The sequence below is a fragment of the Rhamphochromis longiceps genome, linkage group LG18 (genome assembly GCF_057381845.1).
Source record: "Rhamphochromis longiceps isolate RC_006_pf linkage group LG18, R_longiceps_female_GT1.1, whole genome shotgun sequence".
Lineage (NCBI taxonomy): Eukaryota > Metazoa > Chordata > Actinopteri > Cichliformes > Cichlidae > Rhamphochromis > Rhamphochromis longiceps.
The window spans coordinates 7,524,022-7,812,379 of record NC_140574.1 but is presented as its reverse complement, the minus strand read 5'-3'; the positions used below and the strand labels follow the sequence as shown (position 1 = coordinate 7,812,379).

The 288,358-nt window shown below is 40.6% G+C and overlaps 5 protein-coding genes across 11 annotated transcripts; 1 reads left to right on the top strand and 4 right to left on the bottom strand.

Annotated features, from left to right (window-relative positions):
- Nucleotides 1-31,454: 31,454 nt before the first annotated feature.
- On the bottom strand, nucleotides 31,455-53,315 carry LOC146647652 (uncharacterized). The gene is made up of 14 exons (XM_085389921.1): nucleotides 53,098-53,315; nucleotides 51,296-51,354; nucleotides 49,022-49,161; nucleotides 47,785-47,969; nucleotides 41,802-42,026; nucleotides 40,094-40,216; nucleotides 39,794-39,884; nucleotides 37,115-37,182; nucleotides 36,156-36,975; nucleotides 35,827-35,989; nucleotides 35,234-35,595; nucleotides 33,261-33,334; nucleotides 32,959-33,005; nucleotides 31,455-32,564 (listed from the first exon to the last, which is right to left on the bottom strand). The coding sequence occupies exons 1-13, from the start codon at nucleotides 53,200-53,202 to the stop codon at nucleotides 32,970-32,972; spliced, it is 2,451 nt and encodes an 816-aa protein (XP_085246047.1). The 5' UTR covers nucleotides 53,203-53,315; the 3' UTR covers nucleotides 31,455-32,564; nucleotides 32,959-32,969.
- A 4,434-nt stretch (nucleotides 53,316-57,749) lies between these two features.
- LOC146647651 (arylsulfatase I-like) lies at nucleotides 57,750-75,200 on the top strand. 3 transcript variants are annotated; one of them, XM_085389111.1, is made up of 11 exons: nucleotides 57,750-57,985; nucleotides 60,681-60,873; nucleotides 63,265-63,404; nucleotides 64,637-64,786; nucleotides 66,923-66,997; nucleotides 67,095-67,269; nucleotides 67,617-67,853; nucleotides 69,141-69,287; nucleotides 70,087-70,225; nucleotides 72,142-72,770; nucleotides 72,858-75,200. In XM_085389111.1, the coding sequence occupies exons 2-11, from the start codon at nucleotides 60,697-60,699 to the stop codon at nucleotides 73,281-73,283; spliced, it is 2,295 nt and encodes a 764-aa protein (XP_085245237.1). In that variant the 5' UTR covers nucleotides 57,750-57,985; nucleotides 60,681-60,696; the 3' UTR covers nucleotides 73,284-75,200. The 3 variants fall into 3 exon arrangements, with proteins under 3 accessions (XP_085245237.1, XP_085245236.1, XP_085245238.1); XM_085389110.1 differs by having other exon boundaries at nucleotides 57,750-58,024; XM_085389112.1 differs by having other exon boundaries at nucleotides 57,756-57,898.
- A 14,977-nt stretch (nucleotides 75,201-90,177) lies between these two features.
- LOC146647650 (enhancer of polycomb homolog 1-like) lies at nucleotides 90,178-125,052 on the bottom strand. 3 transcript variants are annotated; one of them, XM_085388089.1, is made up of 15 exons: nucleotides 124,717-125,052; nucleotides 117,153-117,248; nucleotides 104,155-104,314; nucleotides 100,400-100,545; nucleotides 99,997-100,203; nucleotides 99,718-99,866; nucleotides 99,386-99,533; nucleotides 98,904-99,068; nucleotides 97,284-97,373; nucleotides 96,865-97,013; nucleotides 96,269-96,714; nucleotides 93,222-93,340; nucleotides 92,956-93,091; nucleotides 91,654-92,029; nucleotides 90,178-90,804 (listed from the first exon to the last, which is right to left on the bottom strand). In XM_085388089.1, exons 3-15 carry the CDS (start codon nucleotides 104,252-104,254, stop codon nucleotides 90,732-90,734), a joined length of 2,304 nt encoding a protein of 767 aa, XP_085244215.1. In that variant the 5' UTR covers nucleotides 104,255-104,314; nucleotides 117,153-117,248; nucleotides 124,717-125,052; the 3' UTR covers nucleotides 90,178-90,731. The 3 variants fall into 3 exon arrangements, with proteins under 3 accessions (XP_085244215.1, XP_085244212.1, XP_085244214.1); XM_085388086.1 differs by lacking the exons at nucleotides 117,153-117,248; nucleotides 124,717-125,052 and adding an exon at nucleotides 115,235-115,740; XM_085388088.1 differs by lacking the exons at nucleotides 117,153-117,248; nucleotides 124,717-125,052 and adding an exon at nucleotides 115,235-115,740 and having other exon boundaries at nucleotides 92,956-93,088.
- A 1,074-nt stretch (nucleotides 125,053-126,126) lies between these two features.
- On the bottom strand, nucleotides 126,127-161,378 carry LOC146647649 (integrin beta-1-like). Of its 3 annotated transcripts, none has more exons than XM_085387964.1 (17): nucleotides 161,040-161,378; nucleotides 159,209-159,292; nucleotides 141,203-141,269; nucleotides 139,480-139,565; nucleotides 135,735-135,951; nucleotides 134,413-134,583; nucleotides 134,054-134,292; nucleotides 133,746-133,901; nucleotides 133,476-133,571; nucleotides 132,700-132,789; nucleotides 132,126-132,266; nucleotides 131,697-131,899; nucleotides 131,212-131,450; nucleotides 130,905-131,127; nucleotides 129,764-129,999; nucleotides 129,354-129,520; nucleotides 126,127-127,272 (listed from the first exon to the last, which is right to left on the bottom strand). In XM_085387964.1, exons 3-17 carry the CDS (start codon nucleotides 141,267-141,269, stop codon nucleotides 127,207-127,209), a joined length of 2,397 nt encoding a protein of 798 aa, XP_085244090.1. In that variant the 5' UTR covers nucleotides 159,209-159,292; nucleotides 161,040-161,378; the 3' UTR covers nucleotides 126,127-127,206. The 3 variants fall into 3 exon arrangements, with proteins under 3 accessions (XP_085244090.1, XP_085244088.1, XP_085244089.1); XM_085387962.1 differs by lacking the exon at nucleotides 159,209-159,292 and adding an exon at nucleotides 152,558-152,614; XM_085387963.1 differs by lacking the exon at nucleotides 159,209-159,292 and having other exon boundaries at nucleotides 161,040-161,377.
- Nucleotides 161,379-167,983: 6,605 nt separating this feature from the next.
- Nucleotides 167,984-262,978, bottom strand: LOC146647648 (neuropilin-1a-like). Its single transcript, XM_085388670.1, has 18 exons — nucleotides 262,188-262,978; nucleotides 261,100-261,274; nucleotides 234,874-235,055; nucleotides 223,781-224,008; nucleotides 217,352-217,522; nucleotides 210,363-210,529; nucleotides 195,674-195,829; nucleotides 194,486-194,630; nucleotides 189,789-189,964; nucleotides 189,118-189,273; nucleotides 185,188-185,332; nucleotides 177,912-178,085; nucleotides 177,332-177,373; nucleotides 174,412-174,549; nucleotides 172,082-172,383; nucleotides 171,599-171,695; nucleotides 171,066-171,110; nucleotides 167,984-169,505 (listed from the first exon to the last, which is right to left on the bottom strand). Exons 1-18 carry the CDS (start codon nucleotides 262,279-262,281, stop codon nucleotides 169,231-169,233), a joined length of 2,868 nt encoding a protein of 955 aa, XP_085244796.1. The 5' UTR covers nucleotides 262,282-262,978; the 3' UTR covers nucleotides 167,984-169,230.
- Between the last annotated feature and the right edge of the window lie 25,380 nt (nucleotides 262,979-288,358).

Sequence of the window (288,358 nt, the reverse complement as noted above, 5' to 3'; positions counted from 1 at the left end):
AATACACATTACATGTACTTTAGTCAAATCTTTCAGAGATGTCTGCTGGCTACCTGAAACATATTTAATAATTCTATAGGATGCTAAAAGTGACAACATAGAGGAAACTTAATGTCTTGTTTTGACAAATTGCAGTAATATATTCTCTTTTTTTAAAAATAAATAAAAAAGGTGATAGCAGGGCTTAGATTTCTCTGGCACTGTGATGAAATCTGATGGCAGATAGTTATGTGCATAGCAAATAGTCTTCCTCATTTTTTTCTAGCTGTCACATAACTAGAAAATGGCTGCAAATGCATGTATTAAGCCAGACCTCCCTTATGTCTTAGTCTGATGTATTTTAGACTAACATACAAAGCATATGTGAAAAATTTTATCTTTAAGATCCACTTAGTGAAATAAACTTGTATTACTAAAAATAAAAGCCCGTGTTGTATATTAACAACATTGTTTAAATGTTGTTAAGAAGCATAATAAACCTGCAAGCTTTTTAAATACGTGCTGTAATACATATGCAGTTATGCACACCATGTCTTATTTTTGTGACAGCGATTTAATTTAATGGGTGAACCCTCAAAAGGGTTAAGATGGTAGAAACATGGGCAAGAAGAAGTGCTGTGTGAGAAGGTGGACGTCACAGATGAAGGAAGAAAGAAAATTCACAGAGGAGGAGGGAGCTGTCAAGGTGAAGGAGGGTAACAGTTTTCCTTTTTCCTTTGTGCAGCTCCCCAGAGGCTCTCCATTTATCTCTCTTCCTCTCACCTGCTTCTCTCTGCCTCAAATAAGAGATTTCCTGGTGGTTTTTACCTCTCTGTTCTGTCCCAGTCATTTGGTATTTATTCGGAATCCAAAGAAACACTCGACAACTTTCTTTTTACCGTAAGTCTGGTTGTGTTACTGTGTCTGTTCTGTTAATGCTTCCTGCAGGCGTCTCTTTCTACTTTCCCAACTGTCCCTTCTGTTCTTTTCTGGCTCTTTTTCCTTTTTGTTGTCATCTCCTGCTTACATGTGATCCAACTACAGACACTGATCTCCAGAATTTAGTAAGATTACACCCGGAGCCAGATCCTTCCTTTCCTTTGTGCTTCTCTTTTTTTCTGCTGCACTCCTGCTGTGGATACGAAGTCAGAGGCAGGCTGTCCTCAGTGGAGCAAACCTCCCCAGGTGTTATGACTCACCTGTCTGACACGACAGACACAAAAAGTTTTCAGACTCCACTAGCATGACCTTGTTATATCTGTTACAGCTTTACCTCAGTGCCCTCTATATTTCTATGTATATTATGTTGGGAAATACTGCAGCAGAAATCGTTTTAATCAGCCGTTTGTGGCAAAAGCTGCTTTGCATTTTCAATCCCTCTTTGCACAATCACATCCTAAAAAAAGTACAGTAGTGTTCTTAGTTTGTTGTGCAAAAGTTTGACTGCTTTAAAAACCAGTTATACATTTTATCTTTTTAAAAAATATTTTTATCGAAATCACATGCGTATGATTTCTGGTTATTTTGTGTCTTCAGCTGTGAAACTTGCATGTATTTTGTATCATTTCGTGTCTGCTGCATTCCAGATTTTGTCCCATAATGGGTTTCACTTCACTTTGCATCTTCTTTTGGTTTTTATAGTATGCGTGACTTTTGTGGAAGTGTAAGTTTGCTTCAGCTGCTCATTTTCAGGCCCCTCTCCTCTACCAGGTTCCCCCTCTCAGCATCTGTCAGAGCTTATGCTTTAGATTTATGTAGTACAGCTGTGAGCTCTTTTAATGATGATCTCTAATTACTTTTACTGGTGAACTTCAGACTTCACTGACTTCAGATTTTCTACTACTTACCAACCTGTGTAGAGCTTTAGCACCTTTAAATTAACTGTTTTCATTTCAACGTTTCAGCTTGCCGCCCACCATTCTCTTTGTTGTCACGAAAGCTTCAGAAACACTGCACACAACCTGCTGAGCATCAAACGGCAGAGAGACAACAAGAGTAAACAACTGGGTGGAGATTAGAACAACTAGAGGAGATGTTGATTAAAAACTAACACGTTCGTCAAAGTAGCTAAAAACTAAATAAATGTGGGTGTTACTCCCAAGGTACAGCAAAGGTACCCAGTACATTCAAACAGTCTTTAACAAGCAAGGTTCTGTTTTCACTTTAAGAACATTTGCATCCTCCATGACCTGCATGCACTTAAAATGAGCACATAAGTAGAGAGAAACATGTGTTTTATGGCTTTCTGGGTTTAATTTTGTGTGTTTTTTGCTGTTACACAACTACCTTTTGAACAATAAACTTTCTCCAGGACTTGAACAGATCCCTAATGCAGACTGAGTTCAGTGGCTGGTGCTTCTGGCACTCAGAGAAGACTTCCTCGCTTCTGTAACGGAGATGTTGCAGTATGCTTAAAATGAGATAAACATTTAGCCATGATGTCCCCTAACTGCTCCTGTTGTGTTTGCCAAATGGAATCAGATGAGGAAACTTGTGTTTTCTAAATGCCACTAAGCTAAACGTCTCATCAGAGAACAATAAAACAGATTTCATATGCAAATAACACAGACACACGCTGCTAAAGCAAATTAACACTTCCACAAGGGTCATTTGTGCCTGGTCTCATCTCAGCTTAGGAACTTCAGATAAACTCTGCTGGTGATTTTGATGATTGTTACATCTTTTGTGGGATTTCTTGTGTGTGGAAAATACTAGTGAGTAAATGCAAAAATGCTTTAGGGTTGAAAATACACCACATTAGAGGATTCAAACAGCCCTTCTGGAAATGCAAACACAAACACAATCTGATTTGGACAGTCTGGGGACACGTGAATCACAACAATGAAGCATCCTGCAGAGACTCCTTTCTGCATGACCTGCACTGACACGGGTCAAAGGATGAGATTGTTTTGTGGTCACGCAGAGAAGAAAATAAAAACAGAGTTTGGAAACTTGAGGAGCCGCTCCACAGCCAACTGTCAGACACTAATTGGTTTTGCAGCCTGAGGTGGAAAACAGAACCACCGGTCCACTGGATCCACGGTTGCAGCAGCAGGTGATTGACAGTTTAGGGGTAAGAGCCGGAGCTCAAAGTGAAGCAGGAAGCCGGGCAAAGTGTTAGAAGGGTGGCAGGGTGTGTGCAGGGGTCTGAGGCTAGCGGTGTAGGATGATGCTGAGGATTTGATTAAGGCTGGAAGTGGGCCAGAGGGCTGAGTCTGGAGCCATTACAGGGCTATGATGAGCAATGGAGTCAAAACCTCATTCTATCAGTTCAGAAAAATTTGTATTTAAAGTGGACGTATTTTCATTATTTTCATAGTGTTACTGTGGTGGATGCTCAAATTATGAGGTCCACACAAGTACAATTAAGCAGTTTCTGTCATGTTTTTTCTGCTCCTAGCTTTGCATGATGTCAGAGCTCTGCATGAATACAATTTTAGGCACGCTTCTCTTGCTGTGAGTATTTTAGCCCCACCCACCTGCAGTTGATACCCTCAGTCTGAACGCTACCCCAACAGAGGTCGATTATCTTGTTAATAATTTTACCTCCTGACCACGTACGACTCTGGATACTGTAGCTCCTGTGAAAACTAAGGTCTCTAATCAGAAGTACCGGACTCCGTGGTATAATTCTCAAACACGTAGCCTAAAGCAGATGACTCGTAAGCTGGAGAGGAAATGGCGTGTCACAAATTTAGAGGATCATCATTCAGCCTGGAGAAATAGTTTGCTGCTTTATAAGAAAGCCCTCCGTAAAGCCAGAACATCTTACTATTCATCACTGATTGAAGAAAAGAAGAACAACCCCAGGTTTCTCTTCAGCACTGTAGCCAGGCTGACAAAAAGTCAGAGCTCTTTTGAGCCAACCATCCCTTTAACGTTAACTAGTAATGACTTCATGAACTTCTTCACAAATAACATTTTTATCATTAGAAAAAAAATTACCAAAAATCATCCCACAGATGTAATATTATCTACAGCTACTCTTAGTACCATTGATGTTAAGTTAGACTCTTTTTCTCCAATTGATCTTTCTGAGTTAACTTCAATAATTACTTCCTCCAAACCATCAACGTGTCTTTTAGACCCCATTCCTACAAAACTGCTCAAAGAAGTCCTGCCATTAATTAATTCTTCGATCTTAAATATGATCAACCTATCTCTAATAATCGGCTATGTACCACAGGCCTTCAAGCTGGCTGTAGTTAAACCTTTACTCAAAAAGCCATCTCTAGACCCAGCAGTCTTAGCTAATTATAGGCCAATCTCCAACCTTCCTTTCATATCAAACATCCTTGAAAGAGTAGTTGTCAAACAGCTAACAGATCATCTGCAGAGGAATGGTTTATTTGAAGAGTTTCAGTCAGGTTTCAGAGCTCATCACAGCACAGAAACAGCTTTAGTGAAGGTTACAAATGATATTCTTATGGCCTCTGACAGTGGACTCATCTCTGTGCTTGTCCTGCTAGACCTCAGTGCAGTGTTTGATACTGTTGACCATAATATCCTATTAGAGTGATTAGAACATGCTGTAGGTATTACAGGTGCTGCACTGCAGTGGTTTGTATCATATCTATCTAATAGACTCCAGTTTGTGCATGTAAATGGAGAGTCCTCTTCACACACTGAGGTTAATTATGGAGTTCCACAGGGTTCAGTGCTAGGACCAATTCTGTTTACATTATACATGCTTCCTTTAGGCAGCATCATTAGAAGACATAGCATACATTTTCACTGCTATGCAGATGACACCCAGCTCTATCTGTCCATGAAGCCAGATGACACACACAAATTAGTTAAACTGCAGGAATGTCTTAAAGACATAAAGACCTGGATGGCCGCTAACTTTCTGCTTCTTAATTCAGATAAAACTGAGGTTATTGTACTCGGCCCTGAAAAGCCTAGAAATATGGTATCTAACCAGATTCTTACTCTGGATGGCATTACCTTGGCCTCCAGTAACACTGTGAGGAACCTTGGAGTCATTTTTGACCAGGACATGTCCTTCAATGCACATATTAAACAAATATGTAAGACTGCTTTCTTCTATTTGCGCAACGTCTCTAAGGTTAGAAATATCCTGTCTCAGAGTGACGCTGAAAAACTAGTTCATGCATTTATAACTTCCAGGCTGAACTACTGTAATTCATTATTATCAGGATGTCCTAAAAACTCCCTGACAAGCCTTCAGTTAATCCAAAATGCTGCAGCAAGAGTACTGACAGGGACTAGAAAGAGAGAGCATATTTCTCCTGTTTTGGCTAAAAATTGAATTGAATTGAAATTGAAGTTTGTGATGGACAGCCAATCAGAAGAAAGACGTCAAGACGTTCAAGTTTATTTCTACAGTGCATTTAAAACAACTTCAGTAGTCAACTAAAGACCTGTTGTGCAGGCTATGCAAAATCTGTATTATACACAGCAGTCAGTACAATAAATAAATATAGACTAAACTGCCCAATGATAAATTAAAAATATAAAATTTATAATCTTAATTTGAAAAGTCAGAATCAGAATACTTTATTAATCCCTAGGGAAATTATGTGGGTTAGACTAGACTATTGGCAATACAATATGTTAAGATATATGGAATAGCACAATATATACAAATCACCAAATAATAAATATCCAGGGTTGACAGATGTGATTATAAATAAATATCAAGAAAATAGACAGCAACATTAGAGTCAGAAAAGAGTGTGTGCAAAAGGATGTAACTATTGCAGTGTTTACAGTGTATTGGATGCAGGAGTTGTACAGGGAGATGGCCACAGGCAGGAATGATTTCCTGTGTCGTTCAGTGGGACTTTTTGGTAAAAAGAAATCATGAAATTAAACAGTAACAGAAGGAAATATGTCTGTGCTTGTACAATGAAAAAACAGGATACTCTGCTCAACTAGAACTGGAAGCACGCATGACAAAACGGGCTTTTAACAGTGCTTTAAAATGATGGAGTGATTTGGCAGCTCTTATGCAGAAAGGTAGATTGCTTCACAGAGTAGGACCCACCACTGAAAAGGTTTCATCTCCTCTGCTTTTGAGCCTTGAACCAGGAATTTCAAAGAGCAGCTGGTTCATAGAGTTCAGCGCTCTAGTAGAAGCATGGGGCTGTAAAGGTTCAGTTTATATGGTGGTGACAAACCGCTAAGACTGCTGAAAACTGTGAAATTTAAACTGGGTGGATCCTGACATGGACTGGAAGCCAGTGTAGGGCTTCCAGCGATGTGATCTTACCATTTCTTTCCTAATATAAGGTGAAGTGCTGCATTCAGTACAACCTGCAGGTGATGCAGTAAGGTCGGCTTGAGGCAAGGTTGGCCATCAAGAAAAAGAAGCTTGTTTAAATCATAAGCAGCTGCACAAAGGCCCTGTATAAGATAAAAATGATTTTAGGAGTGTCGATCATCCAAAGCTGCGCTAAAAAAATCCAATATTTAAGATATCGAGCTGTAAATAAATATAATATGTCCAGTGCAACATCTCACTGTGGTATATTTTGCACTGATTTAAAGCTATCCATCTTGATGTCGTAATAAACATTTTTATGGGTATTGCTGTCACTCAGAGTGACACTGTTTAACAAACTAAATTGATACATACAGCCGTCCCAAACATTTGACACAAATTAATCAAAAGTTTATTCAAAGCTGAAATATCCTGGTCACATGGCAACATTTGCTGAACATTGCCCACACAGCAATGAATGTCTGTCTGCCTAGACGGTATTTGACCTCGACTGACAGACTGATTTGGTTTGTGTCCGGCTGCCTCAAACAGCCACAGGTCCATCTCATATGGGCCAAATTGCAGATGTCGTTTTGTTTGGGCCACATAAAATGTATCTATGCCATGACTAATTACCATTTGTGGTAACATGTTTGCTACCTGGCCATGGAACTTGTACAAAAATAGTCAGAAATGTCACCAATGCAGCATCTGGTGACAGATAAAACCACATGAAACTGTAGCAGTAAAGTGGATTTTATCGTTTGTAACCCTTTTTCTCTTCTCAGAGCTTAAACAGGCTGACGGTTTTCTCTTGTAACTGTGAGGGGAGCACACGAACACTGAGCAGTGTGTGTTTTAGAGATCCCCACCTCCTGTGCCTCCAAATGATGTAATGGGAAGCAAAACTCCCAGCACCTGTTTTGCGAAGAAAAGTATTTTAGGGCTTATCCGAAGGTAATATGAACCCACAGCAGTCTTAATTAAATAAATTAAGCTTCCAGCTTTGCAGCTGTTTAAGTGCCAGATTTTCTTATTATGTTTCTTTCTTAAGTTGCAGGAACAAGCAGGAGGATTTGATGTGTCTAGCTGAGACTGCTGAAGCCCTGTTTTAATTTCAGATAAACTTTTAAAACGATTTTGGAATTTAATAAGGACTGTGTGTTTTGTGTTTATCACTTGCACTGAATGTTCAGGATGAACAGAAGGGATGATTGGTGCAAGGAAAGCCTTTCCTGATGTCCATGAGAGGAAGTAACTGATGTTTAACAGCAAATTTAAATTGTTTATTTTCTGAAGGGAATCATAGTGACTTTGGGTGAAATTTGGTTACAACTGGTAAGGATAAATAATACTGTTTTATAATGTTTTCTCATCTATGAGAGAATAGCTGATCTGACTGAAACTAGGTGGGAAACTAACCTGTGGTCTGACCAATACAAATTTTAAATTATTTTGTGGATATTGTGAATAAGGCCAAAGACTTTCTAACCTGTTACCAATGCCCAGTTCAAAACTCGGCATCCGCGAATGCCCTGTTATATTCAACAGTACATGTGGGTTTTAATTCAATTCAATTCAACTTGAATTCAGTTTTATAATACATAGAGAAAAACACCTAACAATCATATCACCCCCTATGAGCAAGCACTTTGGTGACAGTGGGAAGGAAAAACTTCCTTTTAACAGGAAGAAACCTCCAGCAGAACCAGGCTCAGGGAGGGGCGGCTATCTCCTGCAACTGGTTGGGGTGAGAGAAGGAAGACAGGATAAAAGACATGCTGTGGAAGAGAGACAGAGATTAATAACAAGTATGATTCAATGCACAGTGAGTGAGTGAGAAAGATGAATGAAGAAGAAATACTCAGTGCATCATGGGAAACCTGCAGCAGCCTACACCTATTGCAGCATAACTAAGGGAGGATTCAGGGTCACCTGATCCAGCCTTAACTATATGCTTTAGCAAAAAGGAAAGGTGATCTTAAAAGTAGAGGTAGTGTTTGTCTCCCAAATTCAAACCGGAAGCTGGTTTCATAGAACTGGTTCCAGTAAAAAAAACATGCAGGTTTTAAAGCAACATATGCAGCCATCCAGATAACATCAATTCAGGGATGGCAAGACAATGTCAAACCACATCCTGCTCCATAATCCAGCACAAAGCCTTCACGGTATTATGACAAAAGAGGCCCCTAAAGTGCTGAGCAGCTCAAGTGAGAATGGGAAACTTTTTCACCTTTAAAGCAGCACCAGCAGGTCTCCTCAACTCTGAAACACTGTTGTTCAAAGAACAGAGAATGCGTTGGTACTATTTTAATTAAATGTAGCCAGAGATGCCAAACCATTGAAGTGGGATGTAGAGGATTCATGGGCCAATCTGTTTGCAGGGCATACAAAATGCGAGGCATCACAGGGGTTAACCAGCGAATAGCTATCAAGTTGGTCACCAACCCAGCAGAAGCAGCATCGAGGTGGCTGTGGATCAAAAGAGGAGAGGCATGGCATGTAGGGCAGCGCTACCTGGACACAAGCTGGAGCTGGCTGGGTCGCAGGGAGAGGGGGTCTGATTATTGAAAGACCCGAAACCCCCAATGACCCCATGTTACATCACTAATGATGTGTCCAGGGGCACCAGATGGTGTACCATAAACTATGTATTGAGTGATCTGCTGATCACTGCAATCTACTGGAACTTACACTTTATACAACATCCCAGTTGTTTTGGGGACATCATTAATAGCTTTAATATAGCTTTAATACAGATTTAAAGCTTTAACTGAAAAATCCATTTTCTCTTTGATCTTTTAAAGCCAATGTTTTTTTATAGAGATGTAGTCAAATATTTTTGTAAAAGACATTATGTAAATAAATTATATATGTGAGATTAATGTAAACACTTTTTTAAAGTAATAGTTTAATATGAGCCGAGAAGATGCAAATATGTTTAAAGGTTTTTGTTTTAGAATAAAGTTTAAGGAAAGTGGAACAAAAAAAATGTTTTTACCTTCAGTAGGTGGCAGCGTGCACATTTAATGTTGTGTGTAGCATAAAAACTGAAGAAGAAGAGCAACGCCAACAAGCTGCTAAACGTCTACTCAGGTAAATGGCTTCTGATTCCTCTTTTACAGCTGAGATCAAACCTGTGAAATGTTTGTGTGAGGGTGGCATTATGTCACTGAGGAATTTAGAATTTTATAAGAAGACATTTGCTGTGGAAAACCAAAGACGCTTGTCTTAGAAAATTTCAACTTTATTTATATAGAAGTTCATAGACGATTTCTCTCAAACCCACTGAACCTGGGCTCTCCGGTGTAACCCAGAGTTTGGGGTTTTGTGTTTGAGTAACAGGGGGGGGAAAAAGCTGCCACCTTCTAAGTTTATTCATAATTGATTTAGAGAGGTCACGTGATCACGCACAGCTTTCTGCCCTCTGTTATCTCCTGTTGGATGGCTTCCACATCAGACTGCACCTGTGCTCCCGTTTTCAAATCTTTACCTGATTGCAGTAAGCAGAAAGTGTCGGTGGAGCATGGCGAGCTGCGGCCTGTCGTTCTTCCTCTGATCGTCTCTCCTCCGTCTGCTTTGTATTATTCAGCTCGCTGTACTAAAATCCAAGTTCTGCCTCCGGTCACAGCGCAGAATAACATACTGATTACTTCAATAATTCAATACTCTAGTGTTTCACTACAAGTTGAAACAAGGAACACTAGAATATTTAACTCGCAATCAGTCAAGTCTCCTCCATCCCTGGAGTTTTAGGGATGTTGCACGCTTTTAAAATCTAATTTTAGACTTTTTAAAACTACTTTTCTTACACCCATGAATTCAGTGAGAAGTGTGTCTCTGAGCTTTATTTACATTAGGGTTACAAATCAATTCTTCTAGTTAGTTTCTGCATCATATATGATCAGTTTATAGGTCAGCATTCACCCTAAGTGCTAAATTTACAATGAAGCTGCTCTTCAAAAGCGCCTTTGTTTCTGTGGATGAACCTGACTCCTAACAGGTCCTTCCCTTGTTTAAGCCTTCCTTCTTTAAAATACAAGTGACATGTCCCCTTTTATAAGTCCTGTGCTCAAATTTCTGCCTTCCTGTGATAACATTTACTGAAAAAATGAGCAGTTTCTGGCAGCGCAAGCTCATAGCGTTCACATTTGAAAATGCTTCCAATCATTTTAAAGCATGAAAGCATCCACACCCCGTTGCTTTCAGCCTCTGTATTCAGAGTCGTGCTCCGAGGGTATTTTTGGAGCGCAGGACAATCCTACAACTGTGGACAAATACATGATCTACGCAAACATTTTCACTATGTTTAGGATAAAAATACTTTTTTGTGTCTGTGATAAAGAAAGAGATGAGTCATCTCTGACCATCTGAATGGAAGGTACAGTCACCATTATGATGCGATTGCACAAAGCTGCATTTTTTGATAAGCCTTCCACTATATCACACTCCACACTGCCCTCTTTCCAGTCGTCATGGAGTGAAGAGGGGTGTCATGTGACTTTGCTATTGATTAAATTTTGGAAGGTGTTGGGCTCAGTGCAGTCTGCTACTGATGCTCCTGCTTTTACTGTCCTGCTGCAATTTTAAAATTGATTCCAGTGTCTGCTGAACAATAACAATGCAAAGCCAGGCACACAGATTGGTTGCTTAGCTTCCCACACAGGCAGGGAGGAAAGCTCCCAGATCTCATCTCATTCAACAAAGAAAGTACCGTTACATTTGCAATGTATGGGAGAAGGGAGACACCGCAACAGCAGAAATGAGAGCACTGCTGCACCTCGGGGATTATTGAGAGCAATGGATGGAAATAAACAGCCTTAATATAGACTGAGCTGTCAGACAATAATCCATATGTACTGTAAATGAAATCTCTGGAGAGCTGGGAGGTTCTGATAAAGGGTAGGAACACACATATATGTACTCACATTCACATAAAGCTTATATATGCATGAAACACATTCCCAAAGCATAGTGAGTAATCTATGACAACTCAAGGGAGTGCTGCGTGTTTATACTTTACTATCTCATCATTTTAATAGACTGCACTGATCCCTCCTCGGCACATTTATACAGCAGAAAACATAGATTGAGTTATAGTTTGCACTCCCTCTGCACAACAATGGTAATCTCAACCTGCAGAGACAAGTTGAACATAAGTAAAACTGACAATTTCACCAAAGGGAGGTTCGCAAAAAGAGAGCATCAGTTTAAAACCAGATAAGTCTGCACACTGCTGTGCTCCTAAAGTGTTTTAATAGTAATTGCTGCACTGTGTTCATCAAGCTCTTCCTTGCACACTTTGTTATGTACAAATATCATTTTTAATTCGCACATCAGAATCAGAATCAGAATCAGAATACTTTATTGATCCCTGGGGGAAATTATTTTTTGTTACAGTGCTCCATTTTAAACCAACATTAAGACAAGACAGACAATACGCTAACTAAGAATAGTACAATATATACATATATATACATACATACATAAGTCACTTATAAATAAATATTTGGAAAAGAAACATGTGTAGTTGTAGCAGCAAACAGTGTGTTAAGTGGATGCGTTGTACAGGGAGATGGCCACAGGCAGGAATGATTTCCTGTGTCGTTCAGTGGTGCTTTTCGGTAATCTCAGTCTCTCACTGAACGAGCTCCTGTGACTGACCAACATGTCATGGAGTGGGTGGGAGGTGTTATCCAACATTGTCTTTATCTTGGACAGCATCCGCCTCTCCGACACCACCTTGAGGGAGTCCAGCTCCATCCCCACAACATTGCTGGCCTTACGGATCAGTTTATTAAGTCTGTTGGCATCTGCGACCCTCAGCCTGCTCCCCCAGCATGCAACAGCATAGAGGATCGCACTGGCCACCACAGACTCATAGAAAATCCTCAGCATTTTCTGGCAGATGTTGAAGGACCTCAGTCGCCTCAAAAAATAGAGACGACTCTGGCCCTTCCTGTAAAGTGCTGTGGTGTTTTTAGCCCAGTCCAGTTTATTGTCAATGTGTACTCCAAGGTATTTATAGTCCTCCACAATGTCAACACTGACCCCCTGGATTGAAACAGGGGTCAAGTGTTTCCTGGTCTTCCTGAAGTCCACGATCAGTTCCTTGGTCTTTGCCACGTTGAGCTGCAGATGATTCTGCTCACACCACGTGACAAAGGAGTCGACCACAGCCCGGTACTCTGTCTCATCATCCCTGCTGATGCATCCAACCACCGCAGAGTCATCAGAAAACTTCTGAAGATGGCAGGTCTCTGTGCAGTGGCTGAAGTCTGTGGTGTAGAGGGTGAAGAGGAAGGGGGAGAGGACAGTCCCCTGTGGTGCCCCTGTGTTGCTAATCACCTTGTCAGACACACACTGTGGGAGACGTACATATTGTGGTCTTCCTGTCAGGTAATCAACAATCCAGGACACCAGAGAAGCATCCACCTGCATCGCTGCTAACTTATCACCCAGGAGGGTCGGCCTGATGGTGTTGAAAGCACTGGAAAAGTCAAAAAACATGACCCTCACAGTGCTCGCCGGCTGGTCCAGATGGGTGTAGACACGATTGAGCAGGTAGATGATGGCGTCCTCTGTTCCGAGACGAGGCTGATAAGCGAACTGAAGGGGATCCAGATGTGGTCTTACTATGGGTCGCAGCTGGTCCAGGATGAGCCTTTCCAGGGTCTTCATGATGTGGGAGGTCAGTGCCACGGGCCTGTAATCCTGGGGGCCACTGGGACGAGGCGTCTTTGGTACAGGGACGAGGCATGATGTCTTCCACATCACCGGGACCCTCTGCAGACTCAGACTCAGCATAAACAGTTTATGAAAGACTCCACACAGCTGGGGGGCACAGGCCTTGAGGACAAGGGGACTCACTCCGTCTGGTCCAGCAGACTTGCCTGAGTGAAGTCTCCTCATTTGCATCTCAACCTGGTATTGAGTGAAGGTGATGGGTGGGGGAGGGGTGTCAGGAATCTCACAGGAGGCAACATGTGAAGAGAGAGGCTGGCACAGTGGTGTGGCTCTGGATTCCAGGCTGACTGCAGGTGAGGTTGTGGGGGTGGGAGCAGACACTGTGGTGTCGAATCTATTGAAAAACAGATTCAACTCGTCGGCTCTATTCTCACCTCCCTCAGCTCCCCTGCTGTTGGTTGGCCTGAATCCAGTGATGGTCTTCATGCCCCTCCACACCTCTCTCATGCTGTTCTGCTGGAGTTTCCACTCCAGCTTCCTCCTGTAATTGTCCTTAGCCTCTCTGATCTTGTCCTTTAGTAACACCTGGACCTTCCTCACCTCCTCTTTGTTGCCCCCTCTGAAAGCCCTCTTCTTGTTGTTGAGGAGGGCTTTGATGTCCTTAGTCACCCACGGCTTGTTATTTGGGTAACAATGAACAGTCTGAGCTGGAACAATGGAGTCGGTGCAGAAAGTTATGTAGTCTGTGATACACTCAGTAAGCCCATTGATGTCCTCGGCGTGAGGCTCACAGAGTGTTTCCCAGTCGGTCATCTCGAAACAGCCCTGTAGTTCCGCTATTGCCTCCTCTGACCACCTCCTAACAGTCCTGGTGGTCACAGGTTCCCTCCTCACAATTGGCACATAGCGGGGGGGGTGAGGTGAATCAGGTTATGATCTGACCTACCAAGTGGGGGGAGGGAGGAGGAGCTGTATGCATCCTTGACGTTAGCATACAGTAAGTCTAAAGTTTTCTCTCCCCTGGTGGGACAGTCCACATATTGTTTGAATGTTGGTAGTGTATTGTCCAGTGATACATGGTTGAAGTCACCCGAGATCACAATAAAGGCACTCGGGTGCTGAGTCTGTAGCCGAGCTATGGCAGAGTGGATAGTGTCACATGCAGCTGTGGGGTTAGCAGAGGGGGGAACATAAACAGCCACCAAGATGACGTGAGAGAATTCCCTGGGTAAATAATACGGCCTGAGTCCAACAGCACACAGTTCAGTGTCCGGGCAACAAATCCTTTCTTTGATTGTTATGTTGGCAGGGTTACACCACCGGTTGTTAACTAAAACAGCAAGCCCACCTCCTTTACGCTTACCGCTAGCGATGCTGTCCCTGTCCGCCCGAACAGTGTGGAAGCCTTCCACGGAAGCATTCTCATCGGGAATGACCTGGTGCAGCCATGATTCGGTGAAACACATCAGGCTACACTCTCGGTATTCCCTCTGACTCCGTACCAGTGCTGAGAGCTCGTCGATTTTACTTGCCAACGATCGCACATTTCCCATCACGATAGACGGCAGACACGGTTTAAACCTCCTCCTCGCTTCGAGCCTCCGCTGTCTCACCGTCACCTTTTTTCTTCTCTTCTGTCCTTGACCTCTGCATCCCCGATGTGTTTTCCTCCAAATTTCAGCTGGTACTTCTGCGGGCACTTCTGCGGGCCTGGCCAGCGAGCCGGCCGGCATCAGGGCGATCAGCTGATCTCTGGAGTAAACAGTCCGTGCGTGTAGGAGATGTGCCGCGGTCCCGTTCCATGATAAAAGTAACAGTTCCACGGCCACCAGAAGAACAAAAACTCTCTCAATCCACATGATTGAGTAAGAGATAGAAAACGGAGGAAAATACAAGTCAGAAAAAAAAAGAATACGTAAGAAAAAAGAGCTAAACTAAGAGAAAAGCAGGAGCGACTGTAACAGGCTGCACGCTGGTTGGCGCATGCGCACTTACATATTCAACATTGTGAGTGACTTTCATTCATCCTACTAAAATCCCACATTGCGCACCACTTGCTGGCAAAATACCATAGCAGTGCAACAGTGTGCTGCAGTATCTTTCTGTGAAGACTGCACAGTAACAGAGTACGACATTTTTAGACTGCGGGCTTACTGGTGGTTCCTAAAAGCAGAATAGAGGGCATCGCCTTCAGCTATGAGGCCTCTCTACTATGGAATCAGCTCCCAGTTTGGATTCAGGAGACAGACACTCTCTCTGCTTTTAAGATTAGGCTTAAAACTTTCCTTTTTGATTAAAGCTTATACTTGGGGCTGGATCAGGTGACCCTGAGCCATCCCTTAGTTATGGTGCTGTAGGCTTAGGCTGCCGGGGGGCTTCCCCTCTCTTCTCTTTCCTCTCATCCCCAACCAGTGGCGGTGGATGGCTGCCCCTCCCTGAGCCTTGTTCTACCTGAGGTTTCTTCCTGTTAAAAGAAAGTTTTTCCTTCCCACTCTCACCAAGTGCTCTTTCTAACACTGAATGGTTTTTACCTTACTATATAAAGCATCTTGAGGTGACCGTTGTTGCGAACTGGAACCATATAAATAAAAATGAACTGAAAACCACAAGAAGACGCCTAAGAAAATGAACTTTCAAAGTGAAACAGTAAGAAGACAACAGACAATTAGCACTGAGATTGGAAGACTTGCACTCAAAATAAACCAGCTCTCACTTTGGATGCAGGAGACGGAAAAAACTTTTTTGTTTTTCATTAAAGCTTACAGTTAAAGCTGGATCAGGTGACCCTGAGCCATCCCTTAGTTATGCTGCAATAAGGTCTGGTTGCTGGGTAGCTTCCCATGATGCACTGAGCACTTATTCTCCATTCATCTTTGGGTTTTCTGGGTTTTTTTCTTTTTCTTTTTACTAAGAACGTGACACCCCATAATTTCATTTATCTAGAACATATGCAGTTTTTCTTCAGTTCATTTCAAGCTTTTATTTGTTTTGCTTTTCTTTCCAACTCTTCTCTTCTCTTCATCCCCCACCTTTCCTCCTTAATCTTAACCCCACCAGTCTGAGAGGGTCTCCTCTCAGTTGAACATATCCAAAATATGTCACTTACAACAAGGAGTCAGACGCCTTAACCACCTGAACTGGCTCATGTGGAGAAGCAGCAGCTCCCAGGTGACCAGTCTTATCAATCCATGTGTAAGGCTGAGCAAGACAGCCTTCCAAAAAAAGCTTTCCACTTGTATCTACTATCTACTTCTCCTTTGAAGCGTAAATGAATGAGGTCAAAGAGGACGGTGAGTGTGTACACATGCACTCAAACTGTATTGAGTCTATTAAAGTCAAATTTCTGGCTTCAAATGTGCAGATACTGTGATACATTGTTTATCATTGAACTACTCATGTTAAAGCTTTGTTATAGGACGCAAACAATGTTTTCTTCTTGTAAAGTTGCAGATGTTATGATCGGCTCTGGATGACAGCATCAGCTAAATGTTTGAAATGTAGATGGAGCGATTGTGTCTGCAGCATGATGGACGAGGCGAGCAGAGAGACAAACACAGACAGATATAGACGGAGCGAGCCTGGGGAAAGCTGAACTCGGCACAGCCACAGAGGGACTCGTGACAGACAGACTGTTTCTCCCTGCTTGGCTGCTTTAATGACAGGCAGCAAACTCATTCTGCAGGACAAACAAATCACTGGGACAACCCTCGGCAGGCATCTGCTGTTACACACTGACACATACTAACAGTGCTCCCTACTGGAAAACCTGTAACTCTGCTGGGGTCTTCAATTACACTGAAAAACTGAAAGATTTGTCCATTTCACAGCACCCAGTGAGAGGGTCAGTGGGTCATAGTGAATGAATGGAGAGGAAAAAAGGAGACTCGCAGAGATGTAAGACACAGGTGGATTCTATGTGATGCTCTTTCCCCTGCTTCTAATGTCCATGCAGTCAATATACCTCTAAGTTATCTCACTCAGGGATGAAATTCAGCTTTTATGGTTCGTTGGGCTGAATGAGTTTTTCACCAACAAATCAAAATGAAACCGTGCAGCAGGAATGATAGAAACGGTGAGCGAGCAGCCTGAAGCTTCATGAGAACCAACTTATCTTGAAATGCTGTTTGTTCCCTAATAGCTCTTGCTTATCGGCGAAAGTGCAAAAGAAAAGGTTAATACAACTGTTACACTGACTTCAACATGTCATTTCAATTTATTTATTAGTTGCTGCATTTGGGAAACTAAAATCTTCAGAAAACTCCCATTACAGCTCCGCGGAGCTGAAGACTACACCTCAGAACAATATCTGTCTGCTCTGTGGGGGTGCCTGGATTAAACACTCTGAATTTCAACTCTGACTTGAATCAGAATCGGGGAGCAAAGGTAGCTCAATAAGGAGAGATAATTTGCAAGAATTTAATATGATTTATTAAGATATAGAATTTGATTAATAAGCTATTTGACAATTAAACTCGGATTAACCAACATAGCAGAACAGAAATTATGACAGGACCCCTCCTCCCCAGAGTCTACACACTGGTGGTGATGAAGATGGAGGCTTGGATGGGAATAGGGCAGAGTTGGGGAGGAGGCGGTTTGCACCAGAGTCTGGAAAGCAGAATGACAGAAGAGCACTGAGATTTAAAGCACACCGAACGGAGGCTGAGTTTGACAGCGTGAGAAAGAGGAAGTGATGTAAAGAATAGACTAGCTGCCTGGAAAGCAGGCGAATGAGTCCCTGCAGCCTTTCACTGGCTACCTGTTAGTTTTAGAATTGATTTTAAGATTTTAATGTCGGTTTTCAAAGTCCTACACAGGCCGCCTGTCTGTGAGATGCTCCATATGAGGCTGGCTGCTGCTTGACATTTTCTGGCTAGTGATTCTGAAGGCTTGTTTAGTCACTAAAGGTGAGTCTTTGCAGTACGGGCCCAACGACTTTGGACTTAAATCCCTCCTTAAAATATATTTTTGTCATTTGGCTTACCGCTTTAATTGAGTTTGAAGACACCAGAGTGTATATGTCTGTTTTTCTTTTTGTATTGTTTTTAATTTCCATTGTATTTTTCATTTTTACTTGATATTTGTTGCTTTTATTATTGTTCAGCAATTTCTGTCTTTAACAAATTGCCCCACCCCCAGTGAGCCTGAGTGGAAATGTTTTAAGTTAGCCAAAGTATCCTATATTCTTGTAGTACCTTTTAACCTTGAGCTGTTCAGTTTATCCCGCTCCACTTATGTTCATTACTTGAAAAAATAGTTTTTCTTTTTTGTTTGCCATAATATGAAACAAACTCCAGCTGGAATGTCAGTGCATGCAAAAGTAGCCAGCTGCATCATTATAGTCCTTTATCACCCAGAGTTTAATGCAGTTTTCACATTTTGATGGTATTATATGTGTAATGTGTGAATCTCTTATGAATGTTTTTCTGCATAGTGCACATTGCACTATGTTGGTGTATAGCATGGGATTATTTATTTACTTTTTTATACATTCTGTCACAGTTTCTCACCCTGACCCAGAGAAATGGTACCTTTTTGTGCCAGACCTGCTGGTTTACTCATTGGGCACTGGGGTTTTTTCCATCTTGTGATACAAAAGTAAGACCTTAGCATGTGCCAGAAAGTTGGTTGTGTTCATGTGAATGCAGGTTTGCAGTGTTGCCTCACAGTAAGAAGGTCCTGGGTTTGAATCAGCTCTCTGGCTGAGGTCTTTCTATGTGGAGCCTGCGTGTCCTCCCAGAGTCTGTGTGGCTTCTCTCCGGGTACTTCGGCTTCTTCCCACAGTCCAGAGACATGCCGTTAGTGGGACTGGGTTAAATGGTGATTGGTTATAGATGTGAATGTGAGTGTGGTTGGCTGTCTGTGTTAGCAGTGTGACAGACCTGTGACCTGTGACCTGTCCAGGGTGTAACCTGTGTTGCCCTATGGAAGCTCCACCCACCAACCCACTATGATGGATGGATTAACTGACTGGTTGACTGACTGATTAATTGATATGGGAGAAATGTTTAATCACTCATTCCAGTCTTCTTCAGTCTTAGCTGACTGCAGGTTTCCCAAACCTCAGCACCTTTTCCTCTCTCCAGCATTAAAACTTTTGGCCCCTGCCTCAGTTTATCAATTGTCATTTCTTTTTTTCTGCTCATCTTAGATGTTCATATCCTTATCACCAAAGGAGAAGCCACCATCTGTAGGTGGCAGAGTCCTATCCTGATGAGATGGCTCTTCTGTATTGTGCCCTCTGCTTAGCCAGTGGTTTGGTTTCCTCCAGTGTGTAATCCACAGCAATGCTCTTGGCACTTAACAGTCAGTTTAAGACTGAAGAAGTCAGTGGATGAGTTATGAAATGTTTCACCCACTGAACAACTTCCTGTGTATCCAAATGAATGGAATACATTTTCTGGAATTTCCTTGACTTGATTAATGCGCACATTTCCACATGTGGACTGTTTCTGCGTTTCCCTCCATGCAACAAGAAAACTTGTAAGTGGCAAAAGTATTAGCAGACTGAGAATGCGAACAAGAAAAGCAGCAGAGGGAGGTTTTAAATAGCAATTTACATATTCATAAGCCTGCTCGTGTTGAATGAGACCAGTTTTATAGAATTACATTCACATACAGTGTTGAAGATCTGTGGTGTCACCCCCTGGTTGCTGTTGCCTGCTTGGTGTTTTGAAACTCATTGTGGTGAACAATGAGTGGATGTGGACATCACACGATCACTGGGTAGAGACTTGTGATTGACATGTTGTAAGCCAATTAGCAAATCCTGGATAATCCTTCTTTCTGAAGTTAACAATGAGCACAATTTACAAACTGAACATTTTATTCAGCACGATGTGAAACTGGTGAATGAGCTCAAACTCGTCAGGAAAGTGTTTACAGAGATCTCAATGCACAGCAAACAAAAACTGTTTTTTCTCAAAGATTTCTGTACCAAAAAGCTGTTTACAGTTAGAGAGGCTGCCCCCTGTTGGCCCTTAAAAGTAGTACAGGTTTAAGGCACTTAAACTGTGGCTTCACTTTTCAGAACCTGAAGCTAGATCGCTTCTAGAATGGTGTTAACATTTAAGCCACTTCTAAGGCACGAAGAAATTATTTTGATAGAAAATTTTCTAAGAATGTGATTTTGATGAACCGAGACCATAACTGTTATATGCTGCAAATTCTATTTAAAATCTAGATGTTGGTGATAACATTTGATTTAGTTATACACGCAATGTCAGGCATAACATTATGACCACCTACCTAACATTGTGTTGGTTCCCTTTTGCTGCCAAACAACACTGAGTCATCAAGGCATAGACTCCATAGAGCCCTGAATGTGTGCTGTGGTATCTGGCACCAAGATGTTAGCAACAGATCCTTGAAGTCCTCTAAGCTGTAAAGGCCTCCGTGGATCGGACTTGTTTTTCCCGCACATCCCACAGTTGTTCAATTAGACTGAGATCTGGAGGTTTTGGAGGCCAAGTCAAAACCTCAAAATCATTGTTGTGCTCCTAAAACCATTCCTGAACTTTTTTTTTTTTCTTTGTGGCAGGGTGTATTATTCTGCTGAAAGAGGCCACAGCCATCAGGGAATATCATTTTCATGAAAAGGTGTGCATGCTCTGCAGCAGTGTTTAGGTAGGTGGTACACCTCAAAGTAACATCCACATGGACGCCCCATGCTTTTCTAGCAGGTTTTGCCCGAAAACCTCACACTGCCATCACTTGCTTGCCTTCTTCCCATCATGCATCCTGGTGCCAGGTTCCCCAGGTAAATCATGCACATGCATGCTGAGCAGGGTGCATGAAAACATAATTCATCAGACCAAGCCGCCTTCTTCCATTGCTCCATGGTCCAGTCCTGATGCTCGTGTTCTCATTGTCACTTTGAGTGGTGCACAGGGTTCAGCATAGGCACCCTGTCTGGTCTGCAGCTTGCATACACAGCAAACTGACTATTCTGACATCTTTCTATAAGGACCAATTTTTTTGGCAATTTGAGCTACAGTAGCTCGCCTGTTGGATTGGACCACACGGGAGCACAGACAGTCTTCACTCCCCATGTGCATCACTGGGCACGTGGCACTGTCGGTGGTTCAGCACTGTTCCACTGCAGACCAGCAACAGTTTTGCCAGTCATCTAGCAATCACAATCTGTCCTTTGTGAAACTTGTTTAAATCCTTTTTCTTACGTCAAACACATCAGCTTTGAGGACAAAATGTTCAGTTATTCCCATCTACTAACAGGTGCCACAATAATCAGTGTTTTTCATTTCGCTTATCAGTGCCTGATTAGTTAGCTGATATTTGTCCTATTATTTCATATTAAGGATGAAGTGAGTGAAAACCTGAGCATCGGCTGATCAGTGTCTGGAAAGGTTATGGGACTTACTGACAGGGGCGATGTGCCTCTGAGGATCCTAAGAAATTTTGACAAATGTCTTGATGTGTGCAGCATCACAAACTGCAGCAGCGTGAAATGAGCTTTAATTACTGCTTGTTATTACCGCTCTAACTTTGTTTGCTTCACTCCGGCAAACACAGATTTGTTTGCAGATGAGCGGAAGAAGTTGTTGTCGTTGAAGGTGAACATCTGAAAGCATCTGTATTCGATGTGTGCAGATGCATCAATTACTATAAAAATTAGGTACTTGCAGTCGCTTCAGCACATGCTTGACCTTCTGAGTTTACCAGTGAATTTTAAGTACAGACATCATGAGATGAACAGAAATAACAGCTCCTTTGTCTTGACATACTGGTTTTACCAATTTAGAGCTATGTTTGCTGGAAAAACAAACATGGGATCCTATGACTTCTGATTCAAATTTATCGAACACTTAATTAAAGCTTAATTAAATTGTCGCTACATTTTTTTTACTAAAGAGAAATTTGCCAGGAATTAAGAAAATTAACAACGCCTACACACTTTTGAAAATTAAAAAAAATGCTAATTTAAGATAACTGCTGCAGTATTCAAACATTTCCTGCCTTAACCTTCCTCTACCAGCTGACTGACAGCAACAATTTGTCTCTGATGCTCCGTCAATTGTGCCACACTGAATAAGACACAACAGTTGTCGTTCAATACTTACTTTAATCAGATGCTTAATAGATGGTATTGGAAGCCTGAGGAGTTTGCTAAATCAATATCGTTATCAGCACCAAACACTCTCAGCACGTCTTGAGATTATCAGCTGACATGTAGAGCTGCAGTCTGGCTCAAACGCATCAGCTGAACTTATGACTTTAAAGACAAACGTAAGATTAAAAATATAAAAATAAATAAAAAAACATGTGCAGTCAGTTCATGTCACTATAAATTTCATCAGTCTTTCATCGCTGCCTTCAACATGTTTCTCCTGAGACGTGTGGTAACGTCTCATCTACACCTACTGCATCTCAGTTTATCCTGACAGTAAAATCGATCTTATACCTCGATGAATATTAGTAGGTGCCTCCACCAGAACATACACTCACCAGCCACTTTGTTAGGTATACATTTCTATTCAATTCAATTTTATTTATATAGCACCAAATCACAAGAGCAGTCCCTCCGTCTAAGGCACTTTATATTGTAAGGTAGACCCTACAATAATACATACGGAGGAAAACCCAACAATCATATGACCCCCTATGAGCAAGTACTTTGGCAACATGGGGAAGGAAAAACATTTGAGTACAGTTACGTATTGTCATGGTACAAAAAATGACAGTTTGAGATTATTTGAGCTTTGTGACATGGTGTGATTAAAAGATGAATACACTGTGGTTATAAAAGGATCAGTCATGGTCAGTGATGATACTTTGGTAGGCTGTGGTGTTTAAAAGACGCTATAGATGATTGTAGAGGAAAATCCCAGTAGATCAGCTGGTTTGTAAAATACTGCCTGTATGGCACCAACAATCATACCACTTTCAGAACTCTTTTAGAGGTCTTTCTTCTTCCTGTGGTGTTTTGCACCTTGTTGTAAACCCTTTGATCTTGACAATGATACACGTTCATTCTTACAATCTCAACCAGACTGGATGTTGTGAGGCTGTTTTTCCCAATCATGGAAAGAATTCTGTGATCATACACTTTAAATGTGTTCTGTGGTCTTTCAGGCTCTTTGGTGTTGCTGGTAAATTCATTCTTTCTTTTTATGATTGCAACAGGTTGCAGATTTAGCCACTAAACTTTTTGCCAACTCTCTGATTGGTTTGGGGGGGGTTTTTCACCCTAGTAATGGCCTCCCTCACTTGCATCTTATTGAGCCTCATATTGAAAATTACAGTGAATTGGCTCCCAAGTACAAATCCAACTCTTTAAATCAAATCCAGATTGTTTATCTGATAGTTTGTCATGGATTAATGAGGGAGCGGGCCTTACATGGCCAAGAAACTACTTGCCAATTAAATCTAAGCCTCTGAAAATGAAGGACTGTGCATAAAAATAGCAGTAATACCAAAACAATTAATAGACACTTTTGTTAAACCCCTTGAATTAAAGCTGAAAATCTGCATTTCAATCACATCTTGATTAGTGGATTTAAAATCCACTGTGGTGATGTGGAGTTTTAATGTCTTAATCAAAGCAAAACTCAAATGTCTTTAATGAAATGTTGTGGTTATAACCTCTTATTGGGATTCACTGCCAGAGCTTCACTCTTGTTTGGCTATGATCAGCCCATTGTACTGTCAGATGCTGCTTTACTCGTCTCTATTTAAGTCTTAAAGCACTGAATCCATTCAGCATTCAAACTTATGTGTTTTCTTCCAACAAAGCCCATCAGCAGAGTGGTGCATTTTATATATCTACAATAACTGCAGAAAACTGCTGTAGGACTAATTTGCACAAAAACAACCCACACTACATATTTATAATTTCATTGTGTTGTAGTTTGCTTCGGGTAAAAGGTTCATTATGAGAGCACATTTTCATTACCTGGACATTACAGTAGGAATCTCCTGCTCTCTAAAAACCAACTTCACCTCAGGCTGTAGTACTTAAACAAATGAAAAAATAACTTTCTTAATGTATTTGTCCTTTAGCACTGTTTTTAGCTGAGTGTGTGCTCCATGGTAAAGCTCTCCTGACTCTCATACAGCAGGTTATTTTTCTCTGCTTCTCCCTCTCCCATTTCCCAATCTCATCACAGATTTGTCCTGTAATTACACATAATTGGTTTCCCGCACCAAAAATCATTCACGCAGATAATTTCTCATTTGTCTCAGTGAGAAAAATGAATGTTAGATTACGAAGAGTTGCATTTTAAATGCTATGTAGAGGCGGCTGTATGCACTTCTGCAAAATGTTTTAATGTTTTCAAATGACTGAAAATCACATATCCGATCAATCACAATGAGAGTGACAACACAATGAGGGGGCAGGGATAGCTCAGTAGGTAAAGTGGTCGCCCCATGATCGGAAGGTCGGCGGTTCGAATCCACTTAACGGCTACCCTGAGGTACCCCTGAGCAAGGTACCGTCCCTACACACTGCTCCCCGGGCGCCTGCTTAGTGGGCTGCCCACTGCTTCACTGAGTGAATGGGTCAAATGCAGAGAAAAACAAGTAATTTCCCCATGGGGATCAATAAAGTATCCATTATTATTATTATTATTATTATCATAAGAGGAGTATTTTTTCATTCTTTTAGGAATGTCAGAGGGATCCAAGAACTCAATTGTGTGGAAAAGATTATATTCAGTCACTTCAAAACTACAAAGAGAGGCTATTACAATTCACATAGAAAGATGCAGCAAAACTGAGGGGCAAGTTTAATTTGAGGCTTTTTAATTAGTTAAACAAAGTTTGTTTTTGTGGGTTATTTTTTTTCAAACATGATCAGATTGACAGTATAGGTGTCAAATTAAATTACAGGAGAATATGGTATAAAAGTCACATGCCTGCAAAAGAAAAGTGGCACTTTATTTGATTTTGTTTGTCAGGTTTGCTTAAAAAGTTTTGGATGGATTTTCATTACAGTTTTAGAGACTAAACAGTATATTTTACCTGTGTTTACCACCCCTGTGGATTTTAAATCAAATGATCAATATGCAAGTAAAATGCAGATTTTTTTTTTTTTCAGGGTTTTGACAAAAACAAATACATCAACGGGAAATGAATCACAAAATTGACTGGAGAAACTACCATAATAAATGTAAGGACTGTAGTTGAGAACCCATGGATAACACCAAATGCTTTCTTTGCTCCCTTGAGATGCTCAGCTTGGCCTTTACTGCAGCACCTTCAGTTGCTGCTTGTTTGTGGGTCTTTCTGCAATCGGTTTTGTCTTCGGACACTGAAAAGCATACTCTACTGGAGTCAGGTCAGGTGGCTGCGACTGTGCCATTTCTTTGCTTTAAGAAACTATTAGGTTGCTTTTGCAGTATGCTTTGGGTCCATTTGCGCTTTGAAGTACCGAAGTGCAGTTTTGCAGCTTTTGTATACAGCACAGCCCTGCACACCATCATCAATAAACAATAATTATATGTACGTCTACCAGAATGTTGCCATCATCATGTCTCTCCTCCTCCATATTTTTCTCTTCAGAACTCTGTAGATCGGTTTTCTGCCAAGGTCTAATCTGACTTTCTTGTTTTTGACTGGTTTGCACCTTATTGTAAAGTAAGTAAAGCTCTTTTCGCAGACTTAATGCCAGATTTACTAACGCACCAAGTCTGCGAAAAGAGGGTTTTGGCTTAGAAAAAAAAAAAGTACTGTTGATTGAATGTCAACGCGCAAAGTATAAGCAGGAGAACATTAAGCACACAAATTTGTGACAGGCATTTGAGCCTACTGCTAATTGCATCTAAATGAGTATCTGTTTGTAAAATTAATACATTTAATTTCAGGAGGTTTATCTGTGATGGTGGGTGCCTGAGGAATTCATGACGCTGTGATGACGATCACACTGACATAAAGAAGGTTGGCGCTTGTAGTAAAATAAATACTGATACAATATTTAATTTTTATGGTCTCAAATTTTTTTGTAGTTTCAGTAGTTCCTTTTTTAAGATTTAGTTAAATCTAAATAAATAAAATACAATACAAGTATTCCATATTGTATCAGTAAAGTTAATTAAAACTCCCTCCACTCATGGGTGTGCTTAATCTTACCCCCCACATACCCAAGGCGGGTATACTCCAAACGGGTCACCACTCCATCACTGGGGTAGAAAGAAGGCACCCAACCACACACTCTCACTGATTAAACTTAAAAAAAACCTCTAAATCACAGGTGTCGAACTCCAGGACTTGAGGGCCGGTGTCTTGTATGTTTTAGATGTGTCCTTGGTTTACCAGACGAAGCTGAAAAATTATCCTACCGGTAGGATGGTTTACCAGACGAAGCTGAAAGATTATCCTACCTGTAGGATGGTATACCAGACATTGCTGCCGCTAGGATAATTTTTCAGTGATATCTGACAAACCGTTCTGTTAAACGGTTGTGTTGTTTATGCACATTTCTGCTGTCACACAATAATTCCAGCATAAATTTAAATAGGGTAAATGTTTGCCACTTATCTTGACCCATCAGAGTATCCCTCTAGCTCCTCTTCATAAAGGTAGAATGGTTTGCCACTGTCTGTAGAAGCAGTCTGCATGCCAAGGTGCTTAAAGTTATACCGCTGTCACCATGGAAGTGACTGGAACACCTGACCATATAAACTTTGACAATGAACTCACTCCATTGGACTTACAGCATATATTTACTGAATATATTTACAGATACATATACAGTGGTCCCTCGGTATAATGCAGTTCACCTTTCGCAGCCTCACTGTTTCACAGATTTTTTTTTTTTTTATGCAATTTTGAGTGCATTGTGTTCTGCGTCCTGATTAGCTATAGACCACAGGTGTCTAACTCCAGGCCACAGCTGAATGGTGGTATACGCAGCTTTAAGCTGAATGAGCAGCACGCCTGAAAGTTAGTCATTAACAGATGGATGTAACAGCCAAACTATCGTTGGACAACGCTGAGTGTCTCCATATTTAACTGTATCCTTTATTTTTCTAGTTTATTTTTCTAGCTTGTCACTTTGAAAATGTAGAAGCTTTTTGAGGCGTTTGATAGATTTAAAGTTACCGTTGCTTCCTGTTGGATATTTCCCTAAATAAGTTCATCTGCCTGTGACTCAGCACCTCATTAGGTTTGTTTTTTCAAATGATGCAACAGCTGCCTTGAAGGAAAGAAACAATTAGGAAAAAGGGGGGGGTGGGAATTATTTGCTGGAGGATTTCTCAAGCGGTTACTGAAGCGTGGTAAAGTCCTGCTGATGTGCAGCTTTTAAAAAAGTTGGGCAGGATATTCGTGGCTGTGCAAATGATCAAAATCTTTGTACTTTCCAATCCATCTGTCGGACTTTCTTGCGACCTTGAATAGAAAGGAAAAACATCTCTTGCGTTTTAGTGCAGCAGTGGAAATGTAAAATATATCATCAGGTTTTCCTTTATGGGTTTTTTTGTGTTGCATTGCTGGAAGTGAGCAAGAGGCTAATGAATTCTGCTTCCTAATCCTGTTGCACAGAAAATTGGCTGCAGTTCAGCCGGGAGAGCAGCAGTGGCGACTCTCAAGCTGTTTCTCAATGAACAGGAATGGAACTAATCAGCTAAAATAATTATTTAAATAATTATTTATACAGCCTAAGCAGAGAAGTCCACACTTCCCTCTCCCTGGACACCACTCGACATGTTTTCCTGAGGCTTTCCCAAACCAGCCAAGAGATGTCATCTCTCCAGTGTGTCCTACTGCCCCGGGGCCTCCTACCTGAAACGCCTAAAACCAAGGAGACTACTCCATGAATTGCCAGATTATCGTCCTGGAGGCCTTTGTGTGTCCTAGTTATCCCAGGAGCTATGTTGTCAGGGATCATTTTTGGGGTCTCCCAAGAGTGAACCAAAAGACTTCTATGAAGAAAATTAAAACATGGACCAAGTTAGCTCCCCCAGACTGGGGCTACCCAGGCCCCACTTCTGAGACCTGGAAGGTACATCCATCTTTTATAGAGTCTGTGACAGGAAATTGCTGCTTGCTTCATGCCTGAAATCAAAATGTGTGTGGCATACTCACAAAAAAGTATTTTACTACAACTGAAACCTATAAACAACTAATAATTCAACTAAATATATTGTTAAAGCTCCTCTTTTTAAAAAATAAATAAATAAATAAAATAACAATAAATAAAATGAGTTTAAGATTTACGAATTGCATTTGCACGCTGTCCTTTTTTGGAATCGGGGTTGTATTAAATAATCTGTCCTGTTCACAACTGCCTTTATTATTATTTACAGTAAGCAACAAAAGTGTTTACAAGTAGTCATAATACAGCTCAGAGGTCCAGAGAGAAGAAGCAGCAGTCCAACACTCATACCTTAAAGAAAATGTCCTCCTCCAGATGGCGAATATGGTTGTTTAAAAACAATATACTATGCCACAGATGTCATTACGGCCACTTTAAAGCAGATGGCCATGCACAGCTGCTGCATCAGCTCTGTAATTATGTATAATCACACTCAAGAACATCCTGTCTGCTGTTAGCATTCCTATATCAAATCCAGACACTGTCACTGAGTAATGGTGTCACTCTCTGTGTCTGTGTGGGTGTCTCATGCAGGGAGGAGACAGAAAGGCAAAAGTATGTGAAAAGCTGTTGAGAAAGTCGTGATGAAACTTTTGGTTTAAATCTATTGGAAAACACACAAAACCTTCAGGACACAATGTGTTTACAGAGTTGGTGATTGTTAGCCATTTATCGATCGATGCCTCGTTTGTTCACAGGAGAAACCGCACCAGTGCACCCAGCAGGAAAATGGCTCCGGGAGTACATATTACACGGGAGAGAAGCAGGAAATCCACTCGGGAGTCAAACAGACTGAAGGTACGTTTATTCATTTTAGAGATTTTGCTTTGTTAACTCTTTTAAAACACATCTGTCACTCAAAATTTAGTGAGAACTGGCGTCCTCATCATTCTCTGCGCTCCCAGATTCTCGCCCTTTCGACCGTAAAACCATTGTGTCCATTTAGACTGCAAATAACCTAAATGGTTCAGACTTTTAGAATTCTATGAAATACAATTTCTTCCAACTTAAGCATCTTTATTTGTTCTGAATAAAACTCAGGGTGGGGAGCTGTTGCTTTCCTTGCTGCCATATTTGTTTGGGTCAATGAGTCTCGTTTAAGAGATGAATAAATGTGCTTCATGAATACTTGCGACTATTTACTTTGATCAGCAGCAGAGTTGCTCAATAAAAAGGGAAGCTTTCTTTATTGCAGTGGACACGGTTCCCTGTTTGTGCCCCACATCCCAAATGAAAAGGATATTTGTATTAAGAATGTTTGAATTTCTGTTTAAATCAATTTTTTTTCCCTAAAAAGTAAAAATCTTTTTGAGGAAAAATCTTATGCAGGATTCTTCAGACTTAAGCAAAACATGAAGACATTTAACAAATATTAGAAAAAGACAGCACGTGATAAGCAATTTTGCTATACTTGTTATAAATAAATAATACTGGTTAAACATAGTGCAAATAATCTTACTGCTCAGGTCGATTTGAGTGTTTTTAATGGGGCAGAAATATGAACCTTTCTGTGAGCTGGGATAGGCTAGAGCATCGTCATCACCACGAATTCAAGAAGTGGTTTTAAAATGAATGAATAACTGTAATATAAGTGGACCTGGAAATGAGTTTCAGCTGCACGCAGCCAGCCAACACATCACCTGAATGTTCCTCATGTTCATGTATGTTTTATTAAAGCAGTCAAAGGGCACGCCCCCGCGTAAAGTCATGTTTCTGACTATACTCAGGTCAACGATCAGTGTTACATGCTGAACCAGCTGCTGATACTGAAAAACAAACAAAAACAAAAAGAACAAAAGAAGTCATTTTAAGTGAGAAAACGTTTTATTGACAGACGCTACAGGACAAAACGCGAACAGAACTGTTTGATAATCTGAGAACTGTCGACACTCGTGAGACACTGGCTCGCTCATCATGCTGCTGTCAACTTTTTTTAAATGCATCCTTTATTTTTACCCTTCTAGGAAACTTTTCTCTTAATTTCCTTAGACTTTACAGCTGATATTTCGCTAAGAAGCCAAGTGCACAATTTGGCATTCCTTTATTCTTTCCTTGCTGTGAGGGGCAGCCAATCAGAAGAATGTAAGAGGAACTAAAACGACCCGGTTGAGACAGAGGATGACTCGACATACATTAACAATGTATCGAGTCCAGAGCACACACTGTAGAGCCACTTTTTAATCTTTTAACTCATAGATTTGCACTAAACTCAGATGGATGTTCTTGTCAGTTCTTAAGTCATTTTACTATACTGGACCTTAGTTTAAGATTTGTTTATCTCATAGGGAATAAAGAACTTTTTTTTTTTTTAAAGTGCCTGTTATTTTTCTTTAAAACAGCAACAATGTTTAGGAAATTATGAGAAAATTTTCCAAGGAATAATCCATAAATCACAACAGGATTTTGGAAAATTGACGTCACTTTGTTTAAATTCAGGACAAATTAGATTTGAACTCTGGTTTCTTGATCGTCACGATGTGGCGTTTGCAAACTGCCCCGCGTATTGACTTGATGGATTTCTGTTTCAGAGGGAAAAAAGCTGTTTGTGTAAGAAAGAAAGACGGCGTCACCAGCGGCGAGTAAACACAGACACCGAGGGTGGAAAACCTAATTTCTCCGCATAGTTCTCCGAATCGATGTCGGCATCGGCTCCAAGCTGCGTCTCTCACAAGTTCAGACACCAAAGTTTCAGAGCGCTTTAGGTAAAGCGACAGAGGAAGTTAACAGCATGTAGGCAGACTTCAGACTAATCATTCAGTTTAACAGCATTAGATTAGTTATTTCTAATTATGAGAAACTGTTAGCTGGGTTAATGAGCCGTTTGGCTCCAATTTTTTACAAAAACACATCACAGCACTACTTTTTTAAAGGTATATCAAATCACCACTTATGTGCTTACAGATTCAAATTTGACAGATTTTTTTTTAAGGGGATAAAATATAATATTACATCGCCATGAGATTATAATGTGAACTACTGCATAAGGAATCTTAGTGAGATTCAAGTTTTACCTTATAAAATGCATTTCATGTAAACTTTCCCTGAGCTTTTAATCTGCTTGCATATTTCAACAATGAGGATTTCTATTCAAAAGTTCTGAAGTGGAAAAAAGTGACCCTGCGAGGTCCGAGTGACAACTCCAACCCTAAATATAACCAATCAGAATATGTATAATTTGTTCTTATTTCAACTATATTTAGACTGAATTTAGTTTTAATAAAATAAATTGCAATCAAAAACAAAATAACTGAATCACAACCAAAACATTTCTTCCAAAAATGTGAAGTTTTTAGGGTTTGATTACAGCGATCGACTGTGAAACAGACGTGAGAAGCACTTATATCAACAGTGTTCATGTCACGAGGGATGGATGCAGAGGTGAAATGATTCCTGCTGAGCTTCGACAGCACAAACCTTACAAACAGCATCACATCTGGGTTTAATCGCCTAAGAAACAAACGCTGCTTTGTTGACGTGATGCCATTTGCTTTATAATTTCATGCCCAAGTTAGATCAGTTTCCCAGTTTGACTTTCACCGTGAAACACAGCACGTGTAACAGTGTGGGAAGGAAAACAAAGAAAATTACTGCCGCTGCAGAATTAAAGCTATTAACGACCGGCGTTCTCGAAACGTGCTCGTCGTTAGGAACGGCAAATTTAAGCAGTTAAAGTTGTACAAAGCAGCGGGATTTAATCATTTGCATAGCTGATGGCTGACAAAGTTTGCATCATATGCACATCAGAACAAAACTACATATTCTACCTCAAACACAAATGCTGGTTTATCAATCAGTTCACATGAAAAGAAAAGAACCGACAAAAAAGAAAATCGAGCCACCTTAGCTTATTAGCTTATTTCTAACTCAAACTCAAAGATGTGGAGGTTTGTGAGCCCCTCTGACTGTAAGAAGACACACGACTGTGAAAGTTCCCCCTTTATAAGTTTTTATCAGTTCTGAGGAGATGCAGATTGCAGACGGAGCTGCTCTGCAGCCGAAATGTGTCTCGCGCTGCAGTAGAAACGTATTAATCATCTTTCACAGCCTCCAAACATCCTCAGATCCCATCTTCTCTCAGTTTTAAACTAACTGCAAGCTGACTAACTCGAGGGCCATTTTACGCCAAATGATTAAAGAGATAAACTGTGATTTAAAAAAAAATTCACAGCAATCCTGTTAATAATCTAATTCTTTGATTTAAATAGAAATTTATGTTTCACTTGCGTGAATTCTTTCAAACGATAGGCAGCTCATTTAAATCATTTCTTTAATGAGACTTTAATGGGAAAAGCTTCCAGTTAAAAAGGCTGCGCTGAATGAAATGCATAATAAAGTCATTGACTAATTACTATGCTTTTTTTTTTTTTTTCCCATGGCAGAGCAGGTCTGCCTCCAACAAAGCTTTAAAGTCGAATCTGCTAAATAAAGGGGGGTTTAGGGTGTGTATTGTGCTAAATTCACAGTTTAGGAACAAAGGGTAGTGCGAAGTTACTCCCAGCACCTCTCAGAAATCTGTTTCTCGTGGAAAAATGAACCTCAGACAGAATAATCGGGAGAAAAGACGCTGACATTTTTAGGCTTTCAGGTCCAAGTTGCAGTCATCCTCCCGAGTACGCCCTGGGAAGAAAAGGGAAAGTCATAATTAATCCTCAGTAAACAGACAATGATGCCGCGTCTGCTGTAGAGAGAAACCAGACTTGTGCGTTAAGTTTTAGCTACAATCACGAAACAATTTTCTGATTGTTTGACGTTTTCTGAAAAAGCAGCGCTGAGGCTGCAGTGGAGTTCTGAAATGAAAAAATAAAAGCACATGCTTTTTTTAATCACAGGTGAGATGACCCATGAACACGGCCTCTGAAGAGCCTGTGAACGCTTCATTTCACATAGAAAATCCTGAACGGTGACTCGGAGACGGCCGTATAGGAGTTAAGCTGAACCTCTGAAAGCAGCGTTTTAAATTCACAAATTAGTTTCAATAAAGTTTAAGTGGAAAGCTCGAGCAGCTACTCACCCAAATTTAAATCAGTTTGTCTTCTTCTTGGAAGATTTTTTCTTTTTCTGGAATAAGAAAAAATAATAATATTGCTTAACTGCTTCTCCATGCAAATTATTTGGAGAGGAAACTTTGAGTTTACTTTAAAATGCCTCGCAACACTTCTTCACAGATCTATAAAAAAAAAACTTAAGCAAAGACCGAAGATTTCTTTTTCTTGTCTCTTCAAACTGTCAGTCAGTCTCATTAACGAGGGGAAACGTAAACGGCGGCGTACTATAACTCTGAATATTTTAAAAGGAAGGATGAGAGTTTCTTACCCCAGAAGCAGCTGGAGGAGTGTGTGTGTCTGCAGCAGGCTCGACCTCTAGTTTCTCCTGTAGTCTGCTCTTCTCTGTGAATATCAGCACATTATGAAGTCATTTAAAGGAACTGCTGCACTTTGTGGTAGTGTGGTGTGTGTGGAACCCCTGCACGGTCATTTTTTTCACCTCTCTGGATGATTGCAAGCATCATCTTGCAATAGTTTCCCCCTATCCACAGGCAGAGGTGTACTTAAGATAAACTGGAGAAAGCCAAAAGACATCTGGGCCACGGTCATTGTTTACAGGTGGAAATATATGCTTTTAGCTCTCCACATGGGCCTTTTGTCTGCAACAAAAACCTCCTTGAATGCAACTGGTCACTAGAACTCTGATTACAAAGAGAAACCAGAACTAAAAATCTTGTCTCTTCCCCTTCTGTATATGAATACACCAGTTTCTCTTCAGAGGTTATAAATATGATTCAATATCATGTAACAGACTACAGTGAGAGGCAGTGTACTCTCAGCTGTGCCTGCAACAGCACAAATGTGCAGCTCTGAGCCGAGAGAGAAAACTACAGCAGCTACGTCTTTGTTTTAGACGGTGTATGAACCGAGGGGCGACATTAATGCACGATTTGTTACTAATAAGGATTATTTTGAACCTTGAATCTACTCATGTAGAATCCAGCAACAAATGTGAGGTGATGGCCCCACAGTGGAAGATTACAGAGGGTAGCAGGTTGTCCTTCTCAGACATTAATGCATCAAAAACTAAAGACATGGTGATATCGCTCCATCTCTCCTGTGGTGAGGTTGTTGAGTTCGTGTAGCCTTGCACTGTGACTGAGCTTTGAACTTCAGGTGGATGCGCTGTAGAGCTTTTCTCTGTCGGTAAGCTCACCAGCCTGTTTACTTTGATAGGAAGCTTTGTGGATTTTATGTAGACAGCGTCTTTATGATAATGCTTTATTACAGTTTTATGGAGTCTGTCCTGACATGTCCTTTTCTCAGCCTGTGCAGGTCACTGAACCTCAAAAACCAAAAGCAGGCTGTGAGATATAGTTAAAGTCTAAAGAACTGCACACTGTTGTGACGTAGTGTCCTGAAAAACTATGCACATTCTTACTGTTTGCATAGGAATTACAAGGCTAAATAGCAGCTAGGTGTTGCTAATAAAACTGACTTAACTGATCAAAAGCAGTCGGTCTGGAGCATTCGGGAGTATCAACGCAATGCCACAATGTTCCCATGAGTGAACATATCCCAGCAAGTTACTTATAAGTTCCATCGGTGCAATGCTCAGAGAAACCGCAAGAGCTACAGCTCAGACTCTACAGGCCTCAGTTAGCATGTTAAAATTGATGACAGAAAGCCTCTTCACTCTAAAGAGAACATGGCAGCACGGCTTAGGTCTGCAGCGCTGCATCTGCATAAATCGCATGACTCCTGGAATAATGTCCTTTGGATAGAAAAGACCGACATATAGACATCTGGCCATCATGTGTAACACCACGTAACACACAAACGCCTCATACCAGCTGTCAGTTACGGTGATGATTTATGCTTGTTTTGCATTCACAGGATCTGAGCTCCTTGCACCTTCATTTGACTGAGTATACCAAAGTGTATACCAACAATGTGAGAGACTGATAAAGTCAACAGAAGACAATTACTTCAAGTTATTGCTGCTAAAGGTGGATCTACAAGCATCGTGTTTATCCCAGCAGTGCTGTAACTATGGTTCAGTTCATATCTCACAGTCTGGGTCATGGTTTCTTCTTCCTCCAGTATGACGACGAACAATAATACTCTGATGTATAACCTGTTACCGCAGCAGTCTTTAAACATTATAGCTTTCACCACACTGGTTGCAGATCAATGGTACCGCAGGACGATATTGCAGATGTTTGTGTCAAGACTTCATGAACTGTCACACCCTTAATATAGCGCAACATGAATGCTAACTTGGTAAGAAGAAAGTCTTACTTGTTTTCTTAGCAGGTACATCTTGGCTCACATTTTCGGCAGCTTCCTCGCATTTAACCGCCTTCTTCTTCCTTTTCTTCTTCCCTCCGTTTGAAAGCGCCGACGTATCGGCATCATCAAGAATCGCAGCACTCTGGTCATCTGCCACACCGCTCTGATCCTCAGCCTGCAGCTCCCTCTTCTTCTCCTTCTTTGCCTTGGGAGGTTGGTTTTCCTTTGACGAATTTTCTTCTAGGTCAGCATGTTTTTGCATCTTTTTCTTCTTCTTTGGCGTTTCGTCCTCCCGAATGGGCTCAACTTTGGGTCTTTTGCTTGACTTTGGGTGAAACACTTCCTCTGTTTCTTCTTGTAGGTGTTTCTGTCTGAAAAATGGAAGTAATCCTTTAACTTTTACTGTGATTTTGTAAGAACCTTCTGCACATACTCTTTGTAAAAAGTACTACTGGTAGCACAAACCTCTACAGCATCAAAATTCTGCAAGGTGACATTGAAACAATGATAGCAGCGCCAAGTTCTACAATCGTTTGGCTTCGCTTTTGTTTCACTTGTAGTTTTATGAAGAAATATGCCAAAGATAAGCAGAAACTACTCACTTCTTCCTTCTCACATGGTTCTGATCTGCAGATAACTTGTTGCTCTTCATCAACCTCATCGCCATCTTCTCCTTCTTATGAAGTTTTAATCTCCTCTTCAGGCTGAGCTTCTTCCTGAGACGCTTTTTCTTTTTGGCCGAGGAGTCCAAAGAAGACTTTCCCTCTGCAGGAGCAGGCCAAAAAGAAAATAAAATGCACAATTAAAGTTATCTAAAAATCACACTAGATTTATCACCACTAATGATTAAGAGTAAAGGCCACATGAAATACAAGTTAATGTCTTATTACAGGGAACTTTCTGGAAAGGCTTTTCCTCTCTCTCTCTCTACCTGTGGCTTCCATTTTCTCCTCTGTGCCATTACTGCCCCCTGCTGGTTGTTCTTCAGATTGCACCACCTCGTTCTCCTGACCTCCTTCCTTTCTCTTCTTTTTCTTCTTCTTCTTTTTCTCCTCCATTGTCTCTGCCAGACTCACAGGATTCTCAGCCTTCTCCTCTACTGCTCTTCCTGCCTCATGCTTCTCCTCTTCCACATCTTTAGCCTTCTTCTTCTTCTTCTTTTTAATTTTGTTTTCAGTGACAGTGTGAGTTTCCTCTTCCTTCTCTTCTTCTTCGTCTCTTTCCCTTTTCCTCTTCTTAGCCTTCTTTTTCTTGTCTGGTGGAGCTAACTGAGACGCCTCAACCTCATCCTCCTGATCTCCGCCATCCTCTGTCACCTCCTCTTCTTGTCTCTTTTTGTCTCTCTTTTCCTTTTTGGCAGATTTCCTAGGAAGAGGAGTGTCACTGAGTGGATCTGGGGTAGATGCATCAATGCTGCTGGGTGTGTCCGTGATCGATGCGTCTGCTGTTGACGTCTCAAAATCCTGTTTGCTCTTCCTTTTCTTTTTCCTGGGAGTGCTGCGGTCTTTACAGGACTCGGCAGTCTCCTCAGGGGACAGGTGGCTGGTCTCTCGCTCAGCTGCTTCGTCGTCTTTGACTGTGATGTTGATGATGATGGAGGCCTCTGGGTCCGATCGCTCTTCTGAAACCAACGTGACTTTGATACCAGTTGGACTGGCTGAGAGGTCACTCTGGATCCCGGTGTCCACGGGGATTTTCAACATCTCCGTGTCTCCCTCCAGCTCCGAGGAAAGATCTGCGACCTCTGACGTCTGAGTGCAGAGATACATACAGGAATTAAAACATGCTGCATATACACAAAGTCATTAGTGCAAATGTACTCATTATTATTCCCCATCTGCTTCTGGCAAAGACCTATCTTCACCATAAATAGTTAAGTAGTTGTATCACCTCAGATTTCTTTGTCTCCTCCACGTCATCCTCCTCCTCTTTTGGATTTTTAGATTCACCATCAGGGTCTGAAAAACATTATAAAATGCCTACATTAGATTACATTTGTAGTCTTTTATACCTGATCAGAGCTTTAAGATTTAAGTACATGACGTGAGACTCAATAAAATCATCTTTTTAAAATCAGTCGACAGTCTATTACAGTGGCAACTCTGGGAAAAACAGCAAGAGACATGAGTCATAAGGCAGTTTTTTTGTTTGGTCATAAAAGAAAAGAAAAATAAGATAACGAGACATTTTAAATTGCCCTGATGGGATCTCATAACTCCTCCTCTCCTCTGTTATGAGATTTTAATTTGACATCAGGTCTGTTGTTGTAGTTCTGTCTGATGTATTGAGGATTAAAGTGGAGAGCAGAGCACACACTACGACATGTTTGTGATATATCTAACACTTTTATTTGACGAGCATCTCCAGGTGTATTTTTTTTCTTGATAGCAGCATCAGAACCCTCTCCCCCCACAGGAATCCAACTCTGAAGCCTTTCTGCAGCAGATGTTTGGACTTGTCATAGCAGGAAGTTCAGGTCGATAATAATATTATTAACAAAAGGCTCCTTTCCAGGAATTTGTGCAGTTCAGTTAGTAAAATCCAGAACTGCCTCCGTGTTTGACAGGTCAGAATGCGAAAAACCTTCGTTTCTATTCAAACGTCATCTATCATTTTCAAATTTTTGGGTGAAAGATGCGATTGTTTTCCAGATGATTGCAACTCTCAGAGTAGTCATAACTCCGGCTTACTTAACAAGCTGTGACAAGCTTTACAAACTCCTCTGAGAAGTTACACAAGTGAGTGGCGTTGAAAAACAACTGCTGTTTCTCCGGCTTTGGCAGAAATCTGTCAAACTCTTTTACAAGTTTTGGCACTGAATCCAGCTGCCTCGGGGTAAAAATATTCAAACTTTGTCTAAAACTTCTGTGCTTAAACAGCCGGAGATGACGTGCTGTCAATAAAAGGAAAAATGAAAAGACAGAATGCCTTTTTTCTCCCTTGTAAATAAATGGAAAAAAGTAAATCCAGAGTACAGCGACGAAGCTGTGCTTTGTTGGAAACCGCTCCAACAACAACTCCCTTTTTGGAACTGCTTTTTAATATCAGTGAATAACTTTTAGGTCACTTCGTCCAAATCAGCAGCCATTAAATGAAAAGAGAGTCGAGCCTCACAGCTGTACGCCTCCACCACAACAAGTCGAGATAAAGCCAACATCCATCTCCCCTTCTGTTCCCGAGGTGTGTCGTCACATCACCACAAGAAACGTGTTGAGAGGCGGCTGGATTCTCACTAGATTTGCAAGCTCACAACAACCTTGTGTGCGTCATACTAGACGAACCACAGTTGATTTAATCAAATGAGTGTCCTGCGAGGAAATGGCGAACACCAAGGTCACAGCTACAGATGGGCTTCAGGTGTGACAATATTTAGTTTTTTCCCAGGTTAATTAAACTTTTGGGGAAAAAAGAAAACTGCTCAGCAAAGCAACAGGTTGAAATGTGTCTTTCTTCTTGAAGCTACGAAATATGAGTTTTTAGACCGTTTAGTCTTCTTCAGTTGAGAACAGCTGGTCTTTTCGTTTGCCTTGACTTGAGCTCTTCATGCATCACAGTTTTCAGATCCTTCAGCGGTGTAGCTGAATGAAAAACTGAAGACCTTGTGCCCATATGTTAGGAAGTGCATCCTACTTAACCTCAACTCTTTGTCATTGCGGCACAACAGCTTACGAAACGAGCATCGAGCTGCCTGAGCTCACGCTCCAAGTGAGAAGTAATGTTATACTTTTTTTCTCTATTGTTGACTTATGACGAAAAAGATGTCCAAGTAATCATAAATACATATTCAATTCAACTTTATTTATACAGCACCAAATCACAACAACAGTGCGATTTGGTGCTGTCCTCAAGGCCCTTTATATTGTAAGGTAGACCCTACAATAATACATACAGAGAAAACCCAACAATCATATGACCCCCTATGAGCAAGCACTTTGGCGACAGTGGGAAGGAAAAACTCCCTTTTAACAGGAAGAAACCTCCAGCAGAACCAGGCTCAGGGAGGGGCGGAGCATACAACATTAATATTCACATATAAAGATAAGAAGCTATAAAGATGAACCAATTTTAGAGATTACATGAATGTGTGTAATATTCTTATAATCAATCATTTAATTATGTCGGTCATGAGCACGTGCATCTTCTCTTTGTCTTATGTAATCGTATATACGGAAAGATGAATGTGTGGGTCCTCATAACTACGAATTTAGTGATAAGTTTAAATCAATCAATCAATCAATCAGGAGAAACATTCTGATTACAGATGCAACCCTACGACAAATCTCACTTTCTTTCTTAAATCAACCTTGCAGTGATTTTCATGCCTGAGCAGAAATGTGAAATTTTGAAACTCTTGTAACTGTGGAAACAAACCTGGACGGCAGATGTTATCAGACTGATTTTCATAATACTTAAAAGAAACCTGCTGCAGAGGCAGCCGCACTGAAGCCTCGGTTTCTTAACAACAGCTTGTGACTCTTGTCAGAGCAGTGAGAAAGAGACGGAAAAGATGCCATGCATTTAGGGGGAAAAGAACAAACCGGTAATTAAAAATCTATTGGCTGTTAATACCTGCAGAGGGCGGGGCTTGATCATCTCCGAGCTGGTCACTGGTTTCCAGAGCTGTCAGGTCAGAGGTGGTGGGTTCAACCAGGATGGGCATCTGCAAGAGTTCAACAGAGGTCTTTCACCACCAGACATGACGAGTCAAGTTTTTACTGATTTAGTTCTTAGTTTAACTGAATTATTTAAATACTTTGTAATTGTAGTGGAAATATCAAAATATGCAGGCACTTCAGGGATGCATAATAAAAGCAATCACAGGTTCTGTACTCGTATCAATTAATATATGAATATGAAGCAGTACTGCACCTCTCCTGCTGTGGCTTCTTCACCTTCTGGAGACTCGGCTTCGCTGACTTCCTGAGTGGGAACATCTGTCTGCTGTGACGCCGAAGCTTCTTCTATGTCTTCTGAGGTGTTTGTGGTTGCTTCCTGGAGAAAAACAGAGCAGAAAGATCAATTTAATCCTACAAGAAAACAAAGGCGAATTAATACAGCTCATTTTTGTCAATAAAAGCTAAAATTGCACTCGAAGCCACAGTTAAGTCTTGGAAACATGGCTGCATCACTAAAGAGAAGTCAGATGGATAATGGTTTAAACACTTCCAGCCTGGAGGCGCTGGTGCCAGCGCCGGCCAGTATCTGCTTTACAACTCAGCCAGCACCATTTTCTGAAGGTTGCCAAGCATGGCGGCATTCGCTGAAGAGGACAGCTGGGACTGCTGGGACAAAACTGAATGCAGTTTCTTTTGTGTGTTGCTTTTCTCGTGCACCAAATTAGATACCAGTGCAGGTGATAATCTTTAGTTTTAGGTCTATGTTGATGTGTGCATGCGGGCAATAATAACAACAAGAGGACTGATATTTGTTTCCCAAGTTGCATTTCTGCCGATTTATTGTTTTTCCAGATGCTCTGGATTTTGTGGAAGATGACGATTAAATTTAGATTTTTTTTTTTTAACTAAAAAAATAGTCTAAGACTTGATATAAACTAAGCATCTATGGATATGAGCATAAGAGGAACAAGCATAATGATCTTTGATGCATAGCACACCAGCATGCTGCACTAGTCTGTAAACAGAGCCAGATGTTTACAACAGTTTGGGCGACAATTAATTAATATTTGGCTGATCAGGGTTTTTGTTTACAGCTTTTTGATTGCTCATGTCCGATTTATTATTACTGGCGCTTCCATCTTTCCACATGTGAGCAATAAATCTTGCAAATACAACGCTATTTAACTGACCAAATAACATGAATTATTCATTGCTGGCTTTTAACAGTCCTGTTTTGACACTTGGAGAGATGAATGTTGCAGAATTATTATTATTATGGTAAAAAGGTGGCACCACAAATTATCATCTTTATGCCAAAAAAAAAAAAATCATACATTTAATTTCTGTATGTTTTTTATTTGATCTTTTTCTTGTTGACAACTGGCACCAAATTGCTTGTTTAAACAATGCAAATGCCAATTAAATCTGACGTTTCTGTTTCTGTTGGAGCTTCAGATGATTTAAACATGAATACAGAGTTTTAAAGTGCACCGACTTGTTGCACTAATTAAGAGCAACATCTAATACGGTGACATTTAATCGCAATCTTTTACGTTCCAGTAAAGTCCTAAAAGAAAATTCACAATTCAGCAAAGAAAGGCTGTCTGCAGTGTTGACTACTAGAAGCGTAACAACACAAACAGTCCACTGCAAAATAAGTTTCAGCTGTGCAGAGGTGAGCTGAGGAGAAGGAGGCTCTGCTGAGCCAGGAATCAACAACTACTCCCATTTTTTTATGAGTGTGGTTTAAGGTGATTAACATTTCTGCTCATTGCAGAGCGATCCAGTGCGCCAGGAGGAAAATTAAACAGCACACTAGGCCTTTAAAGACATCAAGGTAGAACGAGTGATGCATATGTGCTCAAGTGTCAGTCGCATGAAAAAGTTTTGCGAGATATGATGAGATGAAAAGAAAAATAAACATCTGACACAAAAGTTTAAAATGAAATTGATGAGCTAACCTGCTTCAGATCATCACTGCCCTCTTGATGCTCCACTTTAAGGTCACCGCCTGAGACTGAGGCCTCGGCTGGATCGGGGGCCTGCGATTGGTCCTCAGCCTGATCAGGTAACACCAGGTTGTTGTTACCCTGGCTGGGTGCAGTTATTTCCTCAGCGTCTGAAGAGGCAGAGCTCAGGCTTTCTGCCTCATTGGACGCCTCAGCATACACTTTAGTTGGAGCTGACTGGAAAATATGTACAGGCAGTTAGAAGAACTTGCATCCTGCTGTTTACTCAGAATATCTGCTAGTTTCAGGAAGACAAATCCAAGACACTCGAGGATCTTTTTACTGCTCTGTATACCCCCTTTATTGGAGACTATATTTCACTGCAAATGAGGTGCTATACTGAGAACAGTGTACAGGCTTTTTACGTTTGGGGGAAACAATGCAACAGAGCAATTTCAAATACTCGCACACAGACTAAACTTGTTGTGTCAAATATATTTGGACTATATAGATAGAGACACCCTGTGTTTACGTCCCCTAGCATGCACAACAACAAACCCAGACATGCCTGAGAGCGATAGCTGCATGTGCCAGCCTCCAATGATATTTAGTACATAAAAAGGGAGCTACTTCAACAACCCCCAACAAACCACACTCCTCTGCAAAAAACACCATCAAGTCCAAGCAGGCCAAGAAGGCACGTGAGGAGGAGATGCTAGCATCTCTTTATATGCAATCCAAAAGTAAAAATATGACTCCACTGAGTGTCGCTGGAGCACTTGCTAGCTCCGCTCCACATCACAGGAAGTCCATTTTAATCCACAGAGAGCAGATTTAATTCAACCAGCTGGCGAAAACTACAACTAAAAGAAACTAGAAATTCTGCTGAGTAGAAACATCTTTGCCGTTAAGAATGTGATGTTGTTGTTGTTGTACAGCAAAAAGAAAGCCGCAGTGCTTTTACCATTAGACACAAAGCAATCAGGGTTTCCAGCAGCTGTCGACAGAAACCACAACGAATAGTTTGCACAGAAACGAGCACGCACACAATTTGTCTCTGAAGATTACCGTTGTCACACGCACACAATTCTGTGTCCACACGGCATTATCTGCTGCATCACTGGGCCAACACAAAAGAACAGACAAGACACACACACACACAGCAGTAATAACAACAGAGGAAACTAATACAGGACAGATGAGACGAGTGGAAATGTGTCCGTGTGTTTCACAAGCGTATAACAACACTGCAGCTACTGTCCATCTATCAGCACATTATTACAGTGGCTGGACAACAGCTATGTGTGTTCATGATGGCACTGCTTTCCTCCTCCTGTAACAACGCTCAGCACTCGATACTTACTCGAACGCTTTTTACTTTTTGCTTTTAACTTTAATGAAAGCCTTTAAAACATAAACCCCAAGTAAAAATATTCCTACATTAACCCTTTAAGACCTACCATAGAACCAAGTGCGCCAGAGCTTATATTATATTTTTACATGCTGTGGAGCCATTTTTGGGAGCATTTCAAGTTGCTATACATCAATACAACCATTATAGCCCAAATTTTAATAATATGTCTGCATTAAGTGCACAGTAATTACATAAATTGCAAAAAAGTGCAATAAACTACAAAAAAATTGAAAATCGTTTTTGTTTTTTTAACATATATTTCTAGTTAGAGAAATTTAAGAGGCTTATCCCTCAGAACTGTAAATACAAAAAAGTTGCACAAAATAGTTTCCCACCACAGGAAATTTATTTTGAGTGTCTTCATAGTTTTATTTTTGAAATACACCAATTTTTATATACTGCAATAAAAACGAAAATAAATCTTATAATGCAAATTTGCAAAAAAAACTGCATATGCATCAAAATAAACTATTTCCAGCAGTGCAATATGAGTCCTAAGCATCCCAGAAACGACACAGAAAGTCATAAAGTCAAAGATAACTTTTAAAAACACCAGTATAGGCTCATAAGGCCCTGATGGTAAAAAACTACATTTTCGCAAATGACGTCACTTCCGGTTTCGGGCAGGTCATGGCGGACATGCGATAGTTCGTGCTGATGGACGAAGGAAGTGTTACAAACAGCTGATCGGATCGGCAAAGCGTGTTTCTGGAATATTATGTTTTTGTTACTGCAAGCGCTTTTTATGCAATTTTTGCAAAGCTATATGTGGAAGGAAACTGTGACCGAGGACAAGCTGATGGCATAAGATGTAAGTACAACTCCTCCGGTTTCATATGCAAAAAAAATTATTGCGCTAGTTTACGTGGTTGCAGAGCTACCGGGATTTAAAAATAGTTATGCAAAATGGAGCGTGCCCGCTCAGACCGGCTTTAAAGGGTTAATGATCATTAACACGTCGCACCTTTATCTTTCCCTGCTCGTAGTTATTTCAAGAGTTGCTTTATGAGATAAGACTTAAATAACTCGTGTTCACTTCATGCTTAATCGTACAAATTTAGAGATTCATCTTTAATTAGATAAGGTCTGCTGGAGATTCCTCGCCTACTTTAGTTTTAAGATGCTAATATTTGAAAATATGATTGTTATCTTCAGGGCATAGCTTATTTCAGATTATAAATGTACTGTTTACCCTCCGTAGAGCAGAATGGCACAGGAGGCGAGGAAGAGAGAGAGCCAGGAAACGTGCAGCTTTTATTGCTGATCCCTTTCGCTTTTCCAAACAATTGCTGGGGGTTAAGCGAAGCGGGCAGTTGGAGTGCTCAGCAGAGGAGGTGAATAACTTCCTTCATGAGACCATGAGTGACCCTTTGAGGGAACAAGACTTGGGACCAAACAAAGCTCTCATCAACCCTGCCCCACCATCAGTAGAGTTCAAGTTGACGGAGCCAAGTTTGAAGGAGGTGTGTGAGGTCATCAAAGCAGCCCGCTCAGCATCCTCCCCAGGTCCCAGTGGCGTACCCTACCTTGTCTATAAGCGCTGCCCAGAGCTGCTCCGCCACCTGTGGAAGATCTTAAAGGTGATATGGCGGAGAGGGAGAGTTGCTGATCAGTGGAGGTGCGCAGAGGGAGTCTGGATTCCCAAAGAGGAGGATTCGAAAAACATAAACCAGTTTCGGAGCATCTCGCTATTGAGCGTGGAGGGGAAGGTGTTTTTTAGCGTTGTCTCCCGGAGATTGACCGAGTTTCTCCTTAGAAACAATTACATTGATCCATCAGTTCAGAAGGGGGGGATCCCAGGAGTTCCTGGTTGCCTAGAGCACACTGGTGTAGTTACACACCTTATAAGAGAAGCCCATGAGAACAGAGGCGACCTAGCTGTATTGTGGCTGGACCTGACTAATGCGTATGGGTCGATCCCACACAAACTGGTTGAGCATGCTTTACACCTCCACCATGTTCCCAGTAAGATCAAGGACCTAATCCTGGACTATTATGCCAATTTCAGGCTTAGGGTCACTGCTAGGGCAGTTACTTCAGACTGGCACCGACTCCGGAAAGGTATAATAACAGGCTGTACCATCTCAGTTACGCTCTTTGCCCTGGCAATGAACATGGTGGTAAAGGCTGCGGAGGTGGAGTGCAGAGGGCCGTTAACAAGGTCAGGTGTTCGTCAGCCCCCTATCAGAGCCTATATGGATGACCTCACCATTACAACATCATCAGTTCCCGGGTGTAGGTGGATCTTGCAAGGTCTTGAGAGACTCATCTCATGGGCAAGGATGAGTTTTAAACCTTCCAAGTCAAGATCGATGGTACTGAAGAAGGGCAAGGTGACGGACAAGTTCCGGTTCTCAATTTCAGGAACCATTATTCCATCCATAACGGAACAACCAGTTAAGAGCTTGGGGAAACTCTTTGACTCCAGCCTGAAAGACTCTACTGCTATTCAGAAGGCAAATGAGGAGCTGGGAGCGTGGCTTATTAAGGTGGATAAGTCCGGCTTGCCTGGAAGATTTAAAGCCTGGATCTACCAGCATTCCATCCTGCCCCGAATCCTGTGGCCCTTGCTTGTCTATACAGTTCCGATAACTACTGTGGAATCCCTTGAAAGAAAGATCAGTGGCTTTCTTCGTAAGTGGCTGGGACTTCCCCGCAGTCTCACCAGCGCTGCCTTGTATGGGACAAGCAACAGCGTGCAGTTACCCTTCAGTGGTCTCACAGAAGAGTTCAAGGTGGCTCGCACACGAGAAGCCCTACAGTACAGAGATTCTAAAGACTGCAAGGTGGCATCAGCAGGCATTGAGGTAAGGACAGGAAGAAAGTGGAAGGCTGAGAAGGCAGTTGAGGTGGCGGAGTCACGCCTAAGGCAGAAAACACTGATGGGGGTCTTAGCAACAGGGGGAGCAGGCTTGGGGTACGTCCCAAAGGCCCAGGTCAGCAGGGCACAGGGAAAGGAGAGACACCAGCTACTCCTGGAAGAGGTCCAAGCAGGTGTGGAGGAGGAGCGAGTAAGTAGAGCTGTAGGCCTTAAGCGGCAGGGAGCATGGACAAGGTGGGAGAGCACCTTGCAGCGCAAGGTCACCTGGGCAAACATCATGCAGGCAGACTTCCACCGGATCCGATTCCTAGTGCAGGCAGTATACGACACTCTGCCAAGCCCAGCAAACCTCCATCTGTGGGGAAAGAGCGAGACACCTGCCTGTCCCCTGTGCTCTGGAAGAGGGACCCTAGAACACCTCCTTAGCAGCTGCCCAAGGGCCCTGGCCGATGGTCGGTATCGTTGGCGGCACGACCAGGTGCTCAGAGTAGTTGCTGAAAAGATTGCCTTAGCAATCAGCACCAGCAAGCACCATCATGCTCCGAGGAAGGCAATCTCTTTTATTAAGGCTGGAGAGAAACCCCAGGTGCGCCCACATTTGACAACTGGCCTTCTCAACACAGCCTCTGATTGGCAGCTACAGGCTGACCTGGGTAAACAACTAAAGTTCCCTCAGAACATTGCAAAAACATCACTCCGGCCAGACTTGATAATTATTTCTGAGGCCTCAAAACAGCTGATCATGCTGGAACTCACAGTGCCCTGGGAAGAGCGGATCGAGGAGGCCAATGAAAGGAAACGAGGAAAGTACCAGGAACTAGTGCAAGAGTGCAGGGGAAGGGGCTGGAAGACTTTCTATGAGCCCATAGAAGTGGGTTGTAGGGGCTTTGCAGGACGATCACTCTGCAAAGTCCTAGGCCGGCTGGGCGTGGCTGGGGCAACCAAGAAGAGGGCCATCCAGGCTGTGAGTGAAGCGGCAGAGAAAGCCACAAGGTGGCTGTGGATTAAGAGGGCTGATCCGTGGGTAGCTACTGGTACGCAAGTCGGGGCCTGATCACCCCCGGCTGGGTCGCCTGGGCGAGGGTGTATGATGTTGTGAGACCCGAAACACCTGATGACCCTAGGATACATCACTGAAGATGCGTACCAGTGCATCCAGGAGATGTGTCTTTATAGATAATAGTGTACTGTTTGGGTGTCAGAATGTCAATATTATTACCTGTAAAAGCTAATCTGCAGAAGCAGAACACATGGCGCCGCCTTTGTGTCTGTTTACGCAGCTCTTTGGTGACAGAGAGAAGGATTATTAGCATGCAGACGTGCTGCAAAACTTTGCATAGGACCAACCACAACCACGCCTTCCTGCAGCTGCTGTTGTTGAGAAACCTCTTTTGAATTTAAGAAAACACATTTTTAAAGCTTAAGTCATGCCAGGAAATAAACTGTTAGCATCTTAGCTGGGAAAAATGATTCTCCTTCTTATCTTGTTATTTCTCCTGTGATTTTAATACCATTTGAAGGCTACAGGATATTTTCTGGTTTTCTCGGCGCACGTGTTCATCAACACATCCTAAATACCAAACATTTACGCTCAACATTCAGTTTGTCCTTATTGACTCTCCCATATGAAGCACACATTAGCACTGACACAACAGGGCTACGCTAACTGAAAGTATTCTGTCTCCTCACTTTGAGAAAAAGGGGGCAAAGCTAGCACAGAAAAACTCAAACCCATTTTTCATGATATGTGAGATGTTCACCTGTTGCTCTGTTTTTGTTTCTTCCTCCTTTATCTTTTCTTCTTCCACTTCACTGTCAGAGGAGCCGGCGCTCTCGCTGTCAGAGTTTGTTGCTTGGGATTTATTATCAGCAGCCAGCAGCTGCTCACAGACACTCTCAGAGATGCTCTCTGCCTTCAGTGGCTCAACAACATCAGGCCCAGGCTCTGAAAGAGAAAATCAAATATATTTTAGACTGGCTTCATAGTCACCGGTGCCAAGATTTGTAAAAGAAATAAACACAGAGTGAAAAAAAAGGATAACTTATAAAATGCAAAGTTCAACTCAGTTTTCTTTATGTAGCGCCAATTTCACAACAACAGTTGCCCCAAAGAGCTTTACATTGTAAGGTAAGGACCCTACAATATTAGAGATAACAGCCCAACAATCAGATGATCCTGTATGAACAAGTTACGAGACGTAACCCAGCAGCATTACTGAGGCACGTGTCAGAGTCAACCGATCTAGTAGTTACATTCCCTAAAAAGTCCAGGTGATGTGGAGAAGTAACAAAAAGTGTCCAGTTTGAACAAAGAAGGCAAGAATCTAACAATAAACTTTATCAAAAAGGGAAGTTTGAAGACTGATCTTAAAAGTAGAGAAACGTCTCCTACACTGTGAGCTAGCTGCGCAGGAGAGGAGCTTCTGACCATTTACAGCAGTGAGGTTAGTCACAAACACTCGACACACATTACTCCAGTCCTGGCAGAATTACACTGGCTTCCGATTTGCTACAGAACCCAATTAAAATTTTCACTGATTACTTTTAAATCACAGACAATCAATTACTGTTACAACTTCTGCAGTGTGGGCTCAAAGCACAGGAGCCCATTGTGGAACAAACTTCAGCTTACTGCTAAATTAGCTTTAAATTAGCATTAGATAAATAAACAAAAACATATTTTTACAGAGAGGCTTTTGTTTGTTTTACGTTTTCCTCATTTCTTGCATCTTCCAAGATAAACTAATGAATCAGCTGTATGACTGACAGGTTGCTAAAGTAATTAATTGCCAAGTTGTTGCTCTATGTATCTATAAAACATCAGAAAAAATAAAAATGGAAATCATCATTCTCCAGAAATCGAGATCCACAAGATTTAAACAAGCATTAATTAGAAAATGTTTGACATTTAATTAATTAAATTCATTTCAGCTACAGATGTGCACATATTAGTGGCTTTATTTTGTCCTAACTACTGCAATCAAAGATAAAATTTACCGAGTGGAGGGTTGGAATCCACATCATCTCCTCCTGTGACACTGGAGAGCCTGGTGTCTGCAGCCTCTGCTTTGATGCTTTTCTTTGAGTAACTGGACTCTTGTGTCTCCTGTTTGGCATGCTGGGCTAGGGAGTACAGTCTGTAACACACACACACACACAAATGAATTACATTTCTTTTACTGGCTATGCTTATACATTAGGTAAAGCACCAACTGATGAGCTGAAAAACGCAGTCAATGCAAATCTCAATTCCTCCAGCGACCACTTGAGGCTGACTCTAAAAGTGAGTCTCAGACTCACAGATTCCCGAGTTAAATTGTCCAACTTCAGGCATGAATTTAACACGTTTACATGCTAGTATGAGAAGTATTTTTGGCCTCATGTATGTTTTCTCCCTTCATCACAATTGTACACAGGGCTAATCTTTATTATAAATCATTTAAATGGAATTTGCTGATGCAATTAGCAGATTTACAAACACAGATTGCTTAAGTTGATAGCAGCGTGCCAAGTTTCAGCCCAGAAAGTCTGAAATGAACTCTGGACCATTTTAGTGTTTAGAGCATTTTGGAACAGTTACATGGCTAATAATTTAACTTTTTTCTCCAGTTTCCAAACTGTTATAACATAACATACATCTGTATATCTCTAGTAAAGTAGTAAAACTAGTAAAGCGCTATACAAATACAGGCCATTTACATCCGGTTTCACCAACACCAAAATGGCGAGCCTTAGTGTTCCAACACGCACTAATACGTGATGCTGCAGTGGCAACATCCATCTTTTTATAAGCAATCGGACTCAAAACATCTCAAACTGGTTTCTTGAACACGAGTTCAGTGTACTCAGATGGCCTCCACAGGCACCAGATCTGAATCTAAGAGAGCGCCTTTGGGATGCGGCGGGAGACTCAAGCCACGGATAAATCTGCAGGAACTGTGTGATGCTATCCTATCAACATGGAAAATCTCCGAGGAATGTTTCCAGCACATTTTTCAATCTATGTCACAAAGAATTAAGGCAGCTCTCAAAGCAGAAAAGGAGTCTAACCCAGTACTGGGAAGGTGTGCCTAAATGGTCGTGAACGTAAACAAGCATTCGACTTGATTTAGCTATGCTTGGAAGCAAATAGCTAGCACAGCTATAGACTACACTGTTCTGTTTACATGTCTTTACTCTTTATCAGTGCAGTGAAGTAATTCAATTCTGTGTTTTTCTCCCACCTTAACCCCCAACTAGCTGCCCGTCCCTGAGCCTGGTTCTGCCGGAGCTTTCTTCCTGTTCAAAGGGAGTTTTTCCTTCCCACGGTTGCCAAGTGCTCGCTTACAAAGTGTCAGCTAACTTTGGAGAGGTTAAGTGTATTCTTACCTACATTATAAAGCACATTGAAGCAACAGGTGTTGTAAATTGACGCTATATAAATAATATTTAATTGAATTCACCAGCTTTTGAAAAGAAAAACATTTCTGTGAATCTCAGAAGCCTAAGAACTACAGGTTTTTGATCATTTGCATTGTGGCATTAATTAGAATAGGGCTAAGTACCATTATGAGTACTTATCCCTAATGAGCAGCTGTTTGAAAACAGTGTTTTTCTGATAATCAGAGGTGCCTTATATTCGGCACATAATTATGTATTTTCATTGACTTCTGCAGATTTCTGTTATTTTAGTGTTAGATTCACTTCGGCAAATGAGCTGATGTCATTGATTTAGCCATTTATCTGATGCCCATTTAATCCTCATTAGGGAGGCAGGGATTTGAAGGTGATCCCAGAATGCACTGGGCACAAGGCCAGGAAATCACTCACACAAACCGTACCAGTCGCATCCTGCTCACACAGACAGCGTGGAGTCTACAAATCACCTAAGCTGAGTGTGTCTCTGAATCGCATTACCTGCTGAGCTGTGACTCCAAAAAAGCAGGAAGTCATAAAATGTGGAGATAAAGAAAAACAGAGGATGATGAGAAAAAGCCACTATTTATGCACTTCATTGGGCTTAATCTCATTTTAGACCATTAAATGATTGTTTTAAGGTTCTTTGGGAGCCAGAGAGCCCCATCCTGTTTTCAGCTGCTGACATTTTTAATCTACACATGCTCACCTGTACAGTTTGCTGTACACAGTCAGTTTTCACAAAATTTGCAGCACATATAACAATTACAGCACAAAGAATGTTAAATTTTACAATTTTCTTATAATTACTTTCTTTTTGGTAACTTGTGGCATTATATATTTATGTATACAAGTGTGTAACTGGGTGTGACTTACTTCATCCAGCCTGTGTAGATATCATGTAGGGTGGAGGAGCTCTCCACTGGTGTCTCCACCTACAACACAACACACAACAGCCTGAGAAATACTGTGCATCTAAAACTTGCTCAGTACTGACTCTTCAAGAGTGTTTTCAAAATACAATTTCTCCTTTTCACTGATTCCCTGAATGTTCTGTCTCTGCTTCAGCTAAACTTCCTGTGCGTCCCATAACTACATAGACAAAAGAAGAAAGGAAAAAAACACAGATAGCAAAGGGAAATAACAAATTTCCTGTGCTGCAGGAATGCTGCCACAAGCTTCCAGATGTGAATTCATGTAAAATATGCCAAAGAAGAGAGTATGATGAATACACAATGTTCACATAGAGGAGTGAAGGACACTCGTAAGTAAATTCTAATAAGACTGCTGCTGTAACTTCATTCAGACTTTAAGGTGTTGTTTTATGTCCTTTCCAGCTCTCGTTTTATGTTTGAACTCTACGACAGTATAATATTCCTTATTTTTATGTTTTGATGGAGCCCACAGCTCATCCCGTGTCTGAAAAACCCTTCCCCCCTCTTTTTAATGGTTAGGAACCAGCCTATCCAGGGTTTACCCTGCCTCTGGCATTGTAACAGCTGGGACAGGCTCCAGCTACCGCGACACAATGCTGGATAAGTGGTTAGTAAAATGAAAGAAAAGATAAATGATATCTTATAATGAACTTCAGCAGACCGCTCAGTTAATTCACTCTCCCTTTAAGCCAACTTTCTTCAGATTGGCCGTCCCTGTAAACAGAAGGTCTGAGCTGCAGGTGGGCGGGGTTTATGTACTTGCATTCAGACCTGTGAAGCCAAAATAGAAAAGAACTGTTGCAAACAGAGAACCCTTGTGATTCTCTGTACCTGTACCGACTCTGATCTCACTTTTTACATTTTCTTTTATCATGTTAAATATGAGCACCCGCCACTGTAAGTATGAGCAACTTTTGACAATGACATTTTTATCTCATAAGCTCTGCAGGAAAAGCTTACATCACACCTAAGCGCATGTTTCCTAACAGACAGACTTAGGAAGAATAAGACAATATTATTTTTTAGATTTCCCCTGTTAAAAAAGAAAATACCAGATAGGCTTATTTTACAGTGTTTGGTTGCATCATAAGATGTCATCGGCACAGCTACTGGATAATCAAGAGCTGCAGTGATTATGTGCAACAGTCCAAATACCCCAAATTCTAAAAACGAGTGAATTACAGCGAAATATAGAGAAAAGCATCCAGGTCTCGTATTTGAAAAATATGTAAGTAGAAGTTCATCTCAGCTGGCTATTTAATTTTTAAAAAAGCTGCCGATTATTTTTAAATTGATGAAATAATCAATTAATCAACTTATCACAGCAGCTCCAGGAGCTTTAGATAAAAAAGGTCAACTGTTATCACTAAACACTATGAAAAGGTGATGAGGTTTTGAATGGGGTGACAGCGTGCAGCAATAGGCCGCAGGAGCAGAGCTGCTTTGTGCAGCTCCTGTAACATAATGTTCTTTTCCTCCAGAAGGCCTGAACAAGGAGCCACACGCTTTGTCGCGCACACACACAGACTGAAGTGCATCTTACCGACAGCCACACTGAAGCAAACACACATCACATTTATATTTAAGTTGTTATATAACAAGCAAGATGCGCATGTCAGCTGATGAAATCACATTAAAAAAAATAGTCTTTTTACTCACATTTAACTAACGTGTGCGAGCTAGAACCCAGTCTACCGACTGCACGCTAAATATTAGACTGTAAATTTAAGCCAAACTTCTTACCTGGGTAACGTGCTTCTCCAGCACCTGGGCAGCTTTCTGGTAGCCGTTCACCTTCAGGTGCTGGTAGATTAGAAACAGCAGCACGTCGTCCTCCTCTGAGGCCATGCTGTCCGACGGGACCGACTGGCAAACCGGGAAAAAGTGCAAATAATATTGACGGGTTATTTACACTTCAGTACATGCTCGCTATTCGGCGTGCGCACATGTGCGCTGACGACGCCCCCCTCGAAAGGCAGCATGGGAAATTGTGTCTTTGGAAGAAAACGAAGCATAATTTGAAATTTACCAGTTTTATTAAAGAAAAATGTAACCAAAACATGAAAACAAAGCTTAATTCTTTCTTTATTCTTTCTCAACGCAGCCTGAACTCTGTTGGGGAAGCTTTCTTGTCATTTCTCTACACTCTTCTTGAAAGACATTCAAAGCTCTTCTTTAGATTTTGGCTGTCTGCTGTTTTATTCTCTGTCAAGCTGATTCCATCATGATTCCAGTAATGTTGTGGTCTGGACTCGGGGGGGTCTGTGTGTTTGGGATCATTGTTATGCTGAAAAATGAATCATCCCCCACAGTCTGTTACAGATGGCTGACCTCCTCCACACATATTGACAATTATTTGAAACAACATATTCAAATTTGGTTTCGAAAGATCTGTTGCCACTGATTTTCAGTCCAGTTCTTGTATAATCTGGCATACTTCAGCCCTTTCTCCTTGTTTCCCTTCCTTAGGATTGGCTTCTTGGCAGCCACCTTTCCACTGAGACTTATTCTGAAGTTTCAGCAAACAGTAGATAAATAAACTGAAGGGCTAAAGCATCTCTCAGCTCTGGTGTCAGTTCTTTAATGGTTTTTGTTCTCTTTCTTAAGAACATGATTTTCAGACACTGTACTGTGCCACTTCTACTTTTGTCCTCCACTTGTCCAGTTTCCTGCTTTTTTACGGACACACTGACAGGTTTTCAGCTACTAGCTCTTTGTTAATCACCATTTTTGTTGGAGCAAAAATGCTGTTTTATACCAGTCACACTGTTTTGTAGAGTTAGCTCAGGAAAGCTGCTGGCAACAAAGTGCTTAAAGATATCATTTAAAATTGGTTGTTTGCTAGATTAAGTCTTTTATGTGCTTTGATTATGGAGCTTTTTCACGGTGGAACAATTGAAAGATCAGTATTTAGTGTCTTTACAAAGAAACAAACAAAAACATTCATCTAAAAATGGTACAAGGACTGGAGTAAAAATGAATGAAAAACATTGAAAAATCTCCAGAAAGCCTGGAAAGCTACTGCTCAAGATCACTTGTAAAAGATCTTGTTAAAAAAATTACAAGTGTGGCTCCTTGGAAGCAAAATATAAAGAAATAAAATGGGTGATTCAAGACTTCTGCACAGTACTGTATATATAGTGGTACAGTGGTGGATACTGATATTAAAAATTAGGAAACTTTTTATTTTATAGACAATAAAAGGCTTCAAACTTGTTTTAGATATTTTTTCTACTCTTGGCTCTGTATGATGTCACAGAGGGCACATCCCTAATAAATGTGACTTATTCAAAACTACAGTAATACAGTCCAAGAAGAATAAGTGTGCCTCTTGGCATAGGCACACTTAATAAAAGTTTGAAGCTGTAAATGAGCAGAATACAGCTGACAGGAAAAGGTCCTCAGTTAACGCTGAGCTGTTTAATTAGACAGAAAGGTTTCCACTCATCCATCTGCTATTATTTGTTCAATACGAAGGTTATTATCATATAAATAAAGTAATGCAGCATTTTACATTTTTAACAAAAAGGAACAAATTTAAAGTTAATCGGTAAAGGTTAATTAATAGACTAATGAAATCCCTAACACACTATTTAAACTGTTTTTACAAATAAATACATGGATGCTGATTTTGCTCAAGAAATCAAAATACAAAGTGAGTCAAAATCATAATTTAAAATCCGTACACGTGACTAGTAATAGCTTTTCAGTCAGCTGAATCAAAACTACAATATGTTTTTAGAGTCTGGAAGTGGAATTTCATTAATAATCCTGACCCAATACATACATTTCTTTGTCAATAAATGGACTGCTTATAGCAGGTGTGTGAAACATAAGGCCCTGGGACCATGAACTGGCCAGGGGAAGACTCCAATCTGGCCCACTGTACATGAACTTTGAATTTTTAACTGTTTCTTGACAAGTTTTAAAGCTTTTCCTACTGATAATGATCTCCCCCATGAACATACATACTAAACCCAAGTAATTAAGTTATTTTATTACTTTACACTACTTTACTTCTTACATGTGGACAGCTTTCTTTAATTTACTACAGCAGCATTTCTTTATCAAGTAGAAAACATGAAATGCACAGTTGTAATTGTGCTTCTTTTTCTTATATTTAAAAAATCTTATTGATTAAATGTAAGTTTCTGTAAAGGAACAGAAAGAGGAGTTTCACTGTGCTGACCCACTTAAGATCAAAGGGGCTGTGGACGTCAGAGAAAGTCAATATTTTAGCTTAGCTCAATGTTGGCTTGACTATTTGTTTACTATGATACAGCGTCTATTTTAAAAAATAAAAGTCAACACTGACTTAATGAAAATAATAAAAATGATGACAATTTCTATGACGTTTCATTTAACTTCTCACATTTTTTAATATCAGAAATGGACTTCAGTAGCTGCAATGGATAAATTCCATTATAGGCACATTATAATCTCCATGAATTCCCAGATTGGGTGTTGATATTGTTTTATTAGGAACATTAGGGACAGAAATTCTGTGTGAGCAACTGAGGGAGCAGCAACAATGTCTGGTAGTATTCCTGCATGTACTGCTCACTGCCAGTGAATCAGGCCTTAATAAATCACGCACAGCCTCTTTCAACGCTGTGTTTGTTGGAAACTTGGCACAGGACGCAGCACAGGCAGAGGGTCCCACTGTAGTCGGGACTATTTGGACAGAGACAGAAAAAACAGTATCATTTAAAGAGGGATTTCAGAAAGGCTCCTTCCACCAAGATAAAAGAGTCTCACTAGATTTTGCTAAGATATTCTGAATAACCAGTCAGTCATCCATCCATCCATGGACAAAAGTGGCACAGCTTGGAGAAACATGATTTCTCTTTTAACTTTCAAAATAAATTAAGGGGCCAAATGAAACAGCTCCATGTCTTGAGTAACACAGCCTCTGTGGCGCCCTTGTTTTGTGCTTATTGTCTTTATGAGTGTAAAGTCTAATATCTAAAGACATCACAGCAAAACATCTGAACAACCTTCTCTACAAAACTTTGCCAGGTTTGAATTTAAATCAAACAAACGTCTCAGTTATATAATAAAGTAACTGAGCGTTTTAAATGAAAACCGTTTCCAAATGTGACAATCCAAAGCTGGAAACAAAGATTAAAACGAGCAACTAAGCACTATGAAGACCTCATACTGATGACATGTGTTCTTGTTTTGTAAGACCCACCGTCTACAATGTAGGTGCATTTAGAAATAACAGACTCCATCTGGACACAGACTTCTAAATGCCACCTTTCTCATATTTGTCTGCACACGTGGTCTTTAGATGTTTGGTATTATCCTTTTTTTTCTGATTTTTAATAAGGGTTGAATGGAGCTGGTATTTTTTTTTTTTTTAGTCTAGCATATTTTCCTGCCTCATCCTGAATATTTTGGGATCACTTGATCCTTATTTTGCATTTCTACAGCATGTTGCCCTAAAAGAAATTCCAGGCTTCCTGCGAGTGCCAGCGGACTCCTTTTGCCTGTAACAGTCCGGTCTGCAGGCAGGCTGCTCGGCTGAAGTCCTGCCTTTATTCCCGGAGACACGAACAAAGTGACGGTGTCAGTATTGACACTACAAGAAACACATTAAAGAGACTTAACGCCGTTGAAAGAAACGGCATTTATTGCGGCTTTATTACCGGTTTCCATGAGCGTTAAGTTACAGAAATAAAGTCAAGAGGAGCGGATGTTAAGCTGGGAAATTTCCAAATTAATACAGAACTTAACGAGAGCTCTTAACGAAGACTGTTTTTGTTTGTTTGTTTGTTTGTTTGTTTGTTTGTTTTTAGCAAATATTTCATCTGGAGCAGTCCTTGAAGTCCTGTTATTCTGCAGCTGGACAGCCTTTAGGCGTTTTTTTTTTAAATTATTATCTAAATAAAATGAAATTCAATTCGTCACTGGGACATAAAAATGCCATACATCAACAAACAACTCCGATAAAACTCCTTTATAACGTCTACCGACTAAATACGTTTTTTTAAAGATTTGAATTCAGGATCTGTGGTATTTAGCTAAATTTAGGTCATAACACACCTTACCATATGACTTAATTATTATATACTGTCTACTCGAGGCAACGAAAATGCTGATTACAGGACAGGAAGTTAATTCACTGTTTATCTGGAACATTTGTTTAAGTGATATCAGAGTTGTATTTCATTAATAATGCTTTATTGTGACAGTTTACACGTTCAGCCTGTTGACGTTATCACGGTTCATTTACGGCCCTGCAGTGGTCATTATGGTAACTGGAGGAGGTTTCATTTCATTCACAGCAGCGGTTTAAAATGACTTGTGTGACTTTAAAATGACGAGTCGAGCGTATTTTATTTTGGCGAGTCAGGCCGGAGGTGGGAGCGCGTTTGTGTGCGGCTGTCCTTCGCTCATATTTCATCTGCGGGGAGAGAAGGCACTCTTCAGACTGGAGGAAGGAGGCTCTGGTGGAAACTCAAAGGACATGCGGCGTCTTTTGCAAACTTTTCTGCAAACCAGGCTTTCTCCGAGCTGAAGAAGAAGAAGAAGCCGAAGGGTGAGGAATGAACTGAAAAGGAAGAAGAAGGAGAGAGAAGAGGAGGGGGGAGAAGAGCCGTTCACTCCCATTGATCCTTGTATCGAGGTATTGATTCAGGCCTGGCTTTGAAATAACACAGCAGAGGTGAGGATAAGATGAACGATGCTGACTTGAGTTTTCTCGACCTGGATATACTCTGATACCAGACTTAATATAGTATTATTACAGTTTTATTATTATTATTATTTCTGATAAATACTGCATTTACTAACTCCATCAAAGCAAAACTAGGCTATATAAGGTTAGTCAGAGCTTCTTAACTAAGACACTCACTCAGACTACTCTGCTTCTTTTCCCATGAGTACCTGTATCTCACCAGTAGTTGGAAACCAGTACTCTACAATCAAGCTGAGACAGCTGCTTTTCGTCAGCTTACATATAAAATCAACATTACATGGTCTTCTTGGCTTTCACGTTAATAAACATGTCGTAGATGATACAGATAAAACAGTCTGAGGTTACCCTTCCTCTTAAAGAGCGCTCGGTTACAGTTTGCTTTGAGAAAATAAAGATTAGAGAGTTTAAAAAGATCCTTTTTGAACCTTGTTACTATTTAATGTCATGGATAATTTAATATTGTTTAAACACTGGCAATTCGAGGAAGTATCAAAGAGCATTCGGGCCTTGTAAAGGTTATTTTACACATCAATGGGCTACACATCGGACAGTTGAAGAGAAACATGGCACACATAGTTCTAAAATATGTTTGAAACTCCATGAATGTGGTCAAGTATTTCACAATAAGCCATTTTCCAGCCAAGAAGGCGGGCTTGTTTAAAAAAAAGAAATTATTGTTAAAAGATGTTGGTCAGTTAGTCTTTTTACAGCTTTATAAGTTTATAATTAAATTGTCACCAGGTTACAAAATAACATTTTACCCACTGGTTCCCCCGTCTGCAGCTCAGACCTTCACTGACCCACGTAAACAAGCTAGTTTTCGTGTCTGTATCATGTTTTTTCTGGCTCTGGTGGGAAGTTGAGGGTGTAAATATGCATTCAAACATCATTGGCCTGCATTTATTTAACAAAGTGAGTCTATTTCACCTTACTTAAAACCAGTATGTGCATTTTCTTGCTGTGTTTCAGCATTCGGTGAGCAAAAATGTTTGTTTATTAGCGGAAGGCCAAAACATTGTTTAGGTGAGCACCAAAAAGTTTTATATGCAGCGAAATCCTGTGTACTTTATATACCTTATGATCCATAATAGCATCACATACGTTATTACTCAATTTAGATTTAGATTTAAATCTGAAAATTCAACTTTATTTATACAGCACCAAATCACAACAACAGTCACCTCAAAGCACTTTATATTGTAAGGTAGACCCTGCAATAATACATACAGAGAAAACCCCAACAATCATATGACCCCCTCTATGAGCAAGCACTTTGGCAACAGTGGGAAGGAAAACCTCCCTTTTAACAGGAAGAAACCTCCAGCAGAACCAGGCTCAGGGAGGGGCGGGGCCATCTGCTGCGACCGGTTGGGGTGAGAGAAGGAAGACAGGATACGTTTTTGATCAAATGTAGTGGAGTACTGTCTGCAGTTATTCATGCTGAGAGCATGGAGCAACATTTACATGAAATCTGCCGCATTTTAAGATCGTTCCAAATGAAACGAGCATCAGCTTTTCTGTCACGATGTAAAAGGTGGAAAGATGGCTTGTCTTAGTGGTGGGATAAAACTAATCAAGGTTTAGATTGTGATTAAAGTACAGAGAGACTCACTCATTTGCTTCCCTTTTTGGCCCTAAATCTGACTCCTGATGCACATGCTGTGTTTCCCACACTACAGAGAAATCTGTCTTTCTTTCACTAACATCACACCGTATAATGTGAAAACACTGACAGCAACAAAAGTTAGAAGTCAGTGAGGGTTCACTTTATTCAGATTGTTTTACGGGTGAAGGGTGGGTGCGGTTTTGGAAACACCGTCAGCTGCTGACCAATCAACTTGCCTTACATAATCTCTGTTGTCTCTGGACCATCGGGGCATCAGTTAGGTTACTTCCTGAAAAAGCGGTTTAAACTGAAAGAGAGGAAGTTTACATGAACATGAAAATCTGGCTGCTCTGAGGAAATACAGCAGTGCAAACACAGGACTGTGATAGCCATGCATTTCAAGTATTAGAATTAATTCAGGCAGTTTTTCTTTGTGACCATCTGAGAAACACTAACCGGAGTTTGCTGGAAAGGTCTGATACGTGACATTAGAAAGCGTGTAACATGCTCCAAGCATCGGTGCATTCCTAAGCGCGACCGTGATCATCCAGCTGTTATAACACCATATCCCCAGTGACAGAGGAGTTTATCCCCGTTTGACACTCCTAGGGTGTAAAATGTGAAATAAATCAGCAAATGATCAAAGAAAAGTAATAAAACCCTCTTCCAGCACTTCCAAATGCCCTGTTTCTGCTCTCTCTCGGTTCTGGGTCTAATCGTTTTTCTTTATTTTTTTTATTCATGCTACTCAGTTCCAGAGATTGTAAATAGCTGAAAGCCCTCCGCGGAGTTTCAGCTCTCTGTCCACCAGATGGAAGTGTTTCAGATCACATTTGCAGCCAAGTTGGCAAGTCTGTCTCAAATGTGGTTTCGTGATCTACAGTCAGTCACCCCACTGATGGCAGGGTTGTGTGAATTTGTGCTGAGTCTAACATTTTTGAGCTACTCTTCCCTGGTGTTTTGTTCGTAGAAGTTGTCGCCGTATTGTCATATTCTTGTTGTCGTTCTTTTCCGCAGAGCTCCTGCTGTAAGGATGCAGGCTGCCCCTGCTGCTGCAGCTGCGGCTCTGACTGCGCTGAGTGTTTTGCTCACCCTCGACTGCCTGTCGGCTCATCGGCCCCCGAACAACCAGATACAGCAGCAGACTGACAAGACGGCACAGAAGAAGAAGAACCAGCCGCACATCGTATTCATCCTCACCGACGATCAGGTGTGTGTGAGAGTCGTGCGAGTGCGTTTTCTTGAATCAAAATGCTTGGACAGTGCCACTGAAACGAGGAAACACATCATAGTATTTACATAAATATATATTGTTGAGGATAGAAATCAAATCATTCCCAAAACATTTACAACCATATGTGTGAAAGTAGCTGAAAAATCTGGTTTATAAGCAGTGAAATGAATTAAACAGCATGCATGAGAGCAGCATAGGAGGACTTAACGCCTCTCTGAGTATAACCTCTCTGATTTAAACCTGAATTTCAATTTGGCAAGTCCGTCTCAAATGTGGTTTCACGTATCCACCGCATGAAAACAGATGTTACAGACAAGATATTCACAACTTTGGAATCAAGACCAGAACCCTGGATTTCAGGTTAGTCGGTCATAAGTTGTCGTTTTGAACTGGGGATTATTTTTAGTCGTGGACGCCGATAGCTGCAGGTACCACAGAGACACACTCCTGTTGTGCTTGTTTAAACTCAGTATGTTGCACCGCAGTGTCATTGAAGACTGTGTGGCTAGGTGCTCGCGTGAAGTCCTCCCAAAAAACCAACAAACAGTGAGGACACTATGCGTAAGTCAGATCGATTGAATGTTTATACACGCATTAGAAGCACGCACAGTGGTCAGTTTTGATTGTTTCTACGTACTTGGTATGGTTCGACTTCTTCGTTTTCGCCACGCAGCAGCTCAGCTTAAGGATCAAGATTACCACACAAAGAAGAAAGAGTAACCCACAGACCCGGTGACAGCTGCAGCCTTTTGGCAGTGACACATGAATCCACAGGTCCCATCACGCTTACTTAAAACCAAGCAGACACGGGTCCAGCCTAAAAGTTACACAGCTTGACCTTCTACTTCCTACATCAAATACTACTCTTGACGAGCAGCTGATTTTGAGATGTCTCTGGAAAGGAGGTCTTTCCACTGTTTTTTATTACTTTGTTTTGTTTTCAGTTTTTGTTTTCTGAGTGAAGGACCTCCATATTGGAGTAACTGTTTGTTCACTTCCTGTGATTTCTTGTTTAGATCACATTTAGACTGCTTAGCAACCAAATGTTTTGCTGCTGTCTGTACACCTCTGTTAATTTTCTCATTACACTGTTGGTGAAATTGACTTTTTGATTTTGCATAATTGCTGCAAATCAGAAATGCTACATTACCAAGACAGCGCAGGCTGCTAGGAAGCAAGCATCATGTCATCGGTGAGGCCAGGTGAAGTTAAGACTACGCTTTTGCAGACTGGTCCTTACTAAGACCAACTTAACAGCTAGATCAAGTTTATTACAAACCATTTTATGTGCAGAGCTGTGCATAAGTCTTGAGCCGCACAAAATTTCTTTAAATGTTGGTACGAAAATGGGAAACAAATGCAGCAATTTATTGAAAGGTGCAAACATGGAAATGCAGCCTCAAATACAGTCTGTAAGGCAAAAACAGAGTTTCTACAAATCTGATGAGCTTGAAGTCAATATTTGACATCACCATCTTCATTCTTCAACACAGCCTGAGCTCTCTTAGGCGAGTAGTCTTCAAGAAAAGTGCTCCAGCCTTCTTCTTTGGATGTTGGCTGCCTTTGGCTCTGCAATCTGTCGAGGTTATCCCACATTGCTTCATTAAAGTTGAGGTCTGGGCTCTGGGGAGGCCAATCCATCACTGATAGTGTTGCATTGTGTATTGTGTAGACACCTGCTGTTCACATCTCTCCTGACCTGCTTCATACTGATGACAATTTGAAACTAAATTTTTAATTCTGAATTCACTTCTTATTTTGTTCTCCACTTCTCATGTTACCTTGTTTTTTTTAAGGACACACTGCACACCATGGCGCGATGTGCCAAGTTTTTGGCTAATGGCGCTGTGAGAATGTCCTTGCTAACGAAATGGGAACAAATGATGTATTTTGGGACAGGCTATTAGAAAGAAAGTGCCTAAAGCTAAGCTATTTAAAACAGGTTGTTTTCTAAAGTGGTCTGTTATGTGCGGACACAACACTGGTTCATCCCTTGATGATGGTTAAATGATTTATAGGTCATTGTTAAGTTTCTCAAGAAGCAGAAAGTATTGTTTCCTACAGTATTGTAACAGGACCCAGAATCTTAAAATGACTCACAAGCCTTAAAAACCAACCAGTGTGGGGCTGAGTAATGAAGCTTCTGATAGAGCTTCTCTGGAACTGTTGCAACACTGTTTCCAGCTCACAAACAAAACTGTACCATAGAAAATACAGACAAAACAAACACAAGGAAAGGCAGGCTGCACACACCTGGACCCATTACTTCCTTACAGTATAGTATAGGAACCACTGAGTATGTATTTGGCAAATTAAAGTGACACTCTAAAACACAAAGTCTTTGATGCAATCATGAATCTGTTGCAGGGTTTCAATGATATCGGTTACCACAACCCGACCATCAAGACTCCCACTCTGGACAAACTGGCAGCAGAGGGCGTGAAATTGGAAAACTACTACGTTCAGCCGATCTGCACGCCGTCGCGCAGTCAGCTCATCACCGGCAGGTACAAACACACCTTTACCGACCTCCTACAGTAAATATCGGAAGTCTTTACATTAAATTTTGACAACATTTAGCCCAGTCTCTTAATAAACTGTCTCATGTACACCAATACATATTGTTTTCTCTTTGTTTCAGTATTTAAAAAAAAACACTTAAAAAGATCTTAAATCATTATCTTATTATCAAAGCTGTCCGAATATTGACTCATTAATTAATTTATAGCATGTAACTGCTATAATTCATATCCTCTGGTCTTATTTGTCTGGATGTACTGTCAGATTGTTCCATTTTAATGGTAAGAGATTTACAACATTAAGCCATTACCACATTAAAAAGCGTTTGAAGTGCATCCACATTCTTTCCAGAACTTAAGCTACCCTGTTGATGGGTTAATTTGAAGCTTTGCTCTCGCGTCAGCGCTTTGAGTCTTGGCATTTTTTCCATTTTTCTTCCAGCTGTGCTTGTTGTGTCAGGTTTTCCTTTAGGATTTGTGCTCGGCAGTTATTAGCCAGCAGTTCTTATTTGTTGTGGGCAATACCTCCCCGTTTACACATTGTACTAATTGCATTTTCACCACATCTGTAGCTTGACATTTAGATTGAATGCTTTTTGATAGCACAATTCAATGAAATGCTCTTTGTACAGCACCAAATCACAACAAGAGTTGCCTTAAAATAAAACAGAGAAAATACCAACAATCATCTGACCCCTTTTCAGCAAGCGCTTTGGCGACAGTGGGAAGGAAAAACTCCCTTTTAACGGGAAGAAACGTCCAGTAGAGCCAATAATAATCTTTCTTGAAGGCATCTGTTTTCTGTTGGATTTTGAAACTCCAACAAGCGGTTTTTCATTCACTGCCAATTGTTTTAATCCACACTCATATTAAGCCAGTTTTAAATCAACACATTAAATTGTGGGTCATTTATTTACAAGAATCTCATTTTTTGGGATATTATTCACTCTAAGCAGTTAAATTCACATGTTAGAGAAGCACAAGAATCACGTTAAAGAATTAGAGAGGGCTTTAAATGTGTGAAATGAGGAAGAAATGGCTGCATGTGAAGCTTCTGTTTCAAATGAGGTAGCTGCTTTGAATAATGAGTTTATTGATTAGGCCCTGAGCTGCAGCCAGGAATGAGCTCCCCGCGTCTTCTCTGAGGCCAAACGGAAGCTCCTGCCTGAGCGGCTTGCCTGTTACAAACCTACTAACAGGTCTTTTTTTCTTTCTTCCAGATATCAGATCCACACGGGATTACAGCACTCCATTATCAGACCCAGACAGCCCAGCTGTCTGCCCTCGCACATGGACACTCTGCCTGAGAGGCTTCACGAGGCCGGCTACGCCACACATATGGTTGGCAAGTGGCACCTGGGTTTCTACAGGTGAGAGGGAGCCTTCAGTATAACTTGGAGAAATATTGTTTGGTGAAAAGTCTGCTGACACAAAGATGGTGGAGAAACAGTGATGCAGTCATGATTCAGAAGCTGGACTACTTAACTTGAAGTAATCTTTTTCCGTATGACTTTATCAGTTTCTCATATCATCGTGAAGGAATCTTGCCCCACTCTTCTTTACAGGAATGCTTTGCTTTGCTGGTATTTGTTTATGTACCGCTGCCATGACAATGCCTTGGCATTTCTATTAGATTGGGGTCTGGGCTTTGACTGCTGCCGTGCTTTTGATTGCTGTCCTTTTGTGTGACACAATTTGGGCCAAGCTTTAGCAGTCGAAGAAATGGCCTCACATCTGACTCCACAGTACTTTGGTATACAGAGGGGTTCGTGGTCAACTCAATGACTGCAAGCTGCTTAGATCCTCTGAGCAACCCAAATCATCACCCCTCCACCACTATGGTTGACAGCTGATATGAGATGTTTGTGCTGATGTGCTGTGTTTGGTTTTACCAAATGTGATGCTCTGCAAAATGACCAAACATCTACACTTTGGTCTTGTCTGTCTAAACAACATTGTTCCAGAAGTCTTGTGGTTTGTTCAGATGCAGCTTTGCAAACCTAAGCAGTGCTGCCATGTTCCTTTTAGAGAGAAGAGGCCTTATCCTTGCACCCCAAACAAGCCATACTTTTTCAGTCTTTTTCTAATTGTACTCTCATTTACTTTGACATTTAACATGCTAACTGAGGCCTGTAGAGTCTAAGATGTAACTGTTGGGGTTTCTGCACCTTAAAGCGAATTTGCTGGGACTTATGGACCAATGGATTCTTATGGAAGCAGTAAGGGTTCACTTAGTTTTTCACACACTACTTCTGCAATTTGACTTTGTTTCTTGTAAGTAAATAGTAACATGGTGTAGTATGTTATTATGTGGTGTTGTTCAGCTGACTTTGAATTTACCTGATTTTAAAAAGTGCTAAGGACAAGAAGACTTTTTAATTATGTCCACATTCTTAAAAACGTAAAAAGATACTCTGCTTTTTTTTCATGACTAGTTAAAATATGAGATGACGCAGGACGGTCTTTCTGTTTATCTCAGCTGTGACATACTGTGTTTTTAAAAAAGAGACCAGTCCCTGCCGGCCTTTCTGTCTCCACACACCTGGCTAAAGGTTTCAGGGCTTTGGTATGATGCATGCTGGCTCACAATTATGGTTTACTTGGACTCATCATAATAGAGTCGTTTATGTAACTGTTGACTGCACCTGTGCTTTTCCTGCTATGACAAGCAGAAGTATGTAGCATTATAAGTTATGGAAATTTACAGGAGTTGGAGCAAAATTGGTGTTTAAATCAAAGGTTTCACAGCTAGACCCCACAGTGGTCCTAAGCAGTGGGGGTTTATTTTTATTAGTCAGAACCTAAAACGGTTTAGTTAACCAATATATATTAATAGCTAACTATTGCTGTTAGCCATTTTACATGTATAAAGACCGCTCAGTAAAACCAATAATTTTTTAAAATTAAAAGTGTGTATGGTGATGCATTTTTTGAGTGACGCATTTTAAGAAATGATCAGTGTAGCGTGGAAACAGTACAAATCAATCAATCATATACGTCTAAATATAACGCAGTGAGGCGCCTACAAGAAATGACCTGTCCAATAGAAATGTTCTACTGTTTAAAATGTTATCTGTGATATGTTTTTATAATCAGCCGGAAGAAGGCCACAGGCTGAAACTTGCCAGACAACACAATCGGTCTTTATTCTACAGTTCGCTGGAGCTTTAAACTCTCCTACAGTTGAACTGAGTTGGCATAGTGCTGAACACTCCCTACTGTGCTTATTCTGTACAATAGACAGCATGAAGAGAAAGAAACATGGCTATTCAAGCCAGAGAGCACTGAATGATCTAACTTACTGGAGTTAGTGGACGGATATCAAGTAAAAGGGAACAGCAGTTATCAGGTTCCTGACATTTTTCAAGACGTTTAAAGTCATCGGCCATCATTTGTGATCATTTCTTCTATAAAATGGTCCACATTGCTCAACTGGTTGTTGGGGTGTCAGGCTTGTATTACAAACCCTCCAAACATCTGTAATCAGTAATCATTTTTTCCTTTAGGAAAGCATGTCTGCCCACCAGAAAAGGTTTTGACACTTTCTTTGGTTCGTTAACTGGAAGTGTGGACTACTACAGGTAAATCACAACTACTATTATTACCTGTTTTCATGATTGCTCTCTGTCTTTTTACTGTGTTTACTCCAGTAACTCACATTTCTCCATCTGCGTCTAGTTATGAATCGTGTGACGGCAAGGACTTGTGTGGCTACGATCTCCATGACGATGAGGGCGTAGCGTGGGGCCAGGAGGGGAAATACTCGACCACGCTCTTCACACAGAGAGCTCGCAAGATCCTGGAGAGTCACGACCCTGCAGAGAGGCCGCTCTTCCTGCTGCTGTCCTTCCAGGTACGGCGCTGAGGTCGTTACATTAAACATCTTTAGAAGATGGGTTACGTTAAAGCCAATCAAAAAGTTTTAAAAAAAAGGGGTGGAGGGGGGATCAGAGGGGCCAGTGTTCACAACAGGATATGTTTGCATGTCATGTTTGTTTATGTCTGAGTGTGAGCGCTCAGAGAGTGCACGGTCCACATTGAAGTGTTTGTTTGTTTGGCTTTTTTGAGACAGTTTGTTCAAACAGACTCAAAGGTTTTAATTCAAAACACGCCGCCCAGATGTTTGTTGTTTACGGCTGATTTTGGATGGTTGATAGAATTTAAAAACATGTAATAATATCCTGTAACGTTTCCCTTCAGGCGGTCCACACTCCTCTAAATCCTCCAGAGTCCTACATCTACCCCTTCCGGGACATGGTCAACGTCCCCAGGAGAAACTTCGCCGGCATGGTTTCCACGGTGGACGAAGCGGTCCGAAACGTGACCTACGCCCTCAGAAAGTACGGATACTACCGAAACAGCGTCATCATCTACTCCACCGACAACGGCGCTCAGCCTTTCACAGGCGGGAACAACTGGCCGCTGCGGGGTCGTAAGGTAAAATAACTGCACGGCGAAGCATAGGCTTCATAAAGGCTTCATAAAAAGTCCACATAGTCATAATGACGTCTCTCACTGCTTTGTGAACTGCTGTTCTGAATGTGAGAGTGACAGAAAATAAGGCACAGTCAGTAATGCCTTTTTTAGCTGGAGAAGACACCCCCTGGTGGCCATTAAAACCAGTGCAAGTTTAAGGTTATGGACAATCAGGATCTTGCAGTCATCTTTTATATACAGTCTGTGACCAATTAGGAAATTGCCCTCATAAGATTTTTATGTCGAGATGAGTCTGACAAGCTTAATATGGGATGTAATGAAAGAGCTACAGTCCAGAAGATTGGTTTTAAATGAAGAAACACAATAAATGTCCTTTTATCAGCTTTGTGATAATATTATTAGTCTGGTTAAATCATTTCATTTAATACCTACATTATAAATGTAGAACCACTTGTAGGTGTAGGTGGCGTGAACAACATCGATCTCTTCCTTACTCTGCAGTGTCCTGCAGGGACACATTGACTTATGCCATTCGTGTGGATTGACATGCAGCAGCGTCCTAAGCAGACTAGGGTTGGATGATCTGCTCCAACTGTCCACTTGTCCCCCTGTGTGAGCGCCAGTAACAAATGACATCATCACTGCTGCAAAGCATTAATGTCCCACAATCCACCCTTGGTAATGCACACCACGTGGTTACACATGACTGTCTAAAATGTATCTACAGTAGGCACAGTTGGCAAATCCAGGTTGGAAAATCACCAGGACTGATTTTTAAGGAATGTTTTATAAGTGGGGTTTATTTCACTCAACCTTAAAATAAATATTTTGTTTAACAAATGGGTAAAAATATCAATAACATACACAAACTTCTTTTAAATCAGAGAGCAGACTCCTTTTCTTAACTGTATGAGGATCAGCCGTGACCTATTTTGAGCCAGCTAAAACCCCAAAACACGTGCCTGGCTCTACTTTAGTCCTGTTGTTCTGCTAACCCATTCAGTCTTTTTTATATATGTAAAAATGGTGCTAAAGAAAGCTGCGCAGGGGTGGGTTGAGGAACACAACAAAGAGCTGAACTCTTTACTAGGCCCTTAAACTTCTGCAGATGCCAAATGTGAACTGTAGGATGTGCAGGAACAAGACCGATGTGCAGACGACTCACAACCGAAGTATCCAGAGGCCTTTCACACGTCTGCAGTAGTTTTACAGATAACATATAAAAAATCTCAGCTAACCAAAATGAAAGAGAGTAGAATGAAATTAAATGTGCTGGCTGTGTTTCAGGGTACATATTGGGAGGGTGGAGTCCGCGGCGTGGGGTTCGTGCACAGCCCTCTGCTCAGGCGCAGGAGACGAGTCTCCAAAGCTCTCATGCACATCACAGACTGGTTCCCTACACTGGTGAGCCTGGCCGGAGGAAACATCAGCCAGGTCAGTGGGCCTGTGTCAGAACAATAACCTGTGGGAGCCGTTTGCTTGTACTTTCTAGCATTTGTCTCTGATGTTTCTTCTTAGACAGTAAGTATGGGAGGATAAAAGTTAAGCAGCATGGAAAAACGACTCTCTCCCAGTGTGTTACTGACCATTTTATTGTGCTATAAAACAGAGAGAGATACCGATACGAGCTCTTCTGTTACTGTAAACTCGTTCAGGATCTGTATGTTTTTCCAGTCGTCTTGCCAAAGAGCTCAATCTCTGGTCCCTCAGCTCGCTTACTGTCTCCCCCTAATTTCAGATTAAGTTTATTCGTTGTCATTATTAGAGATGAAAGTAGAGCTCTGCCTATATTCATCTCTGTGTTGGCCTCAGACTGAACAGTGCTACTGTAAAGCCGTCCCTACTTTTACTGTCATCTGGATAAATCAGCCGGACCTATTATGATAAGTGCAGCATTTCCAAACACTGGCCTCAAACATGCTTTGTGTTTTTGTTCGGATATAAATTACTTTCATTTCTAAGTCCGTGCAGTCTGTGTATAGTGTCCAAAAAGCTTTGTTGGCTTGATCTGTGGATAGATTTGCATTGCTGCCAGCAGATAAGCAATGCTTTCTTGGCTACAGGAAACGTAGTAATTCAAAAAGTCAGTGGCGTCTTTTACAAGGAAATTACTTGTTCTTTATTTGTGTCCAGTAAATGTATGAGTCTTGCTTCTGGTATTTTTAGCAGCATACCCGTCATTACCCTGCTCTGTAATCTCTTACTGTAAATGAAGTGTTTGCCTTCCGTTCAGAGCCAGGGCCTGGATGGTTTTGATGTTTGGCCCGCCATCAGTGAAGGGAGGGAGTCGCCCCGTAAGGAGATCCTTCACAACATCGACCCTCTGCACAAATCTCCAATTGAAAAGAAGAACCAGGACGAGGAAAACTGGGGTAACTACAGGGGCAAAAAAAAGTCCATAAAGGACTTTTTTTAATGAGGTGTGAACAAAAAGGTCCAGGAATGGGCACGTAGGAATCACAAGACTTCCTCATATAAATTTGGCTGGTTTCCAGTTCGAGGTCCTCTTCTCAGGAATTTCCTGACAGCTTTTTTCACAACTGCTAATTTTAGATCGCTCCCTGAAAGTCTGACTACTTTAACTGGGATTTTACCTCAGACCTCAAACTCAACTCAAAAAAAGACCAAACAGTAATTTCTGTTTCAAACTAATCAAGATTGATGAGATCTGGATCTACAGCTACAGCTGAGCAGTTTTCAGCTGAAACCTCTAAAGTTTCCAAGCCGGAAACATCCCAAAGTAACGTCAGGTGAAGAGGCCAGGATCAGGCTCTTCTTTTTTCAAGAATCCATTTCCCAGTGTGGACTTCTGTTGTAACGCCCTGATTCATTTAAGGGAAACTGCCTGAACTGTGGCCATCACGTATCGTCACAAAGCGTGCTGAAAACACGTTAGTTTTTAGCCACGTCAACACAGTCCTGGTTCACCAGCTGGACTTACGCCCTAGCCAGATGGGCAATCCCACAGATTTATTCCACCTCCATTGAAAATAAAGTTGAAGAATTGCTGTTTTGACACACTGGAGAAAATCCAGCACATCGCACGAGTGCAAGGAAACATAACAGGACTTCTGTGGAGTGATTTAAAATGAGCAGCCATGCTGACAAATCAATTAAATCCAGTTTTATTTATATAGCACCAAGTGACTACAACGGTCACCTCAAGGTGGGTTTTTTTAGGTTTTGTATATTTTGAGGTAAAGACCATAAAGAAAGGAAAAACTCCCTTTTAACAGGAAGAAACATCCGTCAGAATCAGGCTTAAAGAGGGGCGGCCATCTCCCTCGACTCAGCACCCAGCAGTCGTAGACTACGCCCTAGCTAGATGGGCAATCCCACAGATTTATTCCACCTCCTGTAACATTGAAAATAAAGTTGAAGAATTGCTGTTTTGACACACTGTAAAAAAAAATCCAGCAGTAGCCCCAAAACCAGCAGTAGCTCTAATGTGCTGATACTCTGCAAGGTAAAATGCTGATAGGTTGAAAGGTTGGCTTGAACAACTGAAGAGGGCACTGAAGAGCTTGCTACGAAGACAAAGAAGGACAAAAACAATAAGGTATTAAGAAAAAACAGCCTGCGAAGGCTTCATTATCGCGCTTCACTACAAAGAAGCTCTTTGGGCTCTGTGACAGGAGCTCTGCTAAAATAACAACAAACAGTTAAGCACAAACCAGTCATGCCACATATTCTGCCCCCTAGTGGAAGAGCTACAAAACAACAGTCTGCAGAGCTCGACGTAGCCTCTGAATCAGACCAACGCACCACCGCGCCTGTTCCTTATCTCATGCCCTGCCCACTTTGCACGTCTCTTCACCAAGCAGCTGCTTTTAATTGACATTGACTGGTTTCAACTTGCTGCTGGTGTGGACGCTTCTTTAGTCTGCATTAATGTATAAAAACAGTTTGAGAATAATAGTTGTTATTGGTGTTTAAAGCTGGTGTTGAAAATGCTGGAAAAACAAATGTTTCATTTTCTTTTCTTTCTTTATACATATATATATATATATATATATATATATATATATATATATATATATATATATATATATATATAGTTGAGAGGAAGTACTCTCAACTGAATGTACTGAACTCAGTGACCTTTTCAAACTGGTAGGAGATGATCTTTTAATAAATGATAAGTCTCATGTCACTAAATTTACCACCAGGGTGGAAAATGTTTGTTTATTGTAGGAAATACAGAGAGAAGAGAAAGAGAGAAATATGAGCACAAAAGAGGTAATTTATCTTTAATATATCTTGATCGCTGTTTTCTTTGATTTGGCAGTGAAAACTTTAAAAACCAAAGTTTTAAAGAAGGTGAAGAAGAAGAAGAAGAAGGTTCTGAAGAAGCCACCAAAACAAAAGTTAGCCTTTAAAACAAAGACCACCAAGAAACCTCAAACATTTTCCCATCATGCCTCTAAGCCTAAATCTAAGCCCCTCTTCAAAAAGAAGCTCAAGCCTCGCCTAAAATCAAAACCCCCACCTAAAGCTAAGAAGACCAAAGCCCACACTTGGGACCGGCCTCTGCCCAATCACAGACCGCATCCAAAGATCGGTGGCACTTCGTCAGGGTCTGGAACATCCCGTCCTAAATCTCCGCCTCCGAACCAAACCCGTTTGAAAACAAAATTCAGGAGGACCACGTCCCAGAACCAGAACTTGTCACAATCAAGCCGGCCAAAATCCAAGATGCTCAAACTACATTCAAAATCAAAGTCCAAGCAGACATTTTTCCCATACCAGAACAGATCCCAACCTGGAATACCACTGACCAAATCCCATCCAACCCTCCAGTTCGGGCTGGAGTCACTACAGCCGGTGTGGGACACTTCAGTCCAGGCTGCCATCAGAGTTGGAGATTGGAAGCTACTGACAGGTGATCCAGGCCACGGAGATTGGGTCCCCCCACAGGTACTGCTGCATGCTTCAGAGAGCTTCATTCTACTTTTCTGTTTCACATTGATTGTTATAACAAATATTTGAAACATTGATCCTCAGATGCTTCCCACCTCTCTACCCGGTCGCTGGTGGAACCTCGAACGCTCGATACTTTACCAGAAATCCTCCGTCCACAAAAACATCTGGCTGTTCAACATCACAGGCGACCCGTACGAGCGGCACGACCTGGCAGACCAGAGGCCAGATGTAGTCCAGCAGCTGCTGGCCCGGCTCGCCTACTACAACCAAACAGCCGTACCGGTTTACTTTCCACCCGACGACCCCCGAGCCAACCCGAGCCAGCACAGGGGAGCGTGGGTGCCATGGGTGGAGGAGGAGGACGACGAAGAGGGAAAATATCAGGGAGTTTACAAGAAAAGTAACAACAAGATGAAGAAGAAGAAGAAGAAGAAGAAGTGCATGCTGTGCAATCTGCAGTCGTTCTTTTTGAAGATGAGCGAGGGGACCGTGTCCAGTCGCATCTGAGATGTCAGCTGAAATTTGCATCAGACTTGAAAATTAATAAATCTTATTTTTTACTTTCATGTTTTCACAACTTTAACATATTCAAGTTCTGTTATTGTGAAAAACTTCTCTTTCAGAGATACGTGACCGTTATTTGTTCATACATGCAGCTTATTCGCCGCCAAACGTGATCTGATGTTTCCAGCTGGACTGTCCAGACACATGAGGCTCTTTTCACCGAGATTTAAAGGGTCAGTCCACTCAAATCACAAAAAGACGTTACTTACGTTGCCTGCAGACATCTGAAATCATACCACTAAGATCATGAAATCTTTGTCGTGATTTGGGTGAACTGGCCATTCATCAGGTGGTTCTAACCCCTGATCTCTGAGTCGGTGAACGCTGGTTTGTTGTTTTACAGATTTGTCAACCGAAAACTGACAGAGGTCCTCATACAAGGCCCGACACCGAGTGGCAGTGAGATTTGTTTTGACACTGTAAATGTAGCAGATCAATTACAATAAGAGACTTGAGTAAATATATAGATTTACAGGTTTCAGTGTACGTTTACACCCTTAATTCACTCCACACAGCCAAATCAGGGTTTTAAAGGGACACTTCACCCAAAAGTCACTTTCATACATTCGGTGAGTAAAATTTTGCATAACTCGCTTGTCTGGGTGTTTGCCAAGGCTTAAAGTTGGCGTGGCTGTTTGGACTGACAGACGTGCCAACATGTGCAGCTGTCTGCGAGGCCTCACCTCGGCTAATTGGAGTCGCTGAACTGGACCTCGAGACTATATTTGTGCTTTTAGAGCGTTTTTAAAGCAATTATCTGATAATAATCTACTAAGTGGTATCGGCCGTCCAACAAAAGTTTGTGCTTCAGTTTTTATTTGCCTTTTACTCAAATCTGCATCGTTGAGTTGGAGCCACACTGTTTGTTGATGCAGCGGCTCTTCTTCACACTGCACAGAGCAGAAGAGGAGGGGCAGGATGCTAGATAGAAGAACGTTAATTTCCCCGCCCAAAAAAGTCCCGTACAGACTAGACACTGCCTCTGAAATGCTCCTGTATTCAAACCCGTACAAAGAATAACACATGAAACTCACCCGGTGTTTGTCTGGAGTAATGATACTGTAGCTAGCTGCTTGCTTTGCTTGGTACATAAGTTCATGTGATTTGGGGTGAATTGTTCCTTTAAACAAATGTTTACATATTACAGTGGAAGTGTGTAATCATGACACAGTGTCAGAAAGTTTTATTGTGTAATTTGAATATACTTTCACGTTTTTTGTGACACATTCTCGTGACTTTGATGGTTTTGTCTCACTTTGTCTGTGTTCCTGTGGCTGAAACTGGCCTCTGGCTACTGTGGTCAGTTTCAGTGCACTGCCACTGGCAAGCTTTTCACTATGAATTTAAAGCATTTCACAGCACCTTTAAGTTACTACTGTGAATATCAGAAACCTCTTACTTCACACACACAGCACCAACGCATGTCACTGACAATATCAGTAAACCAAACTGTCTGATTTTAATTTTCTGTAAGGAACAATTCCACTTCCACTAATGTGAAACTTCAGATTTTTATTCGTCTTTTTTGAAAGCACAGCAGAGGAAGTAAAAAAGTCTTACAGCGGCCTGTTTTGAAGTCGGATGCTGGTTGCTTGAGAGAGAGAAAGACACCTAACCTCGAAATATTTCTGTGTATTTGCTCAAAAACAAACAAACCACGGCTGCGGCTGATCTGCAACAGTGCGCATCAGTGTGAGCGAGGAGCAGAGCGTTCCCGAGAAACATTTTAAATGCACGTTGGATTTCTCCACCCTGGGTAAATAAAGGTGAAGTCAAATGAACCTTTGTCCTTCTATGTTTACTGGAAACAACGGCGAGGGTATGTATGTTCTCATAAAATGTTGTTGTTGTTGTTACAAATGGGTGTTGTTGTTTTTTGTTCTTTAGGGCAAGTAAACCACCCGTGTTCATCAGGAAAACTCTTCATTTGAAATGCAGGCTATTAAAATGATTCAAATTTGATACACTATTCACTTAAAGTGTTTATATTTTAAGTAATTAAATACATTTAAAATGCTTTTGTTGCATAAGATGAAAAGACGTGTACATGCATACGTATTTTTCAATATTTCTCTGGGATTCTTATCTGCACATCTTTGCCCTCCAAATCAAGTCAAACCCAAATGATTTTGAGACTCGAGCCTTCTGTTGTTGTGCAATTGCTGATTGTTTAAATTAGTAAACAAATATTCAAATCTTCAAGAAGCAGAAATATGCCTTGCATTTGGTCATTCACGAGAAAGTCGTTGCGCAAAATCTGCATAACCGCTAGGTGGCGCCAAACATTAATAATCCTGCAGATGCAGCACAGACTCCTTTCTCTCGCTCTCTCTCGCTCTCTCCACACACTCACACACACACTTGGGGTAAAATAGGATTTTCCACGCTGCCTTCCTACTTCACACTGTTTCCGCTGAGAAATAATTTAATTTGGGGCTCCTTTGATCCCTGAACACATAAAAAAATCAGAAATAGCTCAACCATAGCTTCAGTCCAGACCTTTGTGTTGACTTAACTAAACATAAATTAGCCTGCATCTGAATTTATGTGTATGTGAAACAAGCTGCACGACACCCAAGTCTGTAACAGAAATATGGGTCTCAAAATTATCAACCACTTATGGCTGCAAATATGTGAACTTTGTTCAAAGCTTTTTGTTAAAGTTTGTTCAGTTTTCAAGAGTTTTCTCCATCAGTATAAACTAAAACTATATTTAAATAATAATCTAAAGCCCTTGTTTTTCTGTTATAGGTCTCTCACTGTACCTGGTGGTAGTGAAATTAAGGAATACGAGGGGAAAATGTGTTAAAATTTGAGTGTCTGCCCAAAAAAATGTTGAATGGATGTTTATAACAGGGATGGAGTTTCGAGAGCGTCCTCTGCTGCTACATCACTATCTGGTACGGGAACTGCAAAAGAAGTCTCTGCAGCGGATAGTGGGGACAGCACAGAGGATCACCCTCTCCCACCCATCTCCCAACTCTACAACAAACACATCATCCGACATGCGAACAACATAGTGAAGGACACTTTCCACCCCTCACGTGTGCTGTTCTCCCTCCTTCCATCTGGCAGACGGTTTCGCAGCATCAAAACCATAACGGCCTGACACTGCAAGAGCTTCTTCCCCCAAGCAGTCAGAGCCCTCAGCTCACTCCCACCAAAGGACTGATACACACCTTTACAAACACCTTACAAAAGATTCAAAAACAACAAAAACTTTCACAAATCCACTACAAACTGGACCTGGGAACAATATGCTTACTTGCACACTCAGTCACATAGTTACTGAGCACACATCTAAACTATACTATATTTGCACATTTTGCATCTTGCACATGTCTTCGTCCTCACTCGTCTACAATATCCTGGTAAAGACTTGAACCTGGTATTCAATACCAACTGCACAATCCCCTTTGTATAGTCTCTGTCCTGTCTTTGTTTATTGTACAGTTAGTATTGTATAGTTATCATTATAGTATTGTATAGTACGGTATAGTTAGTAATTAGTACCTTTTTAGCCCTTAATTCTACCGAAATTTAGCATGTTAATTATTTGTAATTCCTAGTTTTATATATCTCTTGGAGATATATCTTTTATACACTTATAAATATAAACAGCATTTCGGTACACTGTACACTGTGTATACTGCTGTCTTGACAATAAAGCTCTTGAATCTTGAATCTTAACTATTGCTGCTTTTGATAGAAACACTAGTCAGTCAAATGAACTGCTCTTATTTTATAAAGGTCTAAAAACCAGTTGGCAAGCGGCTGGCAACCACTGGTCACTAAAACGTGTATTCCCTGATACTGGCAGCTGCTGTGAAACTAGGTGAGGGTTTGTTTGGTTGGGGGGAGGTTGACCCAATGGTAACTAGTCCTCCTGACACAGGCCAGTCAGAACACCAAAGTTGGCATAAAGGGAGCGGAGCTAAAGCAGCTTGTTTCACACAGACGTCAAACTAAAAGAGTGCAGCAAGGCTCAGAGTAAACTGAATCATACAAAGCTACTGTAGTGGAGTCCAACAACAGAAATAAAGAGCTGGAAATGAGTAGGGTAAGTCACGTATATTATGTTTACCAGCATTAACAGACGCTTCTCTCTCAGCTTGAATAAGCGCACTCATACATAAATAATGCACTCGCTCCTCTCACGCCGCCTCTGTTTCTCTCACCTCCTTGACTTAACAAGTTTACATTAAAAATATCTCCTCCTGCCTGTCACGCTCTCGCCGACATCCTGCATCATCGTGAACGTAATAATCCGGTATTCATCCCGCGCCCGCCGCTGGGAGCCAGAGGAGTGTGAGCTCCACAGAACCGGAGCATGTGGGCGGCTGCGAAATCAGGATTCCCTCAGCACGGAGCAGCTTTTTAGACGCTTTCTGCTGACACAATGAAAAACTCATAATTGAGTTCTGTTCCGTGGTCGCACTGACATGAGCCTCGCTTTCTACTTCTTTACAAGATTAAAAAAGGAGAAAAAAACACAGAAAACGGAAAAGACGGCGCACAATCGAGATGATTTCAAATGGTACAAAGTGGCATTTCGGCGCATTCATGAGTCAGATTTGTGACTTTTTCAACATGACATGTATTGCAGTATCAGTCTGACATTAACATTAATACTGATGCCACACCACCTCCTCCACCATCTCTTTGCAAAGCTCCCTTTTCATCTTTTCCTGCTTTACTCTCAGTGTCAACCCCCTTTTTGCCCCGCTGTGGCAATACTTGCATCACCCACTTATAAGAACTGAAAAGCATCTTGAGTCTTTAAAAGGAGCTGCTCGTTATGAATCCCTCGTACTCTTACCTCAACTTGTGAAATTATTATAATACAAATGGTGCAGCGTTTAAACCCATTATCATTTAAATTACATTTCCTTTTTTGCGGTTTGTTTAATTTGCTGCTGAATGGGCTCAGTTTGCCCACGAGGATTGTTTAAGTTTTCTCTTATTATTTGAAGATTTCATTGTCTTTGCTCAGACACAGAACACCGTGTACTCCTTCTAACATGGTTTTTCAGACTGAATCTGTCCTTGAAAGGCCTCCGAGAGAAGAAGACCGCCCGCTAAACCTGTGCTGCTGCATTTCACACTTCCTGAAAATAAAAGTCAATGAGTCACATCACGATTGGTCTCACAGAAAATAAGCCAGGTTTCAGGATCGCCTTCACCTGTGGGAGGATGAAGCCACATCTAATGATTGATCCCAAGTGAAGGTTGCAAGATTCAGTTGCCTAGGAAACCCCATAATCTATTTACCGCCCCCTCGCGTGTCAGTCGGTAGCAGTCACTCCAGTCACCCATCTCAAAGGTCAGAAAGGTTTAACTTGGGATCGCTGACATTCATGATTGCCGGTCATTACATTACTGATAATCTCATGGAGAAAACTGGATTTAGCTCCACAGTTCAGCCGAGCTGCCAATACAAAAGATAGCCACCGTACCATCACTCATTAGTTAGAGAAGTCTAGTGTTGAACTGACTTTACCATTTTTGCTGTCACCATCTTGCTTTTTTGAAACCAAACATCAGGAGCACGCGACTGTGAAACTAGATGGGCAGTGATGGTCATGTGTGAGCCTGACTTAAAGCATCCCGTTGATCCTTTTTGACTGATAGCTGTTATAATTAGGAGGTTATGTTGTGCTGAACACAGCCTGAAACTGGCAGCCGAGACCATAAACTTATCAGGTTTAGTGATGTCACAGAAAGCAGCAGGAAAGGGTTGTTTTGTGAGATCCAAGCACCTTGGGACAACAGTTTTTGTGATTTGGTGCAATTTAAATAAAATGTAACTGAGTTGAATTGAAGAGATCCAGCGACATATATATTTTCTTATGCTGCGTGTGTCTCCCAGAGAACTTTTGGGGGAAATTTTCTATGAGATCATCTAATTTATTAAGGGTTGGAAACTCACAGAGGGGAGAAAGACGTGTAGCAGACTGAGAAACACGAAGCTATTAGACTGTGGATAATAGGTAGAGCAGTTTTCACTAAAGTGGATGCCGTTCATGAGTTTCAATATTCGGTTCTGCTCCGTTCTGATCTGCAGGAGACCGAACACCTGCTGCTGCTTTTCATCAAATCTAGTTACTTTTGACTCAACAAGACGTCGTAAAATTTGAATTTAGCTTTAAAGTTGAACGAGAGGTTTTTGTTAATTTGAAATAGCGGTTCATATTTATAAGACTAAAGCGTCTTCTTTTAGAGAAATGATCCCTGTGTTAAGGGTTTATTAAAAAGTCAGCTAGGTCCCTGATAAAGATAATGTGCAGGTTTTGATTCTTAGTCCACTAAAATGATGAAATTTAAACATTTACTTATTATTCCATGAATTTCAGAAAGAAAAACTGCTGAAGATTTTATCTGACTTGTTTCACTTGTCACAGCAGCGTGCACCACTGTGAGCATCTCTTGCCAAGGATGAATGAAGATGTTTGGCCTTCTAAACAGTTATAATGCAAAAAGACAAACATTTACCACATGATCACTGCTAAACACAAAAGGAGGACTGCAGTGGGACTAAAATATCTGCAGGGCTTTGTAGCAGTGCTGCTGACACTTTCAGCTGCTCCCTCATTTCCCAACTAGTCGCCACAGTGGATTTGCATGTTTGATTTGGCACAGGTTTGACCCCGGATGCCTTTCCTAAAGGAATACTATCTTGTGACCCCCCTGAGGCTCGGTTTGTGCCTCCTCCCAGTCTTAAAATGGGGATCTTTTACATGTAAGGCAAATGTGTTAACCCCTGCACCATAACACCACAAAAGAGCTCATTATGTTAGATTTCTTCTAGCTGTATCCAAACATATTGACATGTCATAGTTACTTTCTGCTGGGTTACAACACATCACAAAAATGCTCCATAGATCTACTAATTAAATTATAAAAGTCACGAGAACTTGTAAGAAAGGAGGGCGATAAAAAACAGCTTAATTTATAAATTCACCATCCAAAACACGCGAGCTGCAATGCGGCATTATTGGAGGTACCGGTGGATACTCCACGGTCAAATCAAAGAACAAAGACTGAGACAGTCCCACACTTTGAAGTCAGACTCGAACGAGGTGATCCGACTCTGCAGACAACCTTGATCATCATTATTTGCCCTCTGACTCATCAGCCTTAATGAGCTGGCCTGTCCACAATGTCTCCACTGAGGGTGTCTGCTGTTCATTAGGGCTCCCCGGTAATTGAAAGGCACGACTCTAAATGAAGATATGATGGAAGCTGTGAAAGATAAAGACGGAATACGTGCAAGCCAAGAGCAGTGATAATGAGGCCGGGGTGTGAAAGCGTCTTTGTGCTCGGCTCTCCTTGGCTTTGATTGGGAGCCACAGAAAATAACCTTGATGATGAACGACACAAAGCAATGCCATCATACTCTTGTTTACTATAGCAACGCTTACACCGAGAGACAAAAGCGCAGTCGATGAAATCTGACAAGATTTTCATTGTATCAAAACAGCCAATTGTGACTTTCATTAGCTGAGTGTCTTTTCAACTGGTTTACCATGAAAATGCTTTGGTTAGAGACCAAGTGTGTTTTTATGGTGATATTTTAATTGTCATTCTTGTGAAAAGGTCAAATACACCTGGAGGATAAAAGCTCAAAAAGCTCAAAAAGACAAGATTTTTAAATGAGGCTGTGGATTTCCTAAAATAGTCGGTCTTAGCACATACTGTATATGTCTGGGTCTATTTCCAGCAGTGGATCCACACACATTCGGTGCTCTAATGAGTGGAAGACTGTCACTGCAAACATGTGCCTCACTGCTATGTTAGAGGATATCACCTATACCAACCTTATTTAAGAATACATCTTTTCACAGTTTTGTTCCAATATTCTGTCTTGAAGTTCAATTCAGCAACTCTGTGTAATTAATAGACTGTATTTAAAAAATGGATGTGGCCACTGTGATATTATATACTAGGTTTAGATTCGGCAGTTTTAAGCGGCAGCGTTTTCCAAGCTACCGCGTTGCTGTTTTGGAGCCAGAGGTGACCGTATTTGATCGATCAGGCGCCGACTTATCAGCATAAACCAGCAGGCTGGTTAGCCAGCTGCATCCACATCTGGTGTTGGTGCTAAGTAACAGTGTGAGCCACAAACTTCTTGGATGGGGCGTACCACTCACCAGGCTTTATCAATTGTTCCTTTATGCCAATAAAGTTGCTCTAAATGGCATTGAACAAGGTCAGGAAGCAAATAATCCACAGTAAGAGTTATTAAAACAACTGACTCAAAACCCCTCTTTGTACCAGGCTCTAAGCAGGCTTTCTATTGCTCTAAATGTTAACATGAGAGTCAATGTGGACTAACTAACTTCCTGAGCCAGCCTAAAGTGACAACTACAAGGAAACTGCATTTTTTAGTAATTCCATGTTAGCTTAATGTTTCATTTTCTTGGTTAATATTATAGATTTAATCACAGAATGTGGCAACTATGGTTCAATGAGCCAAAACTGAACATTTTTAGTTTGTTTTCTTTCAGTTGTAATTTTATTTTTTGCCCCATGCCAAACCTTTTTGAAGTAAACCTCATTCGAAGCATTCAGAGTCGGTGTTCACGTCCATCTGTGTTACGCTGCTACTGTCTAATAAGTGACCATTTGTGCGAGATTTATGAGGGGAAATTCGTGGCTTTATTAAGAGTTAGTAAATCATTGACTGAATGACTTGTACTGACGCATCCACATGATTACACAACAGAGCTTTGCTCACACTGTATAACAAACACGGAGCTATAATTGGTCTTTAGAAGCATTAAGGCGCCGGCCACTGACAAAAGTTATGTGAACCCCTCTGTGGGAGAAAAACTGCAGTTTGTAAAGTTAACTCTCCGGAAACAGTTTCACGAGGATTCACCTGATAGTTGCTGAGTGTCTTCATGTGTGATGCAGAGAGTTTACTGCTAGTTTAGCCTTTCACTGACTAAACAAAAGTCAAACACTGACTCGGATGTGTAACTGAAACGTGACTTACACAAAGGTGACAAAACTACTGAGCTGTAACAGACGTCTGCACAGCTCCCACAGTGGTGCTGCCATAGTAACAGAAATCCAGAGCTGGTGAGCTGCTTTGTGTTTGCTGTTTCACACCCAGTGAGACTTTACAAGGTCATGTGGGATTTTTCTTTGAAATTCTTAAGAAATTTGAGCTGTGAGTTACTCCCACTGTGATCACAGGTCAGAGGATTTGATGGCAAACACACTGATGTGGACATTCACCTCTAAATCACGCACAAATGTGGGTTTGGATCTGCAGAATTTTTTTTTTCAAGGTGTGTTGCCATACTTTTTATTATTTCATGTATAGATACATCTACCTGCGTCAGTATATGTGTGAGTACTCCCTGTGAGCCAAAAGCTCAGACTTCAAACTGCTCTAAAACCTCTGATGCAGTATTTTTCTACTCATGGCTCTGTATGATGTCACTGAGGGGCTAAAATGGCTAATATGGCCATCTCAGGTATACAACTGCCTCTTGACAGCTTAAAGGGAGAGTAAAGGAGCTTAAAACAGCTTCTTACAGACAGAAGTGCTACATTGAGGCCCAGTATGAGATAAATCAGGACTATTTTGAACTGCGTCTCATGCAAAGCTCCTCTAACCAGGTTCACCGATAATAAAAATAGCTGCAAAATAGCTAAATAAGTTCCCTTTAAGTGTTTTATTTCAGACAAAGTGGCTATTAACACTGCAATTAAAGACATCTTATGCATGGGCATGAACTATGCTTGATTGCTTAAAAGTTTCTCGGTGAAGAATTTGATCATAAAGCATATCAAACAATTTCAATCTTTTGTTTATGAAGCTACTTTCATGCAGGGAGCTGTTTTCTGGGAGTTCTGATAAAGCCGCTCACCTGCACAGCACCAAACAGGAGACAGATAATTAGAGAGTAGCTCATAATGCAGAGGAGAAATTAGCAATTAGCTACAGGATGCATTTCCCTGAACAGTCAACTGAGGTAAAAAACAAACAAATGAAAGACCTGAACGAAAAATGAATGAAGATGGCTTTAATAATCCCAGCAGGGGACGTGATTAATAGTTCTGACGCTACGTGATGAAAGCATGACACCAAATCAATTAAAAAGACACAAAAGATATATAAATTAGCAACTTAATGTAATTTTAAGAACATGCTGATCAAATATTTACTGAGTTCAGCTCAAGAAGTCAGTTTAATTCCACTCTTATTAAATTGACTCTTTAAAAACTTCAGATTTTCTGTGAAGTTTGAGTGAGTTATTTTTTTGCATGTTTTCCTCAAATTGAAATCACGGCTGATTCTTTCAGTAGAAAAAATTCAACATTTTACTGAAAAACATTCTGAGCAGACCTGTAGCAAAACTGAATTTCTTTCAATAACGTGGCAGGAATCGGCACTTCTTCAGTAAAGCTCTTTGAAGAAATGAAAATTGCTCAAATTTCCAACAGGTTGGTCTCTAAAAAATATTTTGTCCTTTTTATCACAGCTACTCAACATTGTTAGAAAATCACAAATTACAAGCCGTGCTTTGTGCTTTTGCTTTGACAGACTTTCGTTACCAGCATTTGTTGACTGGAACTGGAAACATAACAAAAAAAATAGAAACATCCTCAGAGTGATGCTGAAAAAAGTAATCAATGGATTTGTTTCTTGTAAATTAGCTTTAAAAGCTCACTAAAAAAGGTTCAGTTGATCCAAAACACCACAGCGAGAGTGCTAACAGAGACTCGAAAGGAGGATTGTCTTCTTTTCCTTCTCTTCATTTTGGACCCTTCAAATCTTGAAGCACTTCACTGTCAAACTATAAATTAGCAACTTAATGTAAGGAACCTCACATGTGGCTCCTTGAGTTTCTTAATTGGAGGCAGACGCTTGGATTCAGGAGACAGACGCTGTCTCTAGTTTTAAGAATAGGCTTAAAAACGTTCCTGTTTATAAAGCTTATATTTAGAGCTGGATCAAATGAGAATGAACGACCAACCTGGTTTGATCCGAGCTTTCTAGCTTCCTACTGTCGCCACTCGCAGTCTGAACATTCAGGTTGTCTCTTTACTGTATGATCAAATTTTTATCAACTGAAAAGAAATAAGAAATAAGGAGGAAGTTGGATCTGAAACTAGCCTGCATTAGCCCAGGAGTGTCAAACTACATTGTTGGCCCACTTTGATCTCAAGTGGGTCAGATTGGTGAAATCCCCCCTTCTGAAAAAGAAAGGCAACTTCAAAAATGCTGCAGTGGCAAAGAGAAAAAGTCTGTCAGCACAAATTACAGAAAAGTACTGAGACTGTCCTGTAATTATAAAACAACAAGTTTGTTATAAGTCACAGAAAATATCCATTTGCTTTTATTGTTGTAAAAAGCTGATAGTGAAAAAACAGGAAACTTTATGTTATTTAATTGTTTATCTGTTACTTAATTGCTTTGGTGTGGTAAGAATGGCTGTGGGAGAAGTCTCTATCAGCAGGAAGAATTTATTTCCTCCTTTACTTCTTCCAAAGCCGTCCAGTGGGCCAAATTAGACTCTTCTGGGTCCAATTCTGGCCCCTTGGCCTTATGTTTGACACCCCTGCAGTAGACTATTCTTAGAATAAAATTAGCACTGGCTTCACACAATGGACCAATCTGAGTACGTCCTGTGCCTTTATCCTCAAGCTGAAATGAATCTTTTTGTGCAAACTTGCACTAACCTCTTCTCACAGATAAAGCCAGCCTCCCACTAACATCCCGACTCTTTGCCTTTCCATTCTTTCACTTTTATTTCTCTGCATTTTGCTGAACCTGCGCATTAAAACTTTGATTTCAGCCATATTAACCACTTTCAGCGCATTTACTTTGAACTAAAAGCGAAATCGGCAGCACTTTTCCGAGACCCAGTATCAGGTCACGTCCCTAAAACTGTCTTGCATTTACACTTCATCACTTTCTATCTTTTTGAAACAAGCAATTACAGGAGAAAGATCTAAATATGATCAAGTCAGTCGCACAGCAAAGGCAATCTCTCTCTGGGAGTTAGACTCCGCTGTGCTCATTTACTTTGCAGCTCTTATCGACTTTGCTTTTCCCTCTCTAAGAAGTAGAATTTACATTTAAATGTCATCGCTTATCCTGCCCAAATTGCTGCAGTGAATAGAAGCCACGAGTAAACAGCAACACTATGTCTGGATGGCCTCTTTTTCTTTTTTTTGCAGGGGAAAATAAATGTATGTTTGCCCAAACTTTGATTTAAAAACTGTGTGTGTGCTGCAGTACTTTTCCGTGCGTTTTAGTTGTGAGCCACCTTGATGTGGAAAAAAACCCGGTGAAAAACACTTCATGACCTACGCTCACTACACCCACTCACGCTGCTTTATTTTCAGCTTTAAACACCAAAACACGGCTCAGGGTCCTCTGCCTGTTATTCAGTCAATGAATAAAAGGGACACACGTGGGCATGAGGCACAAAGAGGAGAACTAAACCGGTTCATCAGGGTACAGTCACCTTACAGTAAATGCAGCGGTTTGGGGAGGGTGGATACCTGTAAAGCTGGCTGTTACTTTTAGAGGAACTGAAGACTTGAACCACAGTTTGTGTGATCAGAAGAAAAGTGGAATTAAAAGCTGTTACAATTATAACGTCGGAGCTCTGCTGCACAGGTAGGGTGAAGTTTTAGGTGATTATGAGGGGGCTCAGAGGAAAGCTCAACACAGACACAAGTCAGCTGATATGGTCTGGATATCTGAGCAGGATTCATGCTGGAAGGCTCTAAGGTGAGGAGGCCCAGCAGCAGTTATTCCTCTCAGCTGGGTCTGTATTTCACTAGAAGAGGAGGCTGAAAGGAGGGCGATCTGGGCATCTCTGCTCAGATAATTTTGCTTGGGTTTATGTCAGCTGAAGCCAGTTCTCTAAGACAGGCCTAACAGACCCTGGTGGTGTCAAATCATAAACCCTAAACCAGATGGAAGAGAGGTCAGGGTCAGTCACTACTGGGTGCTGTGGTGTTGTCTTGAAATCTGAGGAAATCTCCACCATCTGTAAATCTCTCTGTGACTCACAGACGCCATGTTTGGAACTCAAACCTCCCCCAGGTAATATTTGCCCTGAGGGATGATGTTATGGCATCATTGAGAGAGATCTGGCTGTTTGTTAAAAAGCAGGATTACTCTAATGAGGGTGCATGTTTTCACCCAAAACTAATCAGGTCATCTTTAGTGGCTAAAACTAACCAGTGAGTAAAAGTGAAAGAGAAAATAATTCAGCAAGTGTTAAAAAAAAAAAGCCAAACAAACTGTAAAACGGTCTCACGGGGGCAGGAATCAGCATCTCCTGGCTGACGAACCTGTGCTGCCACGCTTCCAGCCTCCTGCTGCAGGCTTTGCAGGTCTTTGACAGAGGGCCATAGAGGACTGCAGCGGCTGCTGCGTCAGAGCATTGCTGCCAAAGGACGACGCAGGAGACGGTAAACTGAACAGCAACATATAGTGTCCCAGGATGATAACATGGTGCAGCTTCAGCTTGAAAAAAAAGGGAAAGGTGGCTTCACGTTCTGCAGTCGCAACATTAAAACTATGGATTATAGCTCAATAATACATAAGGGAACAGAGTGACACTCCTCTTATTCTGCTACACAATAGATAGTAAAAATATATATGTAGACATTTTACAGGTTGGATTATTTTCGTCCCTTCACTTTTTCCTCTTGTACAAACCAAAATGGATAAATGTCACCAGCGACTTCTTAGAGGAAGAGGAATTGATCTTTTTTTAATTTAATATTAATTTCTGAGTGAATCTTTTGGAAAAGTGTTTAATGAAAAATATATCATATTAAGGCTCATGTCACTGCAGGCTGCTACTGTGCAAGCATTTTGAAAACTAGCTTTATGCGTTTTAAAGTTGTATCACTTAAACACTTTAATGAAAGTGCTGAGTCAGCAGTTTCATAAACCACTGGCTATAAAATGTGTGGAAGGAGCAGCTGCCAGCCTTCTTCCAGCTGCAGCAGGGGTGTCAAACATAAAGCCTCTGGGCCAGAATCGGCCAGGCCAAGACTCCAATCCGGCCCACTGGACATCTTTAGAAAATGTAAAATGAGTTTGACATCCATGATCAAAGGGATAAATATAGCAGGACACTTTACTAATCCTTCCCATGAAACTGGATCAAGTAGCTGAAGCGGGAGTATTCAATGTTTCCATCTTTATATCATAATGTCATAACATATAATGATCATTTAAACCCAATTCTGCAGAAGTCATTGGTTAAAGCAAGTTAACCGCCTCTCATTATGTAGCTGAATGAAACTATTTTTAATGGAAAAAAGAAAAATAAGAATATCACCTTAAGAACTCATTTTTAGTCCAAATTCCTTTTAAAAACAATCAGTTTCTGGTGCCATGGTAATAAAAGTTTCAAGTTTAAAGATTATATCCTTATGACAGGATATGATTGAGGACAGTCAAACTTCAGTTTTCCAACCCTTTCCAGTCCTTCGATAGCTCCAACACCACCGTGCTGGTGCTACTTAATCATCCCACATTTCACCAGTTTACGAACATACGTAGTGTTTTCAGCTACACAAAAATCAGTGGGAAGAAATTCACAGTAGACTGCATCTGTGGGCTGCCAGTAACAAGCCCCTCAGAGATGCTTTCTGTAAGGCCAAACGAGAAGTTTGCATCGCCCTGGATCACTAAAAACATCAGCAGAATTCATCCCCAGTCTTTGATTATCACATAAGATTAGCTGTTGGTTAGGATTTGTTTACTGCCAGCAGTAAAACACTAAACCACAGCAGTAGAAAGACTACAAAGTGGTCATAACTTTAACTTCACCACTACCACGTGCTGCATTTAGGGATGATGAATGCCCCCAGCAACTTCTGCAGTCTGTTGGCAAACAAGAGTTTAAGTAAAACATCTATCAGTTATAAAAACTTGTTTCAAAGTAAATAATACAAATCAGTTCTTGCGGCAGCTTCACAGCCCACACTTTGGAACCCACTGAATCTACACTACTTTAAACAAAGGAAAAAGTCGGGTTGCTCTTTAGTTCTTTCTCTCAGGGTGTTCATCTAGTTTGCATGAGGAATTGGACGGTTCATTAAATGTTCACACGTAGGAGGATTACACAGTTTGTCTTGTCCGGCCCACCTGAGATCAAATTTGGCTCCTAAACTGAAGCTTCTTCACACAAAGACGCAACGAAACCATTAAAGTAACAAAAACAAAGGAGACATGTTGGTCGAAACACATAATGCCCTGGATTTTTATTTCATTTTGTGACAATTCAAGAGGATTCTTAAGTCTTTCCCATGTGTGTGAGTGTGTGTGGTGGAAGGGTTTACAAAAACAAAAGGGAAACAAAAAAATCATGAATCAACTGGGCCATTGGAATGGGCATTGGGCTTGTGGTACAGACAAAGAAAAACTACACGTAGCCTTGTTCAGTACCAAACTCTTCACAGAAGAGAGTGATTTTTTTTGTTTTATTGATTTTTTTTAAAAGTTTTTTTTTTTTCTTTTTTCCCAAATGAAGGCACCCGATAACTTGTGGTTCATGGCCTTTCAGCCTTCTGGAGTTTTTAAAAGTAGAGAAAACTGTTTCATTTCTTTTTTTTCTTCTCTCAATTGATACATGTTCCTTATTATACAGAAGCTGGAATGATAATAAATGTCAGTTACTGCATTTTTTTTTAAATTACTCCCTTATAGTTTCTTTTTTTTTTTTCAGAACAAGTAACAAAAGAATGAAGTCTTTCATGGGAAAATAAAGGAGAAGGGAGATACAAAAATATTTGTTTAAAAAAAAAAAAAAAAAAAAAAAAAATGGTAAAGGGAGGGGGATTATCCTTTAGAGAAAACTAAAAGTTACTAAGGCCATCTGGTAGAAACCAGACGCCAAAAATCATACAAAAGCAGCATTAATTAAAAAAAGAAAAAATTATAATATATAGTGCTTAGATAAGTCAGAAGCAGCAAAGTCTTCTGGGAAAGTCTTCATCCCCATTGTTTTGTTACTTGTCTCAGGAATAACATATGTATGGAAGAGCTTTGTGGAGACTGATTTACCCACTGACAAACTGATGCCTACAAACAAACAAAAGCCCCTTTCAGACATTTCAATTAATCTGACGGCATCTGAACGTGTTGGCGTCTCAGTGACATTCACTGGCCACTTTAGCTCGTCTGATTGCGTTAAGTCATGTCAACGAATGAGCTCGCACTAGATCGCATCTGTTAGCGATTCCCCTGCGTCTCTGAGCTGCGTTACACAACAATAACATTTCATCTTTGATTTAGATTTGAAACTAGACTAAAACATTTATCTATGATGTATTTTAGCTGCTCCTGATTCAGAAAAGCCCTCGGCTTGTGTGCAAGGGGCAGGTGGGTACAGCACAGTCAGCAGCACCCACAGATCTTGGTCAAAGAAACATTCAGAAGCGCGGGCTGCACCTCACACAATACTAATCACCACAAATGTAATAAGTTCTTGGTACGCGTGGCAACCACAGCAGCCCCCCCGGATGTGTGTGAGTGAATTCTGAACGACAGTGCCGTCAATTTAAGAGACTGATTGAGCCGAATGCTTCACATCACGTCTGAAAAGGGCTAAATACACATCTACTGCCCTGCGCCTGAATCTTTAACAAACACACGTCTGCGTGGATTTAAACAGACACATGGGAACACCCAACAAAAACGGGTGAGCCCCCGGCCATGTTCACAACATCCAAAAAGGAAGGAGAAAAAAAAAAAAAAAAAAATAGTGGGGACTTCTTTTTTGTATAAATCTACCTAAACACTTACTACAGCACAGGGAACTGATGAAGGATACAGTGTATTTAAAAAAAAAAAAAAAAATTTAATGAATGTGGGGGGGAAAACCTCTGTAAACACGGCACAATAAATAGATCAAACAGCAGGTTCCGCACCATGCATGTGATGACATACATTTTTCTGTGGTATAACTTTCACACCCCATACTCGCACCAGTTGCAGTTTGTCGTTTTCTCTTTTTAATTTTAATTTTGAATTTTTTTTTTAATATCGAGTGCAAAACATCACAAATGAACAATTCTGTATTCAAGTAATGTTATATACAAGAAGGGTGGGGAGAGGGGTATTACAAATATGCAGTACTGTACATATAATTGCCATATTAAGAATTTACAGAGATCTCCTATTAACAGTAACAAATGGGGGGGAATTGTACGAGACGAGCATTGCAATTAAGTCCCAAACTGTTGCTATGGAAACCCAGCCTTGCCGTGCTCAGTCCGCCACCACTTGCATTCATGACTAACGAATGATGCATAGCACCTTAAAAAAAACCCAAAAAACACAAAAACAAAAAAAAGAAAACAATGGAGTCACGTTTCCTCAGAGCGGTGTATGAGAGGCTACGTAACCTCCATGGCCACTGTGTTGTCCGTTAGACTGTTCAGTGCTGGCTTGTCTTGTTCATGATTCTCCCTGAGGGCAAAAATGGAAACTGTTAGCACAGACAGGCTAGCATAAACCTGTTACTTCAGTTGTCTTAAAATTAAGCACAACAGGCCTGATTTAAGGCCAAACAATATCTTTACTCATGTTTCTACAAACTATAAAAAACAACAGATAAAATCTAAATGTGCTACATTTCTAAATAAAAGCCCAGAAGTAAGTGTTTTATAGCGATTAGACACGTTATTCTTGAGTAAGATGTAGGTGACAGGTGCCGCCAAAGACATTTTCAGGTTGGATCTATAAGGTAAACATTGACAGGGAAGTAATGTCCTGAGCTCAGATTGGATGCGTACTGAGATGTTTATGACTATGTTTTTTTATCTTAACTACGCACATCCATAAATTTTGTGACAACATCTTGCACAGCTGCTCTCACATTGGTTTTGGACAGATTTTCATCAGACACATGAAAAGATGGCACAGGTAGCAAACCTTTTAGCAAGCAGTCCTATGCTTCATATACAAAAGTAAAGTCTCTTCTTTTTTGGTCTAACATGTCATCCCTGGAATATATCTCAAGCAGACAAACCGTTTGTCACAGAGCAGAATGACTAGACAATGTGAAAGCTGGACAGCTAAACTACAAACTGAGCTCACAAGAACATGTAAACTTTGAGAGCTGCCAACTCTGCTGGTAACTCAGTAGGTTCATAACATACACATTCAAGAGTGTTCCATGTTGGACATGGCTGCTTTGAGTAAAAGGTAATAAATTAAAAGGATTAATGTTGACGTTTTCCTGTGTGCTATTCAGCTAGGTACGGCCTTCTGTTTGGAACATCACTTCACCCCTCGAGTGTTTTCAGTTTTCCTTACCTGGGCACTATGTCCAGCGGCGAGGCCGAGGCTGTAGTGACCTTGGGTTTCTGACAGTTGGCGGCTGCTGCGTGGGCGAGCTTTAAGGCGGATGTAGACATGGTGGTGCTCAGTGTCCGGGATGTGGGGATGCGCTTGGTGGCGGGAACACTCAGCCGTAGGTTGTTGTTATTTCCCAGCAGGACCTGAGTGGTGGTGTTAGTGGTAGTTGTGTTGGCAGGGTGAGTGGTGCCATTGTTGTTACTGGTAGCAGATGTGGAGCTGGTGGTGGTGGTACAGGGGTGGAGCGAAGCAGGTGTCGTTGTAGCAGTGGGAGGAGCCGGGGTGGCAGGGGACGGGGACGCTGTGCTCGAGAGGTGCAAGCCCTTGTAGACACCTGAAGTGGGTGGAGTGGGATGGGGGTGGTGTTGGAATAAACAGGATTTGGAGAAGAAGTTTTAATTATCACCTGATTTTTTTTTTTTTTTTTTTTTTTAAACCTGCTCCTGTTCTGAATTTGAAGCACTGAATTTGCACAGCAATTTGAAGTTGAGTACACAAAGTTTCAAAGCAGCTTTTTCCCTCCCTTCAAAGTGTGAATCATAATCCTTAAAAAATGAGGTACTGTAGATGTGCACACAGGTTTCAAAGCCTAACTTAACAGAAACTTTAATTTAAAAAACTTTGACAAGGAAAAGTTTTTAATCTGCTGCGTGGCAGAAGAAAATGTACAAGCAGGAGGGTTTTTTTTCCCCTTTTCACCAAATCAATATTCAAAGAAAAAGTCACTGATTATCAGACTTCAGGTTGCAGGAGTTTGATCTGTGAAGGACACCTTGGTGCCCCGCTTCCATCTCCAGATTAATGAAAATCTAAATTCCCTTTTGTCACTTTTCTTGGTTATCTAGCAAACACTCCTCCGTGAAGCGGCATCAGTCGTTGGGGTGCTGCTGGTGCAGGTTTTGTTGAACTTTCATTGTGCTGCCATCTGCTCTTTTGTGTTGATGAGTATTGAGGGCGTTAGTACTAGGATTACTTTTGTCCCTTTGTTTGCTTTGTCTTGACTTCACTGTCACTGTACTTTAACAATTTGGTAAAGTGGACTTTTCATTTTAATAGTGCTGTTGTAAAATAAATGAAAAAAATTAATCAATTTGGTTTTAATTTCAACATATAACTAGAATTAGAATCAATAAGTAAACAATTTTGGGATCATCAATACCAATATACCTTTGTTAAATTCGACAATAGTGATTACAACATGAGCCTTCAAAGCTAAGAGGCTATTGGTCAAACCAGTGGTTGTGTGGGAAGCCGTTATACCTGAGGGGGAGAGGACGCCATTGACTCCTGGTCCTAGCTCCTCCTTGGTTTTCAGAGCCAGCAGTTGGTCGGCGGTCACGAGGGCCGAGGCGGCAAACTGAGCACTGGCCTGGTCCAATGTATTTGCCAGGGTCTGCTAGGAGACCAAGAGTAACAAGTTTACATGATTTGAAGATTACGGGGGGGATCAATCAAAAAGTATATATTATATAAATATATAAATTCAGATCACTGTCTGCTGCTGTACAGTTGATCTGCACGCTGACCTGTGTGCTGTTGGCAGTGGTGGCGCTGTTGGCTTGCTGTTGCTGGACTTGCTCCAGCTGCTGTTTGTGCATCAGGGACAGCTGCTCCTGATGCTGCTGGTACTGTTCAACTGTGAAAGCTGAGAGAAACAAAAACAGTGTTACAAATTCCCAATCATAAAACAGACAGATCTTTTGACACAAAGAATATTTGAGCTAAGTGGTGGCAGGTTGGCATTAAACCTTAAACCCAGGTCAAGATACCCACCACATGATGCATACGGAGCCTTTCAGATACACTGGCCATGACACATTGTGCCTAATGTATTGCCACCAACTTTCTATCTTCCCAAGAAGATAGAAAGTTGAAAACAAATATTTGACCAACTTTCTATCTTCTTGGGAAGATAGAAAGTTGGTCAAATATTTGTTTTCAACTGCTTTTGGATGAATAAAAACCATATTTGGGAAAGAAAAGTAAGCTGCTCCAACAGTCTGAATCAAACAGCAACACACAGACAACAACTCTGTCAACTCACACCCACTCAATATGCCTCGTTTGATAAGTCAGCAGGGAAGCAAACAACAGTGAGTACAACAAAGGCCAAAGACTTCAGTCACGAAGGAGCATCTTCAGTCTTGGATTTTACTGTTATGCTGCAGACCTTACTGCAAACTGTGCTCATGAATAAATGAATGACCGAACCAGAAACCAATTCACTATGAACAAAGCAAAACCACTACATGGTTTCCTGAATTATTTTTAACACTTTTTGGGCACCAGTGAGTTTTTAGTGATGCAATGCATTCTAATGAAAGGTCAGACCAATGTTTGGTAATGAGTACCATCCATTTACTCTCCAGGTGGCTTTTGTACTACAATAAAACATTCCAGCTTTGATTCTTTCAGTTTTGAGTATATGTGGTAGGAAAAGAAATCGCTTTGGCCATATTCAGGTAAACTTAGGGTACTCCAGAAAATATATTCTCAGATTTCCTGCCTGAAAACTGAGGTTTACTACAAAGCAAGATTATACAGTTAACAAGTTTAGAGACGGAGTTCTTAATGTCACAGGTGGCTGTCTCAACCAGGCTAAATCCCTACAGAAACAAAAGTATCAGTTGAGCCATATGTCATGAACGCCAGCAAATAAAGCCCTGCCAGGCACAACAGCATAAAATGTGCACCCAATAAATGCATGAATGCGTTTTCATACTTGGTCCTAATTAGCTGCCAAGCCCATTTGCATTGGATCAAATTAGTCTATTTATAGGATGTTATTAGTGGCAAAACTCAAGTCAGTATTTAATCTGAAGTGATATCCATATCTACGGCTACAGGACAGCTGATTAATAGATTTAAACTGATTAAGTTAGATATTAATGGCATCAATAGGATTGGCATTGCAAATTAAATACACCAGGGGAAATCGTTCCGTTTTAAGGTGAAGAGTAAAATATGCCTCTAAGCAAACGTGCAGTTTCTGAAATAGAAAGCCTGAGTCAATGTCAAACTCCTTCATGAAACCAGTCATATCTGACATTTTAGGTGTTGTAGAGCCAAAGAAAACCTGAACATGTTTTTGTGGATATTTCATCCACCCTAGTATTTGAATCAAAGTTTTTTAGCTGTAGATAACATGGCCATAAGTTCTTCTTCATTAGTGTTTGAACTGAAAAGTTCTCATCTCATGTTTTAAAGGCATTATGTGCATCAGTGCATTATTGATGTATCCATTCCCTGTGTGCTTTTCACTTCTCAGTTTCATAAGATCCACAATCTGCGTACATCTCCAAGTCACAGCTCGTCCTGTGGCATTACCTCCATCTGGAGCACGTGTCATTTTTATTTCTTGAACTCCAACACCGTGTAATTTAATCAAAAATCAACTACTTAAACAACAAGTGCAGCTGTCACATTTGCTCATACACAATACATATTAGTAGAGTTTCTTGAAAGATCCATGTTAATTATATCAGTCTTTCAGATTCTCACTGAACCTTTTCTGGAAAAATCAATAAGCAGCTTGTTTTTTCATGCACATCAAAACAAGTTGCAGCAATATTAAGACACCCGCCGCCTGACTGCCCTCACAGTAAAACCACCGGGGACCTGTGGCATTTCGTCTCTTCGTCAAATCCATGCATGTCATGAATTCATTTATGAAATCCTGCTTTAACTGACACCTTAAGGAATGAAAGGTAGATTGTATTCATACAGTGTTACCCCCAGAGCAACAGCTGTTCTAAATAAACAAAAAAATAAAATATATAGAAATTCTTGCTATTTTAGCACAGCCACAAAACAAGGAATTCTGATGAAAATCTAGGAAATTAAAAGCTGCAAACATTCGATTAAAAATCAACCACACTTGGACATGTGTCCTGAACAAGCCAGCTGGCGACTCACTTTGTCACCGTTACTTTTTCAAACTCTCCAAGCGAACGGCATCCATGACTGTCATACCACTGAAAGTGCTCTTACTTTAAATGTTTAGTCATTAGTAACGAGAACCTTCCTGCTGGCCTACTCCCAACTCCATTGCTTTGGATTGCAAATTGGAAGACAGTCTTTGTTCCGCTCTCAACTTGAGGACCATGCTATCCTGAAAATGCAATAGGATGAGAGCTAGTTCAAGCACTGACATGCCAAAACTACTGAGGACTACCATTTAGTTTGTGCAGACCTTATTAAGTCTGGCTTTGCTTCCTTTTCGCCCTGACATATACCTAGCCCAGCCCTGACAGCAAAACCCGCCACAATAAATAAAAATATGGGAGAAAAATTGCATCCTGAGCTCGAGCAGCTGAGAGTTTTATACAAGTGGAATTCTTGAAACCACAGAGGGATTAAAAGGACATGTCACCTTTGCTTTACTTTCCAGACCGAGAGCCATCTTTATACTGCCTGATGAAAAACTGCTAATTACAAACAAACCACTATATAGCTAACAATATCTAACACTAACTAGCTGGTATCTTACCGTCTCCATGGGTATAAGTTATGAAACCAACACAGCCCAAAGAGAACACAACAGTGTCTGTCTACAGTCAGATAAGCCACCTACCAGCAACGGGTGTGGGTGCAGGGACAACCCTCCCTGGACGTTGGGAGCCAAAGGGTTGCCCTCCGGTGGTGGAGGCCGAGAGTGGGCGCTTCAGGCTTCGGCTCAGCCTCCTGAATAGAGGGTGGGCATTGTCCAGCTCATGTAGTGGTAGTGTCCGTGGTCTAAAGTGCCTCCATCGGCACGACTTTATATTCAACAGTATCTGACTGAGGTCCGTGGAAGTGGGGGAGGATGGGGAAAGAGAGGAACTGAAGGAGGAACTTCTTTCCGAGGTATTTGTTTCTGAGGTACTGGCAAACTTGTCGGTGGCCGGTGCGCGTGAAGTAGTTGCAGGAGTAGGAGAAGGAGGAGGAGGAGGAGATTGAGGAACAGGCAGGTCAAGCATGTCTGGATCCAGTCCATGGAAAATGTTGTCAAAGTCTGTGTATGCTCTGTCCAGCAACACCCTGAGAGAAAAAGAGGGAGAAAAGGGTTTAACAACTAAAAGTGATAAGTTTAGCTGATTTTGCTTTGTAGATATCTACACAGATGAGACAGACGAGCACAGAATGTAAAGCTGGATTCAAATGCCAGCACTTTGCAGTAAGTGAACTCACCTGCCGCCTCGTCCCACGCGCCGTCGAGCCATGCCCAGGCATCGTCGTGGCATGGTGACTGTGGTGAGACTGTAGCGAAAGCGAGCTTCTGCCAAACCACCCTCCCATTGTCCACACCACGGCCAGCTACCCACCCGATCTTGACGAGCCTACAAAGACAGACAGGACACTTAAGTTCACCTTTTCCACTCATTCTTGCAGGTCTCTGGGTTCAATACATCTGACCTGTGCAGTTTAGAATCAATCTGCAATCTCATCAGTGAACTACATGCCCCAATGTATTGACTTCAGTACTGGATAGCATTGTTCAAGTTATGTTTACAACATAGTAAGGGTTTCCTTAAACATGTAATACTAATTTTCATTATTCCTTACAGACAACTAAGGTATTCTAAGGAACAAAAGGTAATGTTCCTTACAGCATAGTACTGGCAGCCTGCCTTCCTGCGAAAGGCATAGGCACCATCTGGGTCGTTCTCCTCCTCTGCTTCTGATGAGCCTGAGTGCAGCTGTGGATGAGAGATGTCAGAGGTCAGCGTAAGGTCAGCTGAAGAGCAGAAGTTATAGTACTGAAGCCAGAAGCCTTTGTTAATTTTTTTTTTTTTTTTTTTTTTAAATAAAACATGGTTTGGCAATTTTGAGAAGATTGTTGAATACAAAGGGCAGAGTTTAGCAGCGGTAGTGGAGACAAGAAGAGGCCGTAGTGCACAGCCAAGTGGCTGCACAGACAAGAGGGAACAGTTTCCAGTATGTGTTGTACTTCATAATTAAGCAACAGAAGACAGATGATGTCTTTTTACACTATTCAAAAAAACCCCAAAACAAAACAAAAAAACAAAACTGTTTTTTTTAAACAGTGAATAAATCAATTTTCTGAGAGTGGAGGATTATTTCTGTAGTCTCATTTTGCCCCAAACTCAATAGATTGGGGCAAAATGTAACATCTTTTCACAGAGTACTTCCTCAAACTTTAAAATGAAAAACAAATGGAAAAAATAAAGGTGGAGGAGAACGAGGTCATCTAGTACAAAGCAAGGAACCGACTTGGAGTTTGACTTTCTCTGTCACAGCATGTCTGCGAGTGCAGACGTGTATGATGAGGGCCCAGGCGGCAGCACACCTCCACTCCCTCAGGAGGCCTACACAGTAGCCAAAGGGCAAGCAAAAAGACAAAACTGGCTGCAAACTGTCACACACTACCCAAAATGGACCAGGTGAGAGACACTGATCTGGAAACAGAGGGAACTGCAGGCAGCCAATGAGAATCCTTTCGAGTTTTATTCCCTAAGGACTTCTGTTTTTTAAATTAAAGCCCAGATTCACTCAAGCTGAACTGAGTACTGAAACAGCTTTTATGCAGGTTTACCCTGATATTTTTTCCTCCCCTTTCAATGATTATAAAATGAGTCTGGCTGTGCCTATGACAGCAGCAATAGGCTCCAGCCCCCAGTGACCCTGCAGGTTCTACAGTGAAGCAATTGCCTGGCAGTGATTCAAATCTTTCAGTTTTGAGTTTAGATCCTAAAAATAATTTTCAAGTATATAAATCTTTGATTTAAATCATAGCCCTCTTTAGCATCCTTTGGGTTCTGTACCTACACAACTCCCTATCGATTTTTTCTATTAAGCACCAAACAATATGCAGCCAGAAAAACATTTTCTGGTATCTGATCAGTTTTCAGGTAGAGGAAGAAAAAGAAAAAAAAGAAAATAAAAGCTTAATACAGACAGGTGCCCCCCCCCCCCCCAATTCTTCCTCCTGTGTAAAAACCTTACCTGTTCTTTTGGCTTTGTAGCTAATGAACCTTATCGCAGCATAACAGCTGCTGCCACTTTGTAAAAAAAAAAAAATAATAATAATAATACTATTTCAAAACCATGCAAACTGGAAATAACCCAGTGGCACCATGCAAAAAGTCAAACTACAGGGAAAAAAAATGTTGTGTAAAGAATTCCTCTGAGGAAAAAGTCCCAAGCTTGATCTGCGTAACATGCTTGGCTTTACATGAATGAACGCATTTGCTTAAGCGTGCAGGTACCTGGGAAAAGGGCTCATCATCCGAGCTGGGGAAGTCGTACTGGTTTAGGTCCTTGGCGTTGAAGACAACCGGACCTGTATGGTGGGGTGTGCCTGATGATGGTGGCAGCACCTTCGGCTTCTTCTCATACTTCCTTTTCTGCCGGGGAACTTCTGTCTTCTCAGGCTACAAGAGGGAGAGCGGCCAAACTTAATGACACTGCAGAGGCACTTTAAAGTACACCTTTAGAGACCGCAGCCCAAGGGCAGCCTTTTATCTTGCGCAGTGTTCCTCTTAAAAGACTCATTATATTAACTTTTCATACCACCATTTTCATTTTCCTTCTTGGTTGCATTTTAAGCAGGTCAGTGGTTTAAAAACACGACTTGCAACAATGCCACTGACCCTTCAATTCTGGATATAAGCAACTTTAACTAATTCATCAGATGTTTTTTTTCCCCCTTTGTCTTTTTTGTAAGACAAATTTTTTCCTACGGGCTCACCTTGGACTTGTAGTCCTTGAGGTCCATATGGTCCTGGTGTCGGTACTGGTTGGTGAGTGGGACCAGGGGGATGATTTGTGGTCTCACCAGTGCCCTTTCAGCCAGAACTTCTGCCATAACCTCACCACCAAAGTCTGACATGACATTTCTGGATGAAAAGGAGAGGATAACTCCATAAATCTAAAGGTGAGGCATTTCAAAGTCGTTTAATTTGGCACAAGTCCACAAAAAAAAAAAAAAAAAAAGTAGTAACAAGTGAATAAGAATCTGCTATCAAGGTGCTTTAACTTATGTAGCAACGTCCTGTGGGTGCAACTTCGAGACTGGCTTACCTCTTCTCAAAAATCTCCAGTGTGAGGTGCAGTAGCTCTCGCTTGCTCTTCTCCCTCCTCTTGATCATTTCCAGGATTGTGACGGCTCGGCTGAGATCTCTGCGAAGCTTCAGCATCTTCTCGTACGAGGCCTCGTCGTTTTTACGGTTCTAAGATGTGAAGCGAAATTTACAATAAACAGGGATAAGAAATAAAAACAATCCCCAAAAGCAACACTGATTGTATAGGACTGCAGAAATGCAGAACTAAAAATTAGCAACAGTAATTGAGAGCACCAACCTTCCTAGTTTGCATCTTCTCAGTGCGTCGTCGGAAGGCCACGTAAGGGTCACTGGTGCTTGAGCCGTCCCGTTTCTCCTGCTTGACGGTGGGGATGAGGGAGTTGGCTTTGCTGTTTTTCCTCTTGCGGCTCCAGTAGTCAAAGACCTCTTTAATGAGCTCATCATCCTCTTTCAGCAGCAGTTTGGCCTCAGGAAGACTCACAGCCTGCGAGGGCAACAAAGGAGATAAATACAATCACGTTAGAGAGCAGTGAGGGTGACAAATCTGACACTGCCTGCCATCAGTGGCTTCAAGTCAGTGTTAGTAACTAATGCAGTCTTAAAAAGTTCTTTAATCGGTGAATCTCACTTTGGAACAAACCTGATGAATTTGTCTGCAAAACATTTTTTACACTTCTAACCTGCTGTCCACTGCCTTTCTCCAGCCGGTCAATCATTTCCTCAAACTGCAGGTAGCTGATCTCCATCTTCTTTTTCAGCTTGTTGACAAAGGCCTCATCATCTGAGTCCAGGTCGTAATCCGGCTGCTCTGTGTCCAAGCTGAAAGCTGCATGAGGGAGGCAACAAATAAATAAATACGTTTATTTTTATTTAACTACAAGGAACGATACAAAGCATTTAGATTGTTTCTGGACAAGTTCACACAAGCTTGCTTTGGTCTCACTAAAACATACAGACAAGATGCAGGTAACATGGACTCATTCCACTCATTTGGTTCAGCATCTGTTTGGATTCCAAACAATTCTTACTGTTTATTCTAATGCTGAAAAAAAAAGAGTTTTGTACAGGGGAATATAACCAATTATTATTATGGCCCAAGCAGCAACAAAACACCTGCTGCATAAAATATATAATCCAAAATTAAAGCGTTAACGAGAATAAATGAGTGTTCAGCAGCTGTTGGACATGAAGGCTGGGGATGCACTGGATGATTATCAGGCTTAATTACACCAGATTTGCCATTTCAGACAACTGGAAGGAAGGGCTGTCTGGAGACCGAGTGGAACCAATGAACAGTAAAGATTATCTGGGTGTTTGTTGTAGAGTGTTGACACAGTGCGTTACGCCTACTGCTCCCTTTTCCCACCTCAAATTTTTAGGCCAATCTGTTATATGCCATTTAAACATCAGTATCACCGAAGCAGTTTCCATTCAGAAAGCACTACGAGGATGCAACCCTAAAGCCATGTGACATCTGAACCGCCCTGATGTACAGGATGCAGGCATCAACCAATGACCTTAAGTAACCATAAACATTGCTTTTGTCCAAAATGTGCGTTTATGACAGTAAACCATTTTTAATCCGAGGCGGCCATAAAACTGCTTCAAAAACCTGCATCGAAGCAACGCCCTGACCAATTGAGAGCCAAAGCAGAAAGATACCCGTGTACCACTTAAAGTGGACATGAAACACTGCATGTATAAAGTCTAAGTTACACCATGGATCCCTGCTCCTAAAAACAGACACTGATTTAACATTGTCTGTAAAGCTTTTAAGAAATGCTTAAAGGTTTTTAAACATGTTAAGCACAATCTTGTGCCATTACAGAACAGCAGAAAGTGGTTCTTCCTTGTTTGGCTAGCTGCATTGAAACATGGAAGTCTGTTTATTGTTAGCCTGTTTGAGTCACCAGACAGACACACACACACGAAAAGTAACTTCCCAGGTAAGTATGTAGCAATTCAAACATCATCTTACCAGGGATGTTACTGGAAAAACGATTATTGATGTTACTGGTAAGCCTTGAAGTGGTCTGGACTGAATCCTTTAGCAGGCTAAGCCACATGGTTGACACTAGGGCTGCCACAAACGATTATTTTGATAGTCGACTAGTCACCGATTATTTTTGCGATTAGTCGACTAATCAGATCATCATCCATTAGACATAAAACTACAGCTTATTGCACCAGCAGCATCTGCTCTTATATAACTATCATTAGCTTACAGCTTTAAGTGTTTAAGGTCTGTGCTAACTAAAAATAAAGACAAGATGATAGTTTATTAAATTTTAATGAAATTTGCAGATTGTTTCGGTGAAGTTTAATAAACTCCTTGCTATCTAAAATATAACAGGACACTGGAGTAAATTCTGGAGCATCTCACACTTCTGATAATCAGCTGTCTGCTTGACGTTTATTCAGCTGTGTAAAAACTATAACTTTAATCTCAGACAAACTGATTTACTCAGGAACAAATAAAATACTAAAAAAAAAAGCCAAACAATAACATTTTAAGTTATCTAAGTGACTCATATATATTTAACCTGAGTAGCGAAAGACAGCGGTGGGTTTGAAAACGATTTGCGGGGAGTCCGGTGTTCTCACGGCGCTAGTGAGCCTAGCCCCCGGCTCGCTAACGAGCTAGTGGGTAACAGACGTCTCCGAAAACGTCGGAGCGCTTTTGAAAATATGTGGTGTCCTGATAAACTGAGCAGATATTTGAGGTTTACACAGCTACATTCTCGCCTGAAAATATGTTAAACGTTTATTTTGTGACCCAGAAAGAATAATAAGAGTAACATTAAAACTAACTAGCTGCCGCCATTGTTGGAAACGGCGCTGGGCCGCGCTATGAATTCTGGGACACAGCTGCTTCTTCTTCTTCTTCTTCTTCGGGGTTTAACGGTAGCTGACATCCTTGTACATGCAATGCTGCCATCTTCTGTTTCAGTCCGTTATTACACTCTTAAATCCTGCCACTTATTCCTGCGTCTTTTGTGATCGTACAAAGTTTCAAACGACGCGTCGACTATTAAATCAGTCGTCGACGATTTTGATAGTCGACGTAATCGTGACTAGTCGACAAATCGTGGCAGCCCTAGTTGACACCCTAGCTTGATCTTACTGATCTAATTCTGGGCTCTCAGGAGGGCCACAAATGCACCACAGCTTCACAAAGAAAATGAATACAAAAAAAGTCATTTTGAGTTCATTAACAACAGAATCTGAAGCGAATTTTTTGCATTCTTGTAGTTTGTTTAAAGCCAAGGAGTCTCATCTCAGACGTTCAAATAACCACATTTATTTTGCCTGAGACCTCACAGCCAGCAGCATTTATGCAGGCACATCCGCCAAAATCAAATTAAAACATCTATGCTAACTGAACTTATACCTGCAGAACAAAATGTGTAGATCAAAGTATTTGCAGTTTCAGCTTTAAAATGAAACCCTCACTTCAGATTTAATTACACCAATTCACTTTCATCTTGAGATGCCAATTAAGCACAATAGATGGGCTAGATGGTTATTGAAGAGTAAAAAGGCAAATTCACTTTCACCAGCCAGGGCCATTAATTTGAACATTTTTAACATTCAGCATCTTTTCACACCACTGACTTAAATATATAAAAGGTTTTTATATGCATGGAAAATGGCAGGCCTGCTTTTGTAGAATTTTAGATACTTTTGTATAAACACTAAACTTTCAAGACTAAGACTGATGCAAACTGGGTTTTCTACTTGTTTCAACCCATCCAAGCCTCAGACTAATTTCAAGGTTTTCTCTAACTAGACAAAACATGTCATTTGATAACATTGTATGTTTCAGGTACAGCAAATTGCTTTTCTTTTGAGAAACAATCACAGCAAACCACTTGTGACGCAGCCATGGTTACTAAACGAAGCCATGTAGCAACATAATTTCCTCCAATTTCACTACTGGAACAGGCAATCTCGAGTTATATAGAAAAACATGACAACTTCAAGTTAACAAAGCTTAATGCCAATAAAAATGATAAAAGATCTCAATCACCTAAACTGGCTGGGATTTTACACTCTAAGTAGCAGCCAACTTTCTACTTTATTAAGTGGCTTGCTTTCAATACAGGATATATTTAAATGTCAGTTCAGGTCACCTTTCCCCCCTTGCTTCTTGGAAAAACTCTAGGGCTACAGAGCTGAGGGGAAAGTAAATCTAATAACATGAGTGACAATTTTCAAATTAGAAAAGCAAGTAACACTGATGTGAAGTGTTCAACTCATTGCAGCGTATAATCTTTGCTCAGCAAGCCCCCACGTGTCATTTAACACATTTGAAATAAATGAAGGGAACGCCATTATAGGCTAATGAAAACAACTGGGGCCCCTAATCTGCTACATCACACTCATTTTCTCTGCTTTCTGCATCACAAACTTTCCATTAGAGAAGCCCACTTACGCTGTATGTGAATTAGCTGCTTTGGCATCTTGAAGTCTCCAGGGTAGAGGGAATCGTAATAGGTGATGTTGCTCTCCGCCTCCGGTACTGGGATGACCATGTTGTCCCGCTTCTCGCCATAGACCTGCTGTGCCGAGATGGCCCGCTGGAGATGGTGTTCCTAAAAGAAACACGGAGACGAGGTGAGGATGATATCCTCTTCAAAACAAAACATAGCAAAGTACTTTTCTTGAAATCAGCAGGCTGATATGAAGGCAAGAGACAGAATATCAATGCTGATGCTTTGTAAACATTGTCAAAAACAACTATCAACCGATATGATCGCCGAGCTGAAGGACAGACATGTCGAGTTAGGTTTAAGGACATTTTAAAGTTTTGTTTTTGTTTTAACTGTAAAATTTCATTCTTAGAATGCTTTGACGATGATAAAATAAAATATTAGGTTAATTTAAAAAACAAAAACAAAACTCATGACGTCAGCAGAAAGAATGCTTTGTGCCAGATTTGGCAACGAGTTAATTTGCTTGTACCTTGCTAGGCAAACACACAGTATTAAATTAACTATAGAATAGAAATCCATACCCAGTGGATTGCGTCTAATCAGACTTCAGCTTCTGTGATACTTAACCTAACTTTAAAAATTCTGATATAGCCAGCAGATATTCAGGCAAGAATTTCTGCTTCTGTTTGCAAACTCCTAATGTGATGGCCAGTACCAGACTCAAATGGAAAGAACTAAACATCTCATCTAATGCCTACAGAATTTAGATGCAGAAGTTGTTCATAGAAATTAGACTATTTACATTTTAAAAATATCAACATTGGTATGGGTCAAGCGATAGTATGGTCACGTAATACTCTCATATGCATAATTATAACCTGACCTTGCTTGTCCAGGGATTGTCAAATACAAGGGAAACAACTTCAGTCGATCATCTCATTCAAGCATATTTTAACCAACAGATCCCTCCATAAATACTCTTAAATACTTATTTGTATACATCATTCAAAGCTAAGCACGAAAAATATTGAACAACAAACTTGCGACCAGTGCGTGTATTACTTAAAATAAAATGTGATATCCTTTACACACAGAGCTGTGCAATCAAATTTTAATTGAAATTACATTTAGTCTTCATGGGAATAGCAAAAACAAGATAATCAAAACTATCACTGTGCCATAACACTTGCAATAATTGTCTTGTTTTCCCTTTAAACACGTCCTTTACTTTTGACCCAAGTCCAAAACAAACTTTCCAGACTTGGAGATTCTGTTAATTTGAATTCACCCTTATGATTCAAATGGAGGGGAAAGTAAAGCCAAGGAAATCTGCTTAAATAAAAGTATCCAGACCAAAATAATTGCAATTTTTTTCTGTAATTAAGACACCCCAAGACCACATTAAAAATACACATGAATTTGGACAACTGCAGTAATATTCTCTTGCATGCAGGCATTACTGGAAATTCTCAGTGTGGTATGGTTTGGGCTAGCAGGTTATGCACGAGAGTAAGCCAACCCCAGCTACTGGCACAGTCTTTGTACTTGGGAACTGACAGGTTAAAGTTCGACCAACATCCAAATGAACTGGTTTAATTCTAAAACGCACTTCTATCAGGCGATATCTAGAAAAGCTGAAAGCTGGGGTGACTGTAAAGAACTTGTAACCCTGCAAACTGAGTTCCAGGAGGAAACCAGACATGCACAAGCTCCAAAAATGACAAAACAAACACTTCTTGAACACAGCTAACTGTCAGTCTTGTACACAGCTCAGTATCAACATAACCATCAGTGCCTGCTCATGCTTACTTTGTTGGAAAAGTTGATCAAAGACTAAAGACATTTCCTGTTTATTTTTAGTTTGATGTCAGCTCCACTGAATGAGTACAGCTTATTCAGTGATGAATATGTTTTACATACATTCAAAATGCAAGCCAGTTTAAAAACATTGGCAACAGTTAGTAGTGAAGTGAAATGCATCAGGAAAAAACAGGTCACCAAATAAGTTTAAATGATTATTATTACCTGTGTGTCTTTAAATCACTAGCCAAACATTATGTGAAAAGAACTGAAGACAACTCCTCACAAAGGATTTGTTTTGGTGCTTTTGTTTTTTCAAACTTGACTGCTACTACAAGCCTTTATTGTAATATGGACTTAGAGAAATACGCTCTGCACAAATTAAAATGAAAATAAACAATGAAACTCACACTGGAAACTAATTCAAACTAAATTTAACCAAAAACAAAAATTCAAACATATAAAACACATATGTAGTTTGGATCCTAATAAAAACAAGAAATAACAATTTGGCTCTAGAAGTACAAGTTTTAGCTAAACGATCCAATCATTATCTTGAGAGCAGAAATGGAGGCTAACAACATTTTTTGCCTCATGGCAGGTAAATAAGAGATGGAAGCCTACTGCTGCCAAGATTGCAAGCTTGCTGAGGGAATAAGGCGGAAAGCAGGAAGGCAGGCAGATAGGCTGCAGGACTGACTAACTGGTTTGTTGGCGGGCTGTTTGTCTGAAGAGTCGGAGCTGCAGAGCCTTTGGCCCAGAGCCGGGCACCAAGCCACTGGCAGGCATTTTGTCAACAAGGCAACGTGCTGCTGGCCTCGTACAACAGCTCTCCGGAGAGAGGGTGTGTTTATCGTTTTCCCCACGGCTGTCAGACATACAAGAGTAGTTTTTTTTTTTTTTTTTTTGGGGGGGGGGGGGGGGGGGTATTAATAGCCAGAGAAGGTTGATAAAGTAAGTGAATGAGTCAGTAACTGGTCCGTTATTCAAAGCAACTGAACTTTGTCTGTTGCAAAAAAAAAAATCCCTAATAAGTCCGTTACCGTTGTATAATCACATTTATCCTAGCTTAGATGGGCTTTGGGAAGGAATAAATGCACCAAATCTGTGATAACATGCTACCACAAGTGCATTTGTTTTTACGTGACTGCACAAAAAAAATGTTCATGAAGACAATGAAGGGCTGGGCTACTTTAAATGATGCTTTGGTATTTGTAATTCTGGTCATTTACATAATAGTTAAATTTATTTGAGTAAATGAACCCGGCTTAAAAAGGTTTTTATTTTATCTGTTTTTCTGCATTTTAACACCTTGTTTTTGGTTCTGATCATTTGAGAAGAAAGATGCTCATGCTTGACTAACTCAAACTCCAATGCTGACAACTGTCCTTTAGCTCTGGTTCAAGCCTCTTGGGGGAAAAAGGCAAAACTTCCTCTCTGCAGGAAAAACCCAGATAATCCATAAACAAATTATGAGGAGGAAGTACTGAACGGCTACATTCAGACTCAGCCAATTGGACACCTAGTGCCCCCCTCAAAAAACATCAGCTGTGCAGATAACGGTGGAGCCACTGCTGCTTCTTTAGTCACCGGATGTGTTTGCATTTTACATGCTTCCATTTGCCAAACATGTACCAGGTCATATTAGTGCCTCACAACTTGTCTGATAGACTGAAGCAGATGAGAGTAGAAAATACTGCACATATGCTGAGTGCATTACTTGAAAGATTAGCTTAATATATTTAATAATATAATATAATATAATATAATATAATATAATATATGAGCATCCACCATTCAAAAGCATAACAAATCCCATTTTTCCAGCTTAGCTGACATAACACATTTCCCAGTGTTAAAAAGGATCAGTGTGATGCACCACCAAGCTTGGCACACAGAAGTAGAGACCCTGCAACATGTGCAGTAGTTAAGTGATCGAAACATTAACATGAGAAATGTAACTTCTGAACTTGGTCTTCTGAAAGAGGCAAAACAAGCAAAAAAAGATCAATTTTCTCTTTACAACACCAAGCTGCCATTTCAACACACCAGAGATTTTACTGTTATTCACTCTTACAGAGACCTTGAAACATTGCTGCTCTACCACATTGAGGACAATGTATACAATCTCATATGGTCTGCAGTCATTTATTATATATAACAAATGCAATCAGATGAGGATCATCTACGAGACAAAACTGCAAAATGTGGACTAACCATCATAACAAAACTAATTACTTTAGAGATGCTTTTCAGAACTATCCAGTCAGAAACTACCAGTGGAAATAAAAGGAAATAAACAGAGATTAAGGTGATTTTATTTCATGAAAAACATAATTTTGGTGAATTTTCAAGGGAGTATCCACAGTGCCTGCTTTTTCTCAGCTTTTAATCAACATCTGTTTTTACCAATTAAACAAACAAATTTGTATTCCAAATAAATATAATTATAATGAATGATTACTCATACCTGTTACCTGTAAACAGCAAGTCACAAGAAAAACAATATAAAAACTGTTAGGAAAGCAAATTTGACAAAGTCTGACCTTCAATTTATAAGTTTGTGCTGTCATCCGCAAAACTTTCGGTCTACAGTCCTAAATCTACTTTATGGTGTCCCAGAGCAGTGTTCATCACCACCATTTGCACTTTTTGGGCCTGACAATATCATGCACAGTCTGTTTAGTACACCCGAGGCGAGCGGTTGTCTTTTACATTTATCGTTGCCATGTGGTGCTGCGATCTGTTCTGAGAATGCAGATTCTCTCCCCCCCCTCTTTCCTAATAGCCTCTCCATGGTGCCCTGCAAACATAACCCAACCTGACTGGAGTATACTTGAAAGACATTACTTATTTACTTTGTGCATTTCAATATTAAGTTTCATTCCATTTTAGTTTTTAAAAATGATCAAAACTGTAACATTTCTATTAAATAACCTCTAATGTACACTAACAGTGTGTAATATTGTCTGCTAGCAAGCTTTTCGTGGCTAATCTTGTTATGCATTTGACTGGAGAGCCACCACAAACCGTTTGCCTTATAAGTTATCTTTAATTTAAAGATCACAAAGAGCTCTTTCAAACTATATATGCCCAAATAACATTTTCATCATGTCTTTGTTAGATCTTTCTTCTACTTTATTTCCACCTTTTCGTTCTCACCTCAAGCCACATCTCTTAAACTGGTTCTAATAAAAAAATAAAAAAGTCCACAACTTGATGTTTATTCCTCATATTGTTGCAAGATAGTTATAAGCTAACATCACACCAGCTAGTATTAGCCTTGTGTATCCTAAAAACCACACTCTGAGAAACCGTTTAATTAACATTCTCAAATCATTAAGTGCTCCATGTCCAACAGTGTTAGAACCACTTCAAAAATGTCACTAACAGCAGCACTGGCAAGCAGAAAAGACCAGGATATCCTCATCTCACCCCAGTATTGTTGTTCATTGGCTCTTTAACTCATGACTTCTTTCACAAAGTTTTACAGCCTCCTCAAGAGTAAATAGATGTGGAAACAAAGAATACCGAGGTTGAGGTATAGTTGAGGTAAACTCAGTGCAGATGAACAACAGCCAGAGTTTGTCCTAGAGCAGCCGCTGTAGCTAAAACTAGGCAGGATAAGAAAATAGAATTTGGGGTACTGTAATCTACCAAAATCTAGTAGTCAGGTTTTACACACTGTACCTTTAGGTTTTTCAGTTTTATCATCTAGCACTGCATTATTCTAATTATACTGACCAATTAGAACTCAACTGCTTGACTTATTCTATTTTGTGACATACCTGCCTTACTTTACTTTCCATGTTCTAATGGTTCTGGGTTTATTTGAATGTTTTCTTATTTCTCTGTTCCACCTTTTTAAATTTAGTTTAATCACTAATTAATTTGTGCATTTCCTTTGTATCAGTCTTACAGGCCAGTCATTCATCTGATCTGCACCAACCTGCATGAATGAAACCATACGAACACCTTTTAAACATGCAACATATGCCACCACGCACTTCTACACTTATATGTTCCCATCTTATTCCAAGTCTGCTTCCGGGTCCCTCTGCTATGAGGAAAAACTATCGACTAAACAGCCTTGAGCAAAAACACATCGCCTGCCAAACCTAATCAAGCAACGTGGTTGTTTACTTTCCTGGCTGTGGTCATTTGCCTGACAATAAATAAAGTCAGATTGAGATGAACAGTCAGAATACAGAGCATTGGCCGATGCCCTCGTACGCACACACTTGCACTCGTTTCCTCAAATACACAGAGTCCAGAAATAGCCCTCTAAAATGACCACATCGATCACTGTCAAGTCTGCTGAGCCAGCCGCGGCCTCCTCCACCTTCTCCAGTCTCGCCTCTGACAGCTACTGTCCCAGACACTGTAAATGCCACTTAACATGATGGACAGCCGCAAGGGACAGTCTGGTAAGAGGCTGTTGAGGGATGCTTAGCCACAGTACAAAAGCAGTTTTATGCAGCGTGTGTGGGAGAGAACGATATTCAACACCAAGAGTAAAAGAGGTGGGAAAGTAATAACAGCTACGAGCCTAGGTTTTTCTCCACAGTTGGTCAATTCAAACTCTGTGGGGCAGTTTGTAAAGTAACAAGCAATTAACTGAGCAACTTTCCATCCCGCTTCACACATTAAAAGAAATGGGGAGAGAATTTGCCTCGGTCCAGACCTTTGATTCACTCCAATTCAGCCTGCTTTATAAGACGATCCAAGTCTTTGCAACTTGAATGCAGCCTCATAAGTTAATAAGGCTGTGATAATTTACCAACCCCCAGCCCAGTCTAAAATGTGCATAGTCACCTTCCGGGGATTACCATTGACGTCATTAGCCATTCGCAGATCCAAATGCTCTACAATGAGTCCCCACCGAAAACAACAGATCATCCAAATTCTTTCTACTCAAATAAAATGATCAGTGTGGCTGTGCCCAGACGTTATTATGAAGTTTGGTTTTCAGGAATCTGTAAAGAGAGGTTACAAGGTTTAGTTAGAAGAGAATTAGCTAGTTAGTTTAACTCTAATGATGACAGACCATTTTTTAACTTAGTTACACTTAGTAAACATATAGCTCTGCTTTGGAAGTACATTAATAAAGAAAAGTAGAGATGCGAGGGGGGTTTGTGAATGTGGGCTAGTTGATGTAAATGACTGGTACCTCCTGGCTCGTGTTACCCGAGGTACAGAGGTCGGGTTAGGTTGACAAACAGTGAAAAACAGGGAAGATACAGACTTAAGATGTTGACTGTCCCCAACGGACAAGAAAGCTTGTAGAAGCTGACAAACAAGTTATGTGCAGTGTTAAAATAAAGCCGCTAGCTACTGTTAGCCATGCTCTGAAAATTGTCACACCAATGTTATGCACAGCACTACACATTTTAGCAGCATCTAAACCATGTTTTGGTTCATTCACAATGTGATTAGTGTTAAAATCCCTTAAATTCAGCTGGAGAGGGAGGAAAACCAAACAGAAAAAGGCAGAACTAACAGGAAACTGCAAAGATTTCCGTCAACCAGACTCATTGCCACTGTACATGGACTGATCATGCTGGTTTACATGTATAGTTTACACACTCATTCTTTAATTAATGGGTCACAGAGTGAGCAATTCCACAGGAGTTGTAACCCATCTTGCAAACTTGCCAACTCACTGGCCTGAAAACCCTTCCTGGAACCTGGTGCACAAACACATCCAGAACCAATCTGTCAATAGTCAAACGGAAAGTGAAACAGCTGACGCAGGAAGCTATCTAGTTGACATCGTGGAGCCAGCAGAGACTTTGGACAGGTGACATGCCCCACTTTCCCACCCAGCAAGGTCACAAGCAACAAAAAAGAAAAAACCTGGTGTCCCGCCAGAGCATGTGGCTGTGTGTATGTACAAGAAGCGTGTCTGGAAAAGAGGCAAAAACAGATGCCTGTGGGTTCCCAGCAGGGCTGCAGACACTGACCTCACTTTCACCCAAACGTAAACACGAGACAAAGTGTCTGGCTCCAAAACAAACACGCTACATGTGCTGAGGGAATTTCAGCAGTGACAGCTCTTTGGTAGATCTACGCTACCAGAAATACACAAACACGCAGAGACCGGCCTGTTGGACAGAGATACGACGGTTGAAAGCGTTGACTATTCGTGTGCCAAGCAGGGTTACAAGCGTTACGAGGTGTCCTGTTGCCCAAGCTGAGCAGAAAGATGGACATGGAAGCGCAAAGTTGTGAGTTCTCAATGCCATGAGTTCAGCTCTCTTAACTTTTGCTGAAGTTACGAGCTGGTGCAAAGTAAAGGAAAGTTGACAATTCAGTTTAAAACCTTCCTGATGTGCCAGATTTCACTAAACGTATACCAATTCATTTTCAGTATACTCTTAGTGAGGTACAGTCTCTGCTCAGAATTGTATAAATTTAAACTGTTGAGCCATACATTGAACAGCATCACTGAAGGAAGCAGCACAGGAAAAAATTTTTAATGCTTGATCCTATCTGCTACCTGGTATGTTTTCCTGCTGGAAATGCAGCTAATAAAAAAGATGAATGCTTCGTCTATTTCAAGGTCATTTATCACCACGAATATTGAATCTGTGGAAACAATTTCACTGGCTACAACCTAGAGTGATTTCCACACCACTTCCACTGAGCTATGAGACCGAGTCAATCCCGATGCACTCATGTTTTAAATGTACAAAGTCTCAACGCTCTAATGTACAAGAGAGGGGTGGAAGGTGCAATAAATGGGAAGCTGTAGCTTGATAAATTTACAATATCAATCATTTTCTGCAACACTGCTTTAATGTCATTTTTCTTATAGACTGATCTTTATAACCTCCACAACCTGTTCACTTGACGGTGCCCGACTGTGCAGAAGCAGCAGCAAATGATGCATCAACCACTCGCTTTTATGAGTGTGTGCAAAGAGCCTGGAGCAAACAGCCTGGGTTAACAGAGAAAGTTGATATCAGTTACTGCTGTGATGCCCGTCACCTGCGACTGGGCTTTTAGGCTTTGTTGAGTCAGGATAATTAACAGAGTTGGTTTTTTTCCACCCTCACAGCAGAATAATTTTGGTGCTGTCCAGAAGAAAAATAACCAGGACTGAATTTTTAAACAACTTGTTTGTATTGAGCATTGAATTTACTCAAGCGTAAAATTAAGTTTTGTGCATCCAACGGTGATTTCGGGTAACAAATTGTCGCTACCCTCCAAGAGGCCCACGTGGAGGCAGAGAAAATCTGGCTATGCTGAACATACTATGCAGCGTCTCCCTGCTCGTTTCAGAAATCTTTCTATTAGCAGAGTGTCAGACTACCCAGCACTGCATAGTCTGGCTTAAATAGTCCTGAGTGAAACATGCAAAGCTGATGCTTTCTCTGAACACTTTCAGACTGCAGAAAATAAATGCAGTTTTTGCTTTCACTGGGTCAAGCACATCGCTAAGGGAGGAAAAAGAGAAAAAGGGACCAAGCATCCCTGTGCAAATTAATGAGCGTGGAGGTAAAACAAATAATATGTGCTCTTACAAAAGCTAAAAATACACACCAGCAGCAGAAACTACAACAACAACAACTCAAAATACATTTCCATCTAAAGTCTGACGCAGAATTCATAACAGACAGCTCCCAACACAGAGCGGCTGGCACGCAGCAGGCCTTGGCCTACCTCTTATGATAATATGACTGTTACATAACCAAGCACTCCAGCTGAGCAGAGCACAGACTTTGAAGTGACAGCAACCCCCACCTCCTCTCTCCTCCTTCCTGCCACCCTGATCTCCTCTGGAGCGCCACGTGCGCTGGTCTGCCAGCCCGCTGTGCCATCTGACACACTGAACCCCTGACACCGAGCCTCCACAACACCGGCTGCAACACACTTTGCTTGAATAATTTAGGGAAAAAAGTATCCAACACAGATCCCTGTAGCGATATCCCCCTCGTGTACTCAACCTTATATTTAAACATCAGGCAAGACTGCTGGGTAAGCTGTGTAGCAGACTCCTCAGAGAAGCAGATATATTGTTTAATACTCCCGGGATGAGAGCACTGCTGTGTCAGACTACTGCATAGTAAATTACATAAAAAGCGAAGAACAGGAAAAAGAAATCCCACAGGGTGCATGTGCTTTACAACCCCCCCTATTTTTGAAATAATCACAACAGCCCTGTGGGATGCAACAGGAAGCAGAATTTGTTAAGTTACTTGCAGGGAGATCAAACTAGAAAGATACTTTCTCTAACAATTATCTGCAAGCTTTCATGAGTTTTGAAATGTAACAATGTTCTTATATAGATAGTTGACTATCAATGCACATAACCATTTAGATGCTCATCCCACAGTGGCTTAACTGTGGAGTAAGAGGAAACACAAAAAGTTGCACAACAAAGTCCCAATCTTATTTTGCAACATTTACTTACACGAAAATTATAACATATGAACCAAAGCACTTTTAGGTAATTTAAACGAGCTTTTCTGATTTATTTTGATGTTTAAATATTCCTTCTATGCACAACAGAATATGACCACATTGCAATGAGAGATGCCGGTGACAGCACCTCTGGAAAATCGACATCATTAACCTATTACAGAGAAGTATCTTCTTGGTTAGAGTGACAATAAGTGATTTACCTGTGTGATTGCTGCACATGCAATAACTTAATTGCAACAACATAATAACAAACCCACAGCGTCCATACTAATAACGAGCCGGGCTCGCCGTACGGAGAAATCATCATAAAAATGTGGCACCGGCAGCTGCATTCATGACACACAAGGCTCTGTGCAGGAAAACAGCAAGCAAACATTTACATCAAGTCAATGCAAAACGAACACCGCTGTGTTTTCTCCAATGCATGGCCGCCTTGTTGACATTTCTGACTGCTGGTAGCAAAGATGCCACATAATCTGAAATCACTAGCTCCCCCTTGCCCTGGTCCGCTGCAATTACGCCAACACAAGGCCCCGTCCTGACAGACGAGACAAAATGTCGGAATCGCTCAGGTCACATGACTCCTTTGTACTCAGAAAATCACCTCACGCACAAATATGCCGGTCAAACCGGACAATTTTATCCAATAACGACACAAAGCATCCCCGCTTTGCCCAAAAATCCGTCCGAGCCCCGTATATGAGTCGTTTGCGGCACAAAACCGTCGTGTTTCTCCTGAGAAAATTGGCGGCCATTTTGTGAAAGCTTGCGCAGAAAAAAGAGGGACGCCTGTGATCACGTAAAAATGAAACAAAACGTATAAATTCATATTTTCAAACGGTTAAAGCATACCGATTCCTCTTCTTTCTCCATCCCCGTCGGCATCTGCGGCACTGCCCGGTTAATTGATGCATATTCGTGTAGGTCGGGTAAATCCTCACAACGGAAGACGGGTAGTGGCTTGGAAGCGTCCAGCGCCCGTGCCCGAAACGACAATTTACTCATTTTTCACAATTCGAGGTGCAATATAAATCTATCCGATCTCCTAATATTCACAACGGTACCGAGTGGAGCTTTCATGGATGTTTCTGTGCGGTTAGTCTCTATTCTAACGTTCGAATGGTTGTAGCTTGTATTTAGGGCGTCGCCAACGGAGCCGGGGGAAGGCCCGGATCTTGGTCGCTCTCTCTCGGACTGTTTTTTTCCGACGCTCCGCTCCCTACCGTTGGTTCAGTGCGCCATGGACAACATGGCGGACATTTAAAACTCGTTTGCTCTGTTTCGCTCGGAGCGGTCCAACCCCCAGTTCGTGGACCGACCATTCCCACACGGTCCCGAGCGCTTGCGCGTTGCGGGGGTAGGGGGAAGGGGGTATTTCTTGCAAACTAACTCCGTTTCCACACATACACATAAATTATTGAAATAAGCACCGGGAATGGCCGAAATGTATATCGTAAACTAAAACGAAATAAATTTTCAAATAAATAAATTAAATGACAAAAGTAAAGTTGTTCTATACCCCCTTTAAAAAATAGTAAATGAAAGAAAATAAAAATGCGATTTTAAAAACATAAATAAAAAGTGGGACTACTGGAATAACAGGACTACGGTTAAAAAAACAAAACAAAAACAAAAAAAACCACTGCCAACTGTATTTAGCACAACAAATAAAAAAAGATACCCCTATTTAAAAATGCATTTAATATATAATGAATAATTTCTACTTTTGAAAAAGAAAAAAAAAACACTTAAAACTTTGTAAACAAATTGTAAACAAATAAAATGAATTTGAAAAAGGTATTTAATATTGCATGGTGTACATTTTCTCTATTGTGTAGTATTATTGTCATGGGTTACTTTATTGCTTCTTCTATATTTTTTTTTTCCTTTTAATTTTGCTGTTGTAATAAAGTGAATTTCCCAACTGTGGGACATACAAGCTATCTTACTGCAGTGTATTTTACGTTTTGGTTAACAAAATTAGAGACAGACTAGCTGCAGGCCAATGCAGCTAACAGAGATAACTGTTAACTGAGCTGAAACAACTACAGTGATTCATTACAGCTCATCAATCTGATCAACAGCCCTGCATTTATTGGCAAGGAATGACAAACAATGTCATTTAATTGTATTTTTTCCACCCAAACCTTTGTCATATATGAAAATGAATAAAAATACTACTAATTACTACTATACATTGGAAGTTTTCACTATAGTGTATTTTATGCTTTGATAAACAATACAGGAGGCACAAAAATCTTAAAAATAACTACAGCCAACGCCTTTAACACCACAGGGTAGAGACAGCCGTCCCTTTGAACCACACAGAAAGAACAACCCGGATCCACTGAAACTTATCACTCTGATCTGACCACAGCCCATCATTAAAACCCCCCAGAAACGTTTATTCCCGGTGATACGCCTCACCATGTGAGCACAACGCTGCCCTCATCTGGTCTGACAGGCAAAGGATCAAATCACCAGCATGCATGTTGGCACTCGCTGCCTGCCATTTCTCTGTGAGTGCATCACAAACTGTGTGCATCGTTTTGAGTGCATGTATTATTATATGTATCAGTTAAAAGCTTAAAAGTGACCATGCTTATCCCAGCAGGCTGAAGTTGTGGTGCTTTCAGGGTAAGACTAGCACAAAGGTATGGTTTGAGTATGCTACTCAAGTGACCCCCCCAAAGAAATACACACACAAAAAAAAAAAAAAAAAACCACACACCAAACCCAAACACTTACAACATTAATTTAACATTGTTACCTGTTGATGGTGGTGACATGTTTCTTAGCCAGGATCCACCCAGGGGACCTGAGGTTTTCTTTTCATCAATAAATCCATAGATGGTGCCATGAAGACCTGCAAGCAAATTGACAACAGCGCAGGGACATTTAGTCAAAAAGCTCACGCTTGATGAGTTTTTCACATGTAGTTTAAAAGGAGATTTAGATCCTGTTGGTCTGGGTGGAGCAAAAACAAAATCCACCACCTGTTTGTAATTGTCAGAAGGGCCTCCTGGTCTGGCCATCCAACAACTACACCTGGCTGTGTTGGTGGGTAACACACAAAGGCACTCAAATGGACCAAAAGGAGTTTGTGTGCAACAAGGGGTTTTAAACTGAAATGGCACGTTTATTGAACATTTTCCAACAGGAAGATCTGCTTCATATTTGTACATTACTCTCACATTCTTGCCCAACAGCACACAAAATGCAGCATCTGCAGCTCCATAATCATCATCCTTAGTCTGATATATCTACTATCCTTTCTCTGTACACGTCTAAACCCCCTCAGACATGCCTCTCTAATCCTGGTCCCTCTAAACAAGAACTTTAGCATCTTCAACTCTGCAATTTCCCGCTCGGCTTCCTCTCTTTTTTGTCAGTGCCACCGTCTCCAAACCACAGATCACAATAGGTCATGCTACCATGTTGTAAACCTTCCCTTTCACTCTTACTACCATCCTTCTTCCAAATCCACTCCATTGTGCCTGCACTCTCTTCTTCACCTCTCTTGTGCACTGTCTCTTGCTTTGGATGGTCGATCCCAAGTATTTCAATTCATCTACCTTCAAGTACCTCTGCTCCTTGCATCGTTACTGTTACACCCATTTCCCTCTCATTCACACATGTATTCTGTCATGTTCCAACTAGGGCTGCCACGTTTAGTCGACCCGTCACGGTTATGTCGACTATCAAAACCGTCGACGACTAATTTAATAGTCGACGCGTCGTTTGAAGCTTCGTAAGATCCTGAAAGACGCAGAAACAAGTAGTAGGATTCAAGAGTGTAATAACGGACTGAAACAGAAGATGGCAGCAGTGCATCTACAAGGATGCCAGCTGCCATTAAAGGCTAAAGAAGAAGACGCAGTTTCCAGTATCGTAGCTGTCGAAATTCAGTGGCTGCATCCTCTGGAGGCCGCATTTGTAGGCCGATTACGTGACAGGCAAATTTGAAGACTCCGACAAATGCGGCCGACAAATGCATCCTCCTTTTCCCCAGATTTGAATCATGGGTTGGGCGTGTCCTTCATTGCCCAACCTATCCCAGAATTCATAGCGCGGCCCATCCAATTCCAGTTTCCAACAATGGCGGCAGCTACTTAGTTTTAATATTACACTTTCTAGGTCACAAAATAAACTTTTAAGATATTTTCAGGCAAGAATGTAGCTGTGTAAACTTCAAATAACTGCTAGGTTTATCAAGACAACACATATTCCCAAAAGTGCTCCGACGTTTTCAGAGACGAGCTGATTGGGAGATCAAGGCTCACTAGAGCCGGCGAGAACACCGAACTCCCGGCACATCGTTTTCAGACCCCCGTGGTCTTTTGCTACTCAGGTTAAACATGATATATAAGTCAGTTAGATGACTTAAAATGTTATATTGTTTGGCTTTGTTCAGTGTTTTATTTGTTTCTGAGTAAATCAGTTTGGCTGAGATTAAAGTTACAGTTTTCACAGCTGAATAAACGTCAAACAGAAAACTGATTAAACAGAAGTGTGAGGTGGTCGAGAATTTACTCCAGTGTCCTGTTATATTTTAGATAGCAAGGAGCAGACGGCTGAGTTTATTAAACTCCACCGAGACAACCTGCAAATTTCATTAAAAGTTTAACAAACTATCATCTTGTCTTTATTTTTAGTTAGCACATACCTTAAACACTTAAAGCTGTAAGCTAATGATAGTTATATAAGAGCAGCTGCATGCTGGAGCAATAAGCTGTACGTTTTATGTTCAATGGATGCATGATCTGATTAGTCGACTAATTGCAAAAATAATCGGTGACTAGTCGACTATCAAAATAATCGTTTGTGGCAGCCCTAGTTCCAACTGACTTTCATTCCTCTTCTCTCCAGAGCATACCTCCACCTCTTACAGACTCTCTTCCACCTACTCTCACCACAGATCACAATGTTGTCTGTAAACATTGTTCACAGAGACTTCTGGGGCCCGTTCTTCGTACCTCGCTAAGTAAGTTAGCTGGATTTGATTGTTGACGATTTCGCGTGATCTTGGATCGTTCGGTTCTCCGAAGCTCATCCGGGACTTGCTGTCATAGCAACAGATCCGTAAGCGTAAACCTGCTCGGGAGCAGGTTTACTTTATGTAAACAAGATTAGATCGCGGCCACTCAGGTATGTCCGCTTCATTTATACGAAAGCAACAGCGATATTTTACCACTGTTTTACCATAAATAAATATTATCAATGTAACTAAAGTTAATGCAGCACTTGATCCTTTTATTGATTCCATACAGATGCATACAGGTCATTTCCTAAAAAAAGGGAAATGTACTATTAACATTCTATTACATGTATTTGATTATTTCAGATGTAATTCATATTTCAGAGTAGCAATTGTAAATTACTTCATGTAATCAAGATGAGAGACCACGGCTATAAAAGCGAAGGTGGACTTGGGAAGCCTGTCGCAGCCATGTCCTGTCCGTATACGCGACCCACCCATTGCGGAAGGTGCAAGATTGATAAGGAGAGTTTTCAGAACTCAGCGTATATTGCGGGACAGACAGGATCCTTTAGCTCAGCGCGACAGTGTGCTCATAGAGAGATATCGGTTTTCCCGTGAGGGTATTATTTACTTAACCAACTTGTTGACGAGGGGGTGCAGGACCACCACCTGTCTTTTTTTGCTCTGCCCTTTTCTTGGTTGCTGTTATAAACAAACAAACAGATTATTTCAGGGTCTCTTTCCAAGAGACGAAAAGCAATATAAGTGATAAATATTACCATTCTGTAGAATATTCTTATATTTCACTTTTACTTGTTCCCATGTTCTAGTGGGTCCTGTTGTGGCTCTAATGTGAAAGAGGATATAATGTAATACAATATAATATGATATAATGTAATATAATATAATATAATATAGTGTAATATAATAAATTTACCCTACCGCCTACTGGTGTTGGCCAGAGGGGCCGATGGCGCGATATGGCAGCCTGGCTTCTGTCAGTCTGCCCCAGGGCAGCTGTGGCTACAACTGTAGCTGCCTCCACCAGTGTGTGAATGTGAGAGTGACTGAATAGTGGCATTGTAAAGCGCTTTGGGTGCCTTGAAAAGCGCTATATCAATCCAATCCATTATTATTATTATTATTATTATTAAATTACTTACGAGTTTAATTTGTCAGCAACTTTCTGCCAGCCCTCTCTCCTTGCTTTTGCAGTCTTTGCAGTGTTCCCTTGCATTTTAATTACACTCTGAAACTCCTGAAATCCCTCAATCAAGAGTTCTTGCTCTGCTGCCGAAAAATACCGAGCGCGCTCCTTCGACATTTTCGCCGACCAATCAAAGGGTTGCCGATCAATGTTTCTACTATCGATGCGTAGCCCCTGTTAAGCCACATTACTCACATTACTTCATCCAGTGATCTCACATTACTTCATCCAGCTATACTAATCGTCAACAACAGGTGTGTTCGGAGAACCGGAATAGCAAGCTCAAAGTTAGCGCGATGATTTGATCCTGGATGTGTCATTTGATCTTGGATGTAGTAAGCGAGGTACGAAAAACGGACCCCTGACCTCATCTGTCCATCAGCAGTTCAAGACAGAAGAGGTTCAGAGGCAATCCCTGAACCCATCCATCACTCCTACTGCACACGTTCCCACCGCTCTTCAACAAGTCTTTCCCATACCTTCATGTCATGGCTCATCAACTCTATCCCTGTGTAGCGACTGCAGTTCTGCACTTCACCTTTGTTCTCAAAAGTTGGCATTCTCACATTCTCCAAGATTGTTTAACACAATCTGATTAAAAAGTCCACTTGGAGACTCAGTCCCACAAAGGGGGTTATCGTCTCGATAAGTTAAACCAGGGTTTCACAACATAGCTGTGAGCGTGTTCATGTGAAAGAGTCAGTGTTGGGAGCATTTGATTTATCAAACATTGACGGGTTTGCTGGCAGCAGTGTGCCTGATTTTATAAAGTTAGATAAAACTATCGTATTAGAATAAATATAAAGATGTTAAAACACAAAATACAGGCTGGAAGTAACACAGCCGAAGGCGAGTCCACTACGTGTTTGGGTACGTGTGTGAGGAAAAGTATGAATGTCAAAGTACTTTAACCACTTTGGCCAGGAAGACTGGAAAAAAAATCTAGTATATTAATGAAGTTTAGCCTATTAGAAATCAGGATGTAAAGCTGACAAACAGGTTGTCATTAGGGGAGGTTAATTTTTAAATACAACAGCCACAGGCCCAGAATTTAGACACAGGCTTGGTCTATGTGCAAATTTGATATAAGTTCAACAAGTATAAACATGTGATTTACGATCATATACATGGTATATAGAACAATAAGATTGTTATAAAAAGGGTTTTTAGCCAAAAGGAAAAACCAGGAAATAGGTTTCTTTAAGAATCTATATTTATTATTAATGCTCATCAGGAAAAGAAAAAACCTTAAGACACCTTAGAACCTCTTATTATTCACACACAGATGTCCAAGGGATTTCCAGGAATAATTCTGTTTTCTGGAGAACTAACTTATCAGTAGCTGGTGAATTAAAACCTGTTAATCTCTAATCTCAAACTTAGCCTGCTTCGGAGCTGGTTACGGCCGCAGTATATGTTACCATGGTGATCTACACCGTTAAGCAATTAATCACTTTTGTAACTCTTAAAACACTGTTAACCCCAAAGCCTGCTTTGTAAACAAAAGGCCTCAGGCGTGTCACGGCATCCTCCACCTTTGGACCTAAGCCCTTCTGTTTATCCAGTGAAACATGTCTACTACATGCGGCATCATCCACTGTCCGCAGCAGGCTGACATTTTATGAAGGTAACTAGGTAAGGTACTTACCTTTAATTCGCTGTTAAGTGTCAGCAGACAGACAATAAGTGTTTGTTTAGATCAAGAAGGATCCCTAACCAGTGATGAATCTACATGTTGGACTTGCAGGTCTCTCCATCTCGCCTAAGAGGAGGAAATCTTTCTGCAAACAGTTGCAGTCTGACTTGGACTGGCTGCAACCACTCTCAGAGACATTGTCAAAGGTTTGCAAATCATTCCTATGCTATCTATAAATGTAGACAAATTCATCATGTTGTCATCGGTCTGAGTCACAATTCGAGGGAACTTGACTCTTATAGAAGAGGAAGGTTGCTTAGCACAAAGTTAATAGTTAAATGTGATTTTTTTTTGTCTAGATGGACAGCAACACTACGTGATTTTCGATGATTTATACCTGGAAATTGCTGTATTATCAGAAACCGATTGCGGTGACCCCATTCCATATGTAACATTTATGGTAGGTTTTGGTTACAGTGTTGGTATGCTTGACAATTTCATTTGGAGCAAATACAAAACATGAATAATTGAAGTGAGATAACTTTATCTTTGGATAGAACAATAACTTTGAGGACATAGTTTGCACTTGGAAAAAAGGTGATAAATAATAATATATGTTTGTGCAGTGCAGAGTATTGCACTGTGTTAATTAATATAACATGAATATAGTATTGTGATAATATGATATTGTGGGATGTCTGGTGAATCCCATCTTTACTAGCGAAGGTTTAAGAAGCTATTTTAGAGAGAACAACTCTGACATTTATGTCTAAAACAAGAGTAACGGGAAATAGATCGGATTTACAAAGCATATTTTGGTGCCTACCTACAAGGAAATTCAGTTTTATTTATCAAATGTTAACTATCTGGGATTCAAAGTAAAGCTTTGTACCGTGATGAAGTGTGTCATCTACTGTTTTGACTGTAACCGAGCTCCCTGCTGTGCGCAAACACACACATGAGCCCAATTCATTTATATTAAGAGGCACAGCATTACTGTGGTCATCGACTCCTGCTGTGACACATGAAAACCTATATCTATAACATTTTACTTGAAAAGAAATTGGCAGGCTACATTTAAGATAAAAAACTGTAAAAGGTACTTGCATTTGTCAGTACTTTTATACCTTATTTAATGATTTCTTAAAGTTTCTTATAAGCAGTTTATTTGGTATAATTGTAAATGCAGTGTCAGTAATATTACAATGCTCGATAGTTTCCTTCTCTTAGATATTTCACCTTTTATGCTGCCTGCCACTGTCATGAGGTTATGACTAAAATATGGCTAGTGGGACATGTGCATGTTTCTAGGTTTTGAAACGAATAAAGTCTGTGTAATGCAGTTATTATAACAGCTGCTGGATGCTTTCCAAATTAGCCAAGCCCAAATTAAGCTGTATTGGAGAATAAAGCCTTGAAATCTGTTTTAATTTCCAGAAACTTTGAGTAAAGGCGTTCTGAGGACAAGGCCTCAACTGCCCTGTGGTTATGCAAAAAAGACAAGAGCTTGAGTGACATACTTTTAGTAAGTTAAGCTTGTGACCTTGAGATTTATACTTCTAAAAACATCTAAAAAAAAAAAAATACAAAAGAGACTACCTCAAACTAAATACATTACTTTCATACCTCACATACTTTGGGTCAGCACACAACACAAAAGTGCCATGTGGGTGGGGTTTGTCCCACAAAAAGTTCACATAATCACAGGAAAACACGAGAAACATTGTCCTCGTCTGATTTACATCCAGTCTAATGCAGAAGATGAGGCAACCCCAGCATAGTTTTTATCCCAAGCAGGCCTTTATTACTAATTATTAACTAATAATGACAGCACAACTAGTCACCATGAGGCAGTTCCCATTTGAGCTTCATCCAGCCAAGCAGGCCAGGACGGTCAGAGGTCTTCGTCTGGCTGGGTGTTTTATGAAAGGAGCTACTGTAGGTTAGATAATACAGTGGAGTGGGGCATAAGGCTATGATCCAGACCCATACAGGCCAGGGCCAAGCAGTTCCCTAGCAGACCACAGGAGCTGCCTGGCACTGTTCAGCCACACACCCTAAAGCCTATGATCCCCCAGTGCTACATTTCCAACGATGATGATGGAAATTCCAGAGAAGAAATCATATTTAAAAAATTACCTGCAGCCTCTCAAAGAGGAAGCCACCTTTTGCTCATGTTCTCTTACCCCCCCTCAAATAACCCCGATCAGATTTCCGACATCTTATTTTTCCACCTAACTGTAACAACTAGAGTATTAGATTTTTTTTGTTTTATAAAAACAATAAACGTTTCATCCGAACATATCGATCCATATCACGGTCTCCTAGCTTCGGGAGGTGGCAAAGTGATTAGAAACTTGTGGTTTTAATGCTGAATCGCATCCAGCTGACCAGCCAGGAATTTGATTGCGTGTATGAAATCATCTGATGCCAGAAAACACTAATCACGATGGGCCTTTTTTCCAGGCGACCATCGATTCAAGTTAAAAACATTGCAGAAAAATACTCACCAAGTCGACCATCGGTCACACGTCGGGGATTTATAAATAGATGGGCAATATTTCTGCAAGTCAGAAGTTTAAAAAAAAAAAAAAACGACAGGCAACACGACGCAGCTAGCCACAGAGGCACCCAACTACCACTGGCGTTAGCCACAGCTACTTCTTCTAGTTGGCTTCATAATAAAAGCCGGTCGGTCCGCCGGTGTCCGGGCAGGCAGAGCCATTGTCCGGTGTAGATCTACCAAAAAACGGCTTATTTTGGCTGCTGAAAAGTCCATGTCGATGTAAAGCTGGCTGAAACTAGAGAGGTGGAAACCAAAGTGCTACTGTTGGGGGTTAACAACTTTGCTGTAAACGACGCGATCTGATTGGCCCGCCGAGGCCACCAATCACCTGTGGAGAGCACCCGACTCAAGGCGTCACGCTCACGGGGATGGAGTGCAACGTGATTGGCTGGCGACGTCACGACGAGCATTAGCTTGTAGCCGATTTACATGCTAAAATAAACAAATAAAAGTATAAAATGAAAGCAAATAAAGCTATGTACAAAAAAAGAAAGATCTGCTAAACGTAGAATAGCAAAAAAATATTTCTATTCTGTATGACTGAGGTTTTTAGATTATTACATTTTAAATTGATTTGATCAGTGATTTATTTATTTAGTTTTACTCACTGAACTCCTTTTATTCGAATCCATTTTTTTCCTACTTTTTTTTAAATTATTGAACTATTTTGCTAATGCATTCATATATTTTGAGCTATGCGATTCTTACGAATTTTTTTTTAAATTTTTGTAAAGGAATGTCTGTAATACATAAACAATGACTTCAACAGGTCTCTTGAGTTTCTTTTTAAGAGTTGTTTTCATACATTCAGAATATCTTTGAATACAGAGAACAAAAAACAAAAAATCAAAGGATTTTTCTCCCTTTTCTTCTTTGATACCAGACACCTATTCAGAGGCAGATATGGTATTCAAAGAAATCATGAAATGAAGCAACAGCAACTCTCCTGCTGCAGAAAAAAAAAAAAAAAAAAAAAAAAAGGTCAAACATGTTTATCTCTCTTATTTTCTGTGCCCCCCATTTTTCCTCTTACATTACTGTAAAAGTAGGGCAGTTTAATCACGCATGCTGCATGCATTTTAATTGTATTACTTTAACTTATATTACTATATAGCACTTCGATCATTTTTGAATTAAACAGGATAAAACATTTAAATGCTTGATAATTTCATAATGTAAACAAATAAAATAAGAACACTACCCGCTACTATACCTACAGTCTTGTTGTTATGCCTGTAAACAAAACCATCCACACTTCTCATTGGAGCGTCATCTTGTCATTTTTAACGTCATGATGTAAGTTTCCACTGCATCAAATCTTCAGCAAATACACAATGACACTTAACAATATGGGTCCATTTTCTTTTTTTAGGGGTTTATTCAATAAATAATTCCAGAAAACAGAATCGCAATTGTGAATGTGATGGAGAAATCAACAAAGGCACTTAAACGTTGATGACAGGCGTAGCCTTCCAAAAGTTCTCTTATCAATCCTCTTTTTTTCATCATCCCCATTTCTTTTTAATTAAGCACGTTTGATCGAGGCACCTCTGAAAGAGTTAGGTGTAGTAACTCAGATGTAAAACAGGACACTTGCCCCCCATTCACATTGTACAAATAAAAACAATATAAGCAAATTTAGTCAGCAAATAAGGCAGAATTGTGTGTATTTGGCATTGCTGAGAAGAATAAAAGGACCTGAGTTGGCTTTAAATTAAGCAAGTAAAACCTGGAGCTGAACAGTAAGACTACTGTACACCGCTGCCCTTCATCAGGTAAGGCAACCCAAGAAAATCTTTTCTCCACAAAGACACATCTAATAAAAATGATTGTTCAGACGGATTATGTCACTTTGAAAACAAACATACCATCACCCCCAGCTCTGTTCTGTGAATACATGTATGGCTTTACACAGAACACAGGAAAACAAAAAGAAAAGAAAAAAAACACTTCCTGTACACACCCCGCTGCTGCCAAACCCGGCACTACATCTGAAGGGCTCGATCCAAAGAGACGCCCACTCATTGAAAATGATTAAAGACACAGTAAAACTTTTGTATGCCTGTTTCTGAAACACTGATTGCCTCCTACTCTGCACTGTATGCATGCACGCTAATTTGGAAAGAAACCCTTCCTTTACTGTCCATTATCAACATTCATTTCAACCGCTCATCGAAACACTGATGGCTTCTATTTAACAAAAAAAAATTCTCTCAACAAAACCAAAACGTAAAAACCACACGTTTATACATACTGTACAAATTACAGATGATGCATAGAAGATCAAAAGTTAATAGAACGGAGCCGCAAAATGCAATGCTATTATTTGGTGGCTACAACAACAAACAGACAAACAAAAACAATGAGCATTATAAAACCCGCCCCTCCCGTTTTCTTTTCCATACAGTGTTGTCACGAAGTAGGCTAAGCTCCATCATTTGCCCTCGTACTTTGGATTGATGACAGTTGTTACGGCACTTTTGTAGATCGGATTCTCACCCTGAGAAATGCAAAGAAAAGAGAAAGAAAAGTGAGTAAACCGTTGCAAACACAGTAAATGCATCACTGAGACACAGCACTCAAAAGAACAGGGAAAACATGCATAACCTTTTCATGTTTGTGTGCCAGCTGCTTACAAATTGATACTTGAACCTCTCTTTTCCCTAGCAAGCGGGTCCACACACTCAAAATACTGACAGTATCCTTTTTAAACTATTTAGTAGGTTTAATTTAATTGAAGAAAATGTGCTCCTTTTTTAATTAAACTGTGCTTTCCCTCTTGTTTGAACTCTGAGCTAGTTCCTGACAGCTTTATGTTTATTTTTTCATCTGTCCTAAAAGCAGCTGACAATCCAAACTCCATTTTCCCTGGAGGTTTTTCTTTGGGTCGGGCAGCATAGGGCTGTGGTTAGTACCATCACATCACAGCAAGAAGATCCTGGGTTAAAATCTGCTCTGGGGTTCTCTGTGTGGGGTACTCCAGCTTCATCCCACAACACAAAGGCATGCATGAAGTTAGGTTAATTGACAGTATATGTAAAAAGTGAGCATGAATGGTTCTGCCTCTCATGTTAGCTCTGCAACAAAGCGGCGATCTGTCCAGGGTGTTGTAGCAGGGCAGAGGTTCCGGTTTTTGTTTTCACATGTGCTGTTTTAAGCTTTGCCTGTTTGTAGATGATGCAGCTGCTTTTTTATGTTTATAGGAGAAAGTTTTCCCACAGAGATACACGTTAATCACCAAATGTGAAAATAAATCTGCTTTCCAATGTTTCCAGGATATAAATTTATGGTTAGACATGCATATAAATTCACAACATGCGGACACTAAACTTATTTCATTGCTGCACTCATGCAAGAAGGAGCAATACAAACTTTGACCTAAAGGGCAGCGGCTTTATTCCCATAGCTGGGATTGTGGAACTGGTTAATAGGACTCTTGTATATGGGGTTCCCTTGCTAACAAGAAAAAGAAGGAAGATGAATGGAAAAAACTGAAGAAAGAAATGGAGAGAATCAGGAAAAGCACTGGAAAGGATAGAAAACAGTCTAAGAAGGCAATACATTATAGTAACTAATTAGCGTTGTAATTATTACTACCAGTCATTAGTGCTGCACAGTTTCTGTTTAGTAGTTTGTTTCCTACTTTCTTTAAAACTGTTTTTATATTTATTCTTCTTCCTTATAGGTTCCACTTGTGTTGCCAAAACATTTGATAATAAAATAAAATCTTAAAAAACTAATTTTCTTTAAAAAGGTTTGCTGAAACTAGGAAGAACAGACTTGAATACCATTTAAAAAAACCCAAAAAAAAAAACCCAACTGACTGTAACATAGTCCACTTCATGACATGTTTATCAGAAGAAATTCAAAGCCATCTACTGTGTGTCTGTAATATGGTAAATAATAGTATTTAAAGTCCTCTGGCTGTGATTTGTGTTCTGCTTTTTCCCTTCAAATCGTAAACACTGCTGCTGTAACTGCCTCACACTGAGCAGCAGCTGCTGCTGAACTTTCCATCAGTGGTCATTCTGCAGGCTTCCTCGCTCTGCTCCGTTGCCTTTTATGGTCATGCAGTTGTGGCATGTGGACGGCGAGTGGCAGCACCAGCAGCAGCAGAGAAAAGGCCACTCCCTGCCCTCAGTGAATAGAGAACTAACACAACTGCATAGAGCTGGGGTTCATTGAGGACTGAGTACAGGCCACACAGTGAGAGGCATATCCTCATGATTACCTCACATTTTTGCCTAGAGAGCTTTGTCACATGCACAATCCTGGAAAAATCTGTAAAGTTACACTCATCTTTTTGTTTAACACTTACAGTTTAAAGTGGACTCATTTTACTGAATCTTCTAGCTCTACTGGAGTAGCTCTGCATAAGTCTCAGTCTAAAATGACCCGTATCTTATAACACTCTCACCATCTAAAACAAGCAGCCTCCTTCTATACCAAATTTAACCTGCGGACTGTGACACAATGGCTTAAATAACTAGCTCTTTCAGCATGGTAAATTTTTTTAAAGCATAAACCCGAGTGAACGGCTCTGTCATTTAGTGCTGTGGATGATGCGGTTCTACTACTCACCGTGTCCCATTTGGCATTCATCTTCTCCTTCTCAAACTTGGCGAACTCTCGGCGGTCGTGGATGATCATGAGCAGCTTCCAGATGAGCAGCAGTGCGAGGCCGATGAGCACAATGCCCGCTACCACACCTGCCACGATGGGGATGATGTCAGGTCCTGACGGGCAGTCTAACGGAAAAGGAAAGCAAAGACACCCAATGAAAACGGTTGCTCATATAAAGAACAAAAATGTAATTATCATAAACAGAAAATAAGTAATCATTGATATTAATGGCTATTTTCTTGATTTCTTAAAAGTAGGGAAGATTTGACATCTCATCTATTAAACTGTCTATTGCATCTGCTTTTGTAACAATAAACAGAAAGCAAGTAAAAGGATGATCAGACAAAATCAGCTCAGTGTGACCGTACCCAGTTTCTCTACCACAAAGACTTCCTTGGTGGAATTCTTGGTGATGGCGTAGGTGTAGTAGAACCAGCAGTCGTTTGCATCCTTCTCTTTGCAGTGGGTCAGGGGGAAGCTCTGGTCTGTGGGCTGAGGTAGATCTTTTCGGTCCTTCACCTTTATTAGGTTGAAGTAGCTGCACTCCTTTTGGCACATCTCCTTCTTCTCGCCATCCCCAAACGCTCTGCACTGCACACAATCTCTGTGGAAGCACAGCGTGGTTTACTCACCACAGTGTTTTATATTCGAGACGCCAGACATTATAACCGCCATGCTGGAAAACAGTCGTCAGGTCTGAACTGCCACACATGAAAAAAACGAGTGAAAATCTAACTGTTTAGATAAAGGATGATGTGATCATTTTAATACAGTGAGAACTCTTAATTTTAACTCTTAGTTTTACATTTTGTTTTTGATTTATTGTACTTTGGGTTAATTTCCACAGTGAGTTTGTTCATTTTAGTTTTTACTGTTGAAAATGTTTAGTGTCAGTTCAGAACAGGAATTAAAGGCATTTATTTTGTGAGAGCCTCAGTCATACAGACATCCCCCGCTTAAACATAAAGGCCTCTCTATTGACAAAGTCTAAAACTAAAGACATGAACTAAAACTAACAGCATTTCTTCCACAGAGTTTGTTTTGTCATTTGTCATAGGCTTATTCTATGCACTGCAAGCACATCATCTAATTTAGAATCACAAGCACGTCTCTGGGAGGAAACGCAGGCACCTGGAAGATTTCATGAAATTACTGGGAAAACATGAAACTCCACACCCAAAGGCTCCCAGTGACAAGGACCCAGGCAGAACCTTGTTGGCATCCTGCAAACTGCCTGATGTGTTTTTTTTAAGTGTTCCTTGAATTGTTTTGTAATGTGTATCAAATAAGTTTTAATGACTATGAATTATTATAGTCTCTGAGATGATTTGTTATGAAATTCTAGTTAAAAATCAAAGATAAATCTTTTGGCTTTTAACTAGAATTTAATCATAAATCACATGACTCAGTTTGGCATACAACTTCTAAGCTTACATGTTAAAACAGACTTTACATTTTTAGATTTCTATATGTTGTTTCTCCAACCAAAGATGAAAGCTTCACACTCACTTGTGCTCAGTGCAGACACCGGGGCAGGTCGGACAGACCTCACATGTCGGACCCTGGAATTTGGGGTCTTCGCATTTGCAGATTCCACACTCGCATTTGCCGCGGCCATTACAGAGCTGCCCATTCTTGGCAAGGCAGGTGGATTCATCCAGGGAACATTCACAGGCATTGCCTGTGTAGTTGGTGTCACAGATGCACTTCCTGCATTCGCAGCGTCCATGTCCTAATGGAGCACAGGCATCAAACACATTCAGTGTGGAGTTAAATCAATCATACTTTCAAATGAGTTTACTTCTGTAACCCTTACCTCCGCAGAGCAAGTTGCCAGAGCGGTCGCAGTTGAAGTTGTCGCACTCACAGTACTTGCCACTGTAGACTTCTGCAGGATTCTCCCGCTTCTTACATTCGCAGGTGCCACAGAGGCACTCGCCATTGTTGCTACAGATATCTGTACTGTTGGGTTTTCTGCAGTTAGCATCCAGGTCGTCTGACCGGACTTCGTCTTTGCTGCACTCACATTCACGCCCAATACGTCCTTCGTTACATCTGCCACAGAACAACAAAAGTTTAATTATTCAAGTTTTAGTGTCACATTACAAGCAGCAATAAGTCTCTTGACTATTTAGGTGGATGATTAAAGTATGCCACTGAAATCATAAATCCAGCTTTTAATCAAATTACTTAAATATGTTGAGGAATATTTTGAAATTACAGACCCACACATCCTTATGCTCCATCATACATGGCTCAGCAGCTCTACATCTCTCTGCATCAATGCACATCAATACTTACTTGCAGGCTCCACATTCAAAAATCCCGTTTCCCCCGTGGCACTTCGGACTGTTGGGCTCTCCCTTTTTGGCACATTCACAGTCACAGATGAAATTGAGCTCTATCGCCACCTCCTCATTGAAGCCCAGCGGTTTCACTGTAATGACCTCAGGCTTGCCACCTGAAGGACACTTCTGAGATTCAATAGAGATCTTAAAAGACACCTGGAAACCAGAGAGAATCACACCGTATGAGGAGGATGCCATCAAGGTAACTGTTTTTCTTTTTGTATGATTGTCACATTTAAATGTTTCAGATCATCAAATAAATGTATTTGACTCAATACATTTTCCCCAGAGTATCTAAACCCTTTCTTTTTCTCAGATATAATTTTTGGTTTGCTTGTTTTACACTCGTCAGCACATGGAAACCAAGCCTGGATCCTATTACCTCGTCGCCAATGGAGATGTTAGTGCACTTCCTGCCGTTGTCCTCTGTTCCTCGCACACCGTTTTTACAGAAGGCTTTGTACGAGATAGAAACGCCCTCGGGCAGCTTGCTGTTCTCCAGAATCACCTCAGATGACAAAGACTGCAAAAAAGAAAAAGATAAGAATCAAACATTTATTAAACTTTGTCTCTCTACAGATGAGTAGCAGCTTATAACTAACTTAAGTAATAATTAATTCCTTATAATTAAGATGTATTTTTGGGAGTGGCACAGCTAAGGCATAGCTGTCACTTGGGTTTGTTTATGATGGAAGAGAGAAAGTATTCATGCACACAGGTGAAGAGGAAAGCACCAGTTATCAGTTCCTCAAATTTGGCTGATTATTTGCGTTGAATTTCTCTGGATGTGACCTCTTACGTTTATGTTACATTTCGTTACCTGTAATCTTCACGTGCTCAGATGAAGATGACAAATGCCTGGCTATGTATACATGAGAAATAACTCAATGCTAAATCAATCCCCGATCATCAGGGGAGAGTCTAAGATCACGTGATGATTGTGCAGTTCAACTTACATTGTAGGCATCAATGATGAGTTTGATGACATTACTGGAGTTGGAGGAAAGCGTGCCGACAGCTGATTTGGGAATAAGATTTTTCAACTCCTGTAAGAGAAACGAGAGTCAAAAGAAAGAATTAACATACATGAATCATATCCTGTGAATTACATAAAAAAAAATTGGAGCTGATCTATCGGTTGGATGATATTCCTAACTAAATTGTGAAATACAGTGCTGGAAAGTTATTACATTTTCCTGCAATGAGAAATTCTTTGAAAGCAGAAAGGAAAATCACCAGCGTTGTGATTGGTTTTTTGACCTTGTTTTGTTAACTGAGGTATAATTTTCTGAAATATAATGTAATTTTTTTTTAAAAATAAGATAATAGATTTCATGTCTAATGGTAAATGGCCTGTGTTTGTGTAGCATTTTTCTAGTCCCTAAGGACCCCAAAGCGCTTTACACGTTCAGTCATCCACCCGTTCACACACACACACACACACACACACACACACACACACACACACACACACACACACATTCAGACACTGGTGACGGTAAGCTACATTGTAGCCACAGCCGCCCTAGGGTGCACTGACAGAGGCGATGGACCAATGGACCAATCAACCACCCAACACCCATTCTGAGCCAAAAAACATTATATAATAAAACAATAAATATTGATAGACATATATACATAACAATACAGGGTTTTTTGACCTTCCCAGTGTGGGTTCTGCTTGTATAAAAAAGAAAAAGAATAGTCTTCAAACACAATGTACAAAGGTTACCTGGTAAACAGGCTGAAATTCCTCAGTTACAGCAAAGATGGTCTGAATGTTGTGATCACTCAACTTCTGGACCAGGTGAGCAATAGAGGGATAATCCTGTTAAACATACAAAACAAACTTAACAAAGAATATGGGTCATGTGAAGATACAATTAATGAACAGACGATAAAACTGAGACCATTATTAAAAAAGGTGAACATATAACAGCTCTCATTCTCAGTCAGCTCTCCCTGGATTTACTGTTAGTGTTAAAGACATGATGGTACATACGTAGTAGTGGCTCATACTGTACACGTTGTTTTCCAGGTGACACTTCCCATCGTTGGGGAGGACAATGCCGCCCAGCTTGCCGTCTCCAGCGAAGTGGAAACCAGCATCAGTGGAAAACACCAGCAGACGAGTCACGTTCCTCCAGCCAATTTGCTCCTGGGATCAAAACAAGAAGATATCCTTATTTATCTTATTTATACTTATTTGTATTCTATGCATTTTGCAGGCACAGAAGAATAGAAAAAACAAACAAAAAAAACACACACACAAAAAAAAAAAAAAACAAGCTTAATTAATTAAACGCTCACCTCACAGACTGCCACCTGCATGATGGCATCAAACCCCCCCTCTGGAGAGTCCAGGTTTCCTGAGATCTGCTGCTGACTGACCAGCTGGTTAAACCTGTCTCCGTTGCTGGTGAGCTTCAGGACGTTCTTGTAGCTGAAGGGGCTCGTACAGTTCTCGTTGTTGGAACAGGGGTTGATTAGCCTGGCAGGTGTGGTGCTGATGTAAGGCATGACCGTTTTCTCCACAAAGGAGCCAAAACCTTAAGGCGAAACAAAAAAGGAGAGCATTTCTTAACTTGGGATTATAAACTCATTTGGAAGGCTGAGGGTTTTCTGCTGTTTTGAAGGACATTTATTGGGTTTCATGTTTTTAACCGTACCTATCCTGAAGTCTGACGTGATCTCCCGCATTTCCCTCATGAGGTCAGTGCCAAGGTTCTTCACATTTTCCAAATCATCTTTCATGGAGAACGAGAGGTCCATGAGGTAATATAAGTCGATGGGGTAATCCTCAGCACGCTTGAATTTCAGGTCAAAAGTCTGTGGCTCACCTTAAAGGCAAAAGCAGAGCATTGTTAGTTATTAGACTAACGACAAGTTTCCTGTTTTTACTGGAAAACCAGAGTTACACTTAAATACAAAAGGGTTGGAAACTAAAGATAATTTAAGGGGGTGGTCTCAAATTCATTTTACCATCTTTGGAAATTTAAGTTTGCATCATGCCAGCTTCTTCAAACTGATAAAATTATTAAAATAATTCTTATAAATTTCTTATCTTCTCCAGTCCACTGGCTTTAAAGTGGCTAAAGGTGAGACTGACACAAATATAACGGCTTCTAAATCTAAACTGCTTTGACATTACACCAACTATGAACCATCAACATATTTACTCCAAATAAAAATTTGCTTTTGTTTTGACCTGACAACAGTTTCAGCAAACTGCCAAAGCATCAAAAGTTCAGGCTATATTGAAAGCCTTTTTAACATAACACAATCTCTAATTACGTTAGGGTATTTACACAGCTGTTTTAACTGTGACGAGTAAAAGAAATTCAACCAGGATATCAGAATCAGAATACTTTATTGATCCCTAGGGAAAGTTATGTATATTCACATCTATATTCCTCTGGTTAAAAAAAGACTTCAAGGTGACTTCTAGCTTTGTGACCTCAGCAAACTTTGGGCTCAGTCGCTAGTTTCTAGACCTGAGCCTTCATAATACAGTGATTTATGCATTTGCCTAAAAAGCAAAAGATCTCAAGTTTGATCCCAGAAGCACACAAATCCCCTGACGATGCATTAAGAAGGGCATCTGGCATAACATTTTGCCACATTAATCAAATTCAAATTCAAATTTTATTTGTCACACACACACACAACCATACACAGTATGACATGGGGGTGAAATGCTTGTAGCTGTACAATGCCCGACCATTAAATGACAGAAGAAAAGCATCATGCAGTAGCTTATGGCCACTACTATCATCCAGGGAACGTTCACTGGCTATTGACTTGCTAATCACAAATGTTAGCCCATGAGTTTGCTGTGTCCTTGGTTTCACAGTCAGGCCTGCCATCACTCATCACATCTGGTTTCAAAATACCAAGATGGCGTCGGTGAAAACACTGAAATCGATGCTGAACAGCTAGCTAATAAATGTAAACATAGTCAGGAACATAGCATCAGCATACGCCTGCTTACCAGATCTGAGCGTCACTTTGAGTTTCTGAGGCTGTATCTGTGTGATCTCCTCAGGCTTGAGTTTTACATTCCCATCCTTGTTGCGAACGGTGACATCTTTGTTCTGGGTAATTTCAGTGCTGCCGCGGGGGTCCTCAATATTTTTGCAGTCTTTCTTCTTCAGGTAGGTCACATCATCACAGCGAGCTGATTTGGACTCGCCCTCTGAGAGGAACTTCTGCAAAAAGAAGAAAAGACCATTAGAGAATTACTCCAAATGACTTTCCCACCACAGACCGGGATAATTTTCTTCAAATTGTTTGTGTTTTCCTTTTGGGTTGTATTGTGAAAGGAAAACCACGCTGCCGCAATAACCTAATCAGTGAAAGAATGAATAACAATACATCCTTGTATGTGGCAGAAGACCAGGATTTTGAATTCAAAAATCCTGGTCCTCACAAAGAAGGTCGTGAATAGTCAGATCCCATCTTATATTAATGACCTTATAGTACCATATCACCCCATTAGAGAATTTCGCTCTCGGACTGCAGGCTTACTTGTTGTTCCTAGAGTATTTAAAAGTAGAACGAGAGGCAGAGCCTTCAGTTTTCAGGCCCCACTTCTGTGGAACCAGCTTCCAGTTTGGATTTGGGAGACAGACACTATCTCTACTTTTAAGATTAGGCTTAAAACTTTCCTATTTGCTAAAGCATATAGTTAGGGCTGGATCAGGTGAATCTAAATGCTCCCTTAGTTATGCTGCAATAGGTGTAGGCTGCTGGGGGATTCCTATGGCTCTACATCTACACTGATCCAGGTAAATTTGAAAACTGTGCTTTCGTCTAAAAACACTCCACGTCCACATTAGCGTTTTATTTATATAGTTTTGAGGCTACATGTCACACCCTTGCTCACAGCTTTTACCATTTCAGACCCTTCAAATTAAGGATTTCCCTTTTTTTCCCCTTTCACTGAATTTGTTTAATTTTTTTTTCTCGACAAAGCTACTTCCTTAATTTATGCATCTTATTAGCCTACCAAAATTAAGTAATTTGATCTTTGAAGACGAACAATGTATTTTCAAGTTTAAAATCTAATTTTCCAAAATTAAGCTTAGTGGCTTTCATTTTTCTACCAGGCTTCAATCCACCATGGAGCACCTTATATTCTGGAGCCTCAATGTCAGTGTTTTTAATGACACTGATTTAAATGTGTCACTTTACAAGTATAAAAGGTTAAAGACTCATTTAGTGAAACAAAATTGTTTGGTTATTTTAACTAATAAACAGACTAATCTTTGGAGCACGAGTGCTGCAGATACAAATCTCATGAATGTTGAAATGACAAAGTATGCAACGAAACATAAGATAAGGCTTCACTGTTACTTTCACTTTCGTGGCTTCGGGGGCGATCGTGGCTCAAGAGTTGGGAGTTCGCCTTGTAATCGGAAGGTTGCCGGTTCGAGCCCTGGCTTGGACAGTGTCGGTTGTTGTGTCCTTGGGCAAGACACTTCACCCGTTGCCTACTGGTGGTGGTCAGAGGGCCCGGTGGCGCCAGTGTCCGGCAGCCTCGCCTCTGTCAGTGCGCCCCAGGGTGGCTGTGGCTACAATGTAGCTTGCCATCACCAGTGTGTGAATGTGTGTGTGAATGGGTGGATGACTGGATATGTAAAGCGCTTTGGGGTCCTTAGGGACTAGTAAAGCGCTATATAAATACAGGCCATTTACCATTTACCATTCACTGTTGCTTTCACTGTTACTCGTGGAAAGGAGAGAAAAGGAGAAACAGATGATTGACAGGCCTAACAGAGAATATAGATTGGATGCACATGAGACACCACAAGGAGCAGTCGAGGAGAAGCCGAGACAATGAACCCAGTCAAAACGAAAACAGTGCTTTGACTCAGTTATTTCCAAAACCTCATGACATAAAAACACCCCTTTCTTTTTGCCTGCATCTAGCTGCACATAATCTGATGAGTTCTAAAGCAGAGCTACTTTGCGAGAGAGCGTTTCTTCTAAAGAGAGATCTCTTTAGGTGCTCCAAACGACTTCACTCAACTACAAACTGAAGTCGAGGCCTGGTTTCATAAGCTCAGGGGTGGATATCAGCAGGCTGATAGAGAGCAGCAGACATGATTTAACAGGAATGCAGTTGTCTTGGCACATGACGAGAACAAAAAGCATTTAACCCTGACATGGTTTCAACAGTTTACTAAAAGGCTCACCTTAACTATAAACCCATTTTCCTATAGTTGGCCCTCCTCTCCAATAAAACTCAGCCTTTCCATCTAATCAATTAAATTTTTTTCCCTGTTTCAGTGTTTTTATTCTGTGCAGAACAAAACTGGACAGTTTAAGGGTTGTGCTTCTTCTGTTGTTTGAAATGTGGTGCAGGTTAAAGCCTGTCTGTGTTTCCTGGGTGGTTAAACTGTAACCCAGTTCAATCTAGCTCTTTTTGCCTTTAGTTTCTCTCTTTTTGCAACGAACATGTACAGAAATGTAAAATGTTTCATATACATATGTATACATCCAAGGCTAACCAGGTGTAGGAATTTGTTGATCTGTGTTCCCACAACCTTGCTTAAAGTGAACATGAGCCCTTAAACACATACATGTGAATCTTGCCTCACGGGTATCAGTCAGTGTTTCCCCCCCCTGTTTCATTTCAGATAAATTCACTTATTTTAAGAGTCTCTCACCTAAACATGGTTATAACCATACACTGAAGTCAGGTGACAGTAGAAGTGGAATCTACAGCCATGTTCATACATAAATGTAATGTGGTTTTAAGAGAATCAGGTCAGTATGTTTTCCACGGTTATCCACAAGTAGCGCAAAGCAGGAAATGGTCTGCTTCAGAGGTATTTGAAATAATGGAAATGCTCTGTATCCTCTGATAAGGCGAGGGAGCTGCTTGGACAGAGCATGCAGAAGACAGGAAATGCCCGCCCACTCTAATACCACTGAGACTTTATACTAGGGAACTAGCAGGTTAAAGATTGGCCTCTGTGCCACTGAGGGGCAGAGAGAACAGCTCCTGATGCCCCACTCTGTGTCTAGTGTACCAACTTAAATATACGCTGGATTATAAATCCATTTTTAGTTACAATCGAAGTATAAATGTAAACAAAAATTCTACTTGCTTGTGTTAACGTCACTGACACAGCATAAAAAGAACTTCATTTACATTTGTTTGTTACTGTGCATGAATGTTTAATTCCAACTGCATGTTTTTGGTCTTTTCCCTCATACTGTGGTCTGTTTGTATTTCAACCACAGCAAGAAAATCCGCCTTAGGTACACTAAACATCTAATTAAGCAGCTTCATCCTGACCAAGTTTCCAGTGAAGAAGCAGCAGCAGGAGCAGCACTGCTGTTTACAATTAATGGACCAACTGTGGTTTACTTGCCATTGGGTGAAAAACAAAAAGTCTCTAATCGCTTAACTCCTGAGTACTTATACTGCTTACAGGATGAGTACAGATTACATGCACGCATTCATATAAACAAAGGTGAAAGTTAATTTAATTAAATGGATTTTATTGCATTTTGTCACTTGAACTATTTCATTTGTTTTGAATTGCAGAATGACTCCAGTCTTGTACTCCTATTTAATAATGGTGACAATGACAGATATTACAGTTTTCATCATTTTTTGTGCAGCTCAAGGAAACTGAAACTTTCCTCACTGATAAAGAGCTCTCTGATATTTTTTCACTCATGTGATAAAACAGCTTTGACACAGCTTTGCTGATCCAACTCACTTCATCTGTGCACCATCCACAGATCTCAGAGACCTGGATGCATTCCCCACATGACTGCGCGTTTGCCTTGATGCATATGCTTCCATCTGAAAGAGATGACACAAGTTCCTTTTAGCCAAGATGATACAATCTTTTCCATTAGCTCACTAACTCAAAGCAGCTTTTGGCTGGAAAGCACCCCCCCTCCCTCCTCCTCCCTTCCCCCCTCCCAGACCAGAAAACTGAGTCATGCTGGGAAAAGCTCCAGACAACTCACCAAGTAATGACCTAACTCCATAAAACAAAAAACTCCAACTGTTGGCCAAAAGGACTAACAGTCATAAAACCATGAATGAAGATTTGAAAGGGGAAAAAGCATGAGAACAAGCCAGTGTGAAAACTTTTCTATCACTATCATTCATAATGTGTGTCAAGAGCAAAAGAAAAGAAAGAAAAAGAAAGTGTAACAATAAATCATTTCTACTTCAGGAACTATTTGGTGGTTCTTGGGTGGTCTGTGTACTTTACTGACCTCTGTAAGACTTCTTACAGGGCAGTTTTCATGGAAAAAAGAAGTACATACTCATAGGCTAGTACTTCTGTGCTTGAAGCTAATTGTTTAAGAAAGGACCACTATTTTTTAAAACCCAGTCAGATGTCAGATCAAGAATAGCAGAAACAAAGGAAGAGTCAAAAATAAAAATCAGATATAGATCAATGAGGCAGTGATCAAGTGGAAAGAGATTCTGTGCCAGTGGGAGTGGTTTTGCAGTAGTTAAACTCTACACACCTAATACAGAGATGCTCCATGAGGAGGACAGGAAGTCAGTCATAATACAGAAGACTGTTATGAAAAAAGACCACATGCACACTTAACACCTTCCTTATGTGCACACTACCAAGCCAGGAAATTTGCCTTCTACCAAATATGTATATTTTGATACTCAGTTACTTAACTGAGCAACTGGAATAAATCATCAACAGCACACCGTGAGGAAGGCTAAACCAATGCATACGTCCCAGCAGGGGTGACTTTTGTGGCTTCCAAAAAATACCATATCCTACGGAAATCTATTAAGTCAAAAACATTAAATCCATTTTGCGTATTTTATGTCATTCTAAATGTCAGAAACAAAGACTATTCAGGGTCTTAGCTAAGTGGTGTGCATGCCAGGTCAGATTCGCCTCCTACTCGTCACCTTTAGGTTCAAATCACCAAAACATTGGACATCAGAAACTGATGGGTGACATCTCTGTGGCTAGGCCCATCTTTTATATTGTCAATGCATGTGACGATAACGTCTCTGAAGAGGAGTCTGCAAACAGTGCCTCATGTTCACACTTTGTAATTATGAAATTTATGTCACGCAGGCCTAAGCAAACCCTCACATACTCGTGGAAAATATAACAGGCTTCACTCTGCTTGTTATATTGCGTGAGTGCTTGTGTTTTTTAAAAGATTGCAAAAGCCTACATGTGGCCTTGTATCTCGGTTTTGCTGCATGTAAAAACATTTTTTTTAAAAAGGCTGTTGCTACATCAGCAGACTTTGACCCGTTTAGTTCCCTGAAACAGGTTCCTGAGAGAAACAGTTCCACATTCTTAGGATGAAAAAATAAATATTAGTAAATTAGTGCTCTTGTGGCTGTACTGCAAAGGGATGAAAATACCTTGTGCAGTAGGTTAGATTATAATTAATAGTTAAGATAAGAAAAGGAGCAAAACGGGAACTTTAACTTCCTACCTTGCTGTGCCAAGCTGCCACTGAGGGCTGCTGATAATGCTGCTATTAAAAGTAAGCTCAGGTCCATCTGCAAAATAAAACAGAGAAAACAAAACAGGTCACTGATAGATGACATTAAAACATCTACATTGGACACATTTTTACAACAGCTGCACATGCTGAAATGGCTTTACAAACATACTAAATTCTAAGAGAGCAAAGAGAAAGAGGAAGGTGCTGGCATGTGCTGTTGTGGTTGTGGAGGTTGAATGTGGCACAGAAAAAAAACTTTAAAGACATTCAAACTCAGTGAGATCTGAAACTTGTGTGGCCTAAAATACAGGAAGATGGGTTTCTTTTTAAAAACATACCAGGTTTCAGATTTAATTTCATCACAGCTGTACATACTTATAGTTATAGAATATTCACAACATACTTCATACCGTGTACATTATAACATACCATAATAGACCCATTTCTGTAATATACTTACATATCTATATTATTGCTAATATATATTGTAATATATCTATATCACTAAAGCACTTGTGGATGGATGCAAACTGCATTTCATTGCCCTGTACCTGTGCATGTGCAATGACAATAAAGTTGAATTCTATTCTATTCTATACATTAGCTTCTATGGCACTACAGCATTGCACTTAGTTAAACCTAAATTAGCTAATTTAAGTTGACACTTTATTGTTTAATAAAATGTCATTTTTAGTTCAGCTTTATTAGTTTGAAAAATTTGGAGTAAATATTACAACACAAACTTGCAAACTCACGGACATCTGGGGGTCAAATGTCTAAAACACTTGCCAAAGAATTAACAGGCTTTAAGTCTTGATCATGACAGTCTTTTAATGTCTATCCCATCATATGTTGTTGAGCTTCTGTCTTTACCATGAGATGAAAGCAGCAGCAGGGAAGAGCCATTCCCATTTTGAAAATCCTAAATAAGGAAAGCTGATTCACCCACACTCAGCTGGCCTCAGCTGCCAGCTCATCATCACTTCCATGGATCAACTTCCTGACTGTATCAGGCGGACTGTGTTTGGATGCTTTTAGGCCAACTCAGGCTTACTAATGAAATTCGACAAAAGTAGGAAGATAGAACAAGACTGAAGTGTTCTCTTAGGCTTTACTGTCCAAGTATCTCATAATGACTTAAACAGAAAACATGTAATGACTCTAGCAGGCATGACGAAATTTCAAGCTGCCCATACCAGAGAATGTAAACTAGGAAGGAATAACTTGTGGTTGATTAAACAGATGCCTTTCTACCACACTGTGTACTAACCACACAGCAAAAGTGGGGGGGAAAAAAAAGCAGAACTGAGATGATCAAGATTTTCTTTAAGTTTAGTACCTCATACTCATACTGTGAACCCAGGCATCAGATTAGCAAACTATATTAGCTAGTGTGAAATATGTAACTCGTCCCAATTTAAATTAAACAACTGTATATACACAAGATATAGAAACTATAAGACACTAAATAAACATTAGTATTCATTGAGAAGTATTTAAAAAGAAAAAAAAAGCTTGTAGTTAACATCATGAGATCAAGAAAAGGTGTGAATGTGCATTTATAAAGATGAACAAAGAAACATGATGTGCAGAGAATCCTACTGCACTCTAACTAGTCTCCTTAACAATTTAGTGACAGATTTTAAGAATTCAACCCCTGGAGTAAAATCAAACTGTTGAGCGCAACTTAGTTTTATTTCTTCTTGTCTGTTTATTAGTTTTGTCATTTTGGTTTAAAATAAATAAAATGTATATCAGAAAACTCCACCCATACCAGAAAAAAAAAAAAAAAAAAAAAAGAGTTAAGGGTGTCCACATGCATGTACATTCCCATATTTGGTGAGGCTGTTTCATACCGCCTCCTGAATCTGTGCCGTTATCAAATCTCCAGCGACACACTTCTTGACTGTCTGCCCAATCCTCAAACTCACAAACCAATTTTCAGTGTTTTACTCACAGTAAGATAACACTAAGGAAATAGTCTGTTTAAAGGAAATCCAATCGTTGTGACTCAAAATAGTCTGTTTGGATAGTGTTAGGATAATAGGCAAGGGACCAAAGTCTATTCATGTGACCCAAGAAAAAGAAAGGTCATTTAACACTTATGTAAGACAAGTTTTGATATGAAAGGTGCATGTATGTATGTTTGCTGTTGTGCAGTGGGTCAGAGAGCACGGGAAACCACAAAATAACCACTTCCTATTATATCGGAAATACTGACCGACTTAAAGCAAGTTTCTCAGTTAAAAATAAGAACATGTATTTCCTACGGCATTAATCAAGCATTTCTGATTCTGATTTCTGTAAAAAACAAACAAACAAACAAACAAACCAAAAACAAAATATGACATTAGCAGAAAAAGTGCACTGCAGTGTGACTTTTTTTTTTTTTTTTTTAATCTTTGCAGTCACGAACAACAGATTATAGCTCACTCTTTCAGTTGATCAGTAAACAATCTCTCTTCAGAGTTACAACCAACTAAAACTCGGACACAAACAAGACTGTGTGGCAAGACGGACAAAATGTTTCAACATGAAACACATCCAGCACGATGTGAAGACTTTGAGCTCCACCCCGACATTTCTGAAGGCCAACTCTGTCTGTCGACTACAAATTACAGAGAGATGACAGATTTGAAGGCACTCAATGCCTCCTTTTGTCAAAGGCATTGGTATTTGTGTTGCTAATCTTTGGGCATGACATGGCTTACACATCTCTCCTGAAGGAAATATTCTGAACTCGCGACTCATTTGGTCTTTCCTTAAATATACATTTATGTCTTAGTTGTCTACATTAAATTTAAGAGAAAGAGCAAGCAGCAGAGAGCTACAGCCAACACCCAACTGCTGAGCGACAGGTTCACCTACAAAAAGGAACAAAAGTTTCCTTCCACCTAGATCACTAGGAGACTTAAAGATCCTTTGAGCTAATGACAACAGTGTAGGATACATTACCTAATTTAACATAGCCTTTGCATTTATTAACAAGCTACTGGGTTTAAATATCCAGACAGACAACTTACTGCTTAGTTTGAATTATTTAGAAACGCTTACTTAACAGTTTTATTTGAACCAGTGTCTGACTGTTGAATGGGAAAGGCTCTTACTTGTTCAATAGTATTGATAGAACATTAACATGTGCAGCTGATAAGAACTGATAGCTTCAAGCTAAACAGTGTGAAGGCTTAATTTGTAACAGACTGTGTGGCTAAGCAGCTTCTCACAACTGTAAAACATGATAGAACGCCAACTGGCATAGGAGCATGTCCTACATACAAGGTTGAACACCGATCACTATGACAATATTTGGGACTTCAAAGGATTTATGTTAGTGGTAACCTCAAAAAACATCTCATCTGCTACAGAAGATCCAGTTAAGGTGTAACATGCTTTAACCCTTGTGTCATCCTTTAAAAAAAACGGTTAGTTATGTCTATAACTTCTGTTCCCTGAAGGAGAGGAACGAGGTACAACACATAAGTATGGGATATCACGCCCTCGCGTGTCCTGGCTGAAGAAACCTTTATTCACGCCTTTACGGCAGATGACGTGTGATGACACGCGCAAGGCCCCGCCCGCACATATAGCCGCTGCCATCACCGTCATCCCTCAGTTCGATAGCCGCTCTTCACCGAGCCAACTGCTCAGTGGGGCCACCCTGTGTTGTACCTCGTTCCTCTCCTTCAGGGAACAGAAGTTATAGACATAACTAACCGTTCCCTTTCAGTCGATTCACTCGGTACAACACATAAGTATGGGACCTATATACACGCCCCGCAGAGCAGCCACCGAACCGGAACGGGACCACCACATCCTTAGTGAGTGGTAGACCCAGCAGAAAGGACAGCATGAGCCACCGAAGGGGCTGTAACGTCCAACCGATAAAACCGCACAAAAGTGTGCGGCGACGCCCAATTAGCCGCTGCACAAATATCAGCCACAGGCACCCCTCTAAAAAGAGCCCATGAGGTCGCCATCCCCCTGGTGGAATGAGCTCCCACCCCGTGGGGCAACGCAAAACCTCCGGTGCTGTATGCCAGCGAGATAGCTTCTACAATCCAGTGGGACAGCCTCTGTCCGGACAGAGCTCTACCTCTATTCGGATTAGCGAAGCAGACAAACAACTGGTCACACAAACGCACATCCCGAGTGCGCTCAATGTAGGTGCGTAGCGCACGCACCGGACAAAGAGAATGCACCCTCCTCTGCTCCTCAGATTCAAAAGGAGGGGAGCAAAAGCTCAGCAACTCAAACTCCATTGAACTATAAGATGCAGGCATGACCTTGGGAAGATAGGCGGCATTCGGACGCAATACGACCTTGCGGCCATCAGGAGAAAACTGCGTGCAGGCAGGATGCACAGACAGCGCATGAAGGTCCCCCACTCGCTTCGCCGAGGCCAAAGCGAGAAGTAATGCGGTCTCATACGAAAGAAGTTTCATATCTACCGACTCAACGGGTTCAAACGGAGGGCCACAAAGGGCCTCCAGCACCAAAGACAAGTCCCAAGCCGGGACACTGGACTTAAGCACGGGCCTCAGCCGGCGAACCCCTTTCAGAAAACGCACGGCGAGGGGATGCGCACCTGGTGTCACCCCGTCAAAACCGATATGACAAGCAGATATAGCCGCTAAATAAACCTTGATCGTCAAAAACGAAAGGCCTTTATCCAACAGCTCCTGCAGGAATGTCAAAACATCCACAATAGAGCACTGAAATGGGAGAGTGTGGCGGTCCTGGCACCATCGCTCGAAGGCTCGCCATTTGTAAGCGTACAAGCCTCTAGTAGACGAGGCCCTGGCGCTCTGAATCGTCGCTACCACACTAGGTGGCAGACCCTTAGCAACCAAGTTTAACCTCTCAGCAGGTAAGCATGAAGGTGCCACAGATCCGGGCGCGGATGAAACACTTCCCCCCCCGCCTGAGAGAGGAGATCCCTGCGGAGAGGAAGCTGCCAAGGACTTGCTGCAAGCAGGCTGATTATTTCTGCATACCACGACTTCGCGGGCCACCAAGGGGCCACCAGGATCAGAGAGAGGGAATGCCGACGCACCCTCTCCAGAATTGGAGATATCATTTCCACTGGGGGAAATGCATACAGGAGCACGTCTGGCCATTGGTGCGCTAGCGCGTCCAAGCCCAAGGGTGCATCGTGGTCGATTATGGAGAAGTACAGGGGGCAGTGAGCATTCACCCTGGAAGCAAAAAGATCTATTTGCGCCTCGCCAAATAGATCCCAAATCTGAGCCACTATTGAAGGGTGTAACCTCCATTCTCTCACCAGAGGACCCCCCCTGGAGAGAAGGTCCGGCCCCAGGTTCAGGTGGCCCGGGACATGGGTGGCTCTTAGAGTCAGAAAATGAACACTGCACCATAACAGCAGAGAGCGAGACAGCTGCAACAGGGGAAGAGAGCGTGTTCCTCCCTGCCTGTTTATATAAGACACCACTGTTGAATTGTCCGTCCTGACTAAGACATGCTGGCCCTGCAGGACTGGACGGAAACGCTTTAGAGCTAAGAACACTGCTAACAGCTCTAAGTGGTTGATGTGCAGCTGGCGCTGAGCCGCGGACCAGATCCCTCTCACTGACGCACCCTCGCACAGCGCTCCCCACCCACTTAGGGAAGCATCTGTGGACACCACCTTGCGAAACAACACCCTCCCAATCCGAGAGCCCTGGTGCAGTAGCCCGGGCTCCCTCCAAGGACGGAGAGCTAGCATGCAAGACGCAGTTACCGGCAGCCTCCTCCGGAGGTGACGCGAAGCACACAAACGGTGAGAGAGAGTCCAGCGTTGAAACGCTCTCATTTTCAACAGCCCAAGCGGCACTACGGCGATCATAGATGCCATCATGCCCAACAAGCGCAATATCGTCTGGAAACGCAGTCTGCGTCCCAGCTGAAATTGAGCGAGGCAGCGATGAAACGCGGCCACTCTGTGCTCTGACAACCGTGCGCGGCTGGAAAGAGAGCATATTTCCAGACCGAGAAAAGCGATCTGTTGACCTGGGATTAGCGAGCTCTTCTGAAAGTTCACAGAGAACCCCAGTGTCTGAATGTGTGACAGAACCCGCGACAGCTGCGTCTCCGCCTGTTCTCTGGAGCAAGCCACGAGAGCCCAGTCGTCCAGGTAGGCCAAGATGCGGATGCCCCTCTTCCTGAGGGGCGCTAGCGCTGCCTCGGCACATTTCGTAAAGGTGCGGGGAGCGAGCGACAGCCCGAACGGCAGCACTAGGTATTCGTAGGCTACGCCCTCGAATGCAAACCTCAGAAACTGCCTGTGTTTCGGGTGTATAGCGACATGAAAATAAGCATCTGTTAGATCGATTGTCGCAAACCAATCTCCCGGGCCGACTGCACTCAGGAGCTGTCTGAGTGTTAGCATCTTGAACCTGTACGTTCGCAGGTACGTGTTCAAGACTCGCAGGTCGAGGATGGGACGAAGCCCTCCCCCTTTCTTCGGAATGACAAAATAACGGCTGTACCAACCTTTGTCCGTCTCCGAAGCGGGGACCACCCGTATTGCTCTCTTCTGTAATAGCGCCTGTATTTCCTCTCTGAGTACCAAGGCTGCCTCGGGGTTGACAATCGTGTTCACGACTCTTTGGAAACGAGGCGGCTTGACCCGGAACTGCAACCGGTAACCCATGGCAACGGTTTGCAGCACCCACGGAGAGGGGGCGCAAGCGCGCCACTGAGGGAAGTGAGCAGCCAGCCGGCTGGCCTGCAGCACTGACGGCGGGGCGCCGTCGCCCCCCAGTGTGTCTGCAGGGGACTGCATCCCCTGCCTGACCTGGCTCATTTCGCCTGCAGGTTGAGCATTTGAGATTGTTTGAGAGTAAACAACACTCTTTATTGATTGCAACATGGGAACATGTACATTTATACATTTTGTTGGGTGCACCTTTTCCGGGGCATAACAATGAAAAACAGCGGGAACACTCGATGTGGTCGCTTGAACATTCAACACATCTGAACCGTGTGCAGGGGTTATGTGCTTGGGAGACCGCGATAGGGAAGTGCAGCGCCTTCTGGGGCTGACAACCTGAACAGAACTTAAGCGGCACCTCTTGTGCGGCAACAGAGGGGTAAGAGCAGCGTCTCCCTGCTGCCGGATCCCTTCCCCACTCGCAATCACAGCTAGGAGGGCTGAGGCTTCTTCCTCCTGGGCGTCGGGTCCCGTCGGGGGCCCGGGGGAGGGCCTTTGCCCCAGGCCGACTGGCGTGGAGCTCGGGCCGGAGTACGTGCTCTCGCCGGCGGCCCTCCCACTCCAGCAGTGGGCGCCGGTCTCTTGCCAGCTGTCAGAGGAGCGGCGGGCCTGTGAGAGCTAGCAGTGGGCTTGGGCTGGGGCTGGCGTCTGGGGATGATGTCGCGCAGAGCTTCCGTCTGCTTCTTCCTCAGATCGAATCTAGCCTGAATGGCTTCAAGTGAATGTCCGAATAACCCAGCCGCAGACACTGGTGCGTCCAGATACACAGCTCTGTCTCTATCAGGGACGTCGGAGAGGGTCAGCCACAGGTGCCTCTGCGCCACCACTGTCGAAGCCATCCCTCTGCCCAGGGAGAGCGCTGCACAGCGAGACGCACGGAGGATGTAATCCGTGGTGACTCTAACCTCGTTAAGAAGAGGTGACAGCGGGCTGTCCTCCGGAACCAGCGATCCAAGCTCCGCCAGGCACATTGCTTGGTACGTCTGGAGCATGGTGACGGAGCTCATGGCTCGAGCGGTGCCGGCCTGAGCCCGATAAATCTTCTCCAGCTGCGAGGCCGAGAATCTGCAGTGCTTGGACGGCAGAGTTGCGGGGCCACCGACACCATGGTTATGGGACGGGGCCAGATAAGCAGCCAGAGGCGGCTCCATAGGGGGTGGGTTAGCTAAACCAGCTCCCTCGGCGCCGTCCAATTCCATGTACTGTCCATAGCCGGGCACAGTGACGCGGGTAGACAGAGGTTTGTCCCATGACGCTGTTAGCTCGCAGAGAAAGTCTGGGAACATGGGGAGGCAGTTTTTGGCCGTTGCGGGCTCCGGTGGAAGGAAAAAACCCGCAAACCGCGACGGCTTCCGAGCTGGTGGAGGAGAGGGCCAGTCCACCTGCAGCTTCTCAGCGGCACGGCGAAACAGGGAGAAAAGAGAGGTGTCATCGTGGCCGACCGGCGCAGCAGCGGCGGCATATTGGGTCGACAATGAGCTCTCCTGCTCATCCTCCGACAAACCATGGATGTCCAGGCCGATGTCCAGCACGTCATCGTCTTCCTGGGGAGCGCTGGCGGGCTTCAACCCAGGCTGAAGCCCGTCAGCGCTCCTGCATGGTTCCGGTCCGTCATCGGCTAACCCGTCAACGTATTCCATGTGGTCAGCCCAGCTAATCGCGGGGACATCGACCTGAAAATTTTCGTCTTCGGACTCGGACGAAGCCGGGGCTCCAGACTCGGAAAGAAGAGGGTCATGCCGTGCGACAGCCGAGCGTCCCAGCACTCTTTCCACAAACGTCACCCGTCTTTCCAGGGTCGAGCGTCGGAGCTGGCGACAAAACGCACAAGCTTCGGGCTCCGTCAACGCTCTCCTAGCGTGGACGATCCCCAGGCAGACAGGGCAGGCATCGTGCTGGTCGCTGTCGTGCAAAGAGAAACCACATCCCTGAGGACAGGGGCGAACAGAAGATTTCTGCTTTGCTCGCTTCGGTTTGGAGTCCATTCCCAAAACGCAAAGCGAAACGCTGCACAAGAAAAACTTGAAAATAGCGCTCCGCGGGCAGCCTACACACCAGCTGGGCGGTGGAGGCTAACACCAACAGGGGCAGTTAAGCTAGGTTCAAGTTGGCAGACAACGGAGCTAACTAGCAGTAGCTAGCTAGCCCAACTCAGCAGAGGTGTTCTCAGCGAGGTGAAGAGCGTAAGAACTGAGGGATGACGGTGATGGCAGCGGCTATATGTGCGGGCGGGGCCTTGCGCGTGTCATCACACGTCATCTGCCGTAAAGGCGTGAATAAAGGTTTCTTCAGCCAGGACACGCGAGGGCGTGATATCCCATACTTATGTGTTGTACCGAGTGAATCGACTGAAAGGGAACTTACGTTGATCACCCTGGGGACCAAAAAAGGTCCCGCCCCAAAAAGTGCAATAAAAATGTTATATACTAATATTTTTTACCACTTTAAATGAGTCAGTCTTTTAAGACTACTTCTGCCTGAAATATTCACATAAAGTTTTAATTATATTTTCGTTGTTTTAACCCTTTAAATCCCAGTTTTATTACATGAACGCCCTGTTTTTTTAGCCCCAAAAAACAAAAAAACTAAATATTTTCAAAAAAAAACATTTGAAGTAATATTTGATTGTTATTATAATTAGGCCTTTAGATGGACTAAAGATTGGCACCAAGAGTCATTTCGATCGCCTTTTATTTTTTTTCCAGGAGCGCATTTCATAAAATGCACACTATCGACCACGCCCAAAAAGTGCAATAAAAATATTAAATATTAATTTTTTTTTTCACTTTAAATTGGTCAGTCTTTTAAAACTACTTCTCCCTGAAATATTCATATAAAGTTTTAATTATATTTTCGTTGTTTTAACCCTTTAAATTACAAAAAAACTAAAAAAAAAACTAAAAAACTAAATATTTTCCCAAAAAAACATTTGAAGTAATATTTGATTGTTATTATAATTAGGCCTTTAGATGGACTAAAGATTGGCACCAAGAGTCATTTCGATCGCCTTTTATTTTTTTTTCCAGAACCAGAAAATGGTCTCCAGGCGGCAAATGCTGCTCGTCGAGGCCGAAATGAGTGCATTCTCCCGGGTTAACTCGCGACGATGATCGGGGCATGTTGCGTCGGACTCCTTTTTCCAGCGCACACTTCCGGTACCACGTGACAACAAATACGTCATTTCCTGTTGACTAAAAAAAAAAAAAAAAAAAAAAAAGCACCCTCTCATGGTCCTAGGGACCGAAAAATGGTCCGCCCGATCAGCGGGCGAAGCCGCTGCTGCACGCCGGAAAAGAGGCGTCATTTCCGGCAGGTCTGTCCAAGCAGCCCGCTGTTTTCCAGCAGAGGTCAAATGTGAAGCAAGGGCGCCACCCGGTGGACAAATAAAAAAATTACAACTCTAAGGCCTGTAGTCCAAAACGAAACCTAAGCTGGAGACCTGACGATCCCTTTGACCGTAAATTTTCTGGCGTGAAAAATAGCGTTTATAATGGAAGTCAATGGGCCCAAAACGGTCCCTAGGGTGATCAGTGTGAGTATTTTTGCTGCTCAGCCGTGTTAGGCTGATTTAAGAAAATCAGACTGGAATTTTAAATATTTTACAAAAACGAAGCCGTTTGGCAAGTTTGGCTATATTACACCCAACACAGTGAAAATGGCTTTCATGCAAACAAACAAAGGGACCCAAAAAGGGCCCAGTATGACACAAGGGTTAAACTACATGATGATTATGGAAAAAAGCTGCAGATGAGTCTATCAAAAGATAAATGAGGGACCTTTCATATGCTATAACTTCTTTTGATCAGCCACTCCATCGCACATGGTGATATGGTCCTTAAAGTTTACCCAAATGCACTTTTTGAAGTTTTCGCTGGTAATTTAACCCAAAACAGCTTAAACCTTCAGGGTTCCAATGCTGGCTTCTGCTACTCTACATCACTGACATTCAACTGGTTTTACTACTGAAACTAAAATATATTCTAAGACAGTGATGCCCAGTGATTGTTTATAGAAAAACAAGATGGCTTGGCTTTAGACTGTGACATTTGAGGTGGGTGTACAACTGATGTCATTGCTGGTTTTAACTTTACTGAATTTAACAATGTTCATTTTGTAAATTATGGTCCACATTAGAGTCAGAAATGAGGATGAAGCTGGATCAAAATCAACCAATTTCTTTATGTAGGAAAAACATTCAGTGAAAGGATATGTTTTGAGGTGGGTCTATATTGTGATTAGGAAGTTGCTCTCTCTTTGTTTCTCATTTATATCTATCCCATGGCTCGCCCTGATTAAAAAAACAAAACCACACACACACACACACACACACACACACACACACGACCTCATTTAACCAATGAAAGCACAGTGTGGCAACTGTAATTGTGTCAAATTACAGTGGCTACACCCATATATATACATATATACACACACACATATATAGCTGCAATTACACTCATCATCAGGGAATCTCCAGCATATTTCCCCCATTTACTTATCAGATTTTCTGTATGATCTTAGAAAAAGTGGTAAAAGTGGTTTATTCAGTATTCATATTACTCTTGCACAATAACGTTCAGTGTATTAGCAGAAAGTTCTGAATTCACATTGTGACTACACAGATTAGTCTGTACCATATGTGAGTTGAAGGAGTTGGTCCTCTACATGCCATGCTGCTTCCTTGCCGCACACTGTTGGTAAGTAATGATTAAAAATGTCATAATTAATTTTAAAAAATTAATAAACCTGCCAACAAATACAAGTGATAACACAACTGTGACAGTTATGTTCCCATTTAAAACCTGCTCTGAATCACCACACGGGAAGACGGGACAGACCTGCGAGCCTAATGTTTACAAGAACATGCGTAAACTGTGGCTAACTATGACTTTGTATGGTCACGCTGATGGAGACAGTACAAGTTCTCCATTGGTGCTGCATTGTAGTGTCACACTTTTTCATAACAATTCAGCTCCTGCTGATAATAACCAGCACAGCTCTTACCAGTACAACTGCAGTAACTGGGATGTTCATCTGAACAATAGACTGGACTGGACTCATAACTCAGACGCCCTCTACAGGAAAGGGCAGAGCAGGTTGTACCTGCTGCGGAGACTCAGGTCGTTTGGAGTGGAGGGCCCACTCCTGAAGAAATTCTATGACTCTGTTGTGGCTTCTGCTATCTTTTATGGCGTGGTCTGCTGGGGCGGCAGCATCTCTGCTGGGGACAGGAAGAGACTGAACAGGGTGATCCGAAGGGCCAGCTCTGTTCTAGGATGCCCTCTGGACCCAGTGGAGGTGGTGAGTGACAGGAGAACGGCGGCTAAGCTGTCATCCCTGATGGACAACATCTCCCACCCCATGCAGCAGACTGTGACAGCACTGAGCAGCTCCTTCAGTGGGAGACTGCGGCACCCACGGTGTGGGACGGAGAGATTTCGCAGGTCTTTCCTCCCCACTGCTGTCAGACTCCATAATAAAGACTTTAACTGATCAAGCACACACATCCATACATATGCAATAATACCAAGTGCAATAATCCTTTCTGTCATCGTTGTATTTTTACTCAGTTGTATATAGTATTTGTATTCTATTTTTATCTTATTGTATATTTATTTTATTTTATTCTACTGTATATAGTATTTTATTTTATTCTATTCTGTACAGTTGTGTACTGTATTTATTCTTATTGTATTCTAATTTTTGCCTCATAACTTTTGCACTGTCCACTTCCTGCTGTGACAAAACAAATTTCCCACGTGTGGGACTAATAAAGGTTATCTTATCTTATCTTATCTTATATGGTCAGGCATTTCTTAAATAAGTGCTCACATCCAAATGCTACCTTTCAATATCAATAGCCTTACACTGAATTTCAAAGTCCACTTTTACTAGAAAATGTCACCATGAATCAATATCAAGAGATTCAGCTTTGGCAGCCATTCCTCTGAAACACAGAGGCTATTATTTATTTACTGACAGGAAATTAAAAGGGAACCATTGTACAAACACAGTTTTCTTAACATAAGTGGGTTATAGGAGAACTACCTACAACCGATCGTAAAAAGTTGATTGTGTTCATCTGGGCGTAGCATTTTCAGGAAAAATGTTTCATCACTCTTCTTCTGAAGACTTCTTCAGATCACCTGGATGAGTAACTTGGACTGAAAACGCTACGGCCGGATGAACAGACTCAACTTTTTCAGATTTCCTCACCTGGATGACTGAGCATGCATCAAGATACCTACAACTTCCATAACTGTCTAAAATTTTACAATGCCACGAGGCCCAGTAGTCAGCACCGTCCGTCTTCCTCTGACAGGAAGCTTTAAACAAACAAGGTTTAAAGTAAAACAGACGACATCCTGCTAACCAGCACGGGCCTACAGTCTGATGAAGAAACTGGTGTGTCGCATGTAGCACTTGAACAATGCAATGTGTAACCACATTCAAAAATATCTCATGTTGTTGGCAACATGAGCCACACTTGCTAAACCAATCTGACACTGTCTGTGCAAAGTTAAGTATAATGCAAAGTGCCAGAGATTTCAGCAATATTTATAGAGCAATTTGATCAACGAAAAGTCTTAGCACACTTGGACCACATTTAATTAAGGCAAAAAGTCCGTGTTGTGTGACTTAACAGAAGTTTGTTCATTTTCTCTCATTTTTAGGTACTTTATAACAAAAATACTTTAAGGTACTGTAAATACACTCCACTTACAACAACCTGTTCAAAAACCACAGTACTAGAGACTTTCCTTTGGTGTAAGACCAAAAACCCTTGTTCTGATTCTTTTTACATTTATTTATTTATTTATTTATTTATTTATTTATTTATTTATTTTCTGTCTTATTTAAACAACCAGTAAATCATTCATCAGGACCAATTCCAGTTCGGGCCCAAAAGGAACTACTCTGGTCCCAGAATCTGGAAATAAATATAGATTTTTTTTAAACTTGAGGTATTTTGTATAATTACCAGCAAGTAGGGTTGTGCACCATGTTACAATTTTCCAACTGTTAGTTCAACAACTGGCAGAAGTAAACATATTCGTCCAATCCTTTTTTTTTTTTCTTTTTTTTTTAAATTTTAATTTTAATTTTTTTAATTCGTCCAATCCTCCAAACGTACCGGCAAAACATAACACGCTAACAGAAGTTGTGTCATTTTCCATGGATTACTTTGGATAGCCATAAAAAAAAGAAAAGAAAAGAAATGAAAAAAGTTTTTTCCAACAACTGCTGAGAAAAGTTGACTGAAACTCAGTCCTCCACAGCACCTTTTACTACGATTTGCTGCCTGCTGCCTGCCATCAGCCCCGAGGCGTTTTGATTCAATTTGCAATCAGAAGGATGCCTTAGGGACCAGACCCCACGCTCTGTGATGAAAATTCACTGAGAATTATTTTTGTCCTGCAGAAAATCGACTCCTCTCTTATTTTGACTTACATTAGACACTATCATCCCAGTAACTGCTTTTCTGAAAGGAAAACAGAACATCATATATTGATTGATAATTTAAGATTCGCAGGCAGAACAGGACTGTAGCGGTTAGCAACACAAAGAAGGGTTCGATTTCTGTCTCCATAGTCTCGCTTTCACTCAAAGTACTAAGACTTGTCAGGTTAACTGGTGATTCCACATTTGCTGTAAGTTTAAATGTGAATGTCACTAATTGTCCATCTCTTTGCATTAGTGTGGAATAAACTACCTGCCCAGAATGTACCCTACCTCTCACTCTATGATAGCTAGGACAGGCTCAAAGGCCCCCTCCAAGCAAAATGGTTCAAATCTAAGACAGCAAGCTGTTAGGGGGAATAAAATGCCTAACTGAACGCAAACAAACCCCAAGTTTGGGGCAATACAATTACATCTGATATCTCTGACTTAAAACAATGCTGGGATTTTCTCAGGCAGGGTAAGTATGAGAAACACAAGAAGTAAACAAGGAAGTTTTGACTCAGACTCTGCAGATGTGTGTCATCATGTGTTACACAAAGTCTGAGGAGAGAGACCACCTCTTTTAAAATGGGATTTAAAGTTGATGCCCGACAACTCCTCTAGGAAAAAAAGGTCCCATAAATTGTTAGGCTGATATGTGGAAATGAAAGAGTTGCTCTGATTTAAAGTAAAACACGTCAACCAAGTGAAGCCTAAAAACCTGCTGTCCTGACTCCTCTGTGACTTGCCTGTCAATACAAATATGAACAGTTAAGCCCGGTGTGGTGAAAAGGAAGCACATCTGTTAGTATTTAGTATTCCATAATATATATGTCTGTTTAAATTGTGGATGACCGCAGTCCAAAACAATAATGACTGGCTGTGTTTATGGTGTTTTAAAGCTAAATCGTGTTTCTGTACAAAGTGTTATGTGATAAACACGAAAAATAGAAGCATGACATGATCTAAAAGCCTACGTCTACTTTGCACCCCCCCCCATGTCAATCTCAAATGTATTCAGAACACCCGCAAAAAGCTTCCTGCCAAATAGGTTCTGCTGACGTGCAGCTTCCTCGACTTCCTCAGGCTGAAAATAAAAAATAAATAAATAAATAAAAGAACAAAAGAAAACAAATGGTTGTCTAGACAACACTCTACCCACACGGGCTGAATAATCTTTGCACTTTTTTAGCCCATGACTTAAACAAAAAAGTCATACATATAAATGAAATTATTGAAAAGAATAAGCACCAATTCTGAACAAAAACATATCACTTTATGCCAACTATTTGCATTTGTGCATGCCAATATTTAACGTGGAAAATGTTTCGTGACTCTTGCTCGTTTCTCATTGGTTTCTGGTTTCATGTGAGCTGAGGTTAGCCACTTGGTTTCTTGTTGGCTTACATCATTTTAAATGTGCATCACACTATTAGACACTGAATATTGTGAACTTGTTGCTGTGACAATTTCTGATACTAATCTACTTTATTAAATTTATTTTTGCTCTTCATCTTTGTCCCTTTTACTGTTATTCTCTCTGAAGTCTGATCTTATGCAGTGTAGATATCTGTGGTCAGATGCACAGTATCCCTGCACAGTAAGACCTGTAACACTTTCATTTTTCCCATCGTCATCAGACAATATTATAATCATTTCTTTTCCGATGCACAAACAATCCCCAATATCATATGTTACATTTAATAAATGGGCTCCTACCTGAAACCAGGGCTTTTACTAATGATTATTTAATTAATCTTTCAGTTATTTTCTCAATTAAATGTTATCAAACATCTAATTTTTCACACGAAGTTTCTAAATCCAAACATGGAAACAAACATCTATAAATTGCTTCTTTTGTACAACCACTGGTAAAAAAACATTTAGTGTTTCTATAAATTAAGCAGAAAATCATCACAAAGGCTTTTCAGGATAGAGGTGGTGTTTATGTATGCAGCTATCCATGTGCACCTGAAAGGAGACGCAATTGTGTGTTCTTAAATTAAATGTGGACAAACTTCAATAGCACCATATTTGACTGCAACTGTGAGCTCAGCATGGCAGCACCAGCTTTCAAAAATCTAACCTAGTTTGATTTCTCTAGCTCAAGCTGTTGCTTTAAACACCATCTTTAAAAGTTCCACATTGACATGGTTTCCCGCCTTGTTTCAATGTACATTTATTCATTATGTAATGGATATCATGTAATGCCACAATGTGGGCCTTAAAAAACTGACAGCTACTGTAGCAAGCGCACTGGTGAAAGCGTGACTCTTCCAAATCTTCTCTGAGAAATATGCAAAAGTGAAAGATGGTTTACAACACAAGTCCCCATTGTTCTTACAGAGTGGGTCATCTGGGAGTTCAGAGACCGAGTCGAGCACCCTTCCCCCACAACCAAGCTCTGTTTGCCACCCGGTCCACATCTGCTGCTGAAAGTCACAGTCTACTCTTGGTTCATTAGGCCCCCAAACAACTCAGCGTGACTTTTCATCAATTTCCTTAATCAAACCACACCCAGCCTCATCCAATAGGCCGTTGAAGGATCAGGATGGGCACGTCCATTGTCAGAGCACAGTTGAAGGAAATGACCCGCTTGCAATTTCAGTGATTCCCTTGTAGCACTTCCAAAAACCATGTTCTACTTTCTAGCTGTTTTTCCTTTCGTTGCGTGTGCATAATTTGTGTACTTTTTTCCTGTTACAGAATCAGAAACCATCATCTGGCAACCAGCTGACTAGAAAAAACAGTTGAAGGGAAGTTACTCTTTCCACCAACAAGTGTTCAGCTGATGCCTTAATTGTCAAGAATGCAGATCTTTATTTTATATTGACCTCTTTATCAACAAAGTCAAAGTATTCGTTTTACCTAAACTATCTGTTGCAAAAAAAAAGAAGAAGAAAAAAAAGTTTAAGGTGAGATTTGATTATTCTGACGAGCCTAAGCCTGTGAGCTCTTGCTTTTAAAATCTAAAAAAAAAAAAAAAAAAAAAAAAATGTGAGTAAATCCAACATACCCAGTGTGTTAGATATCCAGCAGTCATGAAATCTTACTCTGACACAGATAAATCTATTGTTTTAGCTGAAAAATGTTTGTAGAGTTTGTTTGAAGTTTTTTCAGGTATGAAAAAGATCCCCATCTCTCAACATTCCTCAGAGGGATGAGATAATGCATTCGATATTTAACAAACTCCAAATTTATGTTGTGGGAAACTATGTAAATGTCTCTTTCTGTTTACAGAGTTTACTCAGTCTGATCCCAAGTGAGAACATTTTAGCTGCTCAGTTATCTTTTACATGCCAGAACAGTTTTCCCTAAATAAAAACTGCATTAAGAATTTACTACGGCTGGATTTCATTAAACACTGTATAAATTAGTTAACTGACGTACTTCCAAAGGCTTTGAAATTTGAAATTGCTCATGCTAAATGTTTTGTAATGTAATTTTATCATTGTTTCCATCAATTACAGCAGGCCAGCAGTCTTTACATTTTTGGGGGATGGGGGGGCTTTTCACCAAAAGAGAGGTTATTCTGGGAAATTTCTTTTACTCTGACTTATAACAGATTTTAATAAGACCTGTTGTAACCAAAGAAAACCCTGATGATTCACAGGGTTGTGTCTTCACATGTCTTGTTTTTCCCAGCCGAAAGTTAATGAGGCAAACATTTTCGCTTTAAAGTGAGAAACCAAGCAGCGAGTCCTTGTAGTTTAAGAGGCTGCAAATGGATTCATTTTGACCATAAAAGGATTACCCACCTGGTGATGTGCAGTTACATTTCTAGGGAGCTACAAGTCAAGTTACAGCATATGGTTACAGAAGGGTCTGTGGTAACACTATACCTATGAGCATTGAGTTAACGCAGAAGTACAAATCCAATGTAAAAATGGCCTCGGGTCCATCTACCAACCTTCGTGCGTTTCTTTCTGCATAAGATAAGATAAGATAACCTTTATTAGTCCCACACGTGGGAAATTTGTTTTGTCACAGCAGGAAGTGGACAGTGCAAAAGTTATGAGGCAAAAATTAGAATACAATAAGAATAAATACAGTACACAACTGTACAGAATAGAATAAAATAAAATACTATATACAGTAGAATAAAATAAAATAAATATACAATAAGATAAAAATAGAATACAAATACAAATACTATATACAACTGAGTAAAAATACAACGATGAAGTGTTATGAAACTTTTCTCCTCTTAGATGTGAGAACTACCACATTTTACCACTGACTCAAGCCTCATAATATCTATGAAAGGATCATGATTATATCTCCTCAAACAAACACTCCCAGTTGCTTTGTCTTGCCATCACTGGAGGTCCTGTAATCTGTGACTCACATCTGACCAGTCAGAAGCAGGCTAAGGCACTGAGTAAGGTTAAATGACCCTCCAAAACTCCCCCGGATACTTGCAGGGCCTTGCCTAAACAGCACAACAATGTAACTAAGGAAGTGACTCACTGGTGCACATTTGGCTACAGTCTGCAGGCATGTCTGGAATTAACATGCCTGGTGAACATTATCTGTGCTCTACTGCTGTACAAGATCAAATACATAGGTGTTTGTCACACCTCCATATGACACCGTTACCATGTCATTATAATGCTGTCTACAAGCCAAGACTGGTCAGTAATTAACACGAGTCACTTTATTAAAGCAACAACTAGATGGCCACCAACTACTACTTCAACCAACTCAGCTTGCTCAGGGAAGACAAAACACAGCCCGAGGCTGCTATTCCTTTACAGGAAGATGCAAGCAAGACCAATCTTGTCCAACTGGAGTGCTGGCGTCAACATAGCTGAATCACAGCTGTGGCCAAGGCTGAACAAGAGGTTCTTAAGAATCTGGTTAACCAAGCTGACCTAGATTTAAGTCATCCTGGATCTTACTATATCCTCAACCACAGTTTACAGTCCATAATGCAGTCTAACCAAACCATAGTCCAGCTGTGGTCTCTTCAAGATATTCTTTACAAGTCTCCCAGGGTGGTGTGGGTCTACAAAAGGGAAGTTCTATTCTCAGGACAGCAGACTAAACTTAAAGGCTGTTTAGGACACAGTGGGGGTGGCTTTAAACTTTGAGCCAAATGACCACATTGTTTATTCAAACCAGGCAGTTTCTGATTGATAACTTGGGAATTAAAAGCAATTATTTTACAAATCTGATGACTTCACAACACCACAATAACTACTACAACTTTGTATAACAAGAAGCCAAGTAAAAAACTGGAAAACAATTTAAGCCTCTGCTAAATATCTGATTTGATTCAACAAGATTAAGCTTTGTTAGCAGCTCCCTTTGAGGGACAAATCCCACTGTCCACTCACAGTTTAGCCTCCCACACTGCCCTCTTCAGTAGTACAAAGCGGCTACTTTTTGGCCTACTTTCAGCACAAAGCTCAATTTGAGATTTTATCGAGGAGCCTGCTTGAGGTGTAGCTTTAAACAAGCCAACATTTCACATGCTACAGAGCTGAACAAACAAAGAAACCAACACTGAACTAAAAACTAAACCGCTAGCTAGAGTTGCCGTTAATCCACACCCAAACTTTTTTTTAGCCTCAAGACACACATTCTTTGCTTCTCCCCCATCGTCATTGTGATTTCAGCCATGGCAGGCCGGTAAATGTCACAAATGTCGGTTAAAATAAAACCACTCACCTTAAGCCGATACCTTTGTGACGTCTGTGTAGATTTACAGTAACATTTGCTTCCAAAAAGTGTCCTCGTCAAACGGAATATAACCGGTAACTGAAGCGAAGACTAGCTAGAACTGTTCTGAGGGTCCGCTTTGTTTTAGCTAATTAAGCCGCACCGCTCGGACGTAACGTTAGCGATTAAAAACGGGCGGAGTTAACGTTTATTCATGTGAGCCTTCTCAATAATAGATAAGGCTCTTTGAGATCCCGCTCAACCAACACGTTACCGCCGTGAATTTGGTGCTGCTGGGTGTTTTTTCTATGCCCCTACTTCATAAACCTCTTCTTATTTAGCTCCGCCTACACAGGAACAACTGCGGCACGCAGAGGGGAAACGAACAACCACACAGGAGAGAGCAGTGAACCCTTTTTCACCCTCGATGCGGTGAAAAGTCACACGCACAATCTCGCAGGCTGTAGCCTTTGAAGTAAACACTCATACACACACATATGCACAGTGTAAAAGTAATTTACACTCAAATAATTATATTCAAAGGCAAATATCGTTCTTAATTTTCACACAAGATACATTTTTTTAGATTTTTGTTTGTTTGTTTTTCGCTTTTGATATGCCGATACCAGGGGCGTTTCGAGGAATTTTTCAATGGGGTGGCATTGGGTGGACTATGAACAAAGCAGAGAAGCCCCACAGCAAATCTGAATATTTGAAAAAGAAATTAATACGTATGTAAAAAAAAATTAAGTATAGAACATTGTGTGCAATATTTAGGCATGAATCACAATGAAAAGTGACACAATGCAATAGTTTAAACACTGTTTTGTAATGATAGTGTATTCATTCAACAGAATTATATACACAGTATTTTTAAAATAATTGCTTTATAACTTCTATTTCAGGCTACTTAGTAGTTCTGCACTATACTGTAAAGGTAAATACTCAGTTATAGCGTTATTTTACAAAAAAGATTTAAAGAGCAAACACAGAATTTTATAGGCTCATGCAATATTTTTTATTTGAAATGTAATCTAAACAAATCACAAGTCCTTGTATTAAGATACCTTCCACCAAACTATCTCAACTAGGAAGTTCATCTGCAGAGGGTTTTTGTTTGTTTGTTTTTAGCTCTGCTGCGCTTAGTTTCCCAGATTCTTCACTTCCTCTGTTAACAGTATGAAGATTAAGTCATTTGTCACCTAGACCTATTTCCTGTAAAAAAAAAAAAAAAAAATTAAAAAAAAGATTTAAAAAAAGAATGCTAACAGCTACTGTGCTTTAGTAGTCGTAGCAGTTCAACTTTTCAGCTTTGATGACCTCTCACTGACAGTTTTAGCAGTTACTTCTTATATTGATCTTATATTGGTGTATAGCAGCTGATGCTGCCAGCTAGAAAACTGAGTCATGAAGTCACCAGCTTTATTAAACATCTTGTCACCACTGCACACTCATCTTGCTTCGTACCTTTGACAATCCATTCAGGAAGAGTTCACTTGGTGCTCTATTTCAGTCTCTGATTCATATGTGTGTGTGTGGGGGGGGGGGGGGGGGGATCTAACATGACCACAGACTTCTGTAATTTGTTTTTCTTCGTTTAATGGGGCACCACAGAAGAATGCAAAGAAAATTGGCGATGTTTGCATTTGCTGAACCAGTCTGGAGGATTCATAGTAGCAGCATGAACACACTTACTTCATCCTTATATATATATGAGAAATGAACACCAGAAAACTACATTTTGAATCATTCATTATTTGCATTGTATGCATGACGGTTGGTTTGCATGATAAGATGATAAGGATAATGTTAAGGTCGAGTACCATCAATGTTAGATGTCTAGCATAGATTTAAAATGCACTTGCACAAATAGAGTTGAAGTATTACTGGCCAGTTAAAGCCCTTAAGACTAAAAGACACATTTTAACCATACGGCATAACCATATTCTATAATTTCGGCACTTTATTTGCATTGCATCCATAGCCACTTTAGAATTACCCATTAACCTAACATAGATGTCCTGTAGAATAACCAAGAGAAACCACACAGGCATGCAGGCTATACAGGTAAAGGGCACAGCAGGGGTTCGAACTCAGAACCTGCTTGCTGTGAGGCATCAGTGCAAACCACAGTATAGTGTTACTCCAGGAAATAAAACTGCGGATACAAAAAAAAGAGGGTGAGAAAGTGGTGAAGTGGGTCCGATTTGGGCAGGAAACCTAAGTTGAAACAAAGCCACAAACTGAAGTTCACACGAAATCAGACTTACCTGGTGTGAGAAAGATGTTGTCATTTATGCAGGTCAGAAGTTGTATGAGAATAGAAACGGCGCGATCGTGGCTCAAGAGTTGGGAGTTCACCTTGTAATTGGAAGGTTGCCGGTTTGAGCCCCGGCTTGGACAGTCTCGGTCGTTGTGTCCTTGGGCGAGACACTTCACCCGTTGCCTACTGGTGGTGGTCAGAGGGCCCGGTGGCAGCCTCGCCTCTGTCAGTGTGCCCCAGGGTGGCTGTGACTACAATGTAACTTCCCATCACCAGTGTGTGAATGTGTGGATGACTGGTTGTGTAAAGCACTTTGGGGTCCTTAGGGACTAGTAAAGCACTATACAAATACAGGCCATAGAAATGCATTTAGTTTTTGCATCTGGCATATGATCGTGTCACATATAGTATTAATAGGGTCAATGCTGCCTCTTTGTGGGCAAAACACAACATAGCAAAGGGATGCTTGAAATTACTGGGAAAAAACAAACATCCATGAAATTTTTGTCTTTCTATAAACCAGTTCAGGGTTTTGGGTGGAGTAGACCAGATGCTCTTGAATACTGGTATCTAAAGCATTCTGAAAACAGATGTACAACATGATATGAATGACATTATTTTATTTATAAGCCGAGGGTTGAAAAAAAGCAAAGTACAAATATTTAGCTAAAATTCACAAAGAGCAGCAGCACAGTTGTTGTGACTTATTTCTCTATATAAATGATTATAAGTTACTATTTTTCCCACGCTGCACCACTACAACCAATCTAACGTTTCACCCACCTGCTCAATCTCAATTTACTGGTTTTTCTGTTTAGGTGTGAAGGTAACGCCATCTGTCTGCAATGAAGGCAACAATAGATATTTAATTTTTTAGAATTCACATTGTTTCCCCTTCTTTTTTTCCACAAAAGCGGACGTTCAAGCTGACTACATTAATTGGAATTCAAATTTAAGTTGAAATAAAGTTTCTATTTCCTTGTGTTAATATTTAATTATTATATTGAGATTTGCACCAAAGTTGTTGGTAGAAATGTCCTCCAAAGAGCTTTTCAGTTTTATACTTTGAGTTAGGGCTGTGCAATATGACCAAAATCTCATATCCCGATATAAGAATTCTATCATCCGATAATGATATAAATCACAAAAATGTAACATTTTCTGTAAATTCTGTGAATCTCGAGCAGCTCGACTTGTGTGAAGTGTTTCCAGCTGCGCGTCATGTAGCTGGAGTCGAGTGTTTTAACCGATGCATGAAACCATACATTTTTAGACATAAGTTGTAACAGCCGCCGTTTTCTTTGTGAGTATTTATTACACAGGGTGCTGCGGGGAACAGCCTGTTCTAGCGTTTGAGTCTAAGGTCTATTTTTTAGCACCTGGCGGCTCTTTTTTGCTTCTCATCCGTAAATAACCTGCTCTTTCACGTGATTCAGTTTATTTTGAAAAGTCTCAACAGGATCTTGAGCTTTATTGTGAAAGGTTTATGTGGAACATAAACAAGCAGACACGCGATGGTGTTACTGTCATTGTTGCTAACCACAATGCATAAAAACAGGCGCTTGTCGGTCTGTAGTGTGGTTATATTAAATATAAGAGAAAGAGAGAACTTTAAGAAATTAATATAGCCACTACAGTGTCCATCAAAACGATGAAAAAATATTGTCGTAAACAGTTTATTTTGCGACACCAAGAAACACACAATAGCGTAAAATGAAACAATAGACGTTTTTATATCGTTAGCCGATATATATCATTATATCGAACAGCCCTACATTTCACTGTCTGTACTTTTTCCACTTTCACTTGAGTAAAGAAGTGTGGCACTTCAACTTCTAATACAGTATTTTTGTAACACAAGTATTTGTACTTCTACCTGTGACAAATTTGTGTACTTTTGCCAAAAGATAGTGATACATTGCCTTTTTTATTGTTCATAGAAAATACAATATGACTAGATGTTTCTAAAATGAGATACCAAAAGTCTAATTGGGAAACTTTTTTCACTGTTTTATATTCTGCTACACTGTGTTCAAAAGGAACAACCTTTAGTTTGAAGGTGAACTTTCTTTGATTCTAGGTTGCTTTGTGCTTTTTAAGATTTTCATTTTTTGTACAAGCCGGATAATTGACAATCTTGAGCTTCGGTGTGCCAAACCGCATTACATGTCTTGAGCAATAATAAGACAGGCAAAGCAAAACTTACACATCATGTAGAGAGGGGTCTCACAGACCAATAGGAAAATAGGAAATTTTGTAGGCAACATTTGTGGTTACTTTTCTACAATGCCAGGATTTGTGTCCAGTATTTTTGATAAACTGACCTTCATCCAGCTGTAGCTTTAGCTTAATCACAATTTGTCCAGAAAAAAGAATAAAAGCCAGAAATTTTAACCCATCCCTGAAATCTTTAATGTCCCGTGCCTGGTGTGTTGGCAGCAACATGCTAAACCCTCTTGGTAACTCCTAAAGCAGGGGTGTCGAACTCCAGGCCTTGAGGGCCGGTGTCCTGCAGGTTTTAGATCTCACCCTGGGTCAACACACCTGAATCAAATGGTTAGTTCATATGAGGCATCTGGAGAACTTCAAGACATGTTGAGGAGGTAATTTAGCCATTTGAATCAGCTGTGTTGGATCAAGGACACATCTAAAACCTGCAGGACACCGGCCCTCGAGGCCTGGAGTTCGACACCTGTGCCCTAAAGTGTCCCGTAGGTAGTCAAAAGTCTCCCAAACAAAGTTAAAAAGTAAGGAGAAACACTGTGTTAACCGAGGATTTTCCATCATCTGAGGTATCCGGTCCTTGTCACATAGTGACGCCCACATATTTTAAAGTAACATCTGCATATGACAAAATTGCTGCAGTGAAAACCCTTTTAAATAGAAATAAAGCTTTATGTAATGAATAGAAAATATATCTTTGATGTTAGAAAGAAAAAGCAGCTCAGCTTTTAATTAAAACATTTATTTGATCCAATTCTTTGGAATGTAATAGTCAATGAGGAGAGTCTGAGACAACAGAGACAGATGAGTCTGAGTGTTGACCAGAAAGTCAAAGTACAAACAATACTATTAGTCACGTAAGGCCTCACTGCTTTCCAATGTTTTTTTTTTAACTTCCTCATTTCCTTTCTTTTTCTAGATTTGAGACAGCAAAATTACAGAAAACGGTACTGAAAATAAAACTTTTTTTTTGTCATACAAAGAAAAAAAAATAAAACATTGGCACGTACATCAGTGACAGTACAAAAACACAAGGTGATATTATACCAAGTAAATAAAATTGTTACTTTTCAAAGAGACGCATATAAGCTTTTTCAAGAATGAAAAACATCTCTGTAAATTGTACATTTCAGAATTATAACGTAGTCTTCTGAAACCGTGTTAAAAAGAAGCAACAATAACACTGTCCTCTCTTCCCTCCTTCCTCTCTTTTTGCAAATCAACATCATAAACACATAGATTATTTATTTCTTTTTTAAATATATCAGTGCAACATTTGTTTTCACGTTGAGTGCTGCAGCATCCTTGTAAGTTTAAAGGGGGAGGATATCCTATCTGGTTATTTTTCCTGTTATGAATGTACAGGTAAAACTTTAGCAAGAAGATGAAGAGTTATGTGGAAGAATAAAGCATGAATGCTTCAACAGTCAGCACACTTTATTTGATTGTGGATGCTTACTGAATGGCTACAGAGAAAAGACAGTTAAAGATGGAGAACTGATACTTAGGTGAGCACTTCTCAGTTTGAGCTGGGTGATGTCTCATAATGCTACATTAAAAATAGGTAGAGTTACCACTCATGGTGCAGTAGAAACAGGAAATAAACAAGGCAAAATGTCAGTCAACCACACTACTGGGTTTCAATAAGTTTTGTGCATGTATATTTTGCCCCAACTTAAGGAGCATTAAGTCAGAATGTTCCCATTTAAAACAAACATCTGTTTGAGGTTGTCAGATAGTTAGAGAGTAGTAAAAAGTTTTCACCAACATTTTCTTTTTACGGTGTTTTAAAGAAGAGACCCATATAACAAGAAGTTCAGCTAAAAAGCTAAAGCACAACAAAGCAGTCTTTGTAGAACACTTGCTGTTCTTAGTTTTTAACCAGTTTTCGAAGATAAATACCCTGACTTTATATTTCACAAACACCAAAGTTGGTAAGTGTAAAGGTTTACTATGGTTTACAGTAAATAAGGCATTAAAATGCTCAAGCAAATTAAAGACCAAGTACAAACCACATGAAATAGAAATACAAAACCAAATCTCACAAAATAAACTCATTTTAAGATTTTTTTTTAAAGTGAAAACAATTTTAAATTTCCAGCTGTTCTTAATTATTCATTCCTATCTGAAAATGAAACCAGTCTGCTCAATAATAGATGCTGTTAGACCCTAAAGAGACTGAAAGAGATGCTTGAAGTCCATCACAAGGCTCCCAGACCACTGGGCACCCTTCTGCTTAAAGCTCTAGCAGTCTCATTGTGTGCCAGTGGCGTTCAAAAATAATCTTAACAATCCATCCTCAACTTGTTGTCAGCATCTTTATGGTACTGAGGTTACCCTGTACAAAAAAATCCATCATCTCTTCTTTCAAGGCATATCTGATGCTTTTCTCCTTACTCTCATTTCCATGTCTGTAAAAACATAAGTGAAAACCAGGGAACAGTTAAATTCAAAAACCACAAAAACAACAGGTCTGTATCTCTTTGTTTTTCTATACATTATCAAAATCCAAATGATAAACAGTGACATTTCTTTCAGCATAGAAAGGATGCTGCAGCACTGGTGTCTTTCTCTATAAAGAGGGCGCTCAAATATATTAAAACCTATGTACAATATGTTGGATGTGTCGTGAAAATGAGGCATTCGGGGCTCCTACACATTTTCCATCTGGAAAATTCCATAGATTTCACAAGTTTTCCTAAATGTCGCCTAGATTTTAAAAGTGTGTCAGTGCCACTGTCATTGAGGCATGAGGATCTACAGAGCTACACCAACACATGTGATATTTGACAACACACTACAACATTAAAAAGTTTGTAGGTTTATTATCACAATGTGGAAACGTTATTTTTTTCCATTTTTTTTCACATCCGTGTAGGAACCCCAGATGGGACATTAGCTGATGGGAAAACAACCAGCAGAAAAAAAAAAGGCAACAGAAAAACTGGAGGAAAAAAAGAGGCACTGTCGGAACTAGACGCAGGTCAACAGGCAGGGACGGGTCCCCGCTTTTCACACACACACACACACACACACACACACACACACACACACACACACACACACACACACACACACACACACACAGATGCATGCTGATCATGTACACAAACATGACTGTAATGATACACACCTCTACAGTCAGACTACTACCCATACACACCTTATATACAGATGTGTATGAATGTGACACACACACACACACACATAAACACTTTCATGCACACATGGGGACGGGGACATACGGCCAACAAGAGCCAGATATCACAATAGCATATTTCAAATAGTTTGCCTGTTCTGTGTAACAATGACATCTGAAACAACAAAAGAGGAAAAAACAAAACAAAAACCAAGCAAACAAACAAACGAAAAAAAAAAAAAACATTTTATCTTTCCAAATAATACTTTCATCTGAATTGGTCTCAACACCAGCATGTGATTACATGAAATCAACAAAGCACGCCGAAAAACAAATAGAATCCTTAGTTTTCTTCTTTTTTCTCTTTTTTTTTTGCTGTACAGATTCTTTATACACAGTGCCCCCTATTGGTGAGTCCCTTCCACTGCTGCTCCTGAGAAATAAAATTACATCGGCTCACTTTTCAGCCCACCCTGCCGTCCCATTGGTGGCTTCAGCCCTGTGTTCCACTTTCTTGATTGGCTGCATCGAACGTGTCCATGCGGAGCAACTGCAGCTCCGTCCCCGTTTCTAACTCACGCCTCTGAGTAGTTAGTCTGTCCATTTATCTTGTCCTTCTTTAGTTTCACACCATCTACCAGCTCAAAGTTATAGTTTTCAAGGGCAGATAAGTTCCTGTCTGTCATGCTGCCCTGTGAGCAGGCACAGTACAGGACAACACCGCAGATGGCGCCCAGGAAGACACCCAGAGCTGACATGGCAATGATTGTGATGAGGATCGGGTCCAGGGTCTTCAGCATGTTTCCTGGGCTGCCAAGTGGACTGTTTTCTTGTGAGTAGGTGTCCATGGCTGCAAAAGATTAAAAAAAGATTCCATTTAAAATATTCACAATAGAAACAGATTCTGACCTTGAAGCCAGTGTCAAATGTAACGTCAAAAAAGTCACTTCAGTGGATGGAAAGTTTTAAAATGTGTCTCTCAAATGATCCTAAATCTAGTCCCTGATTGTCCTAAACTCTGATTTTTAATGAAAGACATTTTTTTATTTAATTTTTTTGGTTGGAAAGCCCTAAAAGAGGTTGACTCTTGTTTACTAAGTGTAAATGTTCATAATTTTATTGAGTTTTGATCTCCTTTCTTAGATTTATGTAGGGAAAGCTGATGTAACTTCAGTGGCTACTAAACTTATAGTATTCTTACTATGTTATAACCAGGGAGGAAGCTGCAAATATATATTCATGTGTACGTCTTGTTCTTTGGTAAAGCGTATCTTGACGATAAACTACATCTGAAACAGAATCAATGCATGTGCGGGTCCTTTACTAGAGGCTTAAGGAGCTTGAGGGTCCTTATAGTATTTTTGATGTTTCTAGGACTGCACTCTTTTGGACAGAGATCTCGGAGGTCTTTCCTGGAATGTGTTGAACATTCCAGGAAAGAATCAGATTCAACACATTCCTGGAATGTGTTGAATCTGCTGGACCCATTCACCCAATTCGACTGGTCTCTGACCCAAGTCTTCACCATCCCTATATTTGCCAAGAGGGATGGTGAAAATTCCCCCCTGTGACCTATATGTCACTGCCTTGCTAATTATTTCTTTATTCCTGGTCAACATAAAAATGAAATCTTAGCTTTTAGCTATGCACTAAGGTTGCGGTTTGCTGCATCCTGCTGTTATGAACAATATCTCTTTAGAAATTATATACACAATTTGTTGGGTTGATAGAGAGGAGCAGCCACACTCCCAATTAGAAACACTAGCTCCTGATCTGACTAAATGTATCAGAGTTGCCTTCTTCTCCATACGGAGATTTGCAGATGTGGGCGAAAGAGCAGAAGCAGAAAGCAGAAATCATCAAACTCGGCTGTTTTCTACTTCTGATATGTCAGAATCTACTGGAGCGTAATATTTATTTGCTATTTTGTCAATTGACAGCATTTTGTGTTATTGAAATTTTAGATTATAATAGCGATACATGGAAAGGCCACAGATATCTGAAGAGGAAAATGCGAGACTGAGAATATTGCGCATATTAATTTCATTAGAATTATGTTAAAATATTCTTGTAAAATCTGGGACTGTTTAGTTTCTGAGGTTGCTTACTTGAAGACCACAATTATTATATAAATATCACATTTACAGCAGTACAGTAATGAATAAGCATTTGGTATATGGGAGCACAACGACAACAACAACAACAACAGATGTAGTTCTTTGACATAAGTAAAACCAAACAAAATAACATGCTAACACAAGTCTGATTCTTATTCTGGCATTGACTGAATGTTTTTCTTTACCAATTCTACTTTGCAGAGACAGAGACAATGATTTAAAGTGCAGAAATGTCCAATAAAAACTGCATGCACTTATTTACCGGGCACCAAGATATTATGTTCAATACTTACGCAGAATGAAGATCTCTGTTGGTGGAGATGTAGGAGGTTTGGGATCTGGAGGATAAAAAAAAGATTCTCTGTTTGCATACAATGCAGAAGCAGGCCTACCAGATGCTGGCATTTCATATCTTTCTTTCTACACATTTTGGATGATGTCCCAGACAAAAATAAGAATATTAGACAAAAAATAACCAAAGTTGAGCTAATATTTAAAGCGCTGATTCGTTCCATTTCTTGCATTTATTGAAAAAGGAGAAAAGGACTTTTCCTGCTAAATAAAGAGCAGAGTTTTTTTCATCTTGGTGCTTTTAAACAGGCCACGAGGGATGGATCTGACTAAAAAAACCAAGGGATACTGCACATTCACACGGTAGTGACATTCCACTTTTTTTGGCTTAACTAAAATATTTACTCTTAAATTCTGATCACATATTTAACTGGGCCGATCCCACACCTCAACCATAGCTACACTGGCCTCGCACAGAAAAAGCGAAGCACAAAACAGCAATGATGACGATGTTACGTAACATTGAAATACACACCTTTGCAGTCCTCAGCTCTGACTCCATCCATGATCTGGATGTTGTCCACAGCTATGTAGCCTAAGCTGCGTCGGTCTGCGATGCCTTCCACCACCACCTGCAAAAAACCACACAAAGTCTTTCACATGCATTTTCTCATACAGGACAACAAAAAGAGAAGGTTAATCATCCAGAAACTTTGCTGTACATAAGTAATTTTTTTTTATTTTTGTTGGCTAAATTGTTAAGGTGCAAACTGTAATCCCAACATCCAGAGTTTATTCTTTTGTTCCAAATCATACCTTTCTTTCTCTGCCCTTAACATACTTTCTGTTTGCACATAATGAAGGCAAAAATAACCCCGAAAATCCATCCTAATGGTGAGCCTATAAGGAAAGAATGTTCTGACTCAGGACTGACTTGTCTTATAGTTATCAGTAGTAGTGAATTTACAATCTCTCCCTGCTGTCATTTTAAGAGTCATTACATCCAGATTTATATTACCTGATAGGGGATGCTTGAGTGTGGCAGTATAACTCGTCCCTCCCTCCACCGACTGCCCTGATGGCCACTGAGCGTCCACAGGATCTGCCCCTCCTCTGTCTCCTTCCTGTGTTTGATGTGAAGCGCTCCTGCGTGTTCACCAACCATGTGATACCAGAACGCCATGCACAGGTCAGAGTCTGGAGAGGTGATGGGCAGGCTGGCCAACCTCGCCACCTTCTCTTCTTTGTCCTCATCTTCACCAGTTTTACTCGGTGTGTCCGAGTCAGTCAGCTGCACGTAAATGAAGTTCCCAGGTTGGCCTGCAGGGGGCAGCAGAAGACAAGGTAAGAGGTGATTGTGACATTAGAGGACTCCTGAAAGCTTTTCCAATGCGTTACTGCTGATATTATTCTTTTAAATACATCCCTGAATGTAAATATGCTGATATCTATACATCTTTAATGAATACACGCCTTAATATGACTGAGCGCAAACATCAGTGTGACAATAAAGGACTCATAAATCTCCCAAGCCTTCATTACAGTACATTCATTTGACTGCATTCAGCTGATTACCTTCCTTGTGGTTTGTCTAAACATTTAACTGTCTTTTCATAAAGTGAGTACTTGATAATGTCTGCGATACTGCTTAGCATCAAGCTTTCGAAACCCCCACACACATCAGATTCAAGGACCTCACAAGGTTTTCTCGTGAAAACAAAGGGCTCTCGCTTCAGGAGAAAAATCTGACTTGACATCACAAAATACTCATTTTTTATTAGTGATCTGGTTAAGTCAAGAAATCAAGGTGAAATCATTCATTTTAGAGCTGCTGCTAGTGCTGCTCCCGTCTCCACAGAAACATCCATCACATCCATCAAGCTTGAATGGAGAGAAGGACAGAGAGCCGAGGCATGTTGATGAATTTCAGTGCTATATGTCTTTTAAAAGTCAAGGATTTCAAGGCTGTTCGTTCCTTCTTCAAATTGTATTACAGCACATAACATTAAAATACGCCCATACAAACATATGTTTTGTTAGAAAAAGGCACAAGATGCAACTGCATCTTTTGTTCTTAAAAAACAAAGCAAAACAAAAATAAGTTGATTTAAATTCACGCCATCTCTTCTTATCTTTTTCAAACATGGCTACTATTTTTGGGTTTCTTCCACTGTCTCATAACAGCAACCTTTCAACTTGAAGATAATTTTTTTTGAAGAGGAAGAAGCTGCAGGCAAACATTCTGGTGAGTAGGGCCGGGTAGTAAGCAACGATTTTGTTGGTGCAGCCAGAATACTCTCCCTGTGTGAATGCACACGATGACATGCACAACAATTTGGACCATTTTTGACAACTCTTCTCCATCAAACCCATCAGGAAGCTACAGCAGAACAGCATGCTTCTGATTCTGCTTATGATTAGATCCCCTGCTTTCAGCTGTGAACACTCTGGACTGTTCCATTGTAAAACCCGGTGAGAGATGCTGCTCTCATCAGGAAAAGATCCTTATTGGGAAGGTTGGGTCAGTTCAGATCCAGAAAATGTTTGCCGGCTGTGCTCCATGATGAGTACAGTTTTGATATTTATGGATGGGTTACTGCCTCAAGTGGAGAAGTTCAAGCATCTCAGCGTTTTGGAGGTGGGAGGTTGAGTTATTTTCCCGCCCACACCTGCGGCCAGAAGGTGCTGGTAGTGACCAAAAGAATAAGCTCTTGGATGCAAGCAGTGAAAGTGAGATTCCTTCTGAGGGTGTGTGGTCACAACCTTGGGATAACGGTCATTTGGTCAGTTGTTTGCGCTTCGCAAGGTGACCAAAAGAAAGAAGTTTGGGCATCTCTGCCTAGACTTCTGCCAGATACACTTTACAGGATGGACAGATGGACCTCTTACAGTAATTATTACCCAAATATGTCCTTTTGGACCTTACAGGGACTTAACATTGTGGCATGAGTGAGTGGCTTGAGCCTTTTCATGTGTATAACAGCTCATAGAGCATCAGGCCTACTTAGCTTTGTGATATATTTCCATATTCACAAAGTTTTTGTCCTTCAAAGTAAGAACAAGGTTGGGTGTCCAGTGGGAATTTCTTTTTACATCATAGGCATGTTTTTCCTCATTTCTTTAAACAGAAAAAAGGCAGAGTTGTGAATTTACAGCAGCACGGGGACTGTATAGTGTTATTTAAAGCTTTGTTGAAAATATTCCCATTTCTAGCACAAGAGGTTTCAACAGACTTTTCAGCAGATGCATAGTAACATCGAGAGCTACGGAGCACTCTCCCAAAGCATCTGTCGAGTGCCACTAGTTCAAAGAAAGAGAGAAAAAAAAAAGTCAGCACTCATCACCTACCCATGTGGTCAAGGGGTGGTCCTCTGTGGACAGCGGGAGCCCCGTTGGCCTGGATGATCCACTCAGCTCCCGTACCGGTCTCTCTGGTCCAGCCGCAGAACGACGAGAAGTCAAAGTTACAGGCGAACCACAAGTAAGCTGTAGCAAAGAGACACAAAAACACTCCTAAGAATCTCATACCTACAAAATATAACTGAAAATTTTCCCTGTAATCAATAATCAGCTATTAGTAAGCACAGTTGTTGTGAGTTCAGTCCTAGTTTTGGAAGGTTCTCTATTCAATTGAATTGAATTCAATTTTATTTATATAGCGCCAAATTACAACAGCAGTCCTTCAATCTAAGGCAATATATATTGTAAGGTAGACCCTACAATAATACATACAGAGAAAAAACCCAACAATCATATGACCCCCTATGAGCAAGCACTTTGGCGACAGTGGGAAGGAAAAACTCCCTTTTAACAGGAAGAAACCTCCAGCAGAACCAGGCTCAGGGAGGGGCGCCTCTAAGACGCGTGTCTTAACTATATTTATTCCTATCTTTGCTGGTACATCAAGCACTTTAAAGACAACCTTAAGGAAACAGTAGCCCTTCATTTGAATCCCAAATGCTGAAGTAAACAGCTCCTATCTGCTCCTGTAAACCCTTCCTGAGAACTGAATCAAGTCCCTGAAAAGCTGCTATGCTATGTGACAAACTGCTTAGGTTTTTAAGTGAAGAGGCGTACAGCTACGATCTGGTGCTGTGTTCACTGACCAATCAGTGTCATTCAGGAGGAGGTAAGGGGAGATGGCCTGAAAAAAAGGACAGCAAGTCTCGTAGCATTCCTATCAGGAAGCTGTTCCTGCTGTCATGTGCTCTCCGAGTATAAATTGTGCAGCCTACAAAAGGCTTGTGCAGATGGGGTGAGACAAACAGAGAGACCGTTGTGACTGTATGTACAATTTGCAGCGCTGGAGGGCATTTTCCTCCACATCCTCAGCAAGATGTCAGCCCTGATAGAAAACAGTATCAAGCACGTCCATATGTTTGGGATCAGCACTTTAGGAGAGAGAAACCGAAGAGTGGAGGGACCACGGAGCAGGGCGCGGTGCCACCAACATCAACGGATGTGGCCCCCTTAAAAACCCAAACAGAAAAAACCCTCCCTTTTTCCTCTGCCTCTGCCAGCAGTTGACGGGCGGTATCGGTTCACCGCAGCATCCAAATAAATGCAAAAATCTCTCAACAGTGGACATGTTTCTGAGAGGCTAATAGGATGCAGAGATGACCGTGGAGCTACACAGTAATACCCACCTTACCCACCCACCCACCATCCAGCAACCCCAAGCTGTCTTCACACGATGCTTCAGCTCAGCTAATTGAGACCCAAGAGGCCTTTATTCTTCCTCCGCTGCTCTCACTTCACCTCCCTCTGTTCCTCTCTTTTACCTGCACTCTCCCTTTCTCTTTTTGCCTCTTTATCCTCCTCACCCAGCCCCCCCCTCCGCTTTATTTCTTTTCCCCCCCTGTCAGAGCTGCCATTTTTTTTAACCTTTCTGCCTATTCATTCCTCTTCTTCTCAGCCGGTTTGCTCAAAATGAGTTGCATTCAGTGTACTCACAAGGGAGGGTGAACTGTGATGTGGTGCTAAAATGTTCACCCAGAAAAGAAAGCCATAAATGACCAAAACAGAGCGCTGCAGTTGGCTTTAAATGCATGTGCGGAATCACAACATCAATGTTTCTCGTTCCATTAACACCTGCAGTTTTTTCACACTATCTCACGAGTCTAATGCCACTCTCTTTTCTGCTGTTGTTTCCACATCTGTAAAGTGCAGTTTTATAGATGAATGATCATGAGTTTCAACCTCAGACACTCTTAGAAAGTTTTAAGTTGTTTCTTTATAACAAAACGCTATTTAAACATTTCCAGTGGGGTTTAAGAGAAATCTGCAGGGAAAGGAACATGAAAAAATGACATTTATGCACAAATATCTTGACTTTTTTTTCCTATTTTCTTTCCTTCTTTCCTTTCCTTTATCCTTCCCCTTGCTGTTGAAACCTGTAGAAACCTTTTCATCGATGTAAGAAGATTTAACCCAGAGAAATATATAGCGATGGCACCTCAAGAATCAGACTATAGAAATCTACTAGCGAATCCAGTACCAGTAAAAGTAGTGGATGCCCCACCCATATGTCCAGCATAACTTAAAATGTTCAATTCTTGAGTTTTAACTATTTCTTTTATGATTTTTCAATATATTTATTCATTTTTTGTGCATAGCACTTCATGAAAACTTTGATTAAACAGATTTTTTGTGTTACATTTAAAAACTGAGCATAGAGACAAGCTACAAATACAAGCTCAGCTGGTATCAGCTGATAGCCTTCCAATTGCATCTAGCTGGCAGATGTGGCGCAGCATTTAAGCTTGCCTACAGGTGTTGTGCATCTTCAAGCCTCCGCGATCTGTGCTGTGCAAATTACTACACAGGGAAATAATCGTCTTTTGACTACAGCTGGTCTGGCGTCAAAGATGAAAAACACTGACGAAAAAAAAAGTCTTTGCTCTCTCTTTCACTCTCTTCCTCTCTCTCTCTCTCTGTAAATATATAACCTAATAGCACGTGTGTCTGTTCTGTCTCTCTCTGTAGTCCGCTAGTGCCAGGGTTCAGCAGTGTCAGGTTCATTTGTGAAGTGGGGCCATGAAAAAGCTATTAACTCTAATGGAGGTCAGCTTCACTGTTCTTCACGACCGTGGTCAGTACCGTTGGTGACACTGAATAATGGGTCCATTGGCTGAATTAATGCACCGATCTGGCAAAACCCGAGCAGCGCTTTCACATCTACAGCTGCCTGTAAAATGGTTTAACTTTGCTTTAAATGAAACACATTGTACGGGGAAACATGGGAGCAGATTGGGGCGGAAATGCTCACCTGGCATGAACTCCATAATGGGGTTGGTGGACGTGGTGCCTCCTGCGAAAGACAGATGGGGCAGTCAGTTTGGGGTCAAAGGTCAGAGAGGGATTTCTCACCCACACAGATGCCAGCACAAACACAACATACCTGCTTTTATGAAAAACTAGTACCAGGCATTCAAGCCAAACATTTTAACTTTAAGGTTTTAGATTTTTTCTTTAGCTTTTTAAATCCTAGAAAAGAGGCCTAATGCTTAACGTGGCTGTAAATAAAAGAGAGGATAAAGGAGAATCGGAAACAAGGATAGTCAGACAGCACTAAAGAAAAGCTAATAAATAAATAAAGCTGAACAGAAAAAGACCAATTCAGTCAAAACTGTAGCAGCTAGTGAGAAGATAAGGGAGAATTTCTCATGATCCAATTCCAACTGGGCTTCATTAAAGCAGAAATTAAATCAATAACATTTAAAGGAAGAAAGAAGAAAGGCTTTTATTCCCGCGTTCAATCCTTTTAGCTTTTATTGCTTTGCATTTTAATTTGGCGAGCTCACCGAGACGGAGAGCGAACTAAAAGGAACCGAGTTTCCGTGGTTTACCTTCGTCGTATTCGGGGGTCTCGGTTTCAGTGATGCAGTCCAGCCGTCCATCTTCACACTCTATAACTGCTGTAGTGCCGGGGTTGGTGATCGGTGCTGTGGTGGTCGCACCAAATGTGGTCATGGGAGGCGTAGATGCGAGTGGGGTGGTGGGAAGTGCTGTAGTTGTTATTTCTGTGGATGAAGATGAAGAGACAGGAAGTGTGAGTGACTAGAATGGATTAAAAAAAGGAGATGAAAGAGTGTCAAGAACTGACCCCACCTCTCGCCCTATCAGTGCCCTTCATGCACGTTTAAATGCAGTTTGAGTGTCAAAGGGATATAGCCTGTTTGGCTCAGTAATCGCTAGGGTGATCTCATATGAGGCCCTGTGGCACAACTATACTAGTTTCATTTTTTTAAGTACTAAGACACCTCCAAAGTTGTGTCGTCACAGGCGACTGAGGCCCAGGAGGTGGGGGGCTCATCTACCAATCATAAGTGCTTCTCCAGTGTCCACATGTGTGGACATTGAAGAAGCCCTTGGGCATCCAACAAATGTGAGGATGCTAGTTATTAAAAAGCACTAAAAAAAGAAGAAGTGTATGACTGTGTGTGTGAATGAGTGAATGTAGCTTAAGTAGAAAAGTGCTACATAAGCACCAATCCAAAGCTGAAACCAAAGCCAAAATAATTCACTGATTTCTCAAAGCTAATTAAAAGCTAGCAATTTTTCTTTGACAGCGAACTCATCATCTACTGGGCAGAGAAAAAAAAGTCTTAAAACACTCAGTGAATAATGATCGGCCTTTAGTGATTCGTTAACTGCTAAAGACATACTGAGACCAAAAATATTTTGCCGCTGTCTTACAGTTCTTTCCTTGGGTTTCTGCTTGATAATTACACAAAGCGCTGATGGAAAGAAGCAAAACTAAAACAGTTTGGTTCCAGTCTGAGTCCCTCTCATTTACTGGAGCCAAACTCGAAGGATGCAGGACCGATCATCGGTGACAGACTTATGAGTCCCCCTGGAGTTGTGGGTTCCTGAGCATTTGCTTAGTTTGCTCTGTTTGTAATCCTGCCTTAGATGCAGTTTACAATTCACGTATATTCTAGTGTACAAATCAAAGAGCGTTATAGTCTGAAAATCTAACTTAATAGCTGTAATATGAAAGCTGCTTGAACTTGTTTTAAAATGGAGGAAAACTACTGGGGCTGAATTAGTGTCTGAGAAACACTGCTGACAAAGATGCCAAAGAAAAACAAAACTTAACTTTTATTTGGTAACTAACAAGTAAGAGGACCCAATCACCTCCTACTGCGGAGACAGGCGTTCTCAGTGGGATGCCACTGTGTCTCGGTCTTGTCAGATACCCACTGGGGGAAAACTGTTAAAAACCTGTTGCTTTTTCATCTGCTATCAGTCTAATTAAGTTGATTTTCACAGTTTTGCGATCGTGGTGGAAACACAAACAGGAATGGGCACAAAGGACTTTTTGATTTTCTGATTTATTTCACGGTGCTTCTTAAAAAATGAAGATTAAAAATAACATGGAGCTGGGCAGATCGCGTCTACTCTGCAGACAGATTTACAAAGAAGAAAAGTAGCTACATGCATTAAAAGCTTTTGACAATATAGTCGGTCTAATTAACTTTAATGTCATTTTTTGCAGTGAGCTCGAAAAAGAAAATGACTGAAAAGAAAGTTTCAGAGGATTTTTGGTCTAGAAAGGAGAATACTTAGGAGAAACTAACACATTTTGTCTCTTTTATATGAGAATTCAGAGTCATTATAGCGGACCTATTACGCTTTTCCATATATACTGTTACAAATGGTGTTCCTCCTATTAAACATGACAAAACATAAAAGTAATCCCTGTGAGTCTAATGCTCAGGCCTCAGACTGCTTTCAATGCCGAGTTGCAGACAGTATTTTTTCTTTTATGTTTGCTCTGTCTGTTGCCGGGCGTGTGGCAGGCAGGGAGTGGACCCAGAATGCAGGACTCAGCATACAGATGTAAAACTCCAAATCATAAAATTATTGCTGGTAATCAAGAAACAAAAACCTGAAAGACCTGAAAGAGTTTCCGAAAACATTAGAGCACTTATGCAAATATGTGATGTCTTGATAAATCGAGCAGATATTAGAAGTTTACACAGCACCATTCTCGCATGAAAATATCTTAAAAGTTTATTTTGTGACCCAGAACTCTGTGTTCCTCCGCCACTGCCTCGTTTGAGTTTTGGACAAAATGGATTCTGGGATATTGCATTTCGTCATTTCGAGCTGATTGGAGACCAAAACAGCCAATCAGATTTTTTTGCATCCAAGTCTGTGATTGGCTGGTTTTGTGGCACAAATATAACGGTGTACAGAAAGAGTTGAGCGCGCACGGGCAGAAATGTTGAGAGCGCGAGCAACACATTGCGAGCGAGCGCAAATGCAAAAACTGAGCGAGAGGGGCTGCTATTGTGTGTGTGTGTGTGTGTGTGTGTGTGTGTGTGTGTGGATAATAGCAAACACTGAAATACATTTTTTGCATGCAGCAATGAATTTTGTTCACTCAAATTTAGCTTTTCTTCGCTCAAAATAAATTTCTCCTCAAAATGCAACACTTGCACCTGCAATTTTTTTTTTACGTGCGCTCAGAATAGTGGCACAAAAATAACGCCATAGGAATTGGGCAGAGTGAACACACCTGGGAACACAGCTGAATGGAATCCCACTGACCAGGGCAGTTTCAAAATAAAACAGGAAGTAACACACTGAGAGTCAGACTAAGACATGTGGACAAAAGATGAAGGAACTTGAGAGCACAGGAGACAGGACTGGGGAGACTGAAGGCAAACAAACACATAGACACTGAAGACCGACTGGAAGCAAAAAAGGGAACAAACAAACAAGAAACAAGAATTATTAATATAAATAGCAAAACTATGAATCATAAGTCCAAAATGCAGGGGCATAGACCCAATAACATACCAGGATGCTCTTAATATGGTCATTAACATGATCTTTAGTTTACCACGGGCCAGTCAGAAGAAAGTTGTCTTAAAGGGAGAGCGAAGAAAGCTAACACAGAGGATGAACTGAAGGGCTGCACCAACACCCAGCATAAGTTTAAATAAAGATGATTTTGACTTGTGAATCATGCAGAGCTACTCTAGTCGACTCTCCAGATGAAAATATGGAGTTAGAAATAAGCATAATAGGTTCCCCTTTAATGAAAAGTGATTTAAGGTTGGATACAGCGCTCTCATTAACTACAAAACTCAAGTGTCTTGATTTCTCGGAAGGTTGAGAGCTGGCACTTTTCCCCCCATCAAGTACCAGAGTAATAATGACAAACTCTTGTATCTTGTTAAATTCTACTCTGCAGTCAATGTGTGGTGATGTGTTTTTATGTAAATTAAACAAATTGAACTTGCATTAAGCGTATGCAGACTATGTGAAAACCACAGATGGTCTGCATATAATTAAACTTTGTAAGGAAACGTGTCTGCGACATTTCGAGTGGGATGGAGGTTTGCTCTTACAGCAGCGTGGATGTACGCGTCGAGCTGATTTAACTCGGAGCTCGAGGCAAAACATCTGATTAAGCTGCTGAAAGTGATCCGCAGGAATATCGTTGAGCTTGTTAGTTTCTCTTCGCTTGTGTTTGTCTGGGCTCGAGTTGGCATCTTGATGTTCTCGTGAAAAGAGAGGGAGACTCATTAATGAAGCGCGGCTCTTGGTCTAATTAACAAAAACCTGTTTTCAGTTATAAATGAACTGCTAGTTGATGCTTGGTATATCCGACACCGTACATTTCTAAAGCTTTCGACAATAGCTTTAGCACATTTTATTTATTTAATAGCACAAATTTTGCTTGTTTAGCCCTTTAAGGACCACTTGAGGTCATTATGCACATTTATGAAGCACCAAACTGCCTCAGCGAGCTTCTCTGTTCCTACAAGAAAGCTGTGATTTGGATAATTGGATATGACTGTGAATGTCTATGTACCACGTTTTTATATGTATCCACATGGTTTGCATGTATTTTATTAAGTATGTGTGCACGTGCTGCAAGCAGTGGGATTAAAGTGTCTGTGTCATGTCTCCTGCTGCAGTGTGTATTGCAGTGACCCCCCTTTAACTAAAAATACACTAAAGTATCAGTTTAACTTAATAATGCCACACCATCATCCACCACATACTGTACACAGTGTTGTTTAAAAACACATGTAAAAATGTGTGGATTGTTTTGTGCGATTATCTCCCAGCAAAGTCTACATAAGTGGAGGAGTGACAAATTAAAGGAAAAAGTGGAAATCAATTTTGTGGAACTCGAACTTGGGGAGGACATCAGACTGTTTCGTGATGCTGCAGTCTATGTTTGTTTCCCTGCTACGCTCTCGTTGTTGCAGTCACGATAACAGCTGGAGGAAGCATCTCAGAAACAAGACAAATTCTGTTTTGCATCTACTCTGTTCAAGTTTGTTTGGCTTTTTTTTCCCTACAAGTACATCAAGTTCATCCGCATCATTTCACGCTGTATTCCGATTGGTTGGTTCATAAATGTGAGCTTCAGCAGCAGTTATTTTGGCAGATGAGCGTCCTAATTTAATTTACTTTTGCTGCAAAACTGTTGCCTTTCTCACTGAGTGACCTCTGCTTTTAAGGAGTGACCAAGACTGTGTCTTTCATTGATAAAAGAAATCCGTCCATCGACCCATCCTACCTCTCCAACCTGATAATCGACATGCTTGTGTGACTTGCCACACAGACTTTTGATTTTTCAGTCAATATGAACCCAAAATGAGTAACTAACCCCTAAAACTCATCAGGAAGGTGTTTACAGAGGTCCAGACAGAAAGCTGTTTTCTCATACACCTCAATAGGACTGGAAGTCCTTTTCCAACCACAGGTATCGCCCTCTCATGGCCATCAGACAAAATGCAGGTTTGAGGCACTTTCACACTGGCTTCAGGTGTTTAGACTTGTTAAGATCTGGTGACTCCAAAGATTGAAGATGATTTACATCACTGCTGCACTCCCAAAACTGCTCAGTGACGGTTTATTTCTTATTAAGGTGGGCACTGCCATCTTCCACTCCCACTCAGAACAACTTAAAAAAGAAACCCAAACCGATTTGCTGTGATTTTCCCGGCCAAAAAAACAAGTGCACCCTAACAATGCCAGTAAAATGCCCCCAGAGTGGAACAGAAGGAACTCAGCCCCTTGCTGTAAGGGTCAAGGATTAATGCTTTTCCTTTAATATGACCCACATATGCCCACATGCAAACAGACCTACATGGTAGATCATCTGTCAAAAACAATGAGTCACAGTCCATCTGTAACATGAGTCACAAACTGTTGCATTCACAAGCATATCACTAGAGTATGTGTCAGCTGCGGATATTACTGTAGGTTGGACTCCGCACAAGAAAGTGTGTTTACTGTTTTCATCTAGGGAAGAGTAGGATGTTTGTTTTGCATATGAGCTGCTTACTTTTACTGGATTTTAGTTGAGGAGCAGTATTAAAGTTAATGGTTTGCACAATTAGGTGTGCAGGTACTGTCGCTGTCTCCGAGCTGCTTCCCTGTCGACTGGGAAACATTTTTCTTTGAAGGGAACGTGAATACAAAGAAAAAACAATTAGCTGTTGAGAGATTTTAAGGTTTTCAAAAATTCAGTTTAACATGGTTGATTTAATTGAGTTGACAGATCTAAGATGCCCCGCGTACTTCTCTCATCTCTTTGTCTTCTCCGTCCTTTAATCAGTCTTCTCCTCTCTCGGGCTCTCACGCGCAGTCCTGCGTGGTTTTGCTGATTCTTATCATTCTCCCTACAGTGCAACCAGATACTCCATCAGAGAGCCTGCTTCCTCCCTTCATCTGTTCCTTCCTCACCTACTGTGAGAGGTCAAACCCTTCCTCCCTCTCTTCCTCTCCCTTTTTCTCCCACACACCCGTCAAGCTCTGACCACTGCAACAGCAGAGATAGTACCCTGCCACGGCATGCGTCAGCCTTTTCGTGTGCTCACACTCTCTTTCTGCCTCTCATTACACCAACCAGCGTGAAGTGTAAGCAGTTTACTGTTTAACGGCTGACTGAGGCCAAATACTGTTTGCATGTCGAACGTTTTCAAAGATTTCATTAGCGTTTGCCTGAGTCACTGTTATAAATTATCCTTATTTATCTTATCCTGGGCTTTTGTGCGTGCCTTCAGTCTGAAACGAGCTGCTTTAGCTCCCTTTCCCTCTTTCTGAGGAAGCTTTCTTCTGATTGGCTGCCCCTCGCAAACAAAAAGATTCGACAAGCAGTTTGAGTGAGGTATCTGTCGCTAAAATAACCATATACATCTTTACATTGTTACCATCTGTTAGCCAATGAGCGTGCAGGTTTGAGGCACTTTCACACTGGCTTAATTTTTTCAACCTTTTCCGTCTATGGTGACAAAATCATGCTTGAAATCAAGTGTTTAAAGCTTTTGACTCACATGGATTGCTGTAATGTAATCTAAGGCAAATGGTTTTCAAGAGTCATGTGCGATTTAAAAGAAGCAAAAACTGCAGATCAATAGATTTAGAACTGCCGCAGCACGTCACCTGCTCTCTCTCTTAAAGAGGCTGAAGAAAAAAAAGGATTCAAGTAATGTTTTTAACGGTGAACTTCATTTGAGGAAAAAACCAAGCAAACTTTAAATATACCTGCTGTTTTTATGTTTGCCTGCTTTATTTCATTTAACACCTTAAAGTAAACTGAATAACAGAAAATGTGAGAGAACGATGCACAACAACAGAGGCGTAAAGTTTGAGCTTTCTTGTTAGTACGATGTTTTAAACATGAGATAAAACATGCGGCCTAGAGATGTAGTCTGAATGTTTGTGAGTGTGATGACTGAGATCTAAGACTCAGCCCAGATACAAAACATTTACTGTGCGTGTGTCCCATTGTGCCTCACTGTGGGTTTTTTGTTTCCTTCTGTCAACAACCCCAACGGTAAATTCCGTCTTCCTGCAACGAGTTTCTTTGCAGTTTCTGGAATTCACCTTCTTTTTTCTGCATGCTATTTGCTATGGTTTATGAAAGCTCAGTGCCACTTTCAAGCAAGACCAAGCCTGCCAAAGGCAGAAACCACAGGAGTGTGTAATATCAGGATATTAAACTGCAACATGCTGTTAAGTTTTCCAGTGTAATCTGATCCAGTTCAAACTTGCTCCACATCACAGGCTTAATGCCATTCTTTATATCTTTGTGGCATACTGCAGAACGACGGACTGATAGATCTGTTTGTGGTAAAAGGGACTCACCCTCCAGTTCGCAGCCCAGCAGCTCTAAACGGAGGCCCACGCCCTCGTTGGTGGCTCTCTCCGGATAGATCCTGATCAAGCGGGTAATAAGTGGACCTATGGATCTTAGCTCCGGGGTGTCATGGTTCTGATTCCCCAAAAATACCTGAAGAAATAAAGGTATTGCACAGATTTAGGCCTTTACATATAAACAAGGGATGTGATTATGAAATGAATGCGATACAGCTGATAAATATCGACCACTGACAGCGGTAAACATCATCTGATCTGCAGCCCTACATAAGCTGATATAGATTTTTGGTGGATATATGTTTGTATCCCTGAATCAAATGACCATAAAGTTGGAAAGCATGCTTTCTGATCTAACTTGTGCAGCTTTATAGTTAAGTCGTTCATAATTTTACCTGTAATTATCACCAGTGTATAGAGTCTAAGGATCTTTCTGATATGAGATGCATGAAATTGCATCAAAGAAGTAAACGTATGAAACTGGTATGAAAGCTCTGTCATTTACAGAGGAAGGTACCAGTATAACTAATACTACCAAGCTATTCTGAACACTCTGCAGCACTCACTGCTGTAAAGCCCCATCCTCGGGGCTTTGATAAGAATAACAGAAAAAAACAGCGTGTGCTGTCTCTGATCAGGCATTACTCTGTTTGACAAGGAGCTGAAACAAAATGAAAGGAGGAAATCAGATCCAGAGGCCATCCTTTCATATTTTCAGCATGGAAGCAGCACAGATGAAAATGGTTACAGTCACACCGGGAACCAAGTGGCGGGACACCAAACACCAAACGCACGCCTGCATGTCTGAAGCGCTGCGGTTTCCTCGTGCCTGATTTATTACAGGCTGCAGAGTGGCAGTATAGCTGGAATTATAATATGAAAAGTTTGTGTATGGACATAACTGTTACACTAAAGCTGTTCCATCTTTGCTAACACCTTAGCATGTTCTGGTATGTGCTGACTAAAAGTGGCCTTTCATAAGAAACTAAAGGCAAAACTGTTGCAGCTCTTAATGTCTACATGTGCAAATGCACAAATTGTTAGAGTTCCTGGGTCATCGGCCCAGTGTTTTGTGGTTTTGGTTCTTTGATTTTGTTTATTTCATTATATTATGGGTTATAGGTTTATTCTTAGTTTAGGTTTTCTATGTGGGTTTTGTTAGAGTTTTAGTGTTCTGGTTTTCTGTCTGTGATCCATAGTTGCTGTCTCCCCTGTCTGCTGTATCCCCGTGTCAAGTCTGCGTCTCTGTGTTATGTTTCCTGTTTTACTTTGAAGGTCCATGTCTTATGTTAATGTGTCTGGTTTTGCTTCCTTTGTCTCGTTAGGCCTGAGTTGCCCCAGCTGTGTTTCCCTCCTGTTTGCCATTCCCTGATTGCTCCGTGTATTTAAGCCCTGTGTTTCTCTGTGTCCATGTTGCGATCCACCCTTATCTTGCTGTGTAAGCTTATTTTGTATTCTCAGTTTTGTTACCCTTTTGAGTTCAGCATTCAAGCTGTTTTTTGAGTTCATGTCTGTCTCTGTCTCTGTAGTCTGCACTGTGGGTCCTTTTCCTGCCTGCACACAGCCGTTCCATAACACAAATGTTATGTTTGTCTGCAGGTACGCATAAAATCCAACATATATCTGATGAGTATACGAACCTGCTAGTTTTAAAAAAATTTCCTGTCAGAGAGGGTATCCTTATATGGTCATATCAGGCACAGAAGCCCCGCCCACATGCTGTTCAAACTTTCAGAGGGGCAGTCAATCAGCAGAAGAAGAAGAAAGGAGGAGGAGTTTAAAAAAGGACAAAGTAAGGGGCTGCACGCAGGGGAAATTCAAGAAGAATAAGGATTATTTTAAATTGAGAATCATGGAAAGATTTTCTGGTAAAGAATTAAAAAATGGATCTGGAAATTAGCTTCTGGTCCTCTTTAAAGAATAGTGCCACAATGGAAATTACAGTAGCCTTTTAGTTTCTTTAGACAACACTGTGGCACTTTTACACTCATAAAATGAGTGATTTGAATTTGCATGCTGGGAGGTTACACTGTTACCACTGTAATTGTAATCTTAAAATCCATTACAAATGTGGTTCCTGAAAGCTAATCATCCTTTACTTGTGTGTTGTTGTTGTTCTTGTTGTGCATCTTCCAGGACTTCTGTTTGTGATTAGACAGAATAAGCCACCTGCACATGTTATACAACTCTATATACGCTCATCTTTATGCACGAACATGCACTGTACGTACAGAGTACGTGCTTGTGCCCAGGCACCTTTAAACACACGTACCACTGAGCCTTCCTGCCTCGTCTTTTGAAGCGTTTTTTATAAAAAGCTACAGGAAACAGAGCGGAGAGGCTGACGGGAGCATCTAGATCTCCGTCTGCAGTAAATCAGCAGGAGTCTGATGGCCAGCTTCGCCCTCCGCCCTGCCATCTGGAAAACATAGAGGAGGATGTCGCACCAGCAGGGCCAGCCGAGGAGGGGAAGAAGGGTCTCGAGAGCAACGACATGCATTTCCTTTTTGCAGATTGGAATTACAGTTATGTTTACAGAGACAGAAAATTACACCAAAATCGTGACTTGTTATGTTTTCTGTCATCTAAAGGACAAAAAGAAAAAATCCCAGCAACGTGAAATATACTTAACAACTTAAAGTTACTTGTATATTAACGTTTTTATCAGCTTCAGTTCAGGACTACACCCTGCACTCTGTTCTAGAGCAATAAAACTTCATTTAGTTGCAGCAGTTTTGTGGTGTCATTAAGCCAAGAAAGTGCTAGAAAGCCGATCGATGAGGGAATCAGTAAGGTATGACCACTAATATTTTTGTAACACAGACGTATCGACACGTTTGATCAATACGCGTCTTAGAGGCTCTGGTGCAGAGAGAAGCGAGGGACCTCGGCACAAAGCTTGGGCGAATGTGAAAAATAAATAAATGCGTGGGTGGTCGAGCAGCAACTCCCGCCGCACTTTTTTTGTGTCACCGAATCCTGCTGTGATGATTTCACACCCCCCAATAATGCCGCTTCAGTTTTTTACCCACAGTTCTTCTTTCTTCTTCTAGCCTGCGTTTATTTAAAGTACACTAAAATGATTCGCTTCCATAAAAACACAGATTTCCTGGTGGAAGTTTTGTGGAGCTCTTCAGACAAAAGCATCCAACAAACACGGACCAGCAAACAGAGCTCACATGAAAAGCCGTCTATAATTTAGGTGATTAACATTTCATTCCAGGAGCGGCGCTGTGTCGTGCAGAGCGTCTGTCTGACGGCTTTCAGGAATTAAAGACGTCTGTAAGAAGATGTTTATTTCATGTCAACAACTTTTTTATCTGCTTTCCTTGTAATTCATCGCTTGCTTCACAATGCTGCCGAATGAGACACGGGGAGGAATAAAGAAAGAAGAGGAATAGAAGCCAAAAGAAAAAGTAAAACCACTTTCATCTGATGTGCACACGTGGTCCTTTCAGATAGCCTCGAGCACCACCTTCAGATGTGCTCATTTGAAGTCATATTAAGCACATTTAGTCACAGTGTTCTGTGTTGTTTTTGAGTTTTGGATTCTCGTTTAATCGGATCGCTGTTTTGATTTAATTATTCCAGTCATGCTGAGCCTCAGTTCTTTTGATATTTTGGAATTTTTGTCCCTGTTTGGATTTAATTGTTGTTTTGGTGATGTGCAGTTTTAATTTTTAGCCTCTCGGGCAATTTCCTGACTGTGTTTCCTCATTTCTATGTTGGCTGTCATGTCTTTGGTCATTTTCTGTTTTACTCTGTCTTTGCGTGCGAACTAATTAATCTGCATCTCAAACAGATAAATAGATGTTGTTTTCAGCACTCACGTTACACAACCTGACCTTCTGGCTGCCAGGCACCGCAAACACAGACTAATAAAAAGTGACATTTTGCTGTTACATGTGTAAGTGAGCCAACCTTGACCCTGGTGGTGTTCTCCTCCTTCACCATGGTCCACTCCTCTCCGTCCAGGCTGTGGCCCACCTTAAACTTCTTCATGAAGACGTTCCTGTCACGGTGTTTTCCTCCTTGGATCACCACACCGGTCACTGTCTTGTCCTGGCCCAGATCCACCTGTGAAGGAGCAAAATACTGTCTACACCTATGATCTGTGATAGATTATAAAAATGACAAAGACAAACTGTGGTTTCATTTAAAAAGAACTGGCTTGGATTGGTGCGGACAAGTGGTTTCCACTCTGGGGACTGGGGTCTCTGCAGGTGGGAATCAGGATAATTTGAGAAATCTTAAGACTATTTAGATATTTGCTAGTCAAAATGTAGATATTTTTCTTGCCTGATGCTTCCCATCTGAGTGGGGAACAGGAAAAATAAACTGTATACTCTATTTTAAACCGTTTATAAAAGCACTCGTGGCCATATGAGTGAGCAGACACTGTCTTCATATCAAAGCATCACCAGCCAGAAACTTTGGGAAGCACTGTTTCAGTTAACAGTGCAGCAGTTAAGGATGTGCTTGTGGCTGCTGGATGCATAACTGAACTTTCTAACACTGTAAACAAATAAAACACACATGAGGTCATGATCTGCCTGTTTCATCTCTAAACTCAGCTGTGTTTGTGAACCCACCTGCAGCCACTCATTCTTGAAAGGCTGCTTTGTCGACTGTCCGGTCCAGCCCGACCTTCCCGTCAATAAACGCGCGTTCTCGGCCACCCAGCCCCGGTCAGCGTAGGACGAGGCACTGATCTGAGCATCTGAGATCTGGCCAGACACCATCCCCAACATCCCTGCACACGGGTAGTCTGTACAGCAGGAAAACGATGAGCAGACAGTGAACAGTGGGTAGGAAACTTTTGAAAGGCGTAAAGTACGATAAGAAATGCCACGGCCATCATTATCTTGTCACTGCTTAAGTCAGCGGTTTTAGTTGAGGCCCTCTGGGTGCTGGAGCAGTGTTTAAACGCTTTGGTAAAAATATCAAAGAGTCATCTTTAATCCCCAGCATGGGTTTGTTTGAATAAACGAGGAATTACTAAACTTTTAGTGTGTGTACGCTGCTGCTTTGTAGACGAAGCAGGGATTCAGTATCCTTTTTGCATAGCACCAAATCACAACAACAGTCGCCACAAGGGACAGTAAGGTGTTTGTGAGAAAACCTATCAGCAAGGACTTTGTGATGTTGGGAAGAAAAAACTCAATTTTAATAGGAAGAAATCTCCAGCAGAGATGATGGAGAAACAAGACGAAATAGAGGCGGATGGAGAGATAAGACAAAAATGCAGCAGTGGTGTATAAACAGGTGGGGAGTGAAAAGACGTGAGTGGAAAATAAGTGCTCAGTGCATCACTTGAAAGTCCTCCAGGAGCCTGAGCCTTTAGCAGTGGATATTCAGGGTCACCTGATCGAGCTCGAACTAAAAACTTTATCAAAAAGGAAAGCTGTGAGTTGAATCTTAAAGAGGGTGTCTGCCTCCCGAGTCGAGCCTCTCTGATTCTGAGGGGCTTGACTATCAGCAACTATTCTCCTTCTTGTACGCAAGCACAGATTTGACTTCGCGGGTATGTTTTTCCGAGCGTCTTCTGTGGATTGAGGCACCAGCGGGATTTCAGTCTCACGCTGACTCCATAATATTGAGATCAGGGTGATTGGAGCTGCCACAACATCTTTTTCAGGACTCCTTGTTAATTCTTTTTGACTGCGACTGTAAGTTTATGGTCACTGACATTAAACAGAATGAAAACGGGCAGATTAGAAAGCTCCCTGATAGCAACATGATTGTGATGGATAAGAACCCAAACATCCAAACGTCTGTGTCTCAGCTGTGTTCTTTTTATATTTCTCCTGCCATTACTGATGTTACTATCATGGCTGGATATACTCCAACACCTATAAGACAAAGGTTGTTAGGTATGAACACGTCTGTGCCCTCTATGTTCAGGCCAACATTAAAGTGAAAAAAGAGGAATATGCCTCCTTCTTTGTGACTGTTAGATCCAAAGCATTCATCGTGTTGCCGCATAGTAGGGCTGGGCCATATCGTACCTTTCACGGTAATACTGGTATAATGTCGGGCAACGATAAGAAAATGAAATATCGCGATAGAATATGGGCAAAACGCGCATGCGCAGTGCCTTTGTTTTCATAAAAAGCAGAAAAACCATGGCGGTGATGGAGAATGACAAAAGATAATAGCTGAACGAAACGGATGAACCAGAACTGGTTTGTAAAAATGCTGCAACTTCAGTGGTGTGGAACTGGTTTAGCTTTCGTCCCTCAGATTCAGATACACAACAAAGCACTATTTTTGGTAGAGCATGCTAGCGGGCCGTCGCTATTACCGTGTTGTTTGGAAAATACGACACACTTAAAATCAATCCTTTGATTTTTCTGAAAATCGACAGTGCCCCTTATAATCCCGTGTGCGTTATGTATGAATTCTGGTTGTGTTTACTGACCTGGAAATGATTTTATGTACACGGCGCTCGAAAATCTGTCAAATGTTTTTAGTACGACTTTGCTAAGCTACGAAGCCGCACCGCTTGATGGATTGTCGGTGCATTACGGCTACCGTAGGCAGGAGCCTCGCGGAGTGATACGTACTGTGCTTCAACATAATATTACCGTATTGTGTGTGTATAACCTCTTTTTAAGTTTTGTGGATATTCTACATGGTTATGCTGAGGATATGTCGGCCAATTTCCACCGGAAATGCCTTTTGGTTAAACTGTCAGCAAGGAATTTGCATTTGCACTGTTACATTTTTATATAACTTTAATGCACACAAAAAACAGCTGCTTGTTTAAGTGAAAACACATTGATGTTTTAGGTTTTTTTGCATTAATAAAGTTGTGGAGTTGTAAAGTATTTTGTCTAGTGTCAATTATATCGTCAGTTATATCGTTATCGCAAATTTTCAAATATATATTGTGATAAATATTTTTGGTCATATCGCCCTGCTCTGCAACATAGTCTCAAGTACCAGCTAGATGATGAAAAATGATTCGGGATTTAACAGATCCTCAAGTATGAAGAGTTACCAGACACCAAAACACTGCAAAGTTAATACATTAGGACGAGGAGGGGGAAGTTGTCACAGTGGAAATGATTTTATTTTCTCTTGATGAGCATGAAAGGGGATAGGAGAAATTCTGCATTCAGGGTAAAAGTTAATTTAGTTGCATTATACACTTGACAGCACCTTGCCAGATGATACCGAGCCTCCACTGAACACTCCACCGAAATAAATGAAGAGGCTGCATTATTCATGCAGAGTTGGTCTAAACAAAGCTTTCTTTCAGCACATAGAAGGCTTGGAAAGTTTCACTCCTATTGCAGTGAAGTCAAGTTGAGTTTTAAAAATGATTTATATAAACCAAAATGACAAATGTGCCTCATTAAGCAAAACCGGACGGATCTCTGATTCAAATGAAGAAGGAGAGAAAAGTTTACAACTACAAATCTGCCTCACATCATCAGAGGTCAAGAGGCGGCTCGCAGCAGAATCTTAGCAACATGTTGGAGGTTTAAAGTCTCACCTCACGGGCATCATGATGCTGACAGACTCATCGACGTGTGTGAAAAACCTGCGACCTTGAGGTTACAGTACAATCTGTTCAACAACCGGGCCAGGCTGCTTTTTCGAACGCTTCCATTTTCATTACAGTGTTTAAGTATTGGAAAATATTCTGGGATAATGACTGGATAAGCTTGCCTGGAATGTGAACTCTTAATAATACTTGCACAGCATGGTCTAGTCATTGCAAGGCTAAGTTAAATCCATTATCCACAACAAGCTAGAGCTAATATCCGGGCCCAAACAGTCATGATATTTGCATTTGACAAATGCTCCCACAGTTGTATCTGCCGTTTAACAACAACAACAGCTCTTGGGGATGTAAATTCTTGCACAGTGTGAAAGTATAAAGCTATTCAGACTCCTTTATGGAAACCTCCTACAGGGCTGCCAGTGTGCGTTTTGATGTTGCTGAGCTTATAAGAACCAAATGTCCTCCCAGGGACAGCAAACGATAACGTGCATTCATGTTTTTATCACTTCTTTAAATTGCGAAAATGTAGATAAAAACTTTTGTGCTCTGAAGTAAATGATGGCTCTGCTTCAAGTGCATTACCTGCATACAGCACACATATATACTCTCCAAACTGCGTCACTATATCTCCCGAATCACCTGTCCGGCACTCTATATCCAGTTCTCCAATGAGTAAGAGCCTGATATCCAATTCATGAGGCCCTCCTACTGAGAGTTGTTTGTAGCACTTCAAGGACTGAGGTTTATGTAATGTTAGGGGATGAGTAATGAGGCACCATGATTTTCCTCTGCTCCACTGTAATGAATAACGGCATCCTTCTGTGGGAGTTTGCGCTCGCTTTGGAAGCAGTGATTATTTTAAATCAACAGAGAGCGGCGGGGGTTTCTCATCCACAAAGCGAAAAGATGTTAGTTTGATTCATGATGAACAAAAGTGAGGAAAAAGTAAAAGGAAGAAAAAAGAACTGACGAGCTGGTGAAATGTTAGTCATTTCTTTAAGAGATCAGTGGCTTTTTGTTTTTGCCAATTAGTGCAGTTCCTCTAACGGTCACTCGAGTTAGACTATGAGTAAGACTCGCATCATAAAACGCTAACTTTACAGCAGAAAACACTCATGATTACAGCCTGTAATCACCACCTTCATCACAACTTTACCCTGGTGGATTTTCAAAAGCTTAAAATTTACTAATTTTCTAGCACATTCTAGCTCTGAAACAAGGCTGCGGGGCTCTATCCATCTTTTAAAGAGAGGCTATGTTAAAAATTTCAGCTCAGGTTTGGAGAAGAGCACGAATGGTCTATAAAAACAGGAAAGAACTGAACATTTTTCTTAATTAAAATTTCATAAAACATTTAATAAATGATAAATCTTTCTTTTTGTGTTTGGGGAAAAATGCAGAATATTTGCAAGAGATTACTGAGCATGGAGAAAAATTATGGAGATGGTAAAGTGAGCTGGAAATTTCTGTATATACAGTCTGTTTGGCTTACTATATTAGAAAATAGGGAAAAAAAGCAATCCAGTGAGTATTAGCAGATGCATACGCTGCATATGTATATGTTAGATAAGGGGGAAAAAATGATTACATTAAACTTCATTAATCCCCGAGGGGACAGGGAAAGTTAATTAAGAAGAAAATGTATGAATGGAATATGTAAAAACACGGACTTCAGCACTAACGGTATGCGGCGGAGTAGCTGTGGAACATAAATCTATACATCAGGAGTTGAAGCTGGGAGTGAGGTCCCACATCAGTATGTATGAGTTTGTGTACCTGATGTTCTGCAGCCGTAGATCTCGAAGCGCATACAGATGCCTTGCTCCCAGGACATAGGGCGGATACGAATGTAGCGAGCCAGAGTGGGTTTGGGAAGATGGCTGTGAACTTCATCTGTGGGGTTGTCGTTCCCCAGAAAGATCTAAAAATACAGGCACAGGAGAGCATCTGTTACTTTACTCATATTTACCCACTTCAGTCGGGCCGCCGCAGTGACTGATGGGTTTAAAACTGTGTGGACTGTTTCCAGACTGGCTTCCATACATGACTTTGGAACTCAGGTAACGTTAAAGAAATGCACAAATGTTATGTATGCATGCATCACAGTTACTCCTAAATTAGGTGATTTTGCCGGGGGAAAGATTAAAGCGTGAGGGCGCAGGGGATGGTCTTTAAATAGAAGGAGAAAACCTGGGCAAAACAGCAGCGCTGGCAGGAATGTTTACTGCTATTCATCACAGTCGCTGCTAATCAGTACAGCTATGCACTGTAACACTGTAAGTGTTTGCTACTCCCACCAAAAGTGCAAATAAAGCTTCTGCTCTGGCTGCTAGCATCTCCACGATCGACAATAGAAATGAGTGTTTTTCCCAATAATACAGCTGCTACTACAGTAACACCACAGCTGCCTTATTGAAAATTATTTATTCGTTGCACATGACTACAGCAAACTGTATTGATACTACTGGTACAACTGCCTGAGCTGCGGCCTTGTGGTTATGCAGACCTTTAAGAACTGAGCTTTCAGTGTGTTTTTGCATGACTTTGGATGATACTGTACTATCACAGTAATTAGAATTTGGGAAAAACAACAAATAACACCTGAAACAATAAACCACGAATGTTCAGCGTGATGCAGATTTAGCGTAGAGTAGACGAGACTTTCTTTTGAAGCTTCGTGTTACACAGTGTTTGTCAGTATGTTGCCTAAATTCAGTCCCTAGAAGTTTATTTCTGCACCAACAACTTCCAGTGCCAGAATAAATGAATTCTAAACGTGTTAAAAGAAGTGGGATGCAAAGCAGACCTTCAGTGCACACTTTAGTTTAGGCATGCAGCCAGCTGCTGTAGCCTTGGAAAACATTGATTCAGCCATTTACCTCATTGATTAGAATGCAGGGTCCTTCATTACTTGTCAGCATTAGGTAGATGATCATTGTAAGAGAATAAGTGACTCATCATTACCTTCTGCTTTGAGCCGTCCTTCACGGCGACCCAGTCCTCTCCGTTGGAGCTCAGGTCCACTTTGTATGTGCGAACGTAGTAGTGCTTCTTGGTTTCTTTTGAGATGGCACCCTGCGTCCCGATGGCTTTGACGAATCGTAGGAACCCCAAGTCCACCTGTAGAGACAACAAAGTCCAACGACTGAATTCTACAACTGTAACCAAGTGGAAATTACAACATTCCAACATGCCGAAACCCCAGACTGTCTTTATGTATAATCTGTGGCTGATAATGAGAAATATGAGACCATTAAGAGTTGGGTTTGAAGAAGATTTGCCTAAAAATTTTAAACTGTTACTTATGTGATGGATAAACAGTAATAAAAAGCAATCAGTAAAGGTGAAAAAAACATGTGAATACAGTACATAAACAGTGGAAATGTAAATGCATTAAGGTTGTTGAAATGGGTAAAAATCAAAATTAGCTAAAAATGAAATCGTTTTAGAAGTATTGTACAAACTGTTAGAAGAGTAAAAGTAAAAAGTGTGTGGGTGAAAGCTGTGGGGGACATCAGAGACAAAAATATTTTAGGAGCGGCGATTAAAAGAGTGGATTTGTGACAGAAAATCCAACAGCAGATGCTTTTCCACTGAACAACAATTACTGTCAAAGAGCACTTAAGCAAGGAAATGAAAGCCTGTAGATTCAAAAGTTCTGAGTTTTGAGGCCCGATTTAACCCCAGTGCACTCAAGCATAAGATTGTGTTTCTTTGGGAACAACTTAAAGTGTCAAAATGTGCCTGTAGTGAAATAAAGCAACTTGTTTTTGCAGAATTCTGCAGGTTAGTTCTTGTATCTTGTAGAAAATATACAATAAGGACATAATATGAAAGCAGCACTGACTGGATAGGCTACAGTGTCTTGCTCTGTTTTACTTGAGGCATATGGGAAACAAGGACTCAGACCTCATTAATAACACTGTGATTCATCATTAACTAGACGGTGAAAAATCAGAGGAGGATGCTGGAGAGATATGCCACCCCATTTGTAAACTCAGACACATAACCTAATGAGAAAGAGTTTACAGAAACATTAAGCTGCCACTTGTTTCTATGAGTAAAATGCTGGCAAGTGTTATAAGTAATGAATACTCACTTAAAGACAGTGAGAGGAGGCATCGATGGCTGAAATCATCTCTCGTTTTAGCTATTAATCCCAGAAGTGACTTCAGACTTTGACGTTTCTTTCATTTATTGTTTGATTGAATTTGACTGTTAGACGCATGTCAGAGCTTTCTCATTAACAACAATGTAAAATTTCCCCACGAAGTAATTTAGCATGATACACGATTTACGTCTAAAACTGTCCGCACGCCTGACAGTGTGTGTTTGTAGGAGCTCATGACTACTTTTATGGTCGTCAGTCTGCATTACTACTAACTAGTGTGTGACATGCGGGGTTGGTTTTAAGAGATTGTGTTAAACCAACAACTGAAAGCAAAGAATAAATATGTAACTCGACCACGGGCGGGCTGAGGGGCATGTCAGCTCGAAGGGAATTAACAGTAAACCGCTGTATTACTCAAACCTACTACAATAGGTGCTGAAGATGTTGTTTGGACTAAATAGCAAAATAAAGACCAGTCAGGAAATATAAGGAGTTAGCTAAAACACTTTCTTTTTGGGAGCTGTCTTGTTGTTTTTTTTTTTTTTTTTTTTTTTTTTTTTTTTTTTAAATGACATCAGAAACAGCAGTATGCGACATTACGTGATGGCAGAGCTTCAGTTCATCCTTTGTCATTTTTTTTTTTTTTTTTTTAAATAAATAGGACAGGGGGAATGAATGAGAGAAAGAGGGGGAGAGAAAGAAAGAAAACCAAAGGGGAGAAGAGACGGTGAGAAGGGGGGGGAAGAGAGAGAAAAAAAAAAAAAAAAAAGAACTCCTGGGTCACCTGTATGGAGAAAAAAAAACAAACAAACAAAAAAAACAAACAGAGGAGACAGCAAACAACAAAGAGCAACATAATAATAGAGAAAACAAAGCACCATCACAATAAACTAGCTAGTCATAGATATCAATATTTACTAAATAATAAACGATATTGTGCAGCACGCAAGATAGACAGCGCACAGTGTGCTTTGAGGCAGCAGCCAAGAAAGCTTTAGTCCGCGTCTGTGAATACCCATGTGTGCATACCTGTGTGGATCAGCATGCTTGCATTCCAAAGGTTTCTCCATGTAATGATCTGCTAGGGAGTGTGGGGGGGCCACAGCCCCGTCCTCCAGGGTGTGAAGCGGGTATGGAGGAGATCAAAACTCCAGATATCCAGAGGCCCCCAGAACACAAGAGACCATGGAAGACCAACAGAGGGGCAGCCGCGCCACTATTCCAGTAAGAGCTGAGGAGAGTCCCAGATGAGGGCTCGCCCAGCAGCCGCGGAGCAGAAGTCAGGGGGAGTTGCAGTGACGCGCCCGTGAGCTCCGCCGGCCCCCAGCTGCGCCTGAGTGACCGAGCCCCAGGCCGAGAGGCCGGGGGCACCCCACCTCCAAAGGGGGCCCGAGCGAGCCCCAGGCCCCAGGCCCCGACAAGCGGCCGCCAAGGAGTGAGCCGGTGTGTCTTGTTGTTAACAGTAAAGTTCTTGAGCCACCTTGATCTAAATTCCCCTTTTCTGACACTTGAATTCTTAAAAACTGAGACCTTGGCCGACAACAAGGCGATTTGCAGTAGCAGTTTAAAAAAAGCATGATGTGTCTGGGGCTTTCTCAGATTGACTCTGAGGCTAGACTGACTAAGCTTACTGTCATGTGTCTGAGTTAAATTATCCAGTATAGCAAACAACGACAAACTTCCCAGAAATCCTAAAAACAGAAAAGAATGTGAAATGAAAATGATTCAATTATGCTTGAAAATCCCCCAAATGGGAACATAATATTGAGTAACTCAATTTTTCCTTTTAACTAGTACAGAGTCTGTTCTGAGAGATTGTAACTATGACGTACAGATGTCCTTAACGTGCACGCAGTCATTAAGTTTATAGTTTTGACAAGAGGACTCATGAAGAAACGCTCACTGAATGCATGCGTGTGATTGGTCTGTTCAAATGTGGCTGCACAGAGTGTGCAGACCTGGGGTTGTAGCTTTCTCAGGGAATAGCTAAATTGAGAGATAAGGCGCTTGGCGATAAATGTAGGGTAGGATGTAGGGCTGCTCAATTAATCGAATTTTAATCACGATTACGATCTGGGCTTTCAACGATCATTAAAAATGACTGAGCCGATTAGTAGCCCCTCCCTCATTTATCCGCGACACCTTAAAGGCCGTCTGTGAAAATATTGTCGGGCATAAACCGGTCCGTGGCGCAAAAAAGGGTGGAGACCGCTGATTAAGAGGGCCCGAGGGAAGCTCGGAAAGCTAAGCAGAAGTTATTTGGAGAGTGACTGCCGTTGGTTGAAAAGAGAGTTTAAAAAAAAAAAAAAAACTTCAGTGGTGTTGCACACTATTTTATATTATTTTTTAAAAGTTATTGTTAACCCTTTAAAGCCGGTCAGAGCAGCACGCTCTGTTTTGCGTAACTATTTTTAAATCCCTGTAGAACCTGAACCGTGTAAGCTAGCGCAATAATTTGTTTTGCATATGAAACCGGAGGAGTTGTACTTACATCTGATGCCATCAGCTTGTCCTCGGTCACGGTTTCGTTCCACATATAGCTTTGCAAAAATTGCATAAAAAGCGCTTGCAGGAACAAAAACATAATATTCCAGAAACACGCTTTGCCGTTCCTATCAGCTGTTCGTAACACTTCCCACAGTGAAATGATGCACATGCTGTTTTCTTTGCAAATTTGCATCATAGGATTGTTTTTTGTTTTTCCTGCAGTATATAAAAATTGGTGTATCTCCAAAATAAAACTATGAAGACACTCAAAATAAATTTCCTGTGGTGGGAAACTATTTTTTTGCAACTTTATTGTATTTAAAGTTTTGAGGGATAAGCCTCTTAAATTTCTCCAAGTAGAAATATATGTAAACAAAACAAAAGCGATTTTCAATTTTTTTTGTAGTTTATTGCACTTTTTTGCAATTTATGTAATTACTATGGACTTAATGCATACATATTATTAAAATATGGGCTATAACAGTTGTATTGATGTATAGCAACTTGAAATGCTCCCACAAATGGCACTACAGCATGTACAAAAAATAATAATATAAGCTCTGGTGGACTTGGTTCTATAGTAGGTCTTAAAGGGTTAAATAAATATCGTCAAATAATCGTGATCTCAATTTCAGTGAAAATAATCGTGATTATCATTTTTGCCATAATCGAGCAGCCCTAGTAGGATGTAGATTTAAATTAAATGTGGTTTAAAGGTTACACATTTTTTTGCAGCTGGAGAATAGAAAGAATCACTTAAAGCTTTGACATATAAAAAATAAAAGTGGCTACGTCAGATTCACGACACCTGCTGTAGGGGCAACACTGGCCACACAGAACAAATTAAAACATAAAAACAGCTCATCCAGACAACTTCAGATTCAGCACCGTGCTCGCAACGATACAGAGCAACATGTCCAACGAGTTCGAAGAGGATCAGATAAGCATTTGTCGACCTAAACAGACAGTAGGACAGCTATATGCAGATTTCTCAAATTATTAGCAAGAATCTCAGAAGCGATCATCTTTTTTCAACCACACATTTTACTCGATCAAAACGGATCTCCTGGCAATACGTTTCCCCCAAGTTTCTTTCACGAAATTATGATCTAAGGGCTAAAAAAACAGATAAAAATAATTTTTCAGATGGCGGAAGTTTTTTTTTTTAATCTCAATGCAGCACAGCAGCGTCCAGAAACACGGCTGTTCAAAGTGCTGAAAAAGGAAACGATAAAAAAGGAGATTAAGAAGTGATAGTTATCATCAAAGAGAGCAGCAGTGATAACAGAAAGCCTCACAGTGGTCTATAAATGTCCACACTAACGCTTATCTTAAATTAAGATTTCTTATTTCACCAACACACAGATTCGTGTTCGTCACATCGAGTTTCTCCAAAGTTTGGAAACGATTTAAATGTGTAATAAAGACTTTCTATGGGGCTTCCATTTAATTCCTCTTAAACTCAGTCGCTTGTTTGTTGAGTTTCTAAATTATCAGTTGCATACCAAAATACACTCTAAGCTATATGTGGGATGGCTATAATATATGGTGTGTAATTATATTACCATAGAGACACTGCAGCTGTGATATTGTACATGGGAAGACCCCAGAAGTCAGGATTTGACTTCTCCCACTGTTTCCTTTTAAGGAGAAGAGCAGAGAATAGCTTCCCGCAGGTCTTTGTGGGATGTGTAACTGACAGGGAGACCCCTGGGAAACGATACTTTGCGGGATTACTTGACGGCGCTCCCAGCTCTGTTCTCATCTAAATTCCCACGAGACGTCTCACCCACATACACTATGCATACTGTATGTGACCGAGAAGATTTACACAGCAGGTTTTTGTTGTGAAATCACAAACAAGCTACCAGATCTGCTCTGACTTAAGAAGTGAAGCAAGTCGGGGAAGGTTAAGTCAGAGGGCACCCTTAATTAAATGGAAAAACTGATACCAATTTAAAATTATTAGGAAATGCATAATCCTAAAAGAAGATTTGTTTTAATAAAGTTTAAAAAAAATTGCTAGTGCTGAAAGGATTTTGAAAATATTAATTTCTGCTAAACTATCAATAGTAGGTGTCACAGTCATTTCTGTGTTTCTGGAGCTGTGATTTTGTACTTAATGGACACTCCTATACGGAGAAATCTATCTGAGATTTTGCCACAGCAGCCTGCAGTTAATGTTATGGTTTCTTGGCCAGGCATCCCGTAGAAAGGAGATTTCAATCTCAAGAAACTTTCTGATTAAATAAAGGCTTAAATTAAGAAAGGCTGGTCTTGTAATAAAAACAGAAGTCAGTACACTGGGAGGTGAGGAGGTAAGTCGTGAATACTGCGTGTAGGATAAAGACCTGATTCAGAAATAGGAAAAAAGGATTCATTTTAGAGTAACTTTAATGTTAATTCTAGTGTAACATAATAGATATCAATACGTTTTGTAAAAACCTGACTTGAGAAATCGACATATTCTCATTCCCAACTAATCATATTATGGAAACGTTGCCATTTTTCATCATAGTTTTACACAAAAAGTGCCCCTTTAGTGTCAATTTCCACTGTGAGGGAGTTAGTACCAGAACCTATAGTAGTTTGCAGTAGTTGGTTTTTGGAGTGGTGGACGGGACAATCCCACAGCCTCCAACCAGAAGACAAAAGTCCGAATCCTGTCTGGGATTTTACTTTTGTTTTGACTTTCGTAAGCCCATGAAAGTACATGGTTTGAATTAAAGTACACCCTTTCACAACTTTAATCACATGTTAAAAGGTAAACTTCTATCTACACTACAAGTGACTTCATGTCCTGCAGTGAAAACACTGCCAGACCACTTTTGGCTGTGGTCTCATTGAGTCTGTATCTCCGAGGGACTCGTAATGAACTCCATCTGGTGACCATGCATGTTCAAAAATGATGCTACAGCATGTTAAAATATGATGTCTGTGGGTCCTGACCAAACATCTTGGGTATAACAACGGGTTGGAGGGACTGCTATTTCCCTGTAGTGCTAAAGTTTCTTCTGTGGCGAAAACAATATTTGACACAAGAGCTTTTAAAGAAAAGGGAGACCGTTTACTTAAGATTAAACAAAGTGTTTCAGGAAAACCATTTACAGCCATCCTTTGGCCAGCCATTGCTGTCATTACATGTTTTCTGCAGCGGTCGGCCATAACTCCATTCTCCAGACTTCCTCCATCAAGCGACCGAGGGTAATTGCTCTTCCATCTTCTAATTATTCAACACTTGGCAGTGCCTACCATTTATGCCACAGAAAATGGTCACACTTAGAGCTTTTTAATGAAGGGAACAAAATGCAGGAAGGGGACATAACTCGAGCTGAAGCGTGGCTAAATGAGATTGAACAGAAACTCTGTTACTTCCTGCCAAAACAGGATACTGCTTTTAGAGTGATAGAGAAAGACTGAGCCTCAATTACTCCATTGTCATCTGAAGTTTTTAGTTTTTACTTAGGAAAGTGGAGGCCTGTGGTGATGCAGCTGATTGCAGTTTGTTTTTATGAATAAAAAAGATAATTAGATGGTTGGAACATGTGGAAAACTACACAACGACCTAAATATTAATTTTATTTTCATATATTTAGCATAAGGTTTTGTCCATACAGCTGATATTTTATTAGGCTGATTATTTGTCAAATCAAACAACAATGAGTAACACGTTTATTAGCTACATGCTTGTTTAGCATGTAACTAAACAAGCTACATGCTAGCTTGTTTAGCTACAGCATGTAGCTTCTTTAGCTACATGCTAGCTTGTTTAGCATGTAGCACATCCTTACCTGTTTTGAGCTTAATGCTACATGGATAATATTGGAAATCAAGGGCTGCCTGGAACAGTTGGAGAAGACGGTCCAGTATATGAATACAGAATGACTTAAAAAGCAGTGCAAAACTGATGCTGTATTTATGGTAAGGAGTTGCAAAGAATTTTATTATGGCCTTTTATATTCACATTATATTCAAATGTTGAAATAAAGCTGCATCTGTTGACGTCCAATTCCACTTCTTAAGTTATTTTGTTAGTTTCTAATTTTAAATATATTTCTGGAACTACAGGGTTTCCTTCTAAAATAATAAAATAACAGCGAATTCTCATTAACTGCTCATTGATTTTCATGCTGCGAGGAAGTGAATTTGAAGTGATGTCCAAACAGCTAAAATTCTACTATTAAATTATACTAATGCTGCAAATAATGCTTTGCAAAGCTGTGGCATGTGGCTTGCTTTTACAGTGTTAAAATCATTAAATGGCAAAATCATTAATGGCCCTAATTGTTGCTGGAGGGGGGGAAAAAAGTCACTTTTAAATGTTTTTTGTTTGAATGCAATTATGCATCTGCTGAGTGCCATTTAGAACCACGGGATCCTTAAAATCATATTACAGCATGACTACTTGGCATTGCTTAAAAAGAAATATATTTTGTTCTCACTGTCCAACTACGTCTTTTTTCTATCTTTTCTTCTTCTTTTTTTTTTTTTAGCAGCCTTGGGTTTCCAGTCAAAATGAGCTAATGAACAGACTAATTAGATCTACATGGTTTGGGGGCATTATTTTCTTTGATGAATGATTGACATAACTGATGAGAACATCACCTTTTTTCGACCTCTCCTCTCTCACTAATTGAGAAATTATATTTATAATCAGTGCAAAGGCTCTTCAGTTCGTTCATCACAACTTTTGGACACATTTCTATGTTAACAAGTCTGACGTGCACTGATTATTTGTCTCGGTTAATGATATTTCCCAGGTTTGGAAGTTCACTGTGGTATTCCTCCAGAGGTCTGCTCTGGATAGGCCGACCCGTTAACATTCTGTGGATGATCTTTTGTCTTTCTGCTTCCCTAATGCCCCGGTTTCAGTAACACACCTCACTTGCGATATGTCTAAATGAGTTCTACAGATGCTCTTCCTGGTGGCGTCAAAGAGATCCTGAAGACAAACAGCAGGGGTTCTATAAATACCTGAAGCCAGGAGGGGAAGGAAACCTTTCCTGGGTTTACATCACTGCCCTCAATAACAGGTCAATTGCAAAGATGCACCTACTAACCATGTTTCCCATATGGCAAGGAAATTCAACACGACTCAAGAATTTCCATTTACCATTAATAACTTTTTGTTTTATTTATGAATGATTCTTATTTCAGACTTCAATATAACTGCCTTGGAATTTTTCTATTAATAATAGAGTAAGTAGTAATTATAAGAATTAGGAATGTATCGAATACATGTTCGAGTACATGTTCTTAATATGCTCAACATATTGTTTGTAGCTTTTAATTATTTAATGCTCTGCACATATATAGTGCCTTTTAATCTCAAGTATCCAACAAATTACTTTGGTGCCATTGTGCTGTGGCTCCGCTCTACTAGTGGAGCCCAATTTAAACACGTGTAAACAATAAAATATTTATAACAACCATAATAAATAGTAAATTTAGAGCTAATTAAACTTACCCAAGTAGTGATTTTTTGTAAATATTTTCCAGAAATTAAAATAAATACAGTCAGTTATTAAAATGTTTGCTTTCCAACTATTTTAACGTTAATCGCTTAAACCAAAACTAGTTATTTATCTGTAAGAGGTAGATATCTATCTGCATTTTCCTCATTTAAAATTTAATTTAAAAACATGTGAATCAGATCATAATGTCCCCCATATGCACATATGCAGAATCTTATCAGCCCATTAAATGGCAGTTATCAAATGTTATCAAATCTATAAATCTTGCCAGTAGATGGGCTCCTCCACCCAGTGCTATCACTTCATTTGTTGATGGTGGTTGGAGACATATTGGTGTGCTTCCACTTTGAAAGAGTGCCAAAGGCCTACATGATGAGATTGGAGGACTTCCATGAGTTGTGAGTACAGACTCATAGTTTATAATTTATTTTTTTTATTAAAAGTTGTTTTTAAAGCTCATTTGACTGCAAAGTTCCTGCTTGGTTAATTTTACTGCAGCACAAGTAAAACTTCAGTATTTCTTCTTGAGCAAATGTGGTTGTAGGAGTTGGGCCTCATTTAATTGCAAATATCCAGCATGTTGATGAAATGGGTCACTACGCGGCACTGCAAAATATGATTACATATTTATCATACAGCTAGATAATGAGCTCATGGTGTGTCGCCATCCACACCGCCACCGGGTAACATCACCCCGATCACATTATGAATAGGAACCTGAAAATAGTATCAATAAAATATAAATGCCTTTAAATGAATAATAGAGGTGTTTGCAGTGGTGGAGGCAGGCATGCAAGAATTAACTAAGTCATAATTCCTTTTTTTCAAATAAGATGAATTGAAAGCCGTAAGGCAAACCATGCTGTGCAGACTTGGCCACGCACCACACTTAATCAAATAAAATGGGAAAATTCTCCTCACAAAATCAAATACCTCACAGAGTCAGAGGGGCGAGCAACAGCATTGGTTTGGAGGCTATAAATCACCGTGGCAGGGGGATGGTCTGCCATTTCTTCATGTTTCTTTATGTGAGCAACGGATGAACACACGTGCAGAAAGCTGCTTGCACACACCAAACTGGACCTGGTAGCTTTCAGAGTTCTCAGAGCTTTCTGACACAAGGAGTATCGTCACCTCCTGCAGTACCTACAATCAAACTGCTCTGAGATGGAAACACAGGAGAAGCAATGTTGCTGAAAAGGCATATTCAAGCCAGGTGTTTTGTTATCGAGAAAAAAACCCTGCAGATTTTACAGATTAATTGATGGGAAAAAGAAAAATGCCAGTGTCTCTGCACTGCAGCTGCACAGATGGGTGTTTGTGTCAATAACAGTGAGCGACATGAATTTTTCTAGGCTCAGATTGTCAGCAGTACCTCCTGAAGCCACCATGCTGCCTAAAAAGCCTACATTACTAAGAAAGCTAAGCGCCATTTTCACAGTGTGTCAGTTAATAATTATTTGATTAATTGCACTCGTGTATAACATCACCTGAACTGACGCTTCAGGCTTGTTCTGCATTAATTGTGCAAACTTCCCGGAGAGGTGTCAAAACAAATTTGTTATATCAGCAAATTTTATGTTTTAACCTTTAATGAGATTAGAACAGTATTTTTGATCACTTGTATCAAAGCAACCTTTATGCATTTTCATTGTTAGTCCATGCAGAAATAGCTTTGCATGAGTCACAGTTTAGTATTGGTAAACATTTGGTTTGAACATCTGGTGGGAGGGTCTTCTGTACTCTCAGTGAGCTGTGTAATTACCATATTAGGGAAATCAACTCTCTGTGACATTTTTCTCAATAACATTCTTAAGTTATCTATGTGACTTATATATCATGTTTACGTCAGATCACTTTTGCAAATATTTGATGTCTTGATAAATCGCGCAGCAATTTGAAGTTTACACAGCTACATTTTTGCCTGAAAACATCTTAAAAGTTTATTTTGTGACCCAGAAAGAATAATATTAAAACTAAATAGCTGCCGCCATTGTTGGAAACTGGAATTGGCTGGGCCGCGCTATGAATTCTGGGACAGGTTGGGCCACGAAGGATACACCCAACCTATCCTTCAAATCTGGGGAAAAGGAGGACACATTTCTCAGCTGCATTTGGAGGAGTCTTTGAATTTGGACAGCCTTGCATCGCTGTCACGTAATCGGCCTACAAATGCTGGACACAGCTACAATGCCGGAGACTGCTTCTTCTTCTTTGGTGTTTAACAGCAGCTAGCATCCTTGTTAGATGCATTGCTGCAATCTTCTGCTTCAGTCCTTTATTACACTCTTAAATCCTACTACTTAATCCTGCGTCTTTCAGGATCTTACAAAGCTTCAAATGACGCGTTGACTATTAAATTAGTCGTCGACAACTTTGATATTTGACGTAATCGTGACTAGTCGACTAATCGTGGCAGCCCTAGACATCATACGGAGCCAAGAGTTGAATAAGATGTCTAAAACAGAGTTTTTAAACCTTAATACAACTTCACCAATGTTGCAGCATAAATGTGACAGAAGCATACCATGTTCTCTTTAAAGAGAAATGATTCATTAAACAACTGCCAATTTCTTCTCTGAGATATTAAAATTAGCATCTAACTGCACAGAGGAGTGTGCAATAAAACAAAGGAAATAAATTAAGCAATACACCACACATACATATTACTTATAAACAAATTGCACTGCCATTGTCTGTCCACTGTGTGTATAATAAGTAATCTGCACCGTGCAGATGGCAGCCTTGTAATACTTTGCCCAGAGGCTCAGAAACAAACCAGTTCTCCTCTGCAGGAATATTATCCTCCATCTATAATGTTAGTAGATCTGCCACAGTGCATATGTGGTTAAAGTGACAACTGTTGCCAACCTAGTCTTCTTTGGTGATTTAAAACTTTAGTGAAGGGAGCTCATTGTATTTAGTTAAGAGTCAAAAACAAGTTAAATCTGGTAATTTTTTCCTCAATGGAAAAAAGAGATAATTTCTTAGTAAATCTTCTAAGTTTCTATGTTCATTTTCAAGTAACACAATATAAATGAGATTTTCCAGCAAGACTGACCAACAAGATGATGCCAAGTGCCCACTTAATGATAATAAACCTTAAAGGTCAGCTAACAGTGGAGCGTTTCCGAGTCGAGTGTGAAGCGGCACAAATGAGAATCAGCACCTTCATCCCTACCCTCACCTATAGTTGCAAGTTTTGGGTAGTGACCGAAAGAACGAGATCGTGGATACAAGCAGCGGAAATGAGCATCGAAAGGAGCCAGATGAGGTGGTTCGGGCATCTGGCAAGGATGCGTCCTAGGTGAGGGAGGAACCCCCGGGGCAGACCCAGGACACGCTGGAGAAATTATCTCTCTCGGCTGGCCTGGGAAAGCCAATGCATTTATAGTTGCTCCTGCAACCCGGCCCCAGATTAGCAGAAGAAAATGGATGGATGGATGGATGGAAACCTTACAAAAACTAAGAAACATATAAAAGGGGCTTTAACTCATTAACAGTGCATTTCCAAGAATCTTTCTACTTTGTCACTAAATGAAACATCCTTCAAAGTAATTGGTACCATCAGGAAAAATAAATATTTAACATCTCTTAAGGCAAACCTTTAAATACTACATATTTTATGTAGTATTTAAAGTGACGCTCAATTAAATTTAGCCTCTTCTTAATTTACCCATTGACCTCTATTAAAACACTGTCCTTCATATCCTAACATCTCAGAGGGCTCAGCAATGAGCCACTACCTAAAACAAGTCCCAAGACAGACAATAGAGGGCCACTAATACTAATCCACCGCTGAGGCCGTCTTCCTGTCTGCTTCCTGTTGTAAGCCTCACAGGAGGGAAGTGAGGGTCTGCTCTTATTGCGAGGGGCATTGTGAGTCTTCCTCTATAAGTTCCTGTCCCGGACAATGGGACAGTGCTGGACTCTGGCCGCACCTCAGCACTGGGACTGTTTATGTGAAGTAGATTTTGTTTTTATTGGTTCAACCCTTATTAGGAAATTCACAGGCTGGTTTTGTTTTGCAATTGCTAATTATAAAAAGGTCCCTTGAGTTTTACTAATTTGAGCATCTGTTGGGTATGATACTTTAATGGGTTCTAATATGAATGTAAATAAATTAGATTTTAGTTCCTGTAATCATAGTTAAAAACCTAAATTTGATTTACCACATTTTTCTTTAGAAAATAAGGGAAAAACAGCTTTTGTCCTGAGGACTCACACATTTGTGGCTCATCTCACCTTGTTTTTGTATTTTTCCGTACAAAAATAGTACCTACATTTATATTGATATGTTTAAAAAAAAGTAGGCTTTGACTTGGCTGTCTCTTAGTGAAGGCAACACAAAAGAACTAATGGTAGCTACAGGTAAAGTAATAAGCTAGCTGCAGCTATTTTTAACCCTTAATACTGTCTCTCTGAAAAAATATCAGGTGGTGAATCAAAATTTAGATTATTTTATATGCAGAACAAAACAAGTAAGAAATAATAATATATATATTTTCATGATATGGGGGGAAAAAACAACTAAAAGGCTTAGTATAGTAGCTACAGGGTAGCTGCTAGCTTAATTTTCACAACAAGTTAGCATAGTTTTGTGGTATTTTCATAAAATACCTACTATACCGTGGTAAATAACTGCCATTAACCATCCTACAGCATTAGTTGTATATAAATCTTTAATCTGGGGTGGCTGTGGCTCAGGAGGTAAAGCAGAAAGCTTGGTGGTTTGATCCCCGTCTGCTCTAGTCTGCATGCTAAATATCCTTGGGCAAGAAGCTAACCCCAAGTTGCTGAGTTTTAGTTAGAAAGCACTTAGATAGGAAAAGCATAGAAAAGTGTTTGTATAAATGGGTGATTGAGGCAAGTTGTTTAAAAGCATTTTAAGCTCTCAGAGTAGATAAGCGCTTTATAAGAACCAGTCCATTTACCAATCTACATATCATCTTTAAGAATACAACCACACACTAAGCATTAATAGTTTCTCCTCACCAGTTTATATTAATTTTATGTCAAATGTTCCACAAGCGTGAACAAATTGATCAACTATTGAACCAAATTTACCCAACAGTTCCATCTTCTTTAAAGGGTCAAAAAAACCAAACTTCAACACAAGAATGTTTTGCTCCTTCATTCAGGGATTGCTGGATGCTAGTTTATCAGATTTCACTATGAATAAGAGATGTCAGCTGTGCTGGAGAGGCACGCTCCAATGAATAATGCAGACTGGTTTATTTTTTCACTGTCGAGTGTCCCCATAAAATACACAGAAGTGGTACATATGAGTGAACAATATTCAGACCAGATGTGAGCATGGTCTCAGTGGTACAGTGAAGTTCAAACTGAGGAACACTCTCTTTCCACAGAGATACAAGGATGCTTTCAGTCTGAGATCACACTCTGAAAATTAAGCCAATGTGACATAATTTCAATCCCTCTAACCTATTCTGAGCCTTCAAATGTGGAATTATAGCAGTAATTATCGCTACATTATCTAAAGATATAGACGTGAGTAACTCTAACCCATAACGATAATGAATGATGAATGACAGTTAAAAATAAGGACAAATTTACTCACCTGTATCCACTCCCGCATGTTGTCATCTGAGGGTGTCCAGCCATTTTCCTGGTAGTTAAGGCGGGAACGTTCAGGGGACCAGTTGGAGTTATACTGGGAGGAAGCGGTGATCTGGTCAGAGGAAATTTCTCCAGACTCCATGCCCAGTGGCTCCATACAAGCAAAATCTGACGAGACGAAAAAGACAGAAATCCTTCAGATAAAAAGCTCCACAGCACAGGTATACATCAAAACACCCCCAACGAGAAAATAATCATCAAGTTACTGTTGTGAATCAAGAGACGCATTAATTCTTTTGCCTATAAATTATCATCAGGTTAGATGGGAAAATGTTTGTTTGTCAAAATCATACCAACGGCTTCTATAATATGAGTTTAAAAAGTCTATTACACACATCATTAGCTGGATGAACTGAATTTTTGGTATTTTGCTCTTGCATGCAGTCATTACTAATGGATGAATTTATCATTAAACTCCAGAACCGGGCTCTGAAAGTTAGAGTTATAAATCTGAGTTGGAAAAAAAACAACTACTCAAGTTTGAGTTTGTGTCAGGCAGGAAAACAAGTGAGCCTGAGTGTGATTAGAGTGTCGCCCAGACAATGTGAAGTAGTCTGTCCCAGCTTCCTGCTGCCTGCAGAGAAGTCAGTAAGAGGTCATTACAAAGAGCTGCTGCACTGGTTTGATATGTCTATGCAGCATCCACACATTCACAGGCTATACTCCATGTGCAGACATATGGAGCCAGCAAAATATATAAAAATCTATCTGACTGAACAATCTATGTGTTTTTGCTTTAGTCCAGGCCACGGAGGGTTACTGTGAATCTGTGGAAGCTTCAGCATGTCAAAAAAAGCTATAAAAATGTAACAAAATAGTGGAAAATGGCACAGAAGCAGATGATATTGCTAACTGGTCCAAAGTAACTCAAAATCTAACTATAAATCACTTTACAGATTAAATAAATCCTTGCATTTTAAAACCTGGATTCAGGTGGCGTTACTATTTTCGATAAACACATTTTAATCTACATCTGCAACTAAATTTTGATTTTCTGCTGTGTACTTTACCATCGCTGTGAATCTAATTTTTTCATGGGCCATGTATAGCAATGTTCATTAAAAGTTCTTATTGTAAACGAATGTGTTTGTAGTAGTGCTGTCAGCAATAATCTCGTTAAAATAATGTTAAAGCCGTAACTGCATTAACGCCGCAAATCTCCGTTAGCGAGTTGGCGCGGGTCGCCCCGTGCGTGAGGCTGCATGGTGTCAACGCATTAGTACAGTTAGCTCGTTAACGTGTTAGCGCCTGCCAGCCGCACGCACGGGGCGATCCGCGCCAACTCGCTAACGGAGATTTGCGGCGTTAATGCAGTTATGGCGTTATCGTCATTTTAACGAGATTAACTCTGACAGCACTAGTGTTTAGTTTAGTTTACAGTACAACAAGATAGTGCAGTGAGTCAAAGTGACCTTTATTTAGATGGCGACAAAAACAAATAAAAAAAAAACTGAAAAAATAGAGGCAGGGCAAAAAATAAAATTATTAACGATAAAAAAGCGGATAACGGCACTTCTGTTTCTACTGTGTGTCTGTTGCTGCCTCTAGTGGTGAAAGTTTTAGTTGCAATTTGCAGAGATTCTTACAAAATGCATCTTTAACAATGAAAACAAAACCCCTTTATAACCATATAGTGAGGTCGTTGGGAAGATTTGGGCGTTTTCCGATGAATAAATTCGTACTTACTAACACAAAATTTAAATTCACCTCATACCAACAGATTTTTTGTTAATTAATAAATGCAGTAGTTTTGTTGTGATTCACTGCTTTCCCTGCTATTTGTGCACGATGATATACGACGCTTGTCTAGGAACCACTTTTTTGTACTCTGCCTTTAGAGACATATTGTGGGATGCTTATAGTCAAGTGTAGCATACTCATTATACATTCAGAAGCACTCAAAGGAAACTAAATAGTCCATTACAGTGAGCAGTGAGTGATTGCAGACATGGGAAATGTTCTCTTCAAGTATATTTGCTATTCTCAGCTTCTAAAATAATTTGCTGCTTTTCTTTGTGACCTATGATTGTTAAAGTAAAATAATTCTGGCTTTCTGATGTTTGTTAGAGAAAATATTATACATGTTTTGTTAAGTAAATTGACAATAATTCCAATAATAAAATGTTTGTTGAGGTGCTATTATGCATATGTGCTCAGCTACAAACGGATATAAATGCATACAAACCCAAGCAGGCAGCTATTGCAGCTATTGTTGTGTTTGGTTCAGCTTTAACACTCTGTGACTTTCAGTTTTAATCTTTATCAGAAGGATGATCCACTCCTCGGTGGGTTTAGAGAGCTCTGCAATCCGCTGGTCTTACGAAACGGACCAAAAACAGCAGCTTGGACAATGTCAAGCTGCTGTCTTTTAAAGTCTTTTAACATCTGCAGGAAGCTCCTGAGGATGTTTTACCAGTCGGTGGTTGCTGGAGTACTTTTCTATGCTGTGGTGTGCTGGGGGAGCAGCACAGCAAAGAAGGACTCATCCAGGCTGGAGAAACTGATCAGGAGGGCTAGCTCTGTGGTCGGCATGAAGCTGGACACTCTGGTGACAGTGGCAGAGAAAAGGACATTAAAGAAACTGATGGACATTATGGACAATGCCAGACATCCTCTGCACACGGCCATAAACAACCAGAAGAGTCTGTTCAGTGACAGGTTGCTTCTCCCAAAGACAAGAACTAACAGACTTAAAAACTCCTTTGTCCCACACGCCATCAGACTGTTTAACTCCTCCCTGGAGGGGAGAGGGAGGGGAAACAGGAGGACAAAGGAGGGGGGAACAACTAAGCTGTAGTGCCTCTTCACCTCACTGTGCAATACTTTTGTGCAATACTTTTGTAAATAGTCAACGGTGCAATAGACTCAATACTTGAAATGTGCAATTCACTTGTATTTTTATTTTTATTCCTATTTATTCTATTTATCCCCTTCGTATATTTTATTTATATTGTCTCTGTATTTATATATATATATATATATATATATATATATATATATATATATATATATATGTGTGTGTGTGTGTGTGTGTGTGTGTGTGTGTGTGTGTGTGTGTATTATATATATATATATATATATATATATATATATATATATATATAATATTCTGTAACTTCTGTCGGTGCTGTGCTTTTTTGGAAATCGAATTTCCCAGAGGAACCCACCCGAGGGATTAATAAAGTTCTATCTAATCTAATCTAATCTAATCTAAGCTGCACATCTGTATCTGTTAGGCATGAGTGTCCACTCTGTAACAGCAGGAGAGTGTGGGGAAGGAAGAGGGAGGGTGGCCGTAAAGAAATGTGTGTTTGTGTGTGTGACTGTGTGTGTGGGAGGGCTGTCTGGAGACACAAGGTCTGCCAGACTGACACAAACACACTACATCATTCCAAGTCCCACAAATAAACCAGGGAGAAAGTTTGCTTGCGACATCTCCTAAAGCCTGCAGAAAGCTGGATATTGTGCTCATCATCTTTTATTTATTTATTTTTAAATTGACAATTTTCAGGCCCAAATCCTCCAATTCAGCTTTCCCCAGAAGAATCCTCTTGCCAGAAAATGCTCTGAAACTACAACTAGACCATAAGAAAGCACGCTCATACAGCTGAAACACAAGCTTATCCTCAACAGCTCTCCAGTTCTCTCGATTTTTCTGCTTTCCATCTCAGCTCAGCTCCCGTCTCATCAAACTTATTTTTATTCATGAGACAGCCCCTGCGTCCCCGCCGCAGCAGGTATACGAGGGACAAACATCCAGCCTGTCCCTGTACCCCACTATCTAAAAAGAAAGGATGCAAACTGAAGCCCCCGCCAATGCTTCAGCTGATCAAAAGCTCTGCTGGAGGCCACTGCTGATGGCAGGGACAGAGTGAGAGAAACCCATAAATTCACTGCAGGACGTCAGCATTTGCTTCCTCTAAGACTGTAAGCATTTTGCTTGGAGAAAACTTCTCTGTGGATTGTTTTACGAAACTGAAGCGCAGCACTGGTGTGAAAATCTGCATAAAAACAACATAAAACATTTAAAGCTGTAGCTTCTAATCTGACAGTTGTTTCAAATGTGTGCATTTTAACTGACTGTTTATTCACATTTCAGCTATTTCATTATCTCTCTGACATTATTTACATGCCTGCTGCTTCTCCGACACTTCATTATCCAGACTAGTCTGATTTCCTGATCTTCATTAACGCTGACATATTTTTATTTACAAAGTCAGACTGGCTAAACTCCTTTGGCATTACAGCCTTTTAAAAAGACACCATAAATTTAACTGATAGTTTAATTAAAAAAATCATAATAATCCTAATTGTCTGCTTGTTTTAAGAGTCCACAGAGTCAACTAACAGTAGCTGTAGTGGTGATTATTCCACAGCCTTCGCTCCTCTGGATGTCTCCTTTTTAATAATAGGTAGCCAGGACTTTATTTTGCACCTTGTTCATGAATAACCTCCAGTGCACACTAAAGCTGGATGTTTTTGTCTCCAGTGAGACTGTAAAGCTCTAAAGAATTGCTAATTCTGTCATGTTACTTGCTTTCCCTGATTTGCTTTACTTTTATCCCACGCCTGCTCATGTTACATTTGATTTAATACTCTTAACCTCGTAACAGTGCGCTGTCTTGGGTAGATCTCCATTGAAAAAGAGATTTTGATCTCCAGTTGCTTCCTGGTTAAACAGAGGTGAAATAGAATTAATTTTAAAAAATCAACAACTGTTTCTCAGCTGGTGTTCTCGCCTGTATCACAAGGTTTATTTAGTACAAATCTTTCTTAGTGTCAGAGCAGTTGAGCTACCCTAAAATGTGTCCACGCACCCTTTGGCAACTGTTGAATTACCCCCTGCTGCAGGAGTAGCTAACCCTGGTTGTATAAAACTGCAGAAAAGACAGTGTGATTTGGTTTGGTGAGAAGCTTTGATTCAATCTGCTGAGCCTAGCCGATGGTCTGCAGGCAAAGTAATTTCCCATGTGTATGTGTATATTTGTACGTGAGCCTTTTTCTAAACCCAGGGCTGTTGTCAGACATCCTAAAAAAGAAAATTCGGCTAGTAAAGCGACTTATCGTTACTGTTTAAATACCAATTGACATATCTGATACATGCACATCAGTGCATTATCGCACTGTCTCGAATGCTCACCATCAACATAAGATACAAGCTGAAAACACCCACATCTTCCGCCCACAGCAAAAACAAACAGGAGGAGTGAAAAAAAAAAAATGGTGATAACAACTTTGACCCTCTGGTGAAATTCGAGATTTACATGTTTGGTTACAGAAATATTTCCCTTAGAGTGAGTGTGATCTGTTCATCATGATATCACCTTTGGAGTTAAAGGGGTTTAAAACAAGACTATCCTCAAAATTTGGAACAATAAACCGAGAGACTTTGTGCTTTTTCTCTTAAAAATTCAAATATTTAACATTTACGTGTAGACACGGACATTGCTCTGACTTATTAACAAAAAGCTTTTCTCTGTATCGATAATTTCATTTTCTCAAAAGTTCCAAAATATCTAATAACTGGCTTGTGATTTTGGCCAAAAACTATTTGTGTCTGACCATTTCCAAGTCTGTTTATATTTCCTGTCTTGACATAACCAGTTATTTAGATTTTATATAAAAAAAAAAAAAAACACCGGCCTCTGTGTGCAGCTGCCGGTAATCTTACCCTAAAAAACACTTAAAGATCGATTTGGAAGAGCAAACTGAGTATTTTACATTGGTTTCTCCTAAAGCGCCACTGAGGGACCTTAAGGAAACTCACCTTTGAACACACACACACATTCCTACAGAGGGGTGACCGGGGTCAGGGTTACCAGAGTGCAGTTAGCATACAGGCCAGCATAACTTAAACCCCTAAAGGCATTCCAGCAAGGTCATACAGTCAACCGATGCAGACAAACGGCTTCTGTCCCGAACACGTGGACATGAACAAACACGAAAAAGACAATAACCAAGCATGAGGAACTTTTGCCTCATGATAGTATCCTCATGGGGGAAATTGATCAAGTGAATTGGAGATAAAAGCTAAAAGAAATTAATTTAAAAGCAACCATGTAATAAGATTACACTCACGTGTCTGATGGTAACGGTTGAGTCATTTAAGCACAGCTGTTGCAAATAACTCATAGAACTATCGGTTTTATCTCTCAGAAAACACCTCTCTGGTAAGTTATCACTTACAAAAACAATATGCAAGATTGGTTGTATTTATTCTAAAGACTCAAATTTGTCCTTTTAGCCACTCAGAAAACAGCTATTGACAATTCTGCAGCATTCTCCAACCACACCCTACAAAGTCGTGCGTAAATCCCAGGCGTTGTAGGATGATTAAAAGGAAAGAAAATATATCTAAGCTACACAGCATGTAATATATAATCTTACCCACATCTATGCACCACTCTTGTTAAATACTGCCGAGTTTCAGGAGGCTATCATGTATTAAAATAAACGGGTCTTAGATGGGAACACTATTTGAATGAGCTGTCAGGAGAATAAATTGCTTTATCATAAAATAAGCCCAAAGGTTGGGAAGGAGTATTTTTGGTCCATTTGTTAGACTTCAACCACAACAAATGGACTTTAAGCTGTAAAATGCAACAGCTGACTATAGCAAATATTGATCATCAACCATTAACTTAATTATTCAACTGCGTTAATAGTTATTTTATAATGCAGTGTCTTTTGGGGCTTTTATTGACTGGAACACAGAGGCCAGAGGTCAGACAGCGGATAGAGTCCGGCTTCTGTAGAGCTGGAGGAACTACTGCCTCGTGCTCAAGGACAACTAGGTTGAGTTGAAACTACAGACTGGCTCATATTTACTCTGTTTTCATTCTCTATGAGACCAGAAATATCAAAGAAGTGAACCAGATGACAGCTTTGCCCTCCGCATCGCGCACTCCTTTCACTAATCCAGCTGCTCACCCTCGTCTTCGTGTCCTGAGGGGAGGGTCCTCTCGCGGATGGTGTAGTTGGCAGAGAATCCCTCTCTGGCGATGGCGTTGTCAGTGGTGATGGTCATGGACAGGATGCCCGTGTAGGAGATCACTCGGCCCGGGGACGTCTGGCCACAGTATCTGCCAATGTGAGGGCCCACTGGGAGGAGAAGGGGGAAGAGTATGGGCAACAGGGAGGGAGAAAGAAAAGGAGATGTCAGCTTCATCACTCATCACCCGACCAGAGAGTGTTTTTTCTGTCCTATACTTCCCTTGTTATCATGGGAAATATTACGCGACATCAATTAAATCTACTTGTTAAATCTTGCATGGAACCCAAGATTGAAAAGTTCTGATTTAGATTTAGAAAAACTCGAGTCTGCTCTGAACAAACAAAGTTTGGAGCTAATCTCCTGTCAGCAACAATCTCCCACCTCTCAGGAGTGATGTGACACCTTAGGGGCAGAAATAAAGGTGAGATGGCAGGCAGCAGAAACACTCATTCCCACCACGTATTGTTTTGACACTCCCAACCTTACACTCCAAGCAAAGTGTGTATACAGGATCATATCAGGCGCAGCAATGAATAACCTTTGTATCAAGTGAGTGCAAGGTATTTTATTCTGATATCACACCTTGATTAAGTTTTAAACTCCTATCGCATGACATCGAATTATAACAATCCATGCAAAAACTTTCTTTTAGCTGTAGTCTTGTGGGAGGAGCAAAATATGGCAGATATATTAAAAATATATATTTTGAAGGGTCCAAGAACAGATTGAGGAAGAGTTACCTGTTTCTTTTTCCATGTTAAAAAGCAAATAAATAAATAAAAGCCGACTTTAAAACATTCACGCCACAAAAATAAACATCCATTTTACAACATGAAATGTAAACGATTTGTTTAAGCTTCTTTGTACAAATTTCCTACAAAGTACAGTGTAATTACCAACACTAATTATGAGGAAACATACAGAAAACAACCATCTATTGAACCTCCCAATTTACATTTATTTATAATTAGAAACTTTGTCTTCAATTTGCTGAATAAATTCCTTGCTTGCACAAAAATGTAACTTTTTAAAAATATGTTCAGCTGGTTTGCTGTTCCCTGATTTATGCATACAAGTAATAACAGAAATGCAAACTCTGTGCTCTGTACAAAACACATGTTTGAGCTTGTTTGAGAAACACAAACTATTAGGGAACTACTGAAGGAATTATGTTTAGCACCATTCATGTTTATATGCTTTTACAATGTCACTGGACTGAGTCTCCAGTCGTTCTATTTACCTGGTTGGTGGGTGTACTTCAGTATAAAGAATTAAATTATAAAAGCAATATCAGTTAACACCAGAATCTAGATGGATAAACAATGAAAAATAAGTATATTTAAAGTAAACTGTCACTTTAAAAGTGCTGTAGCTAATCACCACGCTCAGTCAGGCAAATAATGAAAAAAAAATGCAGATACAGTCAACAGTGTGAGTTTTAAATAATAATAATAATGCTAATAATGCAAAGTGGTGTAATTCTGTTAGGTTTGTGTTATCATAGTTGGTCACCAGAAAATAAATATATTATACATTTTTATTTTTAGGGAAAAAATGTGAATACTTTCTTCTTTTTTGGGGGGGTTTCCAGTTAGAATGACCATTTTCTTTATTCCCTGCCTACAAAGACTTAGAAGAAGAATTTAATAATAACAAACATGATATATTCTGATTGACTAGTTACAGTTAAGGTGGGTTTGGGGTCTTAAGTGACAACAATTCAGACCTGAGGGGGTTAAAGCTCCTGAAAACCATTGAAAACTATTGTTTTTACTTGGGCAACAGGCAGAACCAGCATACTCGGGGATTCCTCTTTCAGTAAAGGAGACGCTCACAGTTAAAGATAAAATATGAGAGCATCACAGGAACGCCCACTGTAACATCATGTGTTTTTATGCGCAGCACACAGTCACAGACTGTCTCATGTCTGAAGACTTTGAGTTCCACATCCACAGGTGGTCCCCTGTTTCATCCTCTTCTTATCTATGAGAAACAATGTGAGTCTCGCCTGCTGCTTTGAGGAGATACTGCGCCAGCGATCTCTCAGAGACCCGCGGAGCAAGATTCAGTTTTATATGTTACAAAAATTATACTTCTCTAACAATTTCCTTCAGCTTTTAAAGGCAAACCAGCTAAACAGAAACACAAGGCGGTCACAGCAGGAATGCTGAGCTGCGCTACTCTGATGGTTTATGTTTATCAGTTACAGTTTAAAGCAGGTAGTCGACAATCTGTGATGGATTACATTTTAAAACTGCTTCAGCCTTATCGGAGGTGTTGTGAAAATGGTTTTGCTGCAAGGCTGTCAGTTGATGCAATCAGCCCCCTGGAAGCAGAAACTCCTGCAGGCGATATGGCTCCATATACATCTAAGGAAATGGTTATATCTGAAGCAAACGCCGAGGAAAAGTGAGGAAGAAAATTACATTTCAGCACTCTTGACATTAAGCTATCAGTTTGTAAAGTTTGAGAATCCAAGCCACCAAAATAAATAGAGCTTTGTACAACTTTATAATATTTATTTCAAAGTTTCTCTAAGTTTTTTATACGATCTGTGCTCTCCGACAAACTGAAGTAACCCAAAATAATAAGTTTATAAAATAACGAATGCATAGAACCATCACAGAAAATCTGAAGTTGCAAAAAAATTGCAAAAATTTGGATGCGTCAGTATTAACAGATGTTAGTTCTCAAATTGTGTGTTTTGGTATTCAGCCACCAATCTTCTCAAGAATTTGTCAACTAATACAAGAAATTAAAGAAACAATCTAACATAAATATGCACATGTAAAGCTCTGACAGCTGGCTCAGGAGGTACAGCTGGTGGTCTACTAATCATAAGGCTGGTAGACTGATCTCTGGGCCCACGTATTGAAGTTTCTATTCCCTGCACCACACATCACATGTCTCTGACAGAGAAAAAGTGCTGCATGAATGGGTGGATGTGGCTCGTATAAATCAAATTCTCCTGTAAGCTCTAACTGCAGGCAGTGCATTAGAATCATAAAATGGATAAACTGCATCATAGTTTTTATAGGTTTTCAAAGAGGCACATCTTGTAGCCTTTCTAAAACAATCGGACAAACCCCAGGAACTAATGAAAGCCATGAAATGTGTTTAAAGCTTTGGTAAAACTAAGAAAGTAGGAATTTTTCATCAAAAAGATGAGAAGCTTTGATCAAGATATTTACTTGGTAATGGTTGCATTGTTCTGGTGAGATAATATGTGAAAAATCTCTTGTAAAGAATCTTTTCTGAAGAATAAAATAGGAAAACAAAAAAACAAACAAAAGACCATTGAATGTTTTTCTAATTAAGTCCAGTCAGAAGAAAGAGCTTCTTTTTGAAGAATCGATTTACAGCCCTCAAAGACGAAAAAAACGTGGCTAATGAGAATCTTTGATGTGCGCATGAACGTTTGTTGGGATGTAGAGCTACATGCCGGTCTCAACCCTGCTGCAGACGCTTTGTTGTCGGCTCGGCTTTAACATCACCCACAGATAGTCTCTCACACACACACACATCCGCATGCATTCATGCAAACAGACACACCTGAACACACGAATATACGCACAGATCATTTGACAGGAAAAGCCCTGGCATGTTATGTATACTGGCACCGCTTAAAAGTGCATGTCACTGCCTGTATACCTGTGCCAGTCTTTGTGTCCCTCACGTCCTCATGCCAGTCTCCTCCTTGGCAATAATCAGGCAAAGCTTTGGGCACAGCAGCAAGTATTGTGGGCATCCTGGCAGCCGGCACAGGCCTGTCCAAGGTATGTAGCTCTCACGATTATATGCACGCTGCACGGCTAATTAGACAACAATAGAAGCTGAGAAATGCTGTTCAGGTTGTGCCTGAGCTGATTTTACAAATGTGAAAGGAACAATGTGTGGGAGTCTCTGCATCATTCACTTTCAGTGCAAAAGATGCAAATAAGCGTCACCTTCTGCATGTTCCTCATATTTCTGCATGTCCATGACACCTGGATACACCTCCCTTTGAGGTTTAATGACACTCATAGATAGATTTTTTTTTCAATCAGGAGTGCTATCTGCCACTCCAGATTGATCTTATTTAATAATTTTATTCATCAAACTATTCCTTTAATGCATAATCATCATCCTGACCGGACTTGGGATGTGCAAAGCAGGAGAACAAGCTCGGACACATACTTCATATGAAGATAATTTGTAGTGTACTGAAGCATTGCAACATGTGTTTTGTTGCTGGGGAGCATGAGGTCACAGAGAGTGATTCACCAAACTGCAACAGCAAAACAACGAGTATGAGGGGTTTAATTTTAAACATATTTAAGCTCAGGCTTAACACGCAGCGACTTCTCAGTGACTTTAAAGATTTTTCGTGGGTGAGTGAAACTTGTTTTGTTTTGAAGTGATGAGAAAATCTACTGCAGACTTTTGCTAGGTGAAAATGAGTGTTTCTACACAAACTGGAAATTAAATGTTAAGGCCAACGGGGTTTTCATCCTGTAGCCTAAAAAATATGTTTTTAAATGAACCAATCAAGAAAAACACACACGTGCACTCTGCATATCCTGTATGTATCCCCGTCTGCTGTTCTTGCTCCCCCTGCTCATCCCGCATCTCGCTTTTGCAATTATCCACCTATTTTTCACCTCTGTCACTCAATCCCGACCAGAGATGGGCAGTAACGCGTTACTGTAATCTGATTACTTTTTTCAAGTAACGAGTAAAGTAAGGGATTACTATTGCAAAATCAGTGATTAGATTACCGTTACTTTCCCGTAGGAACGCTGCGTTACTGCGTTACTAAAACCGTGATTTTTTTTGCGAGAATGTCTCATGACAGTGACGTAAGCAAGTGCGACGTTGGTGACAGCAGCTGTGTGCAGATCAACAATGGATAATATATCGAGTGCGGGAGAGAGTATGAGCGTGCAGCGTTTAAAGTGTGGAAGTACTGACCTTACTTTGAGTTTGATTCCATAAAAAGTGACAAAAACATTAGCGTCCATCGTGCGTGGGAAGAAAACTTCTTTTTACAGCGAAAAAAACCCCTAAACTTCCGAGCAAGCACCGAGTAGCTACGACGTGATGGGAAACTCACAGAGACACTCGCGCGGATTCTTCAACTGACCGCAGCACACCTGCACCAGGGTAACCCTCCGCCTACCCTGCTCCTGCTTTACAGGTGAAAATAGAGCAAAAGGACCGCTGAGTCTTTGACTTTATTTATTTTCTGCTGTGTTTTACTTGCATCTGTTTGAAAGAGTGAGTGAAAACACAAAAAATATTTTATTTTATGTGCTGGAATGTGTAGAAAATAGGTTTAAATGTTAAACTAATTTATTCAAGTCAGAGAATGTTGCATATAATTAAATGTTTTGCTTGATGCATAAAGTTAAAAGATTAAAACTGATAAAACAAGTTAAAAAAAGAGACTTTTCCATTTGATTACATTTTGTATGATGGATTATGTAGAAAAAGTAGAATTGGGCTGAAAGATCTATCACTTTATCACCTCTTCAGGTTGTAAATCGTGTTTTTAAAAAGTAACTAAGTAACTAAGTAACTAAGTAATTAATTACTTTTGAAAATAAGTAATCAGTAAAGTAATGGGATTACTTTTTTGGGGGAGTAATCAGTAATTAGTTACTGATTACTTTTTTCAAGTAACTTGACCAACACTGATCCCGACTCATCTCACCAGCAGGGAAGGCATCCATACTTGTTTTCCACGGTCCTCCTCCCCTTCACATCCACATGTCTCTGCCTGTTTTCTGTCTGTTTTCTGTCAGCATCCACAGGGGGAAGCTGTCTCAAACCTTTTTCATCCTCCTCTCCTCTGCTTCACAACTCTCTATATTCTTCCTTCACTTCTCCGTCCCTTTTCCTCCCAATTTCCTCACTTCCATCTACATCTGCGCCCCTTTTTTTGTAACTTTGCTTCACATCTGTGGAGAAACAGCCCTGCTTTTTTTTTTTTTACTTTCATCTTTTCACATTAATCAGTAAATTAAAAAAAAAATCTTTTCCAGATTATTTTGCATGCTTTAATTCATAAACAAGACCATTTTATGGCATTTAAGTTAAGTGTATGAATGGGTAAAAAGAGTGCTTGGAAATTCATAAAACATTAAAAATCCTTTATGCCCTTTAGAAATTATTTATCAGGTAATCATTTTTTATATATATGCATTTACAATTTCTGACTAGTTAAGAAAATGCTCTTTTATGATTACTATTTTGAAGCTGTAAGCATCATCCTCTCTCTTCTCTTCATGTCTGCACTAGTTCAGTTTTAAATTCCTTTTCAGTCATGTTTTAAACTCTAAGGTTTCAACTAACATTTGCCCGTTGCACCCTAGCCCTCCGCTCACCTGCAGGGAAGCCGTCCCAGATCTCCAGCCAGTCGTATCGGCAGAGGGCGCCCGGTGGCGGCGTGGTGTCAGGCTCCATGTCGAAGCTATCAAACTCCACCACGATCTCTGTCATCTTGGGGGCAAAGATCATAAAGGTACATTCCAGGTTGTTGGGATACTTCTCAGGGAAGCCCGGTGTCTTGATGACTCCACTGGGAGCCGTGAAGTTTCTGGAACATTCAGGACCTGCAAGGTGAGAAGATACAGATGAGGCTTTAAAATGTCAAGAGGTGACCAATCCTCAGCTAAACGACGGCGTAAACTCTGTGGAGTTAAGGGGCAGTAAGGCAGTAAGGGGTCATGATGTGTCCGCCCTTACGTTGGTTTTGTAGTTTATTTCTTACAATAAAATTCATGTTTTTGCAACGTAGAAAGAAAAAATTAAACATTTACAGAATGAGAAGCAAAATGTCAGAATGTTTTGCATCTGCTTCAAAATCCCTCCACGCGAGCTTCAACAGAGGGCCTGTCGGTGCTGTGCTTTTTTGGAAATCGAATTTCCCAGAGGAACCCACCCGAAGGATTAATAAAGTTCTATCTAATCTAATCTAATCTAATCTTTTGAGGTGGTTTTTTGGTCTGTTTGTGTTGGCACGGTTTACGAAATCCTCAGCAGTTTGGATTTCTGACCTTTTCAGTTGTTACGGTGGCAAAAAAAAGGATAGACATGTTGGAAATCAACTGAATATATTTGCTTTTGACCTTTTCCTGTGTCTGAAACTTTGGCAGGTCCAAACACTTTTGCAGCTTTAACATCTTAAAAAGGAAGTAATAAGTTCTAAGACCGGAAATGATTTTCAAAAATAAGGAGAATCTGAAATACCTGTTTTATACAGAAAAAGCCCCCCACTCACACACACATGCTGTTTCTTAATGAGAGAAAAAAAAACAAACCCCTTGTTTTGTTGACAAAATTCATGCAATTTCCATCCAATTTGCTGCGTCGTGATTGGTCCCCTCCCTTGTCGGAGCCCACTGAGTCTGAGTTGTGACTGGGGTGGGGTTGTTTGACTGGAATTTATTTAAGATCCCAGACCATGTGAGACTGATCATGGCAAACAAACAGCAACGCACCCAGAGACACACTAACAGACAACACAATACTAATCTTGCAATCACAACTAATAACATAATGAAACTTGCACGGTCAGGACGCAGATGTTAAATTTACTTTATGGGTTTTTCGAGGAAGTCATAATGAGCCTATGATTCTATTTCTTAAACATATTTGCTTACCTTCTGTTTTATGTGTAAAGCTTTTAGTGCATGCATTAATTTTAAGTTTTGCAAACAGCATTTATGGATATTTTCTAGCACAAATCACGTACAGTACATAAATATATTGAGTATTGACATTTAGACAAAGAGGTTTTAAGAAAGAGCAACGCTTTACAATAAGTTCCTGGTAATAAGCTTTAATTAATAGTTAAAGTCCTTATATTTATTCTTAGTTAACTTAGCTGTCTTTGCAGTTACTATATATAAAGTGAGAACAAAACTGGCTAACACCGACCAAAATAGTCTAGAAGGATGAAAAATGTTACGAGCTAAAGGGAAAATAGAAACATTTGGTTTGAGCAAAGCTTTGACTACAAATTAAATTCCTGGAAGATGTTTTTAGAAAGTATGATTCTTGTCCACTGGACAATGAAGCCTCAGAGTCTGACCCACAACAGTTGCATGAAAACATCACATGCGCTGTTAGATCGTCACATTATCTAGACAAACCTTTTTTTAACACAGACGACCCAGTTCAAAGTAATAACACGTGACACAAGGCTCATCCAAACAGACCAGCGGGCCAGCTTGGCAGCTGTTATGTCAGTGCCATCTTTTGTACACAAGCTGTTTTCTCCACAGTCACATCCGCAATGTTTACACTGCTCATGTAAAATCTCTGCGTCGGCTTGCATCGGTCAACGCGGCGGGGCGGTTCACACCTTGCTTGTTGCAAAGTGACATGAGCGAGGTTACGAGACAGTGACTGATCTCCGAGCGAGACAGGAGGACACGAGGCGTGGACGCGGGTCAAGCGTTGCTCGGAGGCAGGAACAAAGTGTGCGTGTGTGTTAGCGTGAGTGTGTTGCGGCGCGGGGGGCTTCTCGTGTTGCCAGTCCAGATGTGACCTGCATGTTATCTGAGCATGCCTGCAAACGCAAATCCACACACTGATAGAAACACAAGGAGAGGCACGCACACACTGAAGTGGTCCCCTCGCTGTTGACACAGGTGGTGTCATTAAAAGGCAGACATGATAAATGATGAGGAAAGATGGGCGGCGAGGGATGAGGGAGGCTTCACTCCTGCTCAGCTGGCACACTTTGGACTGTGTGTGTGTGCGCATGAGTTATGTGTGTGTCTGTGTGAAATGTGCAGATGGGTTTCTCAAATCTAGGTTGAGAAATCTGTGCTGCGGTATGTCGATCAAGGACAGAAATTAATCTGATTTAATGAAGATAAAAATGAATAATGCAACTTGTTTGTTCATCAATCAATGTGGGTTATTTTTAATTGCCATGGTTTGCAATGCCTGTGATTATTTTTCTGGTGTTTTTGTGTTGCTTTTCTTTTACTTTTCCCTGCCGCCCCATCTTTTCTTCTCACCGCTTCCCTATGTTCACCTATGTTAGTGTGTTTTGTTCTGTTACTGCATGCCTTTGTTGTATTTCCTGCCTTTAAGATGGTTTTCCACAACCTGACTTATTTCACTTCTGTTTTATTAGTCAGTGAGTTCTCAAAGTATCTATAGTCCTGTACTTCCCCATTACCACCAGCCTTTTTGTTTACAAGCCTCTTTTCACCTCTCCTCCTCTGCCTCTGTGCATTGTTGTGCTCTTTGAGTTTAAGATTTCCTTATGTTAAAAAATCAAATTTACAACCAAACAAATTCGAAAGCTGTACCCGTTTGAATAAATATGACTTAACCATAGACTGTATATAAAAGATGGGCATAGTCCCTATGACTATGACATCATCAATTTGTTTTTTTTTTTGTCTTTTTTACATGAGAGGGTGAAGTTATCAGCTGAGGTTAGCGAGCTTGATTAGCAAGCGCCATTGTTAAACTGTATGGGTGCATTAGTAAAGGACTAATTAAACAGTAGAGCACAAACCTTTTGGATGGGCTGCATTACAGAGTGAATCAAATTATGTGTCAGATCATTTCAGTGGGTGCGAGGCCCTGTAGATGGTGCTGTCAGTTAAAATGGGCATGCCTCTAATTTTTCACCCACCGTGCTTTTATTGTGGAGGCAGAAATAGGCTAGGGAGACCAAAAAACCCCCAATATATATATATATATATATATGGTTGTCTACTTGCACAGACATGGAAGCAGCCTCAAGTGGCCACTTGAGGAACTACAGTTTTTGGTACTTCAATGGTTTTTTTTTTTTTGTATTTTTCAGTTCTGGATGTTGTAACTTGGACTATTATGTCTTGAAAATGAGAAAAAGCCCAGCTTAAACAAACAATCAAATAGACCAAAAAAAGACAAAAACCCTTGCACCCTTCAGTATGTGTATATTTCCATATTTAACAATGTTTTGGTGAAAAGCATATGTGTTACTGTGCTACGTTACTGACACGAGTGCATTCTTTCCTTTAACAACATGGTGCTCTCATTTCCCATTTATCCATCCTCTGTCCATCCATCTTCTTCTTACTTTCATCTTCTTTTCAATCAATGACCCTTCAATCAGCTGCGGCTTGAGGTCACATCAGAAAGAGAGAGAGGAAAGAAATCGGCCCCCCTCTTGTCTACCAAACCACAAAGACAAACATGTGTTTCTGGTTTGAAAAAGCTGTAGTGAAACAGGAGAGTTGGGACAAATATAGTTCCAGGACACTGAAGAGGCCTCACTTGGCTATCATTTCTAAATGAAATGCACTGTGCGGTCTGCAGAGGGTGGAGTTATGGTTATGGTTACAAAAGACGGATGCGACTGAGCTTTACAGCCCAGCACTCATTAGTGCCATCTTTAAAGCCAAACAGAACATGTCATCTGAATGAGGGTTGGTGCTTTTTGTGGCAGTGTTTAGGGATTTTCTTGTACTAATGACAGGGGGGAAAGAGGGCTGGAGATGAGGGACGAAGCCACAGACTGATACACAGAATTAGGCAAAGGTAAGTGGAGACATATGTCAAATCTAGCAAAAAGTCTCTCATATAAAGGGAAAATACTAAAACCCAGTGTTTTATTTTCATTTAATTTGCTTGGCTTAAAAAAAAGTCACATTTAATAATGTTGAGTAGCTCCGGTGGTCATGGGTGCAAGAAAATAACGCTGATGTCGGTTAAAAAAAGGGAACCTCAGTTTCCTGTGTGAAATTCCCACATTGCAGATTGCACACGAATGTTTTTATGATGATATAGCAACACTGCATCACTGCTGCCTTTTATCCAGATAAAATCAGTCATTCGGAGAACACCCACAAGGACTTTTTTGCAAGAAAAGAAAAACATGCCATTCATGGTGTTCAGACAAACAGCTAATGCTCCCCTGTTTTTACAGACTTCATATGCTTTTCTTAATTCAAATGCAAATACTGCTTAAATATTAGAGATGGCACGATACCACTTTTTTATGTCCGATACCGATTCCGATATCATAAATTTGGATATCTGCCGATACCGATATGAATCCGATACAGTGTTTTTTAATCAACAAAACTGTTTTTTAAATATCTTGCTGCATTTTGTATAAGTTCATACTCAAGTTTAAAACAACAACTACACTAAAGCTATTCTGTTATACCTGTATGCAAAAAAAATGTTTCATAGTTCAGCAATACTGATCAATCTAATAAACTTAAACCTACACCATCCTCCCTATTCTGGTATTTTAAAGAGTACTTAGCATAAATATTAAGCAACCTAACTAATAGGGTTCCAACTCCCAGCAACAACAAAAATAAATAAATAAAAAATAGGGAACCACCCCTCACGCTCCACCTCATGATGCTTAATCGACGTAATCAACCTTAATTTGATGCAGTGTGAAAAAAAAAATGCACAGAAATCAATTATTTTTCAAGAAATATTAAATAGATTCAACATCTTTCTTCAACAAAATTGCAGACTGCACAGATGGTACCTTCCTGAAGGAAAAAGTGCTATAGCTTACTAGGGTATATATATTAGACTTAATAGTTACTATATACAGTAATTGACTTATATTCCTTTTACATCAAATTAAAACTTTGGGTGTCAGATAATTATTTATTAAAAGCTTGACATTTTAAATGAGAATAAGAAAGAAAAGTATGTCTTTGTGCCCCCTTTTCCCTGTTAATGCCCTATCGGCCCCCCTGGCTAAACTTTGCTAGATCCGCCCCTGCACAGTTACCAGCGTCAGCTACGTAGAAAAAGATCCTGGTGTAGAAAGTAATATTAAATAAATTCTAACAACAGCTGATCAAGCTTAAACGTGCTGCTGTTGTTTATCCGCTGGTTTCCTCTTTCTGGTGTAAAGTGGGCCAAAAACAAACAAGAGACACGGACTCGCGACAGAAAAGCCGATCAGCTGATCATTAAGCAGTTTCATGATTGAAGTAGCAGCAAGAAGAGGCAGTCGCCTGTTAAGCTTAACGCAGGAATGCTTTACAAACATTCAGAGATGGACTTACACACTTGCTTTACTTCTCTCGGGGATAACTTTGTCGGAGATGAAATGCCGGGTTGCTAGCGAAGCTCCACATGCTATCCAGACCACCGACAGGTCCCGCATGCCACAGCCGCTCTATCACGTGATGCATACTGCTCCGACGTGCTAACGTTCTGAGGTGAGTTACGGCGTGTTGCAAGTTTTGTGAGGTGCTTTCGTGATATTTAATGGATTAGATTTTTTATTTTTCTCCGATATCCGATCCAGTAATTTAGGTCAGTATCGGACCGATACCGATACGTAATATCGGATCGGTCCATCTCTATTAAATATAAAAGAGAAACTGAGATTAACATGATAGAATTGAAGTTTTTGAAGGTATGGTTAAGGCTTTGGACTACAAATGGAACCAAACAGCTCGTTAGCTTGTTAGTTAATCTTGTTAGTCTTCACTCTTGTAGAAAAACGCCTGAAAAAAGCTCATGGATACGAGTAGCACAGCTGATTTAAAATAGTCAATAATTCTGCACCATTTCCAACCTTCCTGCAACTAAAACACATAATGAAAATCCCCTAAAACATGTGATTCCAACAAGGACGGCAAACAACAACTTCAGCGTCAAACTGAAGCAACTTTCAGGATCACCACCGGTGCTGAGAGATGGCTTGAGAGAGAACCTGCAGTCTGAAGGTGGCACATAAGGTCATGAGTGTCGCTTTTTCAATCAGTCATGAGGTTGTGCACCATGAATTCTTCCCCCAGGATGAGACTGCAACATCCCGAGGCATCTGAGGAAGAACATGTGGTGCAAACGACCTGAACTTTGTGTGTCAGCTGCTCAGAGTGCATTAAAAATATTTTTTTGACCACAGCAGCTTGTTCTCAAATTTTCTCTCATTCAAACCCCATCCACTTTCTCAAAATGAACCTTGGGTTGAAAGGTTTTAACACAGAACACTTAATACTGGCTACTGGTCAACGTTTATAACAGGGAGTAATTCAAATGCAACAGGAGCAGTGCTTCCAAAGAGACCTCGTCATCTCCGTCACTTTTCCTTTTTTATCCTCACATATTTTATTGTGTGAGGATAAAAAAGTGCACATAACAACAGCGAGAAAAAAAAAATCTTACATTACATATAATATCCAAAACCTTTGCCTAATCTAGTCCCTCTGATACTTTAGGGTGCACAGATCTGAAAAGATCTGCGCTCAAAGGACAAAAACAGAGAGAGATAATCGTGCATTGAAGACAAAGAAGAGCATTGCTCAGAGCAGTGGCTCCATTTAGCAGTGAGTCACAATATGCTGCTCTGACTGTAATGGATTTTAAATGTGGTGAGGAGCCAGGCAGCGACATGGCAGGGGGATTACCTGAGTGAGTACAAGTGCTGTTTTTAACTTGTTAGGAGGTAGAGGACCCATATTGAGGCCAGCACACCCACACACACACAAACACATGCTCCCACCCACACGCGTATTGTGCCCTAGTTTCACAGGCCCTCTTCTATGCCAGAGCATCCATCTCATCTGCAGGTCACCCCTGTTGCCTCCAAGGACAAACAGCCCATTAGCTAAATGAGCCTGGGGTCCCACACACCTGTCTGTTTCATACGCACAAAGGAAACCAAATGAATGCACCGCGTTACCAACAAAGACTGATTTTCACACACGCAGAAGCAAAAAAAGCAATATAAGATGTTAACTCGTGCATGTGCAGGCTGTGCAATAACATAAAAATGGGTGTGAGCACATTGAAACAGCTTGTTCTGAAGCATTCATCTTGGTGCTGAACAGTAGCTTGCAGACGAGACATGGCAGCTGGACGCGTTCAACAACAACAACAGTTTCACTGACAGTTAAAAGGTGGGACAACAGCAGCATGGCAACACTCACAGATCTGACAACTACGCTTCATTCGCTTCATACATCACACAGTTAAACCCTCATTTTTTTAATCGACACGTAACAGTAATATGAGAAAAATCGGAGCAATTTTACTTTGAAAAACGATCTTTCAGATACTCACTGCAAGGTGCGTTTAGTAGCTGCTGAGAAGATTCTGATCACGTTCTTTAACGATGGCAGTTTTCTGGTAGTGATTTATGATTTGTCTAAATTAAACTCTTGGCACAGTTCCATGAAAACCTAGCGATGAAGAGCGGTGATGATTAAGATCAATCACCTGCAGAAGAAATACTAAATAGACCTTGTGGTGAAACGTCTCTGCAGCTGTTTCCAGTGCAAAGTGCAAGACTTTTCAAACCATTTTTAAAGGGTCTGTTTAATTAAATTGCATATATATTTGGGGTTATTAGTTACAAAGTTTAGCTAAACCCAGTGTTCATTCTAATGGTCAGTAAGGAACAAAAAAAGAAGCCTATGAGACGGTTTCGACTTCTCACTTGATTTATGGCCTCATAATAAGACCTAATTATGACCTAATGAGTTTATAGCCTCTCTCATTAGTTTTAAGTCTTATTTAATATTCTTCCTCCCTTGCTCCTGGTTCTGCCAGAGGTTTTCCTTCCCACTGTCGCCAACTGTATTATTATGCAGCTGTGTTATTGCAGGGTCTTTACCATGCAATATAACGTGCCTTGAGGTGACTGTTGTTGTGATATATAATAACAGCCTATATAAATATTAAATTTAATTGAATGAATACAAGAAAATTGCCTTTTAGTGTAAAATAAATGAGCAAGAAGCTGTTTTCAGTCACGATGCCTGGTTTCACAAAAAAAAGAGGGCAACGGCCAAAAGGCAGGAATAGGTGACATCGCACGGCTACTGTGTTAAAAACTAGCCTGTTTTTAACCAAAACATTACCACCATCCATCTCAGATAAAATTATAAGAAGTTGTATCTGTTCTTCAAGCAGTCGGCTCATAAGAGCCTGCGAATCCTAATCTTCACTTTATTTAAGATCAAAGCACAAATTTTTTGTGGATCTTTAAAAAGATCCTTAAAGAAAAATGCTCAGGACCAGTGTTCCTTCCATGCTAATACTTTGCTGACCCACTTTTAAAGATTTATTACACCGACTCTCTAATGACATCCTGTCATTCATCAGTCACGGCTACACTTTGTACCCTGAAATTAAAGTTGATACGAGCATATTTTTAAAGTTTCAGAGTCAGGAGTCGGGCCGTACTTTGTAGTTTAGAGAAGAGACAAGTGAAGAGCCTGGAGGAGCTTCAGTTGGAGCTGGGCCTCTAACCTCCCCTCATAGTACTGCCGTGCACCTCGTTAAAGAACAAAAGAGCACTTGCCTATCCATTTTTCACAGTACAATGGAGCACTTGCTAACTTAAATCCACCTGGGGATTGTTATTTCTGGATGCCGTTATTTTCTGAATGGTTATTGCTCTCTTGGGTACAAACAAAAAACGAAGGGGAATCTCACACATGTTCCCTTTTTATCTGATTTATCTCCAGTCCCCACTGGTGAAAATTGAAGTGGTCACAGGAGACTTGTCATTTTGGCGGCTACTCAAATGGACCCTGGAGGAAAGACCAGATACAAATGTAGGACATGGGAGCAAGGTTCCTTCCTTGAGAGGGAGTGTTTATGTAGGTCTATCCTGCTAGCATCCTGTCCATCTGGGACTTGGTGTTCCTCCAATGAATTCTGGGTCTTTGAGTTTGTTTGGCCTGCAGCTATAGAGGTCACTGTACCAGAGGTTCAGCTACAGCTGTCAGGCAGACAAACCCAAAAATATTGTTAAACCCTAATTTTAGAGAAAGCCTCTTGCGGGGAGTGAATTCCAGGTTTTATTGACTGTTGACGCTGCAGCAGGTTAGTGAAGTTGCACGCCTTTTAATGCTTATTGGTGTTAATAATAGATGCACTTCCATACTTTTGATTATTTTCAGGTCATTTCTTATCTCTGTTACTGTCATGATTACATTAACATACAAATTGTTATTTACTCACTGCAAAAATAATACACATGAAGCATCTACACAATCATCACAATAAGGATAGACTTTCCTGATTTTATAATTCATCAACTTTACAAAGCAAGTATCACAAACATGTTGACACCACTATTAAAAAAAAGTGTTTTTTCCAGAGTCTTTGGTAAATCACTTCATTTAAAGGTCACTCCACTCACTGTGCTTTCCTGCCCAGTTTTAAGTTTAGGTCAAGGTTGGGCTCATAATGGCTTACTTTTATTTTCTCTTCCAAGTATGTTTCTTTAACCGGGAAGCTTTTTTGTGTTACTTGTGGTTGCTATGGTTACTTGACCAACTTCTTCCTGTTTTACTTCCTTTCAGTAATCCATAGATTATATAAAAATAACCTCTGGGTCTGAAAAGTGGAGCCAGTGCAAAACTTACTCGAATCTGCATTCCTATTAAAGGCCACCAGGGGGTAACTAATGGCTACTAATGTGGATACACAAAAAACCTGAGTGCATTACTTAATTTACAATGTTAAAAAAATATTCTCCTAATGGGTTTAAGGGTCTGAGTTGCTAGTTTTACATCCTATTAAATACAATCTGGTGTTCATTTGCTAAATTATAGTTAAATTTAGAGTAGTGCCATCAGTGTTTATCTTGTTAAAATGACGTTAACACCATAACCGAATCAATGCGGTAAATCTCCATTTGCAAGTTACACACACACGTGGATTGCCGTGTGTGTGGGGCTGGACGGCGCTAATGCGTTAACAAGCTAACCCCGCTAATACGTTGACGCCGTGCAGCCCCACCTACGGGGCAATCCGTGCTAACTCGCTAATGGAGATTTGCCGCGTTAATGCCGTTATGGCGTTAACGTCATTTTAACGAGATTAACGCTGACAACACTAACTTAGAGTAAAACAGAGGAGACGCAGGGTATGCCACAGGGCATGGCTACATTGTTACTGAAAAGTCACTGTGTCCCTCACTTGCTACATTCATCTACCAAAAGCATAAATTCGTAGTCAAGATGATTTTAGCAAAAACACAGGTCACATGATTGCGGTCTTTTTTATATGCAATCTCAGATAATATGATTGCGTCAATGGAGCTTAAAATTCGACTAAGTTTGCAAAATTACTGCGATAAGTGGCTACCATAACTACCATAAAATATAGGCTGTATTTGCCTTTCAGTCACAGAGGGCAGGTATAGCGATTTTGTTCAATTTGTCATCTGCTCCTGCATTTTTCCGCCCAAATAATATGTTAAATGGCTAAAATGGTGTTCAATTCAGACTTTTTCCCATTATGTATGACAAGGTGATATATAAAACTGATCCAAGAGCAACAGAACAATCACCTGGATATCTAAAACTACATTTGAATTTAAAGGGGCCATTTTTCACCAGGCGTATTCAGCACATTCATTTATGGATTTATGTAAAACAGCAGAGCCATTCAGCTCATGCTTTTACTGCTGCTGAGCAGATAAAGCAAGGACATCACAGCAGTTCTGTTTGAAACTACACACCTGTCTTGAAGACCTCATAGCGAACAGAGAATCCCGCCCCGTGGGTCTCGTAGTCGGAGACAAACTTGATGAGGAGCTGGCCGCCGGTGGAGATGATCGGAGATGGCGCGATTTTCCCGCAAAACTTTCCCAACATGGGCGAAGACTCATCACCGCCATTGTAAACTTCCACATAGTCGTACCTGTGGGGGAATCAGAGTAGATGCACGTTCAGATTTATGATCCTGCAAAACAGCAGCTGTGCGCGACTTTGACTTTGAATTGTTGAGACCGAGGATGATTTTTATGTTCCTGTTGATTTGCTTATTAGTGATTTGAGGCATTTTACTGATTATAGGTGGGACTTCCAGCTTACTGCAAATATTTAATGAGGAGGGGAAGTGAATTTGTCTTCACTTCCCCTCCTTGCTGTTTGGCACACAATAGTAACTCAATGCATTCCTGTTGTTAAAAGGAACAGAAATAAAAACTCCCACAATGCAAGAACAGGTCCTGCCTTGTGTTGCTGAGACAGATTTATCTATTCTTGAATGCATTTTCATAAATACTTTGATTCCAACTGCTCGAGGAGCTGAGGGGACACGCCCATACTGTGAAACCACAACAAAGGAAGAGCATATTTGTCGTTCTCAAACATGTTTTGTTGAGCTTCTGGATTTCGACTGAATCGAGGCGTTTCCCCAAATACCACCTCAGCTGGCTGGCTTTGTTTGAAATGTTTGGGGTTTTTGTCCTTATAGCTAATACTGTTGTAGGATTAAACGGTCTCAGCTGGATAATGTGCTCTGATGCAGCATTGTAATTAATGAGGAATGTAACTGTTTGCCTAGATTTAGAGCCGGTATCTGGATGGGCTGTGCAACAACAGGCAGCTCACAAGGCAGTATGATATTAAACAACTCAACCTCAAAAACGGCGTATGGATCAGACTTGTGTGACTCTAGAACGTCTGCACATTCATATAAAAATGATCTTTGCTTAAATCTAACCCCACGTTGCGATCCATATAGTCACTGGACTTCATGCGCATGTTTCTTTTCACGATGATAAGAAAACATCAGCTCTGTCTCAAGTATGTGTGGGTAAATGAAAAGAGAATCAGATGCAGGAAACTGTAGCGTGAACAGAATCTATGAGATCGTACATGAGGCTTCTCCGTCTGGGAGTCAGAGGGACACCACAGAGAGAAAGAGAGAGGCAGAGATAACAGGAATATGAACACATGGCAGGATGAAGCACCGGGAGGCTGCAGGGATCCCACCGTGCGCACCGAGAGACTTCATCAGTCTCTGCCCTCAGCGTGGACCTCCCACCACCGCTGCAGACTCATCCTTTACCAGCCGACACCCTTCTGTCCACCCATCGTCCGCTTTACAACATCTCAAGTCTGTGTGTGAGTGTGTAATCAGTAATACGTGTGTTTTTGTTTATCCAAGGCCATGTTGTGAAATACTCTGCACATCAACTCATGTTATTCAGCACCTCAACTACACTTTTAAGGGTCGAAATGAGTAAAAAGTGGATGTCTGGCTATATGAATACACTTGTAAGTGTGTGTATGTGATGATAATCATCTCTTTGTGCTATGCAGGAGCTAAAATAAATAACTGGGCCTGAAGAAGCTGCACAGGTTGTCTGCTCAGATGCAAGCTGGTTGAACAGATTCAAGACCACATACACCAAATGTGACGAGCCCATCGTCAAAACAGGGTTTGAAAATGAAACATTTTCTATTCATATCAAATCGATTGCTTTCAGATCAGATTAGAGTAAGCTATAGTGCACAAAAATACTGGATTTTGTCGTTGTTGAATAAAATATTTTGTCCTTGCTTGCTAGAAAACAGTTACGCCATGATTATTAATTCACTGCCTAAGAAAGCAGATAATCCAAAAAGTGAGTGCTTTAGGGTCGAGGTCCAGCTCCAGTGTTTGCTGAAATGCCTCAGGCTGAGACAGAGGAGATTTTATGGTATTATTTAATTTTTTTTTCTTTTTTATTACTTGCAAAATTGTTGTTTAATCTACACATTTTGTCAGCACTTTATTATAGTTGTAATATCATCATTATGCATGCATCTCTGTGCACCTGGAAGCTGTGTGATGTTGTGTGCACTGGATTTCTTGTTTGCAAAGGTTTGACGGGCCTCCTTTACATCAGAAAAAAAGAAACATTATGAAGCTCTTCTGCAAAGTTTGGAATTAACTATTCATTTCACAGGTTTATATGGTTTATATCAGGTTTATATCGGATCTGTATTATCTATAAGTCAGTTTGTTTCTCTCTCTAGGAATAGATCCTGAACTCAAGGAAACAACCTGTTTAAAGAAGGGATTTAATAATAATTTAAGAGCGTGTGGATGCTGCACACAGAGGTCGGCCTCATCCTAAACGCCACAAACACAATCTAAGTGTGTGGGAAACACTGTTAAATTTCCTGTCTGGCTGTTATGACGGGAAAACCCACTGGAAATCAGCTATACTGCTCAGACTGCCTCCAGCATCGGCACTCAGAACATGTAGGATGTGAAAGAAAAAAAAAATCATTACTCACTATTCACTTGTTGGCCTTTTTATACTCTGCTCTTCATGTCCTTATTATTTCTACAGTGTCTGAAAGCGTTAGGAGCTGTTTTGATTAGTGCTTTACAAATATTTCGCACAGCAGTAATATATGATGTACAAAGCCTCATCCTTTCAAGGCAGCAAGTGAGGCAATTTGGAATAAGAAGAATCGGAGCTGATATGTGTAAAATAAAAGAGCGGCAGAAGTGGGACGTGATTGGCTGTGCCGTCCTTGAGTAAGACAGAAAATCCATAAGAGCTCTAGGGTTTTTGTTTTGAAGCAAAGTTTGACCTCTGACCTATCAGACAAGTTTTCTTGAGGAAGCTGGAACGAATATGAAAATATTCCTTTAGCAGCTTGTTGGTCAGAAGCTCGTAGATAAGACTCACATAAATCAGAGTTCTTCCCCACAGTGATGCATATTTAAAACAAAAACAAGCTTCCCCAGATAACCATGACCAGTTTAATGCGTTTGAACCAGAAACGATAAACACACCTATGGCTTTCGCACAGAAACTTAATCGGTGGGTTTTGACTGGAGCTCGTCTAGACGGTTAGCTTGACTCAGACTGCTGACTGATGATTTTCCTGATGGCTAACAGCATTAGCGTGCAGGCAGAGAGCTTGTTAGGTAGTAGTTTTCAAAGAGTCTCCCCGTGAGTCTGACAGCAGGGCTTTGTTTTCTCTCCTGTATCTGATGCAGACATCTTGATTTAAAGTTTTCTGGTCTCTTTGTCTTTACGGTGAGGGAAAAACAAAGCTCCTGTGCATCAGTGTGCACAGATGTGAGGATGTTTCTAGATCAAATCTTACAAATCATAGCGGTGATTATAGGTAAGGTCTTGAACAGGTGAGCAAAAGTCATTTAGTAAATTATAAAAAAAATACCATTTGGATATTTTATTTTCTAACAGTGTAAACTGGATTTATTAAACAGCTTTTCTTGCCTTTATTAGATGGTTAAAAGTGGAAATACAGACAGACAGGAGACACAGCATAACAAGGTAAAATAAAGGCTCATTTTAGACCAGGCTCTCCCAGGACACCTTTAAATCTGCAAACATTTAAGGACAATGGCTTTGTACTTTCATCCAGCTAACAATAACATATTTGTAAAGAAATCATACAGGATCAGTTGCCAAAGAAATGCCACAAAATTCAGAATTTTACACCAGCAGGCAAAGTAGAAACACAGTCAAAGCCCAAAGCTGCCCAGACGCAGACTCTCTAAGCTCAGTGAATTAACAGGCCCCAAGTTATTTAACTAATACGCCTATTACGGCAGCAAAAACCTCTAAAAACATGATTATGAAAAGACAGCAGCATTTTATAAAAAAAAAAAATGCTTTTAATTTTAATGTTGTGAAATTTACAGTAGCTCTCAGACAGCTCAGGGGACAGATGAGGTTTTCTGTGTTTAAACAGGGATACGTTCGCCTTGGGTGTACAAAATCTGCTCTTTCTCCTTTTCTGACTTATTTTCCTTTTGTCTCTGGTCTTGCTCTGCATGCGTTCACAGACGACTTTACATGCCCGGTGAGAAATGGACTTAAGTGCTCACTTGTAAAGTCTTAGTGCCGACGGTGATGTGTAGGTGATGGCATTTTTATTCATAGCATCAAACTTCCACCCAGCTCCTCCACCTCTCCCTCCCTTGTCCTCCCCTAGAAAGGCTCATAAAATAACAGGGAGAGCGAGGCGCACAGAAACTGTGTGTGTCTGGTGTGTGTGGCTGCATGCAGATGGCTATACTCACTCCCTCAGTCACTGCAGCCAGTCCTGCAGGCAGTGAGTGTTTGCACAGACAGCCCGTTTAATGAAGTGGGTCTGTCTCTTCACACTCTAGTTAAGGAGAGTCTCTCAGTCTTCAGCCCTGCAGCCTCCTCTCCATCCCCTCACATCACTCATTAACCACACCGGCTATTCATGCCCTCCAAATGCAGCTGTCCGTGGCAAATGCCTTGCTCAAGGGCAAAAATGCTTGGCATTCCATCTGGAGGCCCAAGAGCAGATGTTTAAATTAACATTTTAAGCAATTAATGGATGCACTTACTGACCGTCATGTATAGAACAGGAAGTGCATGTGAAGGTTAATAAGCAAGTAGAAGAAGAGCAGAGGAAGGTGAAGAGGTGGATAATAAAGTCGCAGGAGCTTCAAGAATTAAACAGTTTCATAAGAAATGTGCGACTTTTTTGTCCACTCTATAGCACAAAGAACTCATAATTTAACAAAATTCAGTGTAAGCTAATACTTGTGCAATTTCCCCCCTCAGAAAATTAAGGGAGTGTGCCCCAAGGAGCCAGGTCTGTCACTTTTATAATTACGGTTTGATTTGATTGCAAAAGTTACAAGATGAAAGAAGCTGAAGGTTAAGATTAAACTGGTCTGCATCTCTATTTTGGATGCACTTTCTCAAGTTTCTAAATATGTTTGGAGACTATGATTATTGAAAGTTTATGAATTCATTTGGAAAGTCTTTACAGATATTCATCTTACATATATAACCACCTGACAAAATCTATAAGGCGAGGACGCTACAGTCTTAACTGCAAAAGAAAATGACTAAGCGGTGAGACTGTGAGTGCCAGTTCAGCTCGCTGGGTGAGCAGGTGACCATATGCCACACGGTCGGAGTGCAGTAGGGTTTGAGTCCGACCTATGGCCCTTTGTGGCAGCGCGGTGTGGCATCCCCTTCTTTGTTTTTCCACCTTTTGGCTTTAAAACTGAACAAAGTTGAGACCTAACGTGTGGTCTTAACCTAACAGCAGTAACAATAACGCTATATTTTAAATGATGAGAAATGGGCAACTGAAAAATAACGATTATGCAGAGGTGTCAAAAACTGCAGTTACTCCAGTGGCCACTAGAGGCTCTAAGACAATTCTCATGTGTGCCTCTGTTAAAATCCCCAACTTCAACAAAATAACATGTTTACAGCTTGGTACAAAGGTTTAGTACAAAGTAGCTAATTTCTCCCTTTATAACACTCGTATGGGGGGTGAGCTGCTGTTATAGCTCATCTGTGTGGATTTAGTTAAAGATTAAAGTCTGGGCGTGTCAGCACAGGCAGCAGCTAAAATGGATAGCTTGGCCTATGCTAGTCCCATATGTCTGTTATTTATGTGCAATAACAACATGCACTTGCATTTTTTTCTGTACAGTCTATGGAAACGGGGCGGCTAGCAAAATTTCTAACAGGCCTAACTGGGAAAACAAAGATGCGATTTCACTGATTAAAAATAATTTCCATTCAGTTGAGAAACCAGCTAAAGCAAAACAAATAAACGTGTCACAGTATCACCCTCGCAGATAAGTAATCTCTGTTACGGTAAGTGCAAAGAAAACTGTTGAGAACAGTGACCATTTCGTTCACCCAGCGCTGCCAAATTTAACACAAATGAGGATGTGGCAGATTACCACTTAAAATAAATAAGATCCAGACATGGAATGGGAATTTTTCACACAGCCCCGAATTCCTTCTCACCTCTTTCCCAAGCTACTGGAGTGCTGAATTGTAAGCATGCACCCTTGTTCTGCTCTCCAAATGCATTACAACTCATTAACATGCTCATGGTGCTGCGTTGTATTGCATTACCCCTGTGGCTAACTTCTTACAGCACATCTGGAACATATCACAGGAGCATTTACAGAGTGAACTTTGAGCTGTTGCTACATTCACCTCCTGCAAGGCGAAGCTGAAGCTGGGAATGACTCAGTGTTTCTGCAGAGCGCCGTCACACCTTCTTCTTTGACATCCCTTTATTTTAACCAGATCCCTTTCCTTTCGTCTGGATCCCTCTGTGCAAACACTGCGCTCCACCTTCCTCTCCAGACATTAAAAGGTTCTTCCAAAAGCTTCTCTTTCAGTCATTTTCAGGTGGTAAAGTTTGATCAAGTACTGTAATAAACTTTTTGGCATGCCCACTTTTTTCCGACAGCACCCATCTCATGCACTGTCTCATCCAGTGATTTCCTTCATTAGCCTTTTAACAACCTCAGCAAAATATTTTTGGACTCAGCAGCAGGCTGAGAGCCATTGTGTCGATAACACTAAGACAGTACTCTGTTTTTAAAAGGGTATCATGCCCTATTCTCTAAATTTAACAGGTATTGTCATGCATCATCGTCCAACGGGCCTAAAGAAAATTGCATAATGCAACATTTTTTCTTTCACACCCAAACAAATCTACTTTTAATGTATTAAGCAGCTAAAGCTGCCAAACTGTATATCCTGAATAATTACCCGAAAATCCGTCAATGCAAATTCCCTTTGCCTTTGTAAACAAGAACTGCACTGAATACAAGGCAAAATTGTCAGCAGCCTTTACATCAGAAGTTCTCTTCTGTTACATCCTTTTTCCTGTTCATGAGTCATTTAGGACTTTTGTACGCCAGAAACGATGGCGCACACACCTTGAATGCTACATTTGATCTGTGCATCATTTCCTAGGTGTATCTAGTTAAACTAGGTGTAAATAATGGATGTTGCTCACTGGTTTGTGAAGTTCCACATTGATTTTAGCATTTTGGCTGATGTTGTTTTGTCTTTATGGAGCCAAAAGTCAGCATACTTGAAGAAGGTGAATAAATTATGAGCTAATGCATGCTAGTTTGTTTAGCAAGGTGCAGCCATAGTTTCCTCCACCATAGAATTCAAATAATTTGGTAATATTCATATTGCACATTCATATAAATCACATACAGATGTATGACTTGAATTAGCACAGGTTATGCACTCCCAACGCGTAATATACTGACGATTCGTCACGTCCCAAGGCATTCCACGAGAACGCGAAAGGTGACCTTCCGCGTTCCTATGCTACACGCCGGACTGTGGATGAAATCGAATAGATTTATTCCAGCCCTAACCTTATCCCTAATCTTAACCACCACCTCAATCGTGTTAGATAGTGTTTTCCAAAGTGATTTAAGTAAAATAAACGTACATGTAGATTCATTCCAAACGGTTCTCATGTTCCTCATTTTTCTGAACTCGTAATTTAGGGACACGTTGGGTGGCCGGAACCGTAATATACTGACGATTTGTCACCTAGCGTAAAACGTTACGCTTTGAGAGTGAGAGTGCGTTTGCCCACCAAATACCACTTAACAAACAGGCTACACGCCTAATCATAAAAAAAATAAGTCTATTAATTATTGATACAGCTCAACTATTGACATGTACATTAAGAAAACATATGGAGTGAGAACAAAACTGTGGAAGCTAAAATTGTTTTTGTACCAAGCAAGGAGAATGACTGTTTCTGCTGTGGACAGTTTAACATGGGAGTCAATGGATTGTGTGATTTGCAAAACCAACTTTAACCTCCTAAGACCCGAGCTCTTCCGTGGCATACATTTTTAATTTCTCTTTGATATTTGGACATATTGGGACCCAATGAATATAAAAACAAAGAATTACCAGATTTTTTTTAACCTGTTTTTTGTTTCCAAGAGCCACATATGAGGATATTCATTTAGAATTTCAATAGAACAGTGGCAGTATAATGTCCTCGTAAATGGATATCAGGCCCTTGTAGAGCAAAATTTAGTATTTTAGTCTAGACAACCCAAAATATGACGTCCACATATGTGGACGCCAGGTCCTAGGAGGTTAAGTGGCCAATTGAAGAACTTCCCTGTTGGTTCAACAATGGGGGCACCACACAGTGCTGTCTAAGCTTGACTGGAAAAATAATATGTGAGGAAGGACATAAATGTTCTAACGTGGTCCCCAAATTCTCACGGATTTTGTGCATACCACTGAACATCTGTCAATAACAAGCTTCTTGAATACACAAACTCAAAACTGTCCATTAAAACATTGTTTTCTCAAGTGTTTTTGTTGCTTCAGAAAACAGACTTACGCTCATTCTCCCAGGATTTAAACTGACCTCGAATCTCTAAATTACACGTCTGACCCTCAACTATAAACCGAGTCAACTAATTTAATGGCTTTCCTTATTGATAACAGCTTTCGTCCCTAAATGCAAGCCAAGCTCCCACAGTGTGACTCTGTGAAGACATTTTTGTCCTTGTGAGTAATGCGCACACACTCGCACGCGCACACGGGGGGATGCTGAAGGCTACAATGTTCCGATTTTGTAATACATGAGTGGTTTCTGTGTTTAACCGATAAACTCAGCCTGACCAGTTGCTCTGCTGGGAGGCTACAGATGGCACATGTGTGTGCGTGCGTGTGTGTAGTGTCTGAGCGCGTGAGCAGAAAACACACTACGATGCCACCTGTCATCACAAACACACACCAGTCCATCCCTCTGCGTTTATCACCTCCTCCGTGTTCATCAAGAAATCGACATCATCTCCTGCTCGCTGTCTTACTCACTCGCTGCAGCTCAACTCATCTCCTTACAATACTCTTAGTCATTCTTCTACTCACGCTCACGTATTTTGCATAAATACTCACTTGCATTCATGCCATCCAATTACTCACAACACACGTGTCCATTTTTAAAAATTGGGTTCTCCCTAACTGACACAATATATTCCTTAACAGCCCCACTGTCACAGACTGACTCGGTACAACTGCAACATGACTGTTAGATGCCACCAAATCCTTTCAGGCATGCAAACCACTGGCCTTCCAACGTATTCTCAACCCAGTGCATCAAACGCTGTAATCTTTCAGTAGCCATTAGTGTCACAGAGAGAAGCTCGAGCTCTGGCGTCAATGCCTTGATCCACCAGGCATGCCCGGGACGATCAAAGCTAATGCTTCTGTTCGAAAAACTGACAAAATATGCAAGACAGTAAGTAGAACAAAAAGAATATGTCATGGTCCCTGTGTCTGCCCGGTCAGCCCTACAAGGCGACATGTGTTTGTTTTAACGTTTTTCTCTCTCGCCGCTCTGCCTTCCCCACACACCTGTTTCCAAACACGCATCTATCATGTTAGTCCAAAAAAGGCTAGGCAGCGCCTGTACCACCTACGACAACTAGGGAAGTTCAGGGTCTCACCAGAGATCCTCAGGACTTTCTATACAGGCGCTGTGGAGAGCATCCTCACACAGAACATCACATCCTGGTATGGGAACAGCTGTGTCAAGGACAAAAAGCTCTTCAGAGAGTGATCCGTACAGCAGAACGCTGCTGCAGGACTGCTCTTCCCCCGCTTCAGGACATTCACACCAGGAGATGCTGGTCCAGAGCAGCTCAGATATTGAAGGACCCGTTCCACCCCAGCAATAAACGGTTCCAACTTCTGCAATCAGGCAGAAGGTTTGGCACCATCTGGGCACCCTCAGGCCATCCGTGTGTTAAATCAGGACATGCCCCCTCCCCAATCAACCATAACTGGCTAAGACGAGACTCGTTGTTATCACGTTCTCATATCACGCCTGATCCTCTGGCTTCCCAAATTTGAACTGTAAATTTCCAGATTGTTTATTTAATTTAATTATCTTAATGTATATAATTCATTCACTGCCTGCACATAATGTCCTCTTTACTTACTGTATATAATGTTTTCTCTCTCTTTTTGCACAGTCAAGGCGCGTATCAGGACACATTTCACTGTGTGTTGTACTTGTATAATTATGCACGTGATAAATGAAAGATCTTGAATCTTTCTATGCCACATCTTAAGGCCGGGACTTGGAGTCTCTTGTCGCTGAATGATTGTGCTAGACACGTTAGTGTAAAATCCCGGCTTTGTGAAAATTAGAAAAGCTTTCCTTCGCGAGTTTGTTTCCTGGTTGTGACCTCCGTCTCTTGTAAACCTCTAACCCTGCGTTTTGGAACCCTGAGCGTGAGTTGTTTGGCGTGGCTGTGTGAAGATTTCCCCCCAGCGGAGCGAGCGAGTGTGGAAGGAGCGTGTGGAACTGTGTTTGGAATATGAGTGTGAGAGGACCTGTGGATCCTGGCACCCCCGACTTCTCCCCACCTGTATATATTCTGCACCTGGTATTTTGTGAATAAAGAACTGTTTAATTGTGACTTTCAGTCTGCGCCCGACTCCCATCCGTTCACCGTGACAGAATAGCGGTGTCGTCGGCTATCGACAGAGAGACAGATTTTTCTCCCATTTGTTTTCGCCGTTTCCTTTCATTCGAACCTGATATTTGATAGAAAACGATGAACTTTCTGGGTGTGATAAGTGAAGCAAATGTTGAAGCGCTTTCTTTGGTGCCAAAAGAGTTCTGGTTGCATAGAAGACTTTGGAGTCGAGTCAGAAGTCTTTAGAGTCAGAAATGAGGATTATCCAGGCAGTGCTCATTGGCTAGCAACTTGTCAATCCCAATGTCCTCAGTTTGACAGTCACTAAGCTGGTTAGGCTATGAATGCTCAGCTCGAAGCTTCCTAACGGGGCTTCTTTAACTGACTCTACAATAGAAAAACTGCACATGGAAAGATGGTGCTATAGTGGTGCTGAAGGTGTTAAAATGTGATGCCAAGCTGTGCTAACCAGGACAAAAGCTGCTCTCAGTGTTACAGTGCATCAGCAGAGGACTCCAGCTAGGAGAAAATTGCCTGGCTGTGAGACTGTGCTGGTTCTTCACCAGATGTGTTGATAAATGTGTATCATTGCTTCTTGAATATCTTTTTTTACATGGTCCAAAGATTATGCATGTAAGGGTTTAGAGAAAGCGGTTGGCAAGTCTACAGTGACAAGTAAAATATGTGGTGTCACATAATTCATCACTTCTACCCGACCCAGCAGCTTATGCCAGCCTTGAGATTAAGAATAGCATCAGAAAAAATGACCTAACTCTCAAATTCAGCAGTTAAGGACACACTTATCACAACACAAGAGTCATTTCACATCTAACAGACTTAGATGATCAATGGCCATGGCTGCTAATCAAATACCCTGAACCTACATGCAAATTTGGTCCTAGATGACAAATTGTTCATGAGACTCTGTAACTGAGGTATGATGATGAATCTCAAAAACTGAGAAAACATATTAAAGCAAATCCAATTTAAGCCAATAGGATTAAACAGTCACAAGAAGTTTGCCCAAAAAATAAATTGGGCCAAGCAGCCAAAGTATGAATATCCTCATCCTTCACCTCGGCCGTGCAGATACAAAGCCACGGCAGCGCAATCCTTCTGGGAAATTAAAACGGAGGCGAGGAGGAGGTGGAATTTGTTCTCATTTAGGAAGCCTTAATCCGGCAGAAAGGGGAAAGAGAACACCGTTTTCCCCTCCGCTTTCTTAGACAGACTGTTTAGGGACCCAGAAGGATGAAATGAGATTTGCTGCAAACTCGTCTGTGTTTACTGTGGAAAAGGTGAAAAGAACGAACGTCAGAGTCGACATTTTGGAGAGTCGGAAAGTTATTCCGTTGCTCGAAGTGCTTCTGTTTTATGAGAAAAAAAAAAAAGATGAGCTAAAGCCTGTATGTTTTATACAAGTAATAAAAATCCAGGTGTTTCCTGTGAGCGCAGAAAATGAGATAAAGTTTAATCAGCTTCATAAAATTTGCTACATCCTGAGTATGCCTGGGTAACTTTAGACTTCAATAAACACAGCAGGGCGTTTCTGAGTCTGAATCCTGAAAAACTCCAAACTTCTCACTTTGTACCTGAGAGATTTGGGAGGAAAAAGACCCTTTGTCAACCGACACTCAATCCTCACCTCTCTGAAGTGATCCGGGGTCAAAGCAATAAACACACTGTCACTTCCACTGCACTTTGACATGCGTTAGCACTCGACAAGTTCATTTGCATTCACAGAGAGGCTTTCCCCGCTATACATTCTCCTCTCTAGTTTCCAAAAACATGTGAGATTAATTATCCAACCCTATTCAGACACAAATATAGAAACTCTAGCAGGGATTGTTCAGTGTGCAGCGATGGACGCTTGCTGACAGACAGACATGGAGGCAGATAGAGAGATAAAGAGCAAACACTCAGAGGCTGCGAAACAGTCTTCAATCTGACATAAAGATGATACCGAGCAGAACTGCCTCCTGGTGTTGGGACTTAATGACTAACATTTGGAAAATAAACCAAGTTATATGGAGATTAGCCCATTTGCAAAATTGGCTTTTCAGTAATAAAAACATAAACACCCAAATGAGTCTCGTGTTATTTGAGGATTACTGTTTCTGGAGCTCCACGCTAACACTTTAGCAAGATGAATAACAATAGGATTAGAGTTTTTAAAACAACAGCATGTTCTAATTGGAAAGCTGAAACATTTCTCATCATTCAACAACCAAAAAGTTGATGCACATTCTCCAAAGAGCCAAATAGAACTACATTCTCCTCATTCAATTAACACTAATCGCCATTTCCCATAATAAAAATGTTCGGCAGTTATAACCGACGTGTCTTATCTGTTCATCTAAACACAGCAACTGCCTGTTATTGCTCACATAAATGTGCACTATACTAAATGTTAGCAAAGAACAGCATAAAATATCTCTGGTGACTAATGCAGCATTTCCTGGGGAGTTTCCTTGATTCATCAGTCTAATTCAAAACTACTTACAGCTCATTATGCAGAGTCACCTACCTCCACTCACTGTGCTTTGCAATGTATGCAAAAGTTAAACTAAGAAAGACACAGACACACTGCACTAAAGTTTATTCACATGAAAGTAAAGAATCAAGTTATTCTCAAAGTTTTTCTAGATAGTAGCAACTAGTGTTGGGAGAAATCACTGGTTTTCTTTGGGGCCACATTTGAACTTGAATGGTGGCATCGATTCTGGTCTGGCTGCTTTAACTCAGCCGCAGGTTCACCTTATATTGGCCAAATGTCAGGTAGGTTACAGCACTGTAGCTCACAAACTATTTGCTGTTGTTCATGTCAAACGTAGCTCAACACTTTTGGGCTGCAAATGAGCTGTAAGTGCAGCACGTAGCTCAGATTAGGCCCAAATGTGTCTGTTAGCTGGGCTGGGTCAACACAATGAATGCATTCATTCATACATGCATGCATTGGTCTAATTTTTAATTCGTGCATATATCTGTGTGTTTTTGCTTATGCCTCCCACACATTTCCGTCTGTTTATCATCTGCCCGCAAGATGTGTATCTTCTGCCTGCGTGTCTCATTCAGAGGTCACTCTGGATGTTTCTACCCAGACAGATACAACACATTCCTTTACAAGCTAAAGAAGAAAAAGGCCGTTGTCCATCGCGCGACTGAACTGCCATTCAGGCTGCACTGAGGGCTGGTTCCCTGTTACGCATATTTAAAAGCCTCTCAAGCTGCTCGTCCTCCCTGAAGGGGGTCAAAACACAGTTTGACCCCTTGACTGACCTCTAACCCTCATATCCCGAGCCTGACCTGTCCTTGTTTTCACAGAAGTCGGCTTGAAACTGAAGCACGAGGAGTGAAGTCGTTACGTTTGGTGATGAGGAGCAGTGCGGCCGCTTTGATTTTTATGCATTTAACAAACAAATCACAAGGATTCTTTTCTCTCTCTAAAGACATGTCTGGGAATCCTATTTTAGAGGTGTTTCAAAGTTCACACAGGGGCATTTTTACACCACAGCCAACTGCTGGGCCAGACCCCGTTTTCCCTGAGACCTTTGCTGAAGTGTGAAAGCTGCTCTGGCTGGACTTCAATCCAGAAAAACTGTCTTAAGTAGATTCTTATGTGCTGTCAGGAACAAATAATCCAGAAGTAAAGGGCAAAAATGAAGAGATTGTATATTGCATTTGTACAAAAATACAGAGCAGCAGATTTCAACTTTGATTGCAACACAACATTTCAGAGAAGAGTCTTGTGTATCAAAACAAACCTGAATAATCACTTAAGCCGAGCTGAAACCTGAAAGCCTCTTAAGATTTAAAGGAAGCCATATCCAACCAGCACCCCATGAAATATAATCCTAAAGGCGATGCTTATACTTAAACACCTCTTCGGATAAAAATCGCCAAACTTATTCAACCCATCCAGCAATTTATGACACATTTATTCACTACCATCTGTCATTTTAGTGGTTACTGTGTATCAGATATATTGAAGTTGAACAGAAGATTAGATAACAGCCAGAAGCTTTGTAAAAAAAAAAAAAAAAAAAAAAAAGTTCAAAAGAAGCTTTATCGTCACCGTTAAATCCAGCTGTTTACTCTGATGGATGCCCTCTGATGCCCTCTGATGTATAAGTGTGTGAGTGTGTGTTGCTTTGAGGACATCTGGAGTGTATCAGCGAGTGTGTCCTGTAAATCCTGTGATTGCAGCTGTGTGTGTGTGACATTGTCGACTAGGTTCCCCCTTTCTCCCCCCTGCAAGCTCTCTCCCTGCTAATCTGCTCGTTAAGGATCTAATCTGACATGTGTTTTCATTTGTGTGTGAAAGTGTGAGTGTCTGTCTGTGTGTGTAGTTCACTGATGAGTCCACAATGGCTCTGATTACATTCACAACATATTGTTAGTTTTATTGCGCGCGCGTGTGTGTGCACGCACTTGACTTTGTGTTTGCTTAGCTGGTATGTGCGCTATTGTTTAATGCCTGCCTTGATACAGTCAGTGTGAATCAGTGTTTCCATATGTGAGAGCTGATTCACAGAATTCGGGGCCTGTAATTGTTTAAAAAAGGCAAATCTAAACAATATTAACTTACATAAGAGAAACAATAGCAGGATTCAGAGTTCACCCTTCCTCCTATTACACAAATATTTGCTGCTGAAAGAGAGAAGTCAGCTGGTGAAAGTCTGTTTGTTCGCCAGTGTTTAACCTCTGTTCGTACTAAATGGTGGATGTCAATTATTGCATTCACAGCTAAATAAATTCTAAAAACCTCGCACCAGCCAGCTCTGTAAATCTATCTGTCAGTTATTGTAAAGTGCTTCGGTGTGTTTTTCCTAAAAGAAATCTTTATTTTTTCTTTTAAAGGCCTCAAAAAGATCCAATCAACCAAACAATCACCGTTAAATAACTCAAAGCTCTGAGTTCTTTGATTGAGGTGTCTCTTTATGCTCTTTGTAGAGGTTTCCTTGTATTCCTTGTTTTTTTTCCCTGCATGACTTTATTTTGAGTGCAGGGTGTCCTTAAAGTTGTTTGCATGATTCCTATGAGCTTATCAAAACTTCTAAATCCTTCATAATCTTATAAATTTAATCTGAAGCTCCTAATTAGGAGGCATGAAAACAGAAAACTCAGTTTCACCCTAGATTGTCAGGTTACCCCTGCTCATGGCTTGCAGTTAATGAATATATGAGATCTTTGAGAGGTTACGTGCAATATCTGGTAAACAACAGAGATAAGGACTCTGTTTTCTGGTTGTGTATGCACACATTTCTATCTAAGGCCACTACATCTCAGTTATTCTGGGTGCTCACGACCCTTTTTTTAAAAAGCCGATTCTTACACCTTCGCAAATATCGTCTTCTATGATAATGTGGTTGAGACAAAAGCAAATGCTGGTAGGCTGTAATTTGGCCAGTTATCGTTTTGTGTTTGTTTTTTGTCAAACAGGGCCGAGAGCTCAGGTTGCACACGGTTTAAAGTTCGCCATCATTTGTCAAATCAAGCAGAGAGGGAGAGCATATGGCGAGCAGGGGAGAACGTGGGATGAAAACATAGCAAGTGCACACTGAGTTCACAGGGAGAAGAGAGCAAGACGACGGACAGAGAAAAAGAAAGTAATGGCAGGAGGCGACTGGATCAAACAAGTGACAGGACACCCTGAGGGTGGAGGAGGTGGAGAGAAACAGTGAGAGGTCTGTCACTGAGGTCAGGATCAGACTGACCGTGCCAACCAGCATGACGCTCGCTGTCTCTCTGAGTATATTGGTGCCCTTCTGATCTCTTTTTCATCCTTCTTTGCTTTTATCACTTCACCCTCTAACCTTTGGCTTAATCTTCATCTCTTCTTATGAAGCAGATTTTCCCTTTTCTATAAAAAGCTGAACGTTTTTTCTGACCACACAGGATTAAACGATCAAACTTTCAGTCCTCAGTGTGTATTTCTATTTCTATTGAAGCTTAGTGCTCATTTTTTTTAAAGGAGAAAGCATGCAGTTTTTTATGATTGCAGCTATTGTTAGATCTGTAGAAGGAACATTAAGTCTTTGTCTCTGTATCGCTGAGGATCTCTCAGCATGCAACCACGGTGTTGGTTGTCGGCTTCGGCTCTCCGTCACTCTCTGTGTAGCTACCACGCAACTCTACCGAGGCACGCGAGTCCACTGCTCCCGGGGCCTCTTGTTGCCCCCATCTGCACCCACATGCATCCTGCAGTGGAGGCTGAGGACTGTCAGGGGCCACTATGAGATTGGCTTTACAATCAAAAACAACCACCAGCTTTAAGGTGGTCTGCTTTACAAGTTTAAATAGTCCCGGTGTGCCTGCCATTTCTACAAATGTACTCGAGAAATCACAAATTTGTTTGTGCATTACTGAAAAAAATGGAAATGATATTACATAAGGCACTACAACTGTTCATTCAGAATGCAAACATGATGACGCTGACTTAATCCTCATTGTGCTTTTGTGCTTTAAAGTTAAAGATCACAAAAGAACACAAAAACAAACAGCTAAATTAGTTTTGAAGGCTCCCGCCTCGATTTTTTGGGCCACAAGTCACTCGTGGAGTGACAGCAGCACATTCAGCCTTCCTGTTTTGTGTGGTCGCTGTGGAGCTGAAAAATACAACCATCTGGAAGGGAGGCTTTTATTTTTCCTCTGAAAATGGCAAAGTCAGAGTGAATGCTGAGAATTCAGAGCGCGGGGCGGGTGAAGCGACGCCTCGGTCTAAAGCCACAAAACAAAGGATGACATTCAAGACGACGTGTTTTGAAGTGGTATAAACACACACTTTCAGAAGAGGAGGGAACAAAGTTTGTTCAAATGTATTCATATATTCGGTAAACACCCTTTTATCCACTAATCGTGTCATGCTTCTCTCAGTCACCCAGAAATGATTTTATCCCTTCAGTCGCCTATATGTAATTTTTCATCAAAAACACTCATATCTTGCCAATCATTTGTCAATCTATCCATCCATTCTGACATTTATTCCCCTCACACTGAATTCCATCCTTTTATCGGCCCATCCATAAACGCGTGCGTCCATTAATTTGATTCTACCATCTATTTTATACCAGGGTTTGTTTCCTCAAAGCACCTAATAAAAAGCCCAAACAAGCTTCTCCTACACTCCTTCAGTCTGTGTAACAGTGTCGCTGCCCATCACACTTTCTTCTCTTATTTTATTTTGCAATAAAGCGTATTTCAGTCAGGACCTCTATAGTTATTTCCATCTGCAGTAATTTATATCTGGCTGCCTAGCTCTGTCCTGGGGCCTCCCTGACCCTCCATTACGGGAGGAGAGCATACCTCCCAGCCGTTCCATGTGCATACATATAAAAGGAAAGATGCAGAAGGAGATAGCAGCGGCAAGACCTCATTACAGGACGGAGCAAGTATAAGTAACGACAGACATGGCAATGATTAAGTAGGACACGCCACGTAAAGGAAGAAGTGGAGTGAAAATGTGGGTTGCAAAGCGACAATAATATTGTCTGATCTACCTTAAATCTTACTGGTCTTGCCTTAAAGCTATATTAGTTTTGCTGACTCTTCTTCGTTGTTGCCTAAAACACTGGGGTCAACTAAATGAAGCTTATGCATAAGTTCAGTAAGGAAGATCTGCAATCACTGATCTGCCTGCTTTCCTGGCTGCTTTTGTGCTACGGCTTTCCCATGCCGGACTAGAGCAGCGCAGATCCTGAAGGACCCGTCCCATCCTGGCAACAAACTGTTCCAACTTCTGCAATCCGGTAGAAGGTTCCGCATCATCCGGGCAAGGACAGAGAGACTCAAGAGGAGCTTCTATCCCCAAGCCATCCGGGCCCTAAACCATAACATCCCCCCCAACACCACACACGCCCGCCCTCTCACATCATCCATACGTGACTGAGACAGGACTCTCTTCTAGACACTCTAAACCCACCGGCACAATGTACATTTCAAATTCTTTTAATTTGAAATATGTTCATATTGTCTATTTTGTAAAATGTTCAGATTGTCTATTCTTATTTAATTCACTTTATGTACTTTTGCACAAGTCGAGGAGCGAGTCAGGTTACATTTCACTGCGTGTTATGCTTGTATAACTATGCATGTGGCGAATAAAGAATCTTGAATCAATACCGACACCATTACTCTAGTCCGATCATCTAGTTGTCCACCCTGTTTGAGCCAATCAGCCTCAGCGTCGCATGGTTTAAATCTGTGCTCTCCGTCATTTTCCTCCCCATCTCCACTTCAGACACCTCAGCCAGAGCTCTATTCAACCCATAATCTCCATCTTCTCCACCACCACCAGCGTCTCGACTCCGTGGGGTCCTATTCTAAATCCTATCACCGCTGGGATTCCTTTCAGCCATGATGGGCCATCGGAGTCTAATCCCCAAATACTTTATTTTCTCTATCTTAATAAATCATGTTCAATTCCTCCAAGTGATCTCTCCTCATTGAAATAAATGTTCCTGCAAAATAGAAAAGAAACAAGCTTTTCCAATGATCCATTCTTCATTTATTCACATCAAACCATGCCTCAGCAAAATATATATATAAATAAGTGAGACATACTGGGAATAATAATAGAAATGAGAACGTGAAATCAACTTTGAAAACACGAGCTCCACCAACCATTGCACACGCAACACAAATGCCCTCTAACAGTACGTTTCCATTCATGTGACACCTCCGGGCTACGAGATGTCGGTCCTGTGACTGTGTCTCTGCTGGGGCATTTTTCTGACTTATCATGAAGCGCTTTGCCTCGAGACAAACTGTAAGGAGCAACTGGTCCTTCCGTCACACTCTGGAGGAACTCTATTTTTCTCCCTTTTTCCTCTCCCCCTCCAGCCTCTCCTCTGTACGATGACGAGTTCGCTGTATGTTCCTGAAATGTCAAGCTGCATCAAATTTAAATGTGTTGCTGGGTAGAGAAAAGGGAAAAAAAACATAGATATCCTTATAATGTTATTTATTATCACGAGGCAGTCCACAAATTGCAGCTGTGATTAACTACTCTAATTATCTTCTTAGCCGTGCCTACTTTTACTCAAACTGACCCTATACCCTGTTTCATCTCCATCACCGAAAGGAGAGTTTTCACTTGTGTATTTTACACTCATTTACTTTTTTTAACCCATGTTAATGCAGACCGATACAACGAACTTGTAGTAAATCACTTTTAAAAAAATCTACATGATGATAAAAACTTGGCAGCAGGGTGCATGTGATGTGGAGTGTAACCCAGTTCTAAAACAAAGAACCCCAGTGTTTTTCCACATATGAATCACACTGAAATCCACTTGTGTGTTTATTAAACTGGTGGTGCTGGAAAGCCTTGAGGTCATGTGACACAGCTTTGATAGCTTCCTCTGTTTTGGATTTTCTGGTTCTCTCTGTTCTCTCTAAGGTCAGCATTGTTAAGACTGTTTATAACTGTTCACCAACTGAAACAGCGACTAGCTGAACTTCACAAAATCCCAAATCTGAATTCTCTTTATTTGCACCTTCCTGCTTCAACCAGAATTAAGAGGCCAAGTAGCTGCCAGGTGCTGCTAATGAAATGCATTCGATTAATTGATCATCATCAAGTATGGGCACCTCTATAAAAGCAGAAGTTTTAGCAGTTTGCTGGTCTGGAGTATTCAGGTTTATTGTGACACATGCCATAATCTTCCCAGGAGTGGATCTCTCATCAAATTCACTCTAAAGTCAGACCATTCAGCGCTCAGGGAAACTGCAAAAAAAAAAAAAAAATCCAAGGGCTTCATCTCAAACTAGAGGCCTCAGTTATGATGTTGACTGTTAAATGTTGTGACAGTGCAATTACAAAAAGACTGAACAAGTAGGGCTTGTTTGGAAAGGTTGCCAGGTAAAAGCCTCTTCTCTCTAAAAACAACCTTGCAGCACAGCTCAGTTTTGCAAAGCTGCATCTGAACATAAGACTGCTGGAACAATGTCCTTTGGACAGATGAGACCAAATTAGAGATGTTTGGCCTTAATGTGCAGCACCATATTTGGCAAAAACGAAAGACAGCAAATCAGCACAAACACCTCATTATCAAGCATGGTGGTGGACGGGTGATGATTTGGGCTTCCCCCCCCCCCCCAGCCATAGGACCTGGCACTTTGCTGTTACTTAATCAACCATGAAGTCCTCTGCATACCAAAGTATTTTAGAATCAAATGTGAGGATGTCTGTCCAACAGCTAAAACTTGGCTGATACTGCAGCACATCCTATGCTGCTGTGGTTGGGACAGTGATCCCAACCACAGCAGCAAATCTACAACAGAACGGCTGAGAAAGAAAAGAATTAAGGTGAAGAAGTGGCCCAGTCGAAGTCCAGACCTCAGAGAGAGCCGTGCATAAACAAATGCCCACAAAGTACAATGGCCTGAAGAAAAGTTGTAAAGCAAAATGGGCCCCCCAAAAAAATCATACAGTAAACAATCACTTCAAGTTACTGCACTGCATTGTCATACTTTTTCACAGAACTGCAAAGAGTCATGTGAGTCCCTTTCATATAACTGGAGATGTATTTGAGCCAAATTGGGCTATGAAATCCACGACAGACCTCTTCTTTGTCTCTTCTTTGATGTGGCTGGTAACCAAAAAAAAATGTTGGTGACAGAAGCAAAACTCAACAAATCTTTGAAACTGTTGTTTCACAAAGAGGCCTCTGAATCGCCTCAGTGCTTTTTTGTATTCAGTGAGTCACGTTCAGTACTCTGTCCTTCCAAACGATATTCACTTACTTGCTATCCGAATGATCAAAACTGAATTAGAGCTCCAGTATGTTGCCTTTAACCTTCCCACTTTTTATGCTTATCCAGGTTTTTAGGTTCACATTTTCCCTTTAATCTATCATTTATTTCATTTTATGCGCGTGATTTTTCTTTATGGACATTTATCTACATGAAAGAAAGATGAGAGCCGAACAACAAAATTGCTCAAAGACAATATCCATCGCTGAAAGGAGATAGAAATGGCAGATTTCCTTTTGAAGTTACCTTTAATGCATCAGTATGAATGTGCGCTTGAGGATGTGTGGTTTGTGCGTACTGTAGCAGCGTGCATCGACGTCTGAACATGAGGCTTAATGTAAGTGACAGAAAGTTTAGGCTGCCTGTGTTTGTGTGTGTGCTGTGTATGTGTGAGGTGCACGCTGTGCCAGTTCAGCCTCATGTAGGAGGCAACAGTTCAGCCAACTCCTAAAAAGATGTCCCAAATTATCCGGCCACCGACGCATGTTCCTTACCCATGCTTCTGCTCTATTTTACCACGCTCCGCGGGGATTCACTTTGTCGGCCACGCTATTTCAGACGTGGACGTGAGACAAGTCTTGTTCTGGTGCGGCTCCAGATTGGCTACAGAGGAAGAGCCGTCGGATCTTAATGTGTCTGAAAAAAAAGTGTTACTGCTTCTCGTCTGTTCACCGAGCACAGAATTTGTCACTTGAGAGGTTGGGTGATAATTCCAACAACGACCTTTTACTTCCACAGACTGACTGTTTTTCTGAAGCTTACGATGGCCTCGTGAACCACAGATCCATCTATTTGACCTCAAAGTCCACAAAAAAGATGCTTCCATTTTTATTTCTTTTAAAATAACAGCAGCTTATAATGGTGTTTGTTACACTTGTGTTATTTTTCAGATAAAGCTACATTGTTTCCACACTGATGGATCATCTAAATCTAGTGCACAGCTCCTCCCAGATTTCTTTCTTCATGAATCACCCCTGTAGAAAACAGGGCTCACAAACATATATTTTTACATATGCTGTAATTAGGGATCATAATTACAAACCCTGGGTCATGAGGCTGCACGGGGAAGATATTTTGTGACACAGATGTCGGAAATGTAGCCGGCGTTCGCTCGTGGAACAGCACTGCTATGGTTTCTCTGCTTGGCTAGTTAACTGCAGACATGCTTCACAGCAGTGGAACATGTTTGTTCTGTTTTGGTCCAATAATTTAATTATGGGACTGGGAGAAATGGGCAAGCGGCTACATGCTATGACGGAGGAGGTGGGATTGTCATTCCAACAATGAATTTCAATTTGGAGAGTATCTTAAAATCAGGGATATTTGAGAAACTGTAACCTAAATGCCACTGGCTTGATTTTCCTTGTAGGATTTCCAAATGTGTGTTAGCGAGACACTTCAAACCAGCACTGTGAAGGTGCTGTGAAGGTTACTGATGATTGTAGTGCTTTGGAAACTGAAACACTGGTTGATTAGCAGACAAGTAAGTGACAATAGTTTAATTTATGCCATTAATCAGACAAAAAAAAAGATGAAAAAACACGTTTTTGTTCTTTTTAGCTTCTCAGACTGGATGATTTCCTGTTTCCTCTAATAGTTAACTCAATTTGCTCTCTGGACTATTGATTAGACATAGCAGACCATTCAAATGCATCATCTTGGCTTCTTTGAAGATGAAATTGGCAATTTGCACTATTTCAAATTAATGAGTTTATTAGCCAAAATACATTTACTATTGTTGTGTGTTACGAGACCTAAATCAATGATCAGTTTTCGTAGCTGTTGGTACTTGTTGTAAGCTGCCTGCTTCTAGATCGTCTTTCTGCTGAGTAAAGGTAATGTGAATTGTGTTGCCAGCTTATAAACAGTCTGCAGAAACATAATCAATTCAAGTTTAAACTGAGTCATGAGTTTGAGACCTGTCTTTTCGGTTAGGGGACTTTTTAAAAAAATGTTGATTTCAATTATATTTCACTCGCTAAGTTAGGATCAGGCACCAAAAGGATTAGGTTTATGCAAACAAACTACTTGGTCAGGCGTCGGAGCACTTTGGTAGGCTTTGGCAACAAAAGCACTTGGATGCATTAAGGCAGCAAAGCTAATAGACTAAGGTGAGAAAAACAGTACTGTTTGTGTAAATTGCTTCCTTTCACATCATAAAGCACATGTTACAAAGCTCTGTTTGTTAGCTCACCATATTTACCATTGTATAAATTCCATATTCACTGCGTCCTGCCTGAGGTCTCTTGTATAACGTGTCTTTTTATCTACTAATCGTTGAATACAATCGATTATAAGAGCAAACTAAGCCTGCTAGCTCAGAGCTACTGACCATATGTATTGGACTGATAACAGCTGATGACAGCTATTGACTGGGCTGATAAAAGGTGTTAAATTGCTGTTGTTACAGCTTTTAGTTTAATTTCTAATGGCATATTACTCACTACTGTAAAACAGAGTCTTAAAGTGATAGTCTGAACTACTTCCAGGTTTATACATTTTCACGTTTTTAGCTTAAACATGATTTTATGAACAATCTAAACGGTTTCTGGGTGATGTATGGCACCTACAGGGCGTTCAGGTGAGCAGTAGCTGTCCCAGGTGTTCTACAACAGGTGTGTAATGCCTCATCCGCCTTCGTCTATCAACAGAGATTAACGCTCAACTTTTCAGACATTTGGTTCACAGTAAAACATTATATTCTGTTCCTGTTTCCACTCATTCCCCCGCCAACTGCCGTATCATACTCCGGAGCTGACGCTGTGCCATCCATCCAGTGAAATAAAACTAAGATATCATCTCAGGAAATTTTTAAGTGGGACCGCAGCGCTGCCAAAGGCTTAAGGCCCCCCTCGACGGGCATATTTCGAAGATTTGACTCGTTCCCAAAAACAACACCGCTCCTGCCAAGTCAGAGAGCTACGAGCTGCACCCCATCATCATCCAACATAAACTCACACAACAAATAATGAAACCAATCAAGGAAAGCAAAGAGGCCCCTAAGTAAACAGCCAAATGACATGTTGAGGTGGCTGCAGGGTGGTCAGGCTGTTCAGCGGGCACAGGCGCGTCAATCAGAATGTGGAAACGTTGGCTCTCTTGACTGCGAGACATGGAATCAGGCACGTGTGGCTAAAATGAACAATCCCATAACACTGAAGAGCAACACGATCAATACACCTCATGCTTCCATTTCCCTCCTGGTTTCACACTTTTCCACCTTTTGGACATAAAAAACGTGATCTTCGTAAAACCTGAACACACTATGTTGGTGCTTTGCCCGACACCAGAAGCCAGATGGTCTCTAGTTAATATTAAAACCATTTGCTCATGATAAAACCTGATTAAACTGTAATATTTTATTTTACAACTGCCTTATTTCAGCACATTAACCTGTGGAAAAGTCATTTAGGGAGACAATAACGTTCAGTTCGAGATCTACTGCAGTGCCAGCCAGCCACTGTCGAAAATTTTATCGCCATGATTTATTACATTTCATTAAGTACTTAAGCAGCATTATTGCATGCTTATACTGCTCCCTGGGTTATCACACAAAATAGGGTCACTGCAGAATTAGCTTCCAAAGGAGATTCTTTTCAGCTTGTTTGCTTTCAGCACAGTGGATGGTGTATATTCCCCCGAAAGACACATGATATCCACTATCTGTCCCGAGCGCTAATGGTTTATTAGTCCCTTGGTGCTGAAACATGATCCAATAGTATTGGTGGACCCCATCTGTGAGACAGCGCTGGACAGCTAGTCGTGATTTACACAGGAGCCATTTATGGAGCTTTTAAAAAAGGCAGAGGAGCCGACATAAAAACAAGCTTATTTATGGACAACGGCAACACATGGGTTGTGGTGCGGCCGTGCACAATTGAGTGTGTGTTTCTATGTCACAGAGGGTGGCTTAAGGGTGTCTGCATGGGTGCTTGCTCACAGGTTCTGAACAGTAATTCAAAGGAAAGCACCATGAGACGCACACATGAATGATTCCAGCGTGCGTGTATCATTATAAGAATGTTTTTTCAAAAAGTCGATAACCCAAACTGCCTCCAGTGACAGCGATAAGGCTGAATAGACCTTTATTTATCTTTTGCTGATCATTTTCACAAAAAGGAAAACAAAAAACAAACAAACAAATAAAAAATATAAAATACAAGTTCTCAGGAAACAACATCCCGTCACTTACGTTGTTTTGTCTGACCAGTGCTCCCAAACTCGAATATATTTCCTTAACTATGATGGAAGACAAAGAAAAGCACAAAAGCTTCACAGCAACTCAAAAACTGGAACTTTCCTAAAGAAATAAATGGTTTGTTAGATATCAGGATGCACTGGCGTATTCTTTTGTTACTGTGATTCATAAATAGCGCAAGAAAAAGCAGGAGAGGAAGCATGAGTACAGATAAAAGCATTAACTGACTTGTGTTTATCTTTCAACATCTTCCTCAGAAAAACCAACACAGCAGCCCTTCCACCCATTTTAAAAATCAAATTTGATCATTATTCCAACGCTGCATACAAAAAGGCACACAAAGCGTTTCTTCTTCAAGTACAAACAGGTAAACTCTACTTCCAAATGAAAAGTAAACACACTTTCTCCATTTCAGCAATGAGCAAAGTGAACTTCATTAATCAAAAGCGGATGCAGCCAGTTTTGCAGAGTTTGCTCCCCCCTAAAATCATGCTAAAAGCCCGTCCAGCCTGCCTCCTTATCATGTATGAATTACTAAACCCATCAAAGCCCATTTCCTCTGAAGTAATTGCCAGCACCTTCAGCGCCATATCTCATCCCTGCACCCCCGTTTCCTGGGAACAGATGTACAACTATCTCCTTGACCAATAGGTGGCACAGTTTCACACTGTATCCAGGCAGAATTGAGGAGAGAGAGCAAAGAAGGGTGGGAGAGGCAGAGAGAGAAGAGCGAGAGGAGTGAACTCTTACTTGCAGTCTCTGTCCTCCAGATCAAAATGCGGATTGAAGTTGATGAGGATCTTCTGACCCGCTTCAGGGGCGGTAATCACCCATACGCACTGCTGGGACGGTGGGTAGGCGCTGGGATAGCCCGGGGAGGTCAGGTAGTCCGCGGCGTGCATCTCTATGCTCCCCCCGCATTTATCTACACCGCAAAAAAAGCAAGAAAGTTGTTCAGTTAGAGGAGATAAATTGACTTTCTGGGCACTGGTCTGCACTGTAATGTTGACTGATTGCGCATTCTGGTGTAAAAGATTTAAGTGCAACCGCAGGGGTGGGAGTGAGGAGGACACTAACAACTCCAGCTTGGGCACATAAATCCAAATATCCACCGCTAGAGCAGAAATTAAAAAAAGAAATTACACTTTTTTTTTTGCGCCAAGAAGCCAGGCACACGTTGGAACTATAAATTCACACACTAGAATTCTCTAAAACTTTACACTCGTACACTTTTTTAGAAAAGGTGTTGGATAAAGTGAGGTTCCTTTGCATCCGCACCATAAGGTGTGATTACGCCCATGAAGGTGAGGTGGGCTGCTTTGCCAGCAATCAGGCAGGATGATTAAATTTAATTTTCTCTCTGAACGATTTGATGAATTGCTTGTAGCCGAGATCATGCTTCAATGACAACAAGCGCCAAGCTCCAAAATGCGTCTCTGAATGGATGAAGCCAACAGACCTCAAAGACAAATTGTTTAATTTTTCTATTATAATAAGGAAACTTATTACAGTGAATTGTTGTGCCTCAGTGACTGTGTGTATTAGTTTGCAGCTGCAAGGTAATTTGCGCCTCTGTCGCTATATTATACATTAGTATAATCCGGTTTCCGTGTATTTTGTGGCTTATTGCCGTTTCCCCTCCATCTGTTGGAGGAATTCTACTGAAAACGGTATTTGCGTGGTCTAACTTGAAGCCCCGCGGACGTGCTCTCAAAGGGAGAGCCGAAGCATAACAGGTGAGAGGCAACAATGGTGCAAAACGATGTAAAACGGATCAACGTTCAGCTAAACTGCCTGTTGTCAAGCCACATGTATTCATTCAACCCGTCAACACCTACCAGTCTGTGTCAACGAAGCAACCAAGAAGACTTGGGCGAAAAGGAACAATAGCAACCCACTACGCATCCTTATTAGATAGCACAAGACAGACATTTGTTAAAATGAAAAAATAAAGAACATAAAAATAAAAAATAAAAAAATAAAGGCAAACGGGTGGGTAAACGTCCAGAGTTTACGTCCACACAGGAAAAATAACAGAGATTTGTCTCAAAGTAAGAAATCTGGTTGTTGTAGAGTCCCCAGCATCCTGTGAGCTTCAGCAGCAGAGCCCTGCGTCTGTCAGGGAACAACTTGGCATCTCCTGGAAAAAAAATAATCCAAATGCAGAAAAAAAGACGAAGAATCAAAAGGAAAAATCCGATCGTCAAAAGTGGCAGCCGTGAGCTTGCGACTCTTGCTCAGACTTCTCACTCCTGACACCAAACGGGAGCGACAGACATACTTCCAAGTGGGAAATGGAAAAAGAGAAATCACTAGTTAAACGGTATTCAGAGGAAACCCAGCCGCGGGGAACATCGGAGCGCCGCTCTCCAGATCTTCACTCCTTATTTCAGCTCAGCTCTTTCTCCGCCTCTCTCCGCTCTCAGCGACTGACTGACCGCCGCAGCAGAAATGTCAGGAAGACGTGAAAGTAACAGCGGAATTTCCACTCCCCAAATTTCTGCTTCTAGACGCCTTGCGCGCAGCCACCAGCGACCGACCGCTACAAAGGGGCTGGAGCAAACTGACACCGGTGCGCCCTCTTTGCGCTCCCAACGCGTGCTCGCGGGGATAAATGCGCACGCAAACTCAGGCTGGCATGTGGGTCTGGTGTAAGGTGAGGTGTGGACAGCGACCATATGAGCCAACGAGAATCCACATCTGACACGTAGTCACGAGGAGAAAAGTATTGGAGGGAGGTTTATTCGGTCCTTTGTTGGCGACCTACATCCCACATTTAATAGTTTGCTCCAGATACGTTCATGAAATATATTAGATACTTGAATTGTTAAATTACACGTCTTTCCTCTGAAAATAGTTACAAGTATATTGGGGACACGTCTATTGCATATTTAGTCTATTTTCGTTATTAATGAGGGTGGTTTGGGTGGATGGAAATAACACTGACAAAGACTGAACTTGTTCTGTGAAAAGAGAGCTGACAGGGGAGAGAACTGCGTTATCTGGAGTGGTTTTTTGTTGTTCTTTTGTCTGTTGATATATTATACCCTAATTTTTGTGTTAGTAGTATATACTAATATCTATGGATCTATGCTAATGTATAATAGTATTCAACATATAGTGAAACTTCACTGCTGTCTCAGATTAAACTCAAGTCCATTACAGGAGTTTGTGATCACGTTTTTAAAAGGTCTTATCTAGTGAAGCATGACGTCCTACAGTTCCCACAATGCCTGTCATGGAATCCCCAGAGAACATGTCCAAACTTGTAGGAAAATAAATACTTTGAATGAGAATAAGGCAATGTTGACAACGAAAGAGCAACAATAGGCCTAAAACAAAGCGCAGGGTCATGGCACACGAGGACAGAGTGTGGAATTTCAGGGGCCATTAGCTATAGCATTTTTGTTCTATTCAAATCGTGGTTACAGTAACAACATTCAGGATAAACAACACTTTAATTACAATAATAGACGCACTGCACTGACTAAACTGTCAATCACAAGTTGACCACAAGACAGAAAACATTAGTGCTGCACTGCTGGCCTCCTGTGATTAATGCATTCATGTTTAGTCCTTTGCACTGGAGTTCTCCAACAAAATTACTTTCATCATTGCACTAGACATTGAGACTAATGAGAATATCTTAAACTTACGACAAGAACACAAACTCCATTTTTCTTTTCTCCAAAAGCTCATGAAGGAGTTAAGAGTATCGACTGAGTCCTTTGGAGGAGCAGAGAATGTGCCCTTTGGATTTTACCATCTAGTGCATAACAGTTACAAAACATGCATGAAGAATAAAAGTCATAGCTCAAACCTCATGACCTTTCTAATATCCTGGGCCTGCAGGAGTCTCTCAGTGGTAAACAGCAGAACAGTCCCAGGTGGAGCTGCCTATAATTAATGAGAGCTTGCTTGTTCAGCACATCATCCTTGGTTAAATAAAGATAAAAATGTGATTATTAGACACTTATAAGAGGGGCTAATTACTCACTGCAGCATAATTCTGAACAACTGTATGCTTAAAGAAAACACTTTTGCAATCTTCTGCTCTTTGCAAACAAGAGTTTAGTTTCCCTCAACATCAGCGTTTGTCATACTCGCTGATGAGCTGCTCTGTGCAATTTAATCTCTTCAGCAGTTGCTTAGATTAAGGTCAGTGTCCCTGGAGAAGATTTTAAAAATAACAATAGCAGTAAAGTATGTTTTAAATTAAATGTACACATGCCAGTCTTGCACTTGGGGTTTCTAGCACTGTGTGCACAATGAATGCTCATGGTGAACAATTTAAATTTAACATCCTAGGACCTGGTGTCCACATATGTGGACATCACATTTTGGGTTATTTAGACCAAAATACTACATTTTGCTCTACAAGGGCCTGATATCCACTTACGAGGACATTATACTGCTACTGTTCTATCAAATTTTTAAACAAATATCCTCATATGTGGCTCTTATTTTTCTTAAAAACAAAAATAAGGTAAAAAAAAAAAAATCTGGTAATTCTTTGTTTTTACATTCATCGGGCCCCAATATGCCAAAATATCAAAGAGAAATTAAAAATGCATGCCGTGGAAGAGTTCGGGTCTTAGGAGGTTAAAAAAAAAAAAAAAACGTACAACAGCAAAAATGTGGTTAAGTGGTTAAGTTTTAATTTTAGCATGTAGCAATAGTGTAGTGCGCCGAAACACCAGTTTTAATGCAAAACAAGTTTATTTTTCAATTCAGCAACCATTAAAAACAGCAAGAGGAGCAACAGGTCTATAAAAATTAAAACTATTAGACTTCCAGGGGGTTAGCAAAATAAATAACTGAAACACCCTTTTGGGAAAGGGCCTCAAAAAACACCCTCGAGCCTACGTAAAGTAATTGTTCCTACAGTTTCACCAGTTACTAAATTTGCACTACACACACCTGCTTGAACATAATTGCATGCAGAAATGGATCCTGCAATGTAAACACAAAGGACGATGGGGTGAGCGAGTGTTAGCGAGAGCGAGCAGAACGAGTGATTGAGTGACATAAAAACACAGTAAGAGATCAGCAAATGAGCAGCTGAGTCGGTCTGGCAGAGAGCGAGGAGACACAAGACTCTCATCTCAACAGTTTGTATTACAATCCAAAGATCCCGATAGACTTTAATGTTTCCAGTCAGTGTTCAAATCTGATTTAGTTTCTAGTTTTAGTCTTCTGATTATTTTTTCCGCACCAGTACATGCCGGAGTGGAGACAATAAAAAATCGTTGGCAGCACGATGCACTCATAACACTGCCAAGCATGACTGAAATAGCATCGGTGGCAAAGTACATGTTAGTGACGCAGATTGTAAAGCGAGAACAGAACTTGTGTTTGTGTTATGACAACAGAGTCAAGCTTTTGAAGACTGATCACAACTGTTTTCTACTGTATTGACGCCTGTTGATATTTTTTGACAACTTGACATTTTTCTATTTTAATGCAAAGTGCTTCCAGGAATTCAGAGCCATTCATCAGGATTTAATAAAAGACCAATAACAGCCTAATAAATCACTCTAATGGTGGGGAGTGTGGCTTCATTAAAGTGGATTTCAGCATGTAGGTGAGTGTGAAAAGATGGAGGAGTGACATATAGAAAGTGTTGAGAGTGCTATTAAAAGTGAAGCCATATGTTTATGTGTTAATATAAAGATATATGTATAATAAGAACAACAATATCTTCCTCTTCTATTAGGCGACGCCACAGCTGAATATCTATTTCCATTTTGTCCTGCTCTTTATTACGCCTACCGCCTGCACTCTCTCTCGCCACATCCATAAACAACCTTTTTGGCATTCCTTTTTTTCCTTTTGCTTGGCTGCTCCATCTTGCCTGTCTTACCAACTAACCTGAGTTGCCCCTGTGATATACCTTCCCAAACCCGTCTGTCTTTCCCAGCTGTTTCATAGACATATGGGGGCTTATCCGGGATTCGGACCCGGTACATCTCCCAAACTTTTAACTTTCTTTGAACCCTCTACTCCTTGCATCCTCGTGATCCCACATTCCTTCTTCTTACTCATGCACAACTATTCTGCCCTTCTTCTGCTGTATTTTATTACACCTTGTCTCCACAGCATTCCCTGAACTTTCCAGGCAAGTCACCCCAATCTCACTACAAATCACAATGTCATCTGCAAATATCCACAGAGACCCTCGCCTGATCTTCCCTGTCAGCCTGTCTATCAAAACTGCAAACAGAAAAGGGCTCGGAGCCAACCCTTGGCGTATTCCCACCTCCACCTAAAAACCATCTGTCACACACCTCACTATAGTCCCACGACACTCATACATATAATAAACCAATGTCACACACTCCTGACTTCTTTACCCAGTACCACACCTCCTGTCACAGCACTTTATCATATGCTTTCTCCAAGTCCTCAAAGACTGTTTGTCTAGCAGTACTCTCAAAGTCAAAGCAAGCACTGCATCTGTAGCCCACTTCTTGGCTGCATCTCACTAATCCTAGCCTAGCTTCCAATACTTTCCACAACTAACTCCCCCACTATGGCTTATTATTTGTATATTTACTACAGCTCTGCACATAACCCTTATTCTTCAGAACTGCAAGCATACTAGCCCATTTCATCTCTTCATCCACTTCATTTCCAAAACAGCGAAACACTCTATTTAGAAACTTCACCGTCATCTCGCCTGTTGACCTCTTTGTCTCTCAATGTCTTTCATATGGACTAACCACCGTCCCATTTTTTTATACTAATCCTTTACTTACACTCCCAGCTCCACCATCTCTTCACAATGCAGCCTGTAATTCTTTATTCATTATCCCCTCAAAACACTCCTTATCCTTCTTCTCTTTTCTTGTCAGTTTCCATCTTTAATCTCTCTAACCTGTGACACATCCTTTGTGCGCATCCTCGGACCACTTACACAATACCTCGTCCTTTTCATTCACCACCTTATCCCACAACTGTTTGTACTCTTGTCAGCTTTCTTCTTCTTTCACTACTCCACTTCTTTTCATCAGCCTCTTCTTCCATACATTTTCCTGAACTTCCTCATTCTACAAACCAATCTCTAGGCTCCTCCCCTCTGACCTACATGTTCTCATCAAATACTGATGTTTTGTCAGATGCTGCTGGTGTTGCGGAGAGAGATTTTCTGTCTTTTACTGTGGTTATTTTTGCTGCTGTTTGATGAAGTTTAGGCAGTTGATTAGGCTTAAGCAAAGATTACACCCCACATTTTGATAAACGACCAGCAGATCTGAACACAGGATAGGGTGTTTCTGTGTGGAGTTTGCATCTTTTGTGCCTGTGCGGGTTCTTCCAGTTACTCCAGCTTCCTCTCAGTCAAGACACATGAACATTAACTAAACTGGTGACTCTAATTTGACCATTGTTGTGAATGTGAGGGTGAGCGATTGTCTGCCTCTCTGAGTTAGCCAAGCAGTAGATTGGCGACCTGTCCAAGGTGTTCTCCACCTCTCACTCTATGACAGCTAGGATAGGCTTCAGTGCCCTTGTGATTGTAAACTGGATAAGCGGTTAATAAAATGGAAAGATGGATGGATATTATAAGGTGATGCATATGCCATGCATCTAAGTTTGAAACTACAGTGTCCTTCGTGTGTTAAGTCAGGAGTAAGAGACCCTCCTCACTATTGGTTAAACTGTGTGTATCATAGCAGAACACCAAAGGACGCCACACACTCATCTGTGTAAAAGCTTTAACACAATGGGCGTATTTATCACTCCATGAACGAGCTCATCGAGCACCTTCTTAGCTGCCTTCATCTTTTGACATAAAGTGATTTCCCAATCTGTGCCGTATTCATTCACAGTAGTTACGTTATTTTGTATCATTTCTTAATATGATAATGTAATGTGTTTTGGGCATATAGCTGTTATATAATACTTTGCTATGCAGGTTTTTTTCAGTTGAAATATACTGAACTAAATCCATTTCTTTTGGATATTCATCTCTTTTTTGATGGTTGTCATATATTGCACACGCTGGTAATTCTGCTGTTTTGCATGTGCAAGTTTTAAAGAAAACAAAGTTCAGGTAATTTAATTATGAGCACTTTAACTGTAGATGACCATAAGTTGGATCGCTTCCAGGGTGTAGTTGGATATAAAACTCTCCAGAATAAATCATCACTACACGATGTGTAACTGTGTCAGGGGTTAAGATAACTGTGCTGTTTATCTGAACAACAGCCGTAGATAAAAACGTTTGTGTCTATAAAAAAATGGGAGAAAACTAAATGTTGACTTTGAATGAACACGTTTTTGTGAGATATATCAAATCATTTGGTTTTAAAGTGTAAAATTTCAATTAGTCATTGTCATTTAATTTAAGCTTAAAGATGACACTGTAAAAAAATAAATAAGTAATATAAATAAAATATTCAGCTGTTCAGCAGGAGCTGGACAATGTTTTATTGTAAACCACAGCAATGAAACCCTGATGTTTTTTAATAGCACTGTGATTGTGACTGGGTATTTCCCTGACTGAGGGTCATGAGATACCATTTTCCCTTTCACGATGGTGGAAAAAAAAAATCCTGGTTTCTTAGAATCGTTGTTGAAATAACTGAAATAAGTAAAAAAATTAATAAAATAAAATAAACAAAGCACATGTACATTATTCAGGAAACTGCCATGTTTCATCAATGAAGGTAACATTTTTTTGAAAATTTGAAATTACTGTGATGAAAATACCCTAGATGAGATTTAATTATACACTTTTGATATTTTAAAGCAGATTCATTAGGATTAATCCTCATGCTAAAAAATGAAATCCAGTTACGTTATTTCAACAAATGTTTAAAGGAACGATTTAACCCTAAATTAAAGCACAGTGTCAGGAAGTAGGCTCACCAATAAGTAGTGTACAAATAATAAGCTTCAATCACAAACGTGTTGCTGCAACTAAATTCTTTGTATTTATGGTAGTAATAGTTTAGCCTTCTTATAATGCAGAAAACGTCTGCAATTTGTCACTTTTAATTAAATTAAACGATGCAATGGAACTTCTATGAGAAAACCTGTGAAGTTACAGAACTGATGGACGAGATACTTGCAGAGCAAACTTTCACAAAAGGTTTAAAGCATCCCCAAAAATAACCCTTTATTTCACTGGATGTATAGTTGAATGTGTATGTGCATACTGGAGCGGGAACATGCACACCCACACACAATAACACCCGTGCATTTAACGGCTGTGGAATGATGGAGGAGGGGGTGGTATTTCTATAATGACAGTCATATCTCAGTAATTACAGGAGAAACTGACAGTGATCCATTAGTCTGCTGTGGTGGGCTGAGAGCAATAGCAGCTACATACTGGCTAACACTGGGCTTCTGGTAGACACATCCTATTATTATGCACTTACTGTTCACATGTAATAAAACGTAGCTTCTATATATGCCGCATTCAGAGAGCACATGTTCAAGGGCACATGTACAAAGAAGTGTAATGCAGTGATAGTCACGTATCTGAAACACAGTCTGGCAATGTTATTTCAACTGTTTTTATCTGCGTGTACCATAACACACTCATTAATACAGCTAATTATAACTCTTTACATTCTGATGCATGCATTTCTGACACACGAATGCGGTTCAGACCGTTCTCATGACTGAATATTCAGCTGTGGCTGCATAGGAGTAGTGCTGGTCACACTGGTGGATGGGTGATTGGAGCCTGTCCCAGCAGATATTTGGCAAGAGCAAGAGGTAGGGTACACCCTGGACAGAGTGCCAGTCCATCAAAGGCATGGAAATCTAAGGGCCCTTTCACGCTAAAATCCACACCTCCGGCCAATTTTGAATCACTGCATGCATGTCTTGTGGGTAGAAAATTGGGCACCTGGATAAAGCCCGTACAAGCATGGAGCAAAAATGCAAAGTGGAGAGAGAATGACCCAATCAGACCAACAGGTTCAAGCAACACACAACTCACAGTTTCAGTTAATGCATACAGATATTAATGCTAATACTTGCAGTGAGAATATCTTCTCAGAAAACAAACAGTAACATTTACATACAATTAATTTTTACAGTCTGCCATAGCTGACCAGTTAACACCTGGATCATTGAGCCATCTGGCAAGGACATTTGGTGTTCCCAGGTTCAAAGATATGGTCACATGCAAATGGTGCCATTTCTTCCATTCATTTATTGCCATCTTGTGGTTTTTATCCTTATTTATGTTGATGGTTTTGCACTTTCAGTAAAAGATTAAGCACAGGGCAACCACTTGTGATTTTTATTCACATGCACACTTATTGATTGATTTAATTTTATTTCCTACATCTAAAAATGCTGCAGAATTTGCAAAAGAAATCACATGAAAGATCACATGCATTAATGTGCTCAAGTACATATCAATATCCGAGGCACATGCAACCCTCAGCTCGACTTCACACACTCCTCTCAGATTTTTCAAAAGCTTTCCTTCAGAAAACAATCCAGTGAAACCAAAACACTCTCATAGTGTTGATCCCCTCCTCCTTTTTCCACACACACGTACACATGTGCAGATTAACGGCAGCACACACACAAAGTGAGAAGATGTTTCAACACAACACAAGGTCATGACACTGATGATCAGGTCTCACTGCCTGGCAATGAGCCAAGCTGGTTATGGTACACAATGTGAGACCCCCCCCCCCCACACACACACACACACACACAGCCTTGCAGCAGGCATGCCAGTTATACTTCCCAAAGGACCTAATGATGAGAGTCTGGATTGGGGAGTGAAATGGACGAAGCTGGCCAAAAACGCCTTGTTTGAGGACTTGGATTGTGATAATTACTGTCATTACCAAGGAGGCGATTTGAAAAAGGACGCCATAGCAATCGTCCAGCTGTAAATAAAAGAGCTCATTTCAGCTACTACGTTGATGGGCTGCCCAAAAGCATTTTGGTTTGCTGGAAAAAGTTAAGAAGTTGCAAAACTTCAAGTTGCCAATGTGCACCAGGGAGCTGCTTTCTATGATCAATGTACAAAATTCAACTAAAACAAAACATTTACTAGACAGATGGCTCCTTCACATAATCCAAGTGGCACATGCATTTAGTATTAAAGCAAAAAACATGGTTTGAAACTTCAAACCTTTCACTGCAGACCACTACTGACGTTCCACCGCACTTGACAGCCATATCAGAGGTTTTCAGCGCTAGTTCACAAAGAACTGATTAAATGGTTATTTTCACTCAACAGAACAGAAATGCTTTATTTACAGTTTGTGCACTATTACTGCCAGAGAAGTAGTCATCATAGTTTAATGTACAATAAAAGTAAAACTTACTGAAATGTACATACAGAAGCAATACAAAATAAATAAGTCGATTAAAAAAAAAACAGTTGGAGGTAAAGATGATTAACTTTTAAAACTAAATATAAACATCAGAGGACCCAAGATGAAACCCTGTGGAACCTCAAAGAGAAACCTTTTATTGACAAAGTCTATGCTAGAATATTTCAGTACAATTGATATTGTATCCTCTTAAATAATTGCTAAAATTATTTAATTTGCAGTTCTAAATATATTCTAAATGCATTTAGGGTGTTTTTTACTCACTTTATGTCTCTTCTACATATGCATGACCAATTATGCAAATTAGGCAATGATGTCATTTAGCAACTTCTAGCGACTTTTAGGACAACCAATAGCGATTTTCTTTACTGAGGAGTTGGCCACACTGATAATGACAACATTAACAGCAGCAACTCATCCGGCCATCAGTCCGTGATGGGGTCACAGAGGCACCAGTTCCAGATCCTTCTCAGCAGGCCAGATGAGATACATGATTTCTCCAGCAGATTCTACGCCCAGAGTACTCTACCCAGTAATATAGCTAGTAATAATAATACATCTACAAGTACTCCACATGATTTATTTGTTTTAGTTAGAAGTTGTTTCACCACGACTAAAGACATTATTTTCTGCAACTGAATAATAGAGATTATAATTATTTAACGTGAAACCTACAAAACTAATGTACAGCTCTCAGCAGCAAGGTCTACTATTAAACATCACTAAACAACAGAAAATAAGGTAGAAAGCTTACAGTAGTGAAGCAATTTGCTGCTAAAATGTAGCACATTTGGCGTACTGACATATGGTAGTTATCAGCATGATTTGTATACAAGTTTTTGACTTGTCAACTTTTCTTAAAATCTACATAGCATGTGGCTCTAAAAGTAAACGCAAATGCTGAAACGTAACCTTTCTGACTTCAGATGTTACCAAACTTCACATTTCCCACGGCAGAACAAATCAGAAATTTCCGTGACTGTAAAAATCTGATGTCTATTAACGCGTCCCTTATTTAAAGAGCCCCGATATTAAATGCTGAGTCATTACTGCGTCAGAAACATCTGAAAGTCATACCTTTCAGTAAGATTTGAGCCCAGCTGGTTCACAGTGCCACACGTGCAAGTTTTCCATCCAAGAGCAGCAACAGTAGGATGATTCAGTATTTATCAGATGAAGTCAAAGCCAATAAGTGAAGCAATGACTATGATTCACTCCAATGCTCTACCACGCAACTTAAGCAGAAGGTATATAAACAAAGTGAAGACGTGAAATTTAGATGCATTTTATTTATCGTTTTTCGTGTGTAATATATTCGCGTCGTTAATTCATCATTAAGATCCACCCATTCCAACAAAAACCAACCAAAGAAAAAAAACGTTTCCGATTTTCCGATTTTATTTGTTGACACACGGACGTGAGAACCCAATGCTTTAACTGATTGATAAATAATGATGACCACATGTGTGCAAAATGCACCGAGTCATTGAATGAGGCATTTCAGCTGCTACTATTGCATGTCATTAATGGAAAAAAGTAGAAAGCACAAACACATTGTGTTTCTACTTAACATCAATCAGTTTACTGCATTTAATTTGTTCTGTAAACCTTTTTTCAGGTTACCCGAAACATATTTTGTTGTGACTTTTCCCAGCTTTTAGTAAAGTTGCATCAACACAGTTTTGATCCTCTTAAAATATCCAAATCATGTTTTTGAGTGAAACTAAGACCACTCACATGCTTCTCCTCAGAACGATATTTGCCTCCATTATTTTTAGGGACAGCTGTGCAAAATTTACCCTTTCATTCTCTCTCTTGGCACAGTCATCATCGATTTAGCCTAAGCCCTCGCTTGGCACAGAGCAGCTATTCACGAAGGCTTTAAGTGCAAATGCCAGCATCTAACACTTCCAGGCACCCTGATACTTTGTCAAGTGATATGAAGAGCTGCTTGTCAAGAAAAGAACACTGTCCCACATCTCCCTCTGTGTGGGTGAGAAGCGGGATGGCGCAGTTTGTGGTGTTGTATTACATCAGCTGACAAAGAAACGACCACTACATCATTCTGTACACCGCACAGTCTGTGGTCCACATGCAATAACACACACACACACACACACACACACACACACACACACACACACACACACACACACACACACACACACACACACACAAAAATCATCAAAGCTACATAAAAACAAGAAACATTCTTGCTATATGAATGTTTTTATTCCTATTTTTATCTTACCTAAGCTTGCCAGACGTTACTGGGACCATAATGGCATTAATCCTGCATGTTCTGTGTGGACTTTGCATGTTCTCCCTGTACTTCAGCTTCCTAACACAGTCCAAATAATAGGTTGTTAAGTTGATTCTAAATTGGCTGCAGGTGTATTAGCTGTCTTTGTGTCAGCCCTGTGATGGACTGCTGACCTGTCATGAGTGTATCTCCCTCTCACCCCATGACAGCTGGGATAGGCTACGGCTCCCAGCAACCCAAAACTGGATAAGCAGTTAAGTAAATGGATGGAACAACTTATTGTGGTTGTTTGGGATTCTTGCCAGCACTGATCAAAGAGTCCTAAAGACGTGGATTTGCCTGTTTCAAATAAGCTCGCGGAAATGAAAATGTGATATTTAGCTGCAAATATTATTATAAAAAATGACCCCAAATTAACAAAAATTACTATTTTTTTTGCCAACTTGACTGAGCTGCTGTTGAAAAGTGACCTTTCCTTCCTGACCCTGGTTGAAATAGACCAATTTTGTTATGTAATGAAAACAAAACATAAAAAGAAAAAAAACCCTCATTTTCTTTGGGTCTTCGCTTTAAATTAATAACTACAAATGGTTACAAATAATTCTTTCAATTTAATTTCAGCACAATTATATACTATAATGTTTGCTGATGCTTTTCAGAAACACCATTAAGAGGTATTAACGGGAGGAAATTTGGCATTGAACTAATGAAAATGGCTCTAACATAGTAAATGGAAGCAAATAGGATACTGAGAGTATCATGGCCTAAAGGTCACACAGAGTGCGATCAGTGACCTGGAGCTGTAGGCAAAAGGAAGTCCATTACACAGTCAGGGGGAGTGCCTGTGCGTGTGTGTATGCAAATTCCTTGTGTGAACAGTAATTTGGTTAAATACAATCATGAAGAGTTGACTTAAGGTGTTGGAAAGGGTTACACAAGCAGCAGTTATGGTTAGAAGTCTCCAGGAAATGAATGCAAGTCAAAGTAACATCTTCTAATGTCATGGAAACACTGTTTTTTGTTACCGTATCTCTTTGTAGCTACTTTATATAGGACTGAAACTAAAATTAGGAAGTGAGATGGCTGGGAATGCGTGTGCCGCGGTACCCGCGTCCTCTCAGGTTGACCTGCCGTCTGGTTTTCCTCTTTGTCGCAAATTCTGTCCTGTTGTGAAGTTGCCCGGCTCCTCTCGCACTCAAACAAATACTCACTTACATATTCGGAGACCTTACCTGCACCAGAGACTGTGGAGAAAGAGAGAATAGTTGTCAGAAAATACATCTGTGGAAAACAAAGTAGACTTACATGCAATTCCACATGTGAAAGTAACCATAACCAACCTGCAGCTGCAGCCAGTGAGAACAGTGAAGACTTTCCTGTCACATGACCCTGTGGCACCTGGACTTACAAAAACTGAAAGCCACTGTTTGAATATCGACTTCACTAACTTTCTGAAAAGCTGCAAATTCATACCTGTTGTGAATTCAAAAGTGTAAATTAAGGTTTAACTTTTTCTACAACGTTCAGCTTCTTCGGTCTCTTGCACTAATCGTGACAGTTTGCAAAAAACGGATGCAGGGAAGCATGTGAGCGAGATGTGCAAGAATGAAAGTGTGAGCGTTTGGGCCTGTGATTTACGAGAAGGGAAACTGTGAGAGAAATGACTGCTTGTGCGTGTTTATGTGTGTTAGTTATTATCGCCATCCTTTTAAAACATGCTCCAGCCAGCCTGAGACAAGGACACGGCAATTACAGCATACTGACTAACAGAGGTCAAAGAGCAGCGAGGTCACCTCGGTTGACTTCTAACGACCTGAGCCGTTAATCAGCGAGGGAGCGAAAGCCGTGGCCACCGGCTGTTGTTTTATTACACGTTTCAGCAGAATGGTCACTTCAGCTATGCAGAGGTTATTTACCTTCCTTTAAAGTTTGGCATTTATGTAGCAGGAAACTATTACAACTCGCTGTGCTCCTTCTGTTAAGACAAGGCAAGTAAGGCTTGCAAATATAGTTTTGCTTTGTTGAATAGCTTTTCTTTGCATTGTTTGTAGTGCAAATCTCTCTGATTTATTTGTTTTGGTGATCAGATAAATGTATAATCAACTGAAGAAAAGCCCAACTCACATAAATCAACCAGGACTAAACAAAACAGGATAAAACTACACTGTCCCTAAAATAATGCAGAAACTGAACCATTTTGGCAACAATATCGTAAAAAGGAAAAAGTTAAATCTAGTAGCAGAACAATATAAAGTAATAAAGTAAAAAAAAAAATCCTTAAAGAGTGGGGAAAGTTCTTAAAAGCTTCATGATAATGACTAAAAATCATCATAATTTTTACATCATTAAGGGCAGTGAAGTTGCAAGTGTCTTCAAACATCATCATGTTTTTTTTAAATGAAATGATTTTTTAGCAAAAGAAGAGAGATATATAAGTAAATTGTGCAAATTGCTGTTTTTGTACTGAAAAATACTGAAAAATGATCAGCCTTTAGTAAAATGCTCTTTATTTGCGTAGCACCTTTCATGCAGGTTAGTCCAGTTTAGATCTGCTGGATGAAACAGATTAAAAGGACAAAACAGTTGGAGCATATCCGCAAATAATATTTGAAATTAATCACCCCTGTTTTATATTCAGTCAGTATATATATTTATATTTGCAGAATCTATAAAAAAAATTCTTCTGAAAAAATGATGGTTGTATCTACTTTCGACCTATATAAGTCACATGACTACCTGATGGTCTTGGGAAATGCGACTCTAACGTTGTGACCTCTTGTTGTTCACCTCTTAAACATGATAAGTTCACACATGCCAAATGTTTGCAGAACACACAGGCAGCATGCAAATCTGCAGCTTTCTCTCAGAAATTTATTACATGTAGCTTTTGAATACTCATTTTTTTTCTTCCGTTAAACTGAGGCAGCAACTCAAAGCAGAGATCAAAGATTGCATGAGAGCTAAGCCGCTTGCCTTTCAGCCATCGCTTTGAGATAATCTTCTGATATTTGCTTGTACTTGTGGCACAATGAGAGTTTAAACAAAAAAAAACACTAAAGATGAAAAAGACAATAATTCTTTTGCACCTCCTTTGCTTGGAGTCTCAGCTTGAATAAGGATAAATGACAATGTACATGTCATATATCAGTAAGACCTGTATGTAATATGCTGAGCCGTTCACTTGAACAAACATTAACTTTGCCAGGGTTGCATGCACCCCTCTGTAGCGTTTAACTGAAGTCATCCAACAGAATGGCAGCTATGAACAGCATTTATCACTTGTTTGTGGCTATATCTCAAAATGCTACACTGCAATAATCATAACAGTCAGTAGACGGAAAAGCCATCGTCCCCCGTTTTTAAAAATACCATGCTGTAACTTTCCATTTACCAATAAACTCAGCAACACACTCCCATTCTTCACATGGCCAACCCCACTATCACTGTATTTACATTACCCAAAATAAATGACCCTAATCGACTGTGGCCTACAGTTCCTAAATCAGTGAAAACAGCTACTGCAGCCTGACAACATGTTCAATTTTCCAGCTGCCTCACCTCATTTTTATTCTATGTGTAATGTCCAGTGTCATGGAGCAGCGGTTTCAAGCCCAAGCAAAAGGAATGAAAAGGAGAGGAGGAGGGGCTGAGCAGCAGAAGCCTGCGATGGTTTAAAGCACCATGCATCTTTTCTATCTGAAGGACTCCGCTGGTTACAGAGTCGATGGTTCACTGGTCCATGAAGGAGCCGATTTGTTCTCCTCCCCAAGACAGGCTCTGGATTTAGCTAGCCTGCACTCCTCGCGAAAAAAAAATCCATCTTAACAAGTCATTTAATCTGGTATCGTTTACATTTGTCTTGGGGGGGGGGCAACACATGTAAATGCAGATTTCTTCAGCATCATTTACATTGAACAAACAGATCACTCCACAGACCTCCATTCAGACCTTTCCCCATTTGATTAAAGCCAACTCTGGAAACATGATGTTGAATTAGAAACAAATAAACGGTGAAAAAATATGGATCGCCCAACAGTACAGCTTGTTTTCATGATTTGGTTTTTCAACTAAGCATTGTTCATTTATTTTGTCTTGAAAGATGATTTGCATTTTAATTTAGTAAACTCTTTAATTAAAAATGGATTTGGAGGCTTAACACTTAATGGCCTGTTGACAAGTTTTGCAGTGCAGAGAGGTGCAACATGTGGATTGATGGGAAACAGTAGAGGTTGTTGGAGGTGGATGGAGAGCACTATAAATCATCTGACACCACTGTCTGAAAGGAATTTAAGCAAAACAGCAGGGGTTTCTTACAAAGTGCCAACAAGGCAACAAAAGTATCTCAGATTAAATCCAGACACTTTTATAAAGGGGAGTTCAATGTTCAACTTACCTACAGAGACGCAAACATAAATTTACTGTATGAAGGCGGATAACCAGCCATTGTCTTCCACTTATTCAATTTAGGGTTGCAGGGGGGGCTAAAGCCAATCCCAGTTGTGATAGGGTGAGAGGTGCGGCACACCCTGGACACATCACCAGTCTATTGAAGAGCCAATACAGACAGTCATTCGCACCAATGGGCAATTTAGAATAATCAGGTAACCCACTAACTACGTCCTTGGACTGTGGGAGGAAGCCAGAGTACTTGGAGAGAACAGGTAAACCCTACACTGAAAGGTGCGAGCCTGGATGGTGGATATGAACCCAAGAACTTCAGTGTCAACCACCACACCACCAGTCTGCTCCAACACACTGCCATATGGTCTTTAATTTGGTCATGTCATTAAAAAAAACTGAGAAAAATCATGGTGCATTTAGTTAAATGCTGACATCAACATGCTAATATCAGTGACTGTATAAAAGATGGAGGACATGGCTCCAATTCTTTCATTATAAATCGAGGATGAATTACTGAGAAAACGGAACAGTTTCTCACAGTATTTCTGGTTGACATTCACAAACTGACATTCACAAATTAATTATTAATGGCTTGCTTTTGGCAAACCATTAATAAGTTAAAATTTATGCCTAATTTTCCTATTGTGGAGCAGAGCTGTAGTTCCGCATTCGGGGAAGAGCTACACATACTTTTAAGTCAGAGGAGGTCTTGCCCCCTCGCCTTTCAGAGCGTTTTGCAGATACTAAAATAACTGAATTTATGGTCAGCAGACAAGTATTATCTAAGGAGTTTTTCACGACATTTTGTGTTGAACCATTTCTCTTTGGCTGTGCTTCTCACAAGGACACATTTTACCAGTGCTACCATAAATTTAAATTTTAACCATTTTGGGAGCTTTACCAATAGTAAAAGAATAAATGTAACAGCTATTTTTAAAACAATTAAGTGTCACCAAAAAAATGTTATATACTATAACTCTTTGGAAACCGACAGCTTTTTACTAAATTGTCAGTCTTTGTAGATTAATCAAAAGAAATGGGAACTAATTACATATTTGTTTTGGCGGGCTAATAAAATAGGAGTATTGGAAGTATAGAAATTTGCCATAGAAATAAATAAATAAATATTACTTTAATATAAGTAATCATCTCAGCTTGGCCACCCCTGTAAAATTGTTTGGCTTCCCACAACTTGTATTCATTAGGGGGGGGGAAAGAAAGGGAAGGAAAAAAGAAACACTATACCACTAATATTAATGTGGTATATATATTATAGTATTTAATTAGTTTAATCTGTTACTGTTAGTCTGCAACTGTAACCCACATAATTTCCTTAGGGATTATTAAAGTATTCTGATTATAGGGTTTTGTAAAAAAGTTTAGGTAAAACCAATATTTCCTCATAAATATAAAAATTTGGCGCATTACAGTCAATAATTATTGTGTCACTTCAAGTAAAAGCATGATTACCCTATGTATACTATAAATGTGTGTACCAATTTTTAAGGCAATCCATCCAGTGATTGTGAATGATTTGATCTTTACAGTCCAAGGCCACACTGTTAACATCATTAAAAGGCATCAGAGGCAGTTTCCCTCTAACATACTTGTAGAATAACAGCATTAAATGTATTTGAATCGCAGTATCGTTCAATGTGGACAGCTTTTTAAAAGTCGTAAAGCAGCTGAAACATATGAGTCCACCTGCAGAGGTCTTGCTGCAGGTGAAACAAGAGCAAAACAGATTTACTACAATGTCGTCTTTGTGCTCTGTGGCCCAAACAGACCAAAATGACTCATTCAGAAACTCCCCGGTCTGTCAGTGGACACACTGTCAATCCATCATATTGATTATGTAATCAGAGTTGATGATTGTTTACAGGCCAAATCAATAGTTAGTGCGAAATATAGTCACAGCTCACCCACACACATGAATGGAAACAGTCTCATATTCTGGTCAGTCTGGAATTTTAGGAAGTGTGGCCGCGCACAACCTTGCATGAATCTATACACAGACGTATAATACACATCTAAAACAGGTCAGCTTGTGTGTGGGAGTGAACATAATCCAAAACATATTTCACCATATCAAAATGTCCAACACTACACAATCATAGGTGTGTGTTACCATTCAATAAAATTCAACACTTTATCAGTATACACCTCATTATCATCTAGAGCTTAACTTACATCTCTCACTCTCATTTAAATCTTAATTTCATTAGTTTAATTCAATCCAATACTAAATTCACTTTATATATACAACAATCTAAGTGGGACAGGATTTATGCATCTTTTAAATTAAATGAACTGCAAACAGCCCATAAGCTATTTATTCCCTTTGGAAAAATTAAAGCTTTATTATGAGATGTCCTTTATGACTCTTGGATTAATTGTTACTTTATGGAAAGCTGCTGCTGCTGGTTCACTTTCTATTTATGTATTTATATTTGCTTGTGCCTGACTATGTTGATTAAATAATCCCCTGTATATGCAAGGTACATGTTTGTCCACACATCAGAATGAGTTGCACTAGTTGCCATGGTGTGTGTAAACTGATGGGTAATTTCTATTTAGGTCCATTAACGGCAGGCAAAACATAATGTGAGAGAAACAAAGCTGAAATAATTAAAACTACTTAGCAAAACAAAACTCATTAGGGTCATTATTCCTGAGAGTCTTCTGTTTTGGGTTTATTTAGATTGAAGGCATTATTCAGGAAACTTCCTCAAATGGTTGAAAATTTGCATCTCACAAGATTAAGAGACTTAAAGGTATGAGCCTTGCAGTTGACTTCGATTGCTAAATGTTCTATGAGGAGCTACTGATCTGATGAATGAAGGATGAATCATCTAATTGCCTACTAATTTCTTTGAGATTAACTACCTGCAAGTGCTTTTCATAGCTACATTTTCTTCACAAAGTTAGCATGCCATTACACCATTCTTGCCAACTAAAAAGCTAGGTACAGGAAAGCTAACAGGGGCTTGTTAGCTTTCCTCTTCTTCGTCCCCTATGTCCTGGCTTGTTAAGCACTAAGAGAAGGTGCAAGGAGAAAGAAGTGAAACACTGAAAGTGATCTTGAAAGGAAGATCAGCTACGATTGGTTAATTTTATGGAGTCATTGCTGGAACTTTCTTTTAACATAAGCAGGGTGAGGCTTATGGTATATATTTGATAGTCCAAAATTAGTTTAGTAATTGGTTGATAATCCGTAGAAGATATACAAATGGAAGAGCACAAACATTTTTATATTACTAAGAAGAGATAGATCACCTTGTAATTCTAAATAACAGCATATAATGGCTGTTAGTTCAGTTAATTTCATTATGATCCCCATTAGCTGCAGTCATTCTTTCTGGGGTCATTGTAAAAAGTGCTCCGTAGAACGTGTTTTATATTGTAATATAGGCCCTACAATAATAATACAGAGGAAAAACCCAACAATCATACAACATCTATGACTTTGCACTTTGGCGACAGTGGGAAGGAAAAACTCCCTTTTAACAGGAAGAAACCTCCAGCGGAACCAGGCTTAGGGAGGGGCGGAGCCATCTGCGATGACCAATTGGGGTACACTACACACTAAACTAATACACTACAGAAACTATTTAACGTATACAACAATGGTCCAAGACAACTTTCTTAAGGTACTCCACAGTCTACAGCTTTAAGGTCTAAAAATTACTCATATTAATAAACAGATTTTTTCCAATCACTCAAATAACTCCTCATCCACATTCTAATTTCTTCAACAGTAAATCATGACCAATTATATAAAAGGCTGTTGTGAAGTCCAGCAGTACCACACCAACCATTTTCTTGTCTTCTATAGTTAGCCAATTATCTGTCAATTGAGTTAAAGCAGTAGTTGTAGAATATCTTTTTCTATAAACATGCTGAAATTCAGTTGTTAGTATACCCACAAAAATAACAATTAATCTGCTCATAAACAACTCTTTCTATAATCTTACTCAAAACAGGTAGTAGACTTAATGGATGACTATTAGATCCACAAAAACATGACATACTATTTTTCTGCTGCTGAAATACTAAGCACATTTCCATGCTTTATGGGCAAATTCCTTCAATAATGTTTTACAATATGACAGATAGCCAGCCAGCTATCAACTTAGCAACTATTGTAAACATTGTTATATCTACAAAATCAACACCAGGAGCTTTATTTTTTCAAGTTTTTAACTTAATCTCTAATATATTTATATATACTAGCTTAAAATTAAATGTACAATTAGTATGCTTAGTGATTTGCTTTTTAATTAAATATAATACATCATTATCTGTTCCAGGCACATTATTTCACATATTCAATGCATTTCTTCTTTGCAAAAGAGAAGGATTTCAGGCATGATGAACTATACTGAGTAAGAAAAGAATAAAAGGACTGCTATCGATACTCTGATATACAATGATCTTGGTCAATTTTAACCAAAACCACACACAATAAGATTCATTGATTTTGACTTTTGTATATTTTTGGTTTTGAAAGAAAGAAAAAGCTTATGACACTTTTTATAGCCACACAAACTCAGTGTCAACACATCAGACAAATTGCTTAAAACTGAGGTTATATTAATATTTTACATATCAGAGACAAAGGATTAACAAAAAAGTAGACAAAGGGCTGCTCCGCTCATAAATGCAAAGTCAAATTAAAGTAAAAACCTGCACATACAGTACACACCCACATTTTAAGCAGCATAATTTTGCCAGTCTTGTTGCAGACCGTCACCCTCGGCCACTTGCTGCCTTTGAAGTAGATTTGTAAGAGAATTTCATAAGTGAGGCTGAATTGAAAACAGAAGGCTGCGGATCAATATTTGAATAGGAGTGCTTTGGTTTACTCACATGTGAGTTTCCTCACATGCATGCGTGTGTGTGTGTGTGTGTGTGTGTGTGTGTGTGTGTGTGTCAGGCTGCCTTGGGCAGTGCTAGTGGGACAGTTGCCAGACAGTTTACTGTCTGGAATTTGATGGAGTCTGGTAATGTTTTATACACACTCGTCTCCATGATACATTATGAATGAAGCCCACCTTCCATTAAAAAGAAAAAAAATAACACAAAGGCATATCAGTTGCATGGACACAGAGCAATGTGTACATGTGCATGCAGTATTTCTCAACAATAATTTAAATATAAAATTCATATTTCTTTAAAATAAATTTTCCAGACTAAGCGTACTTTCCCCTCGCATCTAAATGTAAAATGGTAACCTAATTGTAAAATCAAGTCTTGACCCTCAAACAATACTTTAAAACAGCTCTGGCATAAAATGTCCTCATACTCCTCAAATATCCTCTCTCTTATAGTATAAAACTCAATGGTCCCCACAAATGCAGACATACCAGTATATGCACACATGCTCACACAGATGCAGCAGTAAAAATTTTAACTCATCTCTCAGTTTGACAGTTTTGGCTCATGTTTGTGCCACAGAGGGTTGGTCTCTCTCCCACACACACACACACACACACACACACACACACACACACACACACACACACACCAGTAAAATTTTTATCTCATATCTTATTGAGACAGTTTATGGCTCACCCTGACAGACACACACACTGATACAGACACACGTACACACAATAACCCAGTGGGAGAAAGCGAGAGGGACAGACTTCATTTGACAATCCAACAGCCCGGCCTCCTTCCTCTCTCAACCCTGAGGTCTCCTATTTCCTCACTTTCCCACAGACGTCTCCTTCAATGATGCCGTATTGATTTATTGTCCACCACATGACAGTGAGACCGAGTGAAAGATGCTGAAAAAGGGACAAAAAGATATCGAGCCAGGAAAGAGAGACAGAAACTGAAAGATGTTATTAATGTTCCCGAACGGTTTGTTGTTGCTGTTGTCATCGTCAGAACTTGACTGTATTTGTTTTTTGAGCATGTATGGAGTGTAAAAACAATATGGAGGGAAAAACACCTCTAAAAGTACACAAAGTCCACATTTTTGAAATGATGAACTGAGAGAATGACTCACTTCCAACTCAGAGTTTTCAGAGGTCATTTGTTAATTACTTTAAAGCAAATGAATTACTGAGTGTGGGAGATGAGATGTTGGGCAGTGCATTACTGTCTCTGCAACATATTGACTTTTCTGAAAATTAAATTAGGCATACATCTTTTTAGTTTGCTTTTTTCAGTCATTTGGACAAAAATGTGATGAAGGTCGTTCTTCGATTTGTTTTTGTTTTAGGGACCTCACAACTCCTGTTGAGGATGTACCTGTGTGCATAACAAACATGCACAAGCATGGCATCACATTATGTTTACTTGTGCAAAAACACATTTAAATCTGTGATTTTGTTATGCCTCACAGTCCTTTTAGTGAGACAGATGAAAAGCAATGATGCATTCTTTATGTCTGTTATGCCACCATAAGACGTTTTGCAGCAAGCACTCATACATCACTTGATGTGCTGCAAAACAGTAGCTGTTTTCCGGGTGACATCCAAAAGAAGCACAAAAATCAAACATTAAACAGGCACAAATGATAAGAATAATCATTGTGTCTCAATCTAGATAATTCACTTTGTACATTTCCATGCAGTAAACTGCATACAGTCATATTTGTACCGCTCTACGTGCATTGGGAACAGGTGTTGTTTAAAACCAAACATGGCAAATTGCGCAGAAATTCTCACATTTAAGATGCCACATTTTGTGAGCATTTACAATCTGCTGAGCCTCTGACCACACATCTTCTATGTTACAGATGGCAATTCAGCACACAAACACCCCCAAAATTTAACACATGTACCATTAAAGCCTGACCAAAAAACAAAAAAAGGAAAAAATACTGTAAGTAGTATTGGAATTGCTCTCAGAGACGACAACTCCGCACTGATTAACAGAAAATTGCTCTGTGGTTCATGTCCTTCTTCATTGGCAGTATGATGACCATTGAGGGTTAGAAGCATACAGTAATCCAAAATAAGCTTTGTAAGTATGTTATGAGTGCATTATATCGCTGTCAATGTCAGCACGACCACACTCATGCACTCAAAATAGCCAGTGAAGTCTGCCATTATGTGACTTGAGACACAGAGTGGGTACATTGGACGGTTTTATTTGATTTTGTGATTTTTAGTGACTAGTGAGCTCTAAGTATGGGTGAAAATAAAAATTTCATTCAAAATAAAGCATCACAAGACAAATTGTGATGGTGGTGGTCCTGCCTCTTCCCAAAAAGAAGAAGTCATTTGTTTTAAGGTAGGTTAGCTGCAAAACATATTTGGCAATCGTGCTCTTGCACAGACGCAGCCATATAGATGATGTCATCAGAAACACGTTGGTTAATGTATGTTTTGTTTTCTTGGCTTACTGTACCTGTAATGTCAATCAGCAGGGCGTTTACCTGAAATGAAGCAGCAATGTTGTGAAATGTTGTGCATTCAGAGTATAAGTAGAACCTGCTGGGAGAAAAGTTTTTTTAAAATCTTATTCTGGTGCATGTCATCAGCATTTTAAAGCACTGCTCATCAGATGCGAGCGGTGGTTTATAATGTATATTGTACCAAACTGCATTTAATTAAGGGTTTGGTTTTGCTAGCCCACTTCAAATGGTGGGATGGCTGCCAAGTGGCAAGACTTACTTCTAGAAGGATTTTGGCATCATGCATATAGTATATTCACTTAGTAGCAGCAGAGCTCACCGAACACAAAGTCTGTATCTCTCACTATCTTTTCCTTTTGCCAAACAAACAAAATACATTCAATAAGAACCTTCCGCAAAACACTGAACAGCTCATCTGTATCAGGGAGTCCAACACAAAATTAGGGCCACTCTCTGCTCCTAGTTGCCAAGGCAACCACTCCGAAATATAGAGGCTTTTCTGCACAGGGACGAGCAGCGTGGTCATATTATTTACCTCTGGCTGCGGCTGTAATCCCTGTCACCTACCCGCTGTGTCGCAGACTATACCTCTGGAAAAGAACATCCAACCCCTGTAAGCAACAGCTACCCCCCACTCCATCTCTTTCACACACAAATACATACACTTTGGCACAAACAAACACACACACACACACACACTCAGGCATACACTGTATCGTGGCATTGTAGGTCTCTGGTAACAGCAGGGCCACAGTTACCATGGCAATATCGATAGTTATCTTTCATGCCCCCTGCATGTCAACAGGTGAGCTCCGTAATGTAAATTTGTCATGCTGTCAGGCAGAGATGGGCGGAGTCCGCAGGGGGGAGCACATGTACACACATACATAGAGAAAATGCACAAAAGGTCCTCTCTGAATATATCGAGACAAAAACAAATATGAACACATATGTGTAACGATGCAGATTTGCATAATCACACATGCATGAAAGAATGTAATATAAATGGATATGAACAAACAGAATGAGCCTCAGACACAAAAAAAGAAGCATAGATGAAAACAGACAAACACCTCCTACATGCTACATGCAAGCATTCAATGCACATGTAAAAATAAATGCAGTATGGGGGTTTTTTTATTAGAAAAAAACAAACATATATACACTATCGCAGTCATCATTTCAGTCACAAACATATCACCCACCACCCTGTGCTCCCCCCATTAGTCAAATCCATAATTGGGCGACCATTATGCCAGAGTTCATTTGCATGGTTCCAGCTGAAGTGTTTACCAGATGTCTGTGGGTGTTGCTAACATGATTAGGCTGCCGTTCTGCTAATTTATTGGGTTGATCCTCTGGGTACTCGTCCATCATCTGTTGGATTTGGGAAATGCTGTAAAACTGAGGGTTTCATCTAAAAACTATGTTTGTGATAGAGACGGTCTTCTGTGCACGCCGTTTATGAACTCTGCCTGCGACACCTTGCAGTCCCTGTATGATGTATTGTCATCAACCATATCATAAGTATGATGGATCTTTGTACATTTATCATGGTTAGTGATACAAGTGAGGCCGGTTTAGAGTATGGCCCTGTCCATTGCCATACATCAATTTTCCTCCGCTTATCCAATTCAGGGTTGTGAGGGTGGTGGAGACTGGAGTCTAGCCCAGCTGCCACTGTATGAAAGGCGGGATACACCCTGGACAGGTTGCCAGGCTGTCGGCTAACACAGAGAAACAGATAAGCATTCACGCTTAAATTTACGCCCATGGCCAATTTGCAATCACCAATTAACCTAACCCCACTAACTACCATTAACCACCTACCTGTCTTTGGACTGTGGGAGGAAGCACGATAACTTCTTTCCGTGAGACAACAGTGCTAACTGCTCCACCATGCTGTCCCCAAGTCTAGTGTTGTGTTCCATTTATTTGCATGGTTGCATTAAAAACGAAACTTAAGGTTTTCCTCTGAGGGTAAAGAAAAGTGATTAGGGAAAGACCTCTGAAGTGGCTAAAAGGTGTAATGGAAGATTCAAAGGGACCGCAGTGCTCAGGGAATCTACCTGCACAAACACAAGTCTACTAAAACCTTCACTTTGATCATTTAAACTTGGCTAATTATCACGCTACAATATGCAGATATTAATAAAGTAGCTATGAGCATTCATACGTAGATTGCCTGTTAGTTAAACAAGTTCAGAAGTTCAAAAACATGTCTGCATATTAGCAGTTATGTCCTAGGTTGAAAGCAGCAGTACTTTACATGATGATCTGTGTTACTTTATATATAATCAGTTAATGATGTAGTTGCAGATGGTGCTTTGAATTGTGTGGTGGCATTGTCTCCTTTCCTTTTCATGCATTCAGCGATCCTGTGCTTAGCTAAAATTAAAGTGATCCCCTGCTAATTAAAAACAGTGAAGCACCTTTCCTTTGCATTTGGAGAATTTGATCGGGTCTTTTTATGGCTGTCGTGCCGGAGCCTTCTGGGTCATTTCACTCATTTTGCTGCCAGTCTGTTTCACATCCTGCCTTTTGTGATTACTTGCTCTGCTGTGGATCAGTATGTTCAATTATTCAATCAGCCCTCTCACTTTATACACTTTCTTGCACTCTTTTATTCCAGTGAAGATTTAGCTTGGGCCCTGA

Bases quoted from the DNA above. Each gene is read 5' to 3' on its own strand.
- LOC146647651 (XM_085389111.1), top strand. From the start codon at position 60,697: ATGCAGGCTGCCCCTGCTGCTGCAGCTGCGGCTCTGACTGCGCTGAGT. The intron at 66,998-67,094 runs GTAAATCACAAC...ATCTGCGTCTAG, and splicing joins GGAAGTGTGGACTACTACAG to TTATGAATCGTGTGACGGCA. The intron at 72,771-72,857 runs GTACTGCTGCAT...ATTGATCCTCAG, and splicing joins GAGATTGGGTCCCCCCACAG to ATGCTTCCCACCTCTCTACC.
- LOC146647649 (XM_085387962.1), bottom strand. The intron at 131,900-132,125 runs GTAATAGGATCC...TCTGGTTTCCAG, and splicing joins ACATCTCCATTGGCGACGAG to GTGTCTTTTAAGATCTCTAT. The intron at 131,128-131,211 runs GTAAGGGTTACA...GTGCTCCATTAG, and splicing joins TGGCAACTTGCTCTGCGGAG to GACATGGACGCTGCGAATGC.
- LOC146647650 (XM_085388086.1), bottom strand. From the start codon at position 115,387: ATGAGTAAATTGTCGTTTCGGGCACGGGCGCTGGACGCTTCCAAGCCA. The intron at 99,069-99,385 runs GTGAGCCCGTAG...TCCCTCTTGTAG, and splicing joins TCAAGGACTACAAGTCCAAG to CCTGAGAAGACAGAAGTTCC. The intron at 92,030-92,955 runs GTATAACGGCTT...CACCCACTTCAG, and splicing joins TGGCGTCCTCTCCCCCTCAG to GTGTCTACAAGGGCTTGCAC.
- LOC146647648 (XM_085388670.1), bottom strand. From the start codon at position 262,281: ATGTCTGTCTTGTGCTATCTAATAAGGATGCGTAGTGGGTTGCTATTG. The intron at 194,631-195,673 runs GTAATGATGAGT...CTGTATTTTTAG, and splicing joins AGGACGGCTCAAAGCAGAAG to ATCTTTCTGGGGAACGACAA. The intron at 174,550-177,331 runs GTGAGCATTTCC...TCTTTGCTACAG, and splicing joins CATTATGGAGTTCATGCCAG to CTTACTTGTGGTTCGCCTGT.
- LOC146647652 (XM_085389921.1), bottom strand. From the start codon at position 53,202: ATGGCCTCAGAGGAGGACGACGTGCTGCTGTTTCTAATCTACCAGCAC. The intron at 42,027-47,784 runs GTGAACATCTCA...CATATTTTCCAG, and splicing joins AAACAAAAACAGAGCAACAG to TCAGCTCCAACTAAAGTGTA. The intron at 40,217-41,801 runs GTTAGCTCATCA...GTTTTTCTCCAG, and splicing joins GCAGTGATGATCTGAAGCAG to GAAGCAACCACAAACACCTC.